Consider the following 288,358-nt stretch of genomic DNA (forward strand, 5'->3'; position numbering starts at 1 on the left):
AAAGAAATCAAAGCCATAGATAGATACATGAAAAAATGCTCTAAGTCATTACTGAGTAGAGAAATGCAAACCAAAACAGCTCTAAGATATCACCTCACACCCATCAGACTGGTTAAAATGACAAAAGAGCAAAATGATGAATGTTGGAGGGGAGGTGGGAAAATGGTGGAGCTGTGAACTGATCCAAACATTTTGGAGAGCAATTTGGAATTCCACCCAGAGAATTATAAAACTGGGTATATAGCCTTATACCATACAGGACTATTGCTGGATCCATTTCCCAAGAGGCTCTGGGGAAAAGGAATAGAACCCATATATTCCAAAATATTTGTAGCAGCTCTCTTTGTGGTACCAAAGAATTGGAAACTGAGGGGATGCCCATCATTTGGGGAATGGCTGGTGGTATATGATGGTGATTGGAAAAAAAGCAAAAGAAGCAATGAGCAGACCAATTTTTTAAAAACTTCACAACATAATGAACAATGAAATGAACAGAGAACCAAGGACCATAGAATTAATGCTGGAAGAATACATTGAATTTTACCTCCAGAAAGTAAACAGAAAAGTGAAATACTAAAGACATGTTGGTCTCCCTGATTCTATCTTCTGACATATGGGGGAGTCTGGAATGCTTGTGGACAGGATTTATTATGTAGATATGAAGAAAAGTAAGCAAAACATATAGGGGATTGGTGATTTCTGTCTTCTTTTTCTTTATATATGGAAATATTTATTTTGTAAAGTTTGGAATAACAAAAAAGTTATGTGGATAAACATCCTGTAAAGTTATAATCTTATAGAATAAAGCCACCATATGATCTTAAAAAATAAAATAAAATGGGGGGGGGTAGCTGGGTGGCTCAGTGGATTGAGAGCCAAGCCCAGAGATGCGAGGTTGTAGGTTCAAATCTAGCCACAGACACTTCCTGGCTGTGTGATCCTGGACAAGTCACTTAACCCCCATTGCCTAGCCCTTACCACTCTTCTGCCTTGGAACCAATACCTAGTATTGATTCTAAGACAGAAAGTGAGGGTTTAAAAAAAATAGAATGGTCATATAGTTCTTCAAGAGGAAAAAGTTGGGCATATAGCAATGATGTGGCCAAGCCAAGTGGCAGATACAGGCTAGGAACTCCACTTTCCTTTTGAAAAGAGGACAATATATATGAGTAGATCACGGGAAACTTGTATTTGAAAAGCATATATGGCCATCCACTGGTTAGAGGATAAGGAAGAAATCCATATATAGTCAGAAATTAAGATAATATAAAATTAGAAATATCAATACTTTTTTTTAACATGACAGATTTTCCTAATTTTATTTTATTTATTCCTATATGATAGGGTTTATAGGCTCAGATCAGAATGGTGCCTGACATTCAACTAGTTTATGACGGTTTGCTTATGAAAAAGATGGCTCCAGACATGTGAGTTGTATGTCTGTTTAGTTAAATGAATTAGGGAGCTATTTGGCTGCTGTTACCATTAAGTGATGAAAGACTAGTATCACGGCTGGATGGAACCCTAGAGGTCCTCCTGGGAAACCTCTTTGTTTTATAGATGGGGAAACAAAGTTTTGGGGAGATTAAGTTCCTTACCCAATCTCACAAGGCAATAAATGATAGCAGACCTGAAATTTGAACCCAAGACTTCTGACTTTAAATTTAGAATTTTTTTTTAAACTTCAGCATGAAGTTGTCAAAGTGCCGTTAAGCCCATTTCTTTCCTTAGGTCACCCTTTGCCTGTACATTTCTACCCAGGCATACTTTTCCTGAAATAAAAGTAGGATGAGTTGAGAATTAAGAAACAGTCATAAAAAGGAAAATCTAATTTTGCAACTTTTCATCATGAGGTACATCTTATCTTTTAGGTGAGATGGATTCAGGAAGTCCCCCCTCCCCCGCCCAATCTCAATGCCCTTATGGATGTACATCCTTCTCATAATTTTGTATAGAGATGAGAAAATAGGCCTAGGAGGCCCTGTGATGTGACTCCTAGGCCTACATCTCAAAGAGATTAAAGTAAGTATCAAAAGACCCATAGACAGAGAAATGTGTATGAGAGTTGTTATTGTCCCAAGAACTTGGTCAGTTGGAGAATGGCTGAACAAATTTTGATAAATGCATGTAATGGAACATTTTGCCATAACAAATGAAAATGAGGGACAGCTCAGTAGCTCATTGGATTGAGAGGCAGGCCTAGAGATGGGAGGTCCTGGGTTCAAATCTGGACTCAGACAATTCCTAGATATGTGACCCTAGGCAAGTCACTTATACTCCATTGTCTAGTCCTTACCCCCTCTTCTGCCTTCAATACACTATATTGATTCCAAGAGAAAAAGTATGGAGGGAGGAAGGAAGGAAGGAAGGAAGGAAGGAAGGAAGGAAGGAAGGAAGGAAGGCAGGAAGGAAGGAAGGAAGGAAGGAAGGAAGGAAGGAAGGAAGGAGGGAAGGAAGGAAGGAAGGAAAGAAGGAAGGAAGGAAGGAAGAAAGGAAGGAAGGAAGGAATTCCAGAATGTAAGAATGAGATATGGCAGGTCTGGGCATCCTCTTTGAAACAGAGGATCTAGGATTAGACATCTAATCAGAACTAGTAACCACAGGTGGAAATGGCTAGAGCATAAACATAGGATGACTAGCTGAGCGCAATATAAGACAGTGATGGTGAATTTTTTTAGAGACCAAATGCCCAAACTACAACTCTCATGCTGTGAGCAGCCCCCTTACCCCAGATAGGGGAGGGTGGAAGTGCTCCCATTGGGCTACTGGGCAGAGGGGTGGGTGATGTGAGAAATGTCTTCAGGCATGTGTGGATAGGGGGACGGAAGTAATGCCCTCTGGCACACATGCCATTGGTTTGCCAACACAGGTATAAAAAGTCCAGAGAACAGTGTGAAGATTGGATTTGGCTCTCTCCTGATTGTAACAATGAAGGTACTTAGCTCTTCCTTGATTGTGAACATTAAATTTTAATCCCCTGTCTATTTTTAGATTTTAATCCCCAAAGTGTAAACACAGCACTTAAAGTTGATCTATGCATTTTGGATTTTAACCGCAAAAAGGTGTGAACATCCATTTCATACATTGAATAGGAGGTCTGTAACCCACATGTGAAAGAGTAGGCAGTCCTGGAGTCAGCTGTGATTGGTAGACGTAAAATTTAGGGGAAGTGACACAAGAGAAAAAGGTCTTTAAAAGTGGAAACAGAGGCACACTTGGGGGAGACACTCAGACTTTGCTGTGGAACTCGACCCTGGAGGAGCTTGTGTGGGAGACCTCAGACTAAGATGGTCACTGTGGTGAGTGTAAAGGCTGACTTCCTTCCTTGCTCTTCCTGGAGGTGTGAGCCTCTGGAAAAGGCCCATCATCTTGAAACTCCTTTCACCTGGCTAGAGCCTTAGAATTGCTACCTTGGTCAAGGGACGCCAGAGTTCGTTCTCTCTCTCTCTCTCTCTCTCTCTCTCTCTCTCTCTCTCTCTCTCTCTCTCTCTCTCTCTCTCTCTCTCTCTCTCTCTCTTCCTTAATATCTTCCCTCTATTATAAAAACAAACTACCATAAATTCCATTTTACTTTAGTAATTCATTTTTGGGATTTAGAAATTAAATCCCTGGCGACCAATTAAATATTCAGTCCAACCATAAATCTAACAACAGCCATGGAGAGAAATGACTGAAGAGTTTATTTAAGGATAGGAATTTTATCTTAGGTAATTATTGTTAATTAGGGAAATTCTCATAAACAACTTATAAGAAACCTCAATCTAGTGAATGCAATAATAGTCACCTAGATGCATTCCCCTAGAAATTAATCTCAAATTTATTTCAAATGTGCCCAAGTTATTCATTTGTCAACAGTCTAATTTATTGATCTTTCTCCTTTTTTTTCTATCTAATTTTCACTTAAGTATAGGTTCAAAGCTTTAGAGCTTCAAGGGATGTTAGAGGTTATCAAGTCAAATTCACTAATTTTACAGCTGAAGAAATTTAATTGCCATAACGCCTGACATTTACAGGATATAGTACTTACAGTAGCAATTTACCCATATTATCTCATTTGACCCTCTCAACAACCATGAGAGGTCAGTACTAGATATATTACTAAACACACATAATAGATCAGGAAACTAAGGCTGAGAGGGTTTAAGTGCCTTGTCTAAGTCACATAGGCAATAAGTATAAGAAACAGGATTTGAACCTGGTTCTTTCCTGCCTATACTGTAAGTCTAGCATTCTTTCCATCATATTCTCAGACCTTCTGGTTGTCGAGATCTTTTATATGGTTGAGGCAACTGGTTGTAAGGTCAAATTTTTTTAGCTAAAAGGGATTTTAGAGTTCATTTACCCAATTCCTTCATTTTACATATGAAAAAGTTGAGGTTTTCAGAGGTAAAGTGACTTGTCCAAGGTAACAGAGTGATGGAGGTAAGATTGGAACCTAATCTTTTGTATCCAAATGTAGCACTTTCCCACATTTCTCCATTTTGCTTTTTACATCAAAATTGTTTTCTCTGCCCTAACCTCAAGTACTCTTTTATCTCATACCAATAATTCATTAACCCATTCTGTAAATTTTTGCACCCCTACATTAAAATATGCGCATGTGCGCACACACATACACACACACACACACACACACACACACACACACACATTGAAATCAGGGAAATTTTAACAATGAGACATGAGAACTATTTGAGGGGACAAAGCCAATATAGCAGAATAGGGGCAGCCTTCCTGCTAAAATGCCTCAATATTCCCCACCAAGCAACTTTAAAATAATATACCTCGAATCAAATTTTGGAGCAGCGGAGCCAACCAAAAGTTAGGGTGGGATATTTTTCTGGCCTCAGAAAACTTAAGAGGTAGGCAGGAGAAGTCTGGTGGAAGTCCTTCTGGAGCCCACACATGGTGGCAGCAACAATGGGCAGCAATAGTAGCAGCTTTAGGAGCTCTCAACTCAGAGATAGTGGAAGGGGTCAGAAAACTACTCAGAAAGAGATTATAGGGGATCCTTTGCTGGCCCTGGGTACAGCTGGTGCTAATTGGCAACTCTGTGGCTCAAACACAATTCTGGGTTTGCAGTTCAAAGGCAGAGAGAAGTATTTGGGCCAGTCATAAGAGAGCAGAGGCCCTGGTCACAGTATCAAGTCAGAAAGGAGTGCTAGTCCATGTAGCTACAGAGGTACTGGGGTAGCTTGGAGTGCAGACTAGGAGAGCAGTGAGCATACCTCTCCCAGGATCACATCACCTTGGATGCACCAAAAACTTGCAGACTTCCAGTATTAGTTCTGAAAATAACAGTGCAAAAATGCTTAAGTCTTGGGACAATGCTTCCCCACTCCAAGGGGAGCAAAGCCCAACTTTAACAGAAAGTTGAAAGTCAAGATATAGACTGAAAAAATGAGCAAACAACAAAGAATTTGACCACAAAAAGCTACTTACAGTGGCAGGGAAGACCAAGACATAAACTCAGAAGAAGACAACAATGTGAAAACAGCTACAAGCAAAGCCTCAAAGAGAAATACAGACAGGATCTAAACCCAATGAGCATTCCTGTTTGAGTTTAAAAAATGAGTAGGAAAAAATGGGAAAATAAATGGAGTAATGCAAGAAAATCATGAAAAGAAAATTAACAGCTTGGTAAAAGAGGCACAAAAAAATTTGAAGGAAACAAATCTTAAAAACACAGAATTGGTCTAGTGGTAAAGAGGCACAAAATTCTCTGAAGAAAAGAGCTTTTTAAAAAGGAGAATAGGTCAAATGGAAAAAGAAATACAAAGTCTCATTGAAGAAAATAATTTCTTCAAAATTAGAATCAGTCAACTCAAAGCTAATGACCCCATGAAACATCAGGAAATAATAAAAACAAAGTCAAAAGAAAGAGAGAGAGAGAGAGAGAGAGAGAGAGAGAGAGAGAGAGAGAGAGAGAGAGAGAGAGAGAGAGAGAGAGAGAGAAAGGAAAGAAAAGAAAAGAAAATGTGAAATGCCTCTTCCAAAAAAACAACTGACCTAGATAATAGATTGAAGAGAGATAATTTAAGAATTGTTGTACTACAAGAGCCTAGATATCATCTTTTAAGAAATTATCAAGGAAAATTGCCTTGGGTTTTTAGATCTAGAGAGTAAAATTTTTAAAAAAATGAAAGAATCCACCTATCACTTCCTAAAGTACCAGGAATATTATAATCAAATTCCAGAGCTGCCAGGTCAGAGAAATTACTTCAAACAACCAGAAAAATAAGAATTCAAATATCATGGAGTCACAGTCAGTATCATACAAGACTTAACAGCTTTCATGTTAAGGGAGAAGAAGTCTTAGAATATGATATTCCAGAAGGCAAGGGAGCTAGGATTACAATCAAGAATCATCTACCCAGTATACCAGTATACCCAGAACCTAGTATACTACTTCAGGCAAAAAAGAAGATTTTTAATGAAATAAAGAACTTTCAATCATTCCTTAGGAAAAGACCAGAGTTAAATAGAAAATCTGACATTAAACCATGTATTTTAATTTAAAATCCAAGAATTTTGATTTTTTGTTTGAGATTATATTTTTACATAAAATCCAAGATTTTGATTTTGTTCAAGAAAAGATCTTCAAGGAAGAAGCTTGCTAACTCCTAAAATCCAAAGAATGAACTGTTGCAGAAAGATGCTGGAAAACCCACACTACATCAAGAAGATCAAGAATAAACTTTGGATATGGTTGATGGAACTGAACTTTGATTGAACATTTATTGTAAATGTATACATTTATGCCAAAAGGGACTACCCCTAATTTGGCTTTCTGTCAATGCGCCTAGCAAAACATTGGTTTTGCTTTCTTTCTTTTTCTATTTCCTCCCTCACTACTCTAATTTCCTCTTAGAAAATTGATTATTGTATGCATGTGTAGTTAGAAGTACGTTTAGGACTACAAGATGATTATGTTAAATGATCAATGGGGAGAATAGTCTCCCAATGATCATTAGGGGGGATTGTGAACCTTTAAAATTCTCAGACCCTACTTCATAAGGTTAGGATTGTAAACCTTAAAAAAATTCCCATACCCTACTTCATAAGGTTGGGTTAAGACAATTCCCCATTGGGACCATTCCCCATTTGGGCAGTGAAGCTATTTAGATCAGGAATGTGAGAACTCTACTTCACCATACTTAAGCATGCCTTAGGGGAAGATAAAGTTGTAAACTCTTTGCCGAACAATGAAAGTACTTAAATCCATACTTACAGTAGGACAAAATTTCTTAAGCTATGCCTATTTTAGGACTAATACAAAAGGGTGCTAAGTACCTATAAAGGTCAGGCAACTTGTGAACTTACAAGGAGCAAAGAGGTGAGAACTTACTCAGAGATTCTAGTCTACTCAGGTGTGAATTACTCAAAGGATTAGTCAGGTGTGAACTAAGAATGGTCTGTCCTTTGAAAAACGTCTACTGTGATTGGCAGATATAAGGACTTAGGGGAGGTGACATAGGAGAAAATTCCCTTTAAATAGGAGCTCAGATTCATTTAGATTCAGATTCAGGATTGAGCTGGTGGAGGCAGCTGAGATGAAGCTGGCCTGGTGTCACTAGAATCCTTGCTTGGACAGATCTTGTGGTGAGTGATTAAGGACTGACTGATCTTTCTTTTAGGACTTAGGCCTGGGTTGGCCAGGGCTGCCCTGGGCCAGCCTATCCTTTTCTCATTATTTCCCTTTTCTCTCAATCTCTCCTTTTCTTTAATTCCACATTTGTATTAATTTAAATCTCTATAAAACCCAGCTGACTTGGGTTTATTGAATAATTGGGAATCTTTCCCTGGCGACCACCTTATATATTGATTTAAAAACAAGACACTGTAGTGAAAACATATTTTCTGCGGTCACAATTTACTCATCCACTCTTTTATCTACTACAATTTATATCTTCCACTATTTTAATCACTACAGTTTATGACAACCAACTATTTTAACTATTACAACCAGAAGCATAAAGGGATTCAATAAAGTTAAACTGCTTACATTCCCACATTTGATGCTTATATTTGTAAGTCCCAAGAACTTTATCATTATTGGTACAGTAAAAGAAGTTCACATAGACAGAGGGCATGAATATGAATCCATTACATTGGAATAATCTCAGAAAAAATGAAGGAGAATGTAAGAGGGATGTACTGGGACAAGAGGGAAGAGAGAAGTAGAATAGAGGAAATTTTCTCATATAAAAGAGAAGCGCAAAGAAGAATTTTTACAATGGAGGGAAAATGGAGGGAAGTCAAGACTTGAACCTCACTCTGATTGGAATTGATTCAAAGAAGGAAGACTATCTATCTATCTATCTATCTATCTATCTATCTATCTATCTATCTATCTATAAGATATAATCTTATAGATAGATAGATAGATAGTCTTCCTTCCATATATATGTACACTTAATTATATACAGAAATGAACCTATCCAATGGTGGTATGACATAGTTGTTGTCCTTCATACTCAAAGAAGATCAAAATTATACCATTATGTTGGGGTCAGTGTATGATATCTCAGACCAAAGGAGCTCACAGGGCTCTACCACAGGTCTAGCACAAATAGCCCCTCTGAACATTTGGACTGGAGATATTCCTAAATTTGCATTTTCCCCTTCATTTTTAATCAAACTAATCCCACTTAAGGAAGGCAACTTTATTATGCCAAGTTATTATTTTTTTTTATCATTTAAATAGTTTGACTTTCTTTTGCTGTTTAAATAAAGCTAACTGGAATTGTTATATGTGTTGCCTTTTAAAAAAAATTAACAGGGAGTTCACCAGGGAAGAATAGCATTTGGGTATTGGTATATAGAGATAATGGGCAGCCAAATGACTCCGTGGATAGAGCCTGGGCTGGAGTCAGAAAGACTTGAGTTCAAATATAGCCTCAGACACTTTAAAGCCTCCCACCAGCGAGAAGCTTTATGGTAGGAAAATAGAAAAGGGATAGAAGTTTTTGATCCCGCGAAGGGCGTGAAGGAGCCAACCTTTTGAGATGTGAATAATGAGTCAGTAATCAATTATTATTAATATTTGGCAGCCACGCTCCGGTCAATGGACGTTACTGGAAGGCTATTTTCCGCCCAGAGATCCCGTTTAACACTGCACTGGTCAGAGGATGATATGGCTCAGCTGGGAGAATAAATAGAGACTAATAGAATTAGAGAATGCTAGGTATTAGCATTGGAAAAGAAAGAGAGACACCTGGCTGAAGGCCAGGCCTCAGGTGAAGATAGAGAGAAGAAAGGTGGAGATAGCAAACCTGTAGCTCATCCAAGAAGGAGAAGAAAGAAGAAGAGGAAGAAGAAGAAGAAGAAGAAGAAGAAGAAGAAGAAGAAGAAGAAGAAGAAGAAGAAGAAGAAGAAGAAGAAGAAGAAGAAGAAGAAGAAGAAGAAGAAGAAGAAGAAGAAGAAGAAGAAGAAGAAGAAGAAGAAGAAGAAGAAGGAGGAGGAGGAGGAGGAGGAGGAGGAGGAGGAGGAGGAGGAGGAGGAGGAGGAGGAGGAGGAGGAGGAGGAGAAGGAGGAGAAGGAGGAGAAGAAGGAGAAGAAGAAGAAGAAGGAGAAGAAGAAGAAGAAGAAGAAGAAGAAGAAGAAGAAGAAGAAGAAGAAGAAGAAGAAGAAGAAGAAGAAGAAGAGGAGGAAGAAGAAGAAGAAGAAGAAGAAGAAGAAGAAGAAGAAGAAGAAGAAGAAGAAGAAGAAGAAGAAGAAGAATAGGGAGGAGCTGGCCACGGCTTCCCAATTTATTCTCTTTGATAAGCAAATGAACTCAATACATATTGATAAGTTACATGATGCCTCAATACATATAGATGAGTTACATAGTATATTGCCATTGGATAATTGCAAATTACGACAAGGTGAAGGTGGAGTCTTTATCCTCAAGTGAGTGAGAGAAAGGGAAGCAAGGTTTTGCGCTCTAAGTTCAGCCAGGCTGGGAAAGAGTTCATTGCCATGCGCAGAATGGCCATGTGCCCATTCACAAACCTTGTCTCTTTATAATACCTATTGGCTGGACTGCTACACACTTAATAACTATGTGACTCTGGGCAGATTGCTGTTGGCCTCGGTTTCATTATCTGTAAGATGGGCTAGAGAAGGAAATGGCAAACAACTATAGTACCTTTACCAAGAAAACCTCAAATGGAATCATGAAGAGTCAGACACAAATGAAACAATTAACCATTTGGAGATACAGAAAATACCCATATTCAAGCCTGGCCCCAAAGTGCATTGTAATCATTCTGGTCTTGATTGGGATCAGAGTCAACCATGCTTTGAATTCTTCTCAGTCTTTTGCATTTTAAATATTTCTTTCATGGTGGAAGAAATAAAAGAGTTATCCAATTCCTGATATCTACTTTACATAGTGGACAGGATGCTACTAGTTCCTTCAGGGATCCTAGACATGGGTCCCACCTAATATTTATTTTAAGGATTTGCCCCAGAATTCCAGAGTGGGGGCACAATGAACCAGAGGAGGTGAAACAAAAGCCTGGTCCTATTTCTTTGAAGTTAGATTCTTTCCAAGATTGAACCTGGTCTGTAGGAGTCCAAAGTGGAAACCACTCATGGGAGGCCCCCACCTTGGGCTGTGGGGCCATATCTAATCAGTTGTCAATGCCTACAGCATCTTTCACATACATTCATTCCTTTCTTCCCATTCATCTGGCCACCATTCTAATTCAGGCTATTATTACCACTTGCCTACAGTTTTTCCAAAAGCCTCTGAAATGATCTTCCTGCATCCAGCCTCTCCCTTGTCCGATCCTTCTTCCACAAAATGAAATTCCTATAGCAACGTTCTAATCATGTCATCCTATTACTCAAGAAGCTTCACTGTTTCCTTCTTGCTTTCAGGATTAACAAAAACAACAACAATAATAGATAACATTTACACAGCTTTAACTATTTGTCAGGCTTTACAAATATCTCATTTGATCTTCACGATAACCTTGGGAAGTAGATGCTGTTAGAATCCTCATTTTACAGATGAGGAAACTGAGGTGAATAGAAGTTAAGTGATTCATTCATAATCACACAGCTAGTATAAGTTTAAGGAAAAAATCAAATTTGGGTCTTATTGACTCCACGTCTGGTGTTCCAGTCACTATGCCATCTAACAACCCATTCTCAATTGGAGAATGGCTGAACACATTTTGATTAATGCATGTAATTGATTATTTTGCCATAACAAATGAAAATGAGGGACAGCTCAGTGGCTCATTGGATTGAGAGGCAGGCCTAGAGATGGGAGGTCCTGGGTTCAAATTTGACCTCAGACAATTCCTAGCTGTGTGACCCTGGGCAAGTCACTTAACCCCCATTGCCTAGCCCTTACCACTCTTCTGCCTTGGAACCAATACACAGTATTGATTCCAAGGTGGAAGGTAAGGGTTTAAAAAACAAGGAGGCCAGTTTCACTGAATGAAAATACATGGAGGAGAGGCGATGTAAGGTTAAGAAGCCTGGAAAGGTTGAGGATGGGGGGCAGGTTCTAAAGAATTTTGAATGCCAAACAGAGAATATTATAGTTGATTCTAGAAGTGATGAGGTGCCAAAGTTCAAGGGAAATAATGAAAAAAGTTGGAATAAAGGAGATTCCAGAGTACTAGGTTTCAAACTATGCTACAAAACATAGTAATCACCAAAATGTTTAGTATTGGTTAAAAAATGGTGAGATTGATCTGTGGAACAGATTATGTTGACAGCATACCAAAGCAAAGAACCTCGTAGCTTAAAACCTGATAAATTCAAAGATCCCAGATACTGAAGGACTCATTATTTGCCAAAGGCTTCTGGGAAAACTGAATTGCTATCGGGCAGAAAATAGGTCTAGGTCAGTGATGGCAAACTTTTTAGAGATGGAGTGTGTAAGGAATTAAAATTAAGGGTTTGACTAAATATATGAGAATTCTAAGACAGTTCTGTGGCCACTGATTTAAAAATATAGCTTAAGTCAAATTTATTTTCAGTAGCTTTATTTACAAGAAATGGAAGGAGTGAAAGTAGAGAAATGTAAAAGAGGGTAGAGTAAGAAATCTAGCACATCATGCTAAATGTTGCTCTGGTTCCTAGATCAACCCACACAGAGCTCGTTAACCCCTCAGCCAGAGGACTCAGTGGTGAATTAAAAAAAGATTCAACCCACATGGCCTTCTCCAAGAAGGGGAGACCTCTTTGGAACTAATCTCTCCAGAAGCCAGGAAAGGAAGGTCAACTTTTCACTCACCCAAGCCAAAGCTCCAAAGGAGATCGAAGAGCATCTTACCAGAAGAAGTCCAGGAGCCAGAGTCCCAGGTCAAAATCTCAAGTCACTGCTCCAAGCCACAGTCCCAGTCCAAGATTCTCCAAGTCTGAAAATTCAGGTTGAAGATCCAAGCTGAAGACTCCTTGGACAGGAAGTTCAGACCTTTTTATAGTCCTTTTTCCACATCCCTTCTTTTCCCTTCCTCCACTTTATGGGGACCAATAGCAGTCTATCAATTTGCTTGGCACTGCGGAGAGGGTGTCAGTTGCCTCTGGGGTTGTCACCCAACTTAGTAAGTGACTTGGGAACTCCCTTACTTAGCGTTAATTAGGGGTGTTAAAGTTTTGGGTTGATTGATTTAAAAATAGGCAAGGGGAGAGTTAATCCTATCTTCACAAGTATCAGTCCCCACCCCTACCTCATCCCCTAGGCCAAATGCTGTGCCCTCCCCACCCCTCAGAAACTGGGTGCCATGCCCTGCCCCCCAGAGACTGAGTAATGCATCCTATCCTTCCCTTATCCTAGACAGGGGAGGGAGGAAGTGTTCCCATTGGGCTGCTGGGCAGAGGGGTGGGGGATGTGAAAAAAATGTCATTAGGCATGGTAGAGAAGGAGAAGGGAGCCACTCCACCCAAATCCCTCTGCCTTTCTAATAATGAACTCTGAGGGAGGATAGGGGAGGGGAGGATAGCCCACATGCCCAGACAGTGCTCTGTGTGCTATCTTTGGCTCCCATGCCATAGGTTCTTCATCACTGCTCTAGGTGAATAACATATCATATAACAAGTTGAACTCCAAATGTATATAAGAGATCAAATCATAAACAAATTAGAGAAACAAGGAAGAAATTTTCTTTCAGATCTATTAATAGAGGAAGCATTTATGGTCAAACTAGAGATAAAGAGGATTATAGAAGATAAAAGTAGAAAATTTTGATTATGTAAAAATATAAAGTTTTTGTACAAATTTTCTAATATAGCTAAGATTAGATGGGAAAAAGAATAAAAATCTTTGTAGTAAGTTTCTGTGATACAGATCTTTTTTCTATGTATATTAAGATCAAATTCAAATTAATATGAACAATTTGTCATTTAGCAAATTTAACATAGGCTATGAAAAGCAAGTTGAAAATAAGTTTTGTTGATACATTTTTTATATTACTAACATTTCTTTTTTTTTCTTTGCCTTTTACCTTTTAAAATTTCTTAATTTTTTCCTTGATGCAATTTCAATAAGCATTTTCTGATATTTTGCTGTGTTCTTTCCTTCCTCCCACCCTCTAACCTCTCCAAGACTGCAGGGAATTTGATATAGGTTATAATACATTATCACATAATACATATTTCCATATTTATTGTGTTGAGAAAGAAGACACATATTGCTTACACAACAGAAAAATTCATAGAAGAATTAAATGAAGAATGTCATCCTTCAATCTGTATTCAGACTTTGTCAGTTCCTTCTTTGGCAATAAATAGACATTTTCATCATGAGTCCCTTGGAGTTGTCCTGGGTCCTTGCATTGCTATTAATAGTTAAGTCATTCACAGTTAATCATTGTACTTTATTGCTGTTACTGTTTACAATGTTCTGGTTCTGCTCATTTCACTTTGTAACATTTCATAAGTCTTTCTAGGTTTTGTTATGATAAACTTGTTCATAAATTCTTATGGTATGCCATAAGAATATGGTATTATATATGTTATAATATTATCCTATTACAATCAGACACTCCAACTTGCTTAGCCCTTTCCCAACTGAAAGACATCCCTTCACTTTCCGTTCTTTGGCACCACAAAAAAAAATTTGTTATAAATATTTTTGTATAAGTAGGTCCTTTCCCCTATCTTTGATTGCTTTGGGAAATAGAACTAGTAATGGTATTGCTGGGGCAAAGGGTATATATACACAGTTTTATGGTCTTTGGGGCATGGTTCCAAATTGCCCTCCAGAATGGTTATATCATTTTGCAGCTCTACCAACAACGTGTTGTTATCTCAATTTTCTACAATTCTTTCAGCATTTTTCATTTTTGTCACATTAGCCAATCAGATAGGTATTCAATTTCAGAATTGTTTTAATTTTTCATTTCTTTAATTAATAGTAATTTGGAGCATTTTTCCATATGACTAAATATAGTTTTAATTTCTTCATCTGAGAATTGCCTGTTCATAAACTTTAACCATTTCTCAGCTGGGAAATTCTTTGTATTCATAAATTTAACTCAGCTCTCTATATATTTGAAAAATGAGGCCTTTGTCAGAGACACTTGTTATAAAAATTTCCTTCTGGTTTGTTGTTTTTCTTCTAATCTTGGTTGCATTGGTTTTGTTTGTGCAAAAACCTTTTAATTTAATATAGGCAGTTATCTACTTTATATTGTATAATGTTCTCTATGTCATTTTTTAATATAGACTTTAAAACCCAATCTCTAAAAAAGCCCAACCAAATAAGAGTATGCCAGGCATGTGCTCTTTGCATGCAATATAATCAAGAGAATTTCAAAAGCAAAACTTAAGGGGGCAGACCTTTCACACCCTTTGAATGCTTGCAAATTGATTACATCAACATGCCTAGTGATAAGAGATATAAGTATGCCCTAGTGATCTTGGATAGGCTAACCCAGTGGCCAGAAGCATACCCAGTCAAGAAAAACCACACATCCTTTGTAGTCAGAATACTCCTGAAAGAAATCATCCCCAGATATGGCATTCCAGACAGCATAGATTCTGAAAGGGGGACTCACTTTACATCTAAAATCCTGCAAGAAGTCTATCAGAATCTGGGAATAAAGGAAAATCTCCATGCTATTTATCATCCAAGCAGTTCAGGGCAGGTGAAATGAATGAACAGAGAGCTTAAAACTGCAGTGGGAAAACCATGTACACAAACACACCTCAAGTGGACAGAAGTTCTCCCACTTGCACTATTCCACCTTAGGACATAGTCCAGGGGAGATTTGCACATATCTCCCCATGAATTACTGTATGGGGAGCCTCTTTGGCATGGAAGAACCACAAAGTCATTTTATATTTCCATGCTGGGAGGGGAATGCAAGTTACACACTTATTTAACAACCATAAAAGATCGGCTGAAAGAACTACACGATCTAAGCTTAATGGTCCAAAAGGTACCATTAGATCTTGCACTACACAACATCAGCCCCAGAGACATGGTGTATGTGAAAAACTTTACAAGAAGTACAGTAATAGATCCAAAATGGAATGGACCATTCCAGATTGCACTTACAACACCTACCTCGATCAAGATCATAGGAAAAGACCCGTGGTACCATACCTCACATGTTAAGTGCCAAATTGCCTTGACTAGCCCAGATGAAATGAGATCAGAAAACACCCCAGACCATACACAAGAGGTACAGACCCAGAATGAAATTGACAAGAATAGGGAAACACAAGCTATGGATAGCCCTGATCAAAGTGATACTAAGATATAAATAATGACAGAAGAACAGACTGATTATAAACCTAAAAGCAGAAAAACCCATTATTCTCTATCTCTATCTATCTCTATCTCTCACTCTCACTCACTATCTCTCTATAACAAGAAGGCTAGAATACACAAACAAAAAATCCTAATGCAACTGAGGAAACTCTACACACAATTCTTACACACACTCATACAATATCAACCATTCTTACACATCCCCATTCACCACATCAGACCCAAATCTTACACACATGCATGTTCCAGCACAAGGAGAAAGAAAGCTACAATCAAGGTGAGATGACAGAGAACTATGTTTCCTGCACAGAGGAAGATATCGGGACCAGACAGAATCCTTCCAATATCATTATAGACTTTAAATGAACAATAAGGGACAGAGAAAAAGAACTTTAACCCATGAACTATGTAGAACAAAGAACTTCAAGGAACAGGTCATGTAAGATGATGCGCTGTTAACATATTAACATCACATTAAGGCACATACATCCAACACCTACACAACTACAGGGAATGGAGATAGACCACATCAGACAAACATGAAGAGGACACCAATCAAGATGAAGTAAATATTTACATACTTACACAACATATCTAGCACATAACCACATTAAACACACTGATTTAGGGGTCTTGTCATAAATAAGCAGAACCCATGACAATGAAAAATGTATAAACTTGTAAATAAAGCTCTTGCATGACTCAAACAGATAGAAAAGGACTAGGAAAAACCTTTCTATTTGGTTGACTCCAAAGCAAAACTCTTGTATATAGGTACTGTATATATGTATATACCATGTGTAACAGATGTACAGAAAACATACAAGTACATAATGTAAATTTTAAAACATTAACATACTAACATAGATTAGGATTCAGACTAACACTCTTAACAAGACTGATATAGTACTAAGGAAATAACAGTAAGTAACTTGTCTAACCCCAGTGCATTGTCAGGGTGATAAATTCACACAAAACAAAAAGGGGGAATTTGTAAGAGAGAAATCATTGGCAAAAATCAGCTGCAAAGAGGCAGCATGGGGGAGGTGCAAGAGGAAAAAACTCAAGATTCCAGTCAGAAGACAGAAGCTGGGAGTGCTCCAACTGATCTCTGGAACTCATCTCCAGCTGAGAGCCTGAGAAGAGGATCTCCTAAGCTGGGGTACCTCTGAATATCAACTGTTTCCCAATGAACCCCTGGAATCACTCACTCAGCTTAAGATATTGTAGACTGGGACTTTGGAGGAAGCTGTCTACTGAGAAATCTTCTCTCCAAAGATCTATTATCCATCTCTCTCCCTAACTTATCCACCCTGTGAGAGCTTTCTCGTAATAAAATAATTAAGCGAGGCTACCATTATAGTGACCTCACTTGGAAGGGCACGCATCCTTCCACATGGAGCCCTCTAAGTCTCTCCATTTTTAAGGATTTTTGTAAATTCTTAGAAATCAGCATTCTCTTCCTCCCACTCCCACCCAACTGGAATAAAGAGAAAAGAAAAGCAATTCCTTCTAATAAAAATGCATACTCAAAAAAAAAATCTTTAAAGCAGCTGGTTTTCTCATTAGTCCTCTAGAATACTGATCATTTCATGATCATAGTTCTTACAACTTTAAAAGTTTGTTTTGTACAGTGTTGTTATATAAATTGTTTAGCTAGCAGGTACTTCCTATTTTTTGAACCCTTATCTCTTCTGTCCTCTAAGTATCAGTTCCAAGGCAGAAGAGTAATAAGGGCTAGGCAATGAGGGTTAAGTGACTCACTCAAGGTCATGCAGCTAGGAAATGTCTGAGGCCATATTTGAACCCAGGACCTCCTATCTCTAGATCTGGCTCTCAATCCACTAAGCTACCCAGCTGGCCCCTAAGTAGACAGTTCTTAAAGCAAGCAGTACAAACTGTAGTCATATATTTTTTAAAATGCTTCAAATCATCAATAATTAGAGAAATGAAAATTAAAGCAACTCTGAGATTCTTACACTCACAATATTTGTAAAATTGACAAAAAATGGAAAATAACAAATGTTTGAAGGCCTTTGGAAAATGGGCACATTAATGCACCATTGGGGTAGCTATGAATTGGTCCATCCATTTTGGGAAGCAATTTGGAAGCGGCCCCCCAAAATGTGAAGTTGTGTGAACCCTTTGACTCGGCGATGCCCCTACTAGGTCTATGCCCCAAAAAGGGGAAAGAAAGAGAAATAGGTCCTGTAGGTACCAAACTGTTTACAGTATTTCTTTTTTTCACTCAGTAGAAGGAACTTGAAACTAAAGGAATGCCTATAAGATGGAGAATGAAGACGTTGAACAAGTTCCTACATACAAACGTAATGGAAGACCACCATGCCACAAGGAGTAATGAGAGGTGATTTCAGAGAAATCTTGGAAGCCTTGAGCGAACCGATGCCAAATGAAATGGACAGAACCAAAACAACAATTTATATAATAACATCTACATTGTGAAACAATTTACAAAGACTTCAGAATTCTGATCAATGCAAAGATCATCTGTGATTCTAGATATCAGTGAAGCTGCTACTCTGACTCCTGACAGAGAGACTGGGGATTAATATGCAGAATGAGATCTCAGACACTTCCTCGCTGGGTGACCCTGGGCAAGTCACTTGACCCTCATTGCCTAATCCTTACCACTCTTCTGCCTTGGAACCAATATATGATATTGACTCTTAGATGGTGTGAGAGCAGCACATTGATGCCATAGAAGTCATTGGGACAGCTCCATCTTTGGGGTAGCAACTTTTGTTACTTCTTCAATCGTATTCCCCACATGTGGGTCCCTTGTGTGTGATCTCGATGCATACTCCCTCTCCCCATGAACAATGTATACATTTATAAGGACAATGGCACCCCCATTTCATGAATTACCTTTGTTTTTAAATAATTGCGACTTCTGTCACAAAAAGAGCAGTGAGTGGAAGTCTGAGAGAGAGAGAGAGAGAGAGAGAGAGAGAGAGAGAGAGAGAGAGAGAGAGAGAGAGAGAGAGAGAGAGAGAGAGAGAGAATTTTCAACTTGCTAGAAGGAAAAGCTTCCTAATGAACGACCTGAGGCATCCCAACTTTCCAACTTGTGATGGGTTGCTACAGGAAGTAGTGAGCTTCCCATCACTGGAGGTCTTTCAGCAGAATCCCAATGAGTATTTGTTAGGACTCTTGTAGAAGGGATTCTTGTCCAGATACAGTTTGAAGAAGAGAACCTCTGAGGTCCCGTGAAACTCTGAAAATCTACAAATGGAGGCATGGTCTGCATATGGCGCATATCTATATATATAGGCATAGACATATGCATACTCGACTCATAGTTGACATGTTGAGCTTGTTCAGAGACTGATTAAATTAGTCTCTGTCTAGCCTGGAAGAAGATGGATGTCTGGGTAAATAGGAAGGTCCTGGGTCATACTGGCCTTTCCAGATTAAATTTAAATTATTCTTCCTCACATCATCTACATTACAGCCAAACTGGTTGCCTTGATGTTCTCCATAGATAATGCTCCAATTCCCATACTTTTGCCCAGGATTTGCCTGTGTCTGGAGTATGTTCCTTCTTTATTTTTGTGCCCATTTTTCGGTCCTAAGCTCTTTTCAAGACTTAACTCAAGAATGGCCAAATGAGTAGAACCAAGAGAACATCCCATGGAATCACAGATTTAACACTGGAAGAATAAATTGTCAATGGTACCTCCAGAGAGTCAGCATGAAAGACAATTTGGATGAACGTACGTGTCTCCTGGATGATGCCTCCTTGTAAGGGGAGTCGGGGAGGCTGGGACTCTTGTGGATAAATTTTATTGATTAAAAAAAAAAAAGAAAGACAACTCAAGGGCCGCCTCTACAATAAGGTTTTTCTTACTCTCCTCATTGTGCTTTTCTGTGGTTATTTGGTGCATTTCAGGTGTGTCCAACTCTTTCTAACCTGTTACAGGATTTTTTTGACAAAAATACTGGAGTGGTTTGCCATTTCCTTCTCCAGATCATTTTACAGATGAGGAAACTAAGGCAAATGGGGTTAAGTGACTTACCCAGGGTCACTCAGCTAGTAAGTGTCTGAGTGCAAATTTGATCTCAGGACTTCATAACTTCAGACCTGGCACTCTATCCACTTTGTCACTTAGTTACCCCAGAGTAAGTGTTATCCCGTCCAAAAAACTTTGTATTTTTGTTTCGTATATACATTTGTATTCATTTGTCTGTGCATATGTTATTTCCCTGGTAGAATACAAACCACTTTGGGGACAGGCATATTACTTGTGTCTTTCTAGCCCTAGTCCAGCACAAAGCCTGGCATATGGTGGGCACTTCATAAACGTTTTTGGAGTTCGATCTCCTTGGAGCCACTTGGCTCTCTACTGCCTTTCTCTATGAATGGGGAGGTCCCTCCTCTTCTGTTGTCTCCCTGGCATGGCCTCACTTTTCTATGGCCTCATTCTCCTTCCATCTCCAACCTAACGGAATTGGGAACTCTGGGCTCCTTTAACCAGTTCTAAGAGCTAAGACTTTGGCCTCATTTAGTCTACAATAAGGCTAACCTGTCGATCCCTATAATATTCTCACTGAGACTCGCTCTCTGACCATCTACTCCATCTGAAACTAGTAATTTACTCTTAGATTTCTTTCCCTCACATTTTCTACCTTCTCGTTATGTGCTGACTTCCCTCATTAGAAAGGAATAGCAACTAGCTAGGGTAGCTAGATGGCATAGTGGACAAAACACCAGACCCAGAGTCAGGAAGCTATGAGTTCAAATCCTCAGACACTTACTAGTTGTATGATCCTGGACAAGTCACTTAACTCTATTTGCCTCAATTTCCTCACGTATCAAATGAGCTAGAGAAGGAAATGGCAAATTGCTCCAATATATTTGCCAAGAAAACCCCAAATGGGATCATGAAGACCTGGACACAACTGAAACAACGGAACAATAACAATAGATTGCAGCTAGGTTTGTTTCTCAATGGATAGAGCACAGGGTCTGGAGTCAGGAAAACCTGAGGTCAAATTCAGCCTCAAACACTTGCTAGCCGAGTGATCCTAGACAAGCCACTTATCCTCTGTCTCAAGTCTCCTTATCTACAAAATAAGGATAATAATAGCATCTCCCTCTCAGGTTGTGAGGATGAAAAGAAATAACCTAGCACAGAGTCTGACACATAGCTGGTATTTAATAAATGCTTATTCCCTTCCTTCTCTCTGATTTTGTCTTTCTTTTTTATCTATCTATCTATCTATCTATCTATCTATCTATCTATCTATCTACCCATCTCTCTCTATCTATCCATCCATCTACCTATCTACCTATCTATCTATCTATCTATCTGTCTGTCTGTCTGTCTGTCTGTCTGTCTGTCTGTCTATCTATCTATCTATCCTTCTATCCATCTATCCATCCATCTATCTATCTATCTATCTATCTATCTATCTATCTATCTATCTATCTATCTATCCATCCATCTATCCATTCATCTATCCATCTATCTATCTATCTATCTATCTATCTATCTATCTATCTATCTATCCATCTATCCATCTATCTAATCTATCTGCCTATCTATCTACCTATCTCCATCCATCATTCATCTATCTATCTATCTATCTATCTATCTATCATCTATCTATCTATCTATCTATCCTTCTATCCATCTATCCATCCATCTATCTATCTATCTATCTATCTATCTATCTATCTATCTATCTATCTATCTATCTATCCATCTATCCATCCATCCATCTATCTATCTATCTATCTATCTATCTATCTATCTATCTATCTATCTATCTATCTATCCATTCATCTATCCATCTATCTATCTATCTAATCTATCTGCCTATCTATCTACCTATCTCCATCCACCATTCATCTATCTATCTATCTATCTATCTATCTATCTATCTATCTATCCATCTATCTAATCTATCTGCCTATCTATCTACCTATCTCCATCCATCATCTATCTATCTATCTATCTATCTATCTATCTATCTATCTATCTATCTATCTATCTATCTATCATCTATATATCATCTATCTATCCATCTATCTATCTATCTATCTATCTATCTATCTATCTATCTATCTATCTATCATCTATCTATCTATCCATCTATCTATCTATCTATCTATCATCTATCTATCCATCTATCTATCTATCTATCTATCATCTATCTATCCATCTATCTATCTATCTATTCATCTATCTATCCATCTGCCTATCTAATCTATCTACCTATCTATCTACCTATCTCCATCCATCATTTATCTATCTATCTATTCATCTATGTATGTATGTATGTATCTGTCTGTCTATCTATTTATCTATGATTTAAGGAACTTTATGCTATGCTGGAACACTCTCCACTGGTGCAGATTGCAATCCATCTATAGTATAAATGTTTTCAGCTGAGCTGCCGTCAGCTTGGAATGGGCCTTTCTAAAGTTAGCTAGCTGGGGCTTTGAACAAGAGAGATACATACAGTGTATTACCAGCCTTTACATCTTGGTAGAAGGTAACAGAGAACTGGTATACCATTGGATAATCAAGCTCTACCTTCATGCCATGATGTCCCTAGCTTGGGGCTTTGCACCCAACACTTAATCAACATTGAATTGACTTATTGGATGAGATGAGGCATTGGAGGAGGACCTCAGTTAAATAAAAAAAGTACAGTTCATTCTAGAAAGGCCATATGACTGTGGAACAAACCAGACAGGAATAGGATGAAAAGCATTGAGAAGGGGAAAAGTCAGGATGGAGAAGGGTATTGAGTTCATGGGAGAAGAGATTAAGGTGAAAAAACTGGGCATGGTTGGTCTGAAGACAAGAAGACTCAGAGGGAACATGAGAGTTGCCCTGTCTTATTTGAAGATCTGTTGTATGGATGGGGAGTTTGGTTTCTTCTGCTTGACTCTGGAGGACAATTTATAAAGTAGTAAGTCTAGGTTTGGTATCAGGAAATATTAAATCACAATTAGATCTACCCAAGACTGGAAGGAGTCATTTAGGAAGTAGTGAGCTTCGCATTCCTGGAGAGGTGTTGAGTATATCCTAGTGGGAATTCTCTTTCAGATGTGTATTAGACTACCTTATTTATCTTCTATGCCAACTCTCATATTCTATTCTCCTATGCTCATGTAAATATCTTTGTAATTATAGCATGTGCAGATGCTCACAAACCAATCTGTGGGTCTCTTTCTAGGGACTTATAAGTGGGGCAGGATTTTTCTATCTTTTCATTCATTACTGAATTGCAAGTTTCCATCAATCATCTGGTGTCTGTTTCCAAAATATTTATTTATTGAAGGCTAGAGATAGAATTATGTTCCTAACAAGCCATAAATAAGCGTTCCCATCTGTATAGTATTTTAAGATTTAGAAAACTCTTCCTTAAGACCTACATGAACTGATGCACAATGAAATAAGCAGAACCAGGAGAATATTATTCACAGGGACTATAACCTTGTGGGATAATCAAATGTGATGGACTTTGCTACTTGAAGCGATGCAATGATCCAGGACATTCCCAAGGGACTTATATGAAAGATGCTGTCCACATTGAAAGAAAGAACTGTGGGAGTAGAAATACAAAAGAAAAACATATGATTTATCAGTTGTTTATATGGGTATGTGATTTAGGGTTTTGGTTTTAAAGAACTGCTCTCTTAACAAAAATGAATAATATAGAAATGGGTTGGAGTGATAACATATATATGTATAACTCAGTGGAATTGCTTGTTAACTCTGGAGGAGAGAGGGATGAAGGGAGGGAGAAAACATGAATAAAGTAATCATGGAAAAATGTAATAATGAAAAAAAAGAAACCTATTTCTTTCTGTCCACCTCTAGAGAAAGAACTGTGAGATTAGAAATCCAGAAGAAAATTTATGATTTTTCACTTGCTTATTTGGGTATATAATTTGGGGTTTAGGTTTTAAAAGATTACTTTATTATAAAAATGAATAATATGGAAATAGGCTTTGAGCAATAATAACTCTAAGAAGGGGGAGGGAAAAGGGGAGGGAGACAACATGAATCATGGAACCATGGAAAAAATGTAAATAAAATTAGAAAAGAGATCTATTCCTTACAATAACTCTGTAATGTACATAGTAAAAATTATTTTTGTCTCTTAAAATATTTTTTTCCAATTATATGTAAAGATAATTTTTAACATTTCAATTTTTAAAAATTTTGAGTCCCAAACTCTCTCCCTCTGTCCCTCCCTTCCCCCTTCATTGAGAAAGCAAGCAATCTGATATAGGTTGTGTATGTGCAATCATGCAGAGCTTATTTCCATTGTTAGCCATGTGTGAAAGAAAACACAGCCCCAAAAAACCTATAAAAAATAAAATAGAAATAGTGACCCAATCTACATGCAGACTCCATCCGTTCTTTTTCTGGAGGTATATGTAACTTTTCATTATTAGTCCTTCAAAATTGTCTTGAATCTTTGTATTGTTGAAATGAGACTAGCTAAGTCATTGACAGCTGAACCAAGATAGCAGATTGCTATTGCTATGTACAGTGTTTTCCTGGTTCTACTCACTTCATTTTGCATCAGTTCACACAAGTTTTTCCAGAGTTTTCTGAAAGCATTCTGTTCATCACTTTTTTTTAACCCTTACCTTCTGTCTTAGGATCAATACTTAGTTTCAGCTCTAAGACAGAAGAGAGGTAAGGGGTAGGCAATTAGGGTTAAGAGACTTGCTTAGGGTCACACAGTTGGTGTCTGCGGGTCTGAATGTCTGAGACCAGATTTGAACCCAAGTCCTTCCAACTCCCAGAATGGTGATCTATCCACTGTGTTACTTAGCTGTCCCTATTATTTCTTATAGCACAATAATGTTCCACAACTTGTTCAGCCATTCCCCAATTGATTTGACATCCTGTCAGTTTCTAATTCTTTGCCAGGACAAATAGAGCTGCCACAAATATTTTTTATCTATGGGTCCTTTTACTTCGAAAAAATCTCTTTGAGATACAGACCTTGTATAAGGGTACACACAGTACCCTTTGGGCATAGCTCTAACTTGCTCTCTTCAATGGCTGAATTAGTCTTCAACTCCACCAACAATGCATTAGTTTCTCAATATTTCCACATCCCCATCAACATTTGCCATTTTTCCTTTTCGGTCATATTAGCCAATCTGATAGCTGTGGGACAGTATCTTGGAATTGTTCTAATTTGCATTTTCCTCATCAATAGTAAGATTAGAGTATTTTTAAATATGATTATAGATAGCTTTGATTTCTTCTTCCGAAAACACTCTTTTCATAGCCTTTGTCCATTTATCAATTATCCCTTGTGGTAAAGGAACTGAGATCCAGAAAAGTTAAATAATCGCAGTCACATAATTTATGGGTGGCCACAAGGCCCTCCTTGCATTTTCCTGCTACATTATTGAGCCTGTTATAAATGGCTGGCCTCTCCAACTGCCCTTGACAAATATAAATGAATACTTCCCAAATACATTTCAAACTTTCAGATAGGCAATGGGCTTTTAAAAAGGGCAATTATATTGCTGCCTCCTTGTTCAGAGGCTTCCTTATAGCAATAAGATGGTTCTTAAACCACTTATAATTCAATGAAGCCTGGGCTCTTCTCAAATAGGGCTCACCTGAAAGATACCCCAAGTTAGAGCCACACCATTGGTCAACTTCTATTCAAAACCACAGTTCATGAACCCTGAATAATGTTTCTTTTACTATACCAACTAGAGCATACATTTGTTCAAGGCAAAAGGCATTAAATTAAATGGTGGAGCATAATAAAGAACAAGGAAAATTACCAACATTTACAAGATTCCCTATACCTAGGCAACCTGTGTGGCCAGAGCAATTCACATTTCTAGGGTGGAGTTCCAGTTAGTGAAACTTGAAACTTCCTAGATTGAAACTTGAAGCATTCTTAGTTGCATGACAAGCTCCTGGTACCCTCTGATGATCTGTTTTCTTTTTGTACTATTCTCTGTAAGTCTTTCATTGCATTGTCACTTTCTGGCATTACATTTAATTGAAATTATTGAGTGATCTTTTCCCCCATAGAAGATAGGGAGATGCTTAGTTTTTCCTTGAAAGCATAGCATTTATCCTGACTACAGGTTAAAATTTATGTCTTTTGATAAATGATTAAATGATCTAGTCTATTATAGATGAAATATGTGGATTTGCAGGGTGAAACAGGAGGATTTTATATTTCACCTTTTGCCAAGATACAAAAATAAAAAGATTGAGGCTGAACTAGGGTTATGCTCATGGGACTTGGCAAATCTTTACTATATTAAAACAAAAGGCATCTTCTAGAAAACATTCTATTGTATAAAACACGAGTTTAAAAATAAACACACACATATATATGTATATACATACACACACACACACACACACACACACACACACACACATATATATATATATATATATATACTTTTAACCTATAGTTGAGGGAACATTTTAGCTCTATTGTGAGTCAGGTTCACAACCTGATCAGTCAGTCAGCAAAAGCCCTAGACTTCTGTTGGAACCAAAATATTGGAAACTGAAGCTTTCTCCCTGAGCCACAGGGATGAGTAAATTCCCCTTTTTATAACTTCCTCTTCCCACTTAAATTGGGACAGTAAACCTAGAGGATGTACAAAGCCTATGTTGAAGCCTAGGACTGAAAATTCCCAACATCAAGGGGAGTATGGAGCTTTAGAAGCCCTTTCTTTGCTGAAGGCATTATTTTAATAGTCTGAAGCCAGTAGCAACAGCAAGTAAAGTGGTTCAATGGGCCCTGGACCAGGTGTTAAGGAATATGGGTTTTATTTCTGGTTCTTCCACTAATTGACTATGTGACCTTGGGCAAGTCTCTTTGCCTCTATGAACCTCAGTTTCCACATTTGTAAATGGGTATAATAATCTTTCTACTCCGTATTTTAAAAAAATCTATTTAAAGATCCCCAGGGTCCTTTCTTATGTACAATATCTTTGACTAGAGTCCAACAAATACAGTGCCTGTCATTGCAGGATTTCTTCAACCACAAAAGCAAAAACCTAACCCCCCCCCCCCAAACTATCATGTAAGGCATTAAAAAGATAAATATAGAATAACTCTGTCCATTTGAAAATGCGGAGTGAATACTAAAAATATAAAATAAAACTAAAGACACAAGCAAAACAATTCTAGAGGGCAGACTTTCCTGCTCAGGGATGACACAGAGTTATATAGAATTCATTGACCTGGTAGTGTAGAAGGCAAAGGACTAGTGTTTGATTCTTGGCTCAGTTCCTTACCAGTTATACGACTCAGGTCCAGTCATGTCTTCTCAGTCTTAGTTTCCTCATCTATTAAAAAAAAGGGTCTCTATTCTAATATTCATTTCTGCTCTTCAATTTATTAGGGATTGTACCATTTAATATACTTGTATCCTTAATGATAAGCACTGTGCTTGGCACCTCGTAGGTGCTTAATAAATGCTTGTTGATTGATTATAGGCACATTAAGGAATAAATGTAGGGGCAAATGTCTTCTTTATTTTTTGCTTATGCCAGATGGTATTTTTTTCCTTTCTTTCTTGTTCTCTGCAGCCATATTTCACGTATCTCTGTAGGATCCTTTGCTGATAAAAAAAAAAAACAAAACCAACCAATTTCTCCATTATGTAGAGAACACAGTCAGAAAGGAAAGACCCAATGATATTAAAAAGGAAAATCTCAATTGGTTACATAACTTGTCATCACCACCAGGACCTTAGTTACTTTTTAACATTTTACCTTTTGCCTTCAGGTCCAGGAGGATTCTGGGAAATCGCTTGGAAATAAATTGGGTTTTGACAGACCACCACTCTGCATGGCGTATTGGCCTTTGCTTAGACTCCTACATTTGCCTTTCTGCAGGATCTGGGCTCACCAGTATAAAATGGATTTATGCCGTAGATTTCTGTTTGTTCTTTTCTGAGAAAATGTAGAACAATCCTGCCCTTGTTTATCATCCCAGTTTTCCAAAGTTCAGATTAGATCTATTTTTAAAATTTTAAGCCCTTCCCCTTTCCTTTTATTAAAAAAAAACAAGATGAAGCCCTAAGACCATAATTTCATTTGCTAGAGCCAAAAGAAACACAGATACGCAGAAGAGAAGTGCTAGAGGAGACCTTAGAGACCATCTAGCTTAATCCACTAATAATATTGTTTTAAAAGGTTATTCGCCTCTTTTTTGTTTTTGATAGCACATCAGTAGCACACCCTCTGCGCCAGAGCCCGTCTCATAACAAGCAAAAACAATGGAGCAAAGACTAAAGGACAAAACGGCCACACCTGGCAGTGTCTGGAACATACTATTCTCCTGGTCTTCCATCTCTCCCAAGAGAAGGCAAGTATATTTCATCGCCTCTCCTGTTAGACCATGACCAATTATTTTCACGCACTCATTTGATTTTTAATACCTTTTAGTCATTTTCCACTTACATTATTGCAGTGATTTTGCATGTTGTCCTTTTGGTTCTGCTTTCTTAACTGTGAATCAGTTAACATTAACATTCCATTAACAGATTAAGAACAACAATATCTAAAACCATATTTTATATCAGCAGAAAACAGAAAAACCTTTGACAAAGTACAACATCCATTGGTGGAAAACAACCAAACAAACCCTCTAAGGAAAAAGCATAAAAGGGCTAGTTAATGTGATTTTTCTAAACCAAAACCAAAACCAAAAGAGTCCCCCAAACTGACAGTTCATGCCGTATGGAAACACTAGAAGTACTCCTAATAAACATAGGAGTAAAGCCGGGATGTCCTATTTCTTCACTTTTTTAAAAAAAGTTTTTACAAAGAAATATTTACTTCAAAGATATAATCACAGATATATAGACTTACTGTCCCAACATTTGGGAGCCATATTCTCCTCCCTCTCCTATACTACTTCACTCTGGGCTAAAAAATATGCTAAGTAACACTAAAAAACATAATGGCCATTTCTCATGATGACAAATTTCAAACAAGGAGAAATGTGTAATATTGTGTAATAATATAATACTAATTTTACAATAATAAAAAAATGTGTAATAGTGCCAGAGCACTTCCAAATTATTTAATGGACTCGATATCTGCATCTCTCATCACGTGGGTCGGAGTATCCTCCTTTGACTGGCTCGGGCTTAGAACAAGTTGCATCTTTAAAACTGGACAGTTAGAGAGTAGTTCTTTTTTTTTTTACTCATCCTTTCCTAAATACTCATTCCAGCTGCTTCCAGAGGGCAAATGTCACAGATGCTATAAATTGAACCAGTGTGAGGGGAGGGACTTCCATGCCTTTTTTTTTTGGATATCATTCTGGAAATATTCCAATATCAATAATACAAAAGAAAATAAAGGTAAACATGGGCAAAAAGAAGATAAAATTATCCCTATTTGCTAACAATGTAATGTTCTTAGAGTATAAACAAATAAATCAAGTTAGACATTAACAACTTCAACAAAGTTGGAGAATAGAGAATAAATCCACAAAAGTTAATATCAGCTCTATAAAATAATAATGAAGTATAGAAAGAAATAATAGAAATGGGAAATTACACTTCAAATAATTATAAAATGCACAAAATACATGAGATTCAAGCACATTCAAGACATGAGCAGTTACAATGTCCATGCACTCCTCAAAGAAATAAAGAATGACAAATAATTGGAGGGATATTCAGTGTCCATGGCTGGGCTGCTCCAGCTTTATAAAAATGATGATATTGTCAGAATTCACTTACAGATTTAGTTCTATACCAAATTACCAAGGGGACACTTTGTAGATTACAGAGAAGATAATAACAAAATTCATTTCGCATAAGTCTAGAACCTCAAGGGAAATGATGAGGGAAAAGTAAGAAGGAAGAGACAATAACATTTATAGGTTTAAAATTATATCACAAAGCAGTAATCATCCAAATCAACTGATTTTAAAGATAGGAGAGTAGATTGATGGAAGAGAGGAAAAGAGAATAAATTCCACTTTGGACATGTTGAGTTGGGATGACTACAGGATATCCAAGGTGGAGCTGTTATATCTTATTGAGTTGTTTCAGTCAATTCCTACTATTTGTGACCGCATTTGGGGTTTTCTTGACCAAGATACTAAAGTGATTTGCCTTCTCTGCCTCATTTTACAGATATGGAACTGAGGCAAACAGGGTTAAGTGACTTGCCCAGGGTCACACAGCTAGTAGGAGTCTGAGGCTGGATTTGAACTCATGAAGAGGGGTCTTCCTGATTCCAAGTCCAATCCTCAGTGTCACCGAGGAGCTTAGAACATTAGGACTTGTTAGGTAGGTTCAAGAGTCATTTGAATAGAAATGATAATTGAATATATGGGAGCTGATGAAATAACCTAGACAGAGAGTATATCATGGCCAGGATAGAGCCCTGGGGAATATCTTCGTCATGAGACGAGGTCATAGAGGATGATCCAGTAAGATGGACTGAGAAGGGCTGGTTGGATATGTAGGAAAAGACTCATTAGAGAGCCATGTTATCCAAGCTGGGGGAGCAGCCAGGAGGAAGCTGGGAACGAGAAATCATTGGTAATGTTGGAGAGGGACGTTTCAGTGCAATGGTAGGTTCTGGTGACAGATGGCAAGGGTTTGAGAAGAAAGTGGAAGATGACACCATCTCCCAAATCTGTCTGTGTATCTTATGGGAGGGGGGCGTCTTTGTTTCCAGATTTCTGGTAACCAAATGATCATGATGGCAAGGACTTTGGAGACAGTCATACCCATGGCCCTCCACTCTGTAGCAATCATTTCCAGGCCTCAGGTTTTGTAGGGATCCTGTCTCTGCCATTTGTTATCTTTGTGACCTTAGAAAAGTCATTTCACCTCTTCTGGGTCCTAGTTTACTTCTTTGCAAAATGAAAGAATGGGACTATGTGACTTCTGAAGGCTCTTCTTGCTCTAAACTTAAGACTCTGTGAATGTTAGGAGAGGGAAGAAAGGGGGAGTCCATGATGTCACAAGATCCCAGAAATTATGTAGTCCCCACTATTTCAGCCTTGTCTCCTTTTGCCATCTTATACTGAAAGGGCAAAGAGTTAGGATCCCAGATTTAGAGCTGAGAGGCACTTCAAGTTCAACCCCTTATCTTACAGAGGAGGAAATTAGGATTCTGATTAAGAAGGGAAGTGACTTACTTAAGGTCATTCAGGTAATAAATAGTTGCTACTATCTATTATTAAATTATATTATTATTAAATAGGTGTAGGATTTAGATTTAGGTCCTTTGACTCCAAATAGTTGACATTTAAATTTGTTGTCATTTGGGCATTTCTGACCCTTTGTGGCCCCATTTGCAATTTTCTTTGCAAAGATACTGAAATGGTTTAGTCATTTCCTTCTCCGGCTCATTTTACAGATGAGGAAACTGAGGCCAGCATGGGTAAGTGACTTGCCCAGGGTCACAAAGCTAGTAAGTGTCTGAGGTCAGATTTGAACTCAGGAAGAAAAGTCTACCTGACTCCAGGCCCAGAACTCTATCCACTGTGCCACCTTGCTGCCCCTGACATTTGAGACATCGAGACATTGACCCATGCTGTCACTGGTTCTCTTGAAAAACAACCTCCCACAAGTTGCTTTAGGAAGGACTTCACCGTGGTATCCCAGTGGATCAACCCTGGGAAGCAACTGCTATGGGGATGAGTATTCTCAGATATAGCAGAGACGGAGACATCACAAGGTTGAGAGATTTGCCCAAGGGCAGACCACTAACATACATTGTGTAATTGGCAATCATGTGCCTTTGAACTACATTACCCAGGAGCCCATTCACTTCCTGTTGTTATGTGCAGAGGTAGATAGAGGATAAATTGGGTGGAATTCCTGGTCTCAGTCTCTTTTCCTTCCTGGGCCTAGACATTGGTGGAGCAAGCTGTTTGAGCAGGTAGATTAGCCATGGACACATGGTTTTATTTTATTATTTATTATATTGTTTGTTATATTTATTATAATATATTCTATTAAACTATATTAATATTTATTAATGGTATTCTTACCTTTTTATTCCTTTATTTCTAGTGAGCATTAATAAATCTTATAAAATATAATACTTGAATTATTGTATATGAATTTTAATTTTTACAATGTCAGAAGCAGGATTGGAACTCAGAGTTCCCATCCCTCTAGGGTTAGCCCTTTGTTCATGCAATATGGCACTCTTCACATCCAGCATATTCATGACTTGTGCTGAACTCAAGCTCCACACTCCTCCCCCACCATCCATCTCCTCCCACCCCAACACAGCCCTGTTCCCAGATGCCCCATGTTCATGGGCTTGGCATTCTGCCAGGATGGGAGGAAATATAGCATGGTGGAAGGATCCCTTTACTGGAAAGAACAATGGCCTTGGAGTCAAAAGATCTGGATCTGGATTCCAGCTCCCTCGTGCCACCATGGCAGATGTGGGCAAAATGCCAGGAAAACTTTAAAACAATGAGAACTATGCAGAAGCCAAATGCTGTAGCCTCCTGGTTGGGCATAGTTCTGGAGGGGTTGGTGAATGGGTGGAAAATCTCCCTTTCTGTAGCTCTTTAGGCAGGGGCTGGAGGATACTTGTTGGTGGGTTATAGACTTTGGACTAGATGGTCTCTGAGGAGGGGTGGTGGAAAAGGTCTGAGCCATCAGCCACAGGATCCTGGTTGGAATCCCAGTTCTTACCACTGACACTTGTTTAATTTTACAACTGACAGGCCTCCAGCATGTTGAGCCCAAGGATGTGAAGACTGCCTGGGCAAAATGGGGGGACTGAGAACAATTCCTTACAGCAGCCATGAAAGTGGCTGAAGCAGGCTTAGAGTTCCATCAGACATTGAAGGGGCCATGGCCATCCACTATCGAGGGCCATTGCTGGTCCTCCTGACTGTTGCCTTGCCCCTGGGTTTGGGTGACTGGTGTAAAAATTAAATCTCTAATAATAAAAATATTATAGCTTAGGAGGTTTATTAAATATCATTAGAATTCAAGGAATAAAGAGGGTACAAAATAAAAACCATGTGCCCATGGCTGATCAGCCAGTTCAAACACCTGCCTTACCACCACCAAGCTTGGGACCAGAAGTAAAGAGGTGGGACCCTTCACATCCTTGCCTATCCTGTCTATAGGAAGTCCATAATGACAGAAAGTCAGTGGGCTCCTGGGAAATGTAGTTCTTTTTTTTAGGGTAACAGATTTTTCAATTATACACTGGAAGAAAGAGTGAGACTGAAAGTCTGCATCATGGAAACCCAATGCAAGAATGGCAGTTGGAGGATCCAGTGGATGGAGCACCAACCCTAGAGTTGGGAGGACTTGGGCTCAGATGTGATCTCAGATGCTTCCTTTCTGTGTGACCCTGGACAAGTCACTTAACTCTGTCTGCTAGCCCTTGTTCTTCTGTCTGTCCTTAGAGTGTTACTGGGGCAGAAGGCTTTAAAAAGAAAATCCCATTCAAGAGCAAATTAAGACATCACCCTGGGGCCATCATTGGTCTTTGAAAGTGAAGGAAGAGGAGTTGCTTAACCTCATAAGATGAGGGAGTTTGACAAGGTGACCTCGAGGGTCCCTGCCGATCTTCAGTTTTAAGATTCTGGGATTCTACTTGCTGTAGGGAGGCACACCATAACCCAGGCGCCATGCAACCCCAGCGCCACATCTCACCCACCAGCCCCAGTTGGAGGCAGTTATGATTAGAAATAAAGATTTGCTGGGGTTTGGAGCAAGTGTAGATAGATGCTGGTCCTCAGGAGAGCAAGACCTTCATGCTGCGTGCTAAGAAGAGAAGAAACAAATCAAACATCTTCTACCTGGGGAAGGCATTAAGTATTCCGGAGCATCTTCCAGGCTTGCAAACACGTCCACCGCAGAAGGCTCCTATGAACAGAGGCTCAGGCTGGCTGCTCACACCTGACACACTCTTGGCAGATGCCTGTTGCCTCCTCAGAGGTTTCCGTCTCCATCAGCCTTCCTCTGTGAAGCAGGAGTGCAGATGTGCCCTCGTGAAGGGGTCACGTCGCACTCCCACCCTGAGGAGGAGATCCAATGGGCCTGGGAAATGTCCATGCTCAAGCCGGTACCCAGGGAAGGGAGCAAGGGAGCCCCAGGCACCCTGAAGTCTAGCCCAGCATGACCGAGGCACCATCTGTGTCTCTCAATTGAGACCCGCAAGAACTCCAAGAAAAAATATTTATTGTCGTTGGAAGTAACCTTGGAAGCCAAGAAGGCTAAACACCTCATTCTACAGATGAGGAGACTGAGGTCTGGCAAGAGGAGGAATTTGTCCAAGATCACGCAGGTAGTGTGTGCCATGGCTCAGTTGGAGTTTAAACCCGGACCTCTCACCCCCAAACCACCTTCTGAGGAATTCCAAGAGTGCTTCCTCTGAAAGCTGGGGGGATGGCTTCAAACAGAGGGTCTGGGAGACCCCAACTCAATCCAATCCTTTTTCTGGGCCTCAAAGACCTTGTCTTTATAGGTAGCCCCTGGGAACCCTAAATCTGTGATGCCCCAGTCTCCCAGCAAGGTGGGACTGCTGAGCCCTGTGTTCAGAAAGCTCATTTTCCCGAGTATAAATCTGGCCTCAGACACTTACTAGCCATGTGACTCTGGACAAGTCACTTCACTCTGTTGACCTCAGTTTCCTCATCTGTAAAATGAACTGGAGAAGGTAACGGTAGACACTAGCTGTGTGACCCTAGACAAGTCACTGGACTGTGTTTGCCTCAGTCTCCTCATCTGTAAATGATCTGGAGAAGGTAACAGTAGACACTAGCTGTGTGACCCTAGACAAGTCACTGGACTGTGTTTGCCTCAGTCTCCTCATCTGTAAATGATCTGGAGAAGGCAATGGTAGGCACTAGCTATGTGACCTGGACAAGTCACTGGACTGTGTTTGCCTCAGTCTCCTCATCTGTAAATGATCTGGAGAAGGTAGCAGTAGGTACTAGCTGCGTGACCCTGGACAAGTCACTGGACTGTGTTTGCCTCAGTCTCCTCATCTGTAAAATGAGCTGGAGAAGGTGGTAGCAAAAAAAAATGGCAAATGGCAAATGGGAAATCACTCCAGGATCTTTACCAAGAAAACCTCAAATGGTGTCTTGGAGAGTGGGCATAACTGAAAATGACTGAACAAGCAAAAAGGACGAGCATTCTTTCCCCCCTGCATTTTCTTGCTTTCCTTTAGTTGTACAGAAATACTACAACAGAGGAGGAGAGGTTTCTGGCCTGGGATCTTATGGGGGGGGAGGTCCCCCCATGGCCCAGTCATCTGCCCCTGGCTATTGGGAGAGCCTTGTGTAATGAGCAAACCCCCTCCACTTTGTCTTTCTCCCAGGGAAAGTCATAAACTCTTTGCTGCTTTGCTAGATAGACTTTTACTTTAGGTGGCCCAGAACCAGGTCTCTCCCCCACTTCCTGGCTACCCCCACACTACACAAGGCTGCTTCCCATTTTCCAAGAGTCCTTTATGCCTTGTTTTTCTCCATTAGAATAGAAACACCAGGTGGGCATGGACTGTCTTGTTGGCTTGTCTTTTTCTCTACCTCCCTTTTACAGAGCTTGGCACTTTGTAAGCACTTTGTAAAATGCTTCATCCAATAGAGTGCTGGTAAATGTTTAACAATCAACTCTTAAAGGGAAAAAAAGTACTCGGGAAATACTTTAAAAAAAAACAACCCTTGCCTTTCATCTTAGAATCAATATTGTATTGGCTCCAAGGCAGAAGAGTGGTAAGGGCTAGGTAAGGGGGTTAAGTGACTTGCCCAGGATCACACAGCTGGGAAGCAATTTTAAACCCAGGACCTCCCATCTCCAGGCCTGGCTCTCTATTCACTGGGCTACCTACCCCCCCCCCCGAAATACTTTTAAGTTCAATATACATGACCAACATTTTCTCTATCACTTTCATTAGACAATTGACAAAATAATAAATCAAGCTCTGAATTATATGTTGCTGATTTCCGAGGTGCCTTGGCTACCTATCTGGAAGGAAAGAACCTGCCCATTTTATATATAAGGAAACTGAGGCTCACAGGAATTAAGTGACTCCCTCAAGGACTCACTGCATGTTTTTGGCAGGGCTGAGACTCAAACTCAAGGCTCTTCCCCAGTGCCCCCTTTCACTTGCCTCAATTCCCTTCCATTCACACCAGGGCACTATTTGAGGGGGGATCCCCCTCCTCCCTCCATTGTGGTCCCCCTTGGGAGGAAGGGAAGGGAGAACTATAGGCCTACCTGGGAGTAAGAGTAAATCCCAGCCTTGCTGGGACCAGAGTATTCAAAATATAATTGGGTTATAGATATGCTAATGGAGGATTGGGAAGACAATGAAACCCTGAGAAAGGTAGATGCAGCAGGTGAGCTCCCCACAGCCCAGAGTGGTGGAGGAAGGCAGGATGGGGAAGGAATTCCCAGCTTTTCAGAGGAACTGACTTTAAAAGGAAAAGTAACTCAGGGGAGTTGAGCAAGATTATGAGGATCCAAAAAGGGCAGAAACCAGTTCAGGGAAATTATTTGGGCAGAACTGAAGGATGTTGAGGGCAATTAGGATAATAGGGTAAAACTTCCTGGCCATGAGAACTGTCCAGAAGAAGGATGGGTCAATTTCCCAAGAGAGCCAGTGAATTCTTTCTCCTTGGATGGCTTTATTTTTTTTTCCTTTAAAATTTTTTTCTAAAAAAAATATTATATGGAGAAACAATCTTATAACATTTGTTTTCTGTCATTTTGCAATTCAAATTCTCTCCCTCTCTCCTTCCTTCCTTCCTTCTGTCCCTTCCCCCTTCCCTGAGACTGTAAATAGTTTGATATAGGTTATACCAGTGTGGTCATGCCCTACATATTTCCATATTTCTTTGGTTATTAAAAAAAGACACATTTTGCACCCACAGCAAAAAACACATGAAGGAAATAAAGTGAAGGACATTATGCTTTGATCTGTGGTCAGACGCCTACAGTTCCTTCCGTGGTCCCAATGGGTTGCATTTTTTGGTCCTTGCTTTGCTGCTAATGCCCGGGTACACTATTTCTGCCACTGCATGTTCTCCTGCTTCAGTTCACTTTGCATCAGTTCAGATAAGTTTTCCCAGGTTTTTCTGAAATCACCTGGGTGGGTTAAAACAAAGGTCTGCCGACCACTTTTCAGAGATTTTTATAAGGAATTTTTGTGCAGGAACAGGTTGGTTAGATGGCCTCTGAGGTGCCTTCTAACACTGAGACTCTATGATTTGGGGGGGTCTGTAAAACCAGGGCCTGGAATGGAAGGACCAATCCAAGAGAACTGTACTTTGGGACTGGAAGCTGTTCAGGGTGAATTGAGAAAGAGCACCAGAAGGGAGCTCTTGGAAAAGAAATGAAATCTCAAATCAGGACTCTCTTATCTAGGTGACAATGGATCTATCTATATGGAACCCAGAGGGTTCAGTGGATTGAGATCCAGGCCCAGGGATGGGAGGTCCTGGGTTCAAATTTGACCTCCAACACTGCTTATCTGTGTGATGCTGAACAAGTCTCTTAACCCACTTCGACTGGCTTCTTACCACTCTTCTGCCTTGGAATCAATACACAGTATTGATTCTAAGATGAAAAGTGAAGTTTAAAAAAACCATTTCTCCTTTCTGGGTCTCCATCTCCTCATCTGTAAAATGAAGGGGTTGGACTAAGTTAAAACACCAAACACACATTCAATGTTTCTATGCTCCATTTCAGCTCCAAAAACAGATCAGATAATAGTAGCACCTGCCTCAGATGGTGGTGACAATCAAATGAGATGTGTATGAAACATGTACCAGCCTGTTCCTTTCTCATGCTTTCATCAATGATACCCTCAAAGTGTATGTTGACCATTCTTAGGCAGACTTGAGCAACTGAGACCAGTAGTGACTGATGCATTATTGGTCACTTTTTTTTCCTGTTAAAAGAATCATCTGTGATTTTTTCCCATTTTGGCAGAATCTTCCCTTCTTTGCTAAATTCTAAACACTGATCCTAGAATGTCACAAAACTAAATTAAAATGCCAGGAGATCTGTTCTATTTCATGTCCACTTGGGATCCATTTCCAAGGCTCATCTACACATCTCTCAGGGTGGTGTGGTTGGGCTGACTTTCATGCCTGTGCCAGGTTTATTTCTCCCTCTACTCCTATTGGTGTCTTCTTGTAAGATGACTCTATTGCTTCCCACTCTGGTCATGTTTTACAACTCAGTTTACACCCTCCATGTGTGTTGCTATTGATGACTATTTCCCCTCCTCTTCACAAGAACTAAAGGATCAGAGCTTTAGGGGTAGAAGGGACCTTAGAGGTGACCTAGTCCAACCTCCTCAGGAAATTGAGGCACACAGAAAATTGAGTGACTTGTCCAAATTCATACAGGTATTTGCAGAAGCAGGAAAAGGCCAAGTATTTCCTAGCTGGGGCAGTTTCGTACCCCCTTTAACACCATCATGTAGAGAACAGTTTCCTTTGATTAAATCACCTCTAAATGTGAAGATGGCTAACGTTTTCATTTTTGTCCACGTCCCAGTTTTCGAAGTGAACAAATGGCTCAAACAAGCTGTAGCGATAAGATGTCTTCTCATTTCACAAACCTTTCTGTTTGTCATGTGGGCAGCCCAGACTGGCCAGCTGTAATGGGCCTGCCAGGGGATGCTGGATCCAGGTGCATTAAGGGGAGGGTTTAAAAGCCAATCTGATCTTTGGCAAGTTATTCGCACGATGACGGAATGTCTTCATCTTTTATGGCAGACAGTGGCACGAGATTCTGTTATTTTAAAACTATTTTTAATGTTTGAATTGCTATTCCAACATCCAACCATGTTATCTCATGAGGCGGGGTGAGGAAATTGCCTATCCCTGGCCATGATTATTAGCTATCATCTCTCTCTCTCTCTCTCTCTCTCTTTCTGTGTGTGTGTGTGTGTGTGTGTGTGTCTCTCCCCCCTCTCTCTCAGTCTCTCTCAGTCTCTCTCAGTCTCTCTCTCTCTCTCTCTCTCTCTCTCTCTCTCTCTCTCTCTCTCTCTCTCTCTCTGTCTGTCTCTGTCTCTCTGTCTCCCTCCCTCTCTCTCTCTCCCTCTCTCTCTCTCAGTCTCTCTCTCTCTCTCAGTCTCTCTCTCTCCCTCTCTCTCTCTCTCTCAATCTCTCTCTCTCTCTCTCTCTCTCTCTCTCTCTCTCTCTCTCTCTCTGTCTCTGTCTCTCTGCCTCTCTCTCTGTCTCTCTCTGTCTCTGTCTGTCTCTCTTTCAACTTGGCAGTTCAAGGCCAAAAAGGGGTCCAAAATAGTTTCCTTTTTTCTCTGTCTGTCTCTGTCTGTCTCTGTCTGTTTCTCTTTCTCTGTCTCTGTCTCTCTTTCAACTTGGCAGTTCAAGGCCCCAAATAGTTTCCTTTTTTTCTCTCTTTTGTCATCTGCTTCTCCACCTCTCTGCGTCTCTCTCTGTGTCTCTCTCTTCCCCCCCTCTGTCATTTTCTCTGTCTCTCTCTGTTTCTCTCTCTGTCTTTCTCTTTCTCTCCCCCTCTCTTCCTTCTTTCCTTTATTTCTTAAATTCTTACCTTCTATTTTAGCATCAATTCCTAGATAGAAGAGTGATAAGGGCTAGGCAACAGTGGTTAAGTGACTTGCCCAGGGTCACACAGCTAGGAAGTATTTAAGGTCAGACTTGGACCAAGATCTTCCTATCTCCAGATATGACTCTCCAGCCCCTGCACCATCTAGCTTCAGCAGCATGTATTTATTATACACCTACTATGTGCCAGGAACTGTGCTAATGCATGATATTACAAAGAAAGGCAGAAAGACAGCCTCTGCCCTCAAAGAGCTCCCAGTCTAACAGAAGAAACAACGTAGAGAAGACAATACACAAACAAAATTATGCAGGGTAAATGGAAGGTAATGCCAGAAACAGAACAACTGTGAACAGTTCTTAGACATTTCTATTGAATCAGCCAATCCAGGTTTTGGTGAGGCTTTTGGGACACTCAGAAAAGTGCTTTGCACTGCTGAGAGTGACAGAAATGTTGGTGATTCTGGCTGTGGCTGCTGGACCATTTCAGGAGGCTCTGTCATCCAGTCCTGGAGCTCATCACCCACCATCAATTCCTTGTCCTCACCATGGAGGCTAACAGGTGGCCTCTCCTTTGCTCTGGGTCTCTCCCCGCCCTTCTGTGCATTTACTGTAGGTAATTTTATCAGCTACTTTTGGAGTCTGTGGATGCTTTTGCTGTCATCATGGATGGGAGGGGGCAGGGAGAAGCGTCTTTGATGGACACATTGGGGCGGTCCCTGTAGAGCTCATTAAAGGGAACTTTGGGGTCTCCTGGGTCACTCAAGACCCCACTGTGAAGAACTCAGACCCTGAGACTTGGCTCAGATAATATCTTGGCACAGCTGCTGAGAAATAGGCTGTGCCAGCCTCCCCCCTGGATGTGGGCAGTCAGGGATCACAGATGCTTTTGTAGCTAATGATGAGTCTCAGCTGGAGGCAGGAGGCCGCCAGGCAGCTCAGGGGTCCCTGGATTGTTCTGGATTATTCATGAACTCCTGCTCCTCCCAACCACTGGGCTTTCCCTTGCTCCCCACCCCTGATTCAGGAAGAAAATGATTGAAGAGCAGGAAACTTGTTGGACTTTGACTGTCATTCTTCTGCTTCTACTTCAGCCCCACTGGATGGGAGCAGTTCAAGGCCAAGAATGGGTCCAAAATATTTTCTGTTTTTTTCCCTTTTGTCATCTGCCTCTCCACCTCCCCTTTTCATTGGGTCATTGATTATAAGATAGAAAGGACTTTAGAGGGCACAAGTCCAGCCCCACCATTTACAGATGAGAGAGGTGAGCCCCAGGGAAATTAAGTCACCTGCCAAGGGTCATAAAGCTAGTACTAAGGAGCAGAAATTGGGATCAGAACCCAGAACCCCTAATTCTAAAAGTGGGGCTGTTTGCAGTGCCTCATGCTGTCCCCCCGTTCCTCTATCTATGATGTTATTGTCTTCAACTATTCAGTAAAAATTTCTTTTACAAAGTATAAATATTATCCAATTTGATCCTCAAGACAATCTGGGGGTAGATGTTATTATTAACCTCATTTTATACATACCCTAAGCCTGAAAATTCAAAGGATTGGATGTCTCTAAATTTTAGTCTTCTCTCCTTCCCTCTCCCTTCCTTCCTCCCTCTCCTCTCCTCTCTCTCTCTCACTCTCTCTCTCTCCTCTCTCTCTCTCCTCTCTCTGTCTCTCTCTCCTGTCTCTCTCTCCCTCTCTCTCTCCTCTCTTCTCTCTTCCTCTCCCCCTCTTCTCTCTCTCTCCCTCTCTCTTTCCCTTCCTCTCCCTCTCTGTCTCCATCTCTTTGCCTCTGTCTGTCTCTCTCTCCCCCTTACCCTTTCCCTCTCCCTTCCTTCCTCCCCACCTTTCTCTGTCTCTCTCCTGTCTCTCCCTATCCCTCTCTCTCACTCTCTCCTGTCTCTCTCTCCCCTCTCTCTCTCTCCTGTCTCTCCCTCTCTCTCTCCCTTCCCCCCTTTCTCTCTCTGTCTCCATCTCTCTGTCTATTTCTCTCTCCCCCTTACTCTCCCCCCCTTCCTTCTCCCTGTCTGTCTGTCTGTCTTTCTTTCTCTCTCCTGTCTCTATCTCCTGTCTCTCTCCTGTCTCTCTCTCCCCACCTCTCTCTCCCTTCCTCCCTTTCTCTCTCTGTCTCTGTCTCTCTCTCCCCTTGCCCTCTCCCTCTCCCTTCCTTCCTCCCTTTATCTCTTTCTGTCTCTCACTCCTAAAAATCCTAGGATGCTCTGAAATCAGTATCCCAGGATCCTAGATTTAGAGCTGAAATGGACCCAAAGAGCCCAGGAGCATCAATGGGAAGAAGGAAAGAAACACACATTTACATGGCTTCTATTACAAATAGCCCTTTTGATGCCCACAACAACCATGGGAGATTGGTGCTATTTTTCTTTCCATTTTGCAGTTGAAGAAACTGAGGCAGGCAGAGGTTACTTGACTGGCCCAGGGTCACGCAGCTAGTAAATATTTGCGAATAGACCGGTACTTGGGTCTTCCTGACTCCTAGTCCAGGTTCTCTCCACTGGGACACCTTCCTGCCTATAAGTCAAGTTAGGAAGGTCTCTTGCACGTTATCTAAGTCTAGCCCTTCATTTTTCAGATGAGGGAGGAAGAAGTGAACTCCGAAGCCACTTTACTAACCGTAAAGCTTCTCTAGATCAAAAGTAGCTTCCCAGAGAAAAGAAGTCGGTCCCCAAAAGGTAGCCAGAGGGGAGTGCGTGCCATCAGTGACTGGGAAGGTCTCCATCTCCCCAGTACCAAGTTTTCCAGCAATTCCAATGTCATGTTGATCTACTGCCCCCGTGTGGTCATCATCAGTCACTACTCGCTCATCTACAAGAGCCTTTGAGGTCCTCTTGAGTCGGCAGACCCACAGTGGTCAGTAAATGGAACAAATCAAAGGATGAAATAGAATAGGATCAGGAAACTGAGGCTCTATGGCTTCTTGCATTGGGAAACCCAGGCTGGGGCGGTGTCCTCCGCTGGAGGAGGCAACCATAGCATGGGGTAGAAAACTGGTTTTGGAGTTGGGAAAGCTTTGGGGGAGCCACTCACTAACAAGAGACCCCCCACAAAAGCCCTCCAGCTTCCCGAGTCTCTGTCCAAAAGCATTACTGATCCAACGGATGGAGGGTCTGCCTTGAAGTCAGCAAGTCCCAGTTCTGATTCCAGCAGTCAGTCAATCGATCCATATTTGTTAAGATTTGGCGGAGACTCCAAAATAGGCAAAATACAATCCCTGCTCTCAAGGGGCTCCCCAAATAATGGGAGTCAAAGAGCACCCAGATAGGCAGAAACAAGACACATGCAGGATAAATAGGAAATAATGCACTCAAGCAAGGCACTAGGATTAGGAAGGCTGGGAAAGGATTTCTCTGGACTGTGGGGTTTTAGATGGGATTTAGAAGAAATCAAGGCAACGTGGAGGAAAGAGAATGTTCTAGAAATGGGGTCCAGAGCCCAGAGATAGAGTGTCTTGTCCCTGGATCAGCCAAGAGGCCAGTGTCACGGAATCCAACAGTTGTCATGGAGTGAGGTGTAACAAGACTAGAAAGGGAAGGAAAGGATTTGAATGCCAACCTGACATTTGTATTTGATCCCAAAGGTAATAGGGAGCCACTAGAGTTTATTGAGCAGGGGGTGACATAGTCAAATATGCACTTCAGGAAAATCACTTTGGTGACTGGATGATGGATGGATTTGAGGAGGAAGAGATTTGGGGGTGGCAGATCTACCAACAGCTACTGGAAAAACCAAGGCATGAAGGGATGAAGATCTGCACCAAAATGGTATCTGTGTATAGGGGGGCAGTATTGAAAGAGGTGGCAGAGGAGACAGACTTTGGGAACAGATTGGAAATGGAGGAGGAGGAGTTGAGAGATTGTTAGGAGTTGGGACTGACAACAGTCTGGGGGCCTGGGGGAACGGTGCTGTTCTTGACAGTAATAGGAAAGTTAGGAAGGATGGGGAAGGTTTTGGGGGAAAGAGAATCAATTTCCTTTTGGTTGGATGTGTTGAGCTTATGATATCTACAGGAAATCTAATTGGGGATGCCTGAAAAATAGTTGGAGGGGAGCTGATGAGATCCCTAAATGAAATAATATGGTAGAAGGAAAGAAGGGTGTCTGGGACAGAACCCTGAGGGCTACCCTCAGTTGTTGGGAGTGATCTGGGGGAGGATCCAACAAAGGAAATAGAGAAGAGGGCAGAGAGGTAGGAGGAGAAGCAGGAGAGAGTGATGTCTCAAAAACCTAGAGAGAAGAGAGAATCGAGGAGGAGAGAGTGGCCAACAGTGCCAAAGGCTGCAGAGAGGTCAAGACGAATGAGGATGGAGAAAAGGTCATTGGACATGGAAATTAAAAGATCTCTGTTAACTGTGGAGAGAGCCATTTTGGAGGAATGATGAAGTTGGAAGATGGATTATGAGAGATAAAGAAGAAAGTAAGAAGAGAAAAGGTGGAGGCATCTATTGTAGGATTTAAGGAATTTCGTCACAAAGGGAAGAAGAGATATAGGATAATAGTTAATGGAGCTAGGGGCTCAGTGAGTCAGATCTGGAGATGAGAGGTCTTGGGTTCAAATTTGGCCTCAGACACTCGCTGGCTGTGTGACCCTGGGCAAGTCACTTAATCTCAAAGGCCTAGCCCTTACTGCTCTTTTGTCTTGGAGACATATTAAGTATCTTTTCTAAGACAAAAATTAAAGGTTAAAAAGATATTTAATGCAAATCAAAACAATGCTGAGGTATCACCTCCACACCTAGCAGATTGGCTGACAGTAAAGGAAAATAATAAATGTTGGAGGGATTGTGGCAAAATTGGGACACTAATGCATCGTTGGTGGAGTTGTAAATTAATCTAACCAGTCTGGAAGGCAATTTGGACTTATGCCCAAAGGACTTTAAAAGAATGCCTGCCCTTTGATCTAGCAATACCATTACAGTGATTCCTCACCTGTTGTAGAAGGTATGTTCCAGAGATCCTTGCAATAAGTGAAAATCCACTAAGTAGCAGCATTATATTTATTTTATTGTTTATATATATTTTAAGGCTTTATAAACCTTCTCACATTCCTATAAACCTTTCACACACCCTTATAAACACTACCAATCTGTGCCCAGGATGCAGAACACAGCTCTGTAGTCGGTTGCCTTTCAGACAATAGTATGCCATGTCCAATCTCATGTTGGAAAACTTGCACAAATGGTAGTGGCATACTGCATTTCCATTGTGTACAGTACAGTATTCATCCGCAAAATCCCATGATATAGCAAAAATTCTGCAATACAGAATTTGATGTATATTTTTTAAAAACCTGCAATACAGTGAAGCCATAATAAGTGAACCACAATATAGAGAAGGATAACTGTACTGGGTTTGTACCCCAAAGAGGTAATAAGGAAAAATACTTGTACAAAAATATTCATAGCTGCACTCTTTGTGATGGCAAGAAATTGGAAAATGAGGGGATGCCCTTCAATTGGTGTCTGATGGTGATGGAATACTACTGGGTTGTAAGGAATGATGTTCTGGAGGATTTCTATATAAACTAGGAGAATCTCAATTAACTGATGCAGACAGAAAGGAACAGAACCGGGAGAACACTGTACACAGAAAGTGAAACACTATGGCACTATCCAATATAATGGACTTTACTATCAGTAGTAATACAACAATCCAGGACATTCTTGAGTGACTTGTGAGAAAGAACACTGCACATTGAGAGAAAGAACTGTTGGAGGAGAAACGCAGAAGAAAAAAGTTATGACTCATCACTTATCACTTGTTTATATGGGTGTATGATTTGGGGTTTAGGCTTTAGAAGATTACTCTATAGTAAAAATGAATAATGAGGAAATAAGTATCAAGTGATGACATTTGTACAACCCAGTGGACTTGCTTGTCAGCTCTGGGAGGGGGAACAGAAGAGTAGAGGGGAAGAAAATAAATCATGGAAACATGGAAAAAATATATTTTTTAATTTTATTTAGTCAATTTAGAACATTATTCCTTGGTTACAAGAATCATATTCTTCCCCTCTCCCTCCCCTTCCCATAGCCCACGTGCAGTTCCACTGGGTATTACTTGTGTCCTTGATCAGAACCTATTTCCATATTGTTGATGTTTGCACTGGGATGTTCATTTAGGGTCTACATCCCCAGTCATATCCTCCTCGACTCATGTGATCAAGCAGTTGTTTTTCTTCTGTGTTTCTACTCCCACAGTGTTTCCTCTGGATGTGGATAGTGTTCTTTCTCGTAGGTCCCTCCGGGTTGTTCAGGATCTCTGCATTGCCACTAATGGAGAAGTCCATTACGTTCTCTTGTACCACAGTGTATCAGTCTCTGTGTACAATGTTTTCCTGGTTCTGCTCCTCTCACTCTGCATCAATTCCTGGAGGTTGTTCCAGTCTCCATGGAATTCCTCCACTTTATTATTCCTTTTTGCACAATAATATTCCATCACCAACATATACCACAATTTGTTCAGCCATTCCCCAATTGATGGGCATCCCCTCGTTTTCCAATTTTTTGCCACCACAAAGAGAGCAGCTATGAATATTCTTGTACAAGTCTTTTTCCTTATGATCTCTTTGGGGTACAAACCCAGCAGTGCTATAGCTGGACCAAAGGGTAGACAGTCTTTTATCACCCTTTGGGCATAGTTCCAAATTGCCCTCCAGAATGGTTGGATCAATTCACAACTCCACAAGCAATGCATTAATGTCCCAACTTTGACACATCCCCTCCAGCATTCATTACTTTCCTTTGCCATCATGCTAGCCAATCTCCTAGGTGTGAGGTGATACCTCAGAGTTGTTTTGATTTGCATCTCTCTGATTATAAGAGATTTAGAACACTTTTTCATGTGCTTATTAATAGTTTTGATTTCTTTAACTGAAAATTGCCTATTCATGTCCCTTGCCCATTTACCAATTGGAGAATGGCTTGATTTTTTTTGTACAATTGATTTAGCTCTTTACAAATTTGAGTAATTAGACCTTTGTCAGAGGTTTTTGTTATGAAGATTGTTTCCCAATTTGTTACTTTCCTTCTAATTTTGGTTGGAGTGGTTTTTTTTTTTGTACAAAAACTTTTAATTTGATGTAATCAGAATGATATATTTTACATTTTGTGATTTTTTTCTAACTCTTGCTTGGTTTAACAATCTTTCCTTTCCCAAAGATCTGACATGTATACTATTCTGCATTCACCTAATTTACTAACTGATTTTGGAGAATAATATTATTTAATTTCCAATTAATTTTTGATTTGGCTCTCCATGTACCCTTACTGATTATTATTTTTATTGCATTATGATCTGAAAAGGTTGCATTTATTATTTCTGCTTTTCTTCATTTGTTTGCCATGTTTTTATGCCCTAGAACATGGTCAGTCTTTGTGAATGTACCATGTGTTACTGAAAAGAAGGTGTATTCCTTTTTTGTCCCTGTTTATTTTTCTCCATATATATATTAACTCTAATTTTTCTAAGATTTCATTCACATCTCTTACCTCTTTCTTATTTATTTTTTTATTTGATTTATCTAAATTTGATAATGGTAAGTTCAGGTCTCCCACTAATATAGTTTTACTATATATTTCTTCCTTCAACTCCACTAATTTCTCCTTTAGAAATCTGGATGCTATACCATTTGGTGCATACATGTTGATTACTGATATTTCCTCATTGTCTATACTGCCTTTTATCAGGATGTAGTTACCTTCCCTATCCCTTTTAATTAGATCTATTTTTATTTTGGCTTTGTCAGATATCATGATTGCAACTCCTGCTTTCTTTCTATCAGTTGAGGTCCAATAGGTTTTGTGCCAACCTTTAATTATAACCTTGTGAGTGTCTACCTATCTTAAGTGTGTTTCTTGTAGACAACATGTAGTAGGATTTTGATTTCTAATCCATTCTCCTATTTGTTTTTGTTTTATGGGTGAGTTCATCCCATTCATGTTCAAAGTTATGATTGCCACTTGTGCATTCCCCAGCATTTTGTTAACCTCTCCTAGTTCTGTCCTTTCTTCTTTTGCTATATCCTTTTAAACCAGTGGTATACTTTTAATCAGTTCCCCTAATCCCCACCCTTAATATGCTTCCCTTTCTTCCCCCTCCATTTTTGTTCCCTTCTTATTTTTTAGGGTCTGTTAAGTTCCCATCCCCCTCTCTTTCCCTCCCTTTTTGTACTCTCCCTCCCCCTCCCCCTCTTAATTTCCCCTTCTCACTTTCCCTGTAGGGTAAGATAGAATTCAACACCCCAGTAGATCGAGATGCTCTTCCCTCTCAGAATTGATTTCACTGAGAGTAACGTTTAAGTATTACTTATTAGCACTCTCTTCCTCTCCTTCTTATAAGAGTATTCTTCCCCTTCCCTTTCCATGTGTATCTTTGTGTGATAAAGATTATCCTATTTATTTTATTTCTTCAAGTATCTCTTGGTTCCATCTTTGATTCCCCCCCTCCCTTTTTCTTTTTTTGCATATTATCTTATAGCACTTATTACCCCAATCTCTTCCTGTGAATGGTTCTTTTAATTACTATAAGAGTGAATATAATTTTTGAGAGTTACAAATAACATTTCCCCCATGTATTAATATAAATAATTTGATCTTATTGAAGCCCTTAAAGAAGAAAGTTTTAATAAAAATTTTTTCCTTCTTTCCCTCTCTTTCTTATTTACCTTTTCATGTTTCTCTTGATCTTTGTGTTCAGATATCTAACTTTCCACTTAGTTCTGGTCTTTTCTTTACAAATACTTGGAAACCTTCTATTTTGTTGAATGCCCATACTTTCCCCTTGAAGTATATAGTTAGTTTTGATGGAAAGGTGATCCTTGGTTGAAAATCCAATTCTCTTGCCTTTCTGAATATCATATTCCGAGCCTTGAGGTCCTCTAATGTGGAAGCTGCCAGATCTTGTGTAATTTTGATTGGTGCTCCTTGACATATGAATTGGCTCTCTTTGGCTTCTTGTAAAATTTTCTCCTTAGCTTGGAAGCTCTTGAATTTGGCGGTTACATTCCTGGGAGTTGTCTTTTAAGGATTTAGTATAGAGGGTGTTCTATGAACTCTTTCAATGTCTATTTGACCCCTTCTTCAAGAATATCAGGACAGTTTTCTTGGATAATTTCTTACAGTATGATGTCAAGATTTCTGTTTATTTCTGGGTTAGAGCAGTGATTCTCAAATTATCTCTCTGTGATCTGTTTTCCTGATCTGTCATCTTCTCAGTGAGATATTTTATGTTTTCTTTTATTTTGTCAGTCTTTTGACTTTGCTTTATTAATTCTTGCTGTTTTGCAAGATCATTGGCTTCCAAATGCCTAATTCTGGTCTTTAAGGACTGGTTTTCTACTATAATCTTTTTATTTTCCTTTTTGGTTTGGTCTATCTTGCTTTTTGTGGCTTCCAGCGGTTTCTCCAATGGGGAGTTCTTGTCCTTTAAACTGTTATTTTCTTTTTTGAACTATTTCCCACTTTTCTTGCCAGAAGGCTTCCATCTTTTTTTTTTTAGACATGACTAATGTTGGAATTTATTTTACTTGACTGTGGATACTACAAGCATTTTCTTTTTCTTTTTCTTTTTAATTTTTAAACATTATTTTATTTGGTCATTTTCATACATTATTCACTGGAAACAAAGATAATTTTCTTTTCCTCCCCTCCCCCCCGCCTTTCCCTCTCCCATAGCCGACGCATGATTCCACTGGTTATCACATGTGTTCTTGACTCGAACCCATTTCCCTGTTGTTGGAATTTGCATTATAGTGTTCATTTAGAGTCTCTCCTCAGTCTTATCTCCTCCAACCCTGTAGTCAAGCAGTTGCTTTTCATTGGTGTTTTTACTCCCACAGTTTATCCTCTGCTTGTGGGTAGTATTTTTTAGATCCCTGCAGATTGTTCAGGGACATTGCATTGATACTAATGGAGATGTCCATCACCTTTGATTGTACCACAGGCTTCCATCTTTTTGATAAGCTTCAATTTAAATTCTTCAACAGCTTGAGGAAAATTTCCATTTTGGGGGGAAGGCTATGGTGCATTTACTTTTATTTCCTCTTCTATTTCCTCTGTAGCCTGGGTTTTTCCTCTGTAAAAATTATCCAGGGTCAACCCCTTCTTCTTGTTTTTCTTGGTGTTGGGAAGTTGTTGTTCCTGGGCATTGTTTGCCATCACTGTGGTGGTTTTTCCTTCCTTTTCCAGTCAGAAATCTGAGTGAGATGGTCAGGTTCTCTGTGTATGGAGCTAAGGAGCAAGGATTTTGCCTGAGGCCAGCTCTCGAATCTCTGCAGCTTCTGCTGTTTGCTGCCCTTCTCTGTGCTATTTCCCCATGAGCGCCCACAGTGTGTGCTCTTCAGCCTGCTGAGGTTTCAGGTCTAGCTGCCCTCAGGGGTAAGTCTTTGGTGGTCTTAGTCAGCTGCTAAGGACCTAGAGGTGCCCCTCATTCACTCACTGATTCTTATGTGTGCTGGCTCTGACTCTGACTCTGTAGGTGTGGTGGGGGAGGGTAGATCAGCTTGCATTTTGGTGGGAGCTTTTTTACCCCCTTATAGTGTGGAAATGCTCAAATCCCACATACCTTCAATGCTGCGCCTTACAGCCCTTCGTTCACATGAATTTGGTTTTTTTGGTCTTTTGAGGTAGTCTATATTGGTAGGTGCTAAGGAGAGAAAGAGTCCTGCGTCTAGACTGTAGCCACGTTTACCCAGAAGTCTGGAAAAATATTTTTAAAAATAAAATAAAAATTTTAAATGAAAAAATAAAATAAAAAAGATATTTAATTGGGATGGAAGGATCAAGAGAGGTTTTTTGAAATGGAGGAGACCTGGGCATGTCTGTAGGCAGTGTAAAAATGGAGATTTGTACCCCAGACTTCAATCCCTAGAACTACTTGGTACTTCCCAGAATTCCCTATAATCTCACCTGAGTGAGAGAACACAATTTTTATTTAAAGGGCTCTCTGCCTCCCAAGACTCTCTTCTTCCGCTTCTAAGCATGTGTCTCTCTACCTGGCAGGCAAGATGTAGAGTAAGTGGTTGTGAATGGGCTATTCAGCCCTAGGCATGTGCTTTTCTTATTTTGAATTTTCTTATTTCCTTGATTTCTAATAATCTTAATAAACCTCTAAAATATAATACCTTTTATTACAAGAGACTAATTTAACTGTTATAGCAGTAGACAGAGAGATTGAAAATATGTGATAACAGTAGGGATGACAGAGGGCAGAATCGTTAGAAACAGAATAGAATAGGATTAATTGTACAGGTCAAGATTTGCCTTTTTGTGTGAGATAAGGGAGGAGGAGATAGTGACAGAGAGCCTCTGAGTGACATGAGGTGAGAAAGAGGGGAGTTCTAGATGGTATATGCCCTCAATTTTCTGTAAACGGAGGTAAGGTTCTCAGCTGAGAATGTAGAGGCAGAGGGTACCATGGGAAGTTTGAGGAGAGATGAGATTTGGAAGATCTGTTGGGGAGAGTGGGGTGAGAGGTGTAGAATGGCCTAGAAACAGTGAGGGCTTAGCTGAGATTGTCTGGTGTGAGTTTGTAGTGGACCCAATTAGAGAGGTTGAGTAATTTTGCTCCTTAATTCATTTGCATACACAAAGTGGGAAAGGTGGTAGATGATGGGAGTGATAAAAGGCTGAAGCTTTTCAGGGCACAATCAGCAATCCAATAAGGGAGCCAAGGCATTAAGAAAACAAAGGAAAGTGGTCCACCAAAGGGTCAAGATTGGGAGAAGAGGAGAGATGGTTAGAGCAAGGGGTGATAGCCTGAACTGAGAACTGAAAAGTCATGAAATTGGAGGTCACAGTATAGATGAAGAGTAAAATTTGGCAAGGGAAGGCAGGGGGAGAGATGGAAAGCCACTAGGAGATTATGGAGGCAGTTCACTTGTGGATGATGGCAAGATCAAAGGCATGGTCGTCTTTGTGTATGGTTGAGCTAAGGTGGAAGAAGAGGTCATGGGAAGTGAGTAGGTTGAAGAACTGAATATTTGAGGTGTTTGAGGGAGAGTCAGTGTGTATGCTGAGATTTGCTGGTATGTGGCATGAGTTGGAGAAGAGAGAAAGATGGCGAGCCAGGTTCAGAACTCATGGAAAGAGGAAGAGGGAGCCATTGCTGCTAGGATTTTGATTTGGTGGTAGAAATAGATTCCAAGGAACTTGAAAGAAGAGAAGTGACTGAGTGATGGAGGTAGAGGAAGAACTTGGAAGTGGTAATGGGGGGCGAGAGGCATTCCAACTCATTCTCCTTGAACAGTGATTCAAGGAGAATGAATAAAAATTCAGCCAAAGCAGAAATTGAAACCTGGCTCCCTACTGAAGATGCAGACTCGATGGCGAAGGCAGCCAAGTTGCAATTTCAACTAGAAGATGGCAATAGTGGGAGAGAGAAAGAGTGGGGATGAAGGAAAGATTGTTGCCTATAGAAGAGGCTTCCCGGAGGGCACGATGGAAGAGGCTGGTCGTATTTGGTTTGGACTTTGGGGTGGGAAGGTTGAGGGGATGGAGATGATGAATTGGGTGTTAGGAGACAGAGAATGGGTTTGAATGGTGGCCTACAGAGGTTCAGAAACATTGGGGTGTGTAAGTATGGCTAGGTGTGCATTTGTTCATCACTGAGAGAAAGGAGTTACTCCTCTTCTGTATAATTGGATTTTGCTCCCCAGGACTCTAAATCCCAGCTGCCCATGTTCCTTCTCATGTTACATGCTAACATAGGGTGGATATATTTTGTGTCTAGCTCTGCCCTCGTGCTCTTCTCCTGGGAACGCGGTTTGTGGAAGCTGGGGGAGAGTTTGGCAGGAGAATCCACACACGTGGTTCTACTTTTTGTTAGATAATTAGGTTTGAACTTCTACTTCTTTTGTTCCTTCTACTTCAACAGTTACTAATCAATCTTATCAAATACTTGGAATTATTGGTTATTAATTTCAATTTTACATCTTCCTAGCTGTGATAGGGGATAGAAGGACATGGTCAAATGGGACTCACTCTTTCCCTGCATCTCTTCCCTCAGAAGGCTGGAGATGATGTAGTAGTAGATGGTGCAGATGGAAGTTGGACCCTCTAATTCCCCACAAACGTCCTCTTTCCTCAGAGAATGGGTACAGTAGAAGATGGAAAGCCTGATGTCAGAGGGATGGCTTTACCTCTTAGCACCAGATGCCTTCTAAATCTCAGAATACGTAGCTAGGCAGTGCAGTGGGTAGAATCCTAGATTTGGAGACAAGGAGATCTGAATTCAATTCCTACCTCAGATCCTTGCTGGCTATGTGACTCTGGGCTAGTCACTTAACTTTTCAGCTTCCTCATTTGTAAAATGAGTGGGGTTGAACTTGATGGCTTCCTTCCAACACTATTCTCTAGGACTCTAAGTCAAGGATCCCTTGCTGGTCTACATTGGTTCTGAAACTCAAATCAGCAAAACCTTCTCCATGAAAGTTTCTTCATTCTTCCAGTTTCCAGACCCCTCTTCTAACTTACTGGTATTGATTTTGTCAGTATTCACGGCTCCGTCTACCACCACCATGTCTGGCATAGATGGGGTGCTGAAAGAACACTGCCTGAGAGATGGTTATTTTTGTCCAGATTGGTCACTTGGGTAGTTCCCATCTCACTGGGTCATTGTAGTCAATTAGATAATGTCCAGTTGGCTCCCCAGAGCATCTGCATGGCAATGGGGATAAAATGGTGGCCCATGAGTCAGGAAGATCTGAGTTTGACTCTTTCCTTGGATATTCCCAGATTTCTCATTCTCCCTCCTAGGGCCAAACAGAACAAGCCAAAATCCTTCCACCATACAATAGTGATCATGAATGCAGCAATTGTATCTCCCATCAGTTTTCCCTCAGGTAAGTAACTTAAATACTCCCAGCCTCAGTTTCCTTATCTGTAAAATGGGGATAATATCATCTGCTCTACAAGATTGTTGTGAGGATCATGTGAAATAACATCTCTCTCTTTCCTGAGTGTCCAGAAAGGGTAAATGTTTACACACAGCATGGGGGTTATGAATTAAGTGGGTGGGGGAAAGGCTTTGCCCTTTCCCCTTTTTAAGCCCAATGGCCTCAAGAAATGGGTTTGTTCTGGTCTATTTTGCTCATACTTTTTGGTTCTGGGCATGCAGGTGGTAGAATCAGATCCCTGACTGGAAGCTATAGCCAGAGTGTCCTTGAAAACAGGATTCCAAGCTGCAACTAACCCCAGCAGGGAAACTGAGAAGCCAGGGCACCTGAAACTAGAGCCCCCAGAGGGGGGGTGGGTGTGGTTTGAACTCAGAACTTGGTGAGACTGTGCTTTATAGGAATATAACCAAGCTCTCCTCCCAGATTCAAGATCCAAGCTGATCTGGATGGGTGGGGATAATAGGTCACAACCAAGAAGAAATTCAAAAAATCAATTACAGAATATAGGATGCCAGAGACAGCAATTATGAGTAAAAAAAAATAGATTTTGGTTTTCCCAAGATCAGTATGAGACAAAAGGGCAACTAGGCTGCTTTACTCAAAGCTCTTGAGTGATCTGAAGTCTACCATCTCTGAGGAAGAGTTTTTTGGTTTTCACAGTGTTCTTTGGCCCTTCTACATCTCCACAATTTGCCTTTCAGACTTTCTCGGGCTTCATTAACCTTCTCTAGCCTGTCTGTCATCGTCTGTCATCTCAAAGCCATCCACGCTTATACCCTAAAATCTCTCTTCCCTCTCATTATTGATACATGAATCACCAACCAGCAAAAGATCCTACTAGAAGTCGGAGGACCTGAGTTCAAATTCAGGCAGTCTATCTTTGTGACTGTGACTCCTCTGAACCTCAGTCTTCTCATCTATAACATGAAAGGCTCCATGTAGAGTCCCCTTCTAGCTCTTGGTCAGTGATTCCATGAATCGGTTCTCTCCATCCATTTCTCTACCTTCAGACACTACCCATTGCCTCTCGTCATCAATTATAAAGCCTTCGGCTTGGTTCTCTATTTCAATTTAAGTTGACAAGCATTCAGGGAGCACCTCCTGCATTCCAGAGGTTTCTATTCTTCTAAAGGGACACAGAGAAGTAAAGACAGTCTATATATTATATAGCTATATTATATATATATATATAAAGACAATATAATATATACACATCTGTATAGGCAGTAGGCAGTCATTTGGGAGGGAGGGATGATGGGAAGAGGCATCATGCAGAGGGTGGCAGATTGTAAGCCCTCCCTACCTCGCTAGATGGTCTTGGTGAGTTTCTGGGGCCAAAAAAATGAATTCTGGACTAGTCAATGAGCACCTTTGCAAATGCAGTGAGATCAGTCTTTAGAAAACAGTCATAGGACATTAGCACCAGGTTCTTCCAGTTGGGAAAGACATGCCGACATAGCCTTTGAGCACCTCTGGCTACCCTCAGGAGGAAACTTTCAAGTTATGAGTTGGTGGAGGGGGCTATTGATAGCCAGACCTAGAGATGGGAGGTCCTGAGTTCAAATTTGACCTCAGATACTTCCTAGCTGCGTGACCCTGGGTGAGTCACTTCACCCCCATTGCCTAGCCCTTACCACTCTTCTGCCTTGGAACCAATACACAGTATTGATTCTAAGATGGAAGTTAAGGTGTGTTTTTTTTTTAAGTATAATTTGGTGGAGAGAAAATGTTGGGCTTGGCTAATAAGAACACAGGGACCAACTGTGACCTTTATTCTAACATCTGGAACATTGGGCTTACATTTGGGCACCATGTTTTAAGTTACATTGGCAAATCAAAGTGTGACAGATGGGAACTGGTCATGGTGATGAGGGATGGAGAAACTATTACAGCATAGAGTAGGCTGAGCACTCAAATTGCAGAGAAGAATCTTGAGTCAGGTACTTGGAACCCACGTGAATATGGGAGAACCACTTAAGTTCTCCATGCCTCAGTTTCCTCATCCATAAGATGGGGATAATAACTTCACAGGGTTGTTGTTAGAATCAAGTGTAAATATAAAATATAATATTTATAACGTCCAAGAGAGCTGGCCACAAAGCCAGGAAGACCTGGTCAAGTCTGGCCTTTGACATTTACTAGCTGTGTGACCTGTGGTCAGCCATTTAACTTCTCAGTGGTGTAGGCTACTATCTAAGACTAAGTTTCACAGAAGGTGCTGAGACTCATTGGGAGAGGGAAGTTTCTCACTCATGAGTTCCTTATACCAACAAAATCACAATTCTCTTACTCTTACTTCCATCGCTAATATTGATCTCAAATCTATAAATGAATGCCATCTGGAAAAAGATTTTGTCATCAGTGTTCAGTTGTGCCTGACTCTTCATGAGCCCATGGGCCATAATACATGAAGTCCTTCTCTTCTCCACCATCTCTCCAAGTCTGGTCAAGTTCATGCTCACTGTTTCCATGGCACTCTCTATCCATCCCAAGTTCTGTCATCCTCATCTCCACCTACCTTTAATCTTTCTTTAAAAAGACAGCGTCTATTAAATGCTTGCCAACGTTCAAATACTGTGAGAATGTTCATGATTTTTTGTTTAGTTTCAATAAAGAATGGCTGAAGGAATTGGGGATTTTCACATTAAAAACAATTTGGGGAGGCCACAATAAATGTCTTCAAATGTCAGAAAGACCATTGAGTAGACTGTGGAGGGTAAAGCTAGGATGAATTGGGAGAAGTTAGAGAGAAGCAACCATTTTGCTCAATCTAAAAATAAAAATCAGTATTGCACCCAAATGGAATGTGGTAACTCTTTGTGATATACTGAGCTCTTGGGGGCAGCTAGATAGCATAGTGGATAAAGCACCAGGCCTGGAGTTGGAAGGATCTAGGTTTAAAATCTGGTCTTAGATACATCCTAGCAGTGTGATCCTGGGCAAGTCACTTAACCCTAATTGCCTAGTCTTTGCCACTCTTCTGCCTTAGAATTGATACCAAGACAAAGTAAGGGAGGAAGGGCAGGGGGGTGGGAGGGAGGGAGAGAGAGAGAAAGCAAATGAATGAAAAAAAGAAGGAAAGAAAGAAGGAAGGAAGGAAGGAAGGAAGGAAGGAAAGAAGTAAAGAAGGAAGAGAAAGACGGAAAGAAGGAAAAAGAGAGAAATGATGAATTCTGTTATAGAATTGTTCAAGTTGAATGACCTGAAAGAAGGTATTAAAAATATATTTTCTCATTGAATTGAGACAGCTAGATAGCACAGTGGACAGACAGAGTGCTGGGCCTGAAGCCAAGAAGATCCTGAGTTCAAATTCAGCCTCAGACACTAGGCATGTGACCCTGGGTAAGTTGCTTAAACTATATGCCTCAGTTTCTTCATTTATAAAATTAGGATAATGATGGGACCTACCTCCCAGAGCCATTGTGAAGAGAATAATGAGAATCCTTGTAAAGTGCTTTGCAAACCTCACAGCATTCTAGAAATGCTAGCTAATACTATTCCTCCATCCCTTACTCCTACACTTCAATTTTTTATTCTAGCTTTTATTCCAGGACTGAAGCAAAAAGGTCATCCTCTAACAGCAGTCAACTGATCTCCCGTACCAGGGATCCAAGATTGGCTAAAGAGTAGGTCAGAGAATTCTGCAAACGTGGAAGTCCCTCCCACTCCCCACAGGTGAAAAAAAGGAAGGACAGTTATTGTTTTGTTCCCACTTAACCATACAGCCTTCTGCGTCCCATCTCCCAAGGATGATTTGGTTAGGGTGGGTGAGTAGTTAATTACACCTGAAAACTGACTCTACTCTGAATCTGAACACTGGATCTTTTCACCCCAAATTTATCCTCATCTGCATCTTTCATCTTATTCATTTATATTTCATAATTCATATTTCATCTATTCATTCAACCAAGTGTCTAGTATTGTGATCTTGGCCAAGTCATCAGTAAAATGAAGTTTGTGTTTAGATCTCTCAAATCCTGTTAATCTCTAATGTTCAGAGGCCATAAAATCAGTTTTTTCTCAGCTCGTATTGCTGATCATATTTCATCTTATCCCCTTACCTCTGTCTATAATGAATTCAGAGAAGACCTGGGTCCAAAACTCCATTCTACTGGCTACTATATATTTTATCTCTGGTGAGTTATCTTTCCTCCCTCTCTGTTTGCTTATCTGCACGGTGAGGTGGTTAGTATAGATGATTTAAAAAACAGAACAAAACACCTTTACTTCCATCTTAAAACCAACACTCTGCATTGGTTTCAAGGCAGAAGAGTGGCAATGGGGGTCAAGTGACTTGCCCAGGATCACACAGCTGGGAAGTGGTTGAGACCAGATTTAAATAAATGACTTTTAAGATTTAAAACCAGTGATTTCAGAAGCGTTTCCAAACTTGTTCCTTCTCCAAACTTTCCCATTCCTCTTGGTGGCACCCCCAGCCTTCCAGTTACCCTGGTCTGCAACCCTGAAGTCATCCCTGACTCCTTCCTCTTCCTCAATCCACATGTCCTATTGTTTGCCAAGTTTTGTTCATTCAGCTTCCACTTCTCTAGCATTCATCCCTTTCTTTCCAAATATACCCTCTTTGCCTCTCATCAGAACTACTGTAATAGCCAGCTGGTCTCCCTGACTTGAGTCTCGTCTCTTCCCTTTCCAATTCATAAGCTCTACAAATCCCCAATTGATATTCCTCAAACACAGATGTGTGACCACATCAGCCCCTTCTTCAAAATCCTCAGTGGCTCTCCATCACTTCTAGGAGAAACTACAATCTCATCCTGGAACAGAAAACCCTAGAACACAGAATCTAACATCTTAGAATACCAAGGTAGGTCCCCAACGACCTTTCAAATCTCCTTTTATATTAACCTCCTCCTCCTCATGGACTCCCCACTCCAAAGTAACCTGTATAGGACATTCCATTTCCCACCTTTGAGTCTTTGCATAGAAAGAAGGAATTGAGAGCCCCTGATATTCATCTCTGCCTTCATATCCCCAGATTATGGTGCAGTCCTGGCATGGGAGATGGTGCATAATAAATGCTTGTTGAAAGATTCTTAGGAGGTCCCTCATGCCTGGAAGGCATGCCTCTCCCCTCTCAGAGAATCCTGGCCTTCCTCCGAGCACCCCTCAAGCCCAGCTCCCTACATGAAGGATTTCTAGAATCCCTCAATGATCATCCTCTCTCCCTTCTGAAATGACTTTCTACATGGTTCACTCTGGGACTCTGTGTGAGGGCAGGGTTCCTTTCTTTCTGGTCTTCCCAGCACCTAGGAGAAGGTCTTGCACCTAAGTGGCTGCACTTAATATACATTGATTCCAGCATCTCATTAAATGGAAGGATTCCAGAGAAGAACTGGAGACCATTGGCCACCCACTTTCTGAATATCGTAGATGTTCCGCTCAGGAGCTTTCTGAAAATGATGACCAAGAGATGGGAGTGAATCAGAAATCACATCATCTCAGAGCAGGAAGGAACCCTAGAAATCTATCTAGGCTAAAGGACGACTCTGTGTTCAAGGGGGCCAAGCAATTGTCCCCAAAGAAAATCAGTCTCAACACACATCCCATCCCTTGAGGCAATGAGGCACGCATCTAGTAAAGGGACTCCTCTCTACGGCATTCTCAGCAAGATGCCACTGGATTTTTGCAAGAAGACAGACTTCAGATTCCAGAGAATTCATTACCCACTAAGGGATCCCCTGGGCGGCTCATTTCCTTACAGGAAGCCAAAATTTGCTTTCCAATCCATTGTCCTACCTCGACTGTGGAGCCTTGGCTGAAGACCCCAAGATGCTTCCTAGATGGTTCAAAAGCTCTTGTGACAAGTTATCATAGAAACAGATATTTAGTCATTGGCAGGATTATGGAATAAAATACCAACCCAAGCCCTAGGGCCATAGGCAGAGGTTTAGACGAGCCCAGGGTCTTGCACACGTGAGTGGCATGAAGCGATCCCTTCTGAAGAGGCCAGCGTTGGATCGAGTCACTGGATTTTGGTTGGGTCTCTGATCTTAAAATGAAAGTACTTATTCACCCCAGTCTGATCCAACAAGCATTTATTTAGCACTGGAGAGGCAAATGCCAAAGGAAAAACAGTCCCTGCCCTTAAGGAGCTTACATTCTACTGTGTACATACATCTGATAAGTAGAGATACACATTAATTTAAGGAAGGAGGGAACACGGCTAGGGAGACCAGGACAGACTTGATTTAAATGCCTCAAGCTCAGCCTTGAATTTCCTATAGGTGAGGAGGAAGGGCATTCCACAGGGAACAGAGGTAAGAAAGAGAACATGACAGGCGAGCCTGGAAAGCTAGGCGGAAGCCAGTTTACGAAGGCTTTGTGTTCTATCTTTGAGGCAATTGGGAACCACTTGAGCTTCTTGAGCAAGGTAATAACCTAGCCGGACAGTCTGGGTAGATTTTCGGAGCCGGGTGGAGGATGTTTGTAATGGGGGGGGGGGGTTGAGAACACTGGCAACTGGAAACTGTTTGGGAACCTGCACCAAAAGGCCCAAAGGAGAAGCAACCAGGTCACAGGAATGGTGAGAATCTACAACTCTAGCAACTGACCGGATGTGGGGGCCACAGAAGGCAAGCCACGTCAGTCTCGTCCAGGTCCCTTATTTTAGAGTCGGAGAAACTGAGGCCCAGAAGGGAAGTGACTTTTCCAGATTTGAGCATTTGATTTATGTCTCCCCAACCTTAGTGCCCTCCAGCAGCACAGGTCCTGGGCTTATCAGCAGAGTGAAGCAACAGGTAGGACCCAGTTCCCTTCATTCATTCATTCTTTGTGAAAAGGAGCAAAAAGGATGCTCGGGTGGGTTATTAGGAAGCTGGCAAAGCAGGGCTGATTTCCCTGGACTCCACATGCCATCACAAATGCAGGGTGACCTGGGGGGGGCTTTCGGTCCCAAGGGTCAGTGTATTCCCAGCAGAGTGGAACAATGCTAAGCCTAATGAAGGAGGGAAGAAAGGAAAGAGGGGGATGGTATAGAAGGCAAAAAAGGATAAACGATGGCTTTTTCCAGGAAGGATTAAGGCACTACCAAAGGCCTCAGCTGCTGCTGAAGGATCCTGGTACCACAGGTTACCGACATTGGTCTTGAATATTACTAATATGGTAGTAATGGTAAACTGCCTAGAGAAGAGGTGTCAAACACGGGCATCTGGCCCAGAATACCCCCAGTGGGGCCACGGCCAGATTAAAATGTAATTGGGAAATAACATAAAAATACAATCATAGTTATTACATTTTAAAACCAAGTCAAATACGCAGGCCTCCTGGATCCTTATGTATGGATTCCTCAATGAGTTTGTCACCAAAAGCACTTAGCTTGAGACTTTATTATCAACTGGAACATGAATAATGCAAAATCCCTTTCTGCAGGTACCCATTAAAGAACACAAGAAAGATACATCCAGGGTAGCCTATTTTCCTTAGGAAAAGGTTCTTCCATTTTATGAAACCAATTAAAATTTATTTAGACTTTGTTAAAATTTGGCTCAGAGCTGTGGTCGACATTTATGCCTTCAGAAGATCATTTCCCAGGGAACTGAGGCCCAGCCAATGCAGGTGGGTCCAGTCTAGCAGCCCGTATGTGGCACGGAATCACTTAGCTGACTGGAGTCGCCTCCTAATTGGTCTCCCTGTTTCAGCACTTCCCTCTCGGACCCAGCCTTTACACAACTGCCAAATCCTGAAAATCCTGGTCTTCTCCTGGGCAAGAAACTTTCATGGCCGTCTACTGCCTCTATTTTAGTATAAAAACACAGTTTAGCCAGTAAAACCCTTCAGGATCTAGAATGACTCCCCAGGACTTCCCTTGGCCATCTCCTGCTTCGAGCACCAAAGCTGGAGCTGAGCTTCAGGCTTGGAGATCTCCCCTTCCTCACTTTCCCTTATGATCCGAGTTGAAGACAACTCAGGTGCCCCCTCCTGAGAGGCTTCATGATAACTCGGCTGGTTAGAGCCAACAATTTCATCTGCTTTACATTTACTTCTCTTCACGTTTGCTGTTTCAGACTAGAATATAAGTGTGGGAAGGCAGGAATCATTTCTGTCTTTGGATCCTCAACACTTGTCATAGTAGGTGCTTATTAAGTTTGTGTTGGATGGAGCGACTTTTCTATTGAAGGATGGAGAGGAAGCAGAGGAAGCCCGTTAAGCCAACAGATAGTATATGCAAAGACGACAGTAACAGCTAACATTTATTTAGTGCCAAGCATCGTGCTAAGCGCTTTATAGGAATTCTCTCCTCCTGATCAGAAAGAGAAGGGAAGGGAGCAGCTCCAGATGGGCGCAGTATTTGCGTGGAAGCACCAGTGCTTTAGTAACTGGGTGTTACTCTCTCTTTTGCTTAGCATAGAGAAAGGACATACACAGGGTGATGAAAAGCAAAATTAAGGCAAACCCTCATGGTATTAAGTCCTTAGAGAGAACTCTTTCAAGAAAGCAACTTGAGTGGCTTTGAAGACACAACCCCATGCATATTCATGGGCATGCCAGGCATGTATGCGTGTGCGTGTGATTAGCTTGGAAAGATGAGGAAACTTGGAAACATTTTCATAAAGATGCATAGAATAAGCTGCCAACAGTTAAGGATTAGTAAGAAAGGCATCAAATGGTACCCAACAACTTCTTCACCAACCTTGCTAAGCATCAACTATTTTGTTAGCAACTCCATCATTTTAGGAGATCTGTGGCCTTGGAGCAGTTTCCCTTCCAATTTTCAGGTCAAACATATGTCTTGGTTCAGACCAAAGGACCCACTACTGGACAGCCCTAACTATCAAGGTTAGAGACAATATGCTCAGATATATGGCATAAGCATCCCTCTTTCCATCCGCCTTTCCTCTGCTCCCTCAGCTGAATGTGTAAGGGAAGAAGCGACAGTAGATGTCCCACCTTCGGAGAAGGCTTGCCACTTGGGATACAGGAACAATGAGCTTTCCTAGTCTGTTTACAAATCACTTATTACTTGACAGAAAAGCCCTTGGAATCAGGTCCCAGAAGACCAATTAGAAAGTTAAGGATATTTCTGATTTATAATGAAGGTCTTGGGAAAAGATGATTAGAATTTTAGGGAGTCGTCTATTTGAAAAACACAAAACCAGTGAAAAAACAAAATGAAAAACCCGACATGCTGCCACTTAGTTTTAGCCTAGGGCTCTTTTTATTCAAACATCCATATACCTAGTTCTTCTGAGAATTCATACTACATTGATAAAATAAGGGAACAGCACTAATAAAAACTGACTCAAGAGGGAGGCAAACCTAGCCCCAACTCTCGTCTTTGTGCTCATTGGCTAAGACGTTTAGTTCCCAAGATTCGTGGAAATCATCCTGCAGAATGAGCTTCGATGACATTTTGGGAGATGTAATTAAGCATTTTGCCTTAATAGGCTTCAGAAAAGAAAAAGTGAAAGGAAAAATCTTTGGATAATCTTCAGAGGAGACAACTTGCCTGAAAGAAAACTTGGCCAGCTCTTAGCAACTAATTTTGATCCTCTTAAAAAACTGAGACAAGTATTTCATACTTACAGTTGTACCTCGTTTAATACTGTTGCAAGCCTCCTTGGAGAATAGGTATTACAGATACTACACTGGCAAAGGAGAAATGACAAGTTCCTTTGGAATTCCTAGACGTCTGCTTTGTGCCCTCGATGTTTGCTAAGTTTCCAAATTAAACTAAAGGACACTTAAAACCAGAAATCCAAACATTTTTCCGTCCACTTCCCCATTTTCTGTCTTGTTCCTCTGTACCCAGCCCTGAAAGTATCTGTAGGCTATGCTGGAAGTAGGTCTCCAGAGCCCTGCCTGTCTGCTGCTCTAGAAAACCTCCAGTCCAACTCTTGCTCTCATTGGTAGCCCCTTCTTTGATAGCCAAGACTATCTCACATCAGGGGTAAAGTAGGACTTTTCAACAGATTTAGGGACCATGAAGGATCTCTATCAGTCTTGCCTAGGAATAAGATAATCTTGTGAATAAGGAAATCTTATTCACAAGGATGCTTTTTTTTTGGGAGGGTGAGAAGAGGAAGGGTTGAGATTATAGACACTAAACTGGAAGGGACCTTAAGAGAGCACCTACCTAGTTCAATCCCCACACTGAAAAGATCAGGATATTGAAGATGGACAAAGTGATCTGTCCAACATCACATGGGTGGCCCACAGTCTCTGGGCAACAGAGCTAAGATTCAAATCCAGACTCTGTGACTCAAAACCCACAGGGTACCACTGTGATTTTTAGGAGTGGCCTCAACTATTTCTTCCATCAAGATTTGGTAAGAAAATACTTAAAAGAAAAACAACAATCCCAAAAGTTTAAAAAAATGACTTTTAGTAATGAAAAAAAACATCTCAGCCCTAATTCTTCAGTTTCCTTAATCAATCCAAGGCAATGAAAATACAATTTTGAATTTTACTGTTATCACCCAGAGAATTTCTATTTCATGACACTGTTGCCCCGAGGGGGAATTTTGCTACTTTTCTCAAAGTGCAATCCTCTAGACACATTAAGAAAACGATGATATCGTTGGAAAATCAGAAGTCACCAAGTAGAGTTTACAAAGGAGCAGAAACAGTAAAGGCTTCACTTCACTGTGGACAGTTACCCACCCACCTCATTTCATCAGGAAACATTTGGCTCTGAACTCTAGTGCAAATGGAACAAGACACACCTTTATTGATGTCCTAACAGAAGGCAAATGACAAATGACAGAGAATACTCCAAGATTATAGCTCAGACACTCAGTGCCCAGACCAATAGTCGGGCCTGGAGCAGGGCGATATGAAAACGTAGCTAAAGCAAATGCCAATATCTATCCACTTGCTTGTTTTTTCCCCTCCCATTAGTCTTTGCAGCATATTTCCATTCAAACAGTATAAGAGCAAATCAAACAGTGGGATGACAATAATTTTAAAAACCAAAGCAAAAAAGAAGTGAGGAAACAAGAGAGTTGGAAGAGCTTAAGTTATGAAAAGACTATTTTTCTATGTATGTGTACCTAAATCTAGACACGCACGCACACATGCACACGCACACGCACACACACAGAGTTTTTCTATCTGACACACATTCTGTTCGTCCTGGATCGACAGGGCATGAATTATATTTGCTAAAAACAATATCCTATAGAAGGAATACCGTGTCACCTTTGGATATTCTGAAATGTTAAATTATTGTTGAGACTGTCTTCAACAGACTTACACACGTTGGCTTCCAATGTTTAAAAAGCACAAACAAAAAATGGCTTTTTTCCATTTTCCAAGAAATTCTGAGGAAAAGGAGTGAATACTAATAGTTTCTAGGGATTAATTCACACAAAACCAAGATCGCTCTATTTAGGATGTAAGGGGGAAAAAAGTACCTGGACTGGAGAGCCACAATTTGAAATCCTAGAGTAGAGCAGTCAGGATAGGTCACCAACACCAAAGAAATTCAACTGAACAACAGTCTTGAAAATGCTTTATTGAACTGCGTGTCTTATTGTAATGTGCAGAAGATGTGTTTGAAAAGACTACAGCTTGAAAATTGTTTGTGAAAGTCCTCAACAATCAATAAAAAAAAATCCCTACTGGGGTTAACTGCTAGGATAACCATAGGCCTGGTGTAAAAGCTTTTCCTTAAAACATTTTTCGTTGCAGAGACTAAAGAAAACAAACCTATTGTTATGTGGAAATCACTGGAATCTGAAGCTTCCTTAGGAAAACAAAAATAAATCTATCTTTTTTTTTTTGGACATGTGGGGGTGACCATTTTTTTCTTGGGTTACGTTAAGATTAACATACACGTCATAGTTCTCTTAAGAACACCAGTGGGTATTCAAGTCTGTAATTTAATTCTAAAATGTTTGAATCATTACAGAAATGGAAGGACACAGAAAAAGAAGGCAAGTAAAAGAGGGCAAGAGAAGGAGAGGACGGGAGAGAGAGGAAAGGGAACTGGAAAAGACATGATTATGGATAAGCCTAGTTGTCATTTTTCAGAAGCTGTGCGAACTTTGTTTTAATGTCCTAAATTTACATTCCAAAAAAATTCCCTCCCCTTCCCTGCCAACCCCACCACCCCGATCCCAATTGCTGTTCCTGTCTCAGGTAGATTATGAAAGTCTATGCACAAAAAAAAACAAACCCCGCTGTACATTTTTCTTTCTCTTTTTTTTTACATAGAGGATTAATAATATAGGCATGTAGGTGGCATGATTCAATTAAAAGGCTTTTACTTTTTATGCCAGAAAACCCCAATAAATAAAAGGTGCTAAAGTTAGCATTAAGGATTCAGTTGTAATATATTGACAAAGTCTGGGAAGTCAAATCCTCCAGCTCCCCTGGTACTTACAAGTCTCCGCAAACTATGAAGCAAATACATAAATAAACCAAAATATGATTGAGCAGGTGAGGCTTTTAAAAAACCAAGACAACATAATCCAGGTTAACTTTGTTGAACAGTGAATAAATGAATTCATCTACACCTGAATAAAACACGTTTAACAATTGAAAGAATTTAAACAACTGCCAAAAAGTAAAAACTTTAAACAAACATGAACAGGATTTGATTTTGAGGGCACACAGACGCCCCTGCAGCAGATTTCGATCGTAGCTGTGCTGTGGTGTCTTCTCGGGGTGCATTAAAGAGGCTGGACTCCACGCGGGCAGCCAAGCGGCCCAGTCCCCCGGGCGAGGGCCCACTCCACCGCACAGCTGGCGTCCCGTGCTCGAGGCACAGAAAGGAAGTTGGAAGTTAGGACATTATTCAAAAGCTACTCGTGGCCACAAAGGCTAGCGCACACTCACTCTAGGCACGTAACCTTTGAATAATGTTGGGGAAAGCTTTGGGTCTCGTATAGTTTGACTCCTTGTATTTAAGGTTTTAAATGACAAGGTCACTAAAACTCATGCACGCTGCAAAAAACCTCATGCAGTAGTTAAGGTAAACCATCCAAGCAGTTTTTATTCATTAATATTCATAAATACACACAGCAGCTTCATTAGAGATTTCAATTTCCTCTTCAGTTTGAATGTGGAGTATTAGGAGCCTTTTGCATGTCAAGGTACAGGAAGCAGGATCACCCCTGCACTGCTACCTACATTTACCTGCTAGAAGTAAAAATTAGTTAAGTGGAAATGATTATCATATATATTTTTTTTCTCTTCCTTCTGAATGTACACAATGTAACAAGAGTGACAGACCTGAAATTACAATCACCAAAACAAACCCAAGATAGTTGTTGTCCACTTTCATTGGCAAATACAGCACAGAGGACATTGTCTGCGGATTGGGATGTCATCAAAGAGGAGGAGGTGGAGGCTCATTTCCTTTATTACTCTCTTTTAAATTTAGGTTTTCTAAAGCAACATCTAAAGGCATAATATCTACACAGCCCATAGCACCAAAATCTGCAATTTCCCCCCGTTCATCCTCATCTGAGGAAGAACTTTCTTCCCGCATCAAAGTGGACAGTAGAAGCTCTTGGACAAACAGGCTACGGTCTGCCCGCTCGCTTTCCATTGACTGACGTTCTGTTTCGGACATCTTAGGGTCATTTAACCTGCACGACAGCAAAAGAAAACAGAATCGATCAAAGTCAGGCCGCGACGGGCACGTCCCAAGGCCCTAACGGGGTGGCTGGCTGGCTGGGAGGAGGCGCTACGTCTGTGTCCCTCTGCCAAAGCTGGGCACGTCCAGGCAGCTCGGAGGCATTTGTAAAAGAGAAAATCCCGGTCAAATCGGCTCTCGTCACAGGTAAGTGCCGACAGCTGGGCTCTAGCAAGGTGAAACTTGGTTTGAAAATAGGGTTCGAAGGGTGGAAGAATGGACCTTGGGAGCGGAAGCCCTCGGCCCACCCTGATTTCCATCCCCACGTACCGCACCAGAACCAGCTGCTCCAGCAGGCCCCAAAGGGGCCGGCCAGACACCCGCCCTCTGAGGACAAGGCTAGAGAGGGCCCGAAGCTCATGGGGAAGGTGGCCACAACTGGATGAAGCTTTCCAGCACAGCCAAATAAACGAGGCCGTTGGGGCAGCGAGGGGACACAGCGGACAGAGCACCAGGCTTGGAATCAAGACCTGGGGACCTGGGCTCGATTCTGGTTTCAGCCATTCGATAGCTGGGTGACCCTGGGCAAGTCATTTAACCCACACTGCCTAGCCCCTTCTGCCCTTCTGTCTTAGAGCTGTTAGTAGGGCATAAAGTTTTATTTTCAGGAATAGTACTGGAAACGCATCATTGGCAACTAAAAAGTTGTGGAAAATATCCTCCAAGAGAGATTATTTAAATAAAATGAAACATCTGGGAAAGGGGCTTGGCTGGGTGGTGACAGCTTTTCCTCTGACCGCTGCTCCATCCACTTTCCTTTATCTCTTTGCTACTGCCGAGTCTTTGCCTGCCGACAGAGGAGGGTGAGATGAGGAGCTCTACTGGTCCACCTCTGGCTTGGAGCCAAAAGCCGTCCACCTGGCAGGCAGGGCTGAAGGGAAAGAGGTGGGGACAGGGGCTGAGAGAGGGCCGAAAGGGCACGTGCCAGGACGGGAGCCTCCCATCAAACAGCCGCACTATTCCCCAAGAACAACGAGCAGTTTTTGTTTCCACGGTGCTTTTAGCAAGTGGGAGTCATTTGTTTTTGTGTTTCAGCCAAGCTGCTGCTGCCCAAAGGTTCCAGAACAGACCCAAGATGGCGCTCTTGGAGTGGCTCTAGTCGGAGTCAGATCCGTGCTGGGTGGCAGAGGCCAGCTCCTAAGGAGCCTTGGGGGAATGACCTGCTCTGAAGGTTAGGAGGGGAGCTGAAAGAAGGCTCCAAAGAATGGGCTGCAGGAGGAGAGCGCTCAGAGGTCTGGGGGTCATTTGTTCGTGATGAGAGTGCCAATTGGGAGGAAGGGACAGAAGCAATGACCAGGCCGGTGGTGAGACGTGTGAAGAGGGAAAGACAGACTGACTTTTGTTGCCCGAAATCACCCAGCTTTAGGCTCCAGACAAAGGCTGACCTGACTTTCCCCATTCTCGGTCTCCCTTTCTCTGTCCCCCCTGGAGACTGTGTTTCCTTTAGGTTTAAGCTCTGATAAAAATAAATCCACCTGTGGCTCCTCATTTCATTTGACCTCCTTTCCTGTGTCCCTCTAAGTCCCGTGTGTCAGTGGCCACCGTGAGGCGAGCCCCGTCCAGGCTGCTCTCTGCAAGGCTACTGGGGGCCTTTGCCGGCGCTGCCCTGAGGGCCCCTGGGCTCTGCCGTTTAACCACGTTGGGTTTGGGTCTGGCTAGGCGGTGCCTTTGGAAACCCTTCAGAAAAGGGAAGGCCTGTAACATCCATGCACTCTGATGGCTTCAGCAGTGTGAACATCAAGAAAGAGGAAGCAATGGAACCTGGGCACACGGCTTTGCCTCATGTCTCGTGTCTATGTGATATTGGGACTGGAAAACTTTTTGACAGTAAAGGGAATGACACCCAGAGCAGATGAAGGGATGGAAAAATACTTTGAAATGAATAACCGCCAGTCCTACATGAGGGAGGCAGCGTGGCACGGTAAACAGCCACCGAAGACATCGACTGTCACATTCTGCAGCCTCCACTCCTCTGGCCTCCCCTCTAAAATGGGAACAGAATTCCTGCCTGATCGTGCCAACAAGGACAATGACAAGAGAGTCTACGCAGCTTGGGGAAATCTTGCCCAATCATGGAATGGGAGCTACGACCAAAGGGGCGCCCTGCGAGGAGCGAGTCCTGGCTCCCAGGAGGACTGTGGGACATAGTGATGGAGCCTAAGGAGCTGCGAGTTTCCTGGGGTCTGATTTGTGTCAGTGTCAAGCTTTCCAGCTCAGCTGTTGGGGAAAGGCAGAGTTAATTCAGGAGAACATGCAAACACATTTGATTTCTAAAGAAAACCAAAGCCGAGGGGCCGGCGGGAGCTACCTTGTAAGGAGAAACTGGGAGTTCTGAACGGTTTGCTGACTGTTCTCTGTACTGGTCGTGTTGGTGGTTGCTGTCGATTGTGTAATTGTCGTGGTGACGCTGCTCGCGTTCGTGCGCCGGGTGGCGTTGCGGGCCGTCTCCAGCTGCTGGCGCGCTGCCTGTGCGTGCTGTCGTTCCAGCTGAAGCTGCATCTGCAGCTGCTGGAGCTGCGAGGCAGAGGGGCCCGAGGAATTGAGCTGTCCTCCCGCAGAACGTCTCACTCCTGAGAGCTGAGAGAGAAGCTCTGCCAACAGAAATGGAGAGAGTCTGTAATCCCGGCCATGGGGATGGGCACCAGACAAACACTCCTGAATATTTCTGAGAAGAAGCTCAGCAAACCCATCAACACAGATCTCCAGGAGCTCCAGCAAGTCAGAGCCAGCAAGGTGGCGGCTTAGTGGCTGCTCAGACTCTTTGTGGCAAATATCAAATGCTATGGAGGCTTTGCCTGGTTCCTCAGCATGGCTAGGCTGCCTCCCCTAGCCACAAAGTGATCTGGACTGAGGGAGTGGAATTAAAATCGGCCCAAAGAAAGTGGTACTAAGAAGAAGGATCTAAGATCATACTTAGTCTGTGGGTAGATCACAGACCTACAGGGGAAGCAGAGGGACAAGTTACTGCCAGACATCCTTACCCCTCTCTCCCCCCAGCACTACCATTTTGTTTTTCAGCTTCAAAAAATTTTCAGGGTGACTCAATATACCTGATAAGCAAACATATTTTCTGAAGACTATCTCCCACAAATATCTACTGTTTTTTCAAATGTATTGCAAAACTATTATTATTAATAAAAAACAATTAAAGAATATTCCTGAATTCATAGTAGATTTTTCATCAACTATTTTTGAATTCTCAACCAACAAAGACTAAAAGTACAAATATTAGTAAGCACCTATTGATGTTAAAACCCCTTTTCACTTGAAAACGTTGGATATTCCTCAAAGATTATTTTATTAAAGTCATAGTCCCATCTGAAATGATGTTCTGATTCCCCACTATTTTGGTTTATGTACCTTACTGGTGTTCTCCTGCAGAGAAACAAACAAGACAGCACAGATTATGTCCTGACATCATTTACATCGGCCGCTCAGCAAAGGAGCTGGCATACAGTAGGTGCTCTAAAGAAGGCTGACAGGTCTTGACTTTCCTTTTTGAATATCTCATCCCCTCTCCTACCCAGTGAGCCAGGCCTCATAAGGAAGAATAAAGAGGAGGGAAAAAACCCCCGTTCAACAGAACTAACCAATACATCAAGTACATCTGAGAGGGCATGCACTGAGAACATCAGACTTGAAAGTCTAATCCTAGGTGCACTGGAAAATCCTTGTGTGAATCCTTGGGGCAAGTCATTTCGCGTTTTGGGTCCTTGGTTTCCTTACTAAGGTCTCTGTCCTTTCTAGAGCCGAGCCCTACTGGGCTCTACGGTGGCGCTGGAGATTACGGCTCAGGAATAGGCACCCCATGGTTCAAAAGGACATTGCCGAGGTGAAGCCTGTCCACAAAAAGGTGGCTAACAGAGAAGAGGCAGGTAGAGAGCCTGTCAAGGGAAAACACTGAAGAAACAGAGAATGTTTAAACCTAGGAAAAAGAAAACAGAATGCAACGCCCTCGTCCTCAGCTCACAGCCAGCTCAAACCAGCCTGAGAACCAAAGGTTCGGTTTTCAGGGTCAGCACTGACACCTTGGAAATCAGCAAATGATACCAATCATGGCTTGAGTTACTGTCTGGCTGACTGTCTAAACTTAAGAAAGTGATGGAAAAAATGTTAATGCCACAGATTAACTTTAAAAGTATGTTATAGATACAGTTGATTTATTTTTTCTGGAGAGCTGGCTGCTAACCTTCTAATAGCCCACAACTGTTCTTTTCAGTTATCTGAACAGTTATTGTATGGAAGAAGATAAACATTGTTCTTAATAGAAATATAAGTAGGTTTAGTAGGCAATAACTAAAGGGGAATAAATTCTGATTCAAATACAGACAGAATTTTCAGACAATAAGAAAGGCTCAAAATTAAAATAGCTTGTCTAAGAGGTGGTGAATTCCTGGAAATGCTCTAGCCAAAGCTGGTTGTTCACTCATTGATGCTGTAGAGGAGATTCTGATAAGAAGTAGGAGGTTCCCAGAATCTTAGGACATAGAACTGGAAGGGACTGTAGTGAGACCTTCTTTATGAAAGATCAAGAAACTGAGAGGACACGTTAAGGGAAAATGTGGAATTCTAGCCCAAAGATTCTTTGTGGAATCCAGTGTGGAGCTCTCTTCCCCTTTGCCAGGATCTGCTCCCCAGCCCCTGCTGTCTCTTTACCGTCTTGGGCAGGTCCAGATTTCTCTTCCTAGACTAACTTCTGCTTTTTCTACTCTGACAGATGATCCCAGATGTCTGTCCAATATCCCCAAATTCCTAGACATGACCTTGTTGGAACAGAGAGGATTCCTGCTTCACTCCCTACCAGGCTCCCAGAATTCACTTCTGTCCTGCTGCCCAGTCTGTCTTGACCACTTCTTCCTGGCTTACACCTCCTCTGATGCATGGATGGGTCTGCCATGCTGTCTGCCCTGTCTGTTACTGGTGTGGGCCTCAGGGCACCCGTGGAACTCCCAGCTCCACCGACTGACCAGCAAATATGGATCACAGAACCCCAGGTTAGGAAGAAATGCCTCAGAAGGCCATCTCAGGTAGCTCTTGCCTAACAGTCTGGTTCTGATTAATTACGCTTGGGTGAAAATGCTTCAAAATCAGGGCTCTAAGAATGATAGTTGAACCATTCTGGCACTTCACAGGGCCTCCCTAAATATACCAGAATTTTGAGATTTAGCACCACTGCAGAATTCTGACTCATGTGGGGAACAGAAGAATCCTCAGTGTCATAGTAATAGGAAATGGGGGTTGGTCACATCTGCTGCCTGCTCAAGGAAAAGGACACTGCACTGTGTAAGATGTAGGTAAAGGCAGGGCTCAGGTAGGTTCTCTGGTCCTTTTCTGGGGTCCCTGGCTGTGGCCCTCTTACTTTCCTCTCTGTTGCTCACTTTTCTCCCTTTGTTGGGCCTAATGACTCCATTGGGAAGAACAGAGGCTCCTCTGTTCCCCAATCCAGTACCAGTCCTGTGGCAATTACTTCTTCAGTCCTAAACTCACAGGGTAGCTCAAGGAAAGTTCAAACAAGGTTGGGGATAGAAGACAGAAGGTTCTGTGGAGTAGAAAGGGCTCCTGTTCTACTCTCTGCAGGTGGTAGTCATCTGTCCTTTGCTCCAGTAGATCCATGAAGGAGAGGAGAGGCAACTCTTGCACATTCACTAGTTAGCCAGGAGATGAAGTAGATAGGACAGGGCACCTGGACTTGAGATCTGAGTTCCAATACCATCTCAGACAGACTAGCTGGGTGACTCAGGGCAGGTCATTTAACCTCTATCCCTCTCAGTTTCCACATCTGTAAAACAGGTATAATGAGAGCCCCTGTATCGTAGGCCTAGCAAACTTTGTCTTCTTTCAAACTAATGTCTAGGAATCGGTCACCATCTTTCTGGACCTTGACTAACTCTCTTCCAACTCTGTGTTACTCACAGACCTGAAAAGTGTGTCATCTCTGACTATTCAAGTTGTCTCTCAGAATGCCAAATAACATGGGGCCAAGGCCAGAGCCTCAGGGCATGCTGCTTCAGACCTCCTTGGGATGGCCCTTGGTCACCAATGGCTCCTTTTCCTCAACCAGTGCCCACAAGAATGAAAGGGTAGACACTAGCCCAGGTTTGGGAAACTCTTTGTTCCCTGCTTTGTCTGCTGCTGCTGCTCCTAAGCCATTGCTTGTGGCTCAGGTCATGCCCCTGGGGCCACCAGGACTCCTGCTACTGACCTTTAGCTGCTGCCGCATGGCCATCTTTTTAATCTTCTCTGATGGATCCCCACAATTATTCTACCCCTTTAGTATCTCAAGCCAAATGCCCTATCCTCCTCCTTACAGCAGATAAGCTTGTTGTCAGGTCCTCAGAGGAACAGCCTGAGGCCTGTTGTAGATTCCCAACTTTATTTTTTGAGAAAGAGGTGGCCCTTCCTCTATTCCAAAGCTAGCCACTGTTGATATTCTTGTCACCTCTCTCTTGTGAACTTGAGTCACTGTTTATTCTCCAGAATCTCCTCTTATCTCTTGGCTCCTTACCTGTTCCCAACAAATACACCCTCGAGCCTATAATAGTGGCCAGAGTGTTACATGCTATCTCATTTGACCCTTACAACCATCCTCTTTTTATAGATGAGGAACCTGAGGCTGACAGAAGTCCAGTGACTTGCCCAGGGTCACACCCCTAGGAAGTATTTGAAGAATGAATTGATCTTGGGTCTTGCTGACTCTAAGACCAGTATTCTGGGCATAGCGGAACCATAAACTTCACTTTGCTTTGCCTTCCTCTCTCAATATCTCTCTTCCCATTCACTGCCAAATTCCTAAAAAGAACACCCCTACCTCTGCTACCTCTACTTCTTTATTACTCACTTTGCAGTCCCTGACAATTTGCTTTTCAACCTTCTTTCAATCCTACTGAAGTCATTCAACAATTTCTTAACTGCTTAATCCAGTGATCATTTCTCAGGCTTCTTCCTCCTTAACCTGTTTACTTTTTTTAACTCCTTACCTTCCATCTTAGAATTAATACTTTGTATTGATTCCAAGGCAGAAGAGAGGTAAGGTAAGGGGTAGGCAGGTGGGGGATGGGGGATGGATGGTGGTGGTTAAGTGACTTTCTCAGGATCATACAGTTAGGAAGTGTCTGTGGCCAAATCTGAACTCAGGATCTCCCAATCTGTCTACTCCTGATCACTATCTTCCCTGTGGCTTCTGTGACACTCGTCTCACCTGGTTCTCCTCATACCCATCTGACCTTTCCCTCCTGATAGTCTCTGCTGCAAAGTGTGAGTGTCAATTCAAGAAGCATCTAGATGCAGATGACTTCCAAATCTATTTTCAGGCATGTCAAGTTTATCTCCTAAAATTTTTAATTTCCAATCTGGACATTTCTGTCTGGATGTCCTGTTGGCGCCTCAAATTAAACAAATCCAAAGTGGAAATTCTCTTCTTTTAGAACTCTATATTCTCCTCCAAAGGCCCCACCATCCTTCTAGTTATCCAGCTTGCGACCTGGGAGTAATTGCTGACTCTTCCTTCTTACTCACCTGCATTGTAGCCTTTCTCTCACTCACATTAATTTTATTTCCATGAATATTCATTTAGCCACACTAGTTCATCTCTATGCCCCTTGTCTGGACTATATGGATTTTCTTCTAATTATTCTCCTTGCTAGGCATTTTTCCCTTCCTCAGTTAACTGATCACAAAGCCAACAAGATGATTTTCCTAAAGACACAGGTCTTAGAAACCATCTCCTCTACCTACTAGGTCCTCCCTCCTCCTCTCAGAGCCCCTGTCTTCCTTCAAGTATCAATTTAGAGGCCCCACTGCTTCCAAATGTTAATGTTCTTCCTCTTCAAGTGTCAATGTATGGATATAGTTACCTCTTTAATAGCTATTAATGACATTATTATTTAACTGACATCATTAAATGATGTTAAAATTACTCAATTATTTATTCTACTAAAATGTAAGGTCTTTCAAGGCAGATTGTTTTTCTTTTGTCTTTGCATGTCTAATACCTTACAGACTAAACACCTAATCTTTGGAACTGACAGGCAAAGAAAAGGCTTTGAGGGAAAACCAGTAAACAGGGAAGAAGTTCAAGTCCTGAGATGTCCAATTTGTCACCATATGGTTTCATGCTTTTCCCCTCCCTAAGTGAGGCTGTACGGTTTTAAGCAAAAATTATTTACAATTGCTGTAAATTGCAGTCTGAAGTTCAAAACAGAACTATAAGCTCATAATTTCTCAGAGGGCAAGGCAGTTTTGTTACGAATTTGGGGACCTAACACTTTTCCACTTAACTTTTCCTAAGCTACTAGGAACAGCGTTAGCAAACCTTTTAGAGATTACGTGCCCAAAGTCCAACTTCAAGCTGCCTGTGACTCCCCTCGCACCCCCACATTACTCCAGATAGTGGAGGGAAGAAGTGTGGCTGGACAGAGGGGGAATGGAGCAGTCCTCTCTGTGCCTTGGCATTGGTGCCACAGCTTTGCTGACACAGTACTAGAAGATATGTTTTCCAGTATGTCTTTCTAGTTTTGTATTTTCACAAAATTCTCCTGTGATTTTATAGAAAGATAAACTTCTCATCTGATTTCTATATAAGAAAAGTTTAATTTTTTCCCCCCTTTAGAGCATAAAGAACACAAGATAAAATGTTGCCAAAGGAATTTCTTATTTCTTCTATCACTTACGCTGTGCACGGGGAGAAAAAAAACACAGGAAAGTAAAATGATTTCTGCTATTACCAACTTTGAAAATTTTAAGGCTTTTGGGCTTTTAAATGAAAATACACAGAAAAGGGGTAGCTGTTTGATGGTTAGTGAACAAAAACAAAATCATCAGAACCAAGGTTTAAAAAAAAAGGTTCTTCATGAGGCAAATACAAAAAGGTCTTACCAGCGATAGGATCCATGGCTTCCCTATTGCTTGGAGAATATGAACTCTGCGAAGAAGAAAGCCCACCAGTAGAACTGCTAGTAAAGTGCATGTTTGATCGACGGGCCCGAGGACCTCCTAGCCCTCGGCCAGGGTGAAACATTCTACGGACATGGCGAACACCACTCGATTCATCATAACCCAGAAGTTAAGAAAATAAGTCGAATAGCTTGTAAAAATAAATATAAACAACCTTTGCTAGTTAGGCAAAGAGATTTTTTTTTCTGATTTAAAAAACAATTTTTTAAAATAAGATTTTATTTCCGCCCCCAAAAATGCTTAAAAAGATTTTTCTAAAAAGGCTTTTTGGAACCTAAACAAAACGTCCTGTCTTTGTTATAATTCACATGGAGAGCGAGCTATACCTCCTGGATTCTGCTTGAAAGTAACGAAAGAATTACCTGTAGGCATTTGAATACAGGAACACCTAACTCACTCTGGTCAGACTTTTGGCTGCCTCAACTATACAGAACATTGTTATGAGTCTAGGTATTGCCTAAAAAATACTTGCTAACTCTGACATTTACTCCCAGACAATGGTATGAAAAATAAAGCAGAGGATTATGGTATCAGGATACAAAGACAAATGAGAAATGATTCCTCACAGCAGAGGAAGACTCTACTTATTAAAGCAGATTTTAAGTTTCTTGGCCTGTTTTCTAATTCTTTAGTTTAGATGTGATGCACTCTTTAGTATGGGAGCAGATAATTCTAGCCCTATCTGAGGGTATTACTGTTAAGAAAACTTGTGTAAGAAGTCAGAGACTTCAGACTCTCTATGAATTTGGGCAAACCCCTTAACTACCCTGCGCAGAAGGGCTTTCAGTTATCAAATCAGAGCTGGACTAGATCATCTCAAAGGTCCTTTCTGAAGCTAAAATTCTAATATTCATGATGATGACTAGAGAAAATACTCTCTTTAAGAAAGCAGGAGAATGCTTTTAGAAATATTGAAATAAAAAATGGTAAACGTTTAAAGCCAATAAAAACGACTATCACTCACATGAAAGGCTTTCTCACTAAGGCAGGGACTAAATCCATCCCAAGTTGGACAGGCACTTGTTATACCCAGGTTTGCCAACAAGGGAAATAGATTTAATTAATCACTTTTTGTATGGGAAGAATAGTTTTTACATTTTAAAATATAATAACTTTATTTTAAAATGTAAAAAACATTCTTAGCTCATGGGCTATAAGGAAACTAGTAGTGAGACCAAATTAGCCAAGCGCTCTGGATCTTTGTGACATGGATCACTCTTGACAGTTCAGTGAAGCCTATGAATCCTCAGGATAATGTTTTAAAATGCATAAAATGCTTAATATTAAAAAATACTGAAGAGGGAATGGATTGTGTTGAAATATAATTATCAGGTTAAGAATTCCTGCCCTAAGCAATGCTGGTTAAATGCAGATGGGCTATAATTAAGACACATGGTCATAACTTGGTTTTTCAAAGGAAATGAATCATTTTGGGCAAATTAGTTTTCTGGGAAAGTGTTAACCCTGTAATTTCCCAAGTTGTTTATATTCTGTCATTTGTTTCTTTCTCAAAATAGGAGCCCAAATCAAGCATTTCTCGGGTTTGCTTCTAAAAAAAATAAAAAAAAAGAAGAAGTCTATCACACTTCTCTGCAAGATCAGTGAATCAAAATCCTGAAGAAATGTTTCTGTCTATCCCCAAATCTTCATGTCCACTCTTGGCTATCGGCATCCTTTGAATCATTTAAAACATGACTCCTACCCCAGGAATCCAACAAATCACAGGTACCTTCCCTAGTCAGCTTGCATCTACTTTTCTAACTTAGGAAGTTTTTTTGCAGGTTGTAATCTTACTAACTATGCATTTGTGCTAAGAGATTTTAGAGAGGGTTTATTTTAAGACTTACAAATACAGACTTATCCTCCAGTTACATGTCAGTGGACATAAAACTTTGATATGACTTCCCCTATTTCTCCTTAAGTTGGGAGCAAATTCCAGGTATGAGCAAAATTAAAACTGAAAACTAATGGAATTGAACGAGATCACAGGATTACAGATTTGGACCTGGAAAGGAACTCAAAGTCATATATTCTAATTCTTCTATTTTATTGTTGAGGAAACTGAGGCATAGAGGGGTTCTGTAACTTGACTACTGTCAGCTAAGGTTACAGGCAGTAAGTGGCAGGGCCAAGATCTGCTGAATCCCAAACCACTGTTGTTTCCATGATGCTATGCCATTCCCCCAAATTCCCCAGCATAATACCCTCATCAAAGAGAGTCGAAAGGGAGCTGGATTTCAAACCAGAGAGCATAGGTTCAAACTTCAGCTTTGCCACTTATTTTCTGAGTAACTGTAGGTAACTTATTTAATCTCATGAGGCCTTGGTTTCTTTACTTATTACAATAAAGGGACAAGAGATGGGCTACAAGATCTCTACGATCCTTTGCACCTGTAACTCCCTGACACTAAATCAGCTCTCTCATGAACTTTTCTTTTTTGTAATGATGTCTCATATTCTGAACTGGGTTACAGGTTAAGTGAGCTTTGCTGGGTAACAATGATAGAGGGTCAAAATATCTGGAATCATTAACTTTGTCAGCAATGAGTTCAATAACTATAGAATAACTTCTGTGGTATCTATTTCAGAATTACATAGTGTATATATGCTTCTTGAAGGCAGGGATTCTTTTTCATTTTGTTTTTTTTTTCATCTCCAGTGCTCTCCAATGAGTAGACATGATAAATCCTTTTTGGTTTGGATTATAACTATAGGCTTCTTTTCAATGAAGGGGAAAAAGTTAATGACAGAACTAGTCAGAAAAAATGGTTTTTCAATCATTAATTCACTTATGCTAAGAAAGAGCAACAGGTATTGAGATGTAATAGTGTGAGATTTGAATCAGTGGCACTCATAATCATTAGTTTATGACACAAGAGCCAACCTGCCTTTAACTGTGCTCAAATGGGGGTGGGGTGGGGAGGGAGGGGAGAAAGGATATATGAGGAGTCATCATCACACTGGTTTCACTGGCACCATTCAAGAGAGATTATGGTCAAGGGGGGGAAAAGTTCTTTTGCCGCCTCAGGATTTGCTATTTTTAAAATAAACCACATCTAGTTTTCTAAAGTCTTGTCTGATCTTCAAACAAATAAAAAACCACCTTCAACTAGTTCACATGGTTTAATTTATTGCATCTTCTCAGGAAAATATTTTTTGCTTTCTGATTAACACTAGGTTAACACTCTGATTTTTGCTACAAAATACTCAAATAAAACCCAATCCAGGTACTTTTATAATACTGATGGTATGACCAATCATGTTCCAGGGATCCCCATTTTGAGCTGTGGATAGACGTCTGTTTTCTAAGGTAAGCATCACTTTCTTACATTTGTACCTTCTACTGGTTAATTCAAAAGCCCTTGTTATCCAATGGTTTCTAAAATAGGCTAATTAAGTGCATGTGTGCCTGTGTGTCTCTGTCTGCTTGTCTGTCACACGACACTCCATCTGTAGCACAGTTTTTTCTGCCTCATATATGTGTAAGGTGCCAGACACCCTCTGTGGTTCAGTTTTCTCTTTTCAAAATGGCAATGATCATGTTTTGACTAACTGCCTCAAAGAGTTGGGAATAAATGCTCCATCTATCTATACATCTATCTCTTGATCTAAGCAGTTACTATTTTCTGCATCTCTAGTGCAGTTACTCTGCTTTGCTTCTGTATCAGGAACTGCTACTGGTGTCTCCATTCCTCTCCATTTTCATTTGTCTTTGTCTTGTCTATAATTGCTTTTTCAAAGGCATCATCAATTAGGATTCTGAGCACCTCTTTGCTTTTGCTAAAAGAACTAACCACTAAGAGTAGGTTGGGTGGAATCCTTGGTTCTTCAGCTCTGATTAGTTCTTTTCCTTGGTATTAGATTCTCAGGTTGAACTGTTCAGCCTCACTCCTCTCCTCCCCCCTCCACTTTGTTCCCTTCCCCCTGGCCATAATTGGCTTTGGTCTCCCTTCTGCATACTCAGAATTCCTGAAAGTCTGGTTTCCAGGGCCATGGGATAACTGAGGTGTTACTGTCTAGTATCAAAGTGGAGACTTTGGCTTTAAGAAATATATTGGTAATAACAGAGTTGCTATCAGATAGAAGATCAATTTTCAAAGAACTGAAATATCAACAGTTCTAGTTAATGAATAACACACAAGACTTAGTTCTGTACCAAGAGGCTCTCCCAGGTTCCGCCATATATAATGGCCATAGGATTAAAAATCTACTTGTGTCTGACATGTCATTTGATTTTTGAAAAATATTGAAAACAAAAGAACTAAAATGCACTGAAATTCCATCTTCAAATTAATTTTGTTTTTTCTTTCCTTTGTGAAGAAATAGTTTGGAAATTCTGTTTTTTTCCTCAGATTTACATTTGAAATAATCAAACGTGTTAATAGCTAAACCAAGAGTGCCAAATAGAATGCCTTCTTTTTTTCCCCACTGGCACATAAAAGGATATTAAATCTCTAGGGGCTCTGTGTTCAAGTGTGAGATGAGCTGCAAAGTCATCTGTGACATGATTAGGATCTCCGCCAGGTAATGCTGCACAGATTGGACAAATCTGCAATGAAAGTCAGAAGAACGAGTTTAGCAAATGGTTATTTACCAATAGACGCATGTGCCAATGGGAACTGAAATAGGAATAAAAGAAAATACCAGCTGGTCATTAATGACCAAGCCACAGCTTAGCAAACCCAAATATAACCAAAGTAACTGTTGAGACCCCCTAAGGAAGTGTTCTAGCTCCCCACTCTCATCTCAGATGGGCTTGGATATGAATAAGGGGAGGCTTCAATCCCAGGGTAGATCAATGATAAAACTGCTCCTCGGGTTGTACAGTCTTGCAGAGGTGTTCTACTCAGACTGGTGCTGGAGATACTTGCCTTCATGGCCAACTGCTTATGGATTCATCCATTCACTTTTGATGGTTTTCACACCAACAAGGCCAGAGCTCGACCCAGAGACTCATAGAGCCCCAGACAGAAGACTGGATATCAGTATTAAAATGTGAATGTGGAGTCAGAAGTATTTTAAATGTAGGAATGAAAACAAGTAAGGATTTTCCAGGGAAAAGGAATACAAATATACCAATACACACTCTAAATTTCTGTAGGGGAAATAAGATGATTTGAACCCACACAAATGATACCAACTGTTCAGCAAATGGTCTTCAGAAAGGAAAAAATACATAGAGGAAGAGAAAAGGGAAAAAAAAGCTCATCTAAAGAACAAGAGTTAGGGAAGTCAGCCCACACCAAACAAGCTTAGAATCAAATCTCTCTCCACACTGGGGCAAAGAATAAGGGGCTTTGGGGAAAGTTAGAAAAGCAAAATGGATCTAGAAGGCAGAGTCCAGGGAGAATACCCACTGAGTTGGCAGCAAAGGGATCTAAGCAGAAAGGGAGTTCACCCCTCCAGAAATCCAGAGGGATTTTGAAGTTCAGAGCAACAACATAGCTTTTAACAGGATGAGAAAACCAGGGTGAATATGAAGATCTGTAAACTTCTGCCTTTTTTATGGATGGGGAGGTCCTTGAGGTGAAGCTCCTGCTTGTGGATGATATTCTGCTCCCAGTAACAAGCTCCAGAATATTTCAATGTCTTCTTAATAACTACCCTACCCAACAATCCTAACAGGAAAATCAAGGTGATAAAGAATTCTATCGTTCAGACATAAGAGTGGTATGGACAGTCCAGTGAAACCATCAGTATGTAACTTTTAGACAGACACTGTACATAGACAATGACCTAGGCCCAGAAATAAGAGGCAGAGACCGGGCTGGACTGTATTTGGAAAAATGAATAGTTATTCAGCAACCTCAAGTTATTCTCCTAAACAATCTCATTTTTTTTTAAGGCACCAACATTCTCCTAATGATGCTCTATTGGAATCTCCAAAGAACTTAATGTAGGTGATAACAAGGACGATAGAAAGACATGATGGGTCCGGCCTACAAAAAAGTATCCAAGATGTTTTCCAGGTCGGTCACATATCAAGAATGAGGGAAAAAAGACCAATAGCCCCAGTGCTACACTGATACTCAGAAAATAAGGCTTGTTGGGGAGATCTGCCTAGAAGAGTTTATGAACGAATACAAACAACAGTTTCATATAAAAGGGATGGATAAGCTGCAATCAGTACTCTAACAGCTGACATTTCATTTAATTTAAAAATCTGATTCTGTTTATTTGGTGTCAGAATTTCTTAAAAAAAAATACAGAGAGCAAAGAAACATGGTTTAAATAGAAAGGGAGGGCTCCAAAGGGTTGCAAGGCCTTTCTTTGCCATTAGCTTATTGCTGGAACTCTTCTGTCCTACCTTTGTCTCCTCTCTAGCAAGAGGCCAGCATTTTATATAACACTTTCAGGTTTGCAAAATGCTTTATATTTATGATCTTAGTTGGTCCTCAGAACAACCTAGTGAGAGAGGCACTTAACAGAGTAGTGTGGTAGGTGTCAAACGTGAACCCACAAAGTACAGCTGAAGCAGATTAAAATGCAATTAGGAGAAGGCAGTTAGGTGGCTCAATGGCTAGAGAGCCAAGTCCAGAGATAGAAGATCCTGGGTTCAAATCAGACCTTCTTAGTTATGTGATCCTGGGCGAGTCACTTAACCCCCACTGCTTAGCCCTTATCACTCTTCTGCCTTGGAACCAATACACAGCACACAGTATTGATTTTAAGATGGAAGGGAAGATAAAAAAGTAATTGGGTGATTTTAACAAAATAAATAAAACAAAACAGATAAAATTACATCTTACAACTCAGTCAATAGCTCTCCTATAGGGCTCTTGCTGGATGGCTTGGTGGTCCTGGTTCTATCTGCATTTGACACCACTAGTCCAAAGTACAATGGATTTAGTGTCAGAGAAAATAAGGATTCAGAATCACAACTTTACTACTTGTTATTTGTGTGACCTTGGGTAAGTCATTTAAAACTCTTCTTGGTCTCAGATTATTCACTGGTAAAATGAAGGGGGTTAAGCCATCTGATCTAGGACCTTATCATATTTTCAAATGAAGGACTTGAGACTCCAGGATGCTTGGTACCCTGCCCACAGAGAAGCTATGAGGTAGTGCAGGGAAGACTCTGACCTCTGGAGATGGAGCGCTGTCAGGGAGGTTGTACTTCTCTGTTCTGAAGTTCCTCACTAAAGGTCTTATCTCTGGAAGGGGCTCGGCAATCATTTGGTCTAACTGGCTCAGTTTACAGAAAAGGAGGCTCCGCTCTGTGGAGCCCACAGCAAGCCCAGATCAGGATTCTCTCTCAGGTCAGAGATGGTTCCATTCTGCTGGAGCTGGGGCAGAGCCTCTTGTCTTGTTCTTCCCACTCGACTACACTGCCTGAGCCACCTCTACTGTGGGAGGATGAACAATTAATTATATTGGACCACGGTGGAACAAGACACAACCTGAGGGAAGGGGCAGATTCTTTCAGAGAAACTCCGTTCTTGGGTGGTGAGAAGACATTTGGATCCTGAAGAGGGTGCTCTATCTCCTGTCAGCACAGCTCTGGCTCTTCCCAATTCTGATTCTGTAGTAAATCTGGACCAAAACATTAGGCTGGGATACAAGTTTGCAGCCTTTCTTGTCAATGAGACATGCATTAAAATGTGAGATGGCCCAATAAGTGAAGCACCAACCATGGGCCAAATAATGCCCTAGGTGCTGGGGATCGAGAGACAGAACAGAAATGCAACAGACCTGGATGGGTACCACAGGGCTTATGTTCTGTAGGGCAAGAGCTTTTAATATGGTCTGTAAACTGAAAAAAAAAGTTTTTAATAACTATTTTGATATCAGTTTCCTTTTTGCTTCTGTACATATTGCTAAACATTTGAAAATACTCCTCTGAGAAGGTTCCATAGGCTTCCAACTGCTGAAGGAGTCCATAACAAAAAATGTTTAAAAAACAAACTGACCCCCCCCCCGAAAACCCTACTAGAGAGGAAAGCAACACGTAACAATAATACAAATATGAATACAAAGTAATTTAGGGGGAGAGGCCTTAGAGCCTGGGGGAGGGCAGGAAAGGCCAGGTGTAAGGGTGGCATCTGAGCTGATCTCTAGAGGAAGAGAGGGGAGGCAGGACCACATACCTGGAAAAAGGCATGGAGATGGAGTACCAGGGGAGGACTAGGCAAGGCCAGAAAGGGTGTACAGGGCTCGAGAGTCTTTGGGAAGCACCAGAGTTCAGTAGATAAGATCTGAGCTTACGACTACCATGCTGGCAGCTGTACTGAGGATGATGGACCAAATAGGAAGAGACTGGAGGCAGGGGTCAGGAGCCATTTCTGAGTGAGGGGCTTAAGCCAAGAAGGTAGCCGAAGGAGCTGGGAGGACATAAGACGACCAGACGGCTGACCAGATTCTGTTGTAGATTCGATCTCGGGGGAGAGGGCACTCAAAAGAGTGAGGAGGCAGAGAGGGCATGAAGGTTTGGGTGATCTTCTCTGGCTGCACGTCCCCATGTCTGAACATGCCTATCAAGTCCCAGCTACATCTCACCTTCTACAAAAGGCTTTTCTCCTAATTCCCTTCAACGCCCTGGCCTTCCTTCTGGTTGTTTGCAATTTATTCTATCTATAGCTCATTTGTGAAGAGTGGCTTGCATGTCGTAACCCAAATTAGACTTGAGGTCTTTGAGGGCAGGGGCTTTTTAACACTTCTCCAGCCCTCATAACAGGGACTGGAAAAGAAAAGTCACTTAATCAATGTTGGTAGACTGTCTGAATGAACCTTGACAGAAGTTCAGAAAAGGTTAAAAGGGAAAATATTGAGTTTTGTTTTGGATATGTTTAATTTGAGATCCCTCTAAGACATTAGAGACAGCTAGGTGGCACAGTGGATAGTGCCAGGTCTGGAGTCAGGAAGACCAGAGTTCAAATCCTGCCTCAGACACTTACTACAACTGTGTGACTTTGGGCAAGTCACTTAATCCTGTTGGCCTCAGTTTCCTCATCTGTCAAATGGGCTGCAGAAGGAAATGGCAAACCACTCTAGTATCTCTGCCAAGAAAACCCCAAATGGGGTTACAAAGGAATCAGATACAAGTGAAATGACTAAACAATAAAACATCTGGTTTAAAATATCCACTAGACAGTACTATGGGATTAGAATTCAGGACCAAGATTGGGATGAATATATTGATCCATGCAGAAATGTTAGGCACAGCACCTAGACTATAGAAGTATGCAATACAGCCTTGTTTGTTTGACTTGATAATTAAATAGATGGTCCCAGGATAGCATCATTTCATTCTCTAGGGCAAGAGAGTAGAAATCTGGACTCAGAATTCTGGCTATCATTTAATAAGTGTGTGACTTTGGGGAAAGCCATTGAACCTCTCTGGGCTTTGATTTCCTTGTCAGTAAAATGAGGGGGTTAGGCTAGATTTAGGGGTCCAAGGACCAAGATCTCTCCAACTCAGTTATCTTTTGGAACACTTTAGAGACCTAACAGACATAATCTGGCTTGTCCCATACTTCTCTACATGGGCTCCAAAGAGGTCTTGGGCTTCCCTCACTCCTTGTGTGGAGATGTTTACTCTGGCCCCCTGGAAACCGTTCTCTTACCTTATCACAACTTCCTTATCTTGGCTGTCCTTGAAACAAATGTTATTGGCAGGGATCTTACTGCCTGGTTCACCTCTTGATGGTGAAACTGTTTTCTTCCCATGGTCTATCTCACCAGGCATGGATCTCAAGGCTGCTTAAAGCCACAACAGGGCCTTTTCTTCCCCAGACTCATTTTTATTTCATTTTGAACCTGTGCCACATGACTCACTACCTGACCTCTGTATTACAGGCCAAAGGATGACTTTCCTTATTCTCAGCCACCGACTCCAACTACTTTCATATTTCATGATGAATCATGGCCCTTGTGGAAGCTTCTTCTGAGTGGAAGAGAAGGAGTATGGATTCTGCTGATTATATGTATTTCAAACTATATAAGGAAAAAAATACATGAATATCCAGTATTATCAATACATTTTCTCACTTTGTCCCAAATCAGATGGGATTAATCCATCACATTTGGCTTACACAGGATCTCTACATAAATAACAGCCAAGAGAGCTACTGTGATCTTAGGAGACATAAAAGAATAAGGAGACCACAATCAGTTCGGGGCGCCACATTTATATGCTAGAGTATGCAAAAGATAAGAACCAGAGGTACTAAGGCACTGAAATCATGTCACCTGGGGACAGGTTGAAGGAAATGGAGATATTCAGTTTAGCTCTGGTGTAAGGAAAAACTTCCTAATAATTAGAGCTACCCGAAAGTGGAATGGGCATCAAGGGGTATTAACTTTCCCCTCATAGAAAGTTAATTAAAAAAAAAAAACTTACTTTTTGTCCTAGTAACAACTCTAAAATGGAAGAAGATGGGTTAGGCAATTGTGGTCAAGTGACTTGCTCAGGGTCACATAGCTAGGAAGTGTCTGAATCTAGATTTGAACCCAAGTCCTCCCAACTCTAGGCCTGGTGTTCTATCCTCTGTGTCACCTATTTACCTTCATTGAAAGTCTTCAAGAAGCTACATGATCATGTGTCAGAGATGATAATAGAAATGGGGCTCTTAATCTTTTTGTATCAAGGAACAGTTTTGCCAGTCTGGTGGAGCCAAATATGACTGTGATTTGTTGCCTAAATTTCTAATGGAAGGAAATGCTAAATTTAAATTAGAGCTCAGTTTTTATCAGTGGGTTCACACACTCAAGGTTAAGAACCCTTGCTATAAAGGGCATATTTTTAAAGGTATGGGATGGATTAGAAGGCCACTGAGGTCTCTAAGATCTCTGACATTCTACGATTTTACAATATGGCCATCAACTGTTAAAATCATTGGATTGTAGACTCAGCCCTGGAAGGACTTGAGAAAACATCTAGTCATCTTATGGTGGGGAGGCAGAGGACCACAGAGGCTAAATAACCTACCTAAGGTCCCACAGGTGGGTCAGTATCAGGACTGGGACTTCTCCCTGACTGTGAAGTATTTGGAGGGAAGTAGAGAGAAAGATATCACTGGTTGTGCTCCTTCTGTGTAGGAAATCTTTGCAAACTGAGGAAAAGAATGTATGGTGATGGTAGTGAGAGGTTTGGAGATTCAGGATTTGTGGGCCACTTCTGATCTACTGATTGGACAAGTTTTTGAAGTCAGCTAAGCAATGAATAAGCCCTCAGAAAGTTAAAAGTGGTCCAAAAAACAGTAAAAGTTAACGCCCTATGCTTGTCAAGAGACACTTGAATCCATCTCTTGGGGAACTAGGTGGAATGTCAGACATATTTGCTTATTAATTAAAATTTTAACATGTCATGTGAACCTCCCTCTCCACCAAGGAAAAAATACCAGTGCGTAGCAATTATTTCCCCTGAACTCTAGAGCTTACTGACTCAACTCTTCCTTCGAGACATAATCATCTATTGCTTGGTGACTTATTACTGTCTAGCTTTGAGTTTCCTTCCCCTCTTCAATTAGATGGCAGCACGAAGTTTCTTGAGGGCAGAGAATGTTTCAGATTTTTCTGTATCTCCCACAATGCCTAACACAGGATTATGAAAATGAGAGGTGATTAAAAGCATTAGGGCTTGTCAGAATAATTTTTTTAAAAAGCTGAAGTGTGAAGTTTGTTTCCATCCAACTCTGATCCCAAAACTTATGTAACTTCTCAATTTCTGTGATATTTCACTTTTTGATCAATATAATCCCTTTGGGAGGTTCATGCATTTTCAAAAATTGTTATTATTCTCCTCAATTCTAAAACTTACCTCTATTTGCTCTGTTACCCAGAGGTGAGTGGGGTTTTCACATGTTCCATGACCCAGAGGTTACCCTTGCATTTTCCTTCCACCCTAGAGCCTTCTCCCACCCTTCTTGTCCCTTTTCTCCCTCTCCTTTTAAAAATATTGTCCATGGGGGACAGCTGGGTGGCTCAGTGGATTGAGAGCCAGGCCTAGAGACAGGAGGTCCTAGGTTCAAATCTGGCCTCAGACACTTCTGTTGGTGACTGTGGGCAAGTCACTTAATCCCCATTGCCTAGCCCTTACTGCTCTTCTGTCTTGGAACCAAAACCCAGTATTATAATTCTAAGATGGACGGTTAAGTACTTTTTATTTAAATATTGTTTGTGAGGTTCAGGAAGCATGCAAAGGTCTTAATCCACAAGTCAGAAACTTTTCAGGAGCACTATGTGGACAGTATTGGGATGCATGTCTGTGTTAGTGGGTGAGCAATGAATGTTTATCTTTCTTAAAAAAGAAAAACAAAACCAGAAAACAACAACCAAGAGACCTTGCTGTATCTTGAAGTTATTCTGATATTGAGCAGCTGGTTGATGACAAAGCACTAGCCCAACATTCCAAGAGAATCCTTTTGTAGAGAACACCCAGCATTATACTAGAGGCAGCTTGGGAGAGTGAAAAAAACAAAAAACAAAAAATAAGAGCACTGGCCCAGGAAGCCCTGGGCTTCCATCCCACTTCTGCTGCTTCCTACTTGGCCACCTTTGGGCAAGTCACTCTACTTTTTGGGGGCCTTCAGTTTCCTCATCAATAAAATGAAGAGATTGGATTAGATAGCTTCTAAAGTTTTTCCCAACTCTAAATTTATGAGATAAAAGCCAGTTCATTAAAGACATTCATCCACTCAACAACCATTTATTAAGATGATACTACATGTAAGAGAACTGAGTTAGGCCTTGGAGGTTAGGAGAATTCAGACGTGGCCCATGACTTCAAAGGTAATCTAGCAGGAAGGATATGATATATGTACACCAGCATGTAATATTGTGAACAAGCAGAATATAATGAATAGATTAGGTACTAAGTGTTATCTAAGTTTAGAGGAAGAAGAGATCATTTCTGAGGGGAAAGCCCTTTCATGAGATGCATGTAGGAGAGGACACCTAAGCTGGGTCTTGAAGAATGGGCAGTATTTCAAAACATGTAGACAGGGCATCCCAGCGTGAGCAAAGGCTGAGAGAGCTGAAAGTTACTCGACTAGTGCAGTGGATGAGAGATGGTCAACTGGTCTGAGATGAAGACAGGTCTCTAGATGGAGGGCTCATGGCTGCCAAGGCTGGAAAGGCTTATTGTACTGCTAAGATGAACTTCACATTCCCCATCTCTTTCATAAGAGGGAGTCAAGCTATACTGACACTTTCTATCTGGTCACCTACAATGGAGGAAGAGAGAGCACTCGAGTTCTGTTGGTTTCTCCCAACCAAAGGATTGCTTCTCTCAGGAGCATTCACAGAAGGAAGGCTCTTGTCAGACCTTTATAAAGGCAGTGCCAACTATGACTCTCGATGAACTCCATGGGCTTCTGACCCATTGGTCCTCTGCTACCCTCTGAGACCCAACAAAGGCCTAACTGTACTTCATACTTTCCCTCGTGCAGTTAAAAAGGTTTTTAGTGAGAACCCTCTGAAAACACAGCAGTGCTGCTGCTGCCAGTATCTGGCATGTTGACGCACATGCCACAAACAAGAAAAACCATTTTTACAGATGAGGACACAGGCTCAGAGTGGGAGGGCCAGGATGTGAAGGCAGCAGCTACTGTACTACTGAGTTCACCTGAAGAAATCAGTGGCTTATGGAGAAGGAATGGAGATGTTTCTCTGGTGGGCCTGCAACTGAGTGGGGAGAAAGGGGTTTTTACATAAAACCCAGCCACCACAGGGGAAGAGAGGTGGTCCTGGACATCTCAGAGGTAGGTTTGGAAGAACTTAGAATAATGGGGCTAAAGCTAGTCAGTACTGCAGGGGAAGAGTCAGAGCTTCAGGGAAAGTCTGGCTTCCTGCCAGAGAAAAAGGCGTATATTAGGATCCTGTCTAGTGAATGTCAAAGAAAAAGAACAACTATGAGATCATGATGAAATACAAACACATTTGAAAGATGAACACAGCTTAACTTCTAATGGTGGGACATTTATTTCATTCTTTGACCCCATTCTTAGGATCTCTGCCCAAAAGCCCAAGACGATAAAAGGTGAATGACGTAATTTGTCGTGTAAGGATTATTGCAGGGCTTAAATTTATGGGCATGATGAAGCAATAAACTCTGTTCTTGAAATGGTTCTGAGGGCAACAGGAAGAAAGATGGTCTGTGGCCACACAGAGAGAGCTTCATGATGGTGGTCACTAAAACGCTTCAAGGACTGGTGGTTGGGAAGAGGATTTTTGGTTACTCTGACAATCAATGAAAAGAAGGCTTTCCATTTGCTGTAGTCATGGTTTGACCTGGACAATCCATGTCTGACATGACTCTACCTCCCAGCAACAGTAGCTTGGCCAATCATTTCCAAGGCTAGGGGAGAATGCTAACAATTTTTGATTATTCTATGGTGCATATGAGTGAGCTGGAAGCCAAGGAATCTGAACACTAATCCCAGAAGTTTTTCTTTCTGAGTAACCTGTAGATCTGAATCCCTTCAGACTTTAAAATACAAGTGTCTGATTTTCAGTGATCTTCCAAGAGGATGCTCTGTAGTTTTTTGTTTTTGTTTTTTTAATTTTTACCCTCTGTCTTAGAATCAATATTGAGTAGTGATCCCAAGATACAAGAGTGGTGGTATGGGCTAGACAAACTGAGTTAAGTGACTTGCCCAGGGTCACTAGGAAGTGTTTGCTCTATCCACTGAGCCAACCAGCTGCCTCCATAGCTTACTCATGTAACTCTACCTCTTCCTTGATTAAATTGGCCTCCTCTCAAACTCTCTAATTTTATACAGTTCAATATAAACCTATGTCATAGTCTAATTTCACCATCTATGGAGTGGTAAAGGGTAGGCAACTGGAGTTAAGAGGCTTACCCAATGTCACATTTTCTACATTGTCAAAGAAACTCCCAAATAATTTCGTTTTGACTTTGAGTTCTGTTTTATGCTTATAACTGAAATATGGGTGTGTCTGGTGTTCTGGGAATATAAACTTCAAACAAGAAAAATGAAGCCACAATATGAAATTCTGACTCATAACAAGATGGGAAGGAAGTTGGTAAGCTTTGTTATTCTATCTACTGCTGTTCACTCTCTGCTCCATCTCTCAGACCTAAGTTAACACCATTATTCCCCCAATACTGATGGTTTGAAGGAAGCAGTTAAGCATTCATTCAAGTTACATGAAGGACTGAAAACTAAAGGATGAGAAAATAAGATCTCGAAACTAAGGTCTTGGAAGATAGTGCCAAAGCCTCATTCAGGAGACTGTGGCCCAGGTGTGTGTGTAGCCATGGTTAAGTTCCTATTTCAGGAAGATGATAACAGTTTGTCAGTGAAGTGTATTCAACAAAAAAAGACCCCCACCAACTTCTTGTGGAAATGGGGAATAGAGAGATCCCAATCTTTAATCTTTCCAATAGTTTCTTTCTGGCTGGGGCTTCCAAGTATTGTGGAGCCTTATTCTTTTACTTTCAGTTTGCTGCCTGTGATCATCTGCTGACACACTTGACCTCAGTTCTTTTAAAGACTTCCTTTGTGAGGACAAGGCCAACCCCCAATGTGGCCTGGCAAACCAGAAACTTGTCCCACTGCCCAAAGAAAAAGGTGATAGGAAGGAAGCATCTAGACCCAAATCTTGATGCTACTTTTTAAACCCACATTTTTTCAGAGCTACTGCTCTTAGCTGTGATTGCCATCACTCTGGAAAAAATAAATCCATCCCATTAGAAGCAGTGGCAATGGGAATTATTTAAGGACATTGTCCAACAATCATTTATTGAGCTCCTTCAAAACTCTGGGTGAGGAGCTGAGGAGTGGAGACTAATAAACACTGGTATTTGGAGAGTACTTTAACATTTCCAAAGTAGTTAAGACACATTTTCTTACTTAAGCCTCCCAACAACCCAGCAAGACAGGTACAACATGCAGAATGGAGAAAAAGCTGGACTGGAAGACAACTGGGATTTGAATCTCATCACTGTCACAAAAGCTATATAACTATGTGTGAACCAGTCAAGTCAGCCCCTGAAGTTTTGGCTTTTTCATCTGTAAAATGGGATGAGTAATAACTATGGTACCCACCTCCCAGGGCTGATATGTCACTTACATGACACAATGTCTCTATGGGTCCTTTTTCCAGTATTAAGGTGCTGTTTTCACGCCAGTTACTATACTATTACCTTTACTATTACTATTACAATGCTACTTCAGAGAAGAAGAAAAAAAAAGACTTGAAGAAGGGCTCAGAGCTAACCCATTTCACAAGAAAGAGGAGAAAAGTCTTCCTTTTCCCTGTTGAGCCCAGTGTCTGCAGGGCACGCAGTACTTCTCAAGAAGTGCTTAGTGACTGATTCCAAAGCTAGGACTGGCCCTCTAGCTAGACAGAATATAGGTCTGGAGAATCAGCTCATCTTGCTTATTGTCTAGCACAGAGAATGCAGCACATACAAATGGGCAACATCATAAATCAAACCTGCTCCAAACAGAACAGAACAATTGCATATTAGCCCTAATGCAGAAGAGAATATTGACAAGTACAAACCTGGCACTCTCTGAGGCCATGCTTGTCAGTGCTTACTTAATAAAGCGTTTGGTGACTCAAAGGACTTCTCAAACTAACGGTGAGAAAAGTGATTTCTGAAAAAGATGACTAGATCCAATGCTGCAGTCATGTCTAGTAAAGTGACTGAAATGAAGGTTAATTGAATTACTCAAGCAAAACTGTTACTTGCCTTGGGCTAATCATCAAAAGGAACAGATTTGGGGGCTCCCATTTCAGCAAATCTATCTTGTTCATAGGAACCAATGAGGCCTTCCTAATTCCTTTCTAACTGACTATAGTTGAATAGCCAGGGAAAAAACGGACCTGCCATCTGCAATGGCACTGTCCACGGCCTACTTGTAACACTGAACAGAATAAGCTGTTGGTCTGCAAGCACAAAAATGCTGTCAGTTTGCTTTCCTTGATAAAATGTTCATTGTTCATAAAAATCAAAGCAAGATTTTTGGCTGTTCACTCCGCCTGCATTTTTACTTCCCCTGATTGAAGGTGCATATCCTGAGCTGCAAGGTAAACCAAGTGTGCTTATAGAGGAACTTCAGAATTAAGGATTATTAAAGATTTGTAGAAGCTGTGCTCCACCGAAGTCATCATCTCTCCTAACAGGAGGAAATGCTTCAGAAAGAAAAGTTCTTAAACCCTCAAATTTAATGGTTCTGTATTAAAAGTGGAGAAAAGTCAAAGCTGATATGTAAAACAGACTTATTTCCACAAGAATTATGAGTTAAAATGAAAGCTTATATGAACATGGAAATTCCCCAGAATCCATTCCTTTCCTTGTCCTTTTTAAAAAATATAATTAATTGGTACAATCAGGATACAAATACATCTAGTATTGTATTTATTTATAAGATGAAAATTAAAATGAATTCACCACAAACCCTTAACCTTCCTAAACTATTCCTGAAAAATTCAGTTTGCCTGTCAATTGCAGTTATACCAAAAGTATCTATAAATTACTGACCAATATCTTTTTGGAAAAGGCTAAGAGCATCCATATAAACATGCCAATCATACCACAAGCATTTAACTGCCCACTACATACCAAGCACAGGAGGAAGAAAAATGGGGGAAAAAAAATAAAGCTCCAGTGGTTTTGAAGTAAACTGCCACAAATCAACAAAGGATGGCTAAGAGTGTCAACAAAACGTGTTACAATGCAGGTTTCTACCAGGCAATCATATGGAGGCTCTCATGTAACAATGAATAAGAACAAGAAGCATCAATAAACTTAAGTGTTCAGTTGTCCTTTGTTCAACAAATTGTTCTTTACACAAATGGCAAGGGTCTTCCTACCAAACTGAAGTAGAATGGAAGTCACACTAATTATGTGTAAGTGTTGGCAACTAGCTTCAAAGGAAGCACACATTACACATACCAAATCTGAAGGATGATTTCATCTGCTCCAGTGTGAGTTAACATATGAGCTGAAACACAAATTTATTCACTTCAAGGAGGCTATTCTCAAGGACCTCAGGTCTCTCTTCCTCTTCTCTTTATACATTTCTGAGCCCAGTGTTTGGCATGACAACTGGAATACAGTAGGCACTTTATAAATGCTTGTTGGAGCAGGCAGGTGGCACAGTGGATAGAGCACCAGGTCTGGATGCAGGAAGATCTGAGTTCAAATCTTTCCTCAGATAGTCCTAGCTGTGTGATCCAGGTCACACTGCTCAATCTCTGCTTGTTTCAGTTTTCTTATCTTGCACCTACCTAATAGGGTTATACAAGGTCAGATCAAATCAAATGTTTGTTAAATGCTTACTTAGCACAGAGCCCACACATAGCTGGCACTACAGAAATGCTAGCTATTATTATTATTGCTGTTGTTCAAGTTGGCTGACTGATGGTCATACCATCCATTAATTAGGCTCTTGCAAGTCTTGCCCACTGCCATACTGGCACTGCTTTCTTCCTCTGACCTTCATCCAAATGCTTACACACTGTGCTTCTAGCCAAAGGCTGATGATAGATGTTCAGAGATGTTTAAGTCCATCTCCTTCTACAAGATTTGTTTTTTTTTTGAATAAAAACATCACGATTCAAAGTTTGCCTTGGAACAAAGCTGGTCCTGGTATTGCCCATTTTATGGAAGAGGAATCTGAGGTTTCAAAGAATGGAAGTGATTTGCATGCTGCCACCCATCTAATGAAATGTCTGAGATGAGCTCAAAGAGGAACTTTCTCTGTGCAGGGCACTGGCCAGGCTACCTTGCTTTCCCAAGGGACTCTTCTCACTAATTAATAATCTAGTCTTGGGTAATCACATATCAGTTATACCAAGCAGAGTGCCTTGCACATAGTAGGTGACTAATATCTATCCCTAAACTGGAACCAGATGGCTGGGAGCTCAGCTTTATCTTAAAATTCTGTTTCCTTACTGTGCAGGTGGCATTAGAGAGACACATACCTAAGCTCCTACGAACTTCTTGTAACCCTCCTTCTCCCTTCTGGTACTCACAGGATGATGGAGAGAGTTAGAAGAGAATTGAGAGGTCATTGAGGCCAACTATCTCCTATTTTTTAAGACAAGGAAAAGGAGACCCAGAGAGTTAAGTGCCTTGCCCAAGGTCTCACAGGTAGGAAGCAACAAAGCCAGAATTTAAATCCTCTTCAGTGTTTGTCACCAAGGTTCTGGTTTCCTCTTAGCCCTTTTGCTCTCAAGTTCAACTTCTAGGCTCTGGACTAAGGGTGTGTGTCCCTGACTGCACACAGCAGGCAAAGGAATCCAAGAGAAGGAAGATTCCTGCTCTAAAGTAATCTATGGGAAAGAGGGACACAACCATTTGAGAAATAATCAGAAAGTACAAATCAGTGCAAGTACAATAGACAGTAAGTGCTAAGGAAGGGAGGAGGAATAAAAGCTAACTAAGGACTTAGTCTTGAGTTGGAGTCCTGAAGGAAATGATGGACACTGATGAGCAGAGCAGAACAAGAAATTACTGAAATGTGCTACAAATTTGCTGAAACATCAGAAGGAACAGGAATTTCTTCCTGTCTGTGTACGATATGGCAGGTGTCACGGTGAGCCTATAGGTAAAACCTTCCCTTGTGATGACTCAAACTTGATGGGAAGTGAGTTACCAGATTGTGTCTCCACCACTCAAAGCCTGCTGGGACATGTATATAGACAGGATATCCTGCACCCACGCCCACCCCACCGGAGACTGTCCCAAAGAGATGCAGGCTAGAACAAAGATACTCTGGAATTCTGCCGAGACACACATAGAAATATACCCTGGAAAAGGAAAACACAGCAAAGATATAAGAGTTAGAACAGAGAAAAGGAGAATGCTATGAACAGGGAGATCTTATTTATAATGATACCAAAAGTTAGATTTGTTAACAAGAATAAGCCTTTCCAGGTACCACTATTCTCTAATTCCTTTAATTATCTTTGGAAACAAGTGGTCCAGGCTGGATGATAATTGAATGAGGTCAGGAATATGCTATCACTGTGGGATAGTTTTCAGTTTTTAATTCAAAATAGATTTTAAAATTTCTTGGTGAATTTTTTTTTTAACAAAACCAGTTCAAACAGGTAGCATACTCCACTGACTTAAATCACAGAAGTCTATTTGGTATACTATTACCTTTAAGTGGATTCAAGAATCAATGTCTAAATTTTTTTTGTATTTTAGAATATGTCAGAAACCAGTAACATTTACCACGGAGGGGCAACAGAAAAACATGCCACCTTCAGGTAGATATATTTACAAGAAATGTAATTTCCTGTACTATGAACAAGAGTGCAACTTAATGATGCAGGCATTTGAGAGACATTATCTTGCACTAACCAAGATTGTGTCCAATAGTTTAAAAACATTTTCTGTTTAATATAACTGCTATCACCTTATTTTCTCTAGGATTTTTTCCCAGTGTAAGCAATGAGTCTTCTTTCATAATGTGATGAACATGGAATATTATTGTCTAACAACACATGAACAACTGGAATGATATTACCTGCCATCTTGGGGAGGGCAAAGGGGTAGGAGTGAGGAAGAGAACATGGATTGCAAAATGTCAGAAAACTATTATTCAAAATTGTTTTGACATGTTAAAATTAAAAAAAAAATAAATATAGTTGCTATCAGTCAGCAATACGAAGTGGATGATAGCAACCTTCATTCATTTAGGTCAAACTGTTACTTCAACCCAATACTGCTTCTGCTTACCACTTCTGTTGATGTTTCTGCGTGTTCAGAAGTAACATGTTCTTGAAGAGATGTCTCCGTATAACCCATTTTTCCACAATAGGGACAAGTAAAAGATTGCGGCTGCTCTACTGAGAAAGCTTCTCCACCATAGTACAAATCTGAAAAAACATGGTTGAATGTCATTGAAAAACAATAACTAAATATAAATTTTACAACAGAAGAAGGGATTATGTAATGGAATGACAGAAGGGGGTGAGGGAAAGCATGTTATTCATTCCCACTGTTCTATTTCTAACTCTGGCATATTCTGAAAAAGCCTCTTAGTTCTTTCTTCAATATTTCAACTACTGACATTGCCTACATCTGGCCATCTTGTTTACCAAGAACTTTTTTCTATTCTTACAAAGCTTTAAGAATATCCTCAAATCATACATCTCAACCATTTACAGAGAAACAATGTTTATATTTTCCCCTCTAGTCTCAGTTTCCTCATCTGTAAAATGAGGAGGCTGGACTAGATACTTTTAAGATCCCTGTTGGCTCCAGATCCATGATTTTGTGTGTGGAAGAAAAATGCTGTACTCTTGTGTTTTAGGTACAACCCTACCAGATACAATTTATCAATTAAATTATTTTAATTCTAAGAGTCTCTGCTTAAAGTAGGAGTTCTTAGCTATTTTTTTTTTATCATGGAGCCCTTTGACAGCCTGGTGAAGCCTATGGGCAGTTTTAAAATACTCATATTTTTAAATGTATAAAATAAAAAACATGAAATTAAAAAGGAAACCAAAGTTTAGAAACACTGTATTTAAAACCCCAGGTTTACAGAACAATCCCAAAAGAGGCTGAAATCAAACTTGCCTATGAGAATCTCACTTCCTCACTAGCCATTTTGGAGTTCTAATTTATAGCATTATAAGTAAAACAGTTAAGATTTGATTTATTGGGAAGGAAGGAAGGGAATAAGTATTTATATATAGTTGTCACTATGTGTGCTATGTACTGTGTACTGATGTCATCTGGTGCTCATGACGACCCTATTAAGTGCTATTATGAAACTATGGCAAACAACTTAAATGACTTGTCCAGGATCACACAGCTAGAAGGCCCAGAGTTTCACCCACTGTGTCACCTTTTATCTCAACAGTACAATAATTTCTTAAAATATAAAGTACACTTTGAGGAATAATTTTCCTAAAATATTCAGTCCTCTTTGAACACTGTCTCCAGGGATTTTTCTTTTTAAATTTTATCAAAGGTGGACTCGAGAGATTTTTATAAACTGAATTAATCAAAGACTTCTTTGTTCTCCAAGTCTGATCACTACCAAAATCACTTCAGGCTGATCAGGCCTCTTTCTTCAGAAACTGGTTAGGCCTTTAAGGGATGGCTTGGTAGTACAGTGCTAGAGTTAGGAGGAACGGAGTTCAAATATGACCTCAGATGCATTCTAGTTGTGTGACCCTGGGCAAGTCACCTAATCCCAACTGCCTAGCCCTTGCTACTATTCTGTCTTAGAACTGATACTATTACAGATGGTAAAGGGAAAGAAAGAAAGAAAAAGGGAAAGAAAGAGAGGGAATGAGAGAGAGGAGGGGAGAGAAAAAGAAAGGAAGGAAGGGAGAAAGAGAAAGAGAGGAAGAAAGAAAGAGAGAAAGAGAGAGAAGAGAGAGAGAAAGAGAAAGAGAAAGAGAAAGAGAGAGAGAGAGAGAGTCAGAGAGAGAGAGAGAGAGAGAGAGAGAGAGAGAGAGAGAGAGAGAGAGAGAGAGAGAGAGAGAGAGAAACCAGTTAAGCTTTTAAAAGATTTCAATGCAGGCTACCCTTTTGGAAACTGATACTTAAAAGACTGATAAGAGTTTCTCATTCAGGAGGGATCAAGGACTTTGTATCAACACATTATCCTATTATTATTTGTAATAGGCAGCTTCAAACTAGGAGAGGGGCTCAGTGTGCTTCCACAGATGGAAACAGATTACTGAATCTCCAGATAATAAACAATCCTGAACTCCTATGAGGCCAACAATGGTGAACAAATGCCTCATACATTAAAAAAGCTCAAACATAAGACACTGAGATTCACTTTTATCTTTCCACAATATCGGTCCTATAACCCTAGTAGCTAATATAGATTTGTTTAAAAAACAACAACAAAAAAAAGCTGTTTAAGGGAAAATAACAGAACAGGCTATTTCACTATATTTTTAATAAGACCTGAAAACCTTCAGATAAAGTCATTTCGTCCAGCTTTTTTTGTATAAGAAGGGTTGCCTGGACAGTCCTTTAAAAATTATCTTTGAGAGGATAAGGAGAAAAAAATGCTCTGTACATATAATATAGACATCTCTAAATCAAAATAAAAGTATAACAAACAGTACAAATAAGATTTTTCTTGATAAAGAACTATCCTCTGATTACAAGATAGAACTAACCAAACATAGGAAAATGAAATTGCTTTTGTGGTCAATGTAATAAAAAGGTCAGTAGACTTCATACATTTTATTATACTGAAATAGTAAATCTCATGTCCATTTCATTAATAAATTTAACATGGTGGAAATAGTGATTAAGAGTTTAAAATAACTATAATTTAAATGGGATATTAAAGTTTATTTTAATTCAAAATTATATGATCAATCAAAAAGTATTTATTATATCCAATACTGGACACGAGAAGTGTAGGATCTATTCCTAGACTTTAAAAAACTTTTAGAGTCTAGAATTCCCTGGTAGGAAAACAACAAGGCTTCACATAATCAAATGGTCATAAGAAAGCATGCCGACTAAAAGTAGCAACAAACCAATAGTAGTTACTAAGTGCTTCTTATCAAGCCTCGGTATCCCCCTTCAATGAAGGTTCGGGAAAGTCATTAAGTCGGGGTTGGGTTGGGGAAAACTTCTGAGGTGTGAATTGTGAATTTTAAAATCTCCATCTTGCTTGGTCTAGCACCCAAAATTGTGCACACTCATACTACAGGGGCATGTGCTAGTCAATGACAAATCAGAAATAACTAACTGCCCACCTGGGCTGTCCTAAGCCAAGCTAGAGCCACCATTGGCACTTGTGAGGCACAGGAAGTGAGGTAGGGAACAGCCTCTGGAATTCGCTCACTTCCTGTGGACAGGGCTAGACTCCAGTTCCCACTAGGAGCTTGAGCAAGGTGGAGGCCTGCAGACAGCTTCCCTTCAGATTGGTCAAGAGAGTCAAGGACCGATTCTTTCTCTACCTTGGCCCTTTGGGCCTAATCTCCCTCTGGCTTGGCCAGAGGTTGAGTAACCCCTTTCCCTTTTCTCCTCTCTCCTCTCCCTCTCCCTTTTCTTACTCCCATTGTGATTAAACCACCATAAATTCCATTCTGACTTGAGTGTTTCATTTTAGGAATTTCATAAGTAAATTCCTTGGCGGCCATAGTTTGAATATTATAACAACCTTCAAAGGTGATATTTTCACTACAACAGAATTCAAGAGTTGAAGTGATCTTCCTTGATGAAAAGTTATCAAGATCAGCATCATGAAGGCAGGATGAAGTCCAGATTATAACCATTCAGCCCAATTGGCCCTCCATCTGTTGCAGTCTAGATCATCCCTTTCTCACATTTTCTAGCACTAAGGGGTGGTGTGGTCAGTTAGTCAATTAGCATTTATTTAGCCTCTATAATGTACCAGGAACTGTGCCAAATTTGGAGGGATACAAAGAAATGCAAAATCTAGTCCCTGCTCTCAGAGCTTAAATAAGGTACATAAAAAGGATAAATTTTAGATAATCATCAGAGAAAAGGCACTAACATTAAAGGGAATCTGGAAAAACTTCCCCGTAAAAGATGGGATTTTAGCTGGGACCTAAAGGGATCCAGGAGGTAGAAAAGAGAGGGAATTCTAGGTTGGTTAGTTTTGCCAAAATTTTTTCCTTTTTTTTTTGTCTTTGTTCTAATATACAAAAACAAAAGACAGGAATTTTTAAACAAATTTTATTAAAAAGAAAACATTTTTAAAAATAAAAAAATTATCCTACAGTAAATAGTCTATATCATTCATCATATACTGCTTTAAATATTTTTTCAAAGCATATAAAGTATATAAATCTCTATTTGGTGTGTGGCTTGTCTCACCAACTACAGTGCTAATTGTTTGAAGGAATCAAATTAAGTCCTAAAATTCTGAAACCTCTAAGAAGCACATAATAGCTAATAAGAGATGATCAAAAGATAGGCAGCTGCTAATATTGAGATACCAAACAGTGGCTTTGAAAGAAACTCACTTCTCTAATCCTTATCTCTGTTTTTAACTATTTTTTTTTCCAAATGAAAATCCACCTCTCCCTCCCTCCCAACTCTCTCCATACTCTCATGAAGGAGGCAATAAAAACAAATTCCTGCACTAGAGGCTTCTTAAAAAAGTCTCACTCTTTCTCAATCTTCTCTATCAGTCAGCTACCAAGAAGTGGAGAACTTGTTTCTTTCAGGGTCCACTGAAATTGTGGCTGGTCATTTTGTTAATCAGAGTTCCTAAGTTTTTCAAAGTTGATTATTTTACAATATTTTTTATATTGCATAAATTGTTCTGCTGGTTCTTGCTCACTTTACTCTGCATCATTTCATACAAGTCCTGCCAGGTTTCTCTGAGAACAATCCTTCATCGTTTCTTTCAGCACCAGAGTATTATTCCATTACATACATATACCCAAACTTGTTCAGCCATTCAACAACTAATGGGCACCTCCTTGATTTCCAATTCTTTACCACCACAAAAAAAGCTGTTGTAAATATGGGTCCTTTTTCTTTTTCTTGATCACTACAATACAGAACAAGTAGTTGTATTGTTGGGTCAAAAGTTGTGCTCAGTTTAGCAGTGTTTTGAGCACAGTTCCAAATTGCTTTCTGGAATGGTTGAAACAGCTGTTGGTATCAACAGTATATTAATGTACCTATTTTCCAATCGTGCCCCAGCAGTTTTTTTTGGTCAACTTTGCTGATCTGACATGGGTATAAGGTGCAACCTTGGAGATATTTTCAATTTCATTTTTCTAAGTATTTGTGATTTGGAGTAGTGTTATCAAACTCAAATAGAAATGGGGGCAACTAAACTGTACATTAGAATTCCAGGGGGTTACATACTAAATTAGTTTTAAAATGTATTATTATCAGTGTTCTACTGTATTTTTTCTTAAGCATTTCCAATTACATTCTAATCTGGTGCAGGTTGCACTCAAGAATGTTGCAAACAGCATGTTTGACATCTCAGAGCTACAGCATTTTTTCATATTGCTATTGTTAACTTGGTTTTCGTCCTCTGAAGACAACTTATTTTCATTTTTTGACCATTTGTCAACTGGGGGAATAGTTATTATTCTTATAAATTTGAATCTGTTCCCAATATCTATTAGAAATGAAACCTTTATCAGAGAAATTTGCTATAAAGGTTTTTTCCCCTCTCAATTACCTGCTTGTCTTCTAATTTTGGCAGATTTTTTCCCTTGCTCCTCTAATATATTTAAGACACCGCCCTTTATGTGCCCATTTGGAATTTATCTGGTTATATGGTATGAGATGATGGTTATACCAGAGTGGTCACACTCTCACCCCCAGCAGAACCAGATTAAACTGCAACAAGGAAAAGTTTAAGCAAACAAACTAAAATACAATAAAACAAAGATAATGTTAATTTCTGGTTTTCTAAGTCAATATGCAGGTTTCTACTTGAGTTTGCCACATCTCAGACTACTTTCTGCTTGACTGCTATCCAGTTTTTCCAATAGATTTTGATGAATAGTGATAGCTAAGTAGCTGAGATCTTTGGGTTGATCAAACAAACTATTGTGTTAATTTGCTTTTATACATTGTGGAATTAATCTGTGCCACTAACCAAGCTCTTGATTTTCTTAACCAGCACCAACCAATGCTGAAGATGACTGCTTTAAACGATACTTAAGAAGAATCTGGTACTATGATTTCAGATCGCAAAATCTCTCTTTTCACTTTTTTTTTTTAACTCCCTTGAGATTCTCGATCACTTGTTCCTCCAGATGAATTTTATTATTTTTTCTAGATCTATGAAATGATCTTTTGGTAATTTCACTGGCATAGCAATGAAAAAGCAAATTAATTCAGTAATATTAATTTGGGTCATTTTTAATATATTGATATGGCGTATCTATGAGTAATTCATATTTCTTTTAAAATTTTTTTAAAATATTTTCCCTCATTTACATGATTCATTTTTTCTCTCTCCCCTTTCCCCACCCTCTCCCAGAGACAACAAGCAATTCCAATGGATTGTACAAATGTTTATCACTTGGTACCTATTTCCAAATTGTTCATTTTTGCTACAGAGCAATCTTTTAAAGCCTAAACCCATATATACAAATGATAAATGATAAGTCATATGTTTTTCTTTCGTGTTTCTACTCCCATAGTTCTTTTTCTCAATGTGGATAGCATTCTTTCTCATAAGTCCTTCAGGAAGCAATTCATATTTCTCCATTGTTTGGATTTGTGTAAAGAGTGTTTTGTAACTGTGTACAATAAGTTCCCCTATGGGTGTTTTGGCAAATAGATTCCCAAATATTTCATATTTTCTATAATTATATGAATTCCAGTGTTTTTTAGAGAAATGGATGTCTTGTCAAAAGCTTTTTATGTTTCTACTGATATAACATAGATTTTGTTCTTGTTATTCTTATAGTTAATTATGTTTATAGTTTGATATTGAACTAGACTCACATTCTTGATATAAAACCAACCTGGTCATGGTATATAACTGTTATGGTATATTGTTGTCATCTCTTTGTTAGTAGTTAGCATTTTTGCATCAATATTCATTAGGAATATTATTCTATGGTTTTCCTTCTTTTCTGACTTTCTTCTGCTTTAGGTATCCAGACCATATCTGTAAAGGAATTTGGTAGGATTCTATGTTTTCCTATTTTTAACAGTTTATGTAATATTAGAATTCTATATGGTCTTGGGCATGTCTTTATTTTGGAGCTCACTTACATCTTGTTCAATTTCATCTTTTAAAGATAGGTTTTTAAATTCTCTATTTCTATTCTTTACATCCAGGTATCTTATATTTTTTTATTTTTGTTATAGAGCAATTTTAAAAGCCTAAACCCCAAATCACATACCCATATATATGTGATAAGTGATGTGATATGATTTTCTTTTGCATTTCTACTCCCATAGTTCTTTCTCTCAATGTGGATAGTATTCTTTCTTCTAAAACGTAAGGAGAGTTTGTGTAATATCTTCCCATTTGAATGTGGTAAACAACCAAGCATGTTTTTTTAAAATTAATTAATTTAGAATATTTTTCTGTGGTTACATGATGCATGATCTTTCCCTCTCCTCTTGCCTTCCCTTTCCTGGAGCTGACAAGCAATTCCATTGGGTTATATATGTATCACTGTTCAAAACTTCTTCCCATATTATTAATATTTACAATAGTGATCATTTAAAGTCAAAATCCCCAATCATGTACCCACTGAATCATGTCATCAATCCTATGTTTTTCTTCTATATTTCTGCTCCCACAGTTCTTTCTCTGGATGTGGATAGCGTACTTTCTCCTATGTCCCTTGGGATTGTCCTGGATCATTGCATTGCTGCTAGTAAAGAAGTCCATTACATTTGATCGTGCCACAATGTTTTCCATTCTGAGCACAATGTTCTCCTGGTTTAACTCATTTCACTCTGCATCAGTTCCTGGAGGTCTTTCCTGTTGACATAGAAACTCTCCAGTTCATCATTTACTTCTAGCACAATAGTATTCCATCACCATCAGAAACCACAATTTGTTCAGCCATTCCCCAATTGTGGGATACCCCCTCATTTTCTAATTTTTTTTTGCCACTATAAAAAGCATGGCTACAAATTTTTTGTACAAGTATTTTTCTTTATTATCTCTTTGGGGTACAAACTCAGCAGTGAGTGGTATGGCTGGGTCAAAGGGTAGACATTCTTTTAAAACCCTTTGGGCATAGTGCCAAATTGCCTTCCAGAATGGTTGGATCAGTTCACAACTCCACCAACAATGCATTAGTGTCCCAATTTTGCCACATTCCCTCCAACATTTATTATTTTCCTTTATTGTCACATTGGAGAATCTGCTAGGTGTGAGGTGGTATCTCAGAGTTGTTTTGATTTGCATTTCTCTAATTTTGAGAGATTTAGAACACTTTTTCATGTGCTAATTGATGTGTTGATTTCTTTATCTGAAAACTACCTATTCATAGCCCTTGACTATTTATCAATTGAGAAATGGCTTGATTTTTTGTACAATTGACTTAGCTCCTTATAAATTTGAGAAATGAGACCTTTGTTAAGAGGTTTTTGTTATAAAAATTTTTTCTCAACTTGTTGCTTCCCTTCTCATTTTGTTTGCATTGGTTTTGTTTGTATAAGAACTTTTAAATTTAATATAATCAAAATGATACATTTTATATTTTGTAGTGTTTTCTTTCTCCTGCTTGGTCTAAAATTCCTTTCTTTCCCATAGATCTGACAGGTATATTATTCTATGTTTGCCTAATTTGTTTATGATTTACTTCTTTATATTCATTTATCCACTCTGAGTTAATCTTGGTATAAGGTGTAAGATGTTGATCTAAGCTTAATTTCTCCCATACTGTTTTTGCCAAATAGTAGGGTTCTTGTCCCCAAAGCTGGGATCTTTGGGTTTATTGAACACTTATCTTGCTACTGTCAATTACCTGAAGTCTATTCCATTGATCCATCCTTCTGTCTCTAAGCCAGTACCATATTTTTGATGATCACTGCTTTATAGTATAGTTTGAGATCTAGTAACGCTAGACCTCCATCCTTCACGTTTTTTTTTCATTAGTTCCCTTGATCTTCTTGATCTTTTGTTCTTCCAGATGAACTTTGTAATAATTTTTTCTAATTCTATGAAAAAGTGTTTTGGTAGTTTGATAGATATATCACTGAATAAGTAAATAAATTTAGGTAGGATTGTCATTTTTATTATATTAACTCATCCTACCCATAAGCAATTGATGTTTTCCCAATTATTTAGATCTAGTTTTATTTGTATGAAGAGTGTTTTGTAGTTACGTTCATACAATTCTCAAATTTGTCTTGGTAAATAGATTCCCAGGTATTTTATATTGTCTAGTCATTTTAAATGGAGTTTCTCTGACTAACTCTTGCTGCTGGGTTATGTTGATAACATATAGGAATGCTGATGATTTATATGGGTTTATTTTGTACCCTACAACTTTGCTAAAGTTATGAATTATTTATTCTAGTTTTTTAGTTGATTTTCTTGGATTCTCTAGGTATATCATCATGTCATCTGCAAAGAGTGATAGTTTAGTTTCTTCATTGCCTACTTTGATCCCTTCAGTTTCTTTTTCTTCTCTAATTGCCACTGCTAGCATTTAGAGTACAATGTTAAATAATAGTGTTGATAATGAGCATCTCTGATTAACTCCTGATCTTACTGGGAAGGCATCTAACTTGACCCCATTGCAGATACTTGCTGATGTTTTTAAACAAATACTGTTTATTATTTTGAGAAAAGGCCCCTTTATGCTTAAGTTTTTTAGTGTTTTCAATAGGAATGGGTGTTATATTTTGTCAAAGGCTTTTCCTGCATCTATTGAGATAATCATGTGATTTCTATTAGTTTGGCTAATGGTATGGCCAATTATGAGGATGGTTTTCCTAATATTAAACCATCCTTGCATTCCTGGTATAAATCCTACCTGGTCAATGCATAATCCTTGTGATAACTTGCTGTAACCTTTTAGCTAGTATTTTATTTAATATTTTTGCATCTATGTTCATTAAGGATATTGGTCTATAGTTTTCCCTCTCTGTTTTTGGTCTTTCTGGCTTAGGAATCAGTATCATATTTGTATCATAAAAAGAATTTGGTAAAACTTCTTTGCCTATGTTGCCAAATAGTTTGTAGAGTATTAGGATTAATTGATCTTTTAAATATTTGATAGAATATACTTGAAAATTCATCTGACCCTGGTGATTTTTCTTAGGGAGTTCTTTGATGCTTATTCAATTTCTTTTTCTGATATGGGATTATTTAAGTATTCTATTTCTTCTTCTGTTAATCTAGGCAATTTATATTTTTTAAAATATTCATCCATTTCACCTAGATTGCCATATTTATTGTCATATAATTAGGTGAAATAGCTCTTAATAATTGTCTTAGTTTTCCTCTTCATTAGAGGTGAGATTATCTTTTTCATTCATAATACTGTTAATTTGGTTCTCTTCCTTCTTTTTCTTAATTAGATTAACCAGTACTTTATTTTGTTTTTTTTCAAAATACCAGGTCCTAGTCTTATTAATAGTTCAATAGTTCTTTTACGGTCAATTTTATTAATTTCTCCTTTGATTTATAGGGTTTCCAATTTGGTTTTTATCTGGACGTTTTTAATTTGTTCTTTTTCTAGTTTTTTTTTGTTGCATGTTGAATTTGTTAATCTTCTCTCTTTTTTGCTAATATGGGCACTCAGGGATATAAATTTTCCCCTGGGTACTGCTTTTGATGTATCCCCTAAATTTTGGTATATTGTTTCCTCATTGTCATTCTCTTCAATGAAATTAGTAAATGCTTCTATGATTTGTTCTTTAACCCATCAGTTTTAAGAAATCAGATTATTTAATTTTCAATTAATTTTTAATTTGCCTCTCCAGGTACCCTAATTATAATTTTTATTGCATTATGGACTGAAAATGTTGTATTTATTTCTGCTTTTCTGCATTTGTTTTGCAATGTTTTTATGCTCTAGTACATGGTCAATCTCTGTGAATGCACCATGTGCTGCTGAAAAGAAGGTATATTCCTTTTTATCCCTATAGGCATCTTATATTTATATAAATATTCATCAATTCTCTTTAAATTGTCAGTCTTAATGGGGGAAGATAATTAGGGGAAAGGCATTTCTATGGCTCCTATTGTGTGTAGGCCCTATGACAAGCACTTACAGATACAATCATATTTGATCCTCATGACAACTCTGAGAGATAGGTGCTGTCATTATGCCCACTTTACAGTTGAAGAAATTGAGGCAAACAGGTGATTTTTCCCAAAGTCACACAACTTTGAACTCAAAGTTTTAACTCAGGTTTTTTGATTTCCAGATTTGGGGTTTCTTAGAGTTAGGGAATTTCTTGTTGGGTTCACTGCTGCCTCAGTGAGCTTAGCTCATGAGAGTTTTTCTACATTGGGACCTTGCCTGGATCCTGCCTAGCTTGCTGGCGAGTGACTAGGATTCCCAAGTGGAAACTGGAACTCTTGTTGGGGAGTGAGCTTCATTTCACAGGATCAGCATTTAGGGTAGGCTAGGCAGTCTCCTTACCTCTTTCCCCTCTACATTTCCCTCTTTTTACTAATATTCCAATTAAACAAAATTGTTAAAAGCTCTAATAGTTTTCCTGACTTAGGGGATATTGGCAACCACTTTTTATAACTCTCTTATTTAGACAAAACACCAATTTAACCATTATAGAGTGAAGTCCCAAGTGTCACCCATGCTCTCTCTTCCCTTTCTCCTTGTTAGAAAAACTTCTACTTCCAAACCTCAATTATATGAGATCAGGAAATCTTCTATTTCACTAAATGTCCATTTCCCCCACTGTAGTATTACATAGTTACATTCTGGATAAATTATTCTTGGTTGGAAGCCTATGTGCTTTTCCTCCTGGAAGATCATATTCTAAACAATCTGTCGTTTGGTGGGATGGCTGTTAAACTGTGGCTCCTTAGTTGGATGCTTGCACTACTTTTCTTTGACCCGGAAGCTCTGGATTTGGGCTATAATATTTCTGGGAGTTTTTCATTTCTTTCAGAAGGTGACTAATAGATTTCTTTCTGCTTTCACTCTGTCTTTTGGTTCTTGGAAATCTGGGCAATTTTCTTTGATAATTTCTTGAAATATGATTTCTAGGCTCTTTTCTTGATTCTGACTTTCAAGCAGTTCAGTGATTCTTAAATTACCTCCTGTAATTTGTTTTCCAGGTCAGTTGTTTTTGTTATGAGATACCTTACATTTTCTTTTACTTCTGAAGTCTTTGCTTGAACATGTCTCGTGAGTCATCAACTTATATTTGATTAATTCTAATTTTCAGAGAGTAATTTTCTTGTGAAAGATTTGTTACAAGTTATTAAATTCTCTTTCCATCGCTTTTGCTTAAGCTCTATTTTAAACTTACATCATCTCTTCCAGGCACTCTAGATGAATTTGTGACCACACTGTGTTTTTCTCTGAGTCTTTGCTTGTCAATATTTTGGAGTCATTCTCTTCTTCTGTGTTTGTGTCTAAAATATCCCTCTCATCGTAACAGCTCTTAATGTTGTGATTATTTCTGTTTGTTTGCTAGTTCTTTCAGCTGACATGCTAACTTAGGCCTTGACGCTAGGGCTAGCCTCTGAGTATTTCTAGGGAGGAGCTCTCCAGTGAGCTTCTGTGTTCTTTTGGTTTTTCTCTTGTGGGTGAGGCCCTTCAGTGACAGCCCAGGCAGCTTACCTGTGAGCTTTCAGTGCTCTCAGGATGGTCTGAGTCGACAGAAAGACTGAAGGATGCCCTCTTGGTAGGAGTTCTTCAAGTTTCTGATCTATGTTTGGGCCTGCCTAACATTCCTGTTGGTTCAGTCCTGGCTGGAAATTCCAACAGATTGCTACTAGCTTTAACCGTTATCAGATAGCTAGAGTTCTGCTGCTTCTCCTTTGGTCTGGCCATTTTACTTTGGCTATTCTGCTGAAGGCTGGAGCTGAGACTGCTCTGCTCCTGGGGTTAGAGCCAAAGAGTTGCTTCTGAACATGCTCCTCACTTAGTACATAGCCCAAGGTCCTCAACTGCTCCTTGGCCTGGAACGCCCTGGCTAGACACAGGTCCCCTTCACAATCTGTCCTAGATCTATGACCCAGAACTGGAAAGTGAATGACTGAGCTGCCAGGTGGCACCTGTTCCTATAGCTTCCTCAAGGTCAGTGTCAGCCTCAATGGATCTGGAAATTCTTCTTGTCCCAATGAGATCTCAGACCTCTTTCAGGTCTTGTGTACTAGGATAATCCAAGGGTACATTCCTGAGTAGAACTTGTCCTCAGACCTCTGTGATTATCTTCCTATGCTGATCTTGGCCAGAAATGTCATTCATCGTGATTTTCCCCCCTTCTGTAACTACTCTACTTTGGCTCTATCTGCCTACTTGTTTCTTTAATGCCACTTTCTAGTTGTGATATAACTAAACGTTTCCAAGATGAGAAGTGTTTTTGGATCACTCCACTGTGTTTTCAATGATTCCAGGTTACTCACTGCTGTAAAACTCATCATTCTAATACTAACATTCTCTCAGTGATGATGAAAAATAGGTACAAATTACAAACAGTACAACCTCTTCCCTCACTCACACTCAGCCAAGTTCAGAAATGGGAATCGCTGAGGAAGGTCCTCTAAAGTCCTATATAGATGACAAGGATCACATAGAATTCTAGGCCTCAGTAGAGGTGGACTAAATACACATGGATGAGATTACAGCTCTATTACCAAAATGCTCAAGTAATAAGACTGTTAGCTCCTTAAGAGCAAGTAAAATGTCTTAATAGTAGAAATAGCTTGAAGTTCTTTTTTATGGAAACATTATGCCTAGCATATAAAATATATTCAACAAAGACTAACTGAATATTTCTTTTACATCAACTTCCATGGTACCCAAAATGCCCACTATTTGAGTCACTCTGTGGAGTTAAAGGTATATAGCACAAAACACTCATTACAAGTCTCTTTCCTTAGGATACTGATAACACTTTACCCATTCAATTCAAACTCACTGGCTATATTAATACATCAGATTAGTTTATCTCTTAGATCTCAAAAATGTCAACTGTGTGGTTAGTTGGATTCCAGCTGGGCACATATCCAAGGTGTAACTCTATCCCTGTGCAGAGTAGGCTAATTTTTCCTTAAAAGGTACTGAAACTTCTCAAGACTTAAATGGTCCAAGGGATTAATACAAAAACTATTGATGTAGCTTCCCAGTGGCCTAAGAAAAAAAGCTAGATGACTAGGCGATAGATGAAGATAGCACCCCCTAGGCAAAATGCAGTATGGAATCCTTGGTGAATATCCTTTCCATGCTATGAGTATGTAAACTTCCTTTTATTTTTTATTAACTCTTGGTCTGTGAATGTCTCATCATTCTAATCCTACTGACTGAACCACTGAAACAGTCTAATTCAGGCAGAGCACATAATACCACATTACAGATGCTACAGGAATTTACCTTTGGACTTTTGCTCTAGTCATTGATATTTTGTGAATTTAATACCAAAAACTGGAGGATTTTTTAAATGGCAATGGTAATTGGAAAATATATGCTCACACATTCAAGTATGTAGTCAAATTCAAAGATACTAGAGGAATAAATTTAAAGAGGGAAAGGGAAGGATTCTAGAAATGAAAAGCAATTATTTTTGCAGGGACATGAATTTATTCAAATTACAAAGATAATATAGAATAATATATATATTCTTGGCAGGCAGCTTGGTAGTTCAGTAGATAGAAAGCCAGGCCTGGAGATAGAGTCCTGGGTTCAAATCTAGTTTGTCACTTCCTAGTTGTGATCCAGGGAAAGTCACTTAACCCCTTTGCCTAATCCATATCTCTCTTCTGTCTTAGAACCAATACTCAGTTTTAAAATTTGGTTCTAAGATGGAAAATAGATTTTTTAGAAACCACTTTTTGTCATCTCTTACAGAAAAATAATATCCCATTACATTCATATACTCTAATTTGTCCAGCTAATCCCCAAATAAGGGCTTAAAAATTAATTTAAAAAATTTTAAATGTTCATATTTTGATTATTAGGGTTATATTTATCTATTGTACATTTCTAGTGACTCTGTAGGGATAAATTCTAGCTATTTAGATGATCCCTCAACAGAGTATAGTATAGATGTCTAGATGATCCCCATTTTTGCTGCTCTTTAGATCTAATGCCAACTAACAGAAATGGATGTTTCACTTCTCACAACTTTTACTTACCAACCCACCCACCCATAGCTCCTGACAGCATTTTCACAGACATAAAATAGCAGGTCATTTGCAGTCAGGATTTCATCTTATAGAGATCTGTTTTAAGACACGATTTATATGATGGCTGCATGAACATTTCATAAATAGGAGAGCAAATTATATTGGATATTGGTATTTTCACATGAAAAGGATTTTTTTTTCCTGTTTCTTACTAAGTAGAAACTGAGTTTGGCAGCTTTTAACTCTACTGGTAAAAAAAAAAAATAAAATATTTAAAATTAAAATTAATTAGTAAATTTGATATTATTACTTAAATTAGTTTTATTTTAAAATGTTATTTTAATGGCATAAAATCAATCATGTTTACTAAATAATAAATAGCCTTTATGTTAACAGCATATAGCTCATATTATTACATTATAGTTATTGTTATTAATACTTTTATTGATAACAATATTTAGTAAGTGACAAACTTTTTATATTTGAATCCACATGCCTTTGTGAGATATCTTTTTCAACTGATAGCCAGCAAAACCAAACATCCAAATAAGTTGAATTTAAAACTAAACCTTCAAATCACTCTATCACAAAGTGTTAAACCAAGATTTTCAAAAACAATGGAATATAAATAATATTTTTAGTGAAAGCAATGATTGAATATTTTTGAACTCTTATTTTGATGCTTTGTGATACAACAATTCAAAGTTGTAGCTCTAAATTAAAATCATTTTAAACTTTATTTTACTGATATACAATACTTTTACATGATTTTTTTTTGGCCAAATCAAGTTATACAAAATATATTTTTGTGTTTCTAAACTAACAACATCACTATTTTATGATGTATTATCTATATTTCACATAGTATATGACTTAATATAATTTCTATAATATATAGCATATATATTATGTAGTATATAATAAAGTATTATCTAGATTTTAATTTGACAAAAACTGCTGGGAGTTTTGGAATTATAGAGAATTGGAAAACAGTATGGGAGAAATTAAGCTTAGATCAACATCTTACACTTTATACAAAGATTAACTCAGAGTGGGTAAATGAATATAAAGAAGTAAATCATAAACAAATTAGGCAAACATAGAATAGTGTACCTGTCAGATCTATGGGAAAGAAAGGAATTTTAGACCAAGCAGGAGAAAGAGAACACTACAAAATATAAAATGTATAAATTTGATTATATTAAATTTAAAAGTTCTTGTACAAAAAAAGCCAATGCAATTTCCCCCCAAAGCATCATTTTTCTATCCAAATATGTTTTCATGACATAGAACACTCTTTCAACTTCCTCATTTTACATTTGATGGATGGATGAGAATACAAGGTTTTGGATTTCTCAATGAGAATGAAGAATAGGTTCACAAGGGACCTGGGTTCATATCCTGTCTTTGATACTTAATATCTTAGTTTCCTCAAATGTGCACCCATTTCCTGCTTCATAATCTGTCCTCTTGAAGTGTTATTGTAGAAATTATTATCCTGGTTCTGCTCACTTCATTTGGGATCTGTTCATATTAGATTTTTTAGAAACCACTTTTTGTCATCTCTTATAGAAAAATAATATTCCATTACATTCTAATTTGTCCAGCTAATTCTCATTAGATGGGCATCCTCAGTCTCTGGGTTGTTACTATAATGAAGAGCTATAGATGAATGAAAAAAAACACTGACTAAGCATTTGCTATGTGCAAAGCACAGGTCATTGCCCTCCAGGGGGCTCAATCTAATGAGGGTGAAACACTGAGAAGGTTCCAATTGCAAGTCAGATAGAAAAGGCTCCATAGCCCTTAGAGTAGTGTGAAAGCATGCCACTTCTTTAATGTCATCTCCAATGTTAAAATTGTAGGGTTTTTTAAAAATTGTAACTGTTGAATAGACTAAGGCAAGATGACAAGGCCTTTGTTTCCTGGGTCTTTAGTAACTGGCTATAGTACCCACGGAAGTTCCCAAGATGATGGCTTTGAGGGTTTTACTGGAAGTAGGAGCATATCGATCTATATCTTTAAAGCTAGAGACCACATCTTTTTGCACATTGGTTCCCTTTCCCACCTTTCCAATCTTGACCTGTTCAATGTTATTCTATTCTCAATTTTCAAGTTCTTTATTCCTTTCTTATCACTGTTCACCTCTCTGACAACCCCAAACCTGGCTGTCAAATGGTACTTCTCCTACCATCCTGTCTCCTCTGCTCTTATTTGGGAGCTGCTATTAGGTGCCAAAACTAAGTTATGCAGTCATGCTAACTGGATCTATAATCTAATTTCACTTGGGCCCTTAACTATAGTAAGGTAATCCTTTGTACTCTTCCCTGATTCTCTCATTCATCCCAGCCTATTCCAAACCCTAGCTTTTCTCCTCAAATCTCTGATCTTAGCAAAAGATCTAGAATCTCAACCTTTTGACATCCTTTTTCATTCTCTCCTCCTTTACTTCAGCCTCTGGATGAAAAGAAAGACTTTCTCCACAAGGATAACCCCTATAAATGTACCTGCGGTCCCATTCCCGTCTCCCCAGCCGACTGCCCCTACAATCATCCCTACCTCCTCTAATCTTCAATCTCGCTTGTCATTTTTTAACACATGCTACCTACAAATACAGTCAAGGTGCCCCCCCCCCAAAAAACTTTTCATTTGACCCTACCATCTTCTCCTGTTATCATTCTCTCAAACTCATAGCAAAGGTTCTCTAAAATTTATTGTCACTATTTCCTCATCCCCCACTTACCAGTTCTTTGAATGGTGACCTTGTCACTCCACCTAACAGTTCTCTCTAGTCACTAATGATTTCTTCTTTTTCTTCTTAATGGCTAAATCTGATTTCTAACTTTAAGATTCCTCTTTCCCTATCCACTGTGCAGTATTCAGCAGTGCTGATGTTCTCCTCTTGATCTTGTCGGGACTATTCCTTTCTAGGGTCCTTCATCTTCACTAACATCTACATCCTGTTCCCTAGCTGTGACATGGCCCACGGTTCAGTCTTGAACTAGAATTCTAGCCTTCTTTCTCTATACATTCTTTCTCAGTAACCTCAGCAACCTTAGGTTGAGTTATCTCTACAAGATGACACCCAAGTCTACATATTCCTTCAGTCTCTTTCCTGAACTTCATTCTTGTATCACTAAATGCTTATTTGACAGTTCAAATTTTAAGTCTTACTGTACTAATCAAACTAGATGTCTCCTACCTTAATTCCAACATGTCCAAAACTGAACTCATTAAACTTTATCCTAAGACCTCTCCCTAAATGTTCTCTCATTGCGGAGGGCCCGATCATCTGCCCAGTCACTCAGGGTCACCACCTAGACAACATCCTTGACTTATGACACTCTTTCAATCTCCACATTTAACAGGCTGACCCTTTTGTACAGTCCTTGTATCTGCTTCCTTCTGGTCTCTAACAGTGACATTACCATGGGGGCAGGAAAACATCACCTGGACTTCTGCAACAGCCTGCTGGTTAGACTCTGCCTCAAGTCTCATTCCATTCCAGTTCATCCTCCATTCAGCTCTCAAATTAATAACTCCTAATGTGCAGGTGTGACATGCATCCCTTTGTTCTCATTCAATAAACTCGTGGCTCCTTATGACCTCCAGGATTCAATCTAAACTCTTCTGACTTCTAAAGCCTTTAAGAATTTGGCCCTTTCCTAACTTTCCATTCATCTAATAGCTCACCCAATTTCCTCCATGTATTCTGCAATCCAAAGGCATCAAGCTTCTTACTGTTCTATCTCTCAAGAGGGCATTTTCACTGACTGTCCACAAGCATGAGAATTTCTCCTGCCTCATCTCTGTCTCCTGGTATTTCTGACTTTCTTCATGTTCCACTAAAACCCTTCTTTCTAAAAGAAGCCTTTCCTAATTTCCCCTATGCTAGTGCCTTGCTCTGTTGATTATGTCCAATTTATCATATACGTGTGTGTAGATCTCATACATATGTATGCCTATATTAATTGCATAGAGCTGTCTGTATGTTGTCTCCCGTTCAGTTGTGAGCTTCTTGGGCTGAATGGGGACTTCCCCCCTTTCTTTGTGTGCCCAGAGCTCAGCATAGTACATGGCATAGGCACTCAGTGTTAGGGATCTCAAACTCACCATTTCAGAAACAGAAATAATTATCTTCCTCACTTCCCTACTTCCGTTGAAGTATACAATAAGGTTATTGTCACACAGATTCACAGTTTGCAGGAGCTCAGAAGTGCATAGAGAGAGTAAAGAACTTGAAGTCAGGAAGGCCTGATGTCAAGGCCCACCTCAGACTTTTGTAAGCTGTGTAACTCTGCCCAAGTCCCTTAACTTCTCTGTTCAGTGATAAAATAGGGATAACAACAAAATCTACCTTATAGAGTTACTGTGAAGGTCAAATGAAGTATTACATGTAAAGCTCTTAGAAAACTATAAAGATCTGTTGGAATCATCTTAGTCTTCTCACTCCACACATCTACCTGACTGCCAAATCTTACCAGTCCATTTCCCTAACACACTTCACTCTCCTTTGTCACCTTCTGGGCACTCAAGAAGGCTGCCTGAGTCTGAGCCTCACCCCACTTGACTGCACAATCTCAGCAGCCTCCTTCCTTATCAAGTTCCTTCTCTCCAAGGTCTCCCCTTCTCCAATCCATTCTCTACACAGCTGTCAAAACGATCCTGGGAAAGCACACATCTGGCCTGCCACTCCTCCCCTGCTCAACAAATTCCACCAGCTCCTTACTCTAAAGGCTTTTGTCTGCATTTAAAGACTTTTACAATCTGGCTCCAACCTACTTTTTACATTTTGTCCTCCCGAAGCATATTTGATGGTCCAGTCTTAATGGCATCCTCATTGCTCTTAAGACAGGAGACTCACCACAAGTCTCCCTGCCTTTGTATAGGCTGTTCCTCATCCCTTAGAACAGCGATGGCGAACCCAAGGCATGTGTGCCAATAAGGGCATGCACCCGTCACCTGCCAGAATTTGATACTAGAAAGCCAGAGGGACTTGGGGATGAGCTATTCCCCAAATCCCTTTCCATGTGCCTAAGGCCATTCCTCACTTCCCCCACCCCTCTCTGGGGTAAGGGGAGGGGAGGGGAGAAGAGGACTCACTGGCACTCCATCTCTAAAAGGTTTGCCATCACTGCCATAGAATATCTGGTCTCCTTCAAAAACTAATTTTTAAAATTACTATTATAATTATTTTTAAACATCCTTACCTTCTATCTTAGAATCAATACTATGTATTGATTCTAAGGCAGAAGAATGGTAAAGGCTATGCAATGGGCGTTAAGTGCCTTGCCCAGGGTCACACAGCTAGAAGTATCTGAGGTCAGATTTGAACCTAGGACCTCCCATCTCTAGGCCTGGCTCTCAATTCACTGAACCACCCAGCTGCACACCCAAAACTAATTTAAATGCCATTTCACAGGATGCCTTTTCTGATCTCTTCCACCAATTACTTTGCTTTCATTTTATTGTAATTTCACAAAGACTCATGTTTTATATTCTTATAGGTGTAGATTATCTCCCACAATAGGTTGTAAGTTTGCTTTTGTATTTGTGACTCACCTCCTAGAGTAGTGCATGACTTAAGAGTAAGCACTCTATATGTGTTTCCTAATGACTGAGGCTATTACAACAATCTATTTCAGAAGAGAGATGGAATGAGGTTAGGGTGATAGCAATGGGAACAAATGGAAGGAGACAAATATGAAGAGTGTGGAGCTCTGATCAACAGAATTTGGCACCTTGCTCAATGTTAGAATAAGGTACTAAGAAGAGGTTATTATAACTCCAGAGTTTGAGGCCAAGATGACCAGCAGGATGGTAATGCTATTGATATAGGGAGTACTGGCAAACCGTTTAGAGACAGAGTGCCCAAACTGCACCTTCAAGCGTCCTGTAAGTCCCACCATCACCCCAGACAGAGAAGAGAGAAAGTGCTTGCATTTGGCAGCTGGGCAGAGGGGCAGGGCATGTGAAAAATGTCCTTGGTGTGGTGGAAAGGGGGAACAGAGCAGTCCCCTCTGGCACACATGCCACGCCTTTGCCAGTAGACATAGAGAAACTGGGAGGTGGAGAAGAGGAATTCAATATGGGGCATGTTCAGTTTGAGGTTCTGCGAAAATATCCATACCAGGACATCTAGGAGACAGTTTGAGATGCAGAATTGTAATTCTACATGCCACAAATAAAATTAAATAACCGAAGGAAATAAAACCCTAAATAAAGCACAAACTATTCCCTCATCCATGTTGGTCATTCAGTTGAGTCTTTAAATGTCTACAATATGTAATATTATATATAATAATATACAATATGCCTACACTGCCAAGTAAGGGAGAACACAGAAGGGTGAGAGTACTCTCTTCTACCAAAGATCTCTGGTGCTAATGAGGACAAGATGCGAACTATTGTGGATATACAAGGCAAAGATAAACTGTGGGTGACCTGGAGCAAAGACCCTCATAGAAGGGAGAAGAAAAGGCAGGGGAGAAGAGAGGAAAGGCCTCTTGAATGAGAGAGGACTGTAAGTGAGTCTTGAATGAAGCCAGGGAAAGCCAGGAGGCAGAGATGAGGAAGAAGAACCCTCTGGACACAGGAACCAGCCAGTGAAATAGTAGATCAGGAAATGCATATTTTCTAACCAAGTCACAAAGCTGCTCCCAACATCCCTAAATGTCTATCTTATCAGGAAGAGTATGAAGCAATACTTACCGAAATCTACCCTTGTTAGTATACACTGCATTGGATGGTCAGTTGTATGCCTTGTTGTTGTCGCACCACTTTCATAACAAGATGCACAAAGATCGTAATCGTAGCAAATTAAACACTTGTATCTTCGACCTCGAAAATTTCCTTTTAAACATGCATCACAGCTGACACCTGGAAAAATGAAAAGAGAGAGGACATATAAAAAAGGAGCTCATGTTTTTCCCAGAGACATTTAAATCAGTTGCATGCCTTTGTATTCACTTTTTTAAATGTTCCAGAAGTAGAGATCTCCTCCCAAGATAGAGTGTGCCCAGGAGTCTAGAGTACTTGGTTCTCATTCCTTCAGGTTCTGTTACTAACATTACATGTATCTCACTAACAGAATGAAAATGCTGTCATCCTTGCACTCTCTCTGCCTGGGGCATTTAAAAAGTCAAAGTGGTCAAGCAGAATGCTACACAAATGTAAGGCGCCTAGTCACTCCTAAAGTTTGATCAATATTTTCTATTTTGATGTAAAAGCTTTGCCCCAGGTTAGTAATGCTAAACTACTGGTCTGAATTGGAGAATACAACAGTGACTAACAAGCAACATCTTAATTAAAGCAGCATGATTTCCCCCTTGTAATGGCAAGGATTATATCCTTCCTATGGAATGACATTATGTTAGCACAGTTCCTAGCATGAGGTTTTACCATACTACTGAAATGTGTATGATCAATCAATATTAAGCACGTACTATGTTGCCAGCCATCAGCCTAAGCAGGAAAAGAGGAACAGCCCTCAAGGATGGAGGACAACAAGCAAACAAATACAAGCAAAACAATCTGGATAATCAGGACAAAAAGGAAATAATTAACAAAAGATGACACTAGAATTAAGAGGGCTTGGGGAAAGCTTCTGGGAAAAGATGATTTTTAGTAGATTTTAATTTTACTTCTCTAGTGAACTACTGGCACTTCTAAAATTTTTCTCTTACAACACTGAATTTTTCAAGTTACACAGAGATATCAAATTACAACGAATATCCAATAGATGGAAGCAAAGCCAAAATTATGGAGAAACCAGAGCCATTTTCTAAGCAGAGTGCTGGGAGTTCCTCACGAAGGAATAGAAAAGCCTCATCCATTCCCATATGGCAAATGCTTCAGGTTAGAATTCAGTCCACCAAGCTGTTTGAGTTTGCATTCCTTTTGGCAGCCATTTTATAAGGATTACTTTTTTCTTCTCAAGTGTCCTCAAATTCCAACATCCCTATTTCCCTCTGCCATGCTCATGTCAAGTCCACCATAAAACTTCATGGGCCACACTGTCTGTGAGTTCATATTCTACCCTGTGAGGAAAAGGGGGGGTTGTAGGGTTTTTGTTTTTTTTGGGGGGTAATAAGGCTTAGAAATTCCTAATGTGGAAAATTCATACTCTGAAACTGGTTATTCATAGTTCTGAGCTAATAGATGAATAGCATGAATAATCTGAATTAGCAGTCAGCATCATCAAGTAAGACTCCTAACAAAGCCAGGACAAGAGAAAAAGGACTTTAGAGGTCTGACCTCCCTGACACACCCAGACTATGTTTGGACACTTCTAGAGCTAAGGAACTCACCATTTAATGAAGTCTGTTCTGATAAAAAAAAAAATTTTTTTTTAATCTAAAACCTCCTTCCCTGTCATGGTCTCCTGTTGGTCCTGGTTCTCAGTTCAGAAGTAATAGAGAATACATTAACTGAAGATAATCATTCAAATTTGGGAAGCCACACATTCCAACCAAGCTATCTCTTTTCTAAGCTATACCTCCATTATCCTTACTGTCCTAGTACATAGTTGTGCAGTTGTAGGCTGATAGTATGAGGATACAATTTGCAATCCTTGATGAGAACATTACTGCTTCTAAGAATTCTGCTTATAACTGTATTAACATTTTTAGCAGCTACCTTGAGGCATTGAGAGGCTGTCTTCAGCAGTAAGAATTCAGCAGGCTAGTTGTAAGGAAGGTCTAGGTAAGAGTGAACCAAAGAGTCTCATAAGAAACAATCAGAAAGATTCTGAAACTAATTATGAAAGAATAGGAATAAAGAAAAGCTTTAGGAAAGCGAGTTTTGGAGAAATGATGTTTACAGAATACTCGAAGTCAAAACTTTAGGTTTTCCTTGTCAATCTTTGGACTTACACACCATTCTGGGAATTAATGATAAAAGATCATGTTTATTCCATTCTCTGATTCATCATCCCACTCAGCCAATGCCTATAGTCACACCTGAGCTTTGTGGAAGTCAGAAGATTTGTTAATATTGAAGTTAGTATTATCTGAGAGTAAGAGTCTTTTATAATCTTAGACGGTAAACATTTTTAACTCTCATAAATGACTGTCAGCTTGAATCCTAACTAGGAATTTTAAAAGAACATAATCATGCTGTCCCAGTTTTGCCCCTGTGTGATTGGGGGAAAAAAAAATCACAACATTTCTGAGCTTCTGTTAGGGGAAATTTAATTTCTATTTTGAAAATAATTTCTATATCGAAAATTCCAAAAATTTCTAAGGCTCTATTACAAATCTAGAGGCCTAAATAGAAATTGCTGGCACTAAACTATTATATATAAAAATGTGTGTGCATGTTTATACATAATGTAGAAAGGAATAATTATACAAAGTTGGCAATTAGGAATACTTTTAAATTAAAATTTTAATTTTACAATATTGTAACTAATATTTTCTGATAAAGGAATTTTTCTTATAGCCGAAATTTATTCCTTTTGAACAATTTCATTGAACAAAAGTATAATAAATACTTTAAAATCTACTATTTGTTAATATAATTACTACAGAAAATATGGCATTGTTGCCTGCTGCCTAATTAGATTATGTTGAGAAACAGTAACTTTTCTTAGTGACTCAAGGTCATCTGGCTGTCATTTAGGGACCATGGCCTGGCAGAGCTGGAGCTCTTTTTATTTTCAAGGAGCTGGTTTGCCTGCCACCATCTTTACTATTCCTTCCATATTGCCTCTAGATAGAGGTTCTGTCTTTCTGTCATGAATACCTTTGGTAGTCAAGCCTTGGACCACTTTTCAGAATTAAAAAAAAAAAATCATAGTTGAGGAAATGCTAAATTTCATTTAGAAGTTTTTAAACCAGCAGTCTTCAGCAAGGACCAATAACTTCCTTATCAGAAACCTTCAAATATTGAGATGCCTAGAAATTCAGACTCTAGAGAAATGAAGATTTATAGCATCTTATAAAAACTAAGCTACCAGCCAACACAATTATAGAAACCTAAAAGGCACATGTGTACTTCGGAAGTGAGAGAGAGCAGAAAAGGGTCCCAAGATGTCCTAGGATAGCTTAGCCAATGGAGACTCTAAATGGAATTAAAGAAAGGTGGAGAAGGTAGGCATACTTCGAAATGAGTTGACTGGAGAGGAGAGAGGAAAGGGAGCCCAAAGCTAATAAGTGCTGATTCCACAAATGTGAGAAGCATTCATGGTAAATGTTTCTTTTTCCTTTCTGGTCTGTAGTGTCTTTCCTTGCTCTCTACTTATTACCCTCACATAGACTCTTCCTCTCCTTCCTTCATTTCTTCCCTTGGTTTGCTGGACTGAGGCACCAACTGAGAAGCTCATTGCTTGAGAACTCATCCTTCCATAAACCAGACTGCTTGCACATGGCTTCAATAGTTCTGGGACAAGCAGGAAAGACATGGAGCCCATAGAGAGCTTCAACAGTCTCCTTAGGCTTGTTCCTATTTTATCAACCTGGACAATAGTACAGGGAGTAGATTTCTGGGAACAGAAATGAATACTGAAAAAGGAACAGGGTCTTGGCATGAATTTTAAAAAATCAAAATGAAAAGTCATAGAAAGAAAATGTTGGAAATTTTCTGGAATATTTTTTGTATAGAGTCTAGGTGAGGTTTAGTTTTCTCCCTGTGGCCAGCACACAAAACTCTGTAAATGACACATCACAAAACATGATGGGTCTAGCTGTTACCTCGGACAGAATGGCCAAACACCTGTTCGAGGACCACAAAGCACATTTAGAAAGTTTAAAGCAAATAAGTGAGGGACAGAGGCTTCTCTTCTCAGAAAGTAATGTAGGTTTGTCTGGCTTTGAAAATATTTTTACTTTAATTGGCCAAAATATGGAGTTGATATTCCACATGGCTATCCATCTTTCTGGCACCTCAAACTTGACATTTTTCATCTTTGCCTCTAAACTTGTTTTCCTTCTGATTTCACTATTTCTATTCATCAGGCACCACCCGGTTCAGGTTATAAACCCTTCCATGGTACAATCAAATCTTAACTCTACTACCTATCCTATTTAATGTTATTTATGACAGCATTTAGGGTTTGTAAAGCACTTTATTTCTAAATATGTCTTTCCCTCCTCCTTTACCAAATAAGGGAGGAACCTTTTGTAACAAAGAATTAAAAAGAGAAAACAAAATAGTTCATCAAAATGGCAGTCTTATCTGAAAGCATATGCAATGTTGTAGAAGAATGCACATTTTTTTCACTTTTGTCCTCATGCTATGCCTATATATTTTACAATGTTATTTTTTTTTTACCAATTACACATAATAACAGATTTCCACACAAATTTCCCCAAGTTTTATGATTACACTTACCTCCCCTCCCTAAACATATACATTTTTGAAAACTAGGGGGTAGCTAGGTAGCTCAGTGAATTGAGAGCCAGGCCCAGAGATGGGAGGTCCTAGGGTCAAATCAGACCTCAGACACTTCTTAGCTGTGTGACCTTGGGCAAGTCACTTAAACCCCCATTGCCTAGCCCTTACCACTCTTCCACCTTAGAATCAATATTGATTCTAAGGTGGAGGGTAAGGGTTTAAAAACAAAAACTAACTGAACTATTATAATCTTTGAACTGATATTAAATTCATTTTAATTCATCAATGTTAAAAACAACCTGACACCTTTTCCATAAGTATGAGGCACTATCCTTAGAGCAATAGGGCTTATGCAGGAAACAAATAAAAAAACACTTTCTGAGCATCTGTTATTAAAAGTAAGGTGCTATATTATGGAATGGGCTATAGTTTTAAAATGTGAGTTATTGTTTTTGAAAATTAAATTATTTAAGTTATAATTATGGATCTCTTATGAGCTCTGTTCTCTCTAGGCCAATGACCAATACAATCTATAAAATAAAGAAATGGATTCTGGGAATGTTATACAATTTACACACTTTCAGAACCATGAAGAGTTTAAGAAATTTAAAAAACAAAGAAAATAGGGTATGAAATGGAAATGGCCTGTTCTTCAAGCATTGTAATGAAAACAATAATGCAATGTGTGCTGCCAAATCAAATATCACAAGACAAAGCAAAGAGTGCCTAACCCAGAATCCTATTTCTTTGCTTAGAGAAGATGGTATAGTAGAGTAAACCTTGCTTTCCCTCTAGAGTGGATGAAGAGTCATTCACTTGGCCTAGTGTTTAGGTGTCCACTTCACCATTCAAACTACTAACTACTGTTAGAGAATTAATGATTATGATTAGAGAAGAGTTCAAGTCACCCCTAAATCCAAATACTGCCTTCTCTGTCTACTTCTCTTTGTATCTAACCCTTTCACCCTTCTTCTGGCATGTGCCTAATTTTTCTACACTTGCTCTACCCTATATGAAAAGCAGTGTGGTATAGCCGCTTGAAAGCAGCCTGGCCATGGAGTCAGGAAATCTTGGTTTCAAGCCTTGCTCCCATCCCAACCTAACCCTGTGATTATATAGCCTTTTATGGACTCAGTGATCCAGATCAATCTCTAATAGTATTATTACTACCTCACATTTTTCAAATGCATTGATGAAAGGAAGAAGTTTCTACACTGGGAGTTATCCAACGACTCCATCAGAAAATGTGAGGCACAATCTCCCAATTCCTTTCCATAAAACATTCCATTTTACCACCAATTCTCCTAGAGAATTAATGAACTGACTCCCTTGGAAATTCAGCTGAGGGCACTTGCCTAAAATACAAGCTTCTAGATAATATTACAGACACTTATCACTCTATCAGGGGCCAACCTGACAGTCACTTGTAAGTAGGAAGACTAATCACTGAAGATGGTAAAAAGCTCTTGTTTTCAAAGATAATGCTATCTTTAAAATGCACAAATTTTCACAGCTCAGGTGTGACAATAGACACTGACTGAATCAATTCTTCAGTCAGTAAGACTAGAATGATGAACCAGAGAATGGAGAAGAATGATCTTTTATCATTAATTCCCAGAATACTGCCTAAAACTGGAAGGAAACCTCAAGTTCCTGAATGCTCCAAGTATTCTATAAATATAGTTTCCTCAAAAAACATTTTCCTAATTCTTTTCCTTATCCTCATTCTTTTAAAATGGCCTTGGAATATTTTAAAAAATATTTTTATTTCATTATTTTCCAATTATATATCAAAAAATTTTAACAATCATTATTTAAAATTGAGTTTTAAAATCTTTTCCTCTTTCCCATCCCTCTTCCGTCCTACAGAAGGCAAGCATTTTGATTTCATTTATGTATGTGAACATGTATAACCCAGATTGAATTGCCTGTCAGCTCTGGGAGTTGGGAGGGAAGGAGGAAACAATATGAATCATATGAATTTGGAATAATTATGTGGAAATTTGTTATTAAAATAAAAATTTAATCATTTATATATGTGAGATCATGCCAAATATTCTTCTATATTAGCCATATTGCAAAACAAAACACAAAATAAAACAATAAAGTTTTTAAAAGTATGCTTCAATCTGCATTCAGAGTTCATAGCTTTCTCTCTCTGGGGGTGGAAAATTATGAGTCCTTTGGAACTGTCTTGGATCATGTCTTGATTAGAATAGCTAAATCTTTCACAGTTAATCATCTTTACAATATTACTGTTACTGTAAAAATGATCTCCTGGTTCTGCTCCTTTTAATTTGTGTACATTTATTTAAGTCTTTCCCAGTTTTCCAGAAAACCATCCTGCTCAAGATTTCTTATAGCACAATAGTATTCCATCACAATCATTTAATACAACTTGTTCATTCAGTCATTCCCCACCCTCAATTTACATTTTTTGCCACTACAAAAAGAACTGCTATATATATTTTACAAATAAATCCTTTTCTTTTTTTATTCTACACAATCTATCTCTTAGCAGTCTCTTCATTAACTCTTACCCAGATCTTCCTTAGAACTGTCCTGCTGAATTCTTAAGAAGACAAGTCTCTCAGGGCCTTAAGGCGGCTGCTAAAAATGTTGGTGCAGTCATAAGGAGAACTCATAGAAGCAGTAATGTTCACATCAAGGAAGGCAATAGCACCATCATATTATTATTCAATATTCAATTCAGCCTTGTTATTCAGTCGTTTCAGACACAGCCAACTCTTCATGACTGGGGACAGGTTCTTGGCAAAGATACTAGAGTGGTTTGCCATTTCCTTCTCCAGCTCACTTTACTCATGAGGAAACTGAGGAAAACAGAGTTAAATGACCTACCCAGAGTCTAGTGTCTGAGTCCAGATTTGAACTTGGGAAGATGAGTCTAACTTCAATCCTGGCACTAACTACTTTACCACCTAGTTGCCACCAAAAAAAAAAAAAAGTTATAAAACTTGATTTCATTTCCTTGGTATTCACTTGAAAAATTTTATAACTCAGCCCTATAAAAGAATGCTCATTTCAGGCTTTTTTTGCTTCTGATGATGGTGGTAGGAAGAGGGTTTTGTTTTCCATTTTAAAACTATTTGTACAGCAAAAAGACAATAGAAACCCTCCTCTTAGGAAGCTTATATTCTAATGGGGAGCAGTAGCATGCACGCGATAATGATGAGAGGAAACCAGGAGAAATGTAGAGTGCAATCCAAAGTGGCATGAGAACTCCAAGGAAATGATCACGTTCATTTGTGAGGCAAGTTGGTAAGTGAAGATAGGTTGGACTGAGCCCCTTTCAGGCACACATAGTGATGTGAGCAAAGACAGTAAATATATATGAGAGAGAGAGAGAGAGAGAGGAGAGAGAGGAGAGAGAGAGAGAGAGAGAGAGAGAGAGAGAGAGAGAGAGAGAGAGAGAGAGAGAGAGAGAGAGAGAGAGAGAGAGAGAGAGAGAGAGAGAAGAACACCCTATCTTGGTATTCAATTGGCTAGCAGGTGTATAATTGAAAATCTGTTACCCTAAAAGAGAACATTTCCTGGGAGCCCACTGACTTCCTGTTGTTACATACTTCCTGTAGACAGAGGATATTAGCGAATCCTCTTGGGCCTCTTTCTTGGGCTTGCAGTCAGCAGGGTGACAGTGGTAAGCTAAACGTGGGGATTTTAAATGGGCTAATCAGCCATGGGCACGTGGTCTTTATTTTGTATCCTCTTTATTCCTTGATTTCTAATGATCATTAATAAATCCCTTAAAATATAACATTTTTATATTTGAGATTTAATTTTAATTTTTATAATGATGGAAACCACTTGGAGAAAAGAATTCTCAATTTCTTAAAGATAGCCTAGATAAATTTTAAGCCACATTTCTCCTGCCAAAGCTTTTTGCCCACCCTTCCCACCCACTCACCCTCTCTTTGGAGCTGTTACCTTTATCTTTCCCGACTTTTTACCCAGTTGCTCTCCCTACTGGCCAGACAGCCAGGGAACTCTTGGCGAAGAAGAGATAAGCCTCTCCTCTCGCCCATCTGCTTGAGCCCATGTTCCTCAAGTCCTCACTGCTGCCTCTGGCATTGCTGCTGATACTGCCTGCTCCTACTCCTGAATCCTCCTCCTGATCTCTGGCCCCAGCCCAGCCCCAGCCGTAGTCCTGTTGGGCTGCTCATAGCTGCAGCTGTGTCTTCAGAATCACAAACTAGTTGGTAAAAACTGGGGTGTATTTTCCTTAGCCTCCTAACTCCTTCTCCATGTGGCTGGGGGAACAGGCTGCTCCCTAACATTTTACCTTGGGGGAGGGGGGTAAGGGAAGAAGGAAGTTACTCTTCCAAACAGGAAGTAAATTACAAGCATGGCACACTATGAAAGAGCAGTACCTTGCCTATTTCAAACAGCTTCTACTATTCTTGGGTGCACTGATCCTTTTACTTATCTTGCCTGAGATTCAGGGGAGAAATTCATCTCCTTACAACACTTTGCCATTTGGGCCTGCCCAGTATCTAAGATTCATCCAGTTTGGGATTCCTCAAACCCATGTTCTCCCTCACTATGGGAGTCCCAGGGAAGGAACTTTAAAGAGACAAGAGGTAATAATTTTAAGCCTTTTCAGACTCCATTGTTTTATGAAAGTCTCTGTATTTTATTGTATTTTGCTGATTGTCTGCTTTAAGATTTAATTCTGTTGTTTTATGTTCATATGCTAATGTATTCAGTACTATTTTGTTACACTGAATCAGTTTAATCTACTGTGTTTTAACTATTAGATATATTCTGTTACTTTTCCCCTATAACTACTGAACAAAATATTGTAAAAGCCCATTAAAAAAAAAAAAACACAACCCCAGCTTTTTCTTCCATTTTGGCTTTGTAAATTGTCACATAGATGATGGATGGACTTCATCAAAACTTGCTACAATTGTATAACAACCTTTGGAAAATTTAATACGCTAAGTATCCCAAATTGATTTTAAAGGGTCTTCAAACATGAATTTTAGATTTTTTTTAACAACTCTGATCATTTTGTCTACCTATGAGTCATTTGTAGCAAGAGGTAAAGGATTCATTTTAGTAGCTGAAGTGAAATACAATTATAATCCCCACCTTCTGCACTTGTAAAAATGTGAATGGATGGGACATAAGTCTTATACCAAAGGATCTGGGAAACTGATCCCAGGGCATGGTACCGCTGGATGGCTCCTAAGAAGGAGTATCTCTCATTTGTAACTCTTCAGTTTAATTTATTTCCACCAGAAAAATCTAGATTTCTTAGTAATGTTCTAGACCCAAATAAGTTTTACTTTGTTTAAAAATATCAACCAAGGTTGAAAGATTTACTACACCTGAAAAACCTGTGACAAGCTTTAGTTTTAAATGTCATACAGCAAACTCACATAAAATATGACAGTGGGTTTGTCTGCTATTGTCATTAAATGGGCTATTATAATTTTGGGGATTTTGATACTTCTTGAATGTGCATTACCTGTTGTACTATTTCTTGTTCTTTATAAAAACGGTTACTTTGTAAACAGTGGATCATGGCCAAGTTTGAAAAGGAAATGGATCTCATTTTTGGGGTGAGAAACCTTTGTATTCTACCTTTTCTTAACTGATAGTGTCAATGACTGGAAGCTATATCTTTTTTATTTTTAAAACTTTTTTATTATTATTGTTTTTGTTTGCATGTGCAATATACTATTTCAGTTTTTTCTCTCCTTTTTGTATTTGAAGCACATGTCACCAGTATTGAGAAGATTTTCTTTAACTTTTTTGATTTTTCAGTAATATAAGCTTAAAATACATTTACCCTGATGTCAATGCATACCCCCAAAATCTTTAGACTATAAAAATGATGCCACTGATTGTTTAAAAAATTTTAAGGGACTTTGCTTAATGATTCTGTCTGATTCCAGAAGAAGGGAATACAAAAAGAGCCATTGCCAAAGAAGCACAAAGCTACTTGCATAGTGCCAATAGAGCACAAGGTCAGAGACCAAACCAATCCTACATGGATTGATGACATTCTGCGCAAGGAGTGCAAGGACTTAATCATGTGTAAGACTAGAGGTTGTGGCTGTTTAACATGTGTTAAATGCAAGTTTTATATAAAATACATGACATCAATTATTCTGGCTCCATCCTGGCTCCCATTTGCTCCTATAATCCAGTCCCTTTTCTCTCTTATAGTATGGCAACTTACTGTAGTCTTGGCTGCAAATGGGTAAGTGAAATATTACTACATTTTGTCCTACAGACTTGTGGGATAAGAAATTACTTTAATTGGACCCTGATTCACAAGGACCTGTTATAAACTTACTTTTCTTTTACTTAGAATTTGATAGTCTATATTTCATCCAGAAGTTATATTTTCTCTTTTATTTGAATTTTTTTGATGTTTTCTATTTCTTCTGCCAATTGATTCATATACCTCATAACTCAGCCATGCAAATTTAAGTGATTCCTGTGTTTTTCAACACCCTTTTCAGGGGGGAATATATTATTATTATTCTAAAATGCAAAGTTTAAATTCTTTTGAGAGTAATTTTAGGTTAAGAAACATGTTACCTCTCCGAATCCAGAAAGTGAACTGTTTGGAGAAGGCACCATGAAGATGCCTCCACAGACCACACACTGCACCAGAAGATCCAGAGTGAACTTTGGGATATGATGATTTGAACTGTGTGGGGCTGAATATATTTGTTTTGTATGTATACCCTTATGCTGAAGGGGCCTGCCCCCTAACTGGCTTTTTGTCAATGTACATAGCAATCATTGGTTTTGTTCTCTTTTTCTTTTATCCCCAAATTATTGTAATTTCAAAGTTGGTTATGTTTACAAGATCCATCAGAGAGACTAGTCTTCCACAGAACTCGGGGGGGGGGGGGGCAGGGGGCGGGGAGGGATGTATAATTGAAAATCTGTTACCCTAAAAAAGAATTACATTTCCCGGGAGCCCGCTGACTTCCTGTAGACAGAGGATATTAGTGAGTAGACGGTCCTCTTGGGCCTCTTTCTAGGGTTTGCAGTCAGCATGGTAACGGTGGTAAGCTAAGTGTGGGGATTTTAAATGGGCTAATCAGCCACGGGCATGTGGTCTTTATTTTGTATCCTCTTTACTCCTTGATTTCTAATGATCACTAATAAATCCCTTAAAATATAACATTTTTAGATGCGAGATTTAATTTTAATCTTTACACAGGATCACTGAAAGTTTTTTTAAGAAAAAAATTGATATGATCCAAGTGGCAAATTAGGAGGATTATTTTGAGAGCTGTGTGAATGAATAATGGATTAAAGAGGGTAGAGATTGGAGTCAGGAAGAAGGAGCTGAAAGCTTCTAGTAGGGTGGTGTCAATGTGAGACAAAATATGGAGCAAGAAGAGTCAAAGATGCCTGGGAGAATTCAGGAGTAATATAGAATACGTTTACTAGAGATAATCATTCAAATTTTGGAAGACAGATTTCAATCAAGTGATTTCTTCTCTAAGATTTTCCTTCAGCTACATAATTGTGCTAGAACATGAAAAGTAATAATTTAATGCTAAATAATTGGCACATCAAAGAACAAATAATAGAAATAAGGAATTTTATTTTTTAATGCCATCAATCACTATACTAGAATTTTTAGGACATAGCTAAAACAGTCCATGGGGAAATAAAAAAAATTCTAAATTTTTTCATCAAAAAGAGAGAAAACATCAATGAATTCTTCATGCAATTTTAAGTAGAAAAAACTTTAAGGTAATCTGATTAAAAAGGAAAGATCATATTGCCAATATCAAAAATGAGAAAGAAAAATGCACAACAAACGAAGAGAGGAAATAAGCGACATTATTAGATATGATTTAGCCTATTATTCATGAACCAAACAGAGCTTGGAGGAAATGGATGAATATTTATAAAAATATAATAGACTAACATAAGAAATAAAGGAGTCTCAAGAATAAACTCTGTCTCAGAAAGACTATGTGAATGAGGCATAAAGGAACTTTCAGAGGACAAAAAACACCAGGACCAGATTATATCTGATTTCTAATGGGGGAGCTAGGTAGCACAGTGGATAAGAGAGCCAGTTCTGGAGGAGAGATGTCCTGAGTTCAAATCAGACTGTGTGACTAGGCTAGGCAATACAGCTTAGAAAATTTAATCAGCATCTCATAGGTAGAAGTGTCTGAGGCCAAATTTGAACCCAGAATCTCCTGTCTCCAAATATAGCTCTCAATATGCTGAGCTACCTCAACCCCAAGTGTCCTTGGCACTTCTCTATCTTAGAACTGATACTAAGAAAACTGTTGGGAAAATTGGTTTGGCAAAGACTGGAATAGACCAACATCTCATACCATATATACCAAGATAAGGTCAACATGGGCACATGATCAGAACATAAAAGATGATAGCATAAGCAAATTGGGTAAGCATGATAGTTTACCTGTCAGATCTGTGAATAAGAGAAGAATTTAGTACCAAATGAGATAGAGAGCATTATAAAATGAAAATGGATAGTTTTGATTATATTAAATTTAAAAGGTTTATATAAAGAAAAAAATGCAATCAAGAAGGAAAACAAAGTTGGGGAAAATTTAAAGGTTTCATTTCCCAAAAACATAGAGAATGAAGTCAAATTAATAAAATTAAAAGTCATTCTCCAATTGATACAATGGTCAAAGGATATGAACAGGAAGTTTTCAGATGAAGAAATCAAAAGCCAGCTATAGTCATATGAAAAAATGTTATTATATCATTCTTGATTGGAGAAAAAGCAAATTAAAACAACTCCGAGATACCACCTTACCCCCCCTGTTAGATTGGCTAATATGGCAGAAAAGAAAAAGGGTTACAAGGGATATTGGAAAACTGGGACATTAGTACACTGTTGGCAGAATTGAGATCTGATCTAACATTCTGGAACACAATCTGGAACTATGTTAACAGGATTCTAAAACTGTGCATACCCTTTGATACAATGATATCATTACTAGGTCTGTGTCCCAAAAAGATTAAAAAAAGGGGGGGGGACCTATTTGTACAAAAATATATATTGTGGCTCTTTTCATGGTAGCCAAGAATTGGAAATTTAGTGGTTGTCTGTCAACCCCTTTTGAGGGTGGGTGAACTGTGGGGAGTGGCAGAATAAATTACTATACATGATTGTAATGGAATACAATTGTGCTATAAGAAATGAAGAACAAGATGATTTCAGAAAAACCAGTAAAGACCAACATGAACTGATACAAAGTGAAGTGAGCAGAACCAGAACACTGTACACGATAACAGCAATATTTTTTTGATGAACCACTATGAATGACATAGTTATTCTCAGCAATGTGGAGAACCAAGACAATCTCAGGGACTCATGATGAAAAATGCCATCTGTCCCTCAAGAAAGAAATTATGGAGTTTGAATGCAGATTGAAACATACTATATTTCACTTTCTTCCTACTTCTCTCTTTTTTTTTGTTTGAGATATTCCACAAAGACTAATATGGAAAAATGTTCTACATGATTGTATGTGTAAAATCCATATCAGACTGATTATCATCTCAGGGACATGGGGAAGTGTGGGAGAGATTGATAGAAAGAGTGGGAAGAGGGGAAAGTATCTGGAGCTCAAAACTTTAAAAAAAAATCTTAAAAATTGTTTTTACTTGGAATTGGGGGAAATATTATTTAAAATAACAAAAATGAATTAGAAAGGAGAAAGATTAAATAATGACATTAATTTAAAACGATTCTCTAGTACCACCTTATAAGCATCATATTGACAAAATTAAAAAATAATAAATTGGCAAATCTAGGACAGGCTATAGGAAAATAGGTATGTTAATTCACCAGTGGTGGAAATGTAACCATATCTAGCCATTCTGGGAAGCATTTTGGAAATAAGTCCTCCCAACTGTACATGCCTTTTGACTCAGTGATAATGCTCCTAGGTGTATTATCAAGGAGAACAAAGAAAGAGGAAAAAGAACTAGATGTACAAAAAGTATTTATAGCAGCTTTCTCATAGTGGCAAAGAATTAGAAACTGAAATGGTTCCCATGAATTGCAGAATGGCTGAAAAAAGTTATAGTATATTAATGTGATGAAATACTACTGTGCAGTAAAAATGATGAAAGGGTTGGTTTTAGAAAAATCCGGAAACAACTATATGAAGTGATGCAAGGTGATATGGTCAGAACCAGGAGAAAAATTTATACATTATACAATTGTATGCAATATAACATTTTCAAACATAAAAAAAATTGATACTGAGAGTAAGGATTTATTTTTTTTAAGTAACTTCTACTAACTTTCAAAGACCAGTTAATTTTTAACGTTGTATCAACTGTTTGTAAAGTAGGAAAAGAGATCCTATCAAATTGCTTCTTGGATACAAATAGGGTTTTGATAGCTAAACTAGCAAGATTCAATCAAAGGAGAGAAAGGAAACTGTAGTCCAATATCCTTAATGACTAAGGATACAAAATATTAAATAAGATGGTAGCAAAGAGGCTATAGAAACATGTTAAAAATTACACATCATACCCTAGTTGGACTTTATACATTAAATATAGGTTAAGTTCAATATCAGGAAAACTATAAATGTAATAGATCATATTAATAACAAAAAAGTCACATTATTATATCAATGAATATGGAAAAATGTGACAAAATAAAACTAATTTCTGTTTTTAAAAACCCATTACCTTGCTTATTACTATGTTAAAATGTTTTTAATCTAAAACCAAGAACCAGCATTCTATATAATGGAAAAGCACAGATCAAGGTCAAGGATGGCTTTTGAAGGGACAAGGCCTAGACATATGATTTCACTAGGCTAGGGAGCTCTTTGGAATGACTCTTACTCTGACTAAGCAGAAAAGCACCTTCATTATAAGTTATGGCCTTAGAGAGTTAAAAGAATAAGTGACTTGGCCAAGATATGTCAGAGGCAGGACCTGAATTCAAGTCTTCCTGGTTATGAGGCTGGCTCTCCATCCACTATGTCATCCTCCCCATTCCTACTATCTGAAAAATTCTGGAGATGTTAGCTATAGCAATAAAGAAAAGAAACTGGGGGAATTAGCAGATGCAAGGAAAAAAACGAAATGATTGCTTTTTGCAAATATGACCATCTACTCTACTCATATAGAACACTAGAAATTAAACTAAAATTAAAATAATTCACAGCTTCAGCAAAATAGCAGAATGTATAATAAATCCATATAGATCATCAGCCATTCTATTTATTCCCAACAAAGCTCCGCAGGAACGTAAAGAGAAATCACATTTGAAATTACAGAAGATATATGTAGTTCTGGAGAATTGTTCTACAGCTACTAAGAAACACTCAGGAACCACATGAATATAACTACAAAGTGCTCTATAAAAATACAAGCAGACCAAAGTACTTGGAATGAGATTAGTTGTTCATGGTTAGTCATGTTAAAATGTGAAAATGACAATACTACCATAATTAGTGTATTGTCTTTGTTCAGTGCCAAACCAATCTAATTTACCTGAAAGCTTATTTATAAGGTTTCCTCTATAGGCCTAGCAACCATAAAAAAAAAATCATCTAGGAAATAAAAGTCAAGATACTTAAGGGAAATAATTGGGGGATTTAAACTATGAAACTGTAATTTGGAACCAGACAAATTGATCAGCAGAACAGATTGGATAAACTAGTGATGTGAATTGTTCTAGCTATTTTAGAAAGCTATTTGGAACTATTATATACCCCCAAAATAAATTTGCATGCTCCTTTGACCCCACAAAACCACCAGTGGGGATATAATATCCCAAAAGGCCAAAAGAAAGAAAAAAAAGGACCCCGGAGTTTGTTATTAGAAAGGCAGAGGGCTCCTCTCCCCTTTTCCATCATGCCTGATGACATTTTTTCACATCCCCCCACCTTTCTGCCCAGTAGTCCAATGGGAATGTATGGCCAGGGGAGGGGTGGGGGGTGGGGTAAAGTTCAGCAGCCCACAAGCAGCAGAGTAGGAAGGGAGCAGAACACTCAGACCACTTCCCTACACTCATTGAGGATATTCCTGATTTCACCTGTCCCTCCCCATAGCAGTCCAATGGGAGCACTGTCTCTAAAAGGCTCACCATCACTGTTCTATAGTATATGTGCATGCCAACAGCACATCTGCTTCAGTCTGCATTAATCTTCCCTCCTCCACTCTTCCAAACCATCTCCCTTTTAATTTCTGGATTTCTTCACCCAAGCACAACTTAATATATAATGCTATCCAGTCCCCTTTAACCTATTCTGTTTCTTTTTAATAAGGTATATTCTTCCAGCATCATATTCCAGTCATAGACCTCAACTGTCAATGAAAACTTTAGTCTAAGTGATACCTAGAAGGTCAAATTCAGTTTTTTGTATAGTTCATCTTATATGGCCTCAAGTATGAACTATATGCATAGAAATCTGAAGCCAAGGTCATGGGTTCTATCAATGATTCTTTTTTTTTTCCTATGAGGAAAAAAAGACAAACCTCTCCCTTCTGATTTGCTTTAATTTTGAGGTGTATGGGGAGAGGGCATGAAGCAGTCAAGGAGATTGCAATGGACATTTGGAATAGTGTCTCCTATAACAGAATGAGTACAAGGCTCAGAGACACAAGAACTGCCTGCTGGAATCTTAGACCTGCTACTAACTCTCCTTGTGCTATCAAGGGAAGTCATTTTATTTCTTTAATATAAATTCCTCCTCTATAAAATAGAGGTAAATAATATTTGTACTCTTTAGCTTAGACAAAAGAGAAAATCGGTGATTTTCAGAGCTAATATGAAGAGTTTTGAAGTGACACACTTGTTTAAAGCATTTTGCCTTATATTTATTTATTTATTATATTTCTCCCTTAAAAATGAAAAACATAAAATCAAAATTTTTTTGTCTAAGAAGAAAAACTGTTTCTTAACAAAGCTCCATCTTAAAGACCTTGCCTAAATCATTATTGAGTATGATTTATGTTTGCTAATGTCCCATATAATGGTGGGTTGTCATGTGAATAGGCTAAGAACATACTAATAAAATCACAGATCCAGACCAGGAGAACTACACACTATAGTTTTAGAATTATATTTCTGTTGAAGCACTAAGAAGACTAAAGATTATTTACTCAATAATATTCATTAAAAACAATAAATTCAAAGAAAAATTTCAAGCCTGTCAATTTTTTTTATGGTCAACATTGCCATGATCACATAGTTTCTTTTCCCTACTTATAGCAATGGAAATAATGCTCTTAAAATGCTCTCCTTTACAAATTTTTGATTCAATAAACACCAATTAAGCTTCCACTGTGTGTATAGCACTGTGCTATGATAATGCTGAGGTACAAAGCAGAGATTATTCACTGTGACCACTACCCTTCACCATCCAGCATAATATATAACTAGAATAAAAAATGTTATGTGTCCCCACAAAGAGGTGCAAAATTAAGTGCTATATATGGTCTGAGAAAGTATAAATCTGTTTCCAAATAAGCAGATATGGGAAGGCTTCTGGGAAGAAATAACAGTTGAGTGGGATTTTAAAGGATGGGCAGAAACTCACTAGTTGACATGGGAGAGAAGGCAAAAAATATCTCTGCATCAATTATTTGTGATGATAAAAGTCTGACATCTAAAATCTGTAATGTGTATAGAATGTCTTAGATCAACAAATTGTTTTTAAACACAATAATCTTGTGAGCCTGGGACATGGGAGGTAGGTGCTAAATAAATGTTTCCAGGTTTCCTTCCTTCCTCCCTGCTAATAAGTGCTCAGAATATGACTTGTCCTAAAATCATGTACATTTTATAAGGAAATTACTGAATCTCCTGCCCTTCCCTTCTGCATTCTCAGTTGCTTCCAATGAGATGGTCCAATTTTGCTTTGAGGTACCTAGTACATATACTGCTAGAATAAAGCCACAGGCACCTAAGGGCATCCTAGAATAACTCTTGCAAAAGCTACTTCCACCTGAGGGCAGGAGCTATTATAATTTATCTTCTGACTCATGCATGACCTTTCAACCCTTAATCTTCTCTTACTTATGAGAGAAACAATAAAGATTAAGTACACTACTTTAGAAAGGATGTCAATTCCTATTCTAATATCTTAAATATTCAATGAAGCTGTTTGAAGAGTAAACTTTAAGAGAGGCAGCTAGCTGGTACAGCAGATAGAGCCCCAGGTCTGTAGTTGGGAAGACCTGGGTTCAAATATGACCTTAGACACCTCCTAGCTGTGTGACTCTGGGCAAGCTACTTAATCCTGTTTGTCTAGCTCTTGCCCTTCTGTCGTAGAATTGTTAAGACAGAAAATAAGGTTTTGTTTTGTTTTTTAACTTAGAAATGAATATTCACATTATTAGTGTGCTCTTAAGGAAAAAAACTATTCAATGAAATTCCATGTCTGCTAGATCAATATTATTCCTCCAAACTAAACTGATGAATTACACCTAATGTTGGCTCTAGTGAGGAAGAAATCATAGTAGATGAAAGTGAAGAGCCTTGGCTTCCTAAGAGTTTGCAGTTTGCATAGACCTGGATCATGGAGTCCACCAGGCCCCTGCCTGAAGCCTTAGAGGTTTGGGGACTGGGGGAATTTGGGGACAGAGAGGGAGCAGAATTATGATGTAAACAAGCCACAGTTCATAACCAAGAATATAAGTTATGACACTCAAAGGTCCAAGCCATACTGAAGCCATATCTGAAATAGAAGTTCAAAGGAGCTGGCAAGGAACAAGGTCTCAAGATAGGCTTGAGTAGGTGAGTAATGAGGTAACAAGGTGTGGAGTTGGGCAGAGTTCTCTGCAGTTTTCACACACCAGCACCTCACCAGTCATAGGAGTTCCACCCATTAGCTTCTACTGAATTCTCCGGAGAATTAGAGAACTCTAGGTACTGCCACTTCTGTGGTTATTCTCAGCAATGCTTGACATATCCTATTAGGTAAATAGAGGAAAGAAGGAACACTCCCAAACCAATCCTCACACTGTTAAGTAGGGAGGAAGAAGCAGATGGTTCCTTGCATGAGATTAGTACTGTCTCAAGGAGGGTTCTGGGGAAAAAGGGCAGATTTTCAAGTTCTTTAGTGGACAGAAGGATGGAATTAAGATTTAAGCAGAGGATCTGGCTTAGATTCTTTTTTCAGAGTGTAAAGAAAAGCATTTAAAAGGAGGTTTGGGCCCCCAAACTGCATATAGTGTTCATTCTTAACGGAATGGCATAATGGAAGAATATTGGATTGGGAGTCAGGAAACATAGACTCTAGTTTTGATTCTGCCATGATAGCTGTATCAAGTAGGGCAAGTCAATTAACCTTTCAGGCCTCAGTTGGCTCATCTATAAAATAAAGGGTTTAGATTAGATTACCTCTAAGGTCTCTTTCAATGTGAATATGCTAGCATTCTAATTCCCTTTTAAAGCAGAGTGACAAGCTTGGCAATATTGAGGCATACTAAAGACAGTATCTACTTGACAGTAGAAAACCTTTTAATTCAGTTCTTTGTGATATACCAAGCCTTTAGCACAATGCCTTACACATAGTAGATGATAGCAGATCTCTTTAGTTAAGTGGATAGATATGACGATCCCATATCCTGAGGAGGCCCCAAAATGGAATTCTGCCAAAGAGTCCCATGGAACAGTCTCCATTTACTTTCAAAAAGTCACAGCCCGTTCTCTAACTACCTTTTTTACTTTTAAAAAAGAATGTGGGAAATTATGCAATTATCTGGGTCCTAATCTACTGTCATTATTGAAAAGACTAATGAATTTTGGAGATTCTTACCACCATTTACTCAAAAATGACAAACTTCATTATAATCTACCTCAATCTTTATTTCCTTCAAATCTTCTCTGCTTAAGAGAGAGATGAAAAGATGATCTGAAAGTAATTAAAACAAAGTGTTTATATTTAGGAGGAATTTTTTCTTCTTTTTAACTTCTAAGCTTATTAGTCAACAAAATTTATTAAGCATCTATTATGTACCAGGCACTGTGCCAAGTGCTGGGGACCCAAAAAGGATCAAAAGACAGATCTCTAACCTTAAAGAGCTTACTATCCAAGGGAAGAGACAACAACCAAACAAAATTATACAAACATACATACACATAAATAGGAAATAATTAACTGAGAGAGGCCACTAGAATTAAGAGGGTGGAAAGGCTTTCTGTAAAAGAAGGGATTTTAGTTGGGACTTGAAAGAAGTAAGGGAAGTCAAGAGGCTGAGATGAAGAGAGACAGTGCTTGCAAGCATGGGGATCAACCAGAGAAAATGCCTTGAGCTGAGAGATGTTATCTTGTTTGAGGAATGGCCAGCCAGGAGCCCAGCATCACCAGATTGTAGTGTGTGTCAGGGAGTAAGGTGTAAGAAGGCTGGAAAGAGAGGGGCAGTTGGGCTTTGAATGTCAAACAAAGATTTTGGCATTAAGTCTCAGAGGTAATAGGAAACCACTGGAATTGATAGGGTAGGACTGAAAATAGTCAGATTTGAGGATTAGGAAAATTACTAAGTGGCTGAATAGAGGATGGACTGGAGTGGGAAGAGACCTGAGCCAGAAAGAGTCAACAGCAGGCTATTGCAATAGTTTAAGCACCAGGTGAGGAGGACCTGCATTAGAATAGGAGTAGTGTCTGAGGAAAGAAGGGGACATATTACTGAGATATTGCTGAGGTGAAATGAACAGATGTTGGCATAAGTTTGGAAATTTGGGGGGCTGGAGTTGTTAAGAGATAATAAGGAGTCCAGGATGACTCCTAGTTTGTGAGCCTACAGGAGTTAGGTCCACCCTCTACAGGAACAAGGAAGTTAGGCAGCAGGGAAGGTTAAGCTTGAGCTTTTGGCTAGGGTTGGTTTTATGTAACTGTAAAAAGAAAAATCAGAAAGTGCTCAGGGTAGCACAAGAGAAATAGGAGTCAGAAATTTCATTTTGTTTAGCTCTTAAAGTAAACATGTATGAGATAAATATGGTATTCAACATGTGTATTTCTCGAAAAGAAGGATGCTTTTGGATCACCTTTAGAGGATATTTTTTTCAGCACTGACCACCCCCAAGCTTTCTCACTCAGATTTATTCTACATGCAATTGTAGAAGGATTAGCTAATTAAGTCAATGACCACCAAACTGATCCTGTGTAAATTCTGCCTCATCAGTATGATTCCCTAAACAAAAGAACTAATGGTAACTACAGAACATAATCCTTAACTAAGCCTTTTAACCTCATCCATCTTTGATCACAATGGCAAGGGATTAAGGCTGTGTTGGTGAACCTATAGCATGTAGGCCATAGCATGCTAGAGGGGGCCACTCCGCCAGGACCCCCTCTTCACCATGTCTGAGGACATTCTTCACCTCACCTGCCTATCTGCCTTGCAGCCCAATGGAAGTGTTTCCTTCCTCCCCTGTCTGGGGTAAGAACAACTCACATGAGGGTTACAGTTTGGGCACTTGGTCTCTAAGATCTCTGAAAGGTTCACCATCAATGGTCTAAGAGAATTTGTACCCCCATTAGACATCTTAAGCACTGCTGTGTAAAACCATTCCTAATTCTCCCAACTGCTAGGGCTACCCTCACCCCCACAATGCTCTATTTAGCTTTCTGGTATATATTTGAATGTAATTAACTTTATATTTCTGTTGTATATATTTTTATATATACTGTAAAATGGAGATTTGAACCCCAGACTTCAATTTCCAGAAGTCCTTTGAAGTTCCCAGAATGCCCTATAATCTCCCTGAGTCCTCACCTGAGTGCGGGAACATAATGGGTATTTAAACTGACTGTACCACCTACTTGCTCTCCCTGCTTCCGGCTTCTAAGCACACGGGTCTCTGAAGATGGAGAGTAAGTGAAATTGAATGAGCTTTAAGCCCTCCTAGGCACATGCTTTCTTATTTTGTATTTTCTTTATTTCTTAATTCTAATAATCTTTAATAAACCTCATAAAATATAATACTTTTAGCAGAGAAACTAATTTTAACTGTTACAATACTTATAGTCTCCCCCTTCAGAATGTAAGGCTCACTTCAAAAGTAGTTGTTTCATTCTTTGTACTTTATCTCCACACAAGTAGGAGGTTAATATATACTTGCTGATTGATGATCAGTTTTGCTGTAGTAAGGATTCATCTGGGGGAAGGGTAGGATTAAAATAAATGGTTAATAAAGACCACCTTACCAATTCTAAGAATCTGTGAGTGTTCAACTACATTGTCAAGACCACAAGACAGGAATTTCTGAGGAGAAAAAGCAAATAATCAAGGTAGAACTCTGCAAGGAATTTTTGCTTATCAGCAATGAATTCTAGAGGACTGCTACTCAGGAACTTTAATTATTCTTAAATAACAGATAACAAGTACTAAATAATTTTTTCCTTTTATAAGATAAAGAAATCTTAAAGCAAAAATAAGTCTCTTCTTAGGACATTTCTCCTACTCATCCGTGATTATTCTCAGACTCCTTTCCCTTTAGGGTGAATTTTCTATCACTTTCTGTACTTTTCACATGACTAAAACACCTTCAATTAAGAGATTAGCAGTAACATTTTTATTTGACTTAACTGGGTACCAATACAAGAAATTACAGGATGCCAATATGACAAGGAAAATGCCACTCAAAATACTCCATACATGGTATTAAACGGAAAGTGTTTTATTGAATCCTATGGTTATATTCACCATACTAATTATTTATAAATCTCAACACACACAATACAAACCGAAACTACTAAACTGTTTAGTAACTAAAGGACGTGAGATACTAATAAATCACCTTTTCAACTGTCCAATCTACCCTTTAAAGTTCAACTCCTATGCCACCTCTTCCTAAAAATTTCCCCAATAGCTTCCTGTCTCCACACTCTGCTTGCATATCTTTTAAACACCTTTCATTCTGTACTGTTGAGGTATGTGCCATGTCAATTAGCATAGGACCTCTGTTCTACATATAATAAGCATAAAATAGAATGTTTCTTGAATTAAACTCAACACTTTTCTTGAGCTTGTTAAGGGTAAATTTTTGGGTTGAGACTGAATATATTAGTGGTCGGCAGGGATTTAAATTCTAAAGTCAATTCAATTAACATTACATAAGCACCTACTATGTGAAAGGTTAGCACCATGCTACTTGGCCCACAAAATAGGATGACAGCTAACATTTATTTCATGTAGCACCTATATTCTGAGTACAGTGCTAAGTGATTTAAAATAATCTCCTTTGATCCTTGCAACAACTCTAGGAACAGGTGCTTTTATTTTCCCTCATTTCACAAATAAGGAAACTGAGGTGGACAGGAGCCAAGTGGCTGCCCATAGTTATACAGCTAGTAAGTGTTGGAGGCCAGATTTGAACTAAGGTATTTCCAACTCCAGGCCCAACTAGCTCTCTTTTTTACTGCATCATACTTATCTTCTGCTGGGGGAATTACAATCCTTACAAGGATAAGTAAGTCAAAGGAGGTAAAATCTGAGCTGTCATGAAGTCGAGAGGGAGAAGATGGTGGGATAAATGCAAAGGCAGGAGACAGAATGCCATATCTGGGGAACTAATAGTCTGAAAGGGAGCAATGAGAAATAATACTGCCAAGGTACATTAGAACCAGATTGTGGAAGGTCTTCAATGCCAGTCTAGAGTCTGTATTTTATCCTAAAAGGCAATAAGGCACCAAAAGTTTTTTTTTTTTTTTTGGGGGGGGGGGGGAGACAGTGACACAGCCAGACCTGTTCCTTAGGAAGATTTGCTTGGTAGCTGTGGGAGAGATGGGTGAGATAAAGAGGAGATCCTGAAAAAAGAAACATGTATCAGCAAAGTACCATAAGAGAAGTCCTGAGGGCCTGAAATAAGGAAGGGACCTAGGAAGCAGAGAAAAAAGTACATAACTGGAAGAGACCTTAAAGGTCATCTGGATAAATCCCTTTGTTTTAAAAGTAAGAAAACCTGAAATTCAAAGAAATGACTCTCCCAAGGTCAAAAAGATTTAATCAAACAGCCCTTTGACTCCAAATCCCTCCTCTGTAACAGCATTACCCCAGATAAAGAAAAGGGGAGATGATATAAGGTTGGAAAAGCAGAATCAACAGGATTTAGCAAGTAATTTGGATATAGGGATGTGAAGGAATAAAGAATCAAAGATAAATGGAAAGCTTATAAACCCAATGTCTTCATAAGTTTAGATAAATTAGAAATTCATTTACTTGGGGTCCTATTTATACTTCTGTTGTCAAATTTAATCAATTTTCTTGTCTGAACAGAAAATATATTGTCATTCTCAGTGTTTTCTAATGTGTATATAATATGGGCTTCAGTTTCCCAAATGGTTAGAATTTTATATTTCCTAAGACTCCCAAAACTCCCCATTTTTTCATACTCAGTCAATCAAGTTAGGACTTGCTTTACATTTTGTACGAGATCACATCATTTAGTCTGACCTATATTTGAGCAGGAATCTGCTTTATGATATTCCTATCAAGTTGTTGATTAGTATTTTAATATCTTCAGTAATGACGTCTCATTTAAGTCTTTCCCACATGAGCTGAGGTATTCCTATTCCTTCCCATACTTGAAGTGAGATTTTTAGGAGGAATACTGCATTTAATATTCCCAAGGTCTGGGATCAAGGTCCAGCTCTGCTGCCTTGATGCCGACCTACCTAATGTGGAAAATTGATATTGAATTATGATGCCCTTTTGGCCCCAAGAACAGTTTGATTTTAACACTACCAATAGTATCTCCCAAAGAAAAGAGAGAAGAGCATGAAAGCACAAATTGTTTCTCCCTTTAGAGTCTACTGAGTGTTTTAGATTCCTGGTGGAGTCAAGATGGTGGTGTAGAGCAGAGAAGCTCAAAGTAACCATGAGAATCCTCTCCAACCAATCTTAAAATAAAGCCACAAAATGAATACAGGAGTGAAAGAACCAACCAACAAGAAGACAGTGAAACACTTTCAAGAAGAGAAAAACCTAAAAGAAAAGCAGAGAACTTCTAGGGTTCCGGGGTGAGAGGGAAGCATAGACAATAAGGAGGAGGCTACAGCAAGAAGTAAAGAGCAAGCCATACTCTCCCACCCCCACCCCATATCTGCGGTTCCAGGGTCAGAATCTAAGCCTAAGACAACATCCAGATCCTGAGACCTTGCCTGGGCAAACAGAGGTTCAACCAACCCACACCCCTTGAAATTCCAAACCTGTAGTGAAGTCCAAATAGTTTCTCCCTCAGATTATGAAACTGGGTTGGGTCCCTGCTTTTGTCTAGATCTTGTCTCAGTTAATGATAACAAGAATAAGGGCATCTTACTGGGCTAACATTTGTTAGAGGCAGGGTGGAGACCTGCTCCTTATTTATCTGTAGACAAGACCTCTCTGAGGTAATGAAGTCAGCTCTATCAGCAGCATTAGAAAGTTTGGTGGACCAGCCACATGTGGAAAGGAGGAAAACATATGCTGGCATTCTCCTGAGACCCACCTCTTTCTGTGATAGAAGTAATGAGGGAGGGTTTGAGGTGGTGAAGCCCACCTTCTCAGTGATTGTTTTCCAATCACAGATGTCCTGGGGAGGGACTGGATGATGATGTCACAAGGGGTATATGAGATGTGCCCAGAGGAAGTCTTTTCTGACCTTCTGTTCTGGTCAATGTCTCTTTCTCTCTCTCCCTCAGTCTCTCTGTCTGTCTCTCTTTTCATGTCACTCTCTCTGGCTGCCTAGCTGCTCACATTAATGCCTCTCTTTCTGGCTCTGATCCCCTACCTGCTGCTTGAATTCTTTTGCATCTATTCAGACAGTGGAGGGAGTCCACTGACTGGCTAGCTAGATTTTCTTGAGTGACTGGTTAATAAATATTTTTAAATTTAATATATACAGTCTCTGGAGAATTTCTTTCATTATACTAGGATCCAGTTTGCTCATAAGGTATATCAAAATAAAGGGGCTAGTCTAAATGAGAGTATCATAGATCATCCAAGCTGGAAGACTGTAATTGAAGACCACTCTAAACATTATAATTGATAGTTATTCAGCAATCACTTCAATTCAATTCAATTAAACTCAAGTGTCGGGAATTGTGCCACACTGTAGGTATGATAAAAAAAATCAAAACAGCCTTCTATCTTAAGAAAAAACACTGTACTGGGAAGAAACAATATGAATATAAAAATAGGAAACTATATAAAAAGAAAATGCAGAATGATTTCCAGGGATAGGATACCAGCAAATAAAGGAATGAGGACAGCTTCCTGTAAGAGATGGTTCTCAGCCCTGAAGAAAACTCAGGATTGTAAGAAGTCAATGTGAGTGAGGAGGAAGTATACTACAAGAGGCAAGAAGGACAGCTCTTCCAAAAGCCCAGGAAACAGAGACTTTGCTTTAGGTAGAAGGACAAATAGACTTTGTCTGGCTAGAATGTAGAGTGAGTAAAAGGGAGTAATGTGCAATAAGCCTGGAAAGGTAGGCCAGAGCCAGACTGTAAAGAGCTTTAAATATCAAACACAGGAATTTGTATTTTATCCTAGAGGGCAGCTGGATGGTACAGTGAATGAGTGTAGGGAAGACATCTTCCGGAATTCAAATCTGGCCTCAGATACTAGCTGTATGACCTGGGCAAGTCACTTAACCTTGTTTGCCTCAGTTTCCTCATATGTAAAATGAGCTGGAGAAGGAAATGGCAAACCACCTCAGTATCTTTGCCAAGAAAACCTCACATTGGGTCATGAAGAGTTGGACAAGACTGAAAAACAAGCCTCAACAACCATAACTGAACAAGCGTTTTTATCCTAGAGGTACTTTGGAGCTATATAACCATGGCTGTGATTTAGAGATCTCACATTTTGGCAGCTCTGTGTAGGACACATTATATAAAGGAGAAGGAGGGCTGAAAGCAGAAAGATCAGCTGGGAGGCTGATAAGCCAATTAGGAGTCTATTGTAATAATGGAGGTGAGAGGTGTTAAGAGTCTGAACTAGGGTGGTGGTGTTTAAGTGGACAGGTGCACTGGAGAGGTTTTGTGATGGTAGAACTTACAAATACTTGTAAATTAATTGGATAGTATGGGTGTAGAGCAGGACTCCAAAGCTGTGAACCTGGGCAACTGGAAAGCTGATAGAGGACTCGACAAAAACAGATGACAAGAGTTGTTTTATTTTGTTTTGGGGAGGAAAAGGAAAAAGTCAATAAATATTTATAAAGCAATTATGTGCCAGGTTCTATGCTAAGTACTGGGGATAATAATATGCATATTTTTGGAGGTATTACCATTGGGGTATGGTGTGAGAAGTCAGTCAATGATGCCCTAAAGTGGTACCAGGTGAGAAATGAGGAAATCTCTGACATGAACTCTCTTCTTAAATGGAAGTTTAGAGTTCACAATCCCACCCTCCAACCAGAGGAAGAATGTAGTGATATGGTGGAATCCCAAGGATGAGGAGCTCTTAGGGATGAGGCTATTCCAATAACGACTTCCCTGTGGCATAGAAAAGAGGCAAATAATATTGAGATTCTCCTTTGGACAAGTTGAATTTTAGATGCCCTGCCAACTGATCATTTGATATTTAGTAGACAATTAATGATGTGGGACTATAGCTCAGAAGACCAGGGGCTGAATACAGACATGGGAGTCATCTACACAAAGATGAGGCAGGTGGAATCATGGGGAAGTGCCAAGAATGCACTTTTTTAAAAAAGAAAAGAATAATAAAACATTTAACAAGAAAAAAACAAGCAGATAGTCCTTAAGTTTAAAATATTCTATACCTTAAAATTCTTCATAACTCATAGGAAAGCAGTTTTTTTTTATGAATTAAAGACAACTCAATTTAAATCAGACACCATCAAGTCATAATTACTTAAGGATCTACTATATACAGATATATCACTAATATTTTTAAATGCAATTTGCTGATTTTTGTAATGCATCATAACTGAAAAGGCTTACAAAAGTTAGCCCTTGAGGACAGCATAGTGTGTGCAGTACTGGGAGAGCCAGATCCAGGTGGGGAAGCAAGTGGGCTGAAGTACAATGGCTCATAAAAGTCTCTATCATTTGGCTTTCCAGAATCTCATAAAGAAGTCCAAAATATTTTCGTTTTGGGCCTCTCATCACTACTTATTCTACCCTCCAGGTTTTCTGGGACTCTCCCTTTTTGCTTTTGTTCAGTTATTTTTCAGTCTGTGACTCCATTTGGGGTTTTCTTGGGAAAGGTACCGGCGGGGTTTGCCATTTTGCTCTCCAGCTCATTTTACAGATGAGGAAACTGAGTCTGCCCGGGTTAAATGACTTGCCTGAGTCACACACCCAGCAAGTGTCTGAGACCAGATTTGAACTCAGGAAGATGAGTCTGTACTCTATCTGCTGAGCCATCTGGCTGCTACCCCAAGCTGCTTCCCTTTTACTGGAAGACTCTGGCTTCAAATCTCACCACCTTAAGTTCTTTGCTTGTTTGTTTCCAACTCAGCTTTAAATGGCTACAGCACTCTGTAGCTATATTGATTATGTTGTTCTCCCTTTGTAGGAAGGTGCATGGGCGGATCAAAAAAAGGTCACAGGGTCTCATCACACAGTAGCTCTTCCTCCAACCAAGCCCTGGCCTATGTCTCTTATTCTGGAAGATTATCCCATAAGGATTGCACTTGTATTTGTACTCTTTCATTTGCTTATGTCCAGTTACCTGATAGGCTGGTCAATTCCTGGCTGTCTACTGCTTGAGATGTTCGTCCTTCCAATAGCACAGTGCTACCTATGTATCTCTGCAGAACACCACCCCTCCTAAGTTAGGTCACTTAGTGTAACTCCCTCAAGAGATGTTCATCCTTTAGAGTCTGTGTTTCTAATGATTGGTTACAGTGAGATCTGGATGGGAAGGTTCTCCTAAGAAAGAAAACCCCAAACCTTTCCAACCAGTTATTTTGCAGGCTTGAAATATCTTTGCTTCCCATGGGGTCTCCAAGATTCCAGCAGTTGGTACTTATGCTAATAGATACTCATCAATATTATATTTAAAATGTGGCCACATGATTTAAATATTGCTGTTCCCTATAGGAAGACCTTTTAAAAGAGAAAAAGGAAGGGGGGGGTACTACAGTGAGGGAAACTGGAGGGGTGGGATCAGATATAGCCATTTTGTCAGTTTTAGCATTTGTTTGGGAGTTTTTTACTTAAATATACTTTGCTTTATAAGAGACAGTGGGAAGTGATGGTAAAATTAAAACCATAAATTAATAAAACATTAAAAACAAACAAAAATATTTCCAAAATCACAACAGAGATAGCTAGGTAGCATTAGAATGCAAGCTCTTGGAAGGTAAGGCTGTTTTTATCTTGTTATGTCCAACACCTAGCACAATACTTGGCACATAGTAGGAGCTTAATAAATGCTTTCTGATTGACAGATTAGGAAAATAAATTTTCAAGAACACTTTTAATATAGGAGACAAGGTCAAAATCTTTATGAAATATACTCATGTAGTAAATTTTAAATTAATCACTCTCATTAAGAACAAAATTTTATTTAAATCTCATGGTGAGGCAAGGGACACTTGCTAAGAAGAATCCCAAATTTAAGAACATAAGAAATTAAGTCAATTCTACCTCATCAATATGTCTAACACATATTCCTCCTCCTCTCTACTCACAGTTACCATCTGAGTACAGCCTCTCTCATAGACTAGAGTTCACTAACTAGTTTCCACTCTTAAACCTTTGCAATTCACCTTCCATAAAGCTGCTGAAACAGTCTTCCTAGGGTTAAGGGTCTGTCCATATCACTTCCCTGTTCAAAAGAACCAGGGATAAAATGTAAACCTCTTAATTGTGAATCATAAAACTATTCCACTCTAATAAAACCATTCTTTAGAAGATCTGATTTAGCTATTTCCTGATCAGTAACAATGGAGATACTTGGAATAACAGAATCAGGTCTTGGAAACTCTACATTTCTCCTCCCTTCTTAGTTTAACAAGATTTGGAAGATCTGCATCAAACTCAAGATTTAATTATCTAAGGAAATGGCCTTCAACAGACATGTGCAGAAAAAAAAGGACAGACCTCTGGGCTGTCCTAAGTCAAGCTAAGTCATCATTGGTACAGATGAGATGCAGGAAAGTGATGTAAAACTGTCTATATAAGGCATGTCACTTCCTCTCTCTTTTCTTTCCCTGGAGAGGCGACTCTGGCTGAGAGTATGCTAGGCATTTCTACATCTTGCAGTGTTGGTGGTGAGTTTTGCCCTTGAGCTGATTCAGGTTCAGGCATCTTAGCTGAGCCCTTTTGGAGGTCAGGCTGATTCTTCCCTCCCTTCACACTCAAAACCTTACTTTCTAGATCTCTTAATCTTCCTGCCTGGTACTAGCCCCTTCCTTCTTCCTTCTTCCTCTCCTCCACTATATCAATTAAATCACCATAAAATTTCCAGCTGAGTTTGGGTGTTTCATTAGGATTTTCTAAATAAAATCCTTGGTGACCACATATAATTATTACATTCAGTCTCAACCATAATTTTAACCCTTACATAATCTATTAAGGCCTCCACAATATGGCTCGAATCTAGTTTCTCAGTCTTATTTTACATCATCCTCACAAACTTTAAGCTCTAACCAAACTAGACTACTAGCTGGTCACAAAATTAATTTTCCATCTCCTTTCTTCATGTATTTGCCATACCTTTTAGTTTTGAAGCCTTTTTATAACTGGACCCCAACCTAACTTTCCAGCCTCATCGTACATCACTATCCATTCTACACTCTCTGACCTACCCACACTTCCCTTTGTTCTGTTCCTTGCACACAGGATACTTCATCTGCCATCTTTGCAATTTTGCACTGGCTACTCCTCCATGGCTAGAGCATGTTCCTTTCTCACGTCTGACTCACAGAATGCCTCTCTTTCTTAAAAACATACTTTCCATATAAATTTTTTCTTTACTACCTTCCTACAATTGCTAATGCCCCCTTGTTTTTATCTGCTTTCTACTCTGTGACTTGCAGATCTTTTTTTTTTGTTCTACTTCTATCAATCCCATGTCCATATTGTGTTTTTGTTCCTCATATTTTATACTTAGGCCCTATGAAATTTCATCACTTTTTTTCATTAAGTTTGGTATATCTATCTTCCCTAATTTTTCAAGTTAAAATATTATTACTACATTCCACCATGTCAGCATTCCAGCAGAACTGAGAACAAATTTGATAAGCACAGTTAATCCTATGATACTTTGCTTTCCAATTTTATACTCAAGTACATACTTGTTTTTATCACTATCTACTATTCAATGATTTAATGAGTTTTAGAGCTGAATGGGATCTCTGATATTATCAAAATTCCTTCATTTTATAGGCTTGGGATACTGAGGCCCTGAGAAAAAGTTATTTTCCTGCCATTATCAAACAGTTAAGAAGAAGGGAAAACATTCAAATCCAGGCCCTTTGGAACTCCAATACATCATATTTATAAAGTGTCTACTCTGTGCTGGTGCCTGTGCCAGGCACTGTGCTAAACCCTGGGGATACAAAACGAGACAAAAGAAAGTCCCTACACTTCTGAAGCTCACAACTAAACAGGGGAGATAACATGGAAATAAACATATGCAGAATAAGCTAGATACAGGATAAAGTGGAAATAACAGAAAGAAGGCACTGGAATTGAGGGGTTAAGGGAAAGCTTCCTGTAAAAGGTGGGATTTTAGTTAGGACTTGAAGGAAGCCGAAGAGAACAGTAATCAGAGCAGAGTAGGGAGCATTCCAGGCAGGGGGAACGCCAAAGAGATTGGAGCTGAGAGATTGAATGTCTTGTTCTCGAAACAGCCAGGAAGCCAGCGTCACTGGATCAAAAAAGTACATATCAGAGGGGGCAGTTGGGTAGCTCAGTGAATTGAGAGCCAGGCCTAGAGATGGGAGGTCCTAGGTTCAAATCTGACCTCAGACACTTCCCAGCTGTGTGACCCTGGGCAAGTCACTTAACCCCTATTGCCTAGCCCTTACCACTCTTCTGCCTTGGAGTCAATACACAGTATTGACTCCATGACAGAAGGTAAGGGCTTAAAAAAAAAAAGTACATGTCAGGAAATAAGGTGCAAGAAGACTGGAAAGGTAGGAGCATTATGAAGGGCTCTGAATACCAAACCAGAGCATTTTGGTTCTGTTCCTGGAAGAAAGGGGGAGCCACTAGAGTTTGAGTTGGAGGGAGTGACATGATCAGACCTGTAGTTTAGGAAAATCACTTTAGTGGTCAAATGGACACTTGGGTCAGGCAAGACCTACCAGCAGGCTATTTGCAATAATCTAGACACAAGGTGATGAGAGTCTGCATCAGAGAAGAAAAGGGAGCATATTTAAGAGATGGTGCAAAGGGGAAATTGATAGGATTTAGCAATAGCTTGGATATGAAGGCTAGAAGACAGTGACAAATCCAGAATGACTCCTAGGTTGGGACCTTGAGGGACTGGAAGGATGCTTTTGGCCTCTACAGTCATAGGGAAGGTGGGAGACATGTTGAGTTGGAGATGTGAGATTGGAAATCACCAGAGGAACTGATGCAGGAAAGGCAGATTTGAGAATCATTACCATAGAGATGGCAATTAAATCCATGGAGCTATGGGATCAGCAAATGAAGTAGTCTAGAAGTGAAGAGGTCTAGGTCAGAATCTGAGGAACACCTATGTTTAGGAAGAGTGATCTGGAGGAGAATCCTGAGAAAATAAGTGGTTAGATAGGTAAAGCAGGAGGTAAGCTAGGAGAAAATTATGTTCTCAAAACTTAAAAAGATGAGAGTAAAAAGAAAAATGAATAATCAATAGTGTCAAAGGCTGTAGAAAGGTCAATAAGAATGAGGACTGAAAAAAGAACATTGGATTTGGCAAGTTAAAGATCATTACAAACTTGAAGCACAGAAATTCAGGTATATGCTGAAAAAAGGCAGAAAAATACATAAAATAAAAAATTTTAATTATGCATTAAATTTGTACCATTTTCCCAAGTGGTATAAAAGTCTTACAGCAGTTTGTCCAATCATGCTTATTCTTGCTCTGAGAAACATCAGTGTGAGTCATTACATCGTTTTGCACCAAAAGTCAGTTCTAAAATCAGTCTTTGTCCAGTGTGCTTGCTTGTAACATCGTGTTTGCGACAGAGCAATGCTTCACTTTTGTTTCATTAATGCAATTTATTTACTTATTTATTCATTAATAGCCTCAAAGTACAAGAGTAGCGAGATTGTTAGTAATGATAAACCTAAGAAAAGTCATGAAGTGTGTAGGTATGTTTGTATAAGAAATACTTATTAAATAATGGAATTCACCATTATGTGTGATTTTCAACTTATTATAGAAGGGTCTTGGAATATACTGTTTTGGTAAAATAAGGTCCTACTGTATTACAGATGATCTTTTCCAGTTTAGGGTAATATCATAGGGTAATAGTGAGCAGAGACAGAAGAAGGATCAAATAAGGGCTGTTTTTTTTTCTGGGCAGGAAAGACATGGACATGCTTGTAGGTAACAGATAATGAATCAAAAGAAAGGGAGAGATTGAAAACAAGAATGAGATGACAGAAGGGCAATCTGTTGAGGGAGATGGGATAGAATGAGATTGCTTGGACAAATACAAGAATTAAGAGTTGGTAAAAAGTGAGACCACTTCATCATATGAGACATGGAAGAAGGAAGAGGCAGACAGCACCAGAAAGGATGACAAGAAATAAGGAAGAAGGGAGAAGAGGGAGTTCAGAGAATGACTTCAGTTTTTTTTTTTACTTCTGTAAAATATGAGGCAAGGTTCTCAGCTAAGTGGGTTGAGAAGGGATGAAAGGGTCTAGAAAAGTTACTCTCTAGAGTGGGATATGAGTTGAAAAAGGAGCTATAAGTAAGACTGCCTAGAAGTAGTGAGAGCCCAGTTGAAGTTACATAATGTAAATTTGTATAGATATATGTATATGTATAGATATAAATTTGTATACATAAAATAAATTTGTATTCTGACCTAGTCAGAACCAAATATTCTTTTCACTGCAGCAATTAGCCATATAAAACAATGGGTACTATATGTTTACTTATGTTTTCGGTTAGGTTATTATAAAAAAATAAAAAGAAATTCTACTATGCAATAGGGATAAAAACAGGCAATCTGTGGCATCAGTAAGAATAAATTACAGATAGCAACTATATTTTACTACTATAATTTATTCTCATTCTCTTTATTTTCCCTCCTTCTTTATTACCGAATCTTCAGTCATAGGACTCAAATTAAAGACCTCTCTGATATACCAGGAAATCCTTAGGCTTAATTCTGCTTATCTGTAGCACAAAGATGTTGGACCAGATGGCTTCTGACATCCCTTCCAACTTTAATTATGATCCTATGAACTGTTTGCCTTCAGTTATATTGTGCCATCCAGGACATTAGTTATTACATATTATTGATGACCCTGAGGCCCCAAAGAGGCCTCTAATTCTTATATCACACCAATGAATATCCCAGAAAACTCATTACTGAGTAGTAAGTTCACTGTTATAAAAAGGTAATAGGCTGGACAGCAGTGGCATGCAATCAGACTTCCATCATTCATCTTGACAAGATGAGACCTTCAATGGATGAGGTTCCACCTCTGTCTGCTGATACCATCCATTCCTTCATTAAGGCCACCTTCTACACCAACTGTCTACAGTAGCACACTGCAAGACTGCTGGGCATTTAGTGACTATAGAGCACAGATTCCTAAAACAGGAACCTAGAGCTAAAGGAAGGTTGGTATACAGTTTTCTCAGAGAATGGATAAACTTAGTCATCACTTCACATACACTGCAAACTAGTGGCTTGAATCTTTATGGAAAACAGGGAAGAACAATCCAAAGAGATGTTCTAATTAACTTCAAAGAATAGTGTCAGCCAAAAATTTTTGCAGATATTTAATAAAAAAATAATGTTGCTAAGATGCTTTAACAGCAAAGAAAAATCACATTCCCAAAATATTTTTAGCAAAGTTCCAATTAAGTACACCTAAATTTGAAATCTTGGGGATTCATAACAGTTCTCTGATATACTTAAGCTGCCACATGGGAAACAAACTATCTGCAGTTTACCATTCTCTTTGCTTTTGGTTACAAATTTTCTTTGAGCTTTTTACATATTATCTGATCTCAGTAGTGTATTGTGCTATTGCCCATCTTTGCATCTACAGCAGTAGGAGCCAGAATGAAGAGAATGGGGCATCCTGTACTATTTCTGGCAGCCTGTCCATTTAGTTTTTCTGATTTCTCATTTTCTATTTCTTTTGGGTAGAACAGCCTTTTGAATGAAGTTAATGAATCAAAAAATATTTACTGAGCACCTATTATACATAAGACTAGTAAAGAGAAAGTAAGGGAAGAGTAATAAAAGTCTCTAACTTGACCTTTGTCTCAAGAAGCTATTTATTTTAAGATGACATCTACACAATCAAGACAACTAATGATAAAAAGGTCTGTGTAGCAAATAATAAAACAGTATAAGCAGTAAGTGCCATAGGTGTTCTAAGGAGAAATGGATATAAGATAAAAGAGCAGAAAGACTTTACAGAAGAGGTAGAAGGCAAACTGTCTTGGAGAAAAGGGATGAGCAGGCAGGGTAGGGAAAGCAAGCTTGATTAGAGCAGAAAGTTCATGTTAGGGAGCAGAGGGTCAAAAGACAGTAAAGGTAAATGAGAGCCAATTTTTATATGGTCTTGAATGCCACACTAAGGACTTTCTTCTTTAGGCAATAATTATTTACTGAAGTTTCCTAACGAAGAATCATCTCTTGCTCTGACCCCTCCTCTCCACTCACATAGCCATCAGTCTAGATCAAGACCTTTGCCGCCATTTCCCAGAACTATTACAATAGTTTCATCTTCTCTCTCCCTGCCTCAAGTTTTTTCTGACTCCACTCCATTCTCCACAAACTATCAAAGTGATTTTCCCAAAGCACTGTTCTGACCATGCTGCTACCCTACTCAATGCTCCTAGCACATCTAGGGCTAAATCTAAATTCTCTTTAGCACCTGGTCCCTACTTAGCTTTTCAGACTTATTACACAGCACTCCCATCCTGCATCTTAAGGCCCTGACCAGCTGTACAGCTCTCTAGAAATGGCATTCACCTCTGGCTATTGAAATAGCAGTCTGTCAGGATGAAATACAGTGATTCCTCAATTACAAATCTGAAACAATCTCTCTTTCTCTTAAAGATACAATTCCAGAAGAAGTATAGGAAACTTTTCCTCATCCTAGTTGCGCCTTTTCTCGATAACTTGTATTTAGTTTATATTTATTCTATACAGACATGTACATGTTTCTCCAACAAGAATGTAAACTCCTAGAGAGAAGGGATTGTTTCCTTTGTGGTCTCCTCAACACCCAACAAACATATAGAAAGTGCTTAATGAATACTAGTGGACTGACCAAAGACATTCTGGATACTTCCCCTTCCCTGGAATGCATTCTCTTCTTTTTCCCCTTTTAGAATCTCTGGTTTTCTTCAAGGTTATTCCAAGAAGGTAAGACATAATTGTTTGTGATCTATTTCTGGATTAAAGTGAAATGATGGAAAAAGTTTGAAGGAAGACGATTGGCTGGAGATCCCGGATGGCTTTCAAAACCCCAACTCATAGACTGATTTGAATTTCTAGAATATCTAGGCATGGTAATATAAAAATTTTAAATGAAAGGGATGGACTAAATATATGAGAAATGTGGTCACCAAAATTAATTACTCAAGTCAGAATGACTTTTATGGTAGTTTATTTACAAAATAGAAGGAGTGAAAACAAGGAAATGAGAGAGAGAGATAATTACTCTGGCCTGGTCAGAACCAGACAGGGCTTCAGAGGTACCAAGCAAAGGGGGGCCCAGAGGTAAATTAAACAAGGGTTCTAGCCATGAGGCCTCATCCAAAATGAAGGATCACTCCAGAGGCTAGTACCTCCAGAAGAGCCAGGAAAAGGAGTCAGCCTTTCACACTCCCATGTGGCAGTCCTAAGGGAAGATCCAAGAGCAGTTTGAGGTCCCAAGCTGGAGCTCCTCCAAGGCCAAATTCAAAGGAGAAAAAGCCCCTCACAGGAAGTTACCACCATTTTTAAAGACAGTACTTTGTGTCACTTTCTGTGCCTTCCTTCCATTTTTACATGGACCAATTGCAGCTTTTGCTTTGCTTCAGATTGCCCAGGGGGCAGTCAGTTTTTTTGATTTGTCACTCACTAGCACATATGGGTCATAGACCCCCCCCCCCAACTTAAGTTTTAAGTGGGGATGTACACATTCCTGGTGGCTAAAATCTAAAAATTGGGCAGGGGAAGAGTTAATCCCATCTTCACAGTTATTTTCTTCCTTCCAATAAAATCAGAGAATAGAATGGACCTAAGAAGAGGCAGTGTTAGAAAGGAGATAAAGGAATGTACTAGAAAGAGTTAGGGGCCCCAGGGCCTTTCCCCGTCTCTACCACTAACCAAGCAACTTCCCCTATAAAATAAAGGGGTTATACTGGGTCATCACTAAGGTCCCTTCTGGTTCCATTTGTAAGTACTAGCTTTTGTTGAACACTTGTCAGCAAGTCATCAGGGTACAGTGAAAGGACTGTCAATGAATTATCCCTTAGTTTCACTGTCAAATCAGTTTTTATTTATCTATTAGTAGCACAGAGAAATTTCCAGTCTGAAAATTCAATCTCAAGCCTTCAATATTTCAGGTAATTTGACAGAAAATATAACACTCTACTTTATCAATGTACATTAGTCATCCTAAGGAAGGTTAAGGAGTTATGGGTTGGAGGTAGGAGACCAAATCCTTATTTGTTCTCTGGGTACCACTAGCACCTCACCTTCTCCCTTTGACCTTTGGCACTGTTATCTTTCAAATGAGGATAATGATAGTCACTCCACATAGTTGTTGTGAAGATGAGAGAAGAAAACAGAAGAGAAAGCGCTTTGAAAAGCTATCCCACATATGTTCTAAATTAAATTTGCTTTTAACTTTCAGCCCTACATCTATGAGCCAGTGAAAATAATACTCCTGTACACATATGTAATGTTTCAATAATGCACAAGCCATCACTTCACAACTTTGTACAGGAACTAATCAAAATAAGTAGGCCAGATGAAAGAGTTCCTGTCTCCTACCAGAAGTATAATGTTGATAGCATTAATCCATTCCCATGCATGGACCCACTGTAGGTCTACAACAATCGTGCCAATTCAAGCAAGACTAAAGAATTTTCCATCTCAAAAAAAAAAAAAAAAGCCTTAAAACAATCATGGATCTATGTCAGTGGTGTCATACTCTAATAGAACCATTAATCCATAATAAGGATCCCTGAGGATCTTTAAAAGATTCGTATTATCTATGTTTTATTTATTTGTTAAATATTTCCTGATTACATTTTAATCTGGTTCCAGATTGTCTGACAGTGTTGAAGGCTATATGGTGGGTACCTCTGATTTAGTTATTAAGCTTTCCATCTTTCTTTCCTTCCCTTCCAAGAGATTTGTATCAATACTGACATCACAGGATTTGGAGCTGAGACACACTTTTGAAATAAGCTAAATTTACCTAAATTTGCAGATGAGGAAAAAGAAGCCTTGAAAGCTTTCATGATTTAAGTGGCCCAGTACAGTCAGCTCAGTCAGAAGTCAGCTCAGAGGTCTCAAAGTCTTCACTTTACCACATTCTATAAACTAAAAACTGCAATTTTGCATTAATATAAATTTTGAGAAATAGTTCACCAGTGTGAATGAATATCTGATTTCTTATCACAAGACTACTATTATAGGTACAATGAACATCATTATAATATATTGCTCTAAGGAACAAGGTTTTTCACGATGTCCTAGTCACTTATCCACTTAAAAAATGATTTCTGTTAATGAGGACACAGAGAAGTTTAAGGAGAAATTCTATTTAATAGGTACTTTGATAAGTCTTTGTCCATCCACAGCTAAAATCACTAACTAAAATGTCATTTAAAATATCAATATGTAACAATTTTATTTGAATGTTTACATAATATGGAGTATTAGTGACATTTAATAGGCTTTTCTGGCTCAGAGCCAGTCACATCACTTTCTGGCACAAAAATGCTAAGTGGCTGTTCCCTAGCGATGCTAGGATAAAACTCTTCAGTTTGGCTTTCAAGGCCCCTCCACAATCTGGCTCCATTCCAAATTTATTTCACATTGCTTCCATGTGTCTACTCCATATTCCATTCAAACTATACTAGCTGTTACCAAAAATGAATTTGACATATCTGTCATTGGTGCAGAGGAGAGTTCCATCCTTCCAGTTTGGAATGCACTCCTTCCTAGTCTGCCCTTCTCAGAATTCTTATCCTCCTTAGAAACTTGGCTCAAGTGCCACTTTGTGTTCTCTCCCCCCACTTGTTAGCACTCTCTCCTTCCTCAAATTACCTTTCACAAAATGTTGTAGCCTTCCCAAGAGAAAGTAAACTCCCTGAGAACAGGAGCTGTTTCATTTATATCTTTGTATCCCCAGTCACAATGCTTTGAAGTAGGCATTAACAGCCTACTTGTTGAATTCTTGAAATATAAGTTTCAATTACAGTGGTTATACATACATATTAAGAGTATTTCTTCTAGACATAAGGGCTAAGTGAGCATAAAAAGAATTCCAGTAAAAGCAGCAAAAAGGCTTTGCTTTAATCAAGTTCAGGGGATATCCTCTATATCCAGAATATTTGGGGAGATTAAAGGTAGAAGTACTAGCTCCCCTGAAGAGATCTTGGCTACATCTAAAAGAGGCACAACAGTCTCAACTTCCTACCTGGAGAACCTAACTACATAAATGAGGCAACCTACTATTGGACATTTCATTTTCTCCTCTTCAGAACTCAACACTCCTCAGCATCACATTCCTCTTCTCTTCCAAACCTTGAGAAAAAAAGGTAATCTTTTCTCTTGCCAATGCCAACTTCTTTACATGTGGTCTTGATCTAGTCTTTCCCTTCCCTTAAGGAAACTTGCCCCAAATCATTCTTTCCCTTTACCTCTTTGTTTTTCTGCTGGTTCCTTATGATCATGCTCATGTCTTTCTCCTCTTTAAAAAGTGCTTTATTTGAACTTTGCCATCCACTCAAACTATTATATTTTAGCATTCTGCTCCCAACTTAACACACTACTAAAATTGCTCTCTTAGGGAGGCCTCCAAATTCTACCTGCTAAATCTAAAGGTCTTTTCTCAATCCTCAGATTCTCCTTGATCTCTCTATAGCTTTTGAAACTACTGTTAGGGTCACCAGATCACAGAATTTAAAATAAGAAAAAACCTTAGAAATCATCTAGTCTAACCCTTAGTTTTTGTAAATGAGGAAATTGAGACATCAAGAAGTTAAGTGACTAGCTCAAGGTCAAAATGCTAGCAAATAGCCACGGCAAAACTCAAACACAGACCTCTGACTAATCCAGTGTTTTTTTCTATTAAACAACTTTTCCAAACCCTCTTCTTTACTTTTTCTCATCCTTTGACTTCCCTGGCACTGTCCTATTTTGGCTGTTTTGCAATCCAATACCATCTTTCCATATCTTTTAGAATCCCTTTACAATACACCTGCAAGCCTTGGTTTGACCACCTGCAATGAGGGGGAATCCTGCTATTTTCAAATGCAATCCATTCTACTTTTTGGATAGCTGTGATTGTTAGGAAGTTTCTCCCTGACATTAAGCCTAAATTTACTTCTATGCAGCTTCTATCCATTGATAGTAGTTTAGTTCCCTGAAGCTAAATCGAATAAATCTAATCCCTTTTACCTATGACAGACAGTCTGTCAAATATTTGAAAACTGCTATTATATCCTTGCAACCCACCCTCCCCACTACACCCATCTCCTCTTCTCTAGGTTAAACATGGCCAGTTCTTTCAATCAATCCTCAAATGGTATGGATTGGAGGCCCATAATCATACTGGTTGCCTTTCTCTGTTATTGTCATGAACTGTCAGAAGATGGTCACTATCCATGTTCTGAAGATCTTTCCTCAACTGTATTACAGAATAGGACATAATACTCACCAGGTCTCACCAGGACAGACTACAGACGTGGAACTTTCAACCTCCTATACTCTTGGAAACTTAATGGAATCCAAAAATGTACTGGCTTTTTTGATTGGCCTATCTTATTTGAACTTGAAATCCACCAAAAACTGCAGCTCTTTTTCATACTGTCCTTTAATCTATCCTGTATTTTGGAAGCAGTTTTTTTTTTTAGCCAAGCATAATTCTTCACATTCATCCATATTAAATTTCATCATATTAATCAGTCCATTGTTAAGATCCTTTCTAGATCCTGCCATCTAGAATCCTGCCATCTCCTAGCTACAAGCTACTTTTAAATCTGATCAGCATACCATCTATATCTTAGACACTGGTCAATTCAAATCACTGGTAAAAATGTAAAATAGAACATGGAAAACTAAGCTCAAATTCCTGGGGGTAGACCACTTGAGAATATGCAATAATTAACAGTTACTCGGAATCTCATTCATCGAACCAGTTCCAAATCCATCCAAGCCACTTCTACCCATCACAGGGCAGCTCATTGACCTGAGCTTGCCTGATCAGCCTCAGTCCTCTGGAAGACAAGAGAACCAGGTCTCCTGGCTCCTCAGGTTGTAGGGGCCAGCCTAAGACTCAGGCCATTACAGGAAAGAGTCAGCAGTAAGTGTCCAGAAGGCCTGAACCTAAGACCTCCCAGAAAGGGAAGGAGGCCAGTCTGGCCAAGCTGTCCACAGGCCCATCTTCCTGCCAATGTCCAGGGGACAGACTGCCCATTGATCTCCCCCCAAATAAAAAAATGATTCATTTCTAGGGACCAGCGAGGATGTTTTTATCAAGTTTGTCGGAAAGCCCAATGTAGATTCAATTAAACCCTGAAAAAAAATCATCTAAACTCACATCCATCTCTCTCTCACAAGAATTTGAGATACTTTGTCAAATGCTTTATTTATTTATTTTTTTAAACCCTTACCTTCCGTCTTGGAGTCAATACTGTGTATTGGCTCCAAGGCAGAAGAGTGGTAAGGGCTAGGCAATGGGGGTCAAGTGACTTGCCCAGGGTCACACAGCTAGGAAGTGGCTGAGGCCAGATTTGAACCTAGGACCTCCCGTCTCTAGGACTGGCTCTTAATCCACTGAGCTACCCAGCTGCCCCCTCAAATGCTTTATTAATCTAGGTAAACTACACCTTCTGCATTGCCCTTACCACTCAGTATTCCTGTCAAAAAGTTACTGTTCTTGGTAAAGCCATATAGACTTTCTGGCAATCTCTTCCTTTTCAAGGTGTTTACTACCTCTTTAATGACACATTGGAATTGTGCCAATGACTAAAGTCAAATTCACTGATCTATTGTCTCACAGTATTATTCTTTGCCCTTTTTTGAAAATAAGAATGCTTGCCTTTCTCCAGTCCTGTATTTCTCTTCTCTCTTTGACCTTCCAAATTTCACTGATAGTGGCTCAAACATCATATCAACAGTTCTTCCAGTACCCAAGGTGGCAATTCCTTTGGGCCAGGTGGCTTGAATTCATCTAGGGCAGCCAAGTGTTCTTTTACTATCTTCTTATTTGCCTTGGGTATCAACCCCCCTATTATCCACTTTTGTCCTGTTGCTTTCCAAAGCAAAGGTCATTTTCTTTGGCAGAGAAATCAGAAGCAAAATTAGAAGTAGGTGGTTCTGCCTTCTCTCTCTCTCTGACATCAGTTATCACAATTCTATCCATTCTGAGCAACAGAGCTTGTTTACTCTTCTCCATCTAATTTATCTCCCCCCAACCCCTCACTTTGTCTTTTCTTATCTGCCTCAGCTCATTTTGAGCTTTAGCACCTGACTTGATTCCAATTCTTAGGAATGTTTTTATAGCTCCTGCAGATATATTTTAAATATCTAAGTGTTAGATTTCTTCACATTCATATCTTTCTCTAGATAACTCTTATTTTTCCTTTTCAATGGGACTACTCTCCTCTGGGTGTTCAAAAGTTTATTAAAGGGTTGTCCATTTCCCTTGACCTGACTTTCCTCATGGAATGCTACCTGTTCTTCCTCTGAACCCTCCAAAATGTTCCCCAAAGTGTTCTTTTCTGCTTCACCATCCAATTTTCCACTCCAAACCGCTCCTCTTTTCAATGCAATACAATAAAATTCTATTAAGTACTGTGTCCCCATTAAGAAATCCACCATCCTTCCAGTTATACAGGTGCAAAATCTAAGCATCATCTGTGATTCTTCTCTATCACTCACTTCATATATTCAAGCATTTACCAAATTCTGATGTTCTGATCTCCATATCTGTTCCTTCTCCCTACTCACACAGCTACATCCTTGTTGATATCCATCTACCCACAAAGCCCTCTAATTGATCTCTGTTCCTCAAATCTCTCCCCAGTTCAATCCATCTTCAGCTGCCAAAGTGATTTTCCTGAAGTGCAGATTTACAAAAATTAAAGAAACTCTGAGATTGCAATTCAGACCCACTAGCCTGGCAAAACTGCATGAGAAGAATAACAAATGTTGGAAGGGCTGCAGGAAAACAGGACCACTAATGCACCGTTGATTGGGCTGGGAATTAGTTTAGCTATTCTGGAAAGCAATTTGGAACTATTTGGAAAGCAATTTGAAAATGTCATATATCTCTTCTCCCTTTCACTATGTCCAAAGAATTACTAAAAAGTACATACCCTTTAACCCAACTATCTCTCAGATATCAAAGAAAGAGGGGAAAACTCTTTTTGCAATTGACCAGAACTGGACACAAGGTGGGGGAGGTTCTATTCAGGAATGGCTAAACAAACTATGACATATGAATGTAATGGAATATTACTGTTTCATCAGAAATTAAAAAATGGAAAATTTCAGAGGAAGCTTGGAATGTTTATGAACTGATGCAAAGAAAAAGTATACCAAACTAAAACACTAATGTAGATGAAACCTACCACTCAGCCTCTTGCTAAAGAGGTGATGAATTTATAATATGTAGACATGAGCATGATGAATATAGGAATTGTTTGCTGGGCTATGTGTTAAACATGTAAATGATGAGGGTTTGATTTCTTAGACTTTGTTGTTATTGTTTGTTGGTGTTGTTCAAAGGGGTAGGGAAGTAGTGGGAGGGATAGATTATCACAGTATGTTAAAAAAAAAATACACTAATAGAGTATAGGTGTGACCACTCAAACTCCAGTGGTTTCCTATTATCTTTAGGATTAAATATGAGTCATCTCTTTGTAATTCTTTGACCAATTTCCAGTCTTCTTATCAGGCTACTCAAGGTTCCTTATGCAACAGTACCCCAAATTTTCCATCCCTTTGCACTGGCTACCCTCAGTACCTGGGATGGTCTTCCTTCACACCCTTTGCCTCTTTAGAACCCCAGATTTTTTTCCTTCAAGACTCAGCTCAAGCATCATGTTCTACAAGAAGTCTTTGTCAATTCCCGCTAGCTGCTTCCCTTTAGGATTCTTCTTAGCTTTTCTCTATTTTGCGAGCATCTTACATATACTTATATAGACACATTCTGTCTCCTCCAACAGAATGTAAATTCCTTAACACCAGTGACATTAACACAATTTTCTATTCTTTGAAACTCTAAGGTCCAGCAAAATAGTAAATGTTATATAGCACAGTGCTTAGCACATGGTAAAAGCTTACTAAATAAACAGGTGGTCAAGTTAAGGCTTGTCAGGTGTGTTGTAAATTCACCTCTTCTCTACACTTCCCTACTTCTATTGATCACATAATTAGAGATCTAGAGCTAGAAAGGATCTTGGAATCCTTTTAGTTTGCCCACCTCCTTTTATGGATGAAAGACCAAAACTTAAACATCAAGTGTCTTGCCAAAGGACACAGTTAAGTGACAGAGTGGCAGAATGCCAGTCTAAGGCCTCTGCTTCCACTATAACACCCTACCATCTCAGCACTGCCACCTACTCTCTGTGTAACCTCTCCTCACCTCCATTTTTTTATATGCAAAACAAGGCAACTGTGGTAGATGTTCTCCTCCAGCTCAGAACTTATGATTCTGATAGGCCCAATCACCCAAGCCTGTAACCTTTACTCTTCTCTCTCCTTCAACTTTACATACAGTTAGTTACCAAGTCTTGTCAACAGATCACATCTTTTCCATTTCTTTCTTTCTTTCCACTCATGTACCCTACAAGGTTAGGACCTCCTTGCCTTTCTTCTGGGCTATTTTAATCAGTTCCTAGCTTTCAATATCCGCTCTTTTCTATCCCAGATTCCCTTCAGCTGTCAAAATAACCTGTCTCTATCACTTCCTTAACCAAAAACCCTTCAAATAGCTTATAATGGTTTCTCAGCTAAAATAAAAACTCCCAAGCCTGGCTTTTAAGATTCCAATCTACCCAGGCCCAGGCTTCCTTCACACATTAATCCCCTTAATGTACTCTGCATTCCAAATATTAACAGTTGTTCCCTGAACTCAACATTCTTTCTCCCACTTCTGTGCATTTGCATAAGCCAACCCCATGCTGGTAATATACTCACTCTCTTCTCACCTCTTGTAGCCACAACATTGGCCTCCTTAAGACACTGAATCTCCTAAATGTTGGGAATTATCCCTAATTATTCCCCAAACCTGGCATCCTGTCTCTCCTGATCTCCACCTCCCAGGTTCCTTAAAATCCCAGCTAAAATTTCACCTCCTCTCCAAGAAGTATTTCTTGGTCTTGGTCTTAATCTTAGTGCTTTGTCTTCAATGCATTATGTGTGTGTTTACACATACATGCATATGAATATCTAAACATATATCCACATGTACACACATACATATAAACAACTATGTTCAGAATATCAATATCTCTATATCTAGTTTGCACATAGCTGTTTGTATGCTGTCACCCCCGTTAAACTGTGCACTACTCTGAAGTATGAGGTCTTTTTGTGTATGTCTCCCCCAAAGCAGCCCAGTACCTGGCACACAGTAGGTGCTTAATAATTGGCTTAGTGATGGATTGCCCAAGTTGTAAATGGTCTCTCCCTCCTCAAATCAAGTTGTATTTACTAATTCATGTCCAAGCTCCATTTCCCAGGAGAAGGTATGCTCCTTGAAGGGGAAGATATTCTTCTTTGAACCCCCTAGCACAGTATGTATACACCCTAACCTATGTCAAATCTAATTTTTAAATGTCTAAATATTTGCTAAAGTAAAAATTTAATTCATATAGTATTCATGAAAATATTCAATAATTGCCTAGATAATTTGTCTTATACAGTGCAAAGAGCACTAGATTTGATATCTGAGGACCTAGGTTCAAATCCTAACTCTGCCAGTCAGTTTCTTCATCTGCAAAATGAGGGGGTTGGAATTCTATGATTATTAGGCAGCTAGGTGGTTCAATGGACAGAACACTGATTGGAGTCAGGAAGACCTAAATTCACATCCAGTTGCAAGTACTTAATGAACTATGTGACTTGAGCAAATCATTTCCCACAGTCCCAATTTCCTTATCTGTAAAATGGGGATAATAATACAACCTACCTCACTCACATAGTTCTTAAAAGGATAAAATGAGATGACGTGTAGAAATCACTTTACAGCTTTCAAGTTCTATAGAAATGCTATCTATTAGTTATGATCCTGGAGAAAATGAGCTGAACAGCATTACCTCTAAAGTCTTTTCTAGCAGTAAAGCCATAATCCTGTGACCTATCAGAATAAACTTACATGGCCCTGTCAAAAACATTCTAAAGAACATTATCTGGTTTTGTTTTCTAGGGGTCTTGATGTTTCCAGATACAAATAAGCAAGGCATGACAGAACTGACAGAATTTGATAGAATTGAGGAACATGCATTTACTAAGAAGGCTACTCTTTTCCCTTAAGAACCTCCACCCACCAAGAGTCAAAGCAGCTCTTCACTTTTGCCTATAACTGCTTTTCTTTGTTTCATCTCCCAAATTTCCAGAGTGAACCAAACCAAACCCTTGCCACACTGTCTGACAGGAAGTTTTTGGTGTCTCCTGTGCCCTGGGACTCTCATTCCACCAAAAAAAAAAAAAAAAGCTATGCGGCTTAATGAATTCTGTCCTCAGAATCAAGGAGTCCTAGGTTTAAGTCCTGTCTCTGACACACCGCCTATGGGAACATAGTTACTTAACTTCCAAATCCCACACCTACTCTTTAAGGGGAAGTGCTGATTTCCATCATTAGGGGGACTTTTCTCATTAGGAGGTCTAGATACCAAGGAAATTTGATGATTTCCATCCCTGTCCCCTCCCCCCACAACCTGGTCCCAGAACCTGAAAATAAGAATTTCCTCCCAGTCAAAAGTCCTCCATTCCCCTACTTATGTTTCACTAAAGTAGTGGAAGCATAGTAAAGAAACACTGAACAGCTTTGGAATGGGTAATGATTGGGTAAAACCATCCTTTAAACACAACACTCTACTTCCAGTCTTATTTTTTATTTTCTCAAATGGAAACAAAAGCCGGATGCCCACTATAAACAAATAAATGAAGCTACAGAATAACAGTGCAACCTGTAGGTCTAACATTAGTGTAACTTTCAAGCAGGTGCTTCAATGTTTCTGTAAACATAAGGCAATTCTCCAAAGGGTAAAAAAGATACTAAAAACATATACACAAACAACCTTCTTTAACCATTTGACCAGGAAAGGAAACTAGGCACAATTTTCCTAAAAACTCAAAATACTGCTTCCCTCAACGCCAGTGTGTGGTAACAGAATTTTAATGCTAGAAGGGTGCTCAGTTTCATTCAATCAACATTTATTAAATGCCCACTATGAATGAAGATCAATGAAAACAAAAATAGATCAGACACAAAATTTGTTCTCAAAGAGGCTACAATCAGGAATGGCAGACACAAATAACTAAATACAAGGAAGAACTTAAGTACAAGGGAGAAATCTGACAAGAAATCAGAGAAGCAAGACATCACTTTACCTGGGGGGAGGGAAGGGAGAAGATAAATTATAGGCATGAGAAAAAGAAAGGACATAAGAGGTAGAAAGCAGACCAGTTTTTCCAGAAAACTGAATACATCAAGAACTAGTATGACAAAAGGCTGAAAAGGTAGGTGGGGCCAGATGGTAGAATGCCTTGAACACCAGAATCAATCATATAAACTTTATTCAGGAAACACTAAGAAGCCAATTGTGGCATTCTGATAGAACTACTGCCATCCAAAGTGGACTATGCCACTCTTCTCATTTGAAAGATGAGTAAACTAACCTCCAGAGACACAACTTGACTTGCCTGAATTCACACAATTAATTAACTATATGATCAGTATTAGAACTTGGGTCTCCTGACAGTTGGGTTCTTTTTTCATGATATGACTGCTAATCTCAGACCAAGAATAAAAACCAGAGAGATGGTCAATAATACCTCAAGGGACTTCAGAAATTAAAATCCTAAGTGTGGGAAAATTCCTTCTTGGTGAAAAAGATGGGAATGTATCTCAAACAGCTAAAAAATGCTAGTGTTAGTCATAAAAAGGAATAACATATGAGTTTCATGAAAATCCTAACAGAACTACATTCAGAGGGATCAGAGGGCAAATATACATGTGAAATGTAGGTGATATTATTTATTATTAGTTAGGTTTGATAATTATCCTCTTTCTCAAAGAATTCCAACCTAGACACCACACAATAAGAAAAGAGATTTTAAAAAATGTGTCAAGGGCTTCTCCCAGTTTTCTTGTAAGTGATATAACCAAGGGCAGACTGAAGGACCTAGGGATTTTTAGCTTGGAGATGAAAAGACTTAGGACCACATGGTAATTCTTAAGAATGTTAAGGGCTCTCATGTGGAAGAGGGTCTAGACTTGTTCTATCTGCAATAGGCAGAAGGAGAAGAAAAGCAGATTTCTATTCAATATAAGGAGAAAAAATCTTCATGAGCAACGAAAAGCACTCAAAATTGGGGCAGGTTGCCTGGAGAGAGAGCGGATTATTTCTCACTAGAGGCCATTTAATAGAGGGGAAATGGCCATCTAATAAAAGCCAGGAATGTAAGTTAGAAGGTAGTCTGTTTAGTTGTGAAATGAACTAGAGGACTTTTGAGGTCCTCTCCAATTTTTGATATTCAGTGATAGATTTCCATCTGTCTTTAGGAAAGCTACAACATACAATCAATAAGTAATTCTAACGATGAGGAGTAAAGTATGCCATCAAGTACTGCATGAAAGAAAGTTGGTGAGAGATGACAGGAATATGCCCAAGGGTGCTGTCACCTCCCTGGTCCAGAAGATCTCTAACCTCCAGCATGCTTGAGGATCCTTTGTGACATATGTTTGAGAGGACACAGACAAGAGTTGCAAAGGACTGGTGGGCACGGGTGGTTTGCAATTTGCTCTGTAGGAGGGAACTCCCAAATTGATGAGATCACAGATCCACTGGGGTTATGAGATCTACAGATCAGTAGTTCTTGAACTTTGGCTCATGGCACAGTATTATTCTTTAGGATAAGGAAACCAGGCCCACTAAGGTGAGTTACATGTGCAAGTTCCATACAAAACTGTAAATTCCACAAGATTTTTGGCACACCAAGAAGGAACTTACACTACAGTACCTCTCTATTTAATGCTTTTAACTAAAAACTTCAAATTAAAACAAAGGAATATTTATCAAGGTAGAATATGCCAGAAAACTGGCAAGTTTTGATATTTTTTATAGGTAACAGAGAATGAGAGTGAGGCTGAAAAGAAAGTTTACAGTTATTTCTATCACATCTCATTTGCTGTTGTCCAAGCAATCCTATCTATCCAGACCTTTATTATTCTAAATCCTGCTTCCCAATATATTGGTCATTCTTTTCAATTTTGTGTCATCATCAAATGAGATGTGTTGCCAGCATGTGTGTGTGCATGTGTGCACACATACACTTCCTCACATGCACCATCAGCAAACTGGAAATACAGGTTCAAAAACCTAAATATGGATCAGAGGGATGTGACCTTAACTGCATGTGAAAGATTTGGGAGTTTTATTCTACTAGAAATTCAATGAAACTACAATGTGGCTTTGTTGCTAACAAGTCCCCTCAAAAACTAGTCACATGTATATTTTCCAAATCAAAATAGCAGTTCCAATATAAACTACATTATCCAAGGTACTATGTACTATTTGGGGAGCCACATTGAAGGATATTTACAAATTGAATAGAAAACAACCAGGATGGTAAAAGGTCTGAAAATCAGGCTTCATGAAAAAAGGTTGAAAGAACTAAGAATATTTTGCCTGGAGAAGGGAAGGATAGTCTGGGGAAACTAAAATATGACAGTTGTGTAAAATGCTCCCAGGACTTTCACAATGAAATGAGATTAGATTTACTTGGTCCTTCTTTCGAGAGCAGAGGATTTCAGCTAAATATAAGGAAGAAGTCCCTAATAATTAGAAATGTTCAACAATAAAACATGTTGCCTTTCAAAGTAATAAATATTCTAGAAATGGAGATGTTCAAGCAGATGACAAAATGACCCAAACCTAATAATTCCATATTGTATCTGTTAATTTTTGCAATGAATATTCAGCACATTTAAAGATAACATATATTCAGGAGGATAACTGAGCATAGTGAATGAATGTAGAAAGGATCTGAACACAAATCCTTCCCATAACACTTTCTGCTCATGTGAGCATTGGCAAATCCAGAGCCTGTTTCCTCATCTTAAAAATGGACATCATAATACTGGTAGCAATTACATTGAGAATTAAGTACAGGAGACGGGAGGTCCTAGGTTCAAATCCGGCCTCAGCCACTTCCTAGCTGTGTGACCCCGGGCAGGTCACTTGACCCCCATTGCCTACCCTTACCACTCTTCTGCCTTGGAGCCAATACACAGTATTGACTCCAAGACGGAAGGTAAGGGTTTAAAAAAAAAAAAAAGAATTAAGTACAAGTTGGCTTATTCCAGTATACTACATTACTGCCCATTCAACATGAATTTAAGAAAACATACTTGTTTCCAAAATTATGGTTCCTTGAAATACTTTCACAAATCTTGCTATTTTAATACAGTAAGAAAAAGAATAAAGCAAAGTGAAATGTTAGATTTAGTATATGGCTTGCAACTAGAAAAACATCTTGTTTATGTTTCTATCCTTAAGATAGAATTCCAACCCTGGGACTTTGCACTTCAGGATGTGGCAAAATTAGGACACTAATGCATTGTTGGTGGAGTTATGAACTGATTCAACCATTCTGGAAGGCAATTTGGAACTATACCAAAAGGGCTATAAAACTGGGCATACCCACCCTTTGATCTGGTAATACCTCTACTGGGTCTATATCCCAAAGCAATGATAAAACAAGGGGAAAGGACTTACTTGTACAAAAATATTTATAGTTGCTCTTTTTGTGGTGGCAAAGAATTGGAAATTGAGGGGATGTCCATCAGTTAGGGAATGGCTGAACAAATTGTCGTACATGTTGCTAATGGAATACTATTTGCTATAAGAAATGATAAGCACAGTGATTTCAGAAAAAGCTGGAAAGATCTGTGGGAACTGATGCAGAGTGAAATTAGCAGAACTGGAAGAACATTGTACACAGTAACAGCAATATTGTATGATGATTATCTGTAAAAACTTCACTACTCACAACAATGCAATAGTCCAGGACAATCCTGAAAGACTTATTATGGGAAATGCTATCCACCTCCAGAGAAAGAACTGCTGGACTTGTCTTTCACATCAGTGTATTGTATGGTTTTATTTTGGGGTTTTGTTATGTATGAATGTGCTTTTACAACAATGACCAATATGGAAGTGAGTTTTGTAATAATAAAAAAATGATAAAATAAAATAAAAATAATGGGTATCTCATAAATGTTTGTTGAAATGAATGGACTTCTCCACAGAACAGTAGAGAAGGCACTAGGGGGCAGCTAGATGGCTCTGTGAATAGAGTGCCAGGCCTAGAGCTGGGAGGATCTCAGTTCAAATTTGGATTCAGATACTTCCTAGCTATGGGTCCCCAGTCAGGACACTTAACTCCAATTTTCTAGTCATTGCCCTTCCAACTTGGAATTGTTAATAAGATAGAAAGTAGGGGGGAGAGAACAAAAGAGAAAGCACTGATTTAAGATCAGAGGAATTGAGTTAAACACTAGAAGGCATATTAAGTGACTGAAATAAAAATAACTTTATCTTGAAATAAAAATTTCCCTCTTACTATTTTTCTTTATCTTATGGATTACAAAACAAAAACAAATAAAAACAACCCAACACCACACAGTTTCCCTGAATACAGCTGGTCCTTGGAGGTGTTCTTAAATTCTGGTGATCAAACCTGGGGCTCCTTTGGACTACCCATGCTACCCTAGACAAATTGCCTCAGTTCTCAGCCCTTTAGCTTCCTGCCCTATAAAATAACAAGGCTAGAATTCTGAAAAGCAATGTATAATAATGAACAAAAACTTACTCAAATGCCTGGTACCTTTTCACCTAGAGATTATAGGTGAATCTGTGAGCTATCTCCTCCAAGGATGTCAATAACAACAAAGTCCCATATATACCCCATGTTTATAGCATGTTTATAGCATATAACACTTTTTGTGTTAGCAAAGAACTGGAAATGAAGTAAATGCTCATCCATTGGGGAATGGTAAAACTAACTAGGAAACATGTATGTAATGTGTTCTAAATTTTATGAATATAATGAATACTGAGAAGCATGGAAAGACACAAAGTGAAGTAAACTGAACCAGAAAAACAACAGTCTATCTTTCTATCTTCATGTTGACTAGAGTGCTGGACTTGGGAGTTAGGAAGACCTGAATTTTAATACAGTCTCAGACATTTGCTAGCCAGGTAACCCTGCGCAAATTACCTAGCCTCAGCCTCAGTTTCTTCATCTGTAAAATGAGGATAATAATAGTTCCTACTTCTCAGGGATGTTAGGAGGATAAAAAAAGATGCCACATAAAGCACTTTGTAAACCTTAAAACACTATGTAAATACTAGCTATTAAAATAATTATTACCAACACAATACAAATAGAAATAGTAACAACAAAACAGACAAAGCTGAATGCTCTGAATTAAAATAATCTTGTGGCACCAAAGAAGAGAGTTAAAAAGACATCTTCTGCTTCTTTACAGAAATGGCAGATCATAGGTGTGGGATAATGCATGTGATCTCAGACTTTAAATCAAATGTTTAGTTTTGATTGTTCTCATCTTTTTTTCCCCTTTATTATATAAGAAATAGCTTTTGGGGAACAGGGAGGAGAAACATACAGTGGGAAATGAGGTGATTTAAAAACAAAAAATAACAATACAAATAAATGTATACTTTTCCCCCCTTTAAAATCACAGGGCTAGAACAAATATGAGCTCTATGGCCCTTCTCATTCTACGTTCTATAGTCCTAAGAAAAAACCTTTGAACAACATCAAAAATCCACTTGGGCCTAAAGAACACTACCACAAGCTCTGCCTAGATACACTTCCTCAAGTAAAAATGGCCTCATACCAGCTTTAGCTCTTGTGCATAGCTCTGACAAGTACATTAGTAAGAAATGAAATCTCTCCATTATAAATGCCTGCAATGCTCATGGTGTCACGCACACTCACATGAAATCTAGAGCACTGGAAGCAGCTGGCTTTAGAAGAGACTAGAGCAAAACACAGTCAGTTCCCTCTGTATAAATCACTCAGCCCAGACTGCCAAAGGGGCCTGAGGAGCTTTATCCACAATTCTGTTCTTTTGAATGGTTTGCACTGCCTCATTTTTAATTTGGTTTAATTCTCCAGAATTTGCTTGTATACTTAGCTTGTCTTTTCTACAAAGCTGTGAGAAACTTATCAAAAAGTCAACATTTCTTTCTCCTTTATATTCCTTTATATATAGGTACAATGCTTTAGCTCTATAAATCGTTGCTGAACCATCAATAAGATAGATAGTGCATGTTTAAAACCAAAATGGAAGTCAAAGAGAGATTCAGGCCCTCAAACCCTCATGCCTGGACTATTGTTTATAATCTCTATAGCTGGTCTTGCCTGCCTCAATTCTCTCCCTGCTAACAGTCTATCCAGGACATGTTTTCAGGCAGCAGGAAAAAGTTGAAGAGGGAATGGGAGTGGGAGGGGATGCCCTGGAGATAAGAAGGGATGAGATTAAAGACATGAGTAGAGAGAGGCATTGCCTTGGCCAGAAGGGCCATCTCTTCATCACAAGCTGGAGCAGAAGAGGAGAAAATGGCAGAGAGATTTTGAGGTACAGAATAGGGAAGAGCAAGCTCCCAAGTGATGGTTTCTATTTTCTCCCTAAAGAAACACTTGGTTATCACCTGAGTAGGGGAATGAAAGAGGCTGGGTAGGAAAGAAGAGAAGATTTACACTACTGGTTGTTAGGAGAGTGATAGTCATTTAAGGAAGAAGGAAAGGATGCCATACAACAGACACAACAATCCTACCTGTGATTGAATTGTGGACTTATATCAGTAGAGCTAACGTTGTGAGGGCTTCACTGTCACCCAGCAACTCAAAAGCAAAAAAAGAGGCAACTCCAAGTTAGAATGTGGCAAGATGTGAGGGACAATATAAGGGGTTAAGGGGCTTGAGGTGAAGCAAAGGGCCCACATGATGGTCTGGGGAAACTACAAGAGCAAAGACCATAAGCCAGAGCAAAGAGGGAAAGCAGAAGGAGAGGCAGGGTTGGCAATGATGATCAGAACTGAATTCAGAATTTCCTAGCATGGTGGTAGAACAGTTTGGTGTGACAGAGAAATCAAATATTTTCAATGGATAGCTGAAATATGGGGATAGGCCCAATTCATTTAGAAGGCTGATGAACTGAGAGGCCAGGGTACCTGGGAGAGGGGGAAAAAAACACATTGATATGGGGGGGGGGGGGGGGGCGGTAAAACTGTTGTATGTATATTAGCTGATTTGTCTTATAATAATCTTGGGAAGCAAATACTATATTATCCCCCTTTTACAAATGAAGAAACTGAGGCTGGGAGTTTAAGTGACTTGCTGCCCAAGATCATAGAGTTGGTTGGCTATTGTCCTTCACACTCAGAGGAACAAAGACATCCCTCTTCTGTCAAGGCAGGGGCTGGTCAGACCAACATGAGCTCAGAAGGCTCTACCACAAATAACCTAAATGAACATTTGGAAAGGAGATATCTTTAAACTGGAGCATCTCGTGCCTCTCTGTAGCTACTGCAATTCTGCTTTGTGATCACAGAGCTAATTAAGTGTTAGAGGTAGCTTCTGAACCCAGGTTCTCCGGACACCAAGTCTGATGCTTTAGCCACTGTGCTCCAAAATGATTGTGAAAAATAAACCTGGAACAACTCCCTGAGAAACGATGGAAAATGACCCGGGATCCAACAGATGTTTGCAATAACCATGTGGGCCAATTCAAAGGGCAAAGGAGCTGAATGAGAGGGGGAAGGGTCAGAGTCAAGAAGAGGAAAGAAAATCAAGGAATTGAGTAACTCCTAGAATCTCCATTTTAAGGAAGGCTCAGGACAAAGGCTAGGCCTCCGACTTTCCATAGTTTTTCAGTCTTCTTTTATGTGTTATCTTCCCCTATCAGGGAAGGGAAAGGACTAAGGATTTATATAACACCTACTATGTGCCAGGCACTGTACCTTAAGAGCTTTCCAAATATCATCTCAACTGATCCTAACAATAATCCTGGGAGGTAAGTATAAGTATTATCCCCATTTCATATTTGAGGAAACTGAGGCAAAGAGAGGTTCAGTAACTTGCCCATTAGAACTCAGGTCCTCCTGCCTCCAGGCTGAGGGCTCTATCCAATGTGCCACTGGGAGAATATAAAGGCTTGACTGCCTGTTTGCTTCCTGGCGCTAAGCACTGTTCCTAGGACAAAGTAAGTACTTAAATGTGGATTTGCTCTGACTATTCTTCCTGGTCCAGTGTGTAAGGGGCATTCTGGGGCATGGAGAGAATGGACAGGGACAGTGTCTCCAGTGAAAGCCAGTTTTCTTTGAGTTCATGAAGTCAGATGGGACAGTGTTATGAATAGTGGTTCTGTGGTGAAGGGCACCATGGACAGAGGGTTCGAGGGCTAGGGCTGAAGTGGATGGGGATGAGAAGGTGGGCAGCAGTGCAGGGGAATGGTGTGAAGAGTAGGTGACTCAAACGCCTAAGAAGAGAGAGGGGGTGAGAGTTTGTTATTAGAAAGTCCAATGAAGAAAAGGGGGAGGGAACAAGTACTGTGTGCCAGCCACTTGCTAGAATATTACAAATATTCTCACAATAACCCCGTGAAGCAGGTATTATTATTACCCTCATTTACAGTTGGAGAAACCAAGGTAAATGGAAGTTCAGTGAATGTCCAGGATCACAGAGCTAAAAAGTGTCTGAGGCCAGATTTGAACTTGGCTCTTTCTGACTCCAGGCCTAGAGGGCTACTCACTGAGTCCTTTAGCTTGCCTTATGATAATAGCTAGTGTTTATACAGCACTTTTGAAAAGCACCTTACAGATATTATTTCATACAATTCTCATAACACTGAGAGTTAGGAACTATCATTCCCATTTTACAGGTGGTAAAACTGAGGCACAGAGAGATTAAGTGACTTGCCCAAGGTCACACAGCTGAGAAGTATGTGCAGCCAGCCTTTAACAGAGGACTTTCTGACTATAAGTCCAAAACTCTATGTCTATAAGTTTAAGAATCCAGGACTTCTCAATCCAGCTTTGGGCACACCCACCATTGCTGTGGTGATAGAGAGTGGAGAAAATGAAACTTAGGCAGGGGGCTAGAGCAAGGAAGCTTCCAGATCCTGTCCCTGTCCAAAGCAATGCTCTCCCAGGATCGGTAAGTATTGAAAAGTTTTAGCATTAGTGGAACTTTCAACCTGCCTGGAGGACTCAGGGATAATAGAGGGAGTTGAGACACTCAGGTTCTAATCCTGACCACATATGATCTTGTCATAAGGATAAGTCACTTGAATGCTCTTGTTCTTCATCAGTAAAAAGAAGAGTGTTGAGCCAGGCAACTTTTGGGGCTGGATTCAGTTTTAAAGTTCTAAAAACCTGGGAATATGATACTCAGGCTTCTAGCATGCAAGCCAAAGGTGTAGAAGAAATCCTGCTCAACAGTCACTGGAGAGAGGAATAGAGGGAAGGTATGGAATCCAGTACAAGCTCCACGTTATTTTATCACCTGGTCAAATTAAAGTGGGTGAGAAGGCAGCTCCATGTTAAGCCCATCAACTCCCTACTTCCAAGCCTATCATGGTTCCCCATTGCCTATAAGCTAACCTTCCAGAATTCTGAAAGTTATCTCTTACAAGGTCTTCCTAAATTTAGATTCCTTTACACACCCCTGCCGCCACCACCGCCGCCGCCGCCCCCCCCCCCCCAGGTGCTGCTAGTCTGTTCCACTGTTGGCCATTTCTACTCATTGGTATAAGGAACAATTTTTCCTCAAAAAGCACTGCCAGGGGCAGCTGGGTAGCTTAGAGCATTGAGAGCCAGGCCTGAAGATGGGGAGATCCTGGGTTCAAATCTGACCTCTTGCCTATATGACCCTGGCCAAGTCACTTAACCCCATTTCCTAGCTCTTACCACTCTTCTGCCTTGGAACCAATAAACATTATTGATTCTAAGATGAAAGGTAAGGGTTTAAAAAAAAATTTTTTTAAGCACTGCCATTCCCATAAGAATGCTTCAACTCAAAATCCTAGTACAGCACTCTGAACAAAATGAGCACACAGTATATCAAGGCTCAAATGTATCCCATATTCATCCTCTATCAAGAGAAAACAGACATCCCCAACACCCTTAAGAGTTCCTCAGATGACAGCTTGCACAGTCTTCCTACTCTCTAGCTCATCAATCCTTCACTTTGATCCTCCGAAGAGCTATGACTGCATCCATGTGAGCAATCCCATATCACCATCTCTCTGTGACATAACAAGTCTTTATGAGCTGCTGGAGTAAAAAATTCTCTAACCCTTTGACCCAAGTCTCAAGACAAGTCTGGAGCCCTGAGCACTGCACACAATGCTCCAGATGGGAACTGGTGAAAGAATACAGGTCTCACTCCTTCCCACCATACAACTAATCTCTACCAGAAAAGCATTTTCTCAAAGCACAGTTTTTACCAGCTCCAAGACTGCTTGTCACATCCCTAAGTCTTATAAGTGAAATGCTAAGCCAAGCCCCTCTACACCTCCAATGACTTCTGTATTTGATGTTTCAAAGCTAAATACTGTACAGGAGTTTCATCCAGTCTAAGACAATTTACAATTCAGATTCTTCCATCTGACCTATTAGTGAGCACACTCAATTTAGTGTTATCTGTAAATACAATCACAGGCCCCTTTGTCACTTCAATTTATTCCCATTCAAGAAATAATTACCCCAAACCAACTATTTGCAGGGTACTTTATAAGGAGGCAGGAAAGTAAAGATGAGAAATAGAGTCCCTGCTCTCAAAGAGCCTGCAAATTCAGTAGAAAGTTAAGTGATATTCCAACAAGTATAACCCAGGGAGAAATATGCATAGGAAAAGTCAAGCAGAAAAAGACTGGAGTTTCAATGACAAATTCACTTTTAACTAACTGGTTTCATGAACATGGACAACTGAATTAGAACTTGCAGGAAGCCAAGATCCTTTCCCTAAGTTGCTGGTTAAAAAAAAATGTTGAACAAGACCGGAACTGAGGACAGAATGATGAGTCATACAAATAAGCTGGTAAAGACCACTCCCAAGGTTAACATAATCCACATTAGTGAATATTTTACATAGTTGTTCAATTCTGAATCCCCATAAGTAAATTAACTAAAAGTTAAAGTGAAATGATATGCTGAAAACAACATATACTCTATTCCATCAGTCACCCAGTCCAATCAAGAAAGGCGATAGAGTTTTATTTGGAATACTTTGTTCTTGCAAAAACCATGCTGAATCCCAATGACCAACTTTTTCCTAAGCATGCCTCAATTGGTGGCCTGTAATCTATTCTAGAATGTGACCTGGCATTCTAGATCTCCCACAACTTATTTTTTCCTCATTGCTTCCTTACAGTTTAATCTAATAAGCTCTTCTCTGTAGTCGGTAGAACTTGCCTCACTCAGGCCTCTACCATGCCTTCTGATTACCCATGTATATCCCACTCCTCCCTTCTGGAACACTCCGCCTCTGACTCTGAACATACAAATCAAATCACTATAACTCTCATTTCCTCCCTACTACCTCCCCCCATCACCATATTAATTCCTAGGAAGCTCTCCATCCTCTGGACACCTTAAGTTCATGCTACCATACTCTTATTTAGCCCTATTCTACTAACTAAAGTTTAATGTTCATGCACCTTGCTGCCACAGCAATACCATAAGTACCTTGAGGGCAAGGCCCACATCATACTTGCTTCTCCTTCATAATACCCAGCAGATATAATAACTTGCATATAGAAGATACTCAACAAATAGTTATTGACTAAGCATCCCAAAATAATAATATTTAGGGGAAGGGAACAAGCATTTATTTATTAAGTTCCACCATGTGTCAGACATTATGCTAATGCTTTACAAATATTATCTCATATCATCCTCACAACAACCCTAGGAGGAAAGTGCTATTATTAGCTTCAATTTACAGTAAACTGAAGCAGACAGAGCGGAAGTATCACAGAGCAAATAAGTATCTGAGGCAAAATTTGAACTCAAGTCTTCCTGACTCTAAGCCCAATGTTCTATCTTACCCACTTTGCAACCTGGCTGCCTTTATTTACTGATCAGTTACATTACATTAAATACTTTATCTCATGTTGGCCTCAAACCACTAAGGTTAATATTCCCATTTTAGAGATGAAGAAACAAAGATTCATAGCAATAAAGTAGCCTGTCCAAGATTAGCCAGCTATTAAGTGGCAGAGATGGGATTTTAATCTGAATGGGAAAGTTCTGATGCTAGGGCAAGTATTCCCTCTGTTATGTCACAAAGCTTCTCCATGTGTCTATCCTTAGGGACTTAAAATCTAGTGGAGGGACATAAAACTAAGTAACATAAGATTAGATAAGTAGGTATGTTGAGGAAATAAAGGCAAAAGAATTTTGAGTAACATTAATAAGGAAAATTTTCACAGCAGATAAATTTCTGAGCCAAGAATTCTGGAATGTGTCATTTCCTCATTGCCTTATGAGGAAGGTTCTAATTTTTTTCATGGGAGAATTTACTTGTCAATTCTCCAAAGTGAAAAGATCCTATATGCCATCCCAAATGAAGAGAATGTAGATACTGCCACTCTCAGTAAGCCACCACTGACTAGACTGTCATAAGTAAATTGGCATGATGGCATCTCCCAACCTCTCTCCAAAAGAAATACCCAAGTACTGTGGAAAAGGTGCTATGATGATGGCAACACTGTAATAAGCCCTGCTGACCTTGGCTTTGAAGATCAATATGAGTCAAAACCGACCAAAGCAAAACCAACCCTGTGGGGATTCTTGCTTAATTATGAAGGTAGTATTGATTCCCAGACACACATCAAATCTACAATTGAGGGGCAGAGGTCAAGAACCTGCTACATGATAAAGAGAACATAACTTTATTAAAAAGCATACCACAGATAATCAAGAGTCGTTTATACAACCAACTCTAACTGAGACAGTCATGAAAAAGGGGATAGATGACATCCATTTAAAATTCCAAAGCTTTTTTAAAAAATCACATGTGAAAGGAAAGTATCAGAGTAAAAAGGATACAAAAGACCTAGATGAAGGGCAAACTACATATGCCACTATGCTGAGGTGAAAATATTATGCCTGACCAATAGATTAAAAAAGAAATAATTGGCAAACTATTAACCACATGAAAAAATGCTCCAAATCACAAATAGTAAGAGAAATGCAAATCAAAACAACCACTTGGGGCAATTTGGTGACTCAGTCAAAAAAACAAAACAAAACACACCAGGCCTAGAGACAGAGGCCCAGCCAGCTCAAATCTGGCCTCAGACACTTCCTAGCTGATTGACCCTGGGCAAATCACTTAACCCCCATCACCTAGCCCTTAATTCTCTTCTGCCTTGGAATCAATACTTAGTATCAATTCTAAGATAGAAGACAGGGTTGTTGTTGTTTTTAGTAATGATGAGTGTGATGAATGAAGCATGGAAAGAGTTACATGAATTAATAGTCAGTAAGTAGCTCCAAGAAAACAATATACAAGACTACAACAATGTAAATACAAAGAACCATCAAAAAAATCAAAAGAGAATGTTACAAAATTACAAAGAATGGACAAAGCCCAAAAGAGATACAAGAATATAGCCCACTTTACCCCTCTGTTGAGGTAGGTCCACAAATTTTCAGTCTTTTTTGATGTGATCAGTTAATTTTTCCTTTCACTTTTCTTCTTTTTTTTTTTGTCTTCCAAAAAATATTGTTAAATGGGATGGCTCTCTGGGAGCAGAAGTTCAGGGGGAGAGGTACTGAGGGAAAATTATGATTTAAAAAAATATATATACCTATATGTCAATCTCTCTCTCTCTCTCCTCTTCCCTCCTCTGCATTAAGCTAAGGATCTTATAGGAATTTAGGTTAGTGCTACACCAATACAAATTGCCCTTCAGTCAAGGAATGCATTCCTAATCCCAATTATCTCAAAAAAATACATGCCATTTCTAACACAGGAGTAATAAAATTGGTCAATCAAAGTTGAAACTTTCTCTAAAGTACATGCCATACTAGCAGTGAGCCATCTTCATATGCAAAAGACAACACATTTTGATAGTCTAGGATTATCCAAAAGGTCATACTAGGTATATAAAAACAAGAGTTTTTTTATATATGTATTTATATTTGTATTATTATCTCTGGTAACTTTCTAATTTTAAATGTTATCAATCATCTTTTTTAACTTCTCTTTAATTTCTTTTCATCTGCCATCACTGAGTCTTTTCTTTTATAATAAATATAAAAGGAAAATGGGGTAGACATATCACCAGGAGAAATGGACAAGATGAGGGCTTCTAGGAAGCTTTCCTAGGTCTTAGAGAACTTGCCAAAGAGACAGTATATCAAAAAAATAGTTCAGACTTCTAAATCTAATTAACATTGTACATAAAATGAAAAAAGAAATCCTACACAATATTTGGGCACAGGTATCAAAGAGAAGAGATGCAAATCCAATTCAATTTTTTATCAGATTATTGTTGAATTAAGACCACCTATTAATTTTAGAGATAAGGAAATAGACCCAGGAAGGTTAAGCAATATGCTCAAAATCACAGGAATAGTCACTGTAGGCCTAAATCAACCCCATTTAGCCTTTTTACACATCTGTACACACGAATTCTTTAAAGCCATACTATTCTTATGCTCAGGGTCTATTATTCATAGTTTAAACTACGAACAAGACATTCGAAAGATAGGAGGACTATTTTTTATTTTACCCAACACATCATCTGCTTTAATAACGGGCAGCCTAGCCTTAATAGGTACCCCCTTCCTAGCTGGTTTTTACTCAAAAGACTCAATCATCGAAGCTATTAATACATCATACACAAACTCATGAGCTTTAATAATAACACTCATCGCCACTTCCCTTACAGCCATTTACAGCCTACGAATTGTCTATTATGCCTTACTAGGAAACCCACGATTCACATCTATTTCACCAATCAATGAAAATAACCCAAACTTGATTAATCCTATTATACGATTAGCCATAGGAAGCATTTTTGCAGGATTCTTACTAACAACTAACATTCCACCAATAACATCAATCACAATAACTATACCAAACATAATTAAACTATCAGCCCTACTAATTGCCTTAGTAGGCTTAACAATTGGTATAGAACTCAACTCTTTCACTAATAAACTTATAAACTCAATAAATCATTCTACTAACTTCTCAAACATATTAGGGTATTTCACTTACTTTACTCATCGAATTTATCCCCTAATAAATCTATATTCAGGCCAACGCATTGCTACCATACTAATTGATCTAAACTGATATGAAAAAACAGGACCTAAAGGACAAACTAATATCCATTCTTCAATATCATCATTACTTGCTTCTACTCAAAAAGGTCTCATTAAAATTTACTTTATGTCCTTTTTGATCTCAATCACACTTATTTTAATATTTGCTTCATCTATATCCACGAACAACTTCTAACACAACATAAATAGTAATAAACAAAATTCATCCTAACAAAGCTAAAGCTCATCCCCCACATCAATATAACAGGGAGACGCCACTAAAATCTTGACCAATACAACTCATTACAGTAAAATCAATTAACTCAATATTAGTATCTACATAAGTATTACCAGAGATAAAATATCATACCATCTCTGTAAATAAAACAAACAATAGTATACCAAAAGCCACAATATTTCCAATTCAAGTCTCAGGGTACTCTTCCGTAGCTATAGTGGCAGTATAGCCTAACATATCCCCTAAATAAATTTTAAAAAACTACTAATCCTAAAAAAGAATCTTCAAAGTTAACTACTATTACACAGCCCAAACCACCACTCGCAACTAAACTTAATCCCCCATAAACAGGAGAAGGTTTAGAAGAAAATGCCACAAACCCAAAAATCAAAAGCAAAGAAATAATAAAAATTATTATCATTTTTGTTATTTTAGCATGGATTTTAACCATAACCTATGGCATGAAAAACCATTGTTGTATTTCAACTACAAAAATTAATGACTAACCTATGAAAAACTCATCCCCTAATAAAAATTATTAACCACTCATTCATTGACCTCCCAGCACCACTTTCTTTGTTTGGGAAAAGTACAGGTTGATAATTTAATGCAACATGTATAGAAGTGCAGCAAAATAATTTACTTTGTATTTCTAAAGCACCATGCTTCAAAAGGTTCAATGTCTCAAAGAATGAATTGTAAATCTAATTCAAACTGGTTACAAAGCATAACAGCCAAAAAGTAGTCACCAGGAGGGAGCTTCTACTGTTGACAGAATGGCTTAATCTGATCTACAATGTTTCCTTCTCCACAGCTTCCTGAAACCACTTTCAGTCCCAAATTTTGCCACATCATCATCACCCAATCTGACTTCCTATGGTGACAACCCATGTTTATTGTTATAGGATAGATACTACACACATAGTTTTATTAAAATTAAATGTTATTAAAACATCCTAATCTTCAATTTACTTTTTCAAGTAACAAAATTCTAATATGACCACAGATGATGAATCATTCCTTGGGGTTCACTACCCATAAATATTCATTCATTTAAAAACCATTTATTAAGGATCTACTGTGTACAGAGTGGCAGCTTGGTGGCACAGTGGATAGTGTTGGCTGTGGAAAGAGGAAGGCCCAAATTCAACTCAAATCTAATATAAGCCCAGCAAGTCATCTGACAATTCTAAGTCTATTTCCCTACCTGTAAAATGAGGATAATCACAGCAGGTAACCTCAAATGAGATAGCATATTAAGGTTTTAAAGAGTGCTTTACTATGTAAATGCTACCTGTTATTATAAAAATGAAGCATAAATTTAGAAAAAAATATACCTGGTCTTCATAGAGCTTACAATCTAGGGCAATGATGGTGAACCATTTAGAGATCAAGTGAACAAACTACACCGCATTTGAATCCTCCACCTTACCCCAGACAGGGGAGGGATTAAGTGCTCCCACTGGGCAGCTGGGCAGAGAGGTGGGTCATGAGAGGCACCCATGAAGCGGGGGGGAAGGGAACAGCCCCTCCAGCACCTGTGCCATAGGTTTGCCAACAACGGACTAGGAAATGGATAAGATGTAAACATAACTATAGCGCAAATATCACCTAGTAAGTGTATATGGGGGAAGGAGGCAGGCCAACATAAAGAATCTTAGACCTGGAGTAAAGAAGACATGAGTTTAAATCCTGCCTCAAAAACTTACTTTACCATTGTTTTCTGTAACTCTTCCAGCTTCATGATCATATAAGCTCTGAAATCACAATACCTCAGTACTCTCTGGGATAATAGTATCTGCCTCCTAGGGTTGTTCTAACATATATATGTAAAGTATGTTATAAACCATAAATTGTTAGCTTTACATAAACGCTAGGCTATCAGCTATCTAGACCTATGACTTCATCAGGAAAGGGAACTTCTGGTATGGAGATCCTCTACACCAACACAAGAGTGGCAACTGCCCTTTAACATGGTTTTAGAGACTTGGGAGCAAAAGCCCTCTTAAATGATCATTCACTATGCCTCTCACAATCAGTAACTGAAAAATAAAAACCTTTATGGGGGGAGGGTGATGTGTGCCTGCTAAGACAATCATTTCAATAACTCAAAATTGGAAGGTATCTCTGAGACTAAATAGTCCAGCTAGATCTGAACAAGAACCATAAGAAGGGGACCTGAGGCAGAGCATTATTAGGAAATTAAATAAAGTCTAAATTTGCATTTCAGAAACTCACATCCTCTGGTCCTAGCTCTACCTTTTGAGACCAAGCAGAACAAGTCTAATCCTTATTCCAGGATATATAGCCCTTTAAACACTTTAAGATTGAAATCAAGGCTCCCTCCTAAGTTCTGTCTTCTCCAAGATAAGCATTTCCAGTCAGTCAACTTGATCCTCAGATGGTCTTTCCCCATACTGGCTGCTCTGCTGTGAACTCAAGTTTCTCAATGTCCTTCCTAAACTCTACGCCCCTGAATTAAACACAACACTCAGCTTTATTTTTTTTAAGCCTTTTTTTTTTAAGACAGAGAGGTTTACACCTCCCCTGTCCTGAGGACTGAATCACTCAAAGTAGCCTAATGTAGTAATCACCTTCTTGTCTGCCCAGGACCCTAAATGGCTCAATGTACTAGCAGTTCTCTGAAAACCCCAGTTCATTTTTAGAGAAATGGCCAATCATGCCTCAAACGTGATTGAGTTTGAAGTATTAATGGGGTCATTCAGGTGGAAATGTCCTGGTGGGTTCTGAATATGTGTATTTGGAGAATAGAAGAGACCAATACTAGAGACAAAAGATGTAAGAATCATCTGCTTAGGATGGCAGTTAAGAATGATAGAAAGGAAAATGCCAAGAATGACAGGAAGGCAACATGGCACAGTAGGCTGGGCATGGCATCAGACAATTCTTGGTTCATACCCTATCTGTGACATTGACCATGGACAAGTTACTCTCTCTATTCCTCAGTTTCTTCATTTGTAAAATGTGGATAATAATACCATCTTTAATACTTCACCTGGTTGTTGGGATGTTAAAATGTGATGTATGGAAAATATTTTTGCAAACCTTAAAAGCATATATAAATATCAGCTGTTTTTAAGGCATAAAATATAAAGACAGAAAGAAGTAGATGAAGAAAAACTAGAAGAGAATTAGTGAAAATCTGATTGCTATCTTTAAGCATTTGATCTTAGGAAGGGTTGGACAAAGAAAAAAAGCAAATAAAAGCAAATTTGGAGATATGGAATCAGCAAAAGAATGTTAAGTTTCTGAAGCTAAGATAGGTCAGAGCAGTTGTAGGGACCAGCAATAATAGCAATGAGGTCAAGGAGGATGACAGAAAAATAAAACAGGAAATATTTGGCAAATAAGAGGCCAACCAGTGACCTTTGGGAGAATAGTTTCAGTAACAGAGGCAGGGCAGATTTTAGAAGCATATTAGCAGTAGGTATAGACAACTTGGTCCAAAAAGCTTAACAAATTAAGGAGAGGAGAGAGATGGGCTAAAAGGGATCAGAAGACGGCTTTTTAGTATTAAAGATACCCCAGCAGAGTTGTAAGAAGATGGGGAGGCCCCAGGAGGGAAGGAAAAAAGAGAAAAATATGAGAAAGGCAACTTAGATCTTTGAAGAAGCAAGCAAGAATGAATGAGAACAAGAGACAAGTTATTGAAGAATAAGGATAAATTTTCTTGCATCAGAAAGGAGAATGTTTGATTATATTAATTTGAAATAAGAGAGATTTTCTCTACTAGTCCTACTTCCCCTAAGATCAAGAGATTTAGGGGAAAGAAACCCAAATTCACCTCAAAAAATTTTTAGTCACACAGACTTCCTAGTCTACATAGATGATGGTTATTTTTGCATAAGTTTTGTTTTGTTAAAGCAAGGTTGTCCAAACACCTCTGAGAAAAAAAAATGTGTAAAGGTTTCATCTTAGTCCTCAGAAGGAAAAACTCAAGAAGAGTAATATGTAAGAATACTAAGCCTTTCCAAGGCACATCAACATTAACCAAATACCTACATCCCAAGAGGAGCAAAGTGAACAGCCAGACCTTTATATAACTCTGAAAGGGCTGGAAATTTCTATCCTCAGATTAGGATGCACAAGTACCCCAAAAGGATATAAATAAATCAGAGATGATAGGAAATTAGAGCCACAACCCATTCATTTTACAGATTATACTTCAGGTCCCCAGAGGTGAAGAGATCTGCCCAAGAACCCACATAAGGAGAGGAGCTGAGACTTCAACTTAGTATAAGTCAGACTGCAAATCCAGCACTTTTTTCACCACAATACTTCTCAGCTCCATTAAAGAACATTACAATTAGTGGAGCTTACTAGTGAAGCTTACTAGAAAAGGCCAAAGAAATAGTAATCAGGATAAATCTGTCAAAATACAATAAAATTTAGGTGATTAAAATGACTTCAATCTGATGATTTTGTTTTATATACCTCCATTCCTGAAGACAACAGCCAACTGTCTAAATAAAAAGGTGGCTCAGATACTCCCAATCTACTTTAAAGTCCTGATGCCTTCTTGCCTTTGGTAGCTCCCAACAGTTTGTAGAAAATGCCTTAGAAAAACAGAACATTTCATTTTCATTCTCTACTTCTAGTTAAATACAATGATCCTCCAAAATCTAACATATGTTTTCATGACATTTTACTTTTTCCTTTTAAAAGGCATATAGTATCACTTGGTCTACATAAAAGCAAATGGAACAAGTTCAGACTCAAATCCATTAGAGCTATAGCTAAGGAAATCTGATTATCCTTAGACATAATAGAAAAAGACTGACAGGTATTTCTGCACAGAGCAAGGATCATAGTTCTGGAAGGATGTGATTCAATTCAGTGTTTGTGGAACGGAACTGTTTCTATCAAGAGCATCCACCCATTTAGCACATAAGCAAAGACAAACCCAGAAAGGTTTAGCAATTTGCATAAACAAAGCAAGTAACTGGAGGGTACCCAGACCTCTCTTTTGATTTCAGCACATCATGGTAAAAAGTCAGACCAGAAATGGTTTGATAACCCTTTTGTCCCATAAAAATAAATATTATTCTCATCTCTACTGACAATATATGTGAAACTTATTTTAGATGCCATATATAAATGAAATGAAAACTAGTTAGATTGCTGTTAATAAGATTTAATAAATGTTAAAGTCATATTTTGGAAATTATTAAAATATCAAATAGTTATGATCTCCTTCTACAGTCAGCCTTGGTTTAGTTAGCCTTAGCATGGTTACAACAATCCTGCTTCTCTGTTGCTGCTATTTACCTTGCCTCTCTAGTTCTCACATCTAGTTTAAAAGTAGCAAGAATGGGAGTAGGCAAATTATTTTGTATAACAATGCTTGGACTAATCCATGCCTTACAACAGAGTGGTAGTGGAACATTGCAGGAGAAACTTTATATACAAACTTTTCCATATTAACTGTGTGTGTGTGTGTGTGTGTGTGTGTGTGTGTGTGTGTGTGTGTGTGTGTGTGTGTGTGTGTGTGTGTGTATGGCTAGCTAGACACAGAAGACCTATTTTCTGTTATATGGACACTTTCCCACATGGCTTTAAGCATCTTCAAAGAAACGAAATGCAGAAAACTAAAATGGACACTAACATTGCTCTCTTTTCTAAGCAAGCATCAATTTTGAAAAGGCCCCATAAATATGACCAAAACTATTCTACTTGACAATGTTTCACCATAAGTAGCAGGAAAAAAGATCAATAACTGGGTTCCACTTTTGCCTTGCTAATTATTACTACCTGGGTAGATGATCCAGGGCAAATTATTTCCCATCCCAAGGTCTCAGTTTCCTCCTCTGTAACAATGGATGAGATCATCTCTAAGGTCCTATCCACATCTTAAAAAAAACCCAATGATTCTGTATCCATAAAGACTGAGATTTCAGAAGAAGCAATAGTCTAAGATATTATTTAAAGCAAGAAAAGTATGATTAAGTAGAATTATAAGAAGAATAGGAAACACTAAAAAGAATAAGCATTCGTGTGTGAATACTCTGTGTGGGTACTTCTGTGGATGTATGTAATTGATTTATGTGTCCCAAATGTTAGGGTAATTGATTATTTTCAGTCAGATGTTTTTACTCTTGCTTTTAATATGTGTGTGTGTATATATATATGTACATAAATATATATATAGGAAGAATATTTCAATATAATTGGTTTCATTTATAAGTTTCTGTATTTTATTTTATGCATTTAGAAACAATCTCAGGAGTTCATAGGCTTTACCAAACTGAAAGAGGGATCCATGACACAAAACAAAGTTAAAGAGTAATTGATTTAATGCTTTCCCACCAAAAATATAACTTTCCTAACTAACTCTTAAATTTAAGGTAAAGGAAAGGCTTAAAAGGTAAAGGAAAAACTTGCAAACAAACTTTTTGAAGCAGTAAATGCTTGAGCATAGTTTCAAACACATTGGAGCAAAATATTTTGATTTTAAAATTTTGATAAGATGCCAGAAATTATTTTCAGGGACACTTGAGTATTTGTTGAATGAATGAATGAATGCTAGTAAAATTTACCAGGTGTGAAAGGATGAAACAGTAGAAAAAGCAACAACTCAGAGGTCAAAGGACCTGAGTTCAAGACAACTAGCTATCTAATACTACTTGTGTGATGCTGGACAAGCCACTCCCAGTTTCTCTCTGTAAAACGAGGGAGTTGAAACAGATGGTCTGAGTTCTCCCTTAGCTAGATCTAGGATCCTATGGCAATAAAAGTCCTGAAAAAAGAAATGTACACACAAGTCAATGAGAGAGGAGAGCTCAAAAAAGAGAGGGCCACATTCTGCTCAGTTCTAAAAGAAAAGGTCTTCTTTCTTATTTTCTGTCAACTTCACATAAAACACTCTTGCTTGTTCCCTCACCAACCTGAACATGCTCTCCTCACAAACCCTTTCCAGGCCTGCCAGTCCACACAGGTCACAAAAAGCAAGATTTCACTCTGGTCTTTGGCAAACATTAAATATGAGCATATCTAAATGACACTTCAACTCACCTGTCCTAGGCAGATAAGCACACAAAACTTCAAAAAAGAGAAGAAATAAAGCTTTAAACATGTCACTTATGAAAGGTTCCTGATCCCTAACTTAGAATTATACTAAGATAAAAGAGATGCAAACAAGAAATTTTAGTGGAAAACAACTGTCAAAGACTGCCCTAAGAGTTCTCTCATCAGTTCAGTGTTCAATAGTCTTCCAATTCAAGTTCTCTAACTATAAACATGATATGAAATAAATCCCCTACTCTAAGCAGATACAAATAGAAGGAAGAATCCATAATTCAAGCAAATTGTAATGTGAAAACAGTGGATCTCTCTCTCACACTTGGTCCCCCCCAACACACACACACACACACACACACACACACACACACCCCAAAGTTCTGTCTAGCACTCCCAGGAAATCAAGTATTCATTCTCTTCTCCATTTTCACTTCCCCCATCCTAGTCCACACCCTTACCTCTGCCTAGTACTGCAACAGGCTCCAGAGTTCCTTAATTCCAGTTTACCCTACAAACTGGTGATGACTGTATAAACTTAAATTACAGGTTTGATAAGAAACCACCACTCAATCTTTAAGATACTGATATCATATATATATATATATATATCAGTCTCTTAATATACATACATACACACACATATGTATACATATATACATATATACACACACACACATATATATATGGAGAATATATATATATTCTCCACAAATAAAGTTCAAACTCTTTAAAGTACCAATCAAGCTTCCCCATGCTTGTGTCCCAATCTGCCTTCCTTTCAACTTCCCTTCTGGCACACTCTGCTGGATGTAAATTGGGCTCTTTAGTTCATATTACCATATTCAAAATGATCCTTGGGCCTGAAATACCCTTTTCCCCCACCTCTGGGCTATACTCATCCCACTTCTGTGGACCCAGTAAAGAGCCTCCAGTAAACTTCTTCAAGACTCAGGCAGCACCTCTCTCCAGTTTCTTTCTCCAATACCTTCAAGACTGACTGTATATTCTACACATTTGTATCCTTTCTAGAACTAGGTAGATGCTCAATAAATATTTTGCTGAATGATGTCATTCAAGCTTTTGTTCTGTTAGAAGATGATACGACTGAGTCACAATCATTAGGAGATGTTGCTTTTCCCAGTAAAAGTACTAAATTGCCAAACTAAATTGCTAAAGTGCCAAACTCATGGATTTTCTCTTCTACTCTATCTTAAGACAAATGGCATGCATCAGCTAGGACAGGATGGCTGGCTGGGGTTAGAATTCTAGTTTGCAGCCATGGAACAGTGAAATCAGCTGATCTCAAATGAAAGGCTGTACCTACAGCTTTGGCTTCCTTCTTATTGCTCAATGAGACAACACCTAAGGCAAATACTACTGTCCTTATTTTATCTACACACAGGGCATAGCCTCCAATTTTGAGTGTCACAGGGACAGACACATAGGATTCAAGATCAGAGGTTCCTAGACTGAAACCTGAAAGGGATTTTAGAGGCCATCTGGTACCATACAATTATTTTATGGATATGGAAACTGAGGCCCATATGGAGAAGTAATGAGCTCAAGGTTATATAGGAATTAAATGACCAGGCTGGGATCTGAACTCAAATTCTGATTCCAAATCTACCACCTTTTTCTATTTCCCCAAGCGCCTGTGGTAGTGCTTTATAAAAATAAAATCTCCTTAATAACTGCTTAAATGAAATCAAAATTGTCTATAATGGACTCCAGTGGCATAGCAGGCACAGGGTAGCACATAACAGCTATGTAAAGGTCAGTCCTTAGGACAATATGAGGAATGGAAGGAATACTTCCATCAGGAGTTCCCACACTAATTAAATCAGTGAGGACCACTCCCTCAATACCCCACCCCTCCAAACAAATAAGCCTGGATAATTAATATATATGCAGAAATTGTTAGGTCCAGGGAATTCAAAGACACTGTAAAACATGGAAAACTTGTTTCAAGAGTCCCAGCATTTTAGTGCTAGAAGGGCCCTCAGCTATCACTCTCACTCATTTTACAGATGAGGAAAATACCTTGCCTAAGGCCAACAATGCAAAATAGACAACAGAGCAGAGTGGAGTGGGCTAGTCTGCTCAGTACCAAGCATCCTTTCGGGAATACCTCAACAATTTCTAAAGTAAGATTTTTAACTTGGGCTCCGTGAAGGTGTTTTGCTTTGTTTTTAACATTTTGATAAATGTAGTTGAATATAATTGGTTTTCTTTGTAATCCTATGTGTTTTATATATTTAAAAACACTGTGGAAAGGGATCCATGAGCTTTACCAGTTGGCCAAAGGGGTCTCAGAACACAGAAAAGTTTAAGGATCTCTGACTTACGGAGTGTTGGAGGTGTTATTATCGGAGGTAAATCCCCCCCCAAAGGCCTTGAGCCACATTTCCACTCAAAAACACACTCCAGGACAGCTGAGCACAGAATTCCATCCCACCAACATTCCATCAAACCTATACACCTCCTATTTCTAAGGACCTGCATCTACAACCAGTATTCACCTCCCAGGGGCCATTCACCCTCCCTATTTCTCCATTTCCATCCTCAGCCCCTCATCTCATTGCTAACACTAGTCTCTGAACATGTCCTCTCAAATGCCCTGGGAATCTTCACTCCTTTCCCAACTGTATACATTCCCCTGAAGTGCTGGTGGTAATCCCTTATTCTACAAATTAAACATAATAATTACTACTTATCTCCAAGTTTCCCTGAAATTATAAAAACAATTCTGACAGTCATGATTCTTACAGACTTCTTGAAGAATACCTGTGCTTTCCCATTTAATATTATTATAAGTAAATCTGAAGACTAATGAGCTACATATTTAGGAAATGAAAATCATGTACTCTAGCAAAACAATGAAATACACAATTCACTTCTTCAATAACGGGAATTTTATTTATGGCCTAGGATCCCCAAACCTATAAAAGGTGACGTTTACATGACTGGCTTTTCTGTAGCATTGATACTTCCAATATAAACAGGACATATATTGCTACATGAATCAGAATAGATTCAATGCCCTAACTACTTAAACATCCACTCAAAATAGTTGTGGAAGTTTAGCCACCCAAATTTGGCAAATCTGTACTACCAATTTAATAAAGCTGTATAGCACAAATGGGAAAACTAAGAGATTAAGGAACCATTTGCCTGGCTTAAAGGGTGCCAGTGCCAATCCAAAGCTTTTGAATGACCCTTCTAAAAGGTCAAAAAGCAAAAGCTACACTGATGAGTTTCTATACTGTAAATCTGGCAGCTTTGCCCAAATAAAGCTCTTATTATGTCTTGCCTTTTCCTCTAAAGACATAAAACAATTGTTTTCCCCCTCAAAGTTGAGACCCTTCTTGTTTTAAAGCTGGAGCTTCCTCTCCCTGAGTTCAGTCTCCAAGTAAGGCTGAAGACATAGCTCTGCCAGGTACACCCAGGGGGACATACACAAAGGCAGACAGCTTCAAAAGGAGCTTTCTATTACTTAGAGACTAAGTTTGAAGCAGCATAAAATCAGAACCAATGATGTCTCCTCCCTGCAATCATACTGCTAACAATCCAATGGGGGGGAGGGGGGGAAGGTCCAACTTAAATCTGAACCATAATTTAATAAAATAACTCTTAGCATCCAAAGGATGAATATCTTCTCAGTAACTAAACTTACGAGTTTGACACAACTTTTAAAAACAAGTTGGGGATGGGGAAAGGAGGTGGGTAGCCCTAGGTAGTACAATGGATAGATCGACAGGCCTGGAGTCAGAAGGACGTGGGTTCAAATTTGAACTCAAGACACTTCCTAGCTGTGTGACTCTGGGTAAATTATTTAACCCCAACTGCCTAGCCATTACTGCCCTTTTTTTTTTTAAGTCGTTAGATTCACTTTAGGGCTAAACAATGCTTTTAATACAAAGTTAAAGGGACAGCTAGGTGGCTCAGTCTATTGAGCCAAGAGGTCCTAGGTTCAAATTTGACCTCAGACACTTCCTAGCTGTTTAATGCTAGCCAAGTTACTCAACCCCCATTGCCTAGCCCTTACCAATCTTCTACCTAGGAACCAATACATAGGATTGATTCTGATGGCGGTAAGGGTTTTAAAAAAATACAAAGTTAATTATTTTTTCAATGTTAGACAAACTGTTTAGAAGAGTGTCAATTTACAATACTAAAAGAAGGTAGACAGGAATCATCAGAAGAGATTAATTTTTAACATTGGTCTTACAATAAAGTTCTCAAAAGAAAATTTATTTAGTTTAATATTTTTTCAGTATTGTAACCTAGTAGACAGCCTTGAGTTCAAGTTTCACCTCTGACCCACAATGACCATGGACAAAGTAATTTAAATTCTCTTAAGACTCTAAACAGCTGAGGACTCAACATGGTATAGATAGAGGAAGTCTTCTCACCTGGAAGTTCTTAGAACAATGAAATTCTAGGTCTGATCCCTATCCACAGTTTGTTTGAGGACATGGGTAGGGGTAGAGTGTACATGAGTGGAAAAAAAAAGGAGATAGAAGGGGTAGAGAGTATAAATTGCCTCTCCTAAAGAAGGGGGAGAGGGGAAAGAATGTAATACAGTATTGGATTGGGAATCAAGAAGGGCTGAATTCAAATGCTGCCTGAGACACTTTGGGGCTGTGTGACCCTGCGCAAATCACTTAACCTCTCTCTGCCTAATGAATAGGGTAGACTGGATGGCCTCAAAGTTCTGTGAAATTGTATAAGTTATCAAACTGTCACAATCTAAAAATATTGGGAATCAAGGGCATAATGCCTGTTTATTTCTATATCTTCCAAGTACTTAAGCCCAGAAACTTCTGAACAGTATATGCCTACTACATGCCTACTAATGATACAATCGAGATAGTAATATATTTTTCACTCTAGTTGATGCTGACCAATGCAAGTACAATATAATTTCATTTTTGCCTAATAAAAATATTGAAACTAATTTTAAAAAAATACTTTATTTACTAAATAAACTATAACAGAAGATTCATGTGATATGTGAAAACTGTTTTTCCTTTCTTCTATCCCAAATATGTCCAACAGAGTGTTTAATAGTGACAAATATAAAATATGTCATGGACAAAAAGAACAGAGAAAGTGCCTTGCCTGGGAAGGTAGGGTAGGGCAGTGGAAAGGTGTTGGGTTGGAGGCAAAGGACCCAAGATAGGAGTCCTGACTTTCTACTACTTAAGGCCTAAGTAACTTGCCCTTTCTAAGCCTTGTTTCCTCATCAGGGAGCAAGACCAGATGATTTCTAAGGTCCCTTCCAGCTCTAAAGCTGTAGTCATAGAATGGATGATACTAAATGCATAGATTTCAGGGAAAGTATTCCATCATTGTTGGTGCCCACCTTGTGAAAAGGGCCAATGTTTCTCATCATTCTAGTCACAAACTAATACAACTTCACATGTCTATAATGACAATTCTGTTCAGGTAGTACCTTTCACAGAATCCTAGATTTACAGATGAAAGGGCTGTTAGAGGTCAACTAATACACTCTCTCATTACAGTTTAAGAGCATGGGAGCATAAACTCTTCACTGAAGGAAAGGGAATGGGCTGGTAAATAAATGCTAGTGACAGAGCTGCTGGTTTCCCTCCTGTCCCAACTCACATAAAGCATCTGTGAACTGAATTAGCAACTCCTGCCCTGGAGAATGAGCCTAAAGCTTCTTCTCATTCAGAGGAAATGGTTCAACCTTCAGCAGCACTTCATTATGCTTTTATAGAAGAGCTTCCACTTTCTATCCTCTCCAGTCAACACCACCAGAGCAAGAGAGTGAGCAACAAAGGCCTAAGCAGGGAGTATCTATCACCTGCTCTACCAAGCTCACCTTCACATTCCCATGGAGTTCTATTCTCATTAGCTGTTCAAAGGTCACTCCTGCTCCAGGGAACTCTTTCTCCTTTGTTGTTTCACCAAAGGACATACTACATTATGAGGTATGGCATGTATAAAGCCCTGAGAGGAAGAGAGATTTGTCTTTAGGCTTCCCGGTTTACCAACGATGAATGGCTTCACCATAAAGTCTCATATTCAGCAAAATGTTTAGAGAGTGGGCATTAAGACAAATGGTCAGAATGATGTCAGTAAATGCATACAATCATGTGAGCCAAAAAGGAAGCAGCTATACATAAGTGGAAATAAAGCTTAACAAACTTATTACAATTAGCAATGTTCAAATCTTTATATCCAGCTCTGGGCTTCACACCTTTACAGGAACAGAGTCAGAAAAGATTCAGATAAAAATTAATAGGGTGAAAAATTATAGCAGTGAGAAACAGTGGAAGAAAATGGACTTGTTCTAAGGAAGAGGAAAAGAAACAACTTCAAGCATCTGCATTAGAGAGCATCATATTCAAATTTACTAATGTACTAAAATTCATATCAGAATACTAGCACAGGCTGAATATGTCACAAAACCTAATCCATAAAATGAAAGCTCATTTTTAATGAGTGTCATGTATGAAAATGTTCTGTAGCTATATGTTTAACACTCAGACTTTAGAATATTAATGAGACCCACAGAAGCAGGAACAGGGTATTTTTCAATGATAAAATATCCATGGACAAATAATTAATAAGGATGTTATCTTTCTAAGGAGAATATGGTATTAGTTACTTTTGAAACATAAGCAGCCAGAATAAGGAGTTTCAATCTTTTAAAGTGCAATGATATTGAAGAAAATCAAAAGTTATTAGACTTTCGTAACTGGTTCTTCAGGAAAAGACCAAATGAGGGAAAATGAGTTAAGTTAACAGATAAGTTATTTTAGTTTAGGCATAAGGAAAAATGTCTGACAGTAGACTCTTTAACACTAGAGAGCTGAAATCAATCTTCTCTTAGAATATCTTTAAAAATAGTCCTGCCTAAAGCAAGGGGAATGGACTATTTGACCTCTCAAGGTCCCTTCCAAGGCTATGATTATGTGATTTTAACTTACAGGCCTGCTATGTGAAGAGGCTGTCATACTGACACTATCTCTCTGACAAAGCTACTGTGAATCCAGATCATGCCGTTTAAAATGACAAGTAAAAAATCTAATCACATCCAATACCCTATTATAACCCATCTTTTAAATTAATAAAACCTGGGAGGCAAAATTTCATGAAGTTGATGAAATAAATGTAACTTCTAAATGCTACTGTTACCAAGGCCCTGACCTCCTACATATTTTAGTGCTGTTACCATTGTGATGGGCACCCTGAGAGGCAGGGTGGTGCAGCAGTTGAGGTGCTAGCTGTAGGCCTCTGGGCAAATCCCTGTTCACCTGTGGGTGCTCTAGACACCCTTCTTAAACAAGTGGCAGGGAAGGTGCCAACCTGCTCCCGCCTGGGGAGTTCCTAGCCCGGGGAGCACCCTGGCCGGGACCCTACCCAGCACAATGCCCAGCAGGTCCTTCTGAAGTGTGGGCTGGATGGCAGGAGAGGGAGTGCGTCGTTCCTCCTCTTCTCTCTCAGTTTTTAGACCTACACTTTTAGAGAGCAGGGCCCGAGCCCCCCACAACTGGCAGGAGCTCCTGTTATTTTTTGAAACTTCTTTGAATAAAATCCAAACTGACCCAGGCTTCATCGATGGGAGTTTAAAAGGGGAGGAAAGACCCCTTGAAATAGGCAGCTCCGAGCCACTCTCTCCCAGTCCCGGGGCGCCCTGGCTGGACGAGGAAATTGCCCCCCAGTCCACCAATCCCAGCCCCAGGGATCAGAGAACCGGGCCCCCCGGAACCCTGAAGCTGCAAGGGCCACAAAGTGGCTAAACAAAGCCCGCCCTGCGGGACCCGCTCGCTCGCCCCGACCATATGGCCCCGAACACGGGCGGGCTGTGCCTGGGGTCGGCCGGCTTCGCCCGGGCTGCTCGAGCAGCCCAGGGCCGGGCCCGGCCCCCAGGCTCCTGGGGGAACTGGTTACCCGAGCCCCAGGACGCGGCGCGGCCTAAGCCGGGAGGGCCGCGCCGAGGTTTCCCGGGCCCTCCCGGAGCCGGGGCGAGCCCGGCGGCGTCTCCCCGGCGACCAGCGCGGGGCCGGGGCCTGGCCCCCGGAGGTGGCGGCGGCCCAGCCTCCGGTCCGCCCCGTCCTGTCCCGTCCCTTCCCTTCCCGCCGGGTCCGCGGGTCCCGCAGGGCGCTAGGCCGCGCCCGCCAGGCCCAGGCGCCGCGTCCGTCCGATATCGACCCCCGGAGCCGGGCCGGGCCGCTAACGGGCCCCGGCGCGGCCTTCCCCCGGCCACCCCATGACAGTGCAAAGCGTCGGGTCGGGCTGGGCCGGGCCGGGCCACCGGGCCTCCCCCTTCCGTGCGCCGCTGGCCGGCGGGCTGGCGGGCGGGCGCGGCCTGGCCTCTCACCTTCATGTCGGGACATCCTAGTTCAGACGGTGGCGGCGCGGCCCCTCCCGGGCTCCGGCTGCACGCAGAGTCCCCGCGGGGCCCCCGGCGCTGCCCGCACCGACCGAGCGGCCCGGCCACAGAGCGGCCGGCGGCGGCAGGCAGGCGGGCAGGCGGGCGGGCGCCCTGCCTCCGGCTCCGGCGGCTCCCGGCTCCGGTGGCTCCGGCTCCGGCGGCTCCCGGCTCCGGGCTCCGGGCCGGCCGCGGGGGCGGGGTGGGCTCAGCGGCGGCGGCGGGGGCAGCGCTGGCTCCGCCGCGGCGGCGAGGAGGAGGAGGAGGAGGAGGAGGAAGGAGAGAGAGGGAGGAGGAGGAGGAGGAGGAGGGATCGGGGCCGGGCCGGGCCGGGCCGCGCTCGGCTGCGCGGCTCCTCCAGGAGGCGGGGCCGACGCCGCAGCTCCGCGCCGCTCGCTCGCTCAGCCGGCGCCCGTCACCGTGACACGGTCCCTGTGCGCTGGGCGGCGGGCCCGGCGGCGCTCGGCGGCGGCAGTGGCGGCTCCGGCTCCGGCTCCGGCTCCCGCTCCTCCCCCTCCCTCCTCCCCCTCCCCTCCCCTCCCCCTCCCCCTTCCGCCGCCGCCGCCGCCCCGCCTCCCGCTCCCGCCTCGGGCCCCGCAGCTGCAGCCGGAGGAGGAGGAGGCGGCGGCGGCGGCGGCGACGACAGCGCCGACGACGGCGGCCGACAAGGCGGGGGCGGCCGCGGCTCTGGGCGCTCGGCTCTGGGGCCCGCGCTCGCGCCGCCGCCGCCTCCTCCTCCTCCGGGGCCGCCCGCCGCCCGCCGCCTCCTCGGCCGCCGCCGCCACTGCCCCGGCGCGCCCGGGAGGAAGAGGAAATGCCCGGGCCCGCGGCGCCCCCTCGGACGGGCCTTCCGAGCCGCCGTCGCCGCCGCCGCCGCCGCCGCCGCCACCAGGGCGAGGCTGCGGCGGGGCTGAGGCCGACGGTGAGGCTGGACCGGGGTCTGGGGCCGAGAAAAAGGGTGAGGCCAGAACCGGCACTTGGGACCTGGGGGTAAGGCCGAGGAGGAGGGAGTCGGGCTCTAGGCGGCGGGCGCCGGACCCGGACCCGCGGGCTCTGCCTGGCCCCGGTGCTGAGCCTCCTGGAAGGGAACCTTAGCCCGGGAAACCCCGATCAGGTCAGACCCTGGCTCCTCCGGGCCCGGAGCCCTGCTCTAACCGCGGGACTGATGAAGGGCTGCTCTTGCACCGCCCCTGTGGGGAGAGTCGGGGCCTGGGCGAGGAAGGAGCCCCAGCCAGACCCGGGAGGCCCCAGGCCACGCTGCCAGGCTTGGGGAGAGCTGAGGGGCCCTCGTGGGCCAGAGGGGTTGGAGCAGACGACTACCTTCCCGCTCTTGCGGGCGAGCCCTGTACCAAGGTCAGAGAAGGAGAGGGCTGTCACTCAGGGTCTGGGGTGCCCCGGGACCCTCCACACTTCTAGCAGTTACTGAGAACCCAGAGGGCTTTTGGTTGAAGGGAGTTTTACATCTAACGCCTTCCGTGTGTATGGCATTAGAAAGTAAAAAGGATGCATGCTTGAAATAGTGACTCAATTCATTTTGAAAGGCCAGTAAGCAACCCATTCCAGTTTAACTTAAATACTGTGCTTTTTATTTAGTTCTACATGTTTATACAAATCTCTTTTATGTCTGACTTAATAGGAAAGAAAACTGCTTCTGCATTCAGTCTGTTTTGATAAATTATTTTGGTTGAAGCTTCACACAGCAATGCTCCTTTTTGGCAGAGAACCTTAGAAAGTCTCCCTTAGAGCAGTGAGATATTAACTTGAGGAGGCTCAGGTATTGGATGTGTGACAGAGGCAGGCTTGGACTCCAGTTTCCTGATTGGGAGGGGAGTTTTCTATCCATTACTCCCAGATGGTGCTAGATAGAAATAGCTCCCGAATCTGTAGCACCTACTTGATCTTTACCAACCCTAGGAGGTGAGAGTTATTATTATTATTATCCCAAATTAATAAAGAAACTGAGGTTCAGAGAGAGGCCACATAGAATGCCCAACATCCAACTTGGTAGGGTTGGTCTTATAAGCAAGCTCAAGTCTTTTTTTTTTTTTTCAAATCTATAGGATCAACTGAGATAACTACAGCACACAGCACAGAGCCCAGGGCCATATAATAGGTGCTTAATATTTGCTTGTCCCCATCCTTACCCTCTAGATGAAGAATGTGGTTCATACTCTGAAAGTATACCGTTTTTTAGTACAGGTTGCATTGGTTACCTGGGGATGTCACTTACCTTCCATAGGTCTCAGTTTTTTCACCTGGGAGAAAAAAGAGTTGGACCAGCTGGCCTTTGAGATTCCTTAAAACTCTAGATCCATGAACCTATGTTTCTCTTAAGCTCAGGCATTTACTGAAGGAAAGGCACAGGGCTAGAGGATATTGTTTATGTTTCAGACCATAGCAGTATTATACATCTTTGACCCATCCTTATCTGAGTGGAATTACCTTAACTTTTATTGGACCTTTGACTTATTAAGACCTTTCCACAAATTATGATAGACTATGTTTTGGGAGAAATTGTAATAAAACATTTCCTGGAAAAAAGCCAAATATGTTCAAGAAATTAGTGATTCCCTTTTAAGTATTTAATGGTAATATACTGATCTCTTAAAAGATCTAGGATTTCATGCTCTAGGACCATGTTGGTGAACCTATGGCACATGTGCTAGAGGGGGCTGCTCTCCTTTCCCCCTGCACTGCGCCTAAGGACATTTCTTACATCACCTACCCCCCTGTCCAGCAACTCAATGGAAGTACTTCCTTCCTCCCCTGTCTGGGCTAAGGGCAGGGACTCTCATGCAGTGTGAGGGTGCAGTTGGGCACACAGTCTCTGAATTGTTTGCCATCACTGCCCTAGAAGTTGCTCTTCAGGAGTTGTGGCCAATCTTTGCACTTAGCTAAGGAGGGTCATCTGAGTCAATAAATGGAGCCTGTCATTTGACCAGCATGTCATTCAAGCTGTTCTGTGTGGGTAGGATCAACTAGAACTTTGCTTCCTCTAGAATAGCCTTTGAGAACTAATTCAATGTCATGATAAGGCATTGAAGTAGGATTTCAAGGTGTATTATAATACTGCCAGCATAAATAGCATTGGAAAAAAGCAGATGATTATTTTTCAGCAAGCTGAGTTTGTTCTTTTTCAGAATCATTCAATCCAGCAATGATTCATCAGCTGTCCCAGATAACTCCCCCCCTAAAAAAGGCAAACAATTCTTCCAAGTTCAGGCCAGATCATTTTGGGAGGCTTCTGATCAGGTATGCCATGAGTCAAGATGAATTTTTTCATCAGCTCATAAGTCTACTAGACTCTACTCGACATGAGATCTAAGGGTCCCATGGGACCTTTACTCTGGCTTGCTTTTCTCTGACTCATAGTTATGTGACTATCTTCAGAACTTATTTTTCCTCCTGGTCTAGATGGAGTTAATACTTGCCTTCTTAAATGAATCTATTGGCTGGATCCTGCAAGAAAACTTCCACTTCTGTTCCTATCATAGCTTCAATCCTTTGCCAATGTATCCTGGGAGCCATCAACTTCCTAGGCTCCCTATCTTCTACAGGGAGTTACAGCATAACTCTCTTCTGTTTTGTTAAGGGAGGTAGGATTCTCAATTTGCACCAGACTCCATTTTAAAGGGCTTTATTGACCTACATTGAATATGGTCTGAAGGCGGAGTGGAAATACTACAGGTGCAGCAACAAACCTTGTCTACATTCTGAATCTGCTGCTACCTTTACTAGCAAATGCAGGCCCTGATTGAACATATATATATATATATATATATATATATATATATATATATATATATATATATATACACACACATATATATACACACATATATATATACACACACACACATATATTTCTATCTGAAGAACCCACAAAGTAATCCAGGAAGGGGAGGTAGCTAGTCTGGTCGTTTAACCATATGGTTTGATTTACTTGAACTATCTGATTAGGAAAAGTAGGGAAGGTGTTGTTACTAAACTTCAAGCATATTGTGGGTGAAATAAGTTTGTGGTCTGGCCTGTGAATCAGTAACATTGTTATAGGGAAGTATGTTCCAAACAACCAACTTTCAAGTGAACTTTTGGAGCTTAACCTGTAAGTTAGGACTACCTATATTTGAAAGGTTGATGTGCTGACTTGATCTCTCATAGAAGACAGAGAGGACCCAGGATCAAGATGAAGAAAGCAATCAGAAGATCTACTGGGTGCATTTTCAGCTCCCTGAGAAAGGTTAGAGGCAGGTCAAACATTGAGGATGCACAGACTAGGAAGTCCCTTACAGAATGGTGTGATTTCAGGGGTCTAGGAAAGACCCTCTGTGCCCTCCCCACTCTCTCTCCTGCTCAACTGATGGACACCTCAAAATAAGTTAGGGCATCTTTTCTTTCACCAGTGTTCTTTCTAAGACCTAGACTTTTCAAGGGTCAGATCAAGCTCCTAACTCTCCCATTGACCCAACCTCAGACCACATTTATTTTTCTCTTATCTCAACATCCATAGCACTGGTGCATTTTTATGAATGAATATCATCCACTCAAATAAATTTTGCCTTTGTTCTGGCTATCCTGCATGTCTCCAGTGCTACCCCCATCCCCTCCTTCCTCTTGCCTTTAAGACTTAGTTCAAAGGCTCTTTTGCAATGTTTTCTCATTCCTTCCAACCACTAGGCCCTTTCCCTTTAAGATTATCATCCTTATATTATGTAGGTGTCTGGTATGTACCAATTTATGTCTCCATTAGTATACGAATTCCTTGAGATCATAGACTGTTCTAGTGTTTTTGTCTTTCTGTGTATCCCTGGTGCTTACTACAAAGCCTGGCAATAGTAGGTACTTAATACTTGATAGTAACATATCTGTTTTGCATACAGTGTGAAGAATACTTCTGGGCAGCTAGGTGGCACAGTGAATAGAGTATTGGAGTCATGAAAACTCTTCTTCCTGACTTCAAAGTTACAAGCTTTTTAACCCTTTAACATTGCACCCCATTTGCTTCAGTTTCCTCATCTGCAAGATGAGCTAGAGAAGGAAATGGTAAACCACTCCAGGATCTCTACCAGGAAAAACCCCAAATGAGATGACAAAGAGTCAGACACAACCGAAACAACTCAGCAACAATGATGTGTAAGGACACTCCCTTGCACGGTTGGCAATAAGTGTGTGTGTATAGAGTAAAGCAGAAGGTCCCTTAGGACTCTTGATAGCCATGGGGTGAGGGTATGATGGAGGGGGAAATGGGTCATGGCTATAAGAGGGAGAAATCCTTCCCAGTTGCATCATAGCAACCACAATGCAAGTGCTGATTGAGCATCCACATGGTAGTAATCATGTCTTCAGGTGCTTAGTAATTATAGGCTTCATTTACAGTAGTAAAGGGACTACAGATGACTTGTGCTTATATATCCTGAGTACCACTGTCTACTGCCCATCAAAATGTGGATCCATCCATCAGACAAACAAGTTTTCAGTACGTCTTACACACAGAGAACTGTGTTTCATGCTAGGCGAGACAGGCAAAACTCAGATAATAGACCCTCAAGTGACTTAGAACAAAAATCCTGAAACTTGTTCTTTCAGAAGGCAGCTCTGTTTGTGGAGTCTGAGGACCTGGGGGCAAATCTTCCTTCAGACACTGCCTGGGTGACTTTGAAGAAGTCCCTTAACTTCCCTGAGCCATCTCTATAAATTGACAATGTTGAGGTAGATGGCATCTTTGGTTCCTTTCAGCTCTAGATCAATGATTCTATAATCCAGTCAACTGGAATTCAGCCATTTCTTTTGGACTCATGAAAGGAGAAACCTGAGGTGTCCCAAAAGTCAGGATTGAGATACTCAGTTCAATAGTGTTGGTCCCCTCCTTGTTCCCTCTGTAGCCACAGGAATATAATAAACCATCAGTAGAAGTATAACAGCCTCTACCTGAACCACAGTAATTGACCTCAGTGATATGGAAAGGGCTAGTGACCCAGAGCTTGAGCCCTCTAGATTTTTGGAATTCTCTTCATTCTCCCTTGTCCTGGAAGTTGCCCTATAAATCCAGAGATCCTAGCCAGGTGATATGGCACTGAATGGAGAGGTCCACTTTGCTATAGGTAAGAAGAAAGCAAAACCCTTAAGATAGTTGTCTAAGTGGCTAGTGTGCCCTGAATCATTTCCCATGTTCCCTTATAGAATTCTCACTTTCTAGAACTGCTTGTTCTTGGTGCTTAATCTATTCCTAGGCACCCTTTTATTGGTGAGTTGATCCTAGTCACAATCAGTTCTGATTCTGTGTTTCCCTCCAGCTAGAATTTTCGTTCTTTCCCACTCCATCTTGATAAAGAAGAGGAATGGTGATCATGTAGCATCCTTAGTATGGCTCTCCTTTCTTTCTTTGCACTCCTTTGTCCTCTAGTTAGAATCTATTTTCCTCATAAATAATCTTTCCCTAAACCTATCCTTCCCCCTTAGAGTGAAATGTATTCCTGCATCTCAATGGGTATGCATGCATTTTTACTTTTGCCCAGTTCAGATGAAAGTGAAATTCAGGTGACACCCACTCACCCTACCCTTTCCTTCTTGTTTATATAGCCTTGTCCTTCCTGGTTATATGAGATAATTCTACCACCTCCCCCTTTTCCCATTTGTTGTTTAATCAGTTCCATTGTGTCCATCTCTTCATGGCCCTGTTTGTGTTTTTCTTGGCAAAGATACCAGAATAGTTTACCATTTCCTTATCTAGGTTATCTTGCAGATGAGGAAACCGAGGTAAATAGGGTGAAGTGACTTGCCAAGGGTCACATAGGTAGGAACTGTCTGAGGCCACATTTGAACTCCAGAGGATGAATCTTCCTGATTCCAGGACCTACACTCTATCTACTATGCCACCTAGCAGCCTCCCCCCCCCCTTTTCTTTTAAGATCAATAAAACTTAAAACCACTCCCTGCTGGCTCAAACAATAGGCAACAAACCTTAAGGTAGAAAGAAGTGTAAGGATTTGATTCCCTTCCCTTCCCTGCCTCTACTAAAGAAACTAGGCCCTACCCTACTTCTGCATCAGGCCAGGATCCTCAGACCAGTTGTTTGATAGCTTCTGAAAAGGTCAATTGACCACTGCTTTATAGATCATCTTTTCCATGACTCTGCCAAGCGACTCTCCTGAATGTATTATCTCTACCCATTAGAATGTTAGAGGACTAGGACTGGCTCACTTTGTATTTGTATCCCCATGGAACCTGATCCAGAGAGCTTAATTTAAAGTTTTTTTGTCCATCCAAGGATACTAAGTAAATTTGCATGAGACTTGTTAGCTTGCCATCTTCTATAGAAAATGTGTTCATTCTTCTAAATTTTCATAATTGCCTTTTCCTGGTCTCCCCCACTTCTGCTACATCCCCAGATTTGGCATATTTTGGCTGGAGGTTTGGTATAGAGCAAAGGGTTGGATTTAGAGGTAGGGGACCTCTGTTCAAATCCTAATTCTATTACTTCCTATATGGCCTTGGGTAAAGCATTTGAGAGACATCAAGGTCCTCAACTATAAAGTGAGGATACTGAATTAGATGGTCTCTGAGATCAGCACCAAAATCATCATTCCGTATATCTATGATATATCTGCTCACTTTTTAGTCATTCCTCCAAGGACCCCTCTAGTATGCCTTTCATTTCCCTCCATTTATTAACATTTATTAAGAATTCACTCCATTCCAGGTACTAAGTCTTCCCTCTACCATATGACAGCCCGTCAAATATTCAGTGACCACGTTAGTGGAAGAAATCCTTAAAACATGTTGATTCTACTTACTGCAAGTCCACATGGCATGCGGCCTCAACCTAGAGCTTCACCATTGCTGGAAAGCGCTCCTCTAGCCTGGTTGTTTCTTTATTCATTCCCCCCAAGTGATGGCTCTAAACGTTTTCTTTCTTCACTCACCAGCAGTTGTAGGCCAGATACCTACACTTAAATCTGACTACATCTCAGTGAGATAATTGAGACATTCTCACCTCAGCTCCTCAGCTCCCCTGCAAAGTCTTCTTCCCTCTGGCACAAGAAGAGCTATTCTTCCTATCCACTGAGGCTAACTTCTACCTGTACCCTAGATCCCACTCCACTCCCTTCTACCTCTTTCAGATACTTCAGTGGTCACCCTCCCCCACTCCCATGTATCCTCAGTCTCTCCCTCATGATTGGCTCTTTCCCACTTTTCCCCAGACATTCTCAGGGCTTCCTGTTCCATATCAGTCCTATCTTAATGGAATCACACAGAGTCAGACAGGGCCTCAGGTCATCTTGTCTGAGCCAGAACTGAACAGGAATCTTTGCTTTCATGTGCCATGCAAGTGGCATTCTGGCATCTGCTTGAAGATTGAGAGTGAGAGAGCACCTACTTCCTGCAGAGGAAGGCCATCTATGTCACTGTTAGCTCCAGGTGTTAGGAAGGGCTCTTAATGTTAGCTAAGTTTGGCTCTTACCAGTTTTTCCTAGTTCCACTCTGTGGAGACCCTTCACCATCCTGTGTGCCCTTTTGTGAAGGTCCCCCAGCTGAGAAATACTGTCCAGTGCCCAGAATTGATCTCAGTGCTCCACAACTCTGACCAGGCCAATTACAGTGAGGATATCACCTTATTAAAGACTCACATCTCTTAATATACCCTAATATAGGCTGCCATATCAGTGTTGACTCATTGAGCTTGAAGTCTCCTGAACTACCAGATCATTTTTAGATCAACCGCCTTCTGTCTCATTTATTTGGTACATTCAAGGTTGATTTTTTGAATGCAAGTGTAAGACTTCATAGTTTCATTTCCAAGTTCTAGACTGCCCATATCTTGTTTGGATCTTGACTAGAGTCAAGGTTGGTGTTCTTGTATATGTGATGGGAAGACAATTAGACCTTCATCAAATTCATTGATAAAAATACGAAAAGCCATCGGGACCACCACATATATTGTCATAGAGTCATTAATAGTTAGTCTTTGAGTTCAGATATGCAGTTAGTTCCAAATAAGGCATCTCAGGCCCAGGAGGTAAAATGACTTAGCCAAGGTCTCACAAACCTAAGTTCTCCAATTTTGAATTGAATATTCTTTGCAAAGGACTTTTGTGGGGAAAGTGTTTCGTGAACCTAAAAGCATTTTATAAATAACAGTTATCATTAGTTGATGGGACAGGCCACAAAACATGTTCATGTCCTGCAGAAGGGACAAAGCCACAGGTCAAGTCAACATTGCTTCTGATATTTGTGAATCTAGTCTCAGTATCTGTGTTGCCACCAAGCACCTGTCAGGCTCATCTATTTTTTAGCCCCTTTCCTGGGGCCAATAATCACTCATCAGTAGCTGAAGTGAAGGGCCATGAGAGTGAGTGGCCCCTGATGGGAATGCCAGAGATGCTAACGAGTTCACAGACCTTTAGAAGTGCCTTGGACTCAGCCTATGGATCTAGGGAATTGATATCTGTAGCATTCACATACCAATTTAGTAATCCTATTAGAAGGGAAAATAAAATTAATCTGGCATTACCTGTTCTTGAAGCCATTATGGTCCTTTATGCTCAGCATTTCCTTGACCAATTCCAGCTATTGTAGAATTTTCCCAGGAATCACAGTCAAGCTCCCTAGCCTATAGGTGACAGCTTCCATTTTCCTCCCTTTTGGAAAAGTCAATATAACATTTGTCTTTTTTCTTAACATCTCTTGACTTTGCACCACCCACTGTTCCATATTGCCATCTGTCTATTGCAGTAGGTTCCTTGCAAGTCTTCCTGCTCCCACCATCTCCTCCCTCCAATCCATACCACTACCAGAATAAGTTTTCCTACGCATGGATTGTTCCAGTCTTTTGCTCAGAAATCTTCAGTGCCCCCCCCCCCCCATTGTTTACTGAGTACAGTTCAAGGCCTTCTGCATAGTATTTGATTCCTTCAAAACCTGAGGACATACATGGTTGTAAGCTTTGGGGCATTCTTCCCAACTCCTACTCTCCATACTGGATTAGAGAGTGACTACTCTGCCCCTCAGGGTTCTAAGGTTTAGCTCCCAAGGCCTCACCACTATGATTATCAGTTTAGCAATTAGCAAGACTTAATTAGCTTTTAGAACCACGTGTTTACTAAGATACTAAATACAATTGGTACAAACTTCCCCCTCCCCTGGTGCTCATTCCCACCAGTACATACAGTGTCCAGGGGAAAGTGGGCCCAGGCCTAGCAATCACCTGTGTACCCCTTGTTACCAGCCAGTCCTTTTCTTCCATTGGGGCTCATGGTGTTCTTCATGCATGTTTTCTGCTAGAATCTTTGTGGGGCTTTCAAAGTTGCCTTTCCTAATGAAGTCTAATCTGTCCCCCGCTTTCCTTGCAGACATTGCCACTAGCTCTTGCTATCCTGGGGACAAGGCTAGGATTCCTGTAAGAAGATGAGAGGTCCAAAATCCACTAGACCCTTTGAGATTGAAGAATCCTTCTTTGGTCAGGATAGGATGTGGAGACTCTGACTAAAGGCCCCACCCTTAGTTCCCAGCACTTTCTTTTCAGGAGGTTGGCTGGGAGACTTTCACTCTAAGGTTATAGGAATTAGTTGGCTTTTATACAAGCCTTTGAAGGTATGACCAAACCCTTCACCCATTAAGAACAGATTTCCTGCAACTTAGGGAGATTTCTTGATCTTGTTCTTTCCTAATGAAAAATCAGAATATGTTCTTACTTAATAAATATCAAGGCTAAACTGATTTCTACTGAGTCCCTATATTATCTTTCCCGCTTTATCTCAGCTCTATCTGCCATGTATTCAGTTCTCTAGAAAAACAGGACAACTCTGTGCCCCTAAACATGCCATATGCTCTCATTTCCTTGCCATGGTTCAATCTTTTCCCCATGCCTGGAATCCCTACCTTTCCTTTCACCTGTTAAACTACTAGTCTTTATTCCTCCAGGAAGTCTTTCTGTTAAACCCTTTCAGAACCAAGCTTCTCCTTTGTACTGCACTTATGCGAACCCTATATTACAGCGATTTTGTTCTCTTATTCACCTGACAGCTCCTCAAGGACAGGGCAAGAGTCATGACATCTCAACTTTGTCTTCTCTCCCAGTGCTTTTCACTGGGTAGTTGCTTAAGAAATGATTACTCTATTTATTGTATAAGCCTGTTGTGTCCTAGGAATTAAATTAGGAAGCTTGGTATAGTGGGGAAAGAATAGGTAGGGGGCCAGGAATTCCTGGGTTCTCCTTTTCCCATGATCTCTCTTTTGGTGATCTCATCAGCTCCCCCTGGCCCAACTCTCACACCTCTGTAGCTATAAACGCATATCCAGCTCTAATCCCTCCTATTGCACATATCTAGTTGTATTACCCAGAAGAATCTCAGATTCAGTATGTCCTAAACAGAACTCGAAATCCCTTCTTCCCCCAGAAAGAATCCTCTTTTCAGCTTACTGTTGATGATATCTCCGTCCATCTGAATTTTCAGCCTCAGAATCATTTTTGACTCTCCCACATGTAAGGAGTTAAAAGCCTGGAAAGGCAGGAAGGGATCAGATTAAGGAGAGCTTTAAAACTAAACAGATAATTTTATATTTGATCCCAGAGGCAATAAGGAGCCCCTGGAGTTGATTGAGGGGGAGGTGGGTAACATGATCAATCCTGTGTTTGAGAGAGAACATTTTGGTGGCTGAGTGAGATGGACAAAGAGGAGAGAGAGGCTTGAGGCAGACAGATACCCACACACATACACACATACAGTCTCTATTGGATTAGTCCTGGCCTGCAAGAAGAGGGATGGCAAGGTCAGAGGAGAGAATGGGATGCAAAATGTTGTAAAGGTAGAAGCCATACAGCTTGCTAAGTGACCACAGACCTTTGCCTTTTCTCTGCTCACCATGGCCACCATTCTGTTAAGATCCTCATGATATCCTTTCTCTGTAGTGGTCTCCCACTAACATTTGTAAGGCACAGGTCTGCCTGGCTGTGTCACTGCCCTTCCTTAAGAAGTTTCCGAGATTCCTTCTTGCCCTGAGAATGCTAGGCAGATTCTTCTGTTTGCCATTGGAAGCTTTCACAGTCCAGCCCCAGCCTTTCCAGGATGGTCATGCTTGCCTCCTATATTCCCTCCTCATCTCCGTGTGAGAGAATCCCAAGTTTCCCCAAAATTTAGTTGAGTGGCACCTCTTAAAGGAAACCTATCCTGAGCCCCCCAGTTCCTAGTGCTCTCCCTCTAGACTACTTTGCATCTATTTTATATTTACTTTTCTGTATTCTGTCCATGTTTCCATCTAGTAGAATGGAAGTTCCTCGAAGTCAAGAACTGTTTCATTTTTGTAGCCCCCGTTCCTGGGATAATAGACACTTAAAAATGCTTCTTTAGTTAAATTTAGATCTGGGTTCAAATCAATTCAACAGCTATTTAGTCCTGTGATTCCGGGGTTAGTTACCTGTAGGTGCTGCATGAAAGGGCATCCTACATGGTCATGTTTTTCTAGGTGAAGTCAGCCTTGAGAACATGGATGATCCAGGTTTGCTGGAGGCCAGGGATGACCTCATAGAAGTGGCGATGCATGCTGGTTCTCCTTCCCGGCCTGTGCTATTGACAGTCGTCGAGTACTGCCAATTAGGGCTCTGCCAGCTGAACCAGAATTTGCAGCAAATTTTGGCCTGTCATCTAACACAATTTAAGCTGGCACAATGTATAGTGTAGCTGGACACCAGACCAAATGTAAGGACAAGAATTAGGGAGCATAGTTTGAATAAATGTTCCACAATTACCAACGGCTTCCTGTGCTAAGGTGGAAGATGCAGGCATCCAGTGACAGCATTTAATCAGTCCAGCAAGTAGTTCAATCAGGGCCATGCTCGGCAGCCAGCTCCAGTCAACAGCTTGAACAGCCTCCAGGAGTCAAGAGCATGAGGGCAGAGTGACCTGAAAGCAGTCTCAAGTGACTCAGCTAGAACCTTGTCCCCACTAGGAGGAGTTAGGAGCGCTATGGACCAGCTGGGGTTTTCGTCTGACCCTTGTGTTCTTATTCCATACTTTGCTCAGCCTGCTGAAGAAAGTGATTGCAAACAGGACAAATGAAGAATTCCTCATGGTTCCACAGAAGAACCTTGCTCCCTTGGGAGCTTTGCCCTCATCCCTTCCTAAAATAGCCTTGTGTGTGTGTCTTGTCTCTTAAAAAAACCTGCCTCATCCTCACATTCCTGGGCTCACTTGGTGGAGGAAGCCTGTCCCTATTGTCACTGGTTCAAGTGATTGGGTTGGCACTTGCCAGTGAGACCAGGACCCAGCTGAGGCTAAGTCTAGACCCCTGTCTGAGAATGTGACTTGTGAGCTACACTGGTCTTTACTGACAAGGATGCCACATGGGAAAAGAGCACTCAGACAGGCTTCATGAAATTTTGTCATTGAGTGTTCTTTCCCCAGCTCTCCAGGAGAAGGCATGTTAGCAATTGCTTCAGAATTTCCCTTTTGGTTTGTGGCACATATTCTGTAAGAAAGAAATTAAGATGGCATTGAAATAGTCAGTTACTGATTGGTCAGTGAGGTCTGCCAAGACTTGCTTAAAAAATGCTGAAATGTGGGTGGTATGTGTGATCTAAAGAACACCGCTCCACATTAGAAATGTTTATAATGTGTACTGGAGATTGCCTTACACTGGGCCTCACAACAAATGGGTACCAAACCAAAGGACGTAGTAGCTAAACGTCCTGTAACCCTCCCTTAGATGTCATGAATTAGGTGCAAGAGGAAGAATTATCTGACCATTATCTCCTATAGGACCCTAAAGGTTATAGGTTACCTCATTCTCTACCATTTAGGGAAAAAATGATGCCTGCCAGAGACAGAAATAAGTAGATAAGCCCTTTCTATGGGTTTTTCTTCAAATGCTAGTGCTATTCTTTGGGATGCCTTCTGATGTGATCTACCATGAGCATATCAATGTACACACAAAGTGTATGGAGAGAGACTATATGAGAGTTCTAGGACGTCATAAATTTTAATGAATGTTAGAGTTGTCGGGGACCTTAGAAGTCTAATTCAGTCTCTTCCCTGAAGCATGAATCCCTTCTGTGATACTCACAAGTGGTCAACCAGCATTTCCTCGAACACTTCTCATGAAGGAGCCTTCATTTCTCATGAAGGAGCCTTCATTTACAACTGAGGCAATCTATTCTATTTTAGGACCACTCTAAATTTTAGAAAATTCTTCCTTCTATCATATTGAGAAGAAATCTGCCTTCCTGATCTTCCATCCATTAGCTCTATTTCTATCCTCCAGGAGCCAAGAAGAATTAAATCTAAGTCCTTTCTCATGTCATAATATTTCTAGTGTTCAGTAACAATCATAACCCTCCACAAAGAAGTCTCTCCTTCATATCAGATATTCATCTAACCCTCATATAAAGTGGAAGAATAGTAACAAGGAAAGCTCTCTGAGGGCAGGGACTGTCTTGCTTTTATCTCCATTTCCAAGCTTAATAAATACTTTTTGGTTGAATTTTGATTTCCCTCCATGTCTTTATCAACCATCTCAATGAACTCCAGTTTGTTGGTGTTTTACTTAACATATGGGGTCTGACAACTGCATACTGTTCTCTAAAGGAGCTCAGCATAGATGCTCCTCCTTTTGTGATGCCTCCTACCATCTGATGCAACCACAGGCATTTTGTTGATGCCATTTGCTTCAACATCATATTCATCTCTGATTATACTTCTCTTTACCCTAATAAACCTTCCTTTGTAACAAAGAGAAATGACAATAACCAAAAAGAAAACAGTAAAAAACACTGTGATGGAGTGACAACACCTGCAACTTTCTACTCTCCAAGTTTCCCATCTCTTCAACAAAACAAAGAAGAGGCTTTTTCACATCTTTTTTTTTTTTACCAGGTGTGGTCATCTGCTTTCTTTCAGTTTTCTTTCATAAGAGGCTCCTGTGTACCAGTTACCGTATCAAGTATTAGAAATAGGAAGACAAAACAATTCTCTGCATTTGGGAAGCTAACAACTGCTACAGTTGTGTGGGTTGTGTTGGAGCTATGACAATGCCTACCAAATGTTTGATAGCAATTCCAGAGATGTTGACATAAGCATTGAAGGGGAAAAAATTCAACATTTAAAAAGTTTCAACTATGTTGCCTCAGTTTCCTCATCTGTAAAATGAGCTGGAGAGGGAAATGGTGAACCACTGTAGTATCTTTGCCAAGAAAACCCCAAATGGGGTCATGAAGAGTCAAACATGACTGAAATGATGTAACAACAAAAAACTATGTACTAGGCATTATGATATGTGCTAGGGGTTCAAAAGAAAGGCAATGGGGGAAGACAACATATAAAAAGAAGCTAAAGAATATAGGAGTGTGTGGGAGGGAAGCATGATGAAATTCTACAGCCAGGTGAAAAATGATGAAATGGATGCCCTCAGTATTCTGGGAGGAGCTCTTTCTAATGTTCACCCTCCAGGCTCTCCCAACAGAAAGAGGAAGGGACAGAGGGGGTATTGAGGATGTGTGACTTTCAGAGTTGACATGATTTTGCAAGATGATGAGTTCTGGAGACCATTATGAAGTCTAGGAGAACAGACAATGGGAGGTAATGAGAAGCAGTGCTAGCTTAACCTGCAGTTTTTTCCCTATTGTCTATTTTATAGCCACCTATTTCAACTTCACTAATAAATTACTGACATTTATATGATGCTTCCAAGTTTATAAAGCACTTTCCTCACAACAACCCACTGGAAATGGCTTGATATATTCACTGGAAATGAATTCATAGTTAAAGTACTTGAGTATATTATTATCTGTATGACCTTGGAAAAGTCAAATTCCCTGGGCCCTAGTTTCTTTCTCTGTAAAATAAGGAAACTGGGCTAGAAGAAGGAATTCATCTCTAATTCTATTATTCTATGGACCTATGACATCTCAGAAACTCATTTTCTAAAATAAAAGAACTAGACTGTATCATCTTAAAGACTCATTCAGGCTCTAAATCCTTCAATCTGTTAGGCAGTGCCAGTATTAATATTCCCATTCTACAGAGGAAGAAAGAGGCTCATGGAGGTGACATGACTTGCATATAACACCTTAACAAGTATCAGAGAATTTTAACTCAAGTCTCTCTTGACTACAATTATCCACTAGATAATGGTCTATCTCTGGTGAAGAAACAGACACCCAGAAAGGTCAAGTATCCTCCCTGAGATCACTAGGAGGAGCTCAGTTGAAATAAGTCCTGATAGCCTCCATTTCCATTCAAGGTCTTTCAGACTACAAGGGACTCTTTCTTGGTAGTGGTCATAAGTCCAGGCTGCCCCCCCCCCAACTTCATGGACATGAAGCTTGCACGCAGCCTGGAAGTCCTTATGCCTTAAGACCTTTTAGTTCTAATGGAAGAATCAATAGATTCCTAATTAAGTAACCTCTAAGAACCTTTGTTGGTCAAGCAGATCTCAAAGAACACAGAGCTAACAGCCCTCAAAAGTTATTTAAATTGGAATTATGTGCTATATAAACTTGGTTTTTAAAATAACAATGTACTTAAGAGATAGGAGGAGTCCTACCTCTTCCAGAGAAAATCTGAGTCATCCTTGAGATCTTGGAAAATTAGACAGGGCTGAAAACCTGAACCAACTTGACCATACACAGAGCTCAGAACTTGCCAGGCCTGTCTGCTCTATAAAAGAACAATGGATTAGAGGTAGCTACTTGACCTCCTAAAAGGCCTAACTAGAAGCAATTGGTACAAGTTTCAGAGGAGTCAAATTAAGTTTGATACAAGGAAATACTTCCTAATAATCTGAGCTCTCCAATGTAGAATGTACTGCTTCAGGAGCAAGTGGCATGCCCTGACCAGAGGACTTCATGCAAAGGCTGAGTACCCACTTGTTGGGGGTACTGAAAATGATACTTTCAGTGCATTAAGGATGAAACTGGATAGACCTCTTGGGGTCTTTCACACTTTGATTCTGAGATGACTGTCTTAGTGATTTGTCCAAAAGAGAACCCGAACTTTGAAGTAGAAAACAGCAAAAGATCTGTTTCTTGCCTTCAAAAGGAGCTGATCTGTGGCCAGCTCTCTATACCTCACACCAGACTTACTTCTCAGTAGTAGTAAAAGGCAGCTGGGTGGCTCAGTGGATCAAGAGCCAGGCCTAGAGACTGGAGGTCATAGGTTCAAATTAGACCTCAGACTTCCTATCTGTGTGATCCTGGCCAAATCACTTAATCCCCATCGTCTAGCCCTTACTACTCTCTTGCCTTGGAACCAATAGGCAATGTTGATTCTAAGATGGAAGGTAAGAATTTTTTTAAAAAGGAGTTGATGTGTTGACAAGTTCAGGGAAAGATCAGAAGCTTAATACTAGGACAGACCTGTAGTCCCCCCATCTTGACTTAAAGGAGAGGAAATTGAGACCCAGAGAAGGTATGCATCCTTTTATGAGGGAGAAAACTAAGCCCAAAGAGATGAGGTGATTTGCTCAAGGTCCCACTGGTGGTAATTAACCGAGGGAGTTTTCAAGCTCAGGCATTCTGACTCTAAAGCCAGTATTCTTTTTGCTATCCATTACTGCTTCTATAAGCAGAGCATAGTACAGTGGAATGAACCCTTGAGCCTAGCCCTACCACCCCCTGGGTGACGCCAAGTAAGTCATCTCACCTCTCTTGACCCCAGTTTTGCTCATTTATAATATGAGGAGGTTGGACTGGGTAACTCTAAATTCCTTTTCAGCTCTAAATCTATGATTCTGTGCTTTTATGAGGTTTACCCTCCAAATCCTATGACCACAAGGTTGAGACAAAGCTGAGTTGCTGACTTAGAATCGTAGGTGAAGACGTTCAACTTTAGGATGGGTGGTTCAACAATAGGAAGAGGTTCAACAAAGGATGGGTGGGTTAATTAATATACTTCTGACAAACTGAATAGGAAGGAGAGAATAGCTCAGAAATGAATCTGGGGCTTCCAGGGACCCAGAGGCATGAAGATCTCCAGAACAGATTGAAGATCATCAGAAGACAATGTGAAGCTTTTCGGAAATGTATTTAGGATCCAGTTTGTACCTCCAATAGAATTTTCTTTCTCATTCAGTTACCAAGGCATAGAGCCCAAGAACTGCTGCCAAGTGAAAGTGCATCCTGAAACTATAGACACAAAAATCTCTAAGTAGATATAATAGTAATAGTTATTAATATTTTTGCCTGTGGAAAGGCATTGAAGATAACATCAATATCTAGGTGGTACACTAGAAAGCTTGAATATTATATTCAATTAAGGCAAAAAAACACAGTAAACAAAAATATACTAGAAATTTTAATTTCCTTTAATTAGAACTTGAAAGCAAAAGTCAAAGGTTAAGGTGGTGTTAGGAGTCAAAGCCACGCATTAAGATAAATAATTTAAAGAACTTACACAGATACTTGAAAGGCGGTAATCTCAGAACAACTAGAGCTAGGTATTTTCTTCAATCCTCACAACCTCTTGAACAAAACAGAAATTTTGTGCTATGCCAAAGATAAAGCAATTGGGAAAAACATACAAATGAACAAATTCCTAGAGAAACTAGAGTTAGACTTACGGCATCTAAAAGGGATGGCAAAAGTAAATGTGGTTCAAAGCACCATATAAAATTTTTACAAAAATTAACCCAATACCAGGGTACATAATTGTGGAAAACAAGTGAAAAAAGGCAGAAGTATAAAATACATCCTTTGTAGAACATAACAATAAAGATAATCATTGGTTCAGGAGCCAAAAATAAAAGGTATATCCAAATGAAAACAATAAAATCCTAAATAATGAGTGAATCAAATAACAATTCATTGAAGTAAGAAGAAATGATATCGATGAAGCAACATATCAGAATTTCTGCGATGCAGCTAAAGCAGTCCTTAGGTGAAAAGTTATATCTTTACAAACATACATTTATGAAATAGAAAAAGAAAAGATTAATGAACTGAATATGCATTTCAATATAGTCAATAACTAAATCTAAAGTACAAAGAGGAGATATTAAAAATTAGAGGAGAAATAGATTAATTAGAAACAAAAAGACATTAAAATGACAAAACTAGAAGCTGGTTCTTTGGAAGATTAATAAAGTTGACAAATTCTTAGCTAATCTGATTAAAGAGACCAGAAAAATCAATAAAGTAGCTAATAAGCAAGGTGAAATAATAGCAAAGCCTGAAAAAAAATCAGAACTTTATGCACAATTATAAGCTAATAAAAAAGAATACCTTCAAAAATATAAAATATGAAAAATATCAGAAGATTACTAAGAGATCCTAATAACATCATCTCAGAAAAGGAAGTAGACCTAATTGTAAACAACTATCAGAGGGAAAAAATAAAACCTCACCCTAATGGATTCACAGGAAAATTCTTATAAACTTTCAAAGAACAATTACTATCTATTTGTAAGTTATACTCAGAAGAAGAAAAAAACCCTAACCAGAATCCTTTTATAAGACAAAAATAATCCTAATGCCTAAACCAGGAAAAGATAAAACAGAAAAAAAAAACCATAAGACATTATCATTAATGAATATCAATTTAAAAATTTTAAACAAAAACCTATCAGACTACAGTTACTTATCCGAGAAATCGTTCATCACAAATACGTTATATTTATACCAGCAATTCAATAACCCTTATATTTGATAACCCAATATTGGTGGAAAACAAATTATCTGGGAAAAACTTCTTTTTTGATAAAAAATTGTTGGGGAAACTGGAAAAGTCTTGCAGAAATTAAGTTTAGACCAACAGTTTAAACTATATTCAATAATACATTCTAAATAAATGTCAACCTAAGTATTAAAGATCATGTTATGAAAAGAAATTAGAAGAGAAACATCTTGTTAAAGGGATTTTGTTATTCTGTAACTATTTTTAATTGTATGTAATTTGATACTTGTATGTTGCAAGATTTGTTTTGCTTTCTTTACTTCTTCATGTTTCTAATATAGAGTATAAGATAGTTTTGTTTGAAAGATCCATTGGGAAGACTGGTCTGTTGGGGAGACTGGTCTCCCAAAGGATTTCAAGGGGATATATTAAAGGGATTTTCTTAATCTCTCCCTCTGTCATCATTTCAACATGATTCCCATTTGCATTCATTTCTGATTCTGCTGCACATTCCTTCCTGGATTTTTTCTTCTTATTTTTCTTTTTTTCCTGTTGGCATCAAGTTATAACTGGCTCCTCTTGCACTTTTTGGATTTCTGATTACTTGTATTTTCCTATTGGTTTCCTAACTTCAGTTCTTTCTTTTCTTTTCCCATTCTTCTGTCTTTCTTCTTTGCATTCTCTTTTGTTCTTCTTTGCCTCTGGTTGTCCAACTGTTATTTCTTTCTTTCTTTCTTTTTTTTTAAACACTTACCTTCCATCTTGGAGTCAATACTGTGTATTGGCTCCAAGGCAGAAGAGTGGTAAGGGCTAGGCAATGGGGGTCAAGTGACTTGCCCAGGGTCACACAGCTGGAAAGTGTCTGAGGCCAGATTTGAACCTAGGACCTCCCATCTCTAGGCCTGGCTCTCAATCCACTGAGCCACCCAGCTGCCCCCCCCCAACTGTTCTTTCATTGACTTCAATGGGTGTTGTCTTAACTTTGTTTTCTACATGTTGATTCTCCATTTGGTTGAGGGGCTGTTTCTCTTGCTCTTTTGTATTTGGTCCATTGCTGATAGCTTCAGAAAAGATATCCCACACCTGTTCCTGAAGAGAGTCATTATAAATTTTTTAAACTGTTCTTCATCCAATTCTGAAATTTGCCCTTTTTTCATGGAATATTATCAAAACCACTAACTTTTTCTAAAATCTCTCATAATTTGTGGCTAATAATGGGTTTCTTCATTACTTCATGAATCTTCTGAATCCACTCTTGCTGTTTGTTTTCACCTCATATCCTTTACCCACATATTTCTGATCTTCACTGATGCACTTCACATGTTTTTTTTTTATTTCATCACCCCAGAAATTTTTGCCACAGTCAATGCAAGAAAAGGCATTGACAGTCTCAAAGCTGTGGGAAGGAGATGTATACAAGACATAAAGCCAATAACAAAGGGGAAAATAAGTAACTGATTGCTTGAAACTGAAAGTCCGCACAGACAAAATTAATGCAAACTAGGCTAAGAGACGTGACTGAATGTATAAAAGATCTTTATATCAAATTTCTCCAACAAAGGTTAAGCATCTAAAATACATAAAGATATATATGTATGTGTGTGTGCATGTATGTGTATAAACTCTGTATAGATCAGTGTGCCTATATACATTTATATATCTTGAATACTTAAACCCTTGTGAGAGTAACAAATATACATATGTGTGTGTACACACAGATTAAAAACCATTCCAAGAGAAGAATTACAAAGTAATAATTATTTGAAAAAATGTTACAAATCATTAGTAATAAGAAAAATGCACAAAAAAACAACTATGTGGTTTCAACTCATACCCTTCAAATTTGCAAAATTGACCAAAAATGGAAAAAGTCATTGTTGGTGGGGTTGTGGAACGATAGACACACTATCAATTGTTGATAGGGCTATAAAATAATACAACCATAATGGAAAGAAATTTAGAATTACATTAATTAAGTGACTAAAATGTTCATACCATTTGATCGAGAGACTCCATTACTGGCTTACTGTCCAAGGAAGCCATCGATAAAAAGAAAGTCTTCATATACTCCAAAATGTATTGCAACACTTTTTGTGTTAATAGTTAATGAGGTCCATGGGTGTTACACATTGCATATGTTTTCAGGTTTTTTCAGTATATCAATAGGTTGTGTTCATTTCTTTCCCTCCAAAAGATATTCTTTGTTATATGGGATAGCTCTCTGGGAGGGGGAGGGAAAGAGATACTTGGGATAACCATGATGATGTAAGAAAAAGAAGATGTCAATAAAAACCTATTTGTTCTCTGAGTAAGGCCTCATTTCTCAAATTTAGAAAGAACTGAGTCAAACATAAGAATATGAAATATTGGGGGCAGCTGGGAAGCTAAGTGTATTGAGAACCAGGCCTAGAGATGGGAGGTCCTAGGTTCAAATCTGGCCTCAGACACTTCCTAGCTGTGTGACCCTGGGCAAGTCACTTAACCCCCATTGCCTAGCCTTTACCACTTTTCTGCCTTGGAGCCAATACACAGTATTGACTCCAAGATGGAAGGTAAGGGTTTAAAAAAAAAGAATATTAAATATTTCCCTATTGATAAATGGTCAAAAGATATGAACAGGCAATTGTCAGATGAAGAAATCAGTTATCTATAGTCAGATGAAAAAATGCTTTAAATTACTGTTGTTAAGGAAATACAAATTTAAAAAAGTGACGTGCCACCTTACACCTATCAGATTAACAAAAATTACAAATGTTGCAGGAAATATTGGAAAATTGAGACACTAATGCACTATTGGTGGAGTTGCAAACTGATCAAGACATTCTGGAGAGCAGTTTAGAACTATGTCCAAAGTTCTGCACACCACCTGACTGAGCAATATGACTACTAAGTCTGTATCTCGAAGATTTTTGAAGGAAGGAAAAGGTACGAAATAGTTAATAGCAGCTCTTTTTGTGGTGACAAAGAATTAGAAATTGGGGGAATGCCCATCTGAACCAGTTGTGATATGTAATTGAGATGGAAGACTTGTCCTATAAGAAATGATGTGCAGATTCTTTCAGAAAAACCTGGAAAGATCTACATGAATTGATGCAAAGTGAACTGAACACAATCTGGAAAACGTACACGGTTAACAGCAAATCTTGTATGATGATCAACTTTGAGTGATTTAGCTATTCTCAGCAGTAAAAAGTTCCAAGACAACACCAAAGTACCTATGATGGAATCTGAATGTATGTCAAAGTATAATGGCTTTCTTTAAACTTTTTTTTCCTTGGAGGTTTTTTGTCTGTTTTCTTTCACAATATGACTAATATGGAAATTTGTTTTACGTGATGGTGCATATATAATCTATGTCAGATTGCCTTCTCAATGAGGTGGGATAGAGAGAGAATTGGGGACTTGAAATTATAAAAAATGAAGGTTAAAATTGTTTTCACGTGTAATTACATAAATAAAATATTAAAATATATTTTAAACCATATTTGTTTTTTTTTAAGTAATGACCTCAGAGGATAGAAAAAACCGGGATGAGAAAGATGTAGAAACATTCTGGTCATCTAGATGGTCCTAAACAGTTCAACACAATGAAAATACAAATTGGATCAAATTCAGTACACTATTAGTATATCAAATGACAAAATACTTAAATCAAGGGAGGTACATTAAATGCTAGCTTCCCTGCAAAGCTGTGGGGCTGAATCAGATCTGTAATTATTGACTCAAGTACTTCTATGGAATATGAATTACTAACAAGGCACTTTACCATCTGCCTCTCAGATACAAGCCTGATCTTAATATAAGGCATCATATATCTACTACCAAACGATGAGATTAACAATGACTCTTCCAAAATAAAGTTCAATTACGTGTTTTGGTACTTTACACAAAGCATTTACACCTTGTATCATGGGGGCAGAGGGTGGGGAATCTACATAAACCCTCATAAACAATATATTGGCCAAGGATCAAAAACGGATACTTTTTAAAATCTCCAGGGATATAAAGAAAATATCAATTCGGGATCTATTGAACAAGTCTCTCCAAAGTACTATATTTATGCTGCCTTTACTAATTTTTGAAATTTGACTCAATTCTGTTCTCATTTCCTCTTCACGTGCTTTAGATACATAAAATAAATCCAAAGTTAGCTATCCCTATGAAAAACTGTTCTCTTTGAAAACACATGATGAACCCAATAATGTCAAGAACATTCATGAAGCAGAATGTGCTATATTTCTGGGAAACCATTCAATCCCATTATATTTCTGCCTTTCTTTAAACCCACTTTTATCTCTTAAATAGAACTGAGTATGGCTTCCATGTTAAAGAGGAAATCTTAGTCATTGATATAGATTATTCATGTACTCATAGAAATTATGCATCATATCATTTCAGGCAATGATATGGGATACTTGTTCCCCCCAACCCTTCCTCAATGACTATACATTTTCATCTAATGACTTCCCTTCCAATTCTCAGCATAGTCCCTTATCACTTCCATTCTTATCTTTGAAGACCATTAAACAGAATAAAACCACCCACAGACCCTCTGTCATTTTAACCTGTTTCTATTAAAAGATATAAACATTCTGAGAAGACATTTGTTCCATTCTTCCTATTTATTACCCTGTAAAACAATTCATCTCCACACATTCCCTTTCATTTAAACAAATATACCTTTTTTTTCCCTTAGTGCCTACAGTATTAAAAACAAAACAACTCTTACTTTCTGTCTTATTAACAACTTTAGACAGGAGGAAAAAGGCTAGGTAAATGGGGTTAAGTGACTTGTACAGGGTCATACAGCTAGCATATCTATATTACCATTTTAAAATGTCTACTAAGTCTGGCATTTTCATCAGGAATGTGCAGAAATCCTCTGTTCCTCTAAAGACCATTTCCCCTCCACCATTACCCTTTAGGTTTTTATTTACTCTTACTAGATAGTTTATTTTTGTGTATAAGCCTTTATTTCTTTCCTTTTTGCTCTATAATTATAAGCCCTCCTCTTTGTAGCCTCAGCTCCTAAATCTTGTATGATCTGTATTGTGAATACCTTATACTTGAAATCCTTTTTTGACTGCTTGTAGTATTTGTTTTACCCTTGACTTTGTGATAAAGGATGGAAAGGTTTGCAATTCGCAAAACCTTTCCATCCTTTATCACAACTGAAAATGTTTTTTAGCTTTGGGTAGTGTTCCTGGGAGTTTTTGTTTGGGGATTTCTCTTAAGAGGCAATTGATGCAGCACCACTTTCCTTTCCCAGGAAGAGCTGTTTGACAATGAAGGCCAGTCTGACTAGAGCTGAAGGAATTCACTTGTGAGGGACTTCCGGTCAAGATGGCGGCTTAGAGAAAGCTAAAGTTCAGATCTCCGGAAACCCTTCCCTACCAAACACAAACTATATACTCCTAGGGCACTGAAATTCAAAACGAACAACAGCATAGACCCCGGGAATCCTCCTCCTGGACCTGGATCAAAAGGTACGGCTCCCCCCCAAAAGCCAGAACCCGAGATCACTCGGACCTAAGGGGTAGGCAGAAGGAAGGTCCCAGGACCCATCCCCCCCAACCCAGATTGCCGAGTCCAAGGCAGCAGAGGGAACCTCAGAGCCTCAGAGCCGGCTATTCTGACAACTGATTCCTGAAAACAACCTGAATCAGATGAGGGGGCACCCAACACAGACAGCAGGGAAACAGAGAGGGGGGGAGCTTATTACCCCCTGGCTGGATCCTTCCATCTGAGTCTCATGGAAGGTCCCTGCCTCAGGGCATACTCAATTTAACCCAGGGAAAGCTAATCCTATCAGGAGCCCTCAGAGCTCCTGGAAGCCACAGCCCCTCCCCCCTCAGAGTGCTGGCTCTTCTGGACGGCTAAGGCACAGAAACAAACACCCTGCAGAAAGGGCCAAGCCAGGCTCAGAGCGTGGAACTAAGGCAATGGAGAAGCATCGGGAGGGAACTGAGGAGGGCAGTAACATGGAAACACCAGCAATTCCTGGCTTCCCCAGGAAGACAGAACAACAACTGCATAGAACAGACAATCTGCCTGGGTCTAAAACCTCTGAACACCAGAGAGAGATAAGAAAAGCTAGTCCTCCCCACTCAGATAGAGATGGTAAACTCCACAGAAGCACAAAAGCCCCAAAATTCCAAGAAAAACAAGAAGAAGGGGGCTACTTTGGATACATTTTATGGAGCAAAAATACAAAATACAGAGGAGATAGAAGAGGAAACATAAGCAAATGCTCCGAAACCTTCCAAAGGAAATGGAAACTCTCCACAAACCCATGAAGAATTTGATTCGGAAAGGATAAAAAAGATGGAAGCCTTCTGGGAGGAAAAGTGGGAAATAATGCAAAAGAAATTCACGCATCTACAAAACCAGTTTGACCAAAGTGAAAAGGAAAACCAGGCTTTAAAGGTCAGAATTAGGCAACTCGAAGACAATGAGCAAGAACTAATAAAGCAAAGCCAAAAGACCAAGAAATTAGAAGAGAACATAAAATATCTCACTGACAAGGTCATAGACTTGGAAAATAGAGGGAGAAGAGACAATTTAAGAATAATTGGACTACCAGAAAAGCCAGAAATAAACAGCAAACTCGACATCATAATACAAGATATAATCAAAGAAAATTGCCCAGAGATCCTAGAACAAGAGGGCAAAACAGGCATTGAAAGAGTTCACAGAACACCCTCTACATTAAATCCCCAAAAGACAACTCCCAGGAATATAATTGCCAAATTCCAAAGTTTTCAAGCAAAAGAAAAAATCTTACAAGAAGCCAGAAAAAGACAATTTAGATATAAAGGAATGCCAATCAGGGTCACACAAGACCTTGCAAGTTCCACTCTGAATGACCATAAGGCATGAAACATGATTTTCAGAAAGGCAAGAGAGCTGGGCCTTCAACCAAGAATCAGCTATCCATCAAAACTGACTATATACTTCCAAGGGAAAGTATGGGCATTCAACAAAATAGAAGATTTCCAAGTTTTTGCAAAGAAAAGACCAGAGCTCTGTGGAAAGTTCGATATCGAAAAACAAAGAGCATGGAATACCTGAAAAGTTAAATATGAAGGAAAGGGAAAAGGAGAAAAATGTTATCTTTTTCTTTTACTCAAACTCTCTTCTATAAGGACTACATTTATATCAATCTATGTATACTAACATGTGGGGAAAATGTAATGTGTAAATAGGGGGAAAAGAAAGACCAAATAGAATAATCTTTCTCACACAAAGATTCACACGGGAAGGGGAGGGGAAGAAAACTCCTATAAGAAGGAAAGGAAGAGAGTTTTTACTTAAACCTTACTCTCAGGGAAATCAACTCTGAGAGGGAAGAACATCCAGATCCATTGGGATCTTGAATTCTATTTTACCCAACAAGGGTAGGGAGAAGGGAACACCTAGGGGGGGAGGGAACACAAAAAAGGGAGGGAAGAAGAAGGGGGTTGGGGAGGGAACAAAAAGGGAGGGACTAGAAAGGGAAACATATCAAGTGAGGGGACAAGGGGGACTGATTTAAAGTAAATCACTGGACTAAAAGGTAGAGCTGAAGAAGAAAGGTTAGAATTAGGGAAGGGTATCAAAATGCCAGGGAGTCCACAAGTGACAATCATAACTTTGAACGTGAATGGGATGAACTCACCCATAAAACGTAGACGAATAGCAGAATGGATTAGAATCCAAAACCCTACCATATGTTGTCTTCAAGAACCACACATGAGGCGGGTAGACACCCACAAGGTCAGAATTAAAGGATGGAGTAAGACTTTCTGGGCCTCAACTGACAGAAAGAAGGCAGGAGTGGCAATCATGATATCTGATAAAGCCAAAGCAAAAATAGACCTGATTAAAAGGGATAGGGAAGGTAATTATATTCTGTTAAAAGGGACTTTAGATAATGAGGAAATATCACTAATCAACATATATGCACCAAATAATATAGCACCCAAATTTCTAATGAAGAAACTAGGAGAATTGAAGGAAGAAATAGACAGTAAAACCATATTAGTGGGAGACTTGAACCAACCATTTTCAAATTTAGATAAATCAAATCAAAAAATAAATAAGAAAGAGGTAAAAGAAGTGAATGAAATCTTAGAAAAATTAGAATTAATAGACATATGGAGAAAAATAAATAGGGATAAAAATGAATACACCTTCTTCTCAGCACCACATGGCACATTCACAAAGATTGACCATACATTAGGTCACAGAAACATGGCACACAAATGCAGAAAAGCAGAAATAATAAATGCAGCCTTTTCAGATCACAAGGCAATAAAAATAATGATCAGTAATGGTACATGGAAAACCAAATCAAAAACTAATTGGAAATTAAACAATATGATACTCCAAAATCGTTTAGTTAGAGAAGAAATCATAGAAACAATAATTTCATCGAGGAAAATGACAATGGCGAGACATCCTTTCAAACCTTTTGGGATGCAGCCATAGCAGTAATCAGAGGTAAATTCATGTCCCTGAGTGCATATATTAACAAACTAGGGAGAGCAGAGATCAATCAATTGGAAATGCAAATAAAAAAACTTGAAAGGGATCAAATTAAAACCCCCCAGCAGAAAACCAAACTAGAAATCCTAAAAATTAAGAGAGAAATTAATAAAATAGAAAGTGATAGAACTATTGATTTAATAAATAAGACAAGAAGCTGGCACTTTGAAAAAACAAACAAAATAGACAAAGTACTGGTGAATCTAATTTAAAAAAGGAAGGAAGAAAAGCAAATTAACAGCATCAAAGATGAAAAGGGGGATATCACCTCCAATGAAGAGGAAATTAAGGCAATCATTAAAAATTACTTTGCCCAATTATATGGCAATAAATACACCAATTTAGGTGATATGGATGAATATATACAAAAATACAAACTGTCTAGACTAACAGAAGAAGAAATAGAATTCTTAAATAATCCCATATCAGAAAATGAAATCCAACAAGCCATCAAGGAACTTTCTAAGAAAAAATCCCCAGGGCCTGATGGATTCACCAGTGAATTCTATCAAACATTTAGAGAACAGTTAATCCCAATACTATACAAACTATTTGACATAATAAGCAAAGAGGGAGTTCTACCAAACTCCTTTTATGATGCAAACATGGTACTGATTCCAAAACCAGGCAGGTCAAAAACAGAGAAAGAAAACTATAGACCAATCTCCCTAATGAATATAGATGCAAAAATCTTAAATAGGATACTAGCAAAAAGACTCCAGCAAGTGATCAGAAGGGTCATCCACCATGATCAAGTAGGATTTATACCAGGGATGCAGGGCTGGTTCATTATTAGGAAAACCATCCACATAATTGACCACATCAATAAACAAACCAACAAGAATCACATGATTATCTCAATACATGCAGAAAAAGCCTTTGATAAAATACAACACCCATTCCTATTAAAAACACTAGAAAGCATAGGAATAGAAGGGTCATTCCTAAAAATAATAAACAGTATATATCTAAAACCATCAGCTAATATCATCTGCAATGGGGATAAACTAGATGCATTCCCAATAAGATCAGGAGTGAAACAAGGATGCCCATTATCACCTCTACTATTTGACATTGTACTAGAAACACTAGCAGTAGCAATAAGAGAAGAAAAAAAAATCGAAGGCATCAAAATAGGCAAGGAGGAGACCAAGTTTTCACTCTTTGCAGATAACATGATGGTCTACTTAAAGAATCCTAGAGATTCAACCAAAAAGCTAATTGAAATAATCAACAACTTTAGCAAAGTTGCAGGATACAAAATAAACCCACCATATGTCATCAGCATTTCTATATATCTCCAACACAGCTCAGCAGCAAAAACTAGAAAGAGAAATCCCATTCAAAATCACCTTAGACAAAATAAAATACCTAGGAATCTATCTCCCGAGACAAACACAGGAACTATATGAACACAACTACAAAACACTCTCCACACAACTAAAACTAGACTTGAGCAATTGGAAAAACATGAACTGCACATTGATAGGACAAGCCAATATAATAAAAATGACCGTCCTACCCAAACTTATTTATCTATTTAGTGCCATACCCATTGAACTCCCAAAAAATTTCTTTACTGATTTAGAAAAAACCATAAGAAATTATTTGGAATAACAAGATCAAGGATATCCAGGGAAATAATGAAAAAAAACCCACAAATGATGGGGGCCTTGCAGTCCCTGACCTAAAACTATATTACAAAGCAGCAGTCATCAAAACAATTTGGTACTGGCTAAGAGACCGAAAGGAGGATCAGTGGAATAGACTGGGGGCAAGTGACTTCAGCAAGACAGTATATGATAAACCCAAAGATCCCAGCTTTTGGGACAAAAAGTCACTATTCGATAAAACTGCTGGGAAAATTGGAAGACAGTGTGGGAGAGATTAGGAATTGATCAACACCTCACACCCTACACCAAGATAAATTCAAAATGGGTGAATGACTTAAACATAAAGAAGGAAACCATAAGTAAATTGGGTAAACACAGAATAGTATACATGTCAGACCTTTGGGAGGGGAAAGACTTTAAAACCAAGCAAGACATAGAAAGAATCACAAAATGTAAAATAATTTTGACTACATCAAATTAAAAAGCTTTTGTACAAACAAAACCAATGTAACTAAAATCAGAAGGAAAACAACAAATTGGGAAAAAATCTTCATAGAAACCTCTGACAAAGGTTTAATTACTCAAATTTATAAAGAGCTAAATCAATTGTACAAAAAACCAAGCCATTCTCCAATTGATAAATGGGCAAGGGACATGGATAGGCAGTTTTCAGATAAAGACATCAAAACTATTAATAAGCACATGAAGAAGTGTTCTAAATCTCTTATAATCAGAGAGATGCAAATCAAAACAACTCTGAGGTATCATCACCTCACACCTAGCAGATTGGCTAAAATGATAGCAAAGGAAAGTAATGAATGCTGGAGGGGATGTGGCAAAGTAGGGACATTAATTCATTGCTGGTGGAGTTGTGAACTGATCCAACCATTCTGGAGGGCAATTTGGAACTATGCCCAAAGGATGATAAAAGACTGTCTGCCCTTTGATCCAGCTATAGCACTGCTGGGTCTGTACCCCAAAGAGATAATGGAGAAAAAGACTTGTACAAGAATATTCATAGCTGTGCTCTTTGTGGTGGCCCAAAATTGGAAAACGAGGGGATGCCCATCAATTGGGGAATGGCTGAACAAATTGTGGTATATGTTGGTGATGGAATACTATTGTGCAAAAAGGAATAATAAAGTGGAGGAATTCCATGGAATCTGGAACGACCTCCAGGAAGTGATGCAGAGTGAGAGGAGCAGAACCAGGAGAACATTGTACACAGAGACTAATACACTGTAGTATAATTTAATGTAATGGACTTCTCCATTAGTGGCAGTGTAATGTCCCTGAACAATCTGCAGGGATCTAGGAGAAAAAACACTATTCATAAGCAGAGTACAAACTGTGGGAGTAGAAACACCGAGGAAAAGCAACTGCCTGACTACAGTGGTTGAGGGGACATGACAGAGAAGAGACTCTAAACGAACACTCTAATGCAAATATTAACAACATGGTAATGGGTTCGAATCAAGAACACATGTGATACCCAGTGGAATCACGTGTCGGCTATGGGGGGTGAGAGGGGAGGAAAAGAAAATGATCTTTGTCTTTAATGAATAATGCTTGGAAATGATCAAATAAAATATTATAAAATTTAAAAAAAAGAGGCAATTGATGAGTTCTTAATATTTTCACTTTTCCTTCTGATTCCAAGAGTGATGGACAGATTTCATTTATAATTTCTTGAAATACAATATTTAGACTTTCTATTGTAGTTTTTAGATAGTATGATAATTTTTAACTCATCTCTCATTGATCTTTTTTCCAGGTCAGATATTTTTTATGTAATTTTTCTTTTTCATGGTATTTATATTTTCCTTGGTTTGGTCATCTCATCTGCCTCAGTATCTAGGTTGGAAGTGACAGTGGCTCTATTTGGTTATTCATTTGATTTCTGTGCCCCTTTTTACATATGGGCAATTTTGTCTTAAGCTGTTATTTTCTTTTTATATTACTTTCTTTTCCCCATTTTTCTTCTATCTTTCTTACTTGGTTCTTGAACTCCTTTTTGAGTTCCTCAAGAACTTATGACCAATTTCCATTTTGGGGGGAAAGTTTGGATATTTTTGCTTGCTTTTCACTCTCTGCTGTTACTTCTGTATTTTGCTTTTTTTCTCCATAGAAATTGTCCAGGGTCAAGAGCTTTTTTTTGCTGTTGCGTTTTCCTTTTGCTACTAGTGGATTGGGGTTCCTACATATTGGTAATCATTGCTTTCTTAGCTTCTGTCTTGTGGTGCTTTGCCTTGGTAATATCTTCCCTTCCCTGTCAGAAGCCTGAGTGAAGGCAGGTAGATCTGTGATGTTCTTTCTGTAGCACATGCTTTAAAGTGTTTTGTCCTTTGTAATGATTGGTTGGAAGGAGTTTGAGAAGGCTCCTGATACTATGCTGCCATCTTGGTTCCACCCTCTAATGGCTCTATTTGGGCCACATAATGATGTAGGTATCTACATATGCTGGCCCAGACAAGCCCCTTCATCAAGGAATTATTGGGCTGTTCTAATTCTAGGTTCTACCTAAAGATTCTTTTCAGGTTCAAGTACCTTCCTTAATATGGAAATTTACTGAAGCCTTTCCCCCTTGCTTCTTGGGTCTATTCTCTTGCCAAAAGTCTTCCACTGGCTTTGGGCTGAACCTCTTCCACTGGTTTTAGCTGAATTTTGCCCAAGTCCTTTTTCCCATAGCTGGGCTTCTGCCTGCCTCGGGTCAGGTTTCTACAACCACAGACTTTGGGCTTCAGGGATGGCTTAGGCTGGGCAGCTGCTATACCTTCCTGTAGCACCCGAGGCTGCTTTCTCTCTGGGTTTCTGTAGCTTCAGGTTAGACTCAGACCTCTGCTACTCCCAACCACTGACTTCTGGATTTCTAGGGATTTTTAAATCCCATTGTCCATCTACTTCAGTTTGTCAGCCCCAAGTTCAATCCACACCTCTGAAATTCCCTCAGTGGGTTCCTGATATAGATAGAAGAGTCTATTGATGATTCTTCTTATTTCTTTTTTAAAATATCTGGAAGTATACTTGCCAAGACACTCAAGGATGTATATGACTACAACTTAAAACATTTAATAGAAATAAAGGATGGAAAATAATCAGATAGATATCAGTTGCTCATGAATGGAACATGTCAATAGAACAAAAAGTTGTGGTATTACCTACATTTATTTATAGATTTTATATAATAGTCAAACTGTATAAAACTAGGTAAAGTAACAGCAAAATTTACCTGAAAGAACAAAATAGAATAACTCATTTCAGGGAAATAATGTAAAAGTAAAAATGAAACAGATTTAGTAATACCAGATTTCAAACTATACTATAAAGTAACAGCCAGAGAACTTTTTGTTATTAAATTTAAAAAAATTAAAAAGTCAATGAATAGAAAAGATTAACAAAATGTCAAAGCAATCAACTTCATTATTAGAGTAAAGGCTCCCTGACAAGAATTCTTGGAAAGCTGAAAACTATCTTGCTTTAGGTTGAACTAACATATTACATCATGTATACAACAAGAAACTCAATATGGCTACATAGTTGAAACACAGAAGTCAGAAAAACTAGAGGAGAAAGGAAAGAGATGTCTCTCACAACTGTGAGATGGAGGAGAATTCTTATTTAAATAGAGGATAGTCATAGAAGATAGATGGGTAGTTTTGATTATATAAAATTGAAAAACTTGCACAAGCATAATCAACGTAGTCAGCTTTAGAAGAGATAATTAAGTGGGAAAAATCTTTGAAGCAAATTTCTCTGATATCTGAGATATATAAGTAATTGATAGAAATATATAAGAAAAAGATCCATTCCTTAATAGATAAATAAGACAGTCAAGAAGCATTTATTAAGTGCCTACTGTGTGCTACCCACTGTGCTAGCACTCTAAGGATACAAAGAGAAAAAAGATAATTCTTGCCCTCAAGAAGCCCATGATCTAATGGGGGAGATAAGCAAACAAACTTGTAGGGGGAAAAAAGCTATATACAGCTAAATAGGGGGAAATGTAAGAGGAAAGGCACTAGATTTAAAAGGAGGGGGTAGGAAATCTTCCTAAAAAATATAAGATTTTAGTTGGAACCTGAAGTAATCCAGGGAAGACAGTGGGCAGAGATGAGGAGAGAGCCTTCCAGGTATAGGAGTGAATCATTAATCATTATAGTTTATTGAATAGGGGAATGACTTGGTCTAATGCCTGCTTTAGGAAAATCACTTTAGTTAAAGAATGATAGACCAAAGTGGGGAGAGCCTTGAGATGGGGAACCCACCTGTAAGCTATTGGGAAAGTCCAGAAATTAGGTGTTGAGGGCCTCTACCAAGCTAAGGACAGAGTCAAAAGAGAGAAGGAGGCATAAGATCCTGCAAAAAGTGAAATCAACAGTTCTTAAAACAATGTGGATGTCAGAGGAAAGAATGAGAAGTCAAGGAAGACTCCAAGGAAGTGGACCTGGGGGACTGGATTGAATTTAAGATGTCTACAAGACAGCCTGCTCAAGATAACTGATAGGTGATTGGAGAAACAGAGGTCATGGGAGATCAAGGCTGGACAAAAAGACTTGAGAATTATCTGAATAATTGAATTCCTAGAAACTAATGAGATTAGTAGTAGTTGTCTCTTGGTAACCGAGGATGACAGTTGTTTTTGTGCGTTTTTGTGCACAAAGACACTTGTGCATGAAGATTTAAGTGGAAAAGTTGATGCACAGAGACAGTCCCACTCTCTTGGCTTTGGAAGCCTGGGTCCAGTGGCACAAAAAGTCGTTACATCTGGAGACTTCCTCAGCTGCATTGGATGGCCATGTTGTGTTGTCTTTTGTGCTCCAACACGCCCTAAGCACTCCACAGTGCCTTGCTGCGTCGCCATCTCAGCCGTTGAACCTTCTTGTTGGTTTCTTCTGCCTGTTCCGCCGAAGCAGTCTTCACATGCTGGGTGAGCAAATCCCTAGTTCACCAGGGGTCCACGACGACCCGATGGCTACCCTCACAAGGTTTAGCCGGCCTGTCGAAGCCTTTGCCCAGGGTGTGGCCGCTGCTGCATGCTGGCAGCTTCTAGGAACCACAAGTGAGAGCTGGGTGTCAGGTGAGGGTCAGAGGCTGGAGAGCTGCCCTAGAAGGGCACGACAAGCCCTCCATACCAGAGATACTACCCCTCCTGGAACACCGATTAACAAGCAAAATAGTACCAAGAGAGAAAAAGAAAGAATCTAGAATAGAGCTTTGGTGGAACCACCTGTGTTTAGTGGGCACAATCCGAGTGTCATGAAAACCTAGAGAGAAGAGGATCCCCAGGAGATTAGGATGGTTATGCTGTCAAAGATTGGAGAGGTCAAAAAGGATGAAGGTTGAGAAAAGGTTGTTAGATTTGGGGATTTGGAGATCACCAATAACTTTGGGGAATGGGTTTTAATTGAGGTAGGAAGCCAGACTCTGGAGAGTTAAGGAGTGAGGGAGAGAAAAAGAACGAAGGGAATGACTGGAGCCGCCTTGGCAAGGAGTTTAGCCACAAGATGTGAAATAGCCTCGAATACTGGGGATGGACAGGTCACAGGCTTATTTGAGGACGGGAGAGACATGAGTATATTTGTATGCAGTAGCAGCACAATCAATCACTCCCTTTTATGTGAAGCCTTTTCTGATTTGCCCTCCCATTTGCTAGTTTCATTTAGAACTTAGCACATTTTAGGTGCTTCATAAATGCTTCTTGATTGATTATAGTCAAGTTTCTTAACTCCTCTTCTTAATTTTCTGTTAATCTGGGTTTTACTTTCTTTTACTTTTGTAAGATTTATTCTATTTTGTTTAAGCTAGCATATAATTTGACCAAATTTTTTAATAATTTCCTTTATTTTCTCTTCATTTGCCATGCATTCTTGTTCATTTGTCCTCTCTCTTCCCTCTTTCTGTTCCCCACTCTCCTGCACATTCTCTTGCCTCTCTCCCTGGGTTCTATTTAGCAGATCCTAAGTAGACAGATGGAAAAGTTCAGTGCCAAGGAATGTGGTCTCCAAACTTGACGGGGAGAAAATTACATCTTTTATTTCTATAGAATGGGCTTCCTTTGTAATCCTGTATATTTTATTTTACACACTTAAAAACATTATTCTGGGGACAGCAAGGTGGCTCAATGGGTAGAGAGCCAGGCCTGGGACATGGGAGTTCCTGGGTTCAAATCTGACCTCAGATGCTTCCTAACTGTGTGATCCTTCATCCCCATTGCCTAGACCTTACTGCTCTTCTGCTTGGAACCACACCCAGATTCTAAGATGGAAGGTAAGGGTTTTAAATAAAAAAATAATAATAAATAAAAGCATTATTCTGAAAAGGGTGCATAGGTTCTAGAATGCCCCAAACTGAAGAAGTCCTCTCTAAATTAGGTGAAAGCAAATAAGCAGTTTCAGAACATCCTCCTGCAATGTAGTGTAGTAAGAATTATAAAAGGTAGCATTTATATAGTGCTTTAAAGTTTTCAAAATTCTGATGTTTCTTCCCCCATTTTATTGATGAAGAAACTGAGGCAAAGTGATTTCCCTAGGGTCATACAACTAGTAAGTGTCTGAGGCAGTATTTGAACTGAGGTCTTCCTGATTCCAAGTCCTATACTTTATCTCCTGTTCCAGCTTGATGGGTGGGTCACTTTCCTAGGACAGAAGCTGTCTTCTTTTCTTCTTAGCTTGTGAATAACAGTCTAGACAGAGAAGAGCTGGCAACAAGAAAGAGTGGCAGAGCCTGGCAGGTAGTTGTTATTTAGCTGAGTTCTCTGGGAATCTGAACAATTCCAACCCAATGATCTCCCATCCACAACTATGACCTCCTACCAGGTATGTTGCTTTGCAGATTCTAGCCTTGATCTCTGCTCAGAGAACAGTCCCCTGCGCATAATAAATATTTGGACTGAATAAACACATGTAGAATCAATGACCCTGAAGCCCAGATCTCCTGGATTCCCTAGAGTGTAACCCTCGTAATTCGTGGCTCCCCTAAAAACTGACTTTTTGACCTGAACTACTGACTGATCCACTAACTCCTGTTTTAACCACTTTTGCTCCCTTCCCACCTTCTATTGCCCACCCAGCTCCCAATCCTGGTAATAACCGAGTAAATGCCGTGGGGAGCATTTTTTTTTCTGACACACAAGAAAGAAAATACAAAAAAGGTTTTCCTTTCTAAATTGTTGGATTTTGTTATTTTATGATCGATAGACTAATTAAGAATTCTGATTTGGTATCAAGAAGCAACCCAACAAAAATCACATGATTATCTCAATAGATATAGAAAAAACCTTTGACAAAATACAACACCCATTCCTATTAAAAACACTAGAAAGCATAAGAATAGATGGGCCTTTTCTAAAAATAATAAGCTGTATATATCTAATACCATCAGCAAACATCATCTGCAATGGGGATAAATTAGAAGCCTTCCCAATAAGATCAGGAGTGAAACAAGGATGCCCATCCTCACCTCTATTATTTAACATTGTACTAGAAACACTAGCAGTAGCAATTAGAGAAGAAAAAGAAATTGAAGATATTAAAATAGGCAGTGAGGAGACCAAGCTATCACTCTTTGTGAATGACATGATGGTCTACCTAAAGAATCTTAGAAAATCCACTAAAAAGCTAGTGGAAATCATCAACAACTTTAGCAAAGATGCAGAATACAAAATAAAACCACATAAATCATCAGCATTTCTATATACTTCGAACTCATCCCGGCAGCAAGAGTTAAAAAAAGAAATTCCATTTAAAATCACCCTAGACAATATAAAATACTTAGAAATCTATCTGCCAGGACAAACACATGAACTATATGAACACAAGTACAAAACACTTTCCACACAATTAAAACTAGATCTAAATAACTGGAAAAACATTAATTGCTCATAGTAGGACAAGCTAACATAATAAAAATGACAATCCTACCCAAACTAATTTACTTATTTAGTGCCATCCCCATCAGAATACCAAGAAACTTTTTTACTGAATTAGAAAAACCAATAACAAAGTTTATTTGGAAGAACAAAAGATCAATAATATCAAGGGAAATAATGAAAAAAATGTGAAGGAAGGCAGCCTAGCACTACCAGATCTTAAACTGTCCTATAAAGCAGTTGTTATCAAAACAATATGGTACTGGCTAAGAGACAGGAGGAAGAAACAGAATAGACTTAGAGTAAGTGACCTCAGCAAGACAGTCTATGATAAACCCAAAGACCCCAGCTTTTGAGACAAAAATCCAGTATTTGACAAAAACTGTTGGGAAAATTGGAAAATAGTATGAGAGAGATTAGGTTTAGATCAACATCTCACACCCTACACCAGTGATGGGCAACCTTTTGAGCTTGGTGTGTCAAAATTTGCCAAAAAACTGAGCATAGCTCAAGTGGTGTGTCACTTTGAGAAAAAAAATCATAATTTCATGATATTTATAGTTTAAATAACAAAAATGTATAATATTGTAATATTTAACTATTTAATAAACCAAAAACTAATTATTTAACTTATCTGCTTAGTGACTTCTTTGTTCATCTGCCAGTCGGTTTCTTTTGTTGGTCTTGATATTATTTAACTTATGTGGGGTGCTGTGAACTAAGATAAGTGAGGGGGAGGGGAAATTCCTTAACTAATCTGCCTATCAGTGAATTTTTTGTTGCTGAATTTCATTGGCTAAATCTTTAATTGAAGGTTGATATTTTGTACACTTCAAGCCCAAACAAGTGCTACTAACTTCATCTGTGAATCTGTTTCTTTTGTTGGTTTTGATATTATTTAACACTGAAAATAAGGTGTCACAAAAGTACATAGAGGGAAAAATTGTGAGTAAAGCCATTGCTATATTTTTCAGGGTGCTAAAAGCATCTTGTAATTGGTTCCAGGCACTCCTCTGTTGTGTGAGCTGGAGCCCTACCCATTCTTCCACTGGCCTGGCGCCCCCACCCCATACCTCCCCAGCCAGCTGGCCTGGGAATGACTCTAGAGCAATGGCTATCACCTGCCAGCCTGCCTATGAAATGTACTCCTCCTTCCCACCCCTGCAAGAGTCCCATGCTCCCTAGCAGCCAGGCACATGAAGCAGCCCCCCCCACCCTGGGCCTGGCTGGGGCATGGCCATGGCCACAGCTGTGGGTGCAAGGCTTCCCAGGTGTGCTGAGCCCACATGTGGCTGAGTCTCATCGAAAATGGCTACACATATTAGGGCTGCCATATTTGTCATAGGTTCGCCATCACGGCCCTACACCAAGATAAACTCAAAATGAGTGAATGACTTGAATATAAGAAGGAAACTATAAGTAAATTAGGTGAACACAGAATAGTATACATGTCAGATCTTTGGGAAAGGAAAGATTTTTGAACCAAGCAAGAGTTAGAAAAAATTACAAAAGGCAAAAGAAATAATTTTGATTACATTAAATTAAAAAGGTTTGTGCAAATAAAACCAATGCAATCAAAATTAGAAGGTAAGGAACAAATTGGGAAAAAGTCTTTATAACAAAAACCTCTGACAAAGGTCTAATTACTCAAAGTTATAAGGAGCTAAATCAGTTGTTCAAAAAATCAAGCCATTCCCCAATTGATAAATGGGCAAAGGACATGAATAGGCAATTTTCAGATAAACGAATCAAAATTATTAATAAGCACATGAAAAAATGTTCTAAATCTCTTATAATCAGAGAAATGCAAATCAAAACAACTCTGAGGTATCACCTCACACCTAGCAGATTGCCTAACATGACAGCAAAGGAAAGTAATGAATGCTGGAGGGGATGTGGCAAAGTGGGGACATTAATTCATTGCTGGTGGAGTTGTGAATTGATCCAGCCATTCTGGAGGGCAATTTGGAACTATGCCCAAAGGGCGCTAAAAGACTGTCTGCCCTTGCTCTAGCCATAGCACTGCTAGGTTTGTACCCCAAAGAGATAATAAGGAAAAAGACTTGTACAAGAATATTCATAGCCGTGCTCTTTGTGGTTGTAAAAAAATTGGCAAGGGGGCAGCTGGGTAGCTCAGTGTGTTGAGAGCTAGGCCTAGAGACGGGAGGTCCTAGGTTCAAATCTGACCTCAGACACTTCCCAGTTGTGTGACCCTGGGCAAGTCACTTGACCCCCATTGCCCAGCCCTTACCACTCTTCTGCCTTGGAGCCAATACACAGTATTGACTCCAAGATGGAAGGTAAGGGTTAAAAAAAAAATTGGCAAATGAGGGAATGCCTCCGATTGGGGAATGGCTGAACAAATTGTAGTATATGTTGGTGATGGAATACTATTGAGCTCAAAGGAATAATGAACTGGAGGAATTCTGTGTGAACTGGAATGACTTCCAGGAATTGATGCAGAGTGAAAGGAGCAGAACTAGGAGAACGTTGTACACAGAGACTGATACACTGTGGTTCAATCGAACGTAATGGATTTCTCTACTAGTAGCAATGCAGTGATCCAGGACAATTCTGAGGGACTTATGAGAAAGATGCTATCCACATCCAGAGAAAGAACTGTGGGAGTAGAAACAGAAAAACAACTGCTGGATCACATGGGATTGATGGTGATATGATTGGGGATATAGAGTCTAAATGATCATTCTAGTGCAAATATCAATAATATGGGAATAGGTCTGGATCAATGACACAAGTAAAACCTAGTATTGTTGCATGTCAGCTATGAGAAGGGGTTGGGGAGAGGAGAGGGAAAGAACATGAATCTTGTAACCGTGGAAAAATATTCTAAATTAACTAATTAAATAAATTTTTCAAAAAAAAATAAAAATGAGGTAATGGAGGAAAAAAAAGAATTCTGACTTGGAACCTTTTCCATTTAGAGTGACACGTACCCAAGACCTTAGTACCATTTGTGTGAGTTCCCTAAATCAGGGATTATTCTTGGACACTTGAGAAGGTTTATGCCCCCACCAACGTGGGTACTCCCTAACCTTTTAGCAGTGAGCCTTCCTGACTTGGCTCAATCGAATCCTGTACAACAATCCATCACCCATCTATTCTGGAAGCCTTTCCAATTTGATAAGATCTGCCAGAAGTTGTCCTTTTCTGATGTAGCCTGGGATAAGTCATCAGCATTAGAACGTAGAGGATGAATCTCATTACCAAAAAAAAAAATCTAAAAATGATTTTTACTGAATTATCATTTTGTTGAATTTGTTTTTGGCATCGTGTCTCTTTGCAGCCTCCCACCTTGTGACATCCTCATCTGGCCCTCCAGTTGCTTAGGGTGTACCTGCTTCTTGGCTTAGAGAAAAGAGGGACTCTTCCTAGCTTTCACTTCAAAACATTCACAGTTATCATTATCTGCTTTAGTGATTGGGTCAGTACTGACCAGTGATGATTCATCTTATAATTGGCTGCTGAGTCAGCACTCGAGATATAGAATAGAGGGGGTGAAACATACAGCTCCTCTTCTTTTTCCTCTTTGGAGGCAGTAGGACTACACTAAGCTTATAGGTGAGAGAAGAAGGGAGAAACCAATCCGCAGTCTATGGCAATAGTCTGGAGTGTTCAGGCTGCTTTTCTCTCAGCTGCTTGCCACGTGTCTCTGGGCACATGACACCTCTCTTTCTGATGTGTTTGTTTATTCTTTCTTTATCCCAGCTGAGTGAGTTTCTTGTGCTGGAAGCATACAGGGACCAGTGAGACCAGGAGATCCATAAAGCCTCCCTAAAGAGCCACTGGTAACAGCAGCAGGAAGCCAGCCAAATGCACCAAAGCTGGAAGCGGCAGCAGTCTAATCGGTCAGTCAAAAAAATGTTTAAGTGCCCACAATGTAAGTGCTGGAGATACAAATGGGAAAGAGACAGACATCTCTGACCTCAAAGAACAGATTATTTAATGGAGGAAAATACAACAAAGAAAGCTGAAAAAAGGTCAGGGGAAAGAGAGGAGGGAAGAGGTGAGCCCAAGGAAAGGAGGTGCCAGCTCAGAGGAACACAGTCTGCTAAGGAAGGAAGGTCTGGCTGGTCTGGGCACCCTCTTTAGGAGGAGATTCTCCAGGACTTCTCTTTTCTCTGTCCTCCAATCAGAGGGGCATCAGAGGCTACTCAGGAGATTCCAGTACCAGGGCTGATATGATCTCGCTGGGCCTGAGATGGACAAATCCAAAGGAGTACATCAGGTGGGCAGAGTCTGATCTAGCAGGGAACCAGTGCAATGGCTGAGTGACCAACTCCATCCATGCCCAGCCATGGATTGTCTCATGAGCTGGTCCAGGGTATCCTTAAGGAAACTTGGTGGGGCTCTGCAAAGTGAGGAAGAGACTCCCAAGACTAGGAACCATGAGGAACCCCTCACCTACGTATTGCATAGTGGTCAATATATATATATATATATATATATATCTACACACATATATATGTATATTTTATATATGTGTATCTATATATATATACACATTGTATGTGTATATACATACACACATATAAAACTTGTGTACATGAAGAGTGTGCCCCCTGGCACATGGGGATTTGCTTTCTAAATACTTTAAAAATATTTTATTTTTTCAATTACATATAAAAATAATTTTTAACATTCATTTAAAACATTTTTGAGTTCCAAGTTTTCTCCTCCCTCTCATTGAGAAGGCAAGCCACCTGATAAAAGTTATCCATGTGCAGTCATGCAAAACGTGTTTCCATAGCAGTTATGTCGTGAAAGAAAAGAGACCAAAAAAACCACCAGGAAAAATAAAGGAAGTAAAAAACAGTCGGCTCTGATCTGCACCCAGACTCCATCATCCTTTCTCTGCAGGTGGACAGCATTTTTCTTCCCACGTCCTTCCAAATTGCTGTGGGTCATTGTGTTGCAGAGAGCAGCTAAGCCTTTCCATCTGATCATCCTACAAAATTGCCTTCACTGTGTGCCATGATCTCCTGGTTCTGCTCACTTCACTTTGCATCAGTGTAACTACTCTTATTACTGTTCTTAGGATATGGGAAATGCTCTTTTTACAGGGTTAAGTTGAGTTGACGTCAACAGGTTGATCAGTTGGGTAGAGCAGGGGATGGAGAGCAGCAGTAATAGAACTCCATCTCCTCAAGGTTACCCCTAGAAGCTAGAAGGAACCGTAATGAACTCTTCTCTGGTATGAATTCGAAAAGGGAGCACCAAGGGTCCACGGCATCTGTCACTATGTGCCTTGTTTCTTCACTGAAACAACCAGCTTGGATCAGCTTCCAAGCCCATTCATCTCACGCTGATAGTGCTGATAAAAATTCTTCTAAAGCAGATGGCAGTATGGGAGGTCAGCCTGGAAGGCTATGAGTTCACCTCCCAAACAGCTTCATTTCCCATGATAATTGAATCTCCTGCCATCCTTTCTATTGACGGAGCCTTCACTCCTATCTCCTGACACCCCAAAGCAAGAGGAAGTGACTTCTTGCTTCTCACAGCTACTTCCAGATCTTCCCTTAGTGGGAAGGCAGCAATCTCTGCTCCTTTGAGGCTCATTCCAGGTAATAAAAGATGGGCTTCTTGTGGAAGGGACTACTTCTCTCCCAGACTTTTGTTGCTGTTGTCATTCAGTGGTGTCCAACTCTTTATGACCCCCTTTGGGGTTTTCTTGGCAAAAATGTTGGCATGGTTTGCCATTTCCTTCTCCAGCTCATTTTAGAGTTGAGGAAACTCAGGCAAACAGAATTAATTGACTTGTCCAAGGTCACACAGCTAGTTGGAATCTGAGGCCAGATCCTCCTGACTCCAGGCCCAGCATTCTATATACTGTGCCAACCAGCTGCTCCCAAACTATCTGATATTTATTCTGTACTGTTAAAGGGAAATTAGCAGGAACAAGAGCAATGCTACAAAGCTAGAGCAGGAATTCCCTTTAACAGTACCCATACATACATTCACATAGCTCAGGACCTAGATGTAGTGGCATCAGAGGACAAGGGACAAAGGAATCCAGTATTTTGGTGAACAAAGGCAGAGGAAGTTAACAGAGAAAGTGGTGTTGAGTTCCAGGGCCTTCACTTACCCTGAAGGCATTGAGAGCATCCTTTTCCCTCCTCCCTGACCCTATAACAAAAAAGTTATTTCCTTATCATCCTGCCTGAAATGAGTACTTTTAAGGCCATTCTTCAGGTTGAAGACGTGTGCCCTAAATGAGTTGAGTATATTAAGCCAATATTAATCTTTCACATTTCAAAACAGACTAATTTATCAAACAGATTAGCTGCTCCTCAGCAAATAATACCACTGAAGAGGGGGCAGCTGGGTAGCTCAGTGGATTGAGAACCAGGCCTAGAGACGGGAGGTCCTAGGTTCAAATCTGGCCTCAGCCACTTCCTAGCTGTGTGACCCTGGGCAAGTCACTTGACCTCCATTGCCTAGCCTTTACCACTCTTCTGCCTTGGAGCCAATACACAGTATTGACTCCAAGATGGAAGGTGAGGGTTTAAAAAAAATACCACTGAAGAAATGAGAGTGCCAACTAAGTTCAGAATGAGGAGAGAGAAGGTAGGAGCATAGTTATGATGGGGAAGGGAATGAGGCACCATTGAAATGCCACAGTGGGGCCCCAAAGGCAGGCAGAGCCATTGGAATATAATGTGGAGAGCTGGGAGTGCCCAGGAGAAGGAGGAGGAACCAAAGACAAGCCACCTCACCAGTCTTTCAAGGGCTGATTTTGGACAAAATATCCTATGTGAGGAAAATTTTTTCAGGTTTTGTCTGAATATTTTATTTCATAATTTAGAGAACTTCTAAGGGGAAGCTAGAGAGCACAGTAGATAGAGTGCCAGGCCTGGAGTTAGAAAGACCTGGGTTCAAATTTAGCCTTAGATACTTCCTGGCTGTGTGACTGCACAAATCACTTAACCCCAATCGCCTAGCCTTTGCTACTCTTTTGTCTTAGATTTATTATTAAAACAGAAGGTAAAATGTTTTTGGTGTTTTTTTTAAAGAAATAGAAATACCCTCCACAGATACATATAGCTCCCTTGTCTACAAATTAAAACCTTGGAAGAGGCTCATGGGAGCACAGACTTGTCCAGGTTCACCCGGACTGAAATAGAACCCAGGTCTTCTTGACTTCAAGGATGCTCCTTCATCCACTCTGCCATCTTTTGTCCAAGTTATGTTTCTTATTTTCACAGAGGGAAAAAATACCTTGTACCTATAAGATGTATGAGGCAATAAAATTAATTTAGAGAAGAACAGAATGACTGATTTATACCTGAAATCTTTGTCAAGAAGCCTGGGTAGTAGAGTCACATTAATGTGTGCTGGCAGCCAAGCTCTGGGACTAGAACAATGGATTTGGGTCCTGATAGTTCCCTTTTGGGGGCCCTTGCACCTAGCTACAAAACAAGCAGGACACACAAGTTTCTGTAGCCAAGCTCTGGAGCTAGAATGAAGAAGACAGTTGTTCCCTTGCCAAAGCCTTCTGATCCCTGAAACTGAAAAAAAACCACAGAAATAATAGTAAATAGAGTGAATATTTTCATGTGGAAGAGGTTTCCATGCACTTACTAAAGTGAACTTAGCCTAAAACTATCTTTGATGGGAAGAAAAAGATTCAGAATAAATTCACGATTTGGATCTGGGAAATTAAATTAGAATATGTATAAGCAGTGGGTTTTTATAGTTCTTGTTTATCCTTCATTTTCCAGGAGGACCAATGGCATCACAGTGAGGGCGGGTGGAGTGTTCAGGGAAAATTGGCACATCTGGTGAAGAGGGCCTGCTCAGCCCTTTTCAGGAATGTTCATCCACTTTTGGTTTCCTCCTGTCATCCAACTCCCAAGAAGTGATAACCGTTAAGATCTAATGAGAGAAGACGTAAATCTGTACCTCTATTTTGGAACTCCCTCTCCTAAGCTCCACAGAAGAGGAGGCACCTTCCAGGGAGAGGAGGCTTCTGGGGCATAAGCATTTTCCAGAACAAGAAGGCTGCCAAAGGCATGATGGAGAAAAAAGATAAGAGCCACAGACATGAAGTCCAAGTCTCTTCCCTCTTAAGAGAATTCTAACCAGGCTCTCCTTTTATTGTTTTCAGTCATGTTCAACCCCATTTGGGGTTTTCTTGCAAAGATACTAGACTTATTTGCCATTTCCTTCACCAGCTCATTGTACACTTGAGGAAACAGGTGAAGAGGGCTGTGACTTGCCCAGGGTCACACAGCTTACTAATTGTCTAAAGCCAGATTTGAACTCAGGAAGATGATGTCTTTCTGACTTCAGGTGCACCACTCTATCCACTGTGCCACCTAGCTGCCCTTGCTAGACTGTGCCATCCCCTCAAGCTACCATCCCATATCTCTCTTCTCTTTCTCAGTGAAATTTCTAGAAATGCTTATCAGCAGTCAATTCCCCCACTAACTCTTCTCATTCACTCCTCAATCTTTTGGAATTCAATTGTAGACCTCCTTACTTGACTGAAACAGCTTTCTTCAGTTACCCATTATCTCTTCATTGCCCAGTATGAACATCTTTTTTCCATCTTTATCCTTCTTGATCTCTCCCTCTGTAGCCTGTGACACCGTTAACTACTCTCTCCTCCTGGGGGCTCTCTGTCTTCATGACATTGCTCTCCTGGCTCTCCTCCTCTCTGCCTGACTTATCCTTCTCAGTCTCTTTTGCTGGATCATATTATATCACCCACCCTTAAATGTTGGTATAACCGAAGGTTTCGTTATAGACGCATTTCATCTCCTACCTCCAAACCTTTGAACTGGCTGTTGCCCTGCCCTGAAATGACAGCACAACTAATACATAATCACTGTTCTTGGAGTCAGGAAGAATTGGGGTCAGAAAAGTGTTCTTTGTAAAAGGACTCACTAACATAACCATTTTACCTTCTCAATTGTTGCTGCTCAATTGTTTGGTTTAAAATATTTTATTTATTTTGTCCCATGATGAATTAATGATCCTAAACAAGAATTTATAATCATTAAACATCTTTTTTCAGTTCTGAACAACCTAAATTTTCATTTAATTTTTATCATCATGCAGAACACACTTCCCTATTGGTCGTAGTTGTAAGAGAGCAAATTCATACAAAACCAAAACCCCCAAATAAAACCATACATACACTGGTGTGAAAGATAGTCTACTTGGATCTGCATCCATCCAGCTCATTCTCTGGTGGTGGATAGCATTCCCCAGCATAAGTCTTTCAGGATTGTCCCAGATCACTGCCTTGCTGAAAGTAGCCAAGTTTTCCCAGCAATCACTAGACATCTTAAAGATGATAAAAACAGAAAAACCAAGCACAAAGAATTTGGACTTCTCTCCTACTCATTGTCGTGTTAGAAGCTGTAGCTAGATACTGCTAAATAATTTGCTGAATCAGGCAGTAACTTGGGTTTGGGAAGAAATACAACAAAGTACCATCACAGCCATTAAGGAAGACCAATGACTGTGTTCTAGCCTGCCGGAGAGAATCACAAATTTCTAGAGAGCGAGAACTGCTTTATGACTTTATATTCTCAGAGCCTGAACCCAAGGGTTGCTCTCGCTTTGAGACAAGGTCCTACATGTCCAAGGAAAATGAACCCATTGACTACAGGCACTGATGTTAAAGGAATCATCGTTATTTGTCTAAGGCAACCTCCACCCCTGATCCCAAACAGGTTTCCGGATGCCAGTTCATTTCTCCCCATCTCATGCTCCAACTTGACATGCCTCCTGTCCACCTGAAATAAAGATGATTAGCAAAGGAGCCATAATAAGGGTTTTTCATCAAGGCAAGGGAATTGTAAATCAAGATACCACGCGGCTGGGAAGAAGCAGAAAGGGAGGATTTTAATACTCTTCAACAGACAGGAGTGGTTCCAAGGGGCAGCAGTAGGGAGGAGTTAAGTCGTTTTGAAAAATAGCCCAAAACTGGGGGTGCTTGACATCTGGTTAGAACAACAGGCTCCAGGTGCAGTGAGTTTCTGGTGGAACCACAAGACCTGCCCCAACCATGAGGTCAGGGTCACCACCTTCTGATGACTGTATTCAATCGTGTGGAGGCTGGGAGAGCTGGGCATAAATGTGCAACCTCACCGCATTGGAGAGACGCAGGATTCAGCTAGTTGGACCATACATCCTAGCTGTGTGGCCCTGGGCAAGTCATTTGACCCCATTTGCCTAGCTCTTCTGTCTAAGAGTTGTTATTAAGACAAAAAGTAAGGGGTTAAAATTTAAGTAAGAGGACAGTGTCTTACCGAACTGACACTGATAGAATTTTCCAAAACAAGGTCTGTTTCCTGTACTTAGAGCAGGAACTGGACCCTTCCTTTTCCTACTACAGTGTATGCCCAGACACTCAGGCCGATGATGACTGCATTTCACACTCTGTTGCATACACAACCCATACGTCCATCCAAACCACAGTTAAAAGATGCTGCTGTTTCTCCATCGGTCCTGCTTTGGTGGCATCGATAGATGGTTTGGAACTCCAGGCTCCCTATTCCTAGTTACGCCAAGTGGAATGAGATAATGTCTATCGAGGTGTTGATAGGTCCCTGCTTTCAAGTCTGGGAACCATGATGTTTTCTTATATGGTGTCTTTCCTCTGCCAGACTGAGTCGAATTTCCCCGGGTTAATTCATTCTTTGGGGGTTGGAAATAACACTCAAAATGATTTGCTATTTTTAACAGCTCGTCAACATTTGGCAGCTTTTGTTAATAATCAAGACTAATGAGATATACCGTCGGCTCTTTGAGCTGTATTGCCGCATGCCAGCCTGCTTCCTGCCGAGTGAACCCATCTGCTTCCTTGGGTTTTACTGTTCCTCTTACTACCAGTCTTTATAATCGATCGTCTGCGAGTTAACAAGCTCTAGAGATCTTTCCCCCTTTTGTCAAAGAGTATGTTAAAAGGATGTTGAAGGGTTCCACCAATACCACGTGACTTTTCTGGCCTCTCTAGGCATCCTTGTTAAGTGTTTTCAGGGCTTGCCATATCAATACTTTGTCCACCTCCAAATGCTGTGCCTTGAGGTCTTTCTACCAACTCCCTCCTACCCCCATTTTTTGGCCACTTCAGGCAAACAGTGGTACTTATCACTGCTGGAAGGTTTCAGTTAGATTTTTTTACCCACAAATCTGGCCTCAGCCCTTTCCTAGCTGTGTGACCCTGGACAAGTCACTGAACCCCAATTACTTAGGCCTTACCCTCTTCTACCTTGGAGCCAATACTTAGTACTGATTCTAAGACAGAAGGTAAGGGCTTAAAAAAAAAGATTTCTCACCCACGTATCTCATTCTTTTTAACTAGGGAGATATGCTTTCTTCCCTAAGGAAATTCCTAGTCTGCCTATGATTACATTGAAATGTGATATTATATACTATGGTGTGGTTCAGCCTAATAATATCTGTAGCTGTTTCTGGTATTTCAAATACTTTTTCTTATAAATTAATTCTAATAACTCATCTCCAGATACTCTCTTCTTAATAAAGATCATTTTAACTCTGGTATATCCTCTCCTCCTCTGTAAGGGTTTGGTCCACAATCACTTTGCAAAATCTCTAATCAAAATAAGAGCTAGCATTTATAGAACACCTTCTGGTTTACAAAACATCCTACAAATGTTATCTCAGTTAATTATCACAGCAATGATGGAGTAGATGCAATTATTATCCCCATTTTTCAGAGGAAGAAATTGTAGCAAAGATAAGTGAAGTAATTTTCCCAGGGTTACCTAACCAATAAGTATCTGAATTTGGATTCCCACTCAAGACTTACTAACTCTACATCCAGCTCTCTATCTAATATATTATTTATCTCATTAGGAATTTTAGCTGGGGCTACATCATCAGATAATCTACAGAAATCCTATATGTGTTATCTTTCTCCATCTACTTAGTAGTACTTCACATTTCCCTACATTTTCAGTTATGTTGTTTAGTCATGTTTCAGTCATGTCTGACTCTGTGACCCCATTTGGGGGTCTTCTTGCAAAGTTACTTACTGGAATGGTGGGTCATTTCCTTCTACAGCTCATTTTATAGATGAGGAAACTGAGGCCAACCGGATTAAGAGATTTGCCCATGATCATATAAAAATAAGTATACTCTCAATACCTTTCATTCATAGATAGTATTCCCTTCTCTGAGAGTTCTCTGTATTGCCCCGTCTATAACGCTGAGAGTGCTGTAGACATGCCACATCATTAATACTCACATTAGCAAATCAATAGATAGTGACACTTACATTTTCACATAATGAAAACTGTCTGAATTGTAAAAGAAAACATACTAGAAATCTTTTTCCATATAAAACATTTTCAGCAGGTCACTGTGGTATTTGGGTATTCAGTACCTCCTGGAAGGAGAATCTCTCTAATGGGCCCATGCTAATGTACAAGATATCAGCTCCTAGGTGGTCCCTGATAGTGTAGCCCAGGTGTGGCTACATCACCTGACCACTAGACTTACACTGATGGTGAGATCCACAGGCATAGTGTCTAACAAGCCATCCCACTCCAATCTCTCTTCTCTATCTCTCTCTGGGATGCTGTATCCACCCCACTTCACCCCCAACCTGTGCATTTTAAAACTACTCCACCCTACTCAGACTGTACTTTAGAAGATTTGATTTAGCTATTTCCTGATTGTAACAATGGAGATTCTTGATCAGGAATATCTTGGGAACTTTACATTGTTCCACCCTACTTAGTCTAACAAGGTCACAAATGTCTGCACCCATACTTAAGAATTAAGTATCTAGGAGGATGGCCTTCAACAGACATGTTCAGAAACAGCTGACAGACCCCTAAGCTGTCCTAAGTCAAGCTAAGCTACCATTGGTACAGATGAGACACAGGAAAATGACATAAAACCATCTATATAGGGCACGTCACTTCCTCCCTTCTCTTTCTTTCCCCGGAGAGGTAGATCTGGCTGATCACTTCCTGTGAGCAGCCTGGGCACCAGTGTGATCCTGGAACTCAGCCTGGAGGAGTTCACTCAGACAGCTTCCTTGAGACGGTCATGTGGTGAGTGATAAGACTGACTTCCCTTTCTTTTGACTCTCAAAGGAGGCTCTTGGCCAAGGCCTTTAACTCCTGCCTGGCTTAGCCTGAGCCAGAGCAGTTTAAATTAACTCTTCCCTCTCTCTCTCTCTTCTCCTTAATTCCTTCTCTCTAAATTAATTAAAATTACCATAATTTCCAGCTGACTTGGGTATTTTACTATTTGGGATTTTCCCTGGCGACCAATTAATTTAGATTTTAAGTCACAACTATTCATAAAGTATTATAGTATAAAATATAGTATTCCATGATTCAGTCATATAAACATAAGATGAAGAATATTATTGTTAAGACAAGGTCTCATGCATTATTGGTGGAGTTGTGAGTGGATCCAACCATCCCCAGAGGTTAATTTGGAACTATGCCCAAAGGGCTATAGAAGAGTACATACCTTTTGATCCAATAATACCATTATTAGGTCTGTATCCCACAGAGATTGTTTTTAAAGGGGAAGGGGGAAGGACCTACTGGTACAAAATTATTTATAGCTGCTCTTTTTGTGATGGCGAAGAATTGGAAACTGAGGGGATGTCCATCAATCAGGGGATGGCTGAATAAATTATGATATATGATGGTGATAAAATAGTGCTATAAGAAATGATGAACAAGAAGATTTCAGAAAGAGATGGAAAGACATTGTACACAGTAACAGCAATATTGTGTAATGATCAACTCTGAAAGCCTTGGCTACTCTCAGCAATACAGTGATCCAGAATAATTGTTTTGTTGGTTTTTTTTAACCCTTACCTTCCGTCTTGGAGTCAATACTGTGTATTGGCTCCAAGGCAGAAGAGCAGTAAGGGCTAGGCAATGGTGGTTAGGTGACTTGTCCAGGGTCACACAGCTGGGAAGTGTCTGAGGCTAGATTTTAACCTAAGACCTCCCATGTCTAGGCTGGCTCTCAATCCACTGAGATACGCAGCTGCCCCCCAAATTAGTTTTTACACCTAAATATTTACTTGCAAAGGTAAAATTACAAATATCCATACTTACTTTCCCAATAAGTGGGAGGTATAATCTTCCTCCCCTCCTGAATCACCTTAGTTTCAGTGGAGAAGAAAGGAATCAATCACATAGCTCAGCTCCCATAGAACATAGTACTAGTTGCAAGTCCAAAGCCCTGCTCAGGCTCAAGTTACAGGCATCCTGACTTCTATGGACTCCCATACTAGATATGGTGTCAGCACCATCCCTTCTGGAATTCTGGCTCCAAGGTCACCCTAACTGTAAGCCCTGGGTCCAGTGGGGGTCCCCACCTGAGACTAGGAAGGACAAATGCCACAGAATAGGAATAAATACTCTCTGGCCCATTTCTCAGAGCCAGGGTAAAAGATAGGAGAGCAGAGGAAGTCCTTCCTCTCACTGACTTGGGATCTATACCCTCTGGATAAAGCAAGAAGGAGAGACCAAAAAGCATGGTGGAAAAAGTGACTGGCTCAGACTCGTTAGTTTTAAAGATGCAGGCAGCCAATCAAAGGAACCCATCCTCACCCTCACATGGTTGTGTATTTGGGTGAAATGTGCAGTAACTGAGGAAGCAAAGCTTCAAATTCCTAGCGTATTGATTTATTGGCAAGGTATGCAGCTGCACAGCAAATTGGGACCAGCCCCCTCAGAGTCACTGTACCCTGAATACAGAGGGAGATAGAGTTTTATAGTTTAAAAAAAAGACAACAGGTTAGGGCGCAGCTGGGTAGCTCAGTGGATGGAGAGCCAGGCCTAGAGATGGGAGATCCTGGGTTCAAATCTGACCTCAGACACTTCCCAGCTGTGTGACCCTGGGCAAGTCCCTTGACCCCCATTGACTAGTCCTTACCACTCTTCTGCCTTGGAGCCAATGCCCAGTATTGATTCCAAGACAGAAAGTAAGGGTAAAAAAAAAAAACAGGTTATAAACTAGGATACAAGATTGGGTCATCTGATTTCTAAGTGGAGGAACAATTAGGGAATTTCTGAGTTGAAAGGATGAGTGGGTTTCAGAAGTTGTGAGGGGGGAGACTAAGAACTTTCCTGGATATGAAACAGGATGCCACTCAAGCTTATAAATCTTATAATCTTATAAAACCAAAACCCCAAAACATAGAACCAAATAAATAAGTGATAAATCATATTTTTCATCCTCAAAGATTATTTATGCAAAAAAATTTTTTTTAGTTTTTAAAACATTATTTTATTTGGCCATTTTCATACATTATTCATTGGAAACAAAGATCATTTTCTTTTCCTCCCCCCCCCAGCCGACGTGTGATTCCACTGGGTATCACATGTATCCTTGCTCTGAACCCATTTCCTTGTTGTTGGTATTTATTTTTATTTGCAAAATTTTTGTATTGCTAGCAAAGGAGGCAAAGGTAGTTAGAGGGGTGGAATTGGAAAATGTGTAATGACTATGGGGAAAAGGAAGAGAGGAGGTTCAGTGGGGATGAGAGATATTTCAGAATCAGAGAATCCTACTGTAGGAAACCATCTAGTCAAATCCATACCTGAAAGAGAACCTCCTCTACTCCTTATACTACCAAAGTAGTCAACCAGGCTTGGTTTGAAGACTTCCAATGAGGATGTCTATATCCAATGGAAGACTCTTCCACTCTTGAGAAATTCTATCCAACTTCTATCAAACCACTATGGATTTCAGGTATAGGTTTATCGTTAACTTCCATCCATGTCTTCCTGGGACCACCCAGAACAAGTTTAATGTATCGCCCATAGGTAAGCCTTTCAAATGTTTAAAGAAAGCTGTCGTGTTCCCCCAAGTCTTCTGTTCTCTGGATTGAATTCGACCTCAAATGGCACAGACATGAGAACTTTGGACTATTCTTCCTGATCTCTGCTAGACATTGTCTAGCCCACTGATGGCCTTCCTATAAAGGGCAACACGGAGCTGAGCACAGCACTTCAGTCATGGTCTGAACAGGGCCAGACCATCCCTTTCCTACTCCTAGAGAGGATCTTCAGTTAAATCTTTGACCAATAGGAGGCAGTGTTGAAGGAGAGAGGAGCAGAGAGAATTCGATATTTGGAATGGATTCATAGGATTGGAATGCCTTTAGAGAATGGTAAGTGTGAGGTTGGGACCCATTGGAGGACACTGATTGGCCAACAGGAGGTTAGTGGGGGTGGTTCTGGTCTGTTTGAAAGCCCACTGAAATTGTCAGCTGAGATCCCACCTCTGCCTCCCAAGACACAATAAATTCTAAATTTCTCAACAACTTCAGAATTCGATAACCCACAAAACTGAGCCTCTAGTATGTTTAAAACAAATGTTCCGGTTCCAAACTCTGAGTTGGGAATGAAAGTCGCCTCTGGGTTTAGAGTTCTGAAATGGGACATCATAAACCCTAGCCAAGAAATGTGATTCTTTCAGTGGCTCAGCACTCCTTAGGAGCAAGGGAGTTGGAATAGGAGGCTCTTGGAGTCAAGTGTTGGGAAGTCAGTGGAGCAAAAGGTGACGACAGTCTCCCAAGTCACTGTCTCCACCCAGATGTCAGATTGATCTTCTGAAAGTGCAGATCTGGCCATGTCACCTCTCCTGCTCAATAAACTCCAGTGGGTCCCTATTACCTCTAGGATCAAAGAGAAAATTTCCCATTTCCATAGGCTCTTCCTCCTTTTCTAATCTTATAATTTATTCACCTCAGTGTCATAATCTACTGTGCTGTAACACTGGTCTCTTAGCTGTTCCTGGCAAAAAACACTCCCATCTTCTGAAGCTGTGCTTAGAATGTTCGCCCTCCTCACCTCCATCTCCTGGCTTCCCTTTAAGACTCAGCTCAAATGCCACCTTCTGCAAGAGGCCTTTCCCTTTGCCTCCATACCCTCCCCCCCCAAACTCCCATTGCTAGTGCCTTTTTTGAGAGATTTCTTCCCACTGACATTGTCAGTTGTTTGTATGTGGTTTCTCTCATAAGATTGTGAGGTCTCTGAAGGCAGGAGCTGTGTTTCTATCTTTCTTTGTATCCTTGGTGCTTAAAATGGCGCTTGGCACATTGTTTGTCCTTCTTTTCAAAAAGGACCAATGACATCATGAGGTGGCCTTGACTTGCTTGTAAGCTGGATTTAAGTGAGGTGGATGCCTCTCATCTGGAGATGGCCTGGGATGCCTTTCGCTTGGTCAATGTCTGGTCCAGTTCTAAGGCTTCCACCATCTTTATGGCCATCGGAATAAATTATTTTCATCTTTTCATTCCACCCTAAGAAGTCGTCACATGCTTGAGGTGGATCTTCCCCTAACTTACAGGTCTCAGAGCTGTCAATTACCCTCAGCCTGGTTTGGCCCATCTATGGAGACAGTTTTACTAGGCTGTAGTCACAACTACAGTTTCTTTGGGTGAAAGGTGGACACCAAAGGTGGGTGAGCAGCCCTGAAAGGAGCTGGCAAGTCCTCACAGCACAGATGTGCTGGTCCTCTATGAACACCCCATAAACCCCTTGGCACATAGTAGGCGCTTGATCACCATGATGATGATGGTGAGATGGGGAGGAGTGCTTTGATACTTTCAGACTTTAGGAGACCAATTAGCAAATTCATGAGGATCACTCAACAGAGAAAAACTTCCCAATGATTAGAGCTGTTCAAAAGTGAAATAGGCTGCCTTGAGAGATAGGGTTAGGTAGGTCACAGTGGAGCTTCCTTTTAGGTATGTGTGGGAAGAGTAGGTTACAGAGGGTCCTCCCAGCTCCCATATTCTTATGATCCTGTGAAGGACAGCCAGGTGGCACATTGGATAGAGCCCTAGGCCTGAAGTCAGGAAGATTCAATCTATCTTCAGGCATTTACTAGCTTCATGACCCTAGGCAAGTCAGTTAGCCTTGTTTACCTCAGTTTCCTCATCTGTAAAATAAGCTGGAGAAGGAAATGGCAAATCACTCCAGTATCTCTGCCAAGAAAACCCCAAATGGGGCCATGAAAAGCCAGCATGACTGAAAACTCAATAACAACAACAAATGATTCTGTGAAGGCATCAGTAAGTCAGAATGTTCATATTTGCAGATAAGAGGTTTTGCCTTGGAATTTCCCCTAATGGATCTGAGGGCCAGCAAAGAAAGACAGAAGGGATAGATGGGTCAATCTGAGGGAAACCACAGCTGGATTGATCAAGAGTCTAACTAACATGGAAAATTCTGTCAAGTTAGCTTATTATGTAACCAGGATATAATACTCATAATGTATTTCCCTGCCCAGAGTGTGTTTACCCAGAGGTCTCTACATGTTGGAGATAAATAGTTTTCTGCTCCCAAACTGGCTGACTCAGCCCACTTTATGCTGAAAAGACTATGGAGGAGGAGTATGAAAGAGAAGTAAATAGGAATGATTCTTATCTCGAGGTGGAAGTTTTTAGAAGGGATTTCCCTGAGCTTGTAAGAGTGGGAAGTTCCTAGAGGCAGAATGCTCCCAGATCTTCTGTTGTGAAGTATTCTGCATTTATTTAATAATTCCCACTTCCACAGGAGTTTAAGATTTCCAAAGCCCTTATGGTACCCCTTTGAGGCAGGTAGTTGTAAACATTATGAGCTCCATTATACAGGAGAGGAAACTGAGGCTCATAGAGGGGATGTGATCTATCCAGGGTCACAAAGCTAGTAAATGTCAGTCAGAATTTGAACCCAGATATCTCTCTCTCCCTACTCTCTTCTACCTCTCTTTCCCTCCCAACTCTCTTTCTCACTCTTCCTCTCCAGCCCTTTCTCTATCTCTCTTTCTGTCTCTGACTCTGTCTCTGTCTTTGTCTGTCTTTCTCTCTCCTGTTCTTTCTCTCTCTCTCTCCCTCTCTTTCCCTCCCTCCCTCCCTTTCTCTTTCTCTCTCTCCTGTTCTCTCTCTCTCCTTCCCTCTCTCTCTCCCTCCCTCTCTCTCTTTCCCCCTCTCTCTCCCTCTCTCTCTCTCCTGTTCTTTCTCTCCCTCTCCCTCCTTCCCTCCCTCCCTCTCTCTCTCCCTCCTTCCCTCTTTCTCTCCCTCCCTCTCTCTCTCTCCCTTTCCCTCTCTGTTTCTTCTCTCTCTCTCTCTCTCTCTCTCTCTCTCTCTCTCTCTCTCTCTCTCTCTCTCTCTCTCTCTCTCCCTCTCTCTCTCCCTCTCTCTCTCCTGTTCTTTCTCTCCCTCTCCCTCCTTCCCTCCCTCCCTCTCTCTCTCCCTCCTTCCCTCTTTCTCTCCCTCCCTCTCTCTCTCTCCCTTTCCCTCTCTGTTTCTTCTCCTCTCTCTCTCTCTCTCTCTCTCTCTCTCTCTCTCTCTCTCTCTCTCTCTCTCTCTCTCTCTCTCTCTCTCTCTCTCTCTCTCTCTCTCTCCTTCCATCTTATAATCAATATTAAGCATTGGTTCCAAGGCAGAAGAGCAGTTAGGTCTGGGCAATGGGGATTAAGTGACCTGCCCAGAGTCACATAGTTAGGAAATATCTTGAACCCAGATCTCTTGATGGCAGGTCCCCCTACTTTTTCTTCTCCAGCAAGCTCCCTTCACCTTCTATGTAAACAGCCATTAGAGTGGTAGAAACATTAGCTAGGGAGCTGGGATACCTATATTTTGGTTCTGACTGTCACTGACTAGCACCATGCCAGTGTCTTCTTTGAAAGAGGATATTGGACTGGATGCTTTCTAAGGTCCCTTCCAGTTCAGGACATTGTATGAGTCTATTCTTTCCTCCGTGACATGGTCCACCTAAGGTCTGCTGGTCTGGCTTTCCCCTGAATCCTTCCTTAGGACCATAGCAGCTAAAGCTGGAACCTCCGTCATTTTGAAGAGAAGGAAACTGAGACCCATATGAAATGATTTGTCCAAGGTCCCATCGGCTCCTCCAACTCCCTATGTGCAGGATGAGTTGACCCATGAGAAGTCTGCACGAGAGCCTCTACCACCTCCACCCCCATCTCTGATCCTCTGGTTGTTAACTTGTGACTCAGAGATTAAAGGGGTGATCTGCAAGGAAGGACTAAAAATCAGACGAGGTAAATTCGGGAGAATGGCAAGTGTGGCCAAAAGGAAATTTGAATAGAACACCTATTGTGAGTTTTTAGGATCACAGGATTTGGAGTTGGAAGAGACCTTGAGATGTCTTCTAGTCCAGGGCTCTCTTTTTACAGATGAGGCCCAAACAGGGGAAACAGTTTGAGTAATTGGTCAAGGCCAAAGAGAATAGAAAAATAGGCAGCTTTTGTCAAATAAAACAAAACAAAAACAAAAACAGGCAAGGATAATCAGCCAGTGATTCTTCCCACCCCCATCATCTTCCTCTCGATTCTCTCTCTGACAAAGCCAGCTCTGATAACGAACCACTCTTGGGGAAGTGTGCAGACCATGCTTTATGCCACTCCTGACCCCCCCCCCCAAACTGTTCTTCCTCCTTCCCCACAAGACTTCCTCTACCTTTGCTTTCAAGTTCTCTTTTCTGTGCTGTCTCTCGTGAGCTCCTTGATGGAAGGGACTGACTTTTAGCCTTGTATTTTCATCTTCAGTGCTCAGCACAGTGCCTGGCACATAAAAAGAATTTAATAGTTGCTGACTCGTACCTTCTATTTATCTATCTATCATCTGTCTGCCTATTGTCCATCTATTGACCTTTCTCTGTTTATCTGTCTGTGTTTGTCTGTCCATCTATCTATCTGTCTTTTTGTCTGTGTATCTATCTATCCATCTTTCTATCCATCCATCTTCTGTCTGTCTCTGACTATCTATTCATCTGTCTGTCTATCTGTCTGTGTCTCTCTGACTGTCCATCTATCCATCCATCTGTCTGTCTATCCATCTATTTCTCTATCTGTAGTGAAGAGAGACATAAAGTCTTATACTTGGAGTCAGGATGACTTGAGTTCAAATTCTGCTTCAAATGCTAGCTCTGTGACTCTGGGCAGTTCCTCCATTTATAAAATGGGGATAATAATTACATCTCCCCCCCCCCCCGGGTTGTTGGTAAGGATCCAATGAGATAACATGTCTTAAGTGCTTTATAAACCTGAAGGCACTGTGTAAGGACTGTCTACTAGTAGTAGTAGAGGGGAAGAATCCTGGAGAAGAGAAAGACAAGCTCCTTGAGGCTAGGGTCTGTCTTAGTTTTCATATTTCTGATGCCTAACATGCAGGAAGCACTTAGTAAAGGCTTGTTGAGTGGAACTGATATGCCTAGTTGGTGTCACAGAGATAAGCAGGTTCTTGAATTCCACATCTGGAAAGCTTTCCATGATATCCCAATAATAAGTAGCAGAGAAAGCAGAGCAAAAACAGCCTCGCCCTCTTTCTATTGTCACCCTATCTCTTCCCTTTCTCCTTCCAAACACCCCTTTTCTAACCTTTCCTCCTTCCCATCCCACTCTATTCACATTTTTCTCCCCGGTGCTTTTATTTTTACATTTTTCTTTTTCATTATTATTATCTTGATGTATTTCAGCAAATGGAAATTCCAGAACAGAAAACGACATATGTATGTATGTATGTATGTATAGCAGTCTCTCGGTGATCGAGAATGACGATTGTCTTTGTGCAGTTTCATCTACGGTGTACCCTCATGTGGCTTTGGAGTCCAAAGGCTGAGGCGCACAGTTTGTGGCACATGGGGCCTGGGACACCAGATGTTACGGGAGGTGCAGGTGTGGCCTGGTGTCGGCGTTCACGCGCAGCGGCAAGATGTCGACGTCGCTCATCTTCAGAGGTGGTGGCGGCATGGTTAATGTGGGTTCGCCAGCTGCTTCTGACAGAGGCAGCGAGTACTAGTTGCTTTGGTGTCATGCCAGCCCACTTCAAGTGGGACTTTAGCTGATCCTTGAATCTTTTCTTTGGTCGGCCTTGTTTCCTGAGTCCAGCTGACAGTTCACCATAGAATGCCTGTCTTGGTATTCGCTGTGGGTCCATGCGGAGGACGTGTCCAGACCATCGTAGCTGGGTTTTGAGGACCAGGACTTCGATGCTGGTGGAGTTGGCTCTGTCGAGGACTTCCTGGTGGGTGATTCGGTCCTGCCATCGGATCCTCATGATTGACTGGAGGGAGCCTTGGTGGAATTGCTCCAGCTGCTTCATGTGCTTCCGGTACAGTGTCCATGTCTCACACCGTACAGGAGCGAGCTGAGGACCACTGTGTTATACACTTTGAGCTTCGTCGCAGTGCTTACACCTCTGTGTTGGAGGACTTTGGAGCGCAGCCGCCCGAGTGCCTGGCTGGCCTTTTGGATCCTGGCATTGATCTCATGGTCTAGGGACCCGGCGTTGGCGATGGTGCTGCTGAGGTACTTGAAGGTGTTGATGTTAGAAAGCTGCGTGCTGTCGATTGTAATGCACGGCTGGTTCGTTGGCCTCCCTGGTGCAGGTTGGAACAGCACCTCTGTTTTGCTGAGGCTGATAGTCAGGCCAAACAGTTTTGTTGTGGTGGAGAACCTGTCCACAATGGTTTGGCGATGATGTTCTTGGTGGGCCATGAGAGCACAGTCATCTGCAAAGAGAGCTTCCAGGATGAGTCTCTCTGTTGTCTTTGTCAGTCAGGTGGCGAAGGTCAAATAGTGAGCCATCCAGTCGGTATTTGATGTAGACGCCCAGGTCTAGATCCATCACAGCATGTCGTAATACTTGGGTGAAAAATAGGTTGAATAGTACCAGAGCGAGGACACAACCTTGTTTCACGTCATTGGAGATGTTGAAGCGATCGGAAGTCTCTCCACCAGATAGGACTTCCCCTGTCATGTCGACATGAAAGAGCTGGATCAGTTTGATGAATTTTGCTGGGCAGCCGAGCTTGCTAAAGATCACCCACAATGCGTCCCTGTTCACTGTGTCGAACGCCTTTGTCAGGTCTATGAAGACAATGTAGAGACTCAGGTTCTGCTCAAGGCATTTTTCCTGCATTTGCCTCACTGTGAAGACCATGTCGATGGTGCTGTGATCTGGTCGGAAGCCACATTGTGATTCAGGCAGGTTCTGCTCTGAAACAGATGATAGGAGTCTGTTGAGTATAACACAGGCGTGGATCTTTCCGGCATATATATATATTGAGTTTTTAAAGTTATATTCAATCTGATGTGGTAGTTCCAACCCTCAAAAATGAAGGATGAATAGATAACAACAGCTTCTCTGTGTCTTCTTCTGAATGTCCCTTTGCATTGTGTGTGTGTGTGTGTGTGTGTGTTGTTACAGACAAAAGAGTGGTTGCCATAAACTGTGACCACAAAAATGTGGGTTTCAAGGCTTTGAATTGCCAAAACTATAAGATAATTTTTAGTGTCTTGATTTTATATTAAAAATAAAGTGGTCGCCATGGGAAAAATTCCCAAATGTGAAATACCCAAGTCAGCTGGGTTTTATGGAGATTTTAGTTAATACAAATGAAGGAATTAAAGAAAAAAGGAGAGAGAATAAGAGAAATATAGTATGAAGGGCCTAGGCCAAAATGGACTAGGCCTGAGCCTTAAGAGAGACTAGTCAGCCTTTAATCACTCACCACAAGATTCTTCCAAGCAAAACTCTAGTGTTCAGAGAGACCCTCCAGTTCAGCTCAGGAAGCTGACCCAAGTTCAGCCACCAAAAGAGAGAGAAAGAGAGAGAGAGAGAGAGAGAGAGAGAGAGAGAGAGAGAGAGAGAGAGAGAGAGAGAGAGAGAGAGAGAGAGAGAGAGAGAGAGAGAGAGAGAGAGAGAGAGAGAGAGAGAGAGAGAGAGAGAGAGAGAGAGAGAGAGAGAGAGAGAGAGAGACCCAGCAGCCTCCTCTGACTTTGGCAAGCTGAACTAATTTCAGAGCCCTCCAACTCCTTCCTTTTAAAGAAAATTTTCTCTTGTGTCACCTCCCCTAAATTTTTACTTCTACCAATCACAGTAGACGCTTTTTCTAGGACAGACCATTCTTAATTCACATCTTCTTTAGTTCTCAACTTCTCTGGGTAGACTAAAACTCCACACCTCTTTTGTTAAGGTTATCCCTTGAAAGTTGCTTGACCTTTTAGTGATTAATTTGACCTTCATAGGTACTTAGCACCTTTTTGTATTAGATCTAAAAACAGACCTAGCTTAAGGGCTTTTGCCTTACTATAAGTATGGGTTAAGTACTTTTTCATTGTTCAGTAAGGAGTTTACAACTTTATCTTCCCCTAAAGTATGTCTAAGTATGGGTGGAGTAATTTTAAAAGTCCCCACATTCCTGACCAAAGTTCCTTCATTGTTTTAAAATGGGGAATGGTCCTAACCAAATGTTCTAAGGTAGAGTCTGAGGAATTTTAAGATTCACAATCCCCCCCCATGATAATTGGGAGACTAGTCTCCCCATTGATCATTTAACATAATCATTTTGTAGTCCTAAACGCACTTCTAACTACACATGCATACAATAGTCAATTTTCTAAGAGGAAATTAGAGTAGTGAGGGAGAAATAGAAAAGAAAGAAAGCAAAACCAATGTTTTGCTAGGTGCAATGACAGAAAGCCAAATTAGGGGCAGTCCCCTTGGCATAAAAGTGTATATTTATAATAAATGTCAAATCAAACTTCAGTTCAATCAACCATATCCAAAGTTTATTCTTGATCTTCTTGATGTAGTGTAGGGTTTTCTGGCATCTTTCTGCAACAGTTCATTCTCTGGATTTAGTAGTTAGCAAGCTTCTTCCTTGAAGATCTTTTCTCAAACAAAAAATCAAAAATCTTGGATTTTAAATTAAAATACAGTGTGTGTGTGTGTGTGTGTGTGTGTGTGTGTGTGTGTGTGTGTGTATCTTTACCTTCTATCTTAGAATCAATACTGTGTATTGGTTCTAAGGCAGAAGAGTAGTAGTAAGGACTAGGCAATGGGGTTCAAGTGACTTGCCCAGGGTCACACAGCTAGGAAGTATCTAAGGCCAGAATTGAACCCAAGATCTCCCATCTCTAGGCCTGGCTTTCTATCTGATGAACTATCTGACTTCCCCTGAATTGTATATTTTAAAAATATTTCTATGTCTCTTTTATCTTCCTTTTTCTGTTATCATTATCTCTACGCTCTATCCCTATAAATTTCCTTTCTCTAAAAAAAGCTCTTCTTTTATGAAGTATAATACAAGATTTTGAAATCTCTACCTCAGACATGATTTGGTTTTTTAAATGGATAAACAAGATTTTTTATGTCCTCTGATTCCTTTATTATGTTTGAATGCTTTAATTGGATCCAGAAGTAAGCAGGTTTGATTGTCTAACCAAATAAATTTAACCACATGATTGGGGTCTTTACATAGTGGGAGAAATTTCATTGATTGTCCAGTCAATTGATGAAGCAGTCTGTGATCCTAGGATCATGCATGGGGGTCTGCCTGCATCCCTTTGTGGTCGCCAAAACTGTAAAATTAGGACTCTGGTCCTTATTAATTTAATAAAGTTTATTAGAATCACTTGGACAGGTAAAAGATGAGAAATAGGTAGAAAGATAAGAGTAAACTACCTAATCTAGTTCCCGCATAGGTATTCTTCAGTCTGATCTCCAGCAACAGCTTCCTTGACTCAGCCCCAGAGATGGGGTACTTCCTTGTTTAGAAACTTTTGACCTCTTCTTTCAAATCCGGTTCAAATTCAGAGTCATGTCTGGATCAGGTTCAGAATCATATAATCCACACTAGGTGATATAACTAGATGACCAGCCTAAGTGATATAAGTGACATAGCTTAAGGAACTGAAATTCAGGAATAAAATATTCTGGGCCTCCCCTTTGGGGAATTGAGGAGCAGTTTCTTCCTCTCTCTTTTCCTTCCTCTCTCCTCCATTGACCATGTTATTGGAGAAACTAGACTAGTAGGAGAGAAAGCATCCATCTGGGAGCAAAGAGACACATTATAGCCTCACAAGAGGTAGATAAAGAAAGATAGCTACCTGAGAGAAGAGGGAGCTTGAAGGAGCTAGCAGGAGTATTTAGGGACCTACCAAAACACTCTGAGATCCTTAAGGGAATCTTAACAGGACTGAAAGAAGGACCAATAGGACTTCCAGGAAGCAGGAGTCATTACCTCTTTGCCCTACAGTTGTGCCTCATTACTTTTGTGCTTAATATTTAAGTCTACTCTCCCCATTGAAATTGTGTATAAGAGAGAAAAGTACTCCCATGTTCTGGTGGGAGTGGGGAGTGAAGAGAGCGATATTTTTGTAATGACTGTTCTTACTATACTTTCTAAGTACATACCTTTTCCAAAAGTAAAATAAAGTCTGGACACCTGACACCAATGGGAAACACACCAATGAGGGCTCTTTTACCCCTACCCTAAGTAAATACATACATTGGGTCAAGATGGCGGCTTAGAGAGAGCTGAAGTTCAGATCTCCGGAAACCCTTCCTAACCGATCTCAAAATGTATGCTCCTAGGACACCGAAATTCAAAACAAACAACAGAATAGATCCTGGGAACCCTCTTCCTGGACCTGGATCAAAAGGTACAGCCCCCCAAAAGCCAGAACCCGAGATCACTCGGATCTAAGGGGTAGGCAGAAGGAAGGTCCCAGGACCCATCCCCCCCAACCCAGAGCACTGAGTCCAAGGCAGCAGAGGGAACCTAAGAGGCAGCAAAAGGACCTCAGGGCCAGCTATTCTGAAGGCCGCATCCTGAAAACAACCTGAGCCAGTCTCGGGGGCACCCAGACAGCAGGGAAACAGAGAGAGACAGAGGGGAGGCTGTAGCCCCCTGGCTGGATCCTTCTGTCCGAGTCTCAGGGAAGGTCCCTGCCTTAAGACACACTCAGTCCAACCCAGCAGAATTTAATCCTATCAGGAGCCCTCTGAGCTCTGGGAAGCCTCAGCCCCTCCCCCCTCAGAGTGCAGGCCCTTCTGGCCCACAAAGGCTCTGAGATACCTTGCGGACAGTGCCAAGCCAGGCTCAGAGCATGGAAGTAAGGCAACAAAGAAGCATCGGGAGGGAACTGAGAGCAGTAACACCCGCAAACGGACAATTTGCCTGGGGCTAAAGCCTCTGAACACCAGACAGAGATAAGAAAAGCTAGTCCTCCCCACTCAGATAGAGATGGAAAACAGCACAGAAAAGCCCCAAAACTCCAAGAAAAACAAGAAGAAGGGGGCGACTTTGGATACATTTTATGGAGCAAAAATACAAAATACAGAGGAGATAGAAGAGGAAACACAAGCAAATGCCCCAAAACCTTCCAAAGGAAACAGAAACTCTGCACAAACCCATGAAGAATTTGATTCAGAAAGGATCAAAAAGATGGAAGCCTTCTGGGAGGAAAAGTGGGAAATAATGCAAAAGAAATTCACGCATCTACAAAACCAGTTTGACCAAACTGAAAAGGAAAACCAGACTTTAAAGGTCAGAATCAGCCAACTGGAAGACAACGTGCATGTAAAAGAGCAAGAATTAATAAAGCAAAGAAAAAAGACCAAAAAAATTAGAAGAGAACATAAAATATCTCACCAACAAGGTCATAGGCTTGGAAAAAGAGGGAGAAGAAACAATTTAAGAATAATTGGACTACCAGAAAAGCCAGTAATAAACAGCAAACTTGACATCATAATACAAGATATAATCAAAGAAAATTGCCCAGAGATCCTAAAACAAGGGGGCAATACAGCCACTGAAAGAGTTCACAGAACACCCTCTACACTAAACCCCCAAAAGACAACTCTGGGGAATGTAATTGCCAAATTCCAAAGCTTTCAAGCAAAAGAAAAAATATTACAAGAAGCCAGAAAAAGACAATTTAGATATAAAGGAATGCCAATCAGGGTCACACAAGACCTTGCAAGTTCCACTCTGAATGACTATAAGGCATAAAACATGATTTTCAGAAAGGCAAGAGAGCTGGGCCTTCAACCAAGAATCAGCTATCACAGCAAAACTGACTATATACTTCCAAGGGAAAGTATGGGCATTCAACAAAATAGAAGATTTCCAAGTTTTTGCAAAGAAAAGACCAGAGCTCTGTGGAAAGTTCGATATCGAAAATCAAAGAGCATGGAATACCTGAAAAGGTAAATATGAAGGAAAGGGAAAAGGAGAAAAATGTTATCTTCTTTTACTCAAACTCTCTTCTATAAGGACTACATTTATATCAATCTATGTATATTAATATGTGGGGAAAATGTAATGTGTAAATAGGGGGAAAAGAAAGACCAAATAGAATAATCTTTCTCACACAAAGATTCACACAGGAAGAGGAGGGGAAGAAAACTCCTATAAGAAGGAGAGGAAGAGAGTTTTTACTTAAACCTTACTCTCAGGGAAATCAACTCTGAGAGGGAAGAACATCCAGATCCATTGGGATCTTGAATTCTATCTTACCCAACAAGGGTAGAGAGAAGGGAAAACCAAGGGGGGGAGTGGGGGAGGGAACATAAAAAAGGGAGGGAAGAAGAGTGGGGTTGGGGAGGGAACAAAAAGGGAGGGGCTAGAAAGGGAAATATATCAAGGGAGGGGACAAGGGGGACTGATTTAAAATAAATCACTGGATTAAGAAGTTAGAGCTGAAGAAGAAAGGTTAGAATTAGGGAAGGATATCAAATTGCCAGGGAGTCCACAAGTGACAATCATAACTTTGAACGTGAATGGAATGAACTCACCCATAAAACATAGACAAATAGCAGAATGGATTAGAATCCAAAACTCTACCATATGTTGTCTTCAAGAAACACACATGAGGAGGATAGACACCCAAAAGGTCAGAATTAAAGGATGGAGTAAGACTTTCTGGGCCTCAACTGACAGAAAGAAGGCAGGAGTTGCAATCATGATATCTGATAAAGCCAAAGCAAAAATAGACCTGATTAAAAGGGATAGGGAAGGTAATTATATTCTGTTAAAAGGGACTTTAGATAATGAGGAAATATCACTAATCAACATATATGCACCAAATAATATAGCACCCAAATTTCTAATGGAGAAACTAGGAGATTGAAGGAAGAAATAGACAGTAAAACCATATTAGTGGGAGACTTGAACCAACCATTATCAAATTTAGATAAATCAAATCAAAAAATAAATAAGAAAGAGGTAAAAGAAGTGAATGAAATCTTAGAAAAATTAGAATTAATAGACATATGTAGAAAAATAAATAGGGATAAAAATGAATACACCTTCTTCTCAGCACCACATGGCACATTCACAAAGATTGACCATACATTAGGTCACAGAAACATGGCATACAAATGCAGAAAAGCAGAAATAATAAATGCAGCCTTTTCAGATCACAAGGCAATAAAAATAACAATCAGTAATGGTACATGGAAAACCAAATCAAAAACTAATTGGAAATTAAACAATATGATACTCCAAAATCGTTTAGTTAGAGAAGAAATCATAGAAACAATTAATAATTTCACCGAGGAAAATGACAATGGCGAGACATCCTTTCAAACCTTTTGGGATGCAGCCATAGCAGTAATCAGAGGTAAATTCATATCCCTGAGTGCATATATTAACAAACTAGGGAGAGCAGAGATCAATCAATTGGAAATGCAAATAAAAAAAACTTGAAAGCGATCAAATTAAAACCCCCCAGCAGAAAACCAAACTAGAAATCCTAAAAATTAAGGGAGAAATTAATAAAATAGAAAGTGATAGAACTATTGATTTAATAAATAAGACAAGAAGCTGGTACTTTGAAAAAACAAACAAAATAGACAAAGTACTGGTCAATCTAATTAAAAAAAGGAAAGAAGAAAAGCAAATTAACAGCATCAAAGATGAAAAGGGGGACATCACCTCCGATGAAGAGGAAATTAAGGCAATCATTAAAAATTACTTTTCCCAATTATATGGCAATAAATACACCAATTTAGGGGATATAGATGAATATATACAAAAATACAAATTGCCTAGACTAACAGAAGAAGAAATAGAATTCTTAAATAATCCCATATCAGAAAATGAAATCCAACAGGCTATCAAGGAACTCCCTAAGAAAAAATCCCCAGGGCCCGATGGATTCACCAGTGAATTCTATCAAACATTCAAAGAACAGCTAACCCCAATACTATACAAACTATTTGACATAATAAACAAAGAGGGAGTTCTACCAAACTCCTTTTATGACACAAACATGGTACTGATTCCAAAACCAGGCAGGTCAAAAACAGAGAAAGAAATCTATAGACCAATCTCTTTACTGAATATAGATGCAAAAATCTTAAATAGGATACTAGTAAAAAGACTCCAGCAAGTGATCAGAAGAGTCATTCACCATGATCAAGCAGGATTTATACCAGGGATGCAGGGCTGGTTCAATATTAGAAAAACCATCCATATAATTGACCACATCAACAAGAAAACCAACAAGAACCACATGATTATCTCAATAGTCGTAAATACATACATTGACATGAAGGAATTCTCAACCCTAGAGTATAAATGCACGCTGGGGAGAGTGAGCTAAGAGAGGGTGCTACAGTAGTTAACAAAAGCAACCCACATATTGGCTGTTTCCCTCCCTTTTAATTCCATTTTATTTTATTTTCAGTTTTTAATTTTTCTCCCTCCCATCTCCACCTCCCCATCAAGAAAGCAAGAAAAAACAAAACTGTTTCAATGATGTGTAGTCAAGCAAAACAAATTTGTTGCTTTAGCCATGCCCAATCTATACATGTATAACTGTATGTATGTATGTATGTATGTGTATGCATGCATGTATGTATGAGAGGTCCTCTGCAGCTGTGGTTGTTTCCACTGTGTTGATCAGAGTTCCTAAATCTTTCAAAATCATCTGATTTTATAGTATTGTTATTGTTCTCTGATTTCGCTCATTTCACTTTGCATCAGTTTATAGAAACCTTCCCAGATTTTTCTGAAACCACCTCCTTCATCCATTTTCCCATCACAATAGCTTTCTATTACATATACATACACTATAACTTGTTCAGCCATTCCCCAGTTGATGGATACCCCTCAGTCTCCAATTCTTTGTTTCCACAAATGAGATCTTCTATAAATATTTTTGTACACATGGATCTTTTTCCTTATTCTTTGGGGTATAAGCTTAGTGGTGATATTGATGGGCCAAAAGGGGCTGCACAGTGTGATAGCTTTCTGAGCAAAATTGCAAATGGCTTTCTAGAATGGCTGGACCAGTTCACAGCCTCCCAGAACAATGCATTAGAGTATCTATTTTTTCCCCACAGCCCATCCCTGCCAGCCCCTTGAAATGTCTGATCTCACAAGCAATTTCTTCCTCACTCAATTAATTGTTGTTTGCTTGGTTGTCACCTATTTTTCTTCTCTTTCTCTGTTTCCATCCTATTGTTGCCCACCTCATTCTTTGTTTTCTTGACTTTGATTCTCTTACTCCATTCCAAGAGCTAATTCAAATGCTACTTCCTCTCAGTTGTTTCCCCTAGCTCCCCCAGACAGCATTAAATTTAAGCTAGAGGATCTAAGTTCAGGTTCACATCCTGCTTCCCCTTTGTGTGAATTTGGACACATCATTTCCCCTGTTGGGCTCAATTTCCTTATCTAAGGTTAACAAGCATTGATGAATTTGGACCTAATCCTCAGAGCATGCACAGGGGGCTCTACCCACTGCCAACCCCTCTAGGACATTTGGTGAGGCTGTTTCTGGAAATGCACATACATGTGTGATGGAGGTACCCTGCTTCCAATTTAGAACATGCACAAGTTTGTTGTGATTGTTTCCTGTCATCTTAATGATGGATAGAGAAAAAGTCTTTTAATTGGCTGCTAAACCAGAACTGAATATGCATTTAGAAGTAGAGGAAATCTCTCTTTCATGGTGATGAGTGAGGCAAGACCTGCTGTAAATCTCCAGGAGGCTCCTCACCCCCCACTCACATGGGATTCAGAACACATGGCATCTCTTCTGCTTTTCCTCTTTGCATTTGTGCTTTCCTGCTTTCCGGACAATGAGTGACAAAATGGAATGGATAAATGGATGAAGCCTTGTGAGCTCATCCGAAAAGTCAGAGGATCCATCAGAAGTCTGGTGCTAAGAGTCCATGGCAGATGGGGTTCAAACCAATAGAGCAGAACAGGATGAGAAGCTGCCATGTCCTGAAGGAGCTCCCCACATGACCCAGCACCAAATCTACTCACATCTGAAGGCAGGAGAGTGACTTGTCTAGTTGCAAGACCACATAGCAAGATTATAATTTGGGTTTCAATCCACTTTTCCCAGAGACCAAAGGGATAAGGGGAGCCCCTGGTTTTGAAATTGGTCATCCTTTGTTTTTTTCTCTCTTATTAGTAAATATCTCTTTGTATAAGTGAATCAGTGTTAATTTGTTATCATTGATTTAGAGGAGATCTCAATGGATTAAATGATGTTAGGATTCAGTAATCACTGGTGTTACTATTTCAAGGAACAAACCAAAATGGGATCTGAGAGCAACAGCATTAAAAGGATCACCAAAATCCTAGCCTCCCCATCAATTATGAAATAAAAAGGTTGGACCAGATCTCTAAGCTCCTCTCTGGCTTGAAATCTGCTCCTGAGTTCATCCTTTTAACTTGCCTGGTACCTTGTATGCTTCTTATATATAGACACAGTACTTTGTATTATGTTGATTTGTGTGTGCAAATTATTCCCTCTACTTGAGTATAAACTCCCTGAAGGCAGGGACTTTGTCTTATCTTTCCAACCATCTCAGTACTATAGTAGTAGTAGTCTCTCGGTAACCGAGGATAACAATTGTCTTTGTGCACTTTCATCCGTGATGTAGATGAGTGTGCACAAAGACACTTGTGCGTGAAGGAGCTTTAAGTGGAAAAGTCGTTGCACAGAGACAGTCCCACTCTCTTGGCTTTGGAAGCCTGGGTCCAGTGGCACAAAAAGTCGTTACATCTGGAGACTTCCTCAGCTGCGTTGGATGGCTGTGTTGTCCTTTGTGCTCCATCATGCCCTAAGCACTCCACAGTGCCTTCCTGCGTCGCCCTCTCAGCCGTTGAACTTTCTTGTTGGTTTCTTCCATCTGTTCCGCTGAAGCAGTCTTCACATGCTGGGTGAGCAAAGCCCTGGTTCACCAGGGATCGACGACTTGGTGGCCACTCTCACAAGGTTTAGCTGGTCTGTTGAAGCCGTTGCCCGGGGTGTGGCCACTGCCGCATGCTAGCAGCTACTGGGAGCCACATGTGAGAGCTGGGTGTCAGGTGAGGGTCAGAGGCTGGAGAGCTGCCCTAGGAGGGCACGACAAGCCCTCCATACCAGAGATACTACTCCTCCCTGAGCACTATGTTGAACTGAATTATTTTTGCTTTTGATTTCCTTTCTTCCTCGTGCTCATTATTGGATACAATATAAGACTCAAACCTAAGCTGCCCGTCCTTCTTCCTCTACACTCCCTAGAAAAAGTCATCTGCTCACAAGGTTTCAGTTACTATCTATGTCTCGACCCTAGTTCAAATCCTATCTCTGATGCTCACAATTTGTATGGAATCACTTCACCCCCTTAATTTCTTTATCTCCAAAATGAGGAATTATACTACATGGTCCTTTAGGTCCCTTCCAGCTTTAGATTTATGATCCCATGATCCTTTTCTCTAGGCACGTTGTCTACACTCTAAAGGACACAGCATGGCAAAATAGGTGGTAAATACAGAGAATGAGTTAGGTCTGTAAGAATGAATTCTCCCACATGAAATTACTGGATTCATAAATGCTGCATGAGGGAGAGAGGAAGAAAGAAATCTAAGCTAAAAAGGGCAGGTGGGTCATTTGGAGAAGAAGGCAGACTCAAAGAATGTGGGAGAAATATTCCAAAGAAAAGCCAGGATGGGCCGTCTTGAAGTAGGACTTGGAAGATAAGCATGGATACAAGATGACTAGAAGTATTTTGTAATGGGATAATCCTGCATGAAAGACCAAAAAATATCCCATCAGAATACATGCAATCCAAGTCAATCATTTGTTAAGCAACGTTTTAATTAATGATGAATATATTTCTGAAAAAAAATTTAACAGGAGGAACAAAAGGTCAAGAATATCAAGGGAATCAATAAAAATAATGTGAAGGATGGCGGCCTACGAGGATCAGATCTCAAACTGTACTATAAAGCAGAAATCATCAAAACCATTTGGAATTGACTAAGAAATCGAGTGGTGGATCAGTGGACTAGATTAGGTATTCAATACTTAGTAATAAATGCATAGTAAGTAAGCTAGTGTTTGATAAGGCAAAAGAGCCAAACTTTTGGGACAAGAACTCACTATTTGAAATAAAAAACTGTTGGGAAAATTGGAAAATGATATTGCAGAGCATTAGGGATAGAGCAACTTCTCATACCAAAAAACTACTATGGTCAACATGGGTACACAAGGTAAACATAAAGGGTGATACCGTAAGTAAATTAGGTGAGCATGGAATAGTTAACTGTCAGAACCATGGATAAGGAAGAATTTAGGAACGAATGATAGAGAGCATTATAGAATGTAAATGGATAATTTTGGTTGCTTTAAATTAAAAATTAAATTAAATTAAAATTAAAAAGGTCTTACACGAAATAAGACCAACGTAATCATGATTAGAAGGGAATCAGAAAGCTGGGGGAAAATTTTGCAGCAAGTATATCTGATAAAGGTCTTATTTCTCAAATATATAGAAAATTAAGTCAAATGTATAAAAATGTCATTTTTCAATTGATAATGGTCAAAGGGGATGAACAGGCCAGTTTTCAGATGAAGAAATCAGTCATCAATAATCATATAAAAATGCTTTAAATAATCCTTTTTTTAAAAAAAAATCCTTACCTTCCTTCTTAAAATTAATACTGTGTTTTGGTTCCCAAGGCAGAAGAGCAGGAAAGGTTAGGCAATGGGGTTAATTTGCCCAGGGTCACACAACTAGAAAGTATCTGAGGCCAGATCTGAACCTAGGAACTTCAGCTTGTAGCAGTTAAAAATTGTTTCTCTCCTAGAAGTATTATATTTTATGAGGTTTATTAAAGATTAAGAATTTAAGAAAATACAATTAAGAAAGCACGTGCCTAGGAGGGCCGAAAGGCCCATTCAATTTCACTTACATCATGAGAGCCGGGTCTACTTGGAAGGGGAAGTAGGAAGAGACCTCAGTAGACTTTTACAGCCAGTTAAATAGATATTTTGATCTCGCCCAGGTGGAAATCTCAATGAGATTAGAGGGCGTCTCGGGAACTAGAGCAAAGACTTCTGGGGACTGAAGTCTGGGGTTCAAATCTCCATTTTTACAAGCTGGCTCTCCATTCACTGAGTCACCTTGCTTCCCCCTCTAAATCATTCTTGATTAGAGAAATGCAAAAAACAACTCCAAGGTACCACCTCCTACCTCTCATATTGAGCAATATGGCAGAAAAAGAAAATGATAAATGTTGGAAGGAATGTGGGGAAATTGGGACATTAATGCACTTTCGGTGGAGTTGTGAACTGATCCAACCATTTTGGACACCAATTTGGAATTATACACAAAGGGTTCTAAAACTGTGCACTTACCACTACTAGGTCTGTGTCCCAAAGAGATCCAAAAAAAGGGGGGGACCTATTTGTACAAAAATATTTATTGTATCCCTTTTTGTGCTGGCAAAGAATTGGCAATTGAGGGGATCTCCATCAATTGAGGATGGCTGAACAAGTCATGGTATAATGATTGTGATGAAACACTATTGTGCTATAAGAAATGACAAATGGGATGATTTTGGAAAAATCTAACAAGACCTATGTGAACTGACACAAAGGGAAGTGAGCAGAACCAGAAAAACATTGTACACGGTGACAGCAATATTTTTTGATAGACAACTAAACAAACTAGTTATTCTCAGCTATGCAGTGATCTAAGACAATCTCAGATATTCATGATAAAAATACCATCTGCCTTCCTAGAAAGAACTGATAGAATCTGAATACAGACTTAAATACTTAATATTTAATACTTAAATATTTAAATACTTAATTACTTTAATATTTAAATACTTAAATATTTAAATTTCTCCTTTTTTTGGGGGGGTTTGAAATCTCTTCCACAAAACAACTAATATGCAAAAATGTTTTGCCTAATTACACATGTAAAATCATTATTTACCATCTCAGGAAGAGAGGAAGGGTGGGAGGGTAGGAAGGAGGGAGAGAATTTGGAACTCAAAATTTTAAAGGAAATGAATGCAAAAAAAAAACATTTTCCATATAATTAGGAAACAATTAATATTATTTAAAAAATAAAAAGGGGGAAAAGAATGAATTAATATGCCCATAACAGTGTGCCTAGAGGAACCTGTCCCATTTTGGGTCCCACCCATATCCTTCAAAGCCCAGCTCTGGTTTTACCTTCTGCATGAGGCCTTTTGAAATTTCTTTGTCTTTTATGGCTCTTATTTGGACAGTTGCAATAGCCTAATAGGTTCCTCTGCCATCAAATCTTTTCCCCAATCGAATTTATCCTCCTCATAGTCATCAAAGTGCTTTTCTAAAAGCCCTGACTGTAATCAACCCTCTCCTCTGCCTCCCAACTCTAGCACTTACTTCTACGATAAAGTCAAATTTCTTTCTTTGGCTTTTGAAAACCATTCACAGCTCGGGCCCAACATTTCTTTCCAGGTTCCTGTGTTCCTTCCTTCCCATACTGTGTGGTCCAACCAGACTGGTTTTCTCTGTTTTCCTTACATGGATTCCATGCCCATCTTTGCACGGTCTGTCCTCCATGACTAGAAGGCAATTCCTCTTCCACTCATGACACCACTCATGACCTCCTCTCATCACTGCCAGCCACCACCCAAGCACAGTCCTTGGCACAATTCCTGGCTTAATAAATGGCTGGTGATTTGTGGATTGAATGGTTGGCCTTCTACAAAAAGCCCTTCGTGAACCCTCCAATTGCTACTTCACTCTCTTTATAGTTGGCTTCCCGAACAGAATATAATCTTGATGAGAGCAGACAGAGATCATTTCAGTTTTTCCTCCTTTCTATCCTCCAGCTTAGCACATGGCCAGGCACACAGTAGGTGCTTAGTAAATGCTTATAGATGAACATATTTTATATTTCCTTACTTGCATTTATATTGTGTTCCCCGAGCAGAATGGACACCCCATGAGGAAGGGAAATATTTTGTTTGTTTTTAAATTTCCCAGTGACTAGCAGAGTAGAGCACATCGTCGGAAACTAAGGTTTTAAAAAAGATCTTGTTGATTTGGGTAACGCTTCCCAAAGAAATATGACAAGACTTCTTTAAGCTCTCCAGCACTCTTTATCCAGCAGCTCTTACTAGGATAGTTTAAATATTATACTTTGTTATTCAGTTGTTTCAGTCCTGTCTACCTCTCTGTGACCCCATTTGGGGTTTTCTTGGCAGAGATATTGGAGTGGTTTGCCATTTCCTTTTCCAGATCATTTGACAGATGAGGAAACTGAGGCAGACAGGGATGTTTTGCCCAGGGTCACACAGGATTTGAACTCCCAAAGATGAGTCTTCCTGACTCCAGACCCAGGACTCTATCCACTATGCCACCTAGCTGCTCTGTTAGGATAATTATTTCAGTATGACTGGTTTCTTTTGTAATGTTATGAATTTTATTTTATGCATTGAAAAACATTCTGAGAAGGAATTCGTAGGTTTCACCCGACTGCCAAAGGGGAACAGTATACCAGAAGAGTTAAGAACCCCCTGCATGGAGTCTAGGTCCTGTCCTACATCATCTAGAGACGGCGGTGTTAGCCACGGCTCAGAATCACCTCTGTATGTCATACACATGGGTGACTCATCCTTTTCTTCTGCCTACTGATGCCACAGAGTATCTCAAAGATGGAGGGATTCCTGAAATGGAATATTAGCTGATGTTAAATAGTAAATCATGTTCTGCCTTTAGCATTCATTCTGGGCTGTTTTCCTACATCTGGATTCCTTCTTGGTCCCCTGATTATCCAGTTAGCCATGGGGTCATCATTGAAGAGCTGGAAGGGAAACAGAGCAGCTAGAATGATACCCTCATTTTAGAGGGTGGAAACAGGATAAGGAAGTGCCATAGTTTAAGGACATCCGTACCCCGGAGAGCGTCTAGAGGAGGCAGCCAGGATGGTGAAGGACCTTGAATTCCTGTGCATATGGAACTAGGGACGATCAAGCTGAAGTAAAGGTGACTTGAGATGGGAGTAGGGGAACGAGTTGGGCCAAGTTTTTGCAGGGCTGACATGAGGAAAAAGGATGAGTTGATCCATCAATCATCAGGCATTTATTAGACACTTATTACGTGTGAGATGTGCTAGGAAAAGGCAAAAACTATGAACCTGGTCCTCAAAGAGGCAAAATTTGAATAGAGAACACGACAGTGTAAACCGCTATGAGAGATACAGAGACATTTCCAGTGTAAGTGGGGGGTAAGCCCCAAGGGGAGGCAGTGGGGCAGGGGGCAGAGAGGAGAGCCTTGAAGGAAGCCCTAGACTTGTTTAGTATGGCTCTAGTGGACAGATCCAGGAGCAATGAGTGAGGCTTGCTGCCAGGAAAACACCCCTAACCAACAGAGAATATGCTTTCTCTCCAGGGGCAATTTTCCCCTTTTTGGCAGGCTGAAAGCAGAGGCTGAACAACCACTTGTTGTGGTAGAGATTCCCTTTGAGAATGGGTTTGAGTGGGATCGTAGGAGATTGAGAAGGAAACTTGGTGGCCACTTAGTCCAACTGTCTCATTTTATAGATGAGGAAACTGAGGCCCAGGGACATTTAATGACTTATTCCTTAATTATTTACAAAGAGAGCAGGGGTCTGGTTCAGGATTGCTGATTGCTGAAGTCTCTTCCATTTCTGGGATCAGTGATTTGCCCAATGTCCTATAGACAGTAAGGGCAGCTAGGTGGCACAGTGGTTAGAGTGCTGGGTCTCAAGTCAAGAAGACTCATCTTCCCAAATTCAAATGCAACTTTAGATACTTACTAGCTGTGTGATCTTGGGCAAGTCACTTAACCCTGTTTGCCTCAGTCTCCCCAATTGTCAAATGAGCTGGAGAAGGAAATGGCAAACCACACCAGGATCTCTGCCAAGAAAACCCCAAATAGGGTCATGGAGATCAGACACAACTACAAAAAGAGTGCTAAGATAGGGCCTCCTGGATATTAAATCCCCAAATCTTAGCATGAACCACATGGCTGCTTTCTCTTCCATTTTCTGATTGATTCCTTCCTCTCTGTTTCTCTCCCTGCCACAGGAAAACAGACATTTATCCCTTCTTGCCCCATCAGACCATAGTAGCCTTTTAGAAGTTCTCCATTCCTCCAATTTTTCCCATCTGTTTTTGATCAGAGGAATGCAAACCCAAGCAGCCACCTGTCAGATTGGCCACTGTGACAGAAAAGGAAAATGGTACCTGGTGGAGTGTATCTCAGGGCATCCTCTGACAGCACGTTTGCACCCACTGTTTGTGCCAGACTTGACTCGACTTTACTTTTGTAGAAATCAACCCTTTTCCCCAAGTGTTTCCCCTGACACCAGTCCAGGATCCTCCCCTCCTCTGAAACCTGATGGGTCCCTCTGACAGTTCCCCATCTTTTCTTTCCTTCCTAACCTTGCAGGTGCCCAGTTTTGTGTTTGTTTGTTTTTTAAACCCTTGCTTCCTTTCTCTCTGCCTTGGAACCAGTACTTAGTATTGTTCCAAGATGGGAGGTAAGGGTTTCCTTGAGAGGTAAGGGCTAGGTCACTGGGGTTAAGTGACTTGTCCAGGGTATCACAGCTAGTGTCTGAAGCCAGGGTTCTCTAACCACTGCACTACCTTGCTTCCCCCCAAAGCACCCAGTCTTGTTCCTTAGTGAAGAATCTTGTATCTTTTTACCAGGGACCACGTTCTGCAATCCCGATTCTATTATTGTGATCTTTTATTTTTATTTTTTTGTCTCCCTACTGCAATTCTCTGTACTCAGTAACACTTTTTGACTAAAATGCCTTCAACATTCATTTCTGTAATTACGCTTTGAGCCCTGTTGTCCCAAGCTTTGCAGTGTTTGAGATTCTTCTGTAAGTAGCTGAACAATGTATTTCAAAGTCTCTTCCACAAAATAAGACCTGGGTTCTAGTCCAGCCCAGGACACCCCATTCCCTGTGCAAGTGAGCCAGTCATTTACCTTCTCCGAAATGGTTTCCTGCCTGTCATTCTTAAGTTATAGGGTGGTTATGAGGATTTCATGTTTATCTGATCAGGGCTAGCTAGGAAGAACAATGCAAAAGAGTGAGAGGACCTGGGTTCAAATTTGGCCTCCGACCCTTCCTAGTTGTGTGACCCTGGGCAACTCACTCAATTTAAACCTGTTTGCCAAGCCCTTACCGCTCTTCCACCTTGGAATTATTCTAAAATACATGGTAAGGGCTTAAATAAAATACGGGAGATCAATTTTATAGATCAAAGGGGCCCCGGACCCTGCCAAGACCTCATATCCTGGATCTGTAATTTATGGTATAAAAAACCAACTTCATAAATATAATTTGGGGAGGGGTAACCAAGCTCTGCCAGCTCTGTGAGGGGAGGGTCTCTGTACCTCCAGGGCCTTGCTCAGTGTCTACTACAAAGCAGGGGCTTGTTCATCCACCCCTAATGGATGGTCTTAAACTGGAGAGACATGGGGCCACCCTGCTTGAGAGAATATGGGAGGGTGGCTAAGATGGAGCTCCCCCATATCCCTCCCTCAAGGGGAAAACAGTCTCTCATGGGTGGATTTCCCATAACCCTTCTTTTTGGCTTCTTAGGTTTCTCCAGCTCCCCCCCCCCCACCTTCCTTTATCTGAATTAAGTAGCATTTCTTTGGATAAAAGATTTATAACTGGATGGACCTCAGAGGCTATTTTATATAATGCCTTCCTTTCGCTTTCACAATTGACCCTCAGAGATATGAGGACTTACTCAAGGTCTCCTAGTAATAGGCAGAATTTGAACCCAGGTCCTCTGATTCAAAACGAGCCCCCCCCCCCCCCCCCCCCGTTTATTCCCCAACCGTTTAAACTTCAGAACCTAACTTCCCCTTTTATTCCCGGTGTGCCTAACTCAGGTCCTTGCCCCAGCCCTCTGTTCATCAGGGGCAGCCCAGGGAGCTTTTGTGCTGTACTTATCAGTATCCTTCAGGGCTCAGCTCAGCCCGCCTCCTACCTGAAGCCTTCCCAGGTACCCACCCTCCCTCCAATTTCCTCGAGGCTCGCGGATTTCAAGCCGGAAGGGCCAACTGCAGTCCGGCACACACAAAGAGGCGGATATTTTGACTTTCCCCGCATCACCTTGGAATGTACCTGCCTTGACCTCCCCTTCTTCCCCATCAGCTCCTGGGCGGAACGCTGCTTCCCCTCCCTTCTCTTCTGGCCCCGCTTCGGAGGAAGCCTAGCAAACGGGGTCTTTATATAAAACGCCACCTATTACTCTCGATGGAGAAAACGGGGGCTATTCTGGCTTTACTTTGGGGCCAGCCACCTGGACCCCCCCCCGCCCCCAACCCTCCTCCCATGCCAGCGAAGCGGCGACAGGTTCCATCCGAGAGGGAGGGGATAGATCAGGACCCGATTCCAGGGCAACTGGGAGGCCCCGGGTTCGAGGCCACCCCTCCAGGTTCGGAGCGGGCATGAGCCGCGTTTTAGGGATATTCCATTTTTAAAAGCGCCTGTGCGGCCAGTCCCACAGCCACAGGCAGCAGCCACGGGGTCCAGGGTCTCTGGGGGCCGCGGAGACGTTGGCAGGAGCACGAGTACACCCAGGGCATGCCCCAGGCAGAGACAGAGGCCACACCAAGCATTTCACAATGTATTTCTCTTTAATTTCCATCCGGCATACAAATAACTTTCTCTATTACTTCAGGACAAACTGATGCGGCAGTCAAAGATTCGGCAGTCCCGGGATGACCCATTCTTGGAGAGATAACTGCCCAGTCGATGGCCCTTTCCCGCGCATCTTGCCTTAAATTTGGATAATGCAGGTAGCTATCTATGTTCCCTCGAAACCAGGACTGGGGTGGGGGTGGGGAGTCCCTTCGGGGTGCCGTCAGGCCTCTAGGAAATTTCACTCCGCTTTTCCTGTTCAATTGCTGCGGTGACCAAAGGCAGGTTTTAGGTCTAGGATGCTGGGGAGGGGGTGGGGGGGAGGGAGGTAGCTGAAGGAGGAAGGGAAGCAACAAGGGGGAGGGGCTCGGGGCTCCAGGGGGCAGGCTGGGGAGGAGGGTGTGTGGGGATCTGAGAGGTGTCTCTCTCTGCAATGCCGGGCGGGGGAGTGGGGAAGCGGGGGTGGGGGGTGGGAGGGGCAGGATGCACTCACTCTCTTTGGTGGGCAGAGTGTTCTTCTCCTGCGTCTCCGTCTTCTTGAGCTTGGCCTTGTCAAAGCTCGCGATCTCCCCCATGTCGGGCTTGTCTGCCATCTTCCTACCTGGAGAACCCTGCGGTTCAAACGGACGGGGCTGACCGGTCCGGGGCCTCCCCGCCCCGCGCTCGTCCGACGCCCACCCAGGGCCGCCCGCCCGGGGCCTATCTCCCAGACCGAAGGCGGCACCGCTGCCGCTCACGGTCAAGATCTCCCAGCGCCGCCGCCGACGCCACAAGCCCGACGGCTCCACGTCCTCCGCCGCCACCGCCCCAGCCGCTAGCTCCCTGCACGCCCCGCGAGTCTGTACAGCCCGGCGGCGGTTCCTGTAGCCTGCACGCGTCGGGGGCCGGGACAGAAGAGCGCGCTACAGTCCGTCCATCCGTCCGAGTCGATCGGTTCCGGCGTCCGCCCGGCCGGCCGACTGCCCCCACGAGCCCCGCCCCGCCCCGCGAACCTTCGCCCCGCTGGGCTCACCTCACAAGTCGTAGCTCCGCGTTCCCAACGACTCCTGCTCCTGCCACTGCAGCCAGAGACAAAAGAGCGCTGCCCGCCCCGCGCCTTATATAGCCCCCCGCCCCCGCGGCCCGCCACGCCCCCGCCCCGCCCCTCCCCTGCTCAGCCTGCTCCTCCCCCTCCCCGGGAGCATTCCCCCACCCCCGCCAACTCCCACCCCGGGCCGCCGCCCACCCAGGAGCAGACAACTCGGCTGTGCCTGTGAGCTGGGCACGGCGGCCTGAGGCGTGTGCAAACCCATGCACCCCCGGGCACGCACGTGCACCCGGGCACACCCAGCCTGGGCAAGTCCGGGCCACCCTCGAGCTGGACCCCGGCGTCCCCTGGGGGTCTCCCTCCCTCCTTCGCCCTCTCTTTTCATTTTACAAGGCCCCGCGGGCAAGACTGCTGAGGCGACCTCTCCCAGGCCATCCCTTGATCCATCTCTCCTCTCTCGGGATCCGCCAATGCCCGTCACACCTTTGCTTTCTCGCGGGCGTCTTCCCCCCCCCCCCCCCCCACCCCGATTGCGGGCTGGCGGGGCCCGGACTGGACGTTCCATTCCTGCAACTCCAGCTGAGGCGGCATTTACTCCGGCTCCACGCGCGCGGTTCAGCGCCTCCCGGCCAGAGCCCCTGAGCCCTGGCGGAGAGCCACCTTCAGTGCCCCGCGGTCACCCCAGGCCGTAGCTGAAAGCGCTGCACTCCCGGCCCTTTCTATGCAGCTCCGCACCCATTCACCCTCGAGATGGGGTCCCAAGATAAAAGGGACTTGCTGTGTGTAACTAGCACATGTGATATCCATGCAAGCACATACATGCCGGCATGCAATGGCTATGCAATAGACACCTGTGTCCATGCGCACACCACACACACACAGAAACCTGCACACTCGCCCCTCCATCCGTCCATCCACCCACCCTTCCGCACACACCGCAGTTTCCATTAAAGACCCCAGCTTTCTCAAGCGCCTTACAGGAAACTTCTCTGCCCTATTCTAACAGCTTTATTTTCTTTTCAAACACACCATTGAACAAATTTAAAACTCCCACCGTTTCCATGCCCACCCCTCCCCTTTTCCAAAAGATACTCTTGGAGACTTTTATTCTGCATTCGAGGGATGATCTGTTCCCTCCTGCTAAGTCACGTTGGAGAATGGGCACAGACAGAGACCAGCCGTGCCGAGGGAAGCCTACAGCTCCCCCGCGACCCTCCCCCCCAACCGGCTGGGTCCTCATTTTTCCTGCTCATCAGCCGGTTTCTTATTCCTGTCTTTGCTCCCAGACTCACTTTAGCCTGGCGGCATTTTCTCCGGATCTTCCAGGGAAAGAGGGATCAATAAGCAAGATGAGCAAAGACTCTGCCCGGGTCTTGTTCTCCCAGTCCCCGACCGAAGAGAGGCAAGAGAAAAGATTTTTGGGATCAGGTCTCTGGTCGGACCGGACCGGTATTTATTCGGAAAAAAAGAGACGCAGTAGTGGGGTGCCAGGGAAAGAGTCCTCACTCTGGAAGCCAAGGACCTGTTTTCTAATTCCTTCCCTTACGTTTACTATGTGCATGACCTCGAACGAGTTCATTACCCTCTCAGAGCCTCCGAGGGCCCGTTGGACTCGTCATCTAGCATCTTCTATTGTGGGAAATCATAGCTGTCCTCCCGGGCAAGCTTAGAGCTTTTGGAAGACCCTCCCCCCTCCCCCGAATATCCTAGTGTAACAGTGTCCATTGTAGGGGGAGGAGACGGCTGCACCTGCTGGCCAATAGGTCAACCTTTATAAAAACATTCATTTATTTATTTATTATTTATATTTACCTATATTTATCTACACATACACACATCTACAAACGTCTATGGATACGCACATTCACATATAGTTGTCTTTCTATCTCTAGGGCCTCTCATATAATCTGTGCAATCATTTCCAAAATATCCATTAAGCACAATTCCGGTGCAAGGCATCGTGCTAAGTGCCAGGGATACAAAGACCAAAAAAAAAAAGACGTGTTTGTTACCAAGGCAGGTTTATTGAGTGCCGAGCGGCACAGTCTGTGCAAACAGGAGCCTTAATCACAACTGGACACAATTTATCACCTGAGTTACCCACCGTCCGATGGAAAGTCTATTTCTTTCGATCTTGTCCCTTTCAGGTTTCCGAAGATTCTAGAGCCAGGAGGCCGATACACTGAAAACGAGGCTGAACCCCCTCCTCCCCCACAGCCCTTATTTTTCCAGACCAATAGGAATTCGTCTTTTTAGCTTGTGGTCACGTGGCTACCTGCAGGTTCTGTTAGGATGGTCCTCTTAAGTGCTTGGATTGGAGGGATGCCAGAGCACACAGAGACCATTTATGTCCCCTCCGCTACTCCTTCCCCTTCGTCTCCTTGCGTTTGAAGAAACCTGGCTCAGCTCCAAAACATGCCAAGTCCCTCCTGGTCACCTCCATTGCCTTCCTTTTAGAACTGAGGAACCCGAATCCCAGAGTTAAAGCAGTTTGTTCAGTCACTCAAGGAGTTAAGTAGCTGTAACAGGAATTGATGTCCCTGAAACGGATTAGATACTTAATAAATGCTTGCGGAACCCAGGTCTTCTGACTACAAATAATTTAGGCATGAAAAAAGTAGGGATTTTACCCTGGCCAAAAAGCCGGGCAAGAATGCTTTTAAAAGAGAAAAGGAAGATCTATAAATATGGTTGCCAATACTATTAACTCGGATTTTGCTAGCACCTTTCTTGTGAGAGCGTAGTTTTTTACATGTAATTTTCACAGGTTTAGACTTTATTTTAAACCAAATCGTCAAACAAAAACACAGCTCCCTTTGCTTTATGGTACGTGGGCAGACGATTACTGTGCCTTTTCTGACTTCTCATGTACCCAATTACTAGAAAACTGGACTCTTCCGGAGAGTTCATTTTCTATTTTTCATCTTGGATATAATCTGTATAATCAGCAATCTCTTTTTGTTCAATTGGTTTCTTTTTAAGATTCATGTTATTTTTCCCCATCTATATTATGAAAATTTGCTCTCATTTGGCCTGTATCCCAGTTTTGCTATCCTGTTTTGATTTCTAACCTGGCCTTGAAAATACACACTTAACTACTCAAATTTTTTTAGAAAGGGAAACGTACCTTTTTGCACAAAATTATTGATAGCATCTCTTTTTGTGGTAGCAAAGAATTGGAAACTATGGGGATGTTCATCAATTGGGGAATGGTTCAGTGGCTTGTGGTGTGTGATTATGATAGATTCTAAGAGGCTATAAAAAAGAATGGGGATGATTTCAGAAAAACCTGACAAGATCTACATGAACTGAGGCAGAGTGAAATGAGCTGAGCAGGGATAGAACACTCTACACAGTAACTAATGTTATATGATGAACATTTATGAATGATTTAGCTAAAGCAATACAGTGATCCAGGACAATCTTCAAAGACTCACCATCTGCTTCAAGAGAAAGAACTGATGGAGCCTGAATGCAGACTGCGACATACCATATTTTATGTTATTTCTTCACTTTTCTTTTGCTTATTCGAGTTTTCTTTCACAAAATGACTACTATGTAAAAATGTCTTATACTGTTATGCAAGGAAAATCTTTATCAGATTGCCTGCCATCTCAGGAAGTGGGAAGGGGAATAGGAGGGTGAGAATTTGGCTCAAACTTTAAAAAAATAAAGGTTAGGGCAGCTAGATGGCTCAGGGGATTGAGAGCCAAGCTTAGAGATGGGAGGTCCTGGGTTTCAATCTAGTGACTGTGAGTAAGTCATTTAGCCCCCATTGCTTTGCCCTTACCACCTTGGAACCAATAAAAAATATTGATTCTAATACAGAAGGTAAAGGTTAAAACAATTTTTTTAATTCCCTCTCTCTTTTTATCTTGAGACTGAGCTGGGTTTAGGTAGTTCATTTACTTTTGTTATTATTAATAAAACTTTTAAAATTTAATACTAAGTTATTGAATATTAACTTTATTAATCTTTATAAGTGCATTAATATGTCTGTTTTCCCACACCCTCTCCAACATTTATCATTTTCATTATTTTTATCTTTCTTAATATTATAAGAGTGAGGTGGAACCTCAGAGTTCTTTTAATTTGCATTTCTCGAATTATTAGTGATTTAGAATTTGGGAGTTTTGGTCTGTTTGTCCGTGTCTCCCCCCCCCCCCCCAGCCCCAATGAGGTGTTATAAAGACTAAAATGCTAAACTTGGAGTCAGGTAAACCTGGATTCAGATGCTGCCTCAAATATTTAAGTAGCTATGTGACTGTGGGCAAGTTCCTTGACCTCTCAATGTCTCAGTTTACTCATCTGTAAAAGTCAGTTAATAAACATTTATTAAATATCTGCTATGTGCCAGGCACTGAGCTAAGCTCTGGGGATACAAAGAAAGACAAAAGATAATTCCTGCTCTCAAAGAACTCATTGTCTATTAAGACAAACAACTATTTACAAACAGGCTATATATGTATGACAAACTGGAAATAATGAACAGAGGGAAAGCAATAGACTTGAGAGGGAATCAGGAAAAGCTTTTTGTAAAAGATGGGATAATATCTGAGACTTGAAAGAAGCCAGAAAAGCTAGAAGGCAGAGATGAGAACATTTCAGGCATAAGGATGGGCCAGTGAAAATGGCTGGAGCAAGAGATGGAATATCTTGTCTGAGAAGATCAAAGTGGCCAATGTCACTGTATTGAAAAAGACATGGAGGAGAGTAATGTAGAAGAAGACTAGAAAGGTCAGTAGGGAGAGGGAGGAATCAGGTTATAAAGGGCTTCAAGTGCTAGAGAATTCCATAGTTGAGTCTGGAGGTGATTAGGGAGTCCCTGGAGTTTATTGAGGTGGGAGTGGTGCAGTTTGGTCAGATCTATGCTTTAGGGACATTATTTTGTCAGGCCAATTCAGGATGGATGGTGATTGGGAGAGGTTTGTGGCAGGAGGACCTATTAACTATTAAAATAGGTTAACTATTGAAATAGTCCAGAAATGATGTGATGGCTTGTACAGGTATGGCAGCCATGTCAAAGGGGAGAAGGGGACACAGTGAATTTCTGAAGGCAAAATAAGCAGGTCTTGACAACAGATTGGCTATAGGAGGGGATCCAGAGAGAGAGAGGAGTACAAAATGACACAAAGGTTATGAGCCTGGGGGCCAAGAGGATTCCAGATCCTTAGGTGCTTGCAACAGTGAGAGAGAACAGTTAGGTGGCTCAATAGGATAAGGAGCCAGACATAGAGAGGATGGCCCTGGGTTCAGATGTGGCCTCAGACCTAGCTATTACCCTGGGCAAGTCACTTAACCCCCATTGCCTAATCCTTACTGCTCTTCTGCCTTGGAACCAATTCATAGAATTGATTCTAAGATAGAAGGTAAGGGTAATAGAACAATGATGGCAACAACAGTGATAGGAACTTTGGAAGGGAAAATGATTTGGGGGAATGAGGGAATAAAGAGTTCAGTTTTGACCATGTTGAGTTTAAGCTATCTACCAGTCATCCAGTTTGAGATGTCTGAAATGTGGTTGGAGATGTGAGATTGGAGGTCAGCCAAGAGATTAGGGCAGAATTATTATATCTGGTTATTTGCTTACAAAAATGAACAGTATGGAAATATATTTTGCATGATAATACATTTATACCCCAGATTGAATTTACTTGTCAGTTCTGGGAAGGGGAACGAAGAAAGGAGTGTAAGAATTTAAATTTAGGTTTTTGTGCTATTATGCGAATTCTAAAGTAATATTGTGGTCACCAATGTAAAAATATTACAGTTTAAGTCAAAATGATGTTTAGCGGCTTTATTTACAAAGAGGTGGAAAGAGTGAAAGTGGAAAAATGGAGAGAAAGAGAAAGAAAGTACTGCCTAGCTACAAATACCCTAAGTTTAATCCTATTGTCTCCAGACCATAAATGTGAATCCAAAAGCAAATCTCACCAGAATCCAAAGTCCTAATTAGGAAGCTGAAATCCAAAGAGCCAGGAGATGCTTAAGAATCCTCTGAGAACCTTCAGTGCACATGAAGCTAAGACACCCAAGAATCTCACCAGAACTCACATGGAAGGGAGTGTCCCACCAACGTGTCAATGAGCAGAGAGAGTCTCCTCACCAAAGAACCAAGGATGGAATCACTCCACTCACCACTACAAGGTGACATAGGATCCATGGAAAAGGTCTCCTCTGAGCCAGGAGAGGAATCTCTGGAACCAGTCTCTCTAGAAACCAGGAAAGAAATGCATTATTTGGTCTCTTTTTATAACCCCTTTTCCCACATCACTTTGTGTCACTTCCTGTCACTCCTCCTTCTTCACAGAAACCAATGGAAGTCTTTTAATTTTCCTAGCACTGCCCAAGGGGGGGGTAGTGGCCTTTGGAGTTGTCACTTACTCTAGGAAGTGACTTGTGAACTCTCAAAGTAGGGGTACTTTAAGTCTTTGATTTGATTAGTTAAAAATAGATAAGGGGAGAGTTAATCCTATCTTCAAAAGAGGGAGACAATATGTATCATGTATCATATAACTTTAGAAAACTCATGGGAAAATTTGTTATATGGGAATTATCAGGACAAAGATAATAATTAAATCCATGAGAGCTGATGAGATAACCCAAGGAAGTAGTAGAGGGGGAGAGGAGAAGAGGGACCAGAACAGAATCCTGTAGGACACCCATAGATAATAGGCATGACCCGAATGAAGATTCAGCAAAGGAAACAGACTTGATCAGAAAGGCAGGAGAAGAACCAGAGTAGAACAGTCTTATGAACATTTGGAAGGAAAAGATTACCAAGGAGAAGAGGATGATGGATAGTGTCAAAGGTAACAGGGGGGTCAAGAAGGCTGAGAATTGAAAAAAGGCCATTGGATTTGGCAATTAAGAGATCATTGGGAACTAAGGAGAGAGCAGTTTCAATTGAATGAGGAGTTTGGAAGCCAGATTATAGAACTTTAAGAAGAGAACTAGAAAAGAGGAAGTGGTGGCATCTAGGGTAGACCTTTTGGGGAGTTTAGCTACAAAGGACAGAAGGGGTGTAGGATGATAGCAGAGATGGAAGGATCAAGTGAGGCAAAGACAGGCATGTCTGTAGGCAGTGGGGAAGTAGACAGTAGAAAGGTAGAGAATGAAAAGAACTGAGACAGTGGGGCTAATAGAAGGAACAAATTGTTGGAGAAGACAAGATGAGACTCAGTCGCGCGACTGAGTCTCATCTTGTCTTCTTCAAGTGTTGGCCTTGGCAAGGAGATAGATTGTCTCCTCATTTGAGACAGAGGCAAAGGAGATAGTTGAGGGTTCAAGGAGGAGACATTTGAATGATGTGAAACAAAGAAGAGAGATGGAGCTCTCTGCAAATGGCCTCAAGTTTTTTTAGTGAAACATGAGACAAGATTCTAAGCTGAAAGAGATGGGGGGAAGGAGGCTATGGGAGGTTTGAGGAGGGTGGAAATGTTTGGAAGAGATGATGAGGAAAGGCAAATAGTGAGTAAACCAGGGAAATGTCAATGGATTGCCTTGCTTTAATGAGGGCCAGTTGAATTTAACAAATTTTGTAGGGCACTGACTGCAAGGGGACAGCTAGGGAGCAAAGTGGATAGAGCACTATAACAACACATCTTGAGTTCAAATTGGACCTCAGACACTTTCTAGCTGTGTAATTATGGGTAAGTCACTTAACTCTGTTGGCCTCAGTTTTTTTCATCTGTCAAATGAGCCAGAGAAGGAAATGGCAAGCCACTTCAATATCTTTGCCAAGAAAACCCCAAATCTGATGTGACTGTCTATTGTTTTGTCAATTTTCCTCCTCCACTTTCAATCAATGGTATATGTATAGGAGCAAAGGCAGTGGACAGTGAGAATGATCTAAGATTGAGATTTGGTGGAGAAAGATGGACAACAATGGATCAAGACTCAAGAGGAGAGGACAGTGTTGAATGGGCTTCACCAAGGGATCAAGATGGGTAAAGAAAGATAGTGTAGCTACTGCTGCAGGAATAATGACCTGGGAAAGAACTGAGAGGTGGAGGGATGGAAGGTGATGTTGTGGAGAAAGAACAGGGTTTGGGACTGAAAGGCAGAGAGGTGAAATGACAGTAGATTGTGGCTAGACAAGGGCTTTCAGAGTTCATGAACAAAAAAATGGAGCATTTATGAAGGGCGGCAAGAGAGATATGACTATCTTTTGTGTGGCTGAAGTAGGAGGAGGCCATGATCTAATTGGTGGATTTCTTGAGCTCAGGAGTTATGAGCTACAATGGGCTACACCAATGATGTATCTGTGCGAAGTCTGGCATCAATATGGGGAGCCCCTCAGAGGGAAGTGCAACTAGATTATTTTAGGAAGGTGGATTTGTTGCAGATTGAACAAGCCAAAGCCAAAGCCCACACGACAATCAGAGTGGGATTTGGCCCCCCAAGGAGTCACACTACACTGCAAGCCTGGTAGAGGGAGGAAGAACTAGTCTTAAAAAATGTTCATGGGTCCAGTGACTATAGCTTGATATACAGTACTGTCTACCTTCCAGAATTTTTTCAGGGGTCTCTTAAGGCAACCTAGTGAGTGGCTGAAATCTTTCACTTCTGCAATGAGATGATTAGAGTTCAGCCACGATTCCTAGAATTATGTACAGAATAGCCACATTGATCTACATGCCCCCTTTGTGAACTCAGCCTTTTGCTTGCCTTCCTATCCCTACTTGCTTCTATGTTTTGTACAGCCCTGCTTTCTTATTCTTACCCCAATTCTAATCTCTATGAAGAACTTTCTCAAGATTCATCAGACTCCTCTTCTTTTTTTTCCTCCATGTTTTCCCCACCTGACAAATCCTCACGTCCCTGTGCAAGACCTCCCCAAGAGTCCATCATCCCAGAGTTTTCTCCAATGAAAAGCAGCTTCCTCTGGATGGCAGATGATATGTTTGGTTCCAATATTGCCTTAAAACATAAGCAGCTGAAGCCATGGGCAGCCTGTATCCATTGCAGATGGATTTCCTGGGTGTCTCCTTTACCACTAGGAGATTCTGGGTAATTGTGCAATGAACATCCCTAGAGAATATAATTGGGCTGTGGCTCACCAAAATGCCTCAACCTCTTGGACCAGTTCTCAACTGCTAACCAAGAGCATGTTTGTATTTCCCAGCCTTGTGGGATCTTTACCTACCTGTTCAGAAAAACATTGTGGGCTTAAAAAAAAAAAAAGGAGACGCTTATGCCCTCTACACATAGCTAGCATTTAGCAAATGTTGAAGTAAACAAAAATGTCACCTCCTCCTCTTCTCACAATGAGGCATCTCATCTCACCCAAATGTGTCAGAAAATAAAGTTCCCTTGGCCAATTTTGTAGCTTTCCAAGGCTCAATTAATCTTTTCCTCTCCGTCTCACCTTTTTCATTCTGATATATAATATATCCCTGCTGCCACTTAAAAAATTATGAGTTGACTTCACATGTATAATAGATGTTAAATTGCTTGCCTTCTCAAGGAGTGGGGGTAGCCGGGAGGGAGGGAGAGAATCTGGAACTTAACATTTGTTAAAAACATTTAACATGTAATTGGGAAATGTTTAACAAAATCAATTAAGATAATTTTTTAAATTATTTGAGTATGGGATTTATATTTACAAACATTCTACAGTACTTTATTTTCTGATGAGATTTTTTTTGCCCTGTTGTTGTTTATGTCCATCCCTTACCTAGAGTATATTGCACTCTTCTCCCATCTGTCTCTCTCTTTGTTCCCTATAGAATTTGTAGCATGGTATAGATGTGATCCATTAATTATCCTCCCACCTTCCCATCATAAAGGACACTAAGCTTCTGAGATGCCCTCCATATCACAACATGGTTGGCTGTCTCTATCTCACCTGCTGCTATTCATCAATTTTATTACTTGGTATAGAATACAATTGCCGTTGACTCCTTGTTATATCAGTGTGATGAATCAATTTCTTTTTCAACTTGGCTTATCTTTCAGAAGACTGAGAGAATTTTATGAACTGATACAAAAAGAAATAAGCAGCACTAGGAAGTCAAGTTATAGGATGATTACAAGAATGGAAAGTGATGAAATTAAAATAAAAATGCCAAACTAAGTAGTAGTCTCTCGGTAACTGAGGATGACGATTGTCTTTGTGTGTTTTTGTGCACAAAGACACTTGTGCATGAAGATTTAAGTGGAAAAGCTGATGCACAGAGACAGTCCCACTCTCTTGGTGTTGGAAGCCTGGGTCCAGTGGCACGAAAAGTCTTTACACCTGGAGACTTCCTCAGCTGCATTGGATGGCCGTGTTATCTTTTGTGCTCCAACATGCCCTGAGCACTCCACAGTGCCTTCCTGCGTCGCCCTCTCAGCCGTTGAACCTTCTTGTTGGTTTCTTCCGTCTGTTCCACTGAAGCAGTCTTCACATGCTGGGTGAGCAAAGCCCTGGTTCACCAGGGGTCGACGATACGATGGCTACCCTCACAAGGTTTAGCTGGCCTGTCCAAACCGTTGCCTGGGGTGTGGCCACTGCCGCATGCTAGCAGCTACTGGGAGCCACATGTGAGAGCTGGGTGTCAGGTGAGGGTCAGAGGCTGGAGAGCTGCCCTAGGAGGGCATGACAAGCCCTCCATACCAGAGATACTACCCCTCCCTGAACTCCCCATACACCCTGCCAAACTAAGTAGTATGATTATAATAACCAAACTTTGACCCCCAAAGAAAAGCTCCTTTTTTGCAGAGGAAGGGACTATTGGTATGGAACATTTATTTGCTTCTACTGCCA

At 40.2% G+C, this 288,358-nt stretch overlaps 2 protein-coding genes and 1 non-coding gene across 4 annotated transcripts; all 3 read right to left on the bottom strand.

Moving 5' to 3' along the window:
* Nucleotides 1-66,104: 66,104 nt before the first annotated feature.
* On the bottom strand, nucleotides 66,105-197,376 carry KCMF1 (potassium channel modulatory factor 1). Its single transcript, XM_007477787.3, has 7 exons — nucleotides 197,229-197,376; nucleotides 118,093-118,260; nucleotides 96,390-96,529; nucleotides 80,175-80,276; nucleotides 75,650-75,824; nucleotides 69,084-69,366; nucleotides 66,105-66,728 (listed from the first exon to the last, which is right to left on the bottom strand). Exons 1-7 carry the CDS (start codon nucleotides 197,242-197,244, stop codon nucleotides 66,467-66,469), a joined length of 1,146 nt encoding a protein of 381 aa, XP_007477849.1. The 5' UTR covers nucleotides 197,245-197,376; the 3' UTR covers nucleotides 66,105-66,466.
* Nucleotides 153,229-153,479, bottom strand: LOC130456749 (small nucleolar RNA SNORD17). The gene has a single exon (XR_008915793.1). It is a non-coding gene; the product is annotated as a small nucleolar RNA SNORD17 (small nucleolar RNA).
* Nucleotides 197,377-276,558: 79,182 nt separating the features above from the next.
* On the bottom strand, nucleotides 276,559-277,697 carry TMSB10 (thymosin beta 10). Of its 2 annotated transcripts, none has more exons than XM_001364217.3 (3): nucleotides 277,594-277,697; nucleotides 277,075-277,192; nucleotides 276,559-276,847 (listed from the first exon to the last, which is right to left on the bottom strand). In XM_001364217.3, exons 2-3 carry the CDS (start codon nucleotides 277,172-277,174, stop codon nucleotides 276,813-276,815), a joined length of 135 nt encoding a protein of 44 aa, XP_001364254.1. In that variant the 5' UTR covers nucleotides 277,175-277,192; nucleotides 277,594-277,697; the 3' UTR covers nucleotides 276,559-276,812. The 2 variants fall into 2 exon arrangements, with proteins under 2 accessions (XP_001364254.1, XP_056669550.1); XM_056813572.1 differs by lacking the exon at nucleotides 277,594-277,697 and adding an exon at nucleotides 277,319-277,531.
* Between the last annotated feature and the right edge of the window lie 10,661 nt (nucleotides 277,698-288,358).

Source organism: Monodelphis domestica, chromosome 1 (genome assembly GCF_027887165.1).
Source record: "Monodelphis domestica isolate mMonDom1 chromosome 1, mMonDom1.pri, whole genome shotgun sequence".
Taxonomy (NCBI): Eukaryota; Metazoa; Chordata; class Mammalia; order Didelphimorphia; family Didelphidae; genus Monodelphis; species Monodelphis domestica.

Bases quoted from the DNA above. Each gene is read 5' to 3' on its own strand.
- KCMF1 (XM_007477787.3), bottom strand. The intron at 69,367-75,649 runs GTAAGACCTTTT...TTCTGTTGGCAG, and splicing joins AGCCATGGATCCTATCGCTG to AGCTTCTCTCTCAGCTCTCA. The intron at 66,729-69,083 runs GTAGCTCCCGCC...GCTGTCGTGCAG, and splicing joins TCCCAGTTTCTCCTTACAAG to GTTAAATGACCCTAAGATGT.
- TMSB10 (XM_001364217.3), bottom strand. From the start codon at position 277,174: ATGGCAGACAAGCCCGACATGGGGGAGATCGCGAGCTTTGACAAGGCC. The intron at 276,848-277,074 runs GTGAGTGCATCC...TGGTCACCGCAG, and splicing joins CACTCTGCCCACCAAAGAGA to CAATTGAACAGGAAAAGCGG.